Below are 240,849 nucleotides of genomic sequence, written 5' to 3' on the forward strand. Positions count from 1 at the left end.
ATAATGGAATAGTGAGTAATATTGTTTTTTTTTTTGCTCAATAGATTTACTCTATTTTAGAGGAAATATAGAGAAATTTATTATGTACTATTGGAGATGCCCTTATACTGTTTCATGAGCGTTCAATTTCCAGTTCAGTTTCAGTTTGGATATTTTGGCTTTTGTTTTTTTGGTTTAAAAATTTAGGTACCGTCAGTCTATTTATAGAAGTTTTAAACCTAATTTCATTCAATAAACCCTAAGCAATAATCATTAATGGATTAACCATTTAACTAATTATGGAAATTGCCAAAAATACAACATTCATAATACCACTTGTCATGTTTACTTTAACTATTTTTACCATTATTTTAACAGAGAAAAAAAACATTTATAATCTTAGGGTTAATTAATATAGACTTAGGATTTAGAGTTGAGAGGTGATATAAGGTTTTTGGAATTTGAAATTTAGGATTCTAATAAATAGTTACAAAAAATTTAAAAATAGTTTCAAAAAGAATTTTCGAATTTCCAAAAGAAAATTAAAAAAAAGAAATTAATAAAAAAAACAATTTGAGAAAGTATAATTCGAAAACATATTAGTTTTTAAATTTTTTTTAAAAATAATTATTTATTATACTCCCTCTGTTTTTAATATAAATCGTTTTAGAATTGTGCACATAAATTAAGAAATCATTAACTTTTTATATTTTCTAAACAAAAACATCATTAATTATTTACCTAACCATAAATCAACCAATAATAAAATAGAAGGTATATTATCATTGGTCATATAACATTAAGTGTTGATAAATTTTACATAGAAAACCGAAAACATCATATAATTTGAAACATAAAAAATTTCTCTAAAATAACTTATATTAAAAAAACGGAGGGAGTATATATAAAGTAAGGGTATAAGAGTATTTTGCATCTTAATGAAGAATGTATTTTTGAAAATGTCTCTTTAGTAATGGTAAACATGAATAATAGTACCAACAAAATGGTAAACATGAACATTCTCCATTAATTATTAATCGAGTGTATTTTTGAAAATTGGTATCTGATTTAGCGTATTTCAATTAATTTCTCTTTTGTATTAGTGGAAAAATGACTTGAGGGTTTTTTTGTTGGGTAAATTTACATATATTTGTATTTACATATTTTAGATATTGAAGTACATATTTTTTTGACACTAGATAATTATGTTATTACGAACTATGAGAAAAATTACGATTTTACACATGACAATTATATATGCCTTATGAGGATTCATGGCTACAAATCTCTTGTAAAAAATTTTATACTAATTTGCATAATTATGACTTTCAGGAACTCGAAATTTAAAATTTTTAGTGTATAAAAATTAAAGAACATTTATTCAAATCATTAAATCTAACGGGATTCCATAAATATTCAAATGTATCTAGGGATGGGGTCGAGAAAATGTATTTATTTGATGCAGAAAAAAAAAAATTCTGTGATGAAATCTTCTCTTATAATCTCATACACGCCAACTTAACACCCACACCAAAAAATTAAATTCTCAATTATTTAGGTCTTTTTAAAAATATACTTGTGATTTACTGATGTATTTATCATTTTGAATTTCAAAACAAGAGATTAGTATCAGGAGTTAAGATTATTATTTGGTTCGATCATATTTCACGCAAAGATAAGTTAAATTTCACGTAGGCACAACTCTTTTATCTTCTTCACTAATTACGGGATTACAATACAATTTGGTTAAAAAGAGTGGCAATAACATAATAATAATTAAAGGGTTTAGGGTGGCCTAAAGTTTCCAGCACACCTCTAAGGAGAGACAATAACTAATAGGAGACCATCTTCATCGCCAAGAAGAATGAGTCGAGAAGTAACCGAGAAGCCCAACGAGCGGTGCGTTGATGTAAGTTGTGGGCTCAGACTGCACGAAATAAGGTCTGGAGTCAGGAAAAGCATCAGTGACATTGGGTCCACCAACTACAGCACCAACTAGAAGGTTTGGGTTTGGATTTGGGCTGAGGAAATAGCGAGAGCCTTCTTTGCAGCCTATACGGGCTGGATGGGCCGAGACGGAAGGAACAGAGCTGCCACGGTGGTGAATCCTACGTGGAAAACGTTGACCGTACCCAACCATGTAAGACATTCCCAACGGATTGTCACCCAGAATGTAATCCACCTGTTCATGTGTCACAGTAAAATCAAACACAAAAACGGCTATATCTAAAGCTTGGTCCCAAAGCTAAACAACGGCTATGAGTTTTGTTTTTGGTCCAAAATGTGAGAAGTTTTGGGACCATATCATACCTGACGCTTGGCAACTTGACGCAGGAGAGATGGGGAGGCAGTTAATTCGCCACAAGGCACAACCTTTCTGGCATGGCTCAGATAATTAGAGTAGGCCAATAGGAGGAAAGATAGTGATGTTACATGTTGCATGTTACTCCCTCCAGTTTTCACAAGCAGTCCTCCTATGTAAGACAAAAGAAAAGGTTAATAGTTTAATACTATTACTGATTAATCCTATACATTTTACTTTTGGGAGGAAAAGACAAAAGTAAATCACGTGAAGTGGGGAAAAAAAGTATGGTGTTCTTTGATATTGGGAAAATAAAAAATGATGGTTTTATATTACCTCGAGAGTATTGGACTTGAGGGTGAGAAATTCCAGGCAATATAGAACAGATAAATTCATCTGCGTTTTGCTTGAAAGACTCAAAATACTCTGCTTTTCCCATTAGCACTTCCTGTAATCAAAACAAAAGAACAAAACTTTTATTAAATTCATGCATAATTTATCTACACATAAGAAGGTTTTAGTATATGGACATGGGTCAAGGAATGGGCAGTGAATAATGAAAAAAATACAACAACAGAGAGTGTGCCCATGTGAAACTAAGATAATCAGAGACCGTTGAGAAATGACAAAACGAAAAACCCACTAAGGCTTTTGCAGCAGAATAAGGACATGACACTTTATTTTCATTTTCCTCAGCCTTTGTGCCACATGCTTTGTGGCAGTTACCATAGACTTATCTACCCTTTCCTCTTTTAGTGTCCCCACTAGCACCCTATAGGCCTGAAGCCTGAATACTACTAACAATAATGTTGGTGTAACTATATGCATGTATTAAGAAGACCTTAGTTTTAATAAACTTTATCCAAAACCACAAATAGGAGTATACTCATGTGATGCACCACATGCAAACTCCTTCCAACAGGAAATGGCACAAAGTCATATACTGTATACATTTCACCTAACCATACAATGGATTGTCAAGTGTCTATTATTATATCTACACTTTTATCCATTCACTAGTAGTCATGGCTCATGGGAGCCATGTGAGGCTCTGGCTTCCATTTGGTAACGTTATAATATAATTTTTTTTATATGATTCCAAATCTAGGAGCACATACTGGACAAAAAGGAGGGGAATGTCCAATGAGGTATGTCTTACCTTAAGATTTAGCTCCCACATCACATGACCATTTCTAATTGGCAAAATCCCATATTTCATCATGTGCAAGGTTCAATCATCCACCCCATAATGTATCTTCTACTCTATAGTTTAGTATTCTATATCATTTTCCAATCTAAGCACGACCCTAGCATGCCTTTTATCTACCTCCCTCTCTCATAAACAAAAGACTCGATGTTGGTTCACATATCTAAGCCGGTTTTACTTAATGAAACATATATTGAATACCAAAATAACTAGATAGTATCATAGGATCCATAATTGTAATGTGAACCCCACTTCCAATTATATGATCAAAAGTCGTGTCACCAACACGTGATAACCAGACGCACCATGCATCTCACAACCTATGTTTACTTAATTCTTAGTACTCCCACCACAAGCATACAAAAAACACTCTAGTTTTAATAACCAAATCTTGGATTCTTGATCTACAATTTACGTAACATAATAATAAACAAATGAATAGTTTAGCTTTGATTAAAAAGTGGTTGGTTACCTTGGAGATCAAGACATTAATCCCAGCATGCTTGTTATCCCAGCCAAACTCATTAATGGTATCTCCAGCCCTGAGAACCACCTCGTTCTTCACAATGAATTCTCTGTACACTCGTTTCCTCGAGGCTTTGTGAAGCCACGCCGCACCCCACAGTAACTCGTCCTGCATAGCCATCCACGTCAAATCACAGTGTTCATCATCCACCGGCTGATTACTAAAGTAGTAAAATACAAGGTTAACTGTTTCTTGTTTTTTTTTACCTGGTAACCGTTGAAATCACAGTAAAAAGGACACACCGCGTGGTATAGACTGCTACTGTACGCGCCGCGATACCTATTAGCAAACGCGAATACCTGCGCCACGTTACGTGTGTTGTCAATTTTCTTTCTTTTTTTTTTCTCGATATAAAACATAGTTTTCATATCCGTGATTTCGATATATCTTCTCTAACGTCAGAAAATTATTCATTTAACCGTACATATACGTAAGAAAAATACTCTAAAAGTCAACATTATAGTATTTCTTTTGGTGAATAATATTTTTAAAAATGAATCACAGAAATGGGCCAAGCGAAAAAAGCACCGAAGAAAAATTATTAGGAAGCATATGGAGAGAATCTCTTATCTCACAAGCAAAGAATCATTGATTAATTGAAAACTTTTGACTATTTTAACCATTTATTATTATTATAAACAAGAAATACATAAATTATAATACATGTATAATTTTTTATGCATGATAAACTTTCCTATTTTATTTTACTTTTTAGTTGATTAAATAAAGGCTGAAATAAAATGTTACACTAATTAAATCTATAATAACAAATTAATATTTTGTGAAAAAAATATAAAAGACACTCGATAAAAAATCATGGTAACTAACAAACAGAGGAAACGGACACACGCGTAAGTAAGTAATAACGAAAAGAAAGCAGTTTGGTGAAAGTAACGTACCCTTGTGGCACGGTCAAGTAGCCGTCTGGAGTAAGCAGGATCGCGTTTCCTGAAAACTATTGACGCCGCGGCTAACGCGGCGGCGGTTTCTCCGGCGACGTCGGATCCTGGATGAGCTCTGTCGATTTTGTAGACACTGCGAAGCGTGTCCATGTCCTCGGGCCTTTCCCAGCAGTTATGGTCGGAGTAAGCGTCTCCGACCTGGACGAAGACGACGCCGGGGATCGCCGTCGCCTTGAGGAGGTAGTCAGTCCCCCACCTCACGGCTCCCACGGCGTTTTTGAGCTCGGGTCCCATGGTTCTCCCGAAATCGATCACGCTCCACGACAGCATTGTCGTCGTGAACGCCATCGGGAAACCGAACTTGACGTTGTCTCCGGCGTCGTAGTAACCGCCCGATAAGTCCACCTGAAAGTTAGTAAAAAAAGCGAAGTCAGAGTGGCGAAATGTCGCCGGAAAAGAGAGGAGGAGATAGTGTAGACTCACGCCGGCGGAGGAACCGTCGCGCAATGCTGAGTCGCGGCGCCATCGGAGGCGTTGGTCGGGAGGAAGCTTGCCGGAGCGTTGACCTTCGAAGAACATGATGCTTTTGCGGAGGGCGTCGCGGTAGTCGTGTCCGGCGTGAATCGCTGATGAGGAGAGAAGCACGACGAGTAAAACCAGTGAGAGAGTCGCCGGCGAGATTTCCGGCGAAGTTAGGGATTTTCGCGCCATATCTTTCTCTCTCTCTCTGATTTGTTCTGTTACTGTGTGGGAGAGTGTTGTGTTGATAGGACCAAGGCAGGCAGAGAGGGGCTCTTTATACTAAAAAGCTAGTCTTGGATTCCAGACACAGAGCCAATGAACATTCACCACGTGGGACTTTCTGATTGGAGCTCATTTTGGTATTGGGGTTTGGGATTCCGAGACTGAAATTCCCTTAACCAGTTGAGAACCGGAATTTACCGGACCGGGTTCAGAATTTGAGCGTTAGTTAATGCAGACGGTGTGTACGCCCTCGGTACGGTGAGAGAATCCAAAAAAGTGGAAATCTGTGAAATGAACTAATGATGATAACAGACAAAAAAAAAAAGTTTGCTTTTTTTTTCCTAGCATGTGACCCACCGCCCTATTGTCAAGCGACACGTGTTGTAATCCCAATCGGATTTTTTGGAGTTTTGTGATTAATTTTGTTCTCTTTTTCACCAAGACATAATCAGTAAATCACTATTGTTTTAAGTTCATTTTCCCATTGATTTCGGCTTTTTTAGACCTACAAATGGAATAAAGATTCTCCCCTCCATGAATTTATTAATAGCAGCAATGTTGAAGAAAACTTGTGGTTGTGTGATTACGAAGGTCTTAAAACTCGATGTATATAGTAACGTAATAAGTTTTAGCTAGCATTCAACCTTCCCCGATTTGCAATCTGTAATCCACTTTAGTCATGTGGTGTATTTAGACAAGACAACTAGCATTTAGTAGATTTGAGGGTGAGATTATTATATAGCATTTTTGTATAGAATACTTTATTGTATTCTTCTTCGTTTTCAGTTTACAACTCTTAAGAAAACCATGCAATTCGTTGATTATTGTACAGTACATTGATCAGTCGTTTAGTTCCAACGAGGGACAAGACATTGCAGCATCGGTGCTTAGGATGCAAACAAGATCCCACCACTGCTAACAAAGGAGTTTGCTACGGGCATAAAGAAAAACAAGAACATTATCAAATCGTCTAAGCACCACTGTAATTCTATAGTAACTTTATAATAATGAGTTTAGACATGTTGGCTCACAGTATATATGATGTTTCTATTGCTAACATGGTTTTTACCTCATAGATCTCAGAGGTTAAGAGATCAACTGTGGATTTGGTGACATATTTTTTTTCATTTAACCGATGAGAGAATTACCTAGATATTATATTTTCTTTGAAAAATTCTGATGAAAATTATATAGAAACAAAATAAAACAGCCTCGTGCATGGCACATGAAACTGCTAATCATTATATAGTATACAATTGCTAACAACTCCAAATTAATTGTCCTGACAATCAGTAAGATAGCTGGACATTTAGAATAATTAACATGAATTATCAGACTGGAAAAACATTTAGTTGGAATGCGACATATGTCCGCACATATATCTTTATCCAATTTAGATGTCCGCATAGAACCCTTAAACATGGCACGCTGTTCAAAATGAAATTATGTTTGCAAAAAAAAGAAAAAGTTTGCAAACAAACAACAAACACGCGAGGCCATAACCCTTATCCGACGCCGGCTATAAGTAACTGACGACAAGAAAACTCAAATGATCGCCCTCTCCCGATAATTTGAAGTTGGTTTATGAGATAAAGTTTTCCCAAAACTCTTTATAAAGTTATAGTAATTTTACATTTAAACGTCCTAAAAAGTTTAAATCTAGTCCTCAATAAGACTGTTCTACGTTACAACATCTAGTATATATATCAAAAAGTTGTATGTTTTCATTAAAATTCCAACAATTATCTTGACAAACAAGAACCCCAATAGGCAATAACTAAAATAAAGAGAATAATGGGCACGAACAATTAATGGGTTGACTAATATACCCGAAAGGATTGTTGTATTGCGCTTGACGCATGTGATCATCTTCGCTGTTTATCGACACGTAGTTTTGAAGCAAAATCATTTCGTTTATGCAGAGAAAATGAACGACCAAAAAAAATAAAAAATAAAATAAAAGAAAAAGTAACAAGGAGATCATGTTACGGGGTGATGTCTATAAATCCGCCACGAATTTAGGCCGATTGATTGGCATCATTTACCGTAGACAATCAATGCGTTGATTAATGTAACCATACCATTTCTACATGCATCAACACTCGAAGTCTGATTCATGTGGCAGCGTATTCCTAACGTCCTACGGATAACGTAACCTTTGGGTTAATTAAACAAAGTATCTCAGATAATACTATTAGGTAAGCATTTGAAGTATATTTGTTTGGGACAAACTGATTCAACAAGTTAATGTAATATCCAAAGAACATCAGTTATTGTTGGGTTCCTTCTAGATGGAGGAAACCCAAATGGGTTTGGTTGGTGATAACCAAACTTGGTGATAGGCTATTGATATTAGTCCATGAGATTAGTATTGGGCCTTGGAGGTTATTAAGGTTAGTGAGACACATATATAAAGTCTCTTAACCCAGTTTGTGAGGGGACAGAACACAAGAAAGAAAGAAGAGTACTCAAGAAGACTCTTGACACAAAAGAGAGAAAAGGAGAGAAGAGACAGATTTTCGTCTGGGTTTGTCAAGGCAGGTTTGGAGGGTCAAACGGATCCTGATCGGACTGATATTTTGTGGGAAGTTTCGTCAGTCAGTGGGTTAAAGGTTCACCGAAGGGATTTGGATTCTAACGGTTGGATCTTCTGTTGTCTGGATTTTCGTGAAGCTGGTCGTCACAGTTCTTCAGTGGTGCTGTCTTGAGTGTTTGGTAAATCCGACGGTGAGATCTTCTCTGATTGAGCTGATATTTGGCAGAGGTGTTACTGACTTGTTCATCTTGGATTTGTACGGTGGGATTAGTCTCTGGTTGCCGGAATACTTGTGAGCTGAGGTCGTTTGGTTGCTGCCGGTTTTGAAGCTTTGTGTTGCTCTCTTATTGTTGTTGTTCTTGTGTTGGAGATAGCTCTTTGAAGCTAGTGTCTCTGTTCTGTTCAGGCTGTTGAACAGGGAGGACGTGGTTGTACTCACATACATTTATATAGTGGATTGTTGAGTGGACTACGGTCCCGTGGTTTTTCCTTCTCACATCGAGGAGGTTTTCCACGTTAAAATTGCTTGTCTCATTTTATTATTGCTTATATCAAATCCTGCAACTGTCGAAGTATTCTCCTCTCAGGTTCTCACAAGGTCAGGGGAAACACGACCGCAAAGTTCCGCTGCGCCGTGTCCGTTTCTTATTTCCCAACAGTGTGGGTTCAGAGCTAGCGTGATTTGCTTATCTGATCCCAACAAAGTGGTATCAGAGCTTTGGGTTTGATAACTTCGGGTTATTGTTGCTTGTGAGAATGATGGAAAATACGAGCAGGATGATAAGCTTGAATGGTGCTAATTATCATCTATGGAAGGGCAAGATGGAGGATCTGCTCTTTGTTAAAGAATTCCATGTTCCAGTCTTCGAGGAGAAGAAACCTGAGGAGAAGACGGATCAAGAGTGGAAGCTGCTGCATCGCAAAGTGTGTGGGTTGATAAGGCAGTGGGTAGATGATAATGTGTTGCATCATATTGAGACTGAGACGGATGCTCGTTCTTTGTGGAAGAAGCTGGAGCAGTTGTATGCTAGGAAGACCGGAAACAACAAGATGTACATGATCAAGAAGTTGATTGAGCTGAGGTATCAGGAGGGAACTCCGATGACGGATCACTTGAATGCGTTTCAGGGATTGCTCAACAAGCTGTCTGATATGGGCATCAGGTTTGATGATGAGATTCACGGTCTATGGCTTCTCGGTACTTTACCGGATTCTTGGGAGGTTTTCAGGATGTCTCTTTGTAACTCCGCGTCGGAAGGTGTCATTTCGATGGATTCAGTGAAGAACAGTGTTCTTAATGAGGAAGCAAGAAGACAATCGAATGCTAGCAGTTCGCGTTCAGATGTCTTTGTTACTGAGTCAAGGGGGAGGAGTTCGAGTAGAGATCCCAAGAGGGACAAGAACAGGAGCAGGAGCAAATCTAATAAATTTGCTAATATGGAGTGCTATTTCTGTCACAAGAAAGGGCACATGAAGAAAGATTGCTGGAAGTTGAAAAACAAACAGCAAGGTAATCAAGAAGAAAAGGTGGATCGGGTGACTGTCACCGAAGATCAGTTCCTCATTCTTCTTGAGGGTGATGCCATTAATGTCGCATGCCAAGACACCAGTTGGGTGATTGATAGTGGAGCTACTACTCATGCAACTTCACAGCGGGATTTGTTTTCTACCTATACTACGGGTAATTATGGTTCCGTGAAGATGGGAAATGATGCGATGGCTCAGGTTGCTGGCATTGGTGATATATGCTTGGAGACTAGTCTTGGGACTAGGTTGGTGCTTAAGGATGTTAAGCATGTTCCTGACATTAGGATGAATCTGATATCAACGGGAAGACTTGATGATGAGGGTTATTTCAGTTTGCACGGTGGTGGTAAATGGAAGCTCTCTCGTGGTTCTTTGATTGTGGCTCGAGGTGAGAAGTCTTCATCCTTCTATTGGATGCAGGCTAAGGTCTCCAAAGATGCAGTTAATGCGGTGGAGAATGATAATGCCATGGAGCTATGGCATAAGAGACTCGGTCACATGAGTGAGAAGGGAATGACTGTGTTGTCTAAGAATGAGGTGATTCCAGGAATCTCTGGTCTGCACCTGCAGAAGTGTTCGCATTGCTTTGCGGAAAACAACACAGGGTATCTTTCAAGTCTTCTGCGCCTTCTAGGAAACCCGAGGTACTGGATTTGGTACATTCAGATGTGTGTGGTCCAATGAAGACAAGATCTCTTGGCGGCGCATCATATTTTGTGACTTTCATTGATGATCATTCAAGGAAGTTGTGGGTATTTCCTATGAGGACGAAGGATCAGGTGCTGGGATATTTCAAGCATTTTGTGACGTTGGTTGAGAGACAAACGGGGAAGAAGCTGAAGTGTATCCGCAGTGATAATGGTGGAGAGTATCTTGGACCATTTGATGCTTATTGCAAAGAGCATGGAATAAGGCATCAGTTCACGCCACCTTATACTCCACAGTTGAATGGGTTGGCTGAAAGGATGAACAGGACGATTGTCGAGAGGATGAGATGTTTGATCTCACAGTCAGGCTTAGCGATGACTTTCTGGGCAGAAGCTTTGAACACGGTGGTTCATGTGCTGAATTTGTCACCAAGTGCTCCATTGGATGGTGATGTTCCAGAGAGGGTTTGGACTGGTAAGGATGTTTCTTACAGTCACTTGAGAGTCTTTGGGTGTAAGGCATTTGTTCATATTCCCAAGGTTGATAGATCGAAGCTTGAGATGAAGTCGCGGCAGTGTGTGTTCATCGGTTATGGTCAGGATGAGTTCGGGTACAGATTTTATGATCCCGTTGAGAAGAAGCTCGTAAGGAGCAGAGATGTTGTGTTCATGGAAGATCAAACAATTAAGGACATTGACAAGTCCAAAATTCCAACTCAGGTTTATGAAGGTTTGATCGATATAGAGGCTACTCCTTCTACATCAGTCCACGGTGAGGTTGAGGTTGAGGTTCAGAATAATACACCCGGTGCAAATGCTCCCGCACATGAAGATGGCACTGGTGATCATGGTGACGATCATGGTGAGACACCAGCTGCTGAGAACCAACCTACTGTTGTGAGAAGATCCGAGAGAGGTCTTAAACCGTCGACAAGGTATGATCCTAGTGAGTACGTTTTACTTACTGATGGGGGAGAGCCTGAAAGCTATTATGAAGCTTTGGAGGATGAACACAAGGATCTGTGGTTTGGAGCCATGGATGAGGAGATGGATTCTTTTAAAGAGAATCACACTTTTGAGTTGGTGGAATTGCCTAAGGGCAAGAAGGCTTTGCTTAATATGTGGGTGTACAGAATTAAGCATGAAGATGGAAATAAGCCACCCAGATACAAGGCTAGATTGGTTGTGAAAGGTTACAGCCAGAAGAAGGGGATTGATTATGATGAGATCTTTTCTCCTGTTGTGAAGATGTCATCCATTCGGGTTGTTCTTGGATTGGCAGCGAGCCTTGATCTAGAGGTTGAGCAAATGGATGTGAAGACTGCTTTCCTTCATGGTGATTTGGAGGAAGAGATCTACATGGAACAACCGGAAGGCTATGTTAAAGAGGGCAAAGAAAATTTGGTTTGCCGCTTGAAGAAAAGCCTTTATGGATTGAAGCAAGCACCGAGACAGTGGTACATGAAGTTCAAGTCTGTTATGGGGGAGCATGGTTATGCAGAGACTGATTCAGACCATTGTGTTTTTGTGAAGGTGTTTGGTGATGATGATTTTATCATCTTGTTGCTGTATGTCGATGACATGTTGATTGTGGGCAGGAACATGGAAAGAATTAAGGAGCTAAAAGAGCAACTCGGGAAGTCCTTTGCCATGAAAGATTTGGGTCCAGCGAAACAGATTCTCGGTATGAGAATTGCTAGAGACAGAGGTGAGAAGCTGATTCACTTGTCTCAGGAGAAGTACATTGAAAAGGTACTTAAAAGGTTTCACATGGACAAGTCTAAAGTGTTGAGTACTCCGCTTACACCACACTTAAGACTGAGCAGTCAACAGAGTCCAAAGACATATGAGGAGAAGGAAGATATGGTGAAGGTTCCATATGCTTCTGCAGTGGGTAGTTTGATGTATGCCATGGTCTGTACAAGACCGGATTTAGCCTACGCCGTTGGAGTTGTCAGCAGGTTTATCTCCAATCCGGGGAGAGAACATTGGAATGCTGTGAAGTGGATTTTGAGATATCTCAGAGGGACTTCTGATCTGAAGATTACTTTCGGGGTTAAGAAGCCTTTGCTGGTCAGTTTCACTGATTCTGACATGTCTGGAGATGTTGATTCTAGCAAGTCTACTTCGGGTTACTTGGTAACATTTGCGGGTGGAGCTGTGGCATGGCAGTCAAGGTTGCAAAAGTGTGTTGCATTATCTACCACTGAGGCAGAGTTCATTGCTGCAACTGAAGCTTGTAAAGAGTTGTTGTGGATGAAGAACTTCTGTGAAGAGATCGGTTTCAAGCAAGAAAAGTATGAGTTGCTTTGTGATAGTCAAAGCGCTATTTGTCTCGGGAAGAACTCTACATTTCATTCGAAGTCGAAACACATCCAGAGAAGATATCATTGGATACGAGATGTGGTTGCTTCTAAGGAAGTGGAACTTGCAAAAGTTCATACGGATGATAATGGAGCTGATATGATGACAAAGTCTTTGCCGAGGGGGAAGCTTGAAGTATGCCGAGGGATAGCCGGAATGGCTGTTTCCTCCACCTAGTCGGAGGGGGAGTTTGTTGGGTTCCTTCTAGATGGAGGAAACCCAAATGGGTTTGGTTGGTGATAACCAAACTTGGTGATAGGCTATTGATATTAGTCCATGAGATTAGTATTGGGCCTTGGAGGTTATTAAGGTTAGTGAGACACATATATAAAGTCTCTTAACCCAGTTTGTGAGGGGACAGAACACAAGAAAGAAAGAAGAGTACTCAAGAAGACTCTTGACACAAAAGAGAGAAAAGGAGAGAAGAGACAGATTTTCGTCTGGGTTTGTCAAGGCAGGTTTGGAGGGTCAAACGGATCCTGATCGGACTGATATTTTGTGGGAAGTTTCGTCAGTCAGTGGGTTAAAGGTTCACCGAAGGGATTTGGATTCTAACGGTTGGATCTTCTGTTGTCTGGATTTTCGTGAAGCTGGTCGTCACAGTTCTTCAGTGGTGCTGTCTTGAGTGTTTGGTAAATCCGACGGTGAGATCTTCTCTGATTGAGCTGATATTTGGCAGAGGTGTTACTGACTTGTTCATCTTGGATTTGTACGGTGGGATTAGTCTCTGGTTGCCGGAATACTTGTGAGCTGAGGTCGTTTGGTTGCTGCCGGTTTTGAAGCTTTGTGTTGCTCTCTTATTGTTGTTGTTCTTGTGTTGGAGATAGCTCTTTGAAGCTAGTGTCTCTGTTCTGTTCAGGCTGTTGAACAGGGAGGACGTGGTTGTACTCACATACATTTATATAGTGGATTGTTGAGTGGACTACGGTCCCGTGGTTTTTCCTTCTCACATCGAGGAGGTTTTCCACGTTAAAATTGCTTGTCTCATTTTATTATTGCTTATATCAAATCCTGCAACTGTCGAAGTATTCTCCTCTCAGGTTCTCACAAGGTCAGGGGAAACACGACCGCAAAGTTCCGCTGCGCCGTGTCCGTTTCTTATTTCCCAACAGTGTGGGTTCAGAGCTAGCGTGATTTGCTTATCTGATCCCAACAGTTATTTTACATCCAAAACCAATATGCTATGAGAACTCTTTTTGTTTCTCAAGTGTTTGATAACATACGAAGAACAAGTGTTTAAATGATTCTAAGTTATCGTAGCTTCAATAGTTTGTAAGCTTTATTAATGCAAGTTCTTTGAAAAGCAGTATTAGAATTTGGTGGCGACTCAAAAATTGTCTCAAACTAGTTAGGAATCTAGTTAATTCTCGTTAGGTTATGGAGTTGCTAAGCAAATGCGGGCTCGTGTCTTCAGGATACGAGTATCATCTAAATTACCGACTTAGTTTATCTTTTTGTTCATAAGGAAAAAGAAATTTACACTGAACTTTTCTAATTTAGTTAAGAGTTTAAGATTATTTCTTTAATATTAATTTTATTTCATTAATCAATATTAATCCTTAGATATGTTTTAACAGAATTTAACCATAACTTCAGTACTTTGGTAAAAAGTACTGAAGTTGAAATGAAGAGTATAGTATTGGAGACAGCATCGTCTGAAAGTTGTTGTCTTATGTAATAACGGTCGGTCGGGGATGATAGGCTAGTGAAACCATTCCTCGAGTACATTTGCAGAGTGTACTTTGCATGAAGAAGGAAATAATTCAAGGAACTTCAAAATTTGCAGAGTGACATGTACCTCAAAGAACTTCAAATTCAAGTTTTGGCAACAAGGTCAAAAGCAGCAGAGGTTGGCATGCTCCTGAATAAAAATCTGCTCGGCATGCTCTTGAAATAAGAATGTGAACATGGAAAATTAACAACCAAATTTGAACTATGATAACAGAAATGTATGTTGCCTAGTCCAATTTTTTTTCAATCTGAGCAGAGACAAGTAAACAGCTGCATACTTAGCAAAACCTGAAGGGACTACGGCATAGGGACGTTGATAAACTCATACAAGCACGTAAATTTTGGAGACGAAAGCAGTTTCTTGATGGATTTAAATTTCAAATACTGACCTCAAGAGGCAAGAAAATCTTCTAGACCACTGAGAACGCAGATTCTGAAACCACTCCTCGAGTACATAGACCGGAGAGGACTAGATTCTGGAAATACTTACTTTATTAGTTTAACATAGTCGTCTGCAGAATCAAATACTTACTTCATTAGTCTATCACCATTGGCTCTTGCCAACTTAATTATTATCTGTCCAAGAGAAAAAAATGTATAAACAGCTGGAAAGTATGAGACATGTGGTGTGAAAAGAAGTGGGTAGAAGGTGAATCAATGTTTACCAACAGAACTTGGCAGTACGTAGTGAAACAGAGCTACATACAAGTAATACAATGCACATGTTCAAAGGCAATGGAAACAAGTTCCTCATAAAAAGGTTGCGGAGGTAATAAACATGTAAGCAATGTAATAATAGCAGGTTACATTAAACACACACTTATTAGTGACAAGAATATTCCACTTGCTAACAGATTTGGTAACTCAAAACGTTGTTCCTTTACCTAAATAGCCTCCTCCGAATAATAGATAACATATATTTTTTTTGCTTAGAAGGAATCTGAAGATATCTGCCAAACAAAAGCATCTACCTGAATAACAATCAAGAGGGGGTAAAGAGAGATTTTTACCTCTGACTTTCGCAGGAGTAAGAGCATTGAACGTTGCCTGCTAGATACTTTTCATATATTTTGCTGTCCCAAATACTTTTTTATTTATCTTCTATATTTTACAATAACATTTAGAGTCAATGCATTAAAATCTTTATTTAGTTAAGTAGTCCTGTAGCACAAATATTTCGAATAATATGTCGAATAACTGTTCATTGTCAGAGAGAGAGTTGAGAATTGAGATTCAACTAGAGAATAGTATGATTTTTATATGTACGAGGCCAGCCAATCATGGGAACCTCAAAACGTGAGGAGAGTTTTTATTTTCTTAATATTATATATTAACAATGTAAATAACAAATGAATGAACTTTTCCTTTTCTTTCTCTTTCTCACACACTACTAAACCCCTCTCCTATAATCACTACCAGAACCAATAACAAGAAAAAGCTCGCTATACACAATCAAACATGTAACAAAGATATTATCTACTTTCAATAACTCGTCATAGGCCGTTTACCATGAGGATCCGAGCTAGAGCTGGCACCTGCACTTCTAGTGGCGTGACCCCGTGTCGGTGTCCTAGCAGAAACTGGAGTAGCTCTACCTGTTCCAGTTCCACTGTTCGTGTTCAAGTTCGAGCCAAACGAATCTGTACTCGATCCCGTCGTCGACAATGTACCAACCGAGGATGTTCCTGAAGGACGGTGATGCGTTCTACGTCGGTATCTAGACCCCGGGACGCCAGGACGCTCTGGCTCTTCTAGATGTCCTGGTTTTCTCGAGAGAAGCAAAGACACTCTTCTCATAGCTGGTCTCTGGTGAGGGTCGCCTTGTACACATAGCAGTCCGATCTGAACGCAGAGTCTGACTTGGTCTGGATCAGCCGAGGCTGCTATGTCCGGGTCTACCATCTCCATGGTCCTGCCTTTCTTGTACAACCTATATGCCTGTGGAACAGATCATGAATCGGTCAGTGAGCGATTCGAGAGTAGACAAACGAGTAAACAGGACTAGAGAGAGGCTTACCCATTCGAGAAGAGTTTGGTCAGCGTGTTTCAGACTAAAACTGGAGTTCTTTTGCCCACTGATGAGCTCAAGAACCACAACACCAAAGCTGAACACGTCTGCTTTTACCGATAGAGCACCGTGCATTACATACTCAGGCGCCATGTAACCACTACGCATTACAGAAAAGTAAAAAAGCAGTGAGCATTTGTGGATTTAAACTTTTGAAGGGATAAGTAGTGATAGAGAGCAATGCATACTTGGTTCCAGCGACGCGAGTGTTGACGTGCGTTGCGTCCTCCTGAAAGAGCCTAGCCATCCCAAAATCAGCAATCTTGGGAACCCACTTCTCATCGAGCAAAATGTTGCCAGCCTTGATGTCTCTGTGGATAATGCAGTTAGGCGCGTCTTCATGGAGATAGAGCAGTCCTCGAGCAACGCCTGTTATGATCTCAAACCTCTGCTTCCAGTCTATCTCCGATCTTCTGTTAGACTCTGCATCCAAATGGACCACGTGTTAACTAATAAACGTCTCATAGTTAGGTAACGACGAGAGAAAAGAACTTACTGAAGAGGACTTTGTCAAGGCTTTCGTTAGCGACGTACTCGTAGACCAAGAGCTTATCCTCACCGTGAGTGCAATAGCCCCAGAGGTTAACGACATTACGATGCTGGACTTTAGCTAACAACTTGGCCTCGTTAACAAACTCTCTCTTCCCTTGCCTTGAGGCCTGAGATAGCTTCTTCACTGCTATGTCTCTCCCGTCAGGTAACCTTCCCTATTGCACAGAGGGTTTAACCTCATCAGCTAAACTAACCCTAAAGAAGGAAACTTTTGATCTGAGGTTTAGTGGGGTTTACCTTGAAGACGGGTCCGAATCCACCTTCGCCGAGCTTGTGGGTCGGGTTGAAATCCTTGGTAGCGGAGACTAGGACTTGAAAGGGGAAGACTTTCTGCTCGAGAGCAGCGATTCTCTCGATATCGTCTTCAATACCTTTGGAAGAAGAAGAAGTGAGTCGATTTAGAAAAACCCTTTGCCCTAAAAAGAATGAGAATTATTACCTCGATTGGAGCTGCGTTTGAAGGGTTTGATGATGTTCTGGAAGAAATTCATGGACTTGGTCATGCCCAGATCACTCTTGTGAGAGTTCCTTGTGACCATCCCATGGAAAGCTATTGTGAACTGAAGAAGAAAGATCGAAGAAGAAGACAAGAGGATGCTAGAATCGGATCTTCAGGAGGATTCGATTGGGTTTTTCTTCGCTGTAGTCGCGGAAGATCAGATTGTGATTGAAGAAGAAGAAGAAAGAAGAAGAAAGCGTGTTTAGATTTGTCTCTGTAAATTTTGGTTTTATGTGAGGAAGAGTGCGCGGAAGGGACGATAGAGACAAAAGTCAGAGATGTATTCGTGTTTTTTTAAGTCTTTGTTTCAACCACATTTTTTCATTTCTTTATTTTTAAACGCGGTCATATTATTTTATTTTATATCACTAAAAGTTCAAGATTTCTTTATTCTATTTTTTAAAATTACGAGTTGATAAAAAAAATTATGAGAACAAGCATGTAAATTAGTGAGAATTAGTCTTATTCTTTTTTTTTGTCGACATGTAAATTAGTCTTATTCATATAGCATGATATAAAGTTTCAGGAGCTGAAATACATTTTTAAAATTTAACTGGTTAAATTATCCATTTTTAATATATAGCCGTTTACCGTGCGAGTATCCGAATTCAAAAAGATATGTACATTCCTGACGAAAAGAAAATTTTTACTTCGTTTTTTTTCTCCTTTCCATTTTTCTATATTTGTTAAGGGTCTTAAAGACGTCTGCAACCGATGGAAAAGCTGAGTGAGAAGTTCTGTTTCAAACGGTTGTAGATATTAGTAGAATAATCAGCGAGTTAAGACAGGATATGAAAAAGAAAAATGATAGTTTTATGTAGTGTAACCTGTCCGGTAAGTAACTAACGACGTTGTTAATTAATATAATCACAAGATAGGAGTAAACTGTAAGGTCCAGGAAGGTGCCACCCCTGCATTTATAAAGCCACCTACCTTGACCAAACCTTCATAAACCAAAGCGCTCAACTTATTCAACTCTCGAACTCTTTTTCTTTTCCTTTAGACAAAACTTTAAACATAACCCTAATCTTATGACAAATCAGATTAAGCCCACTTAATTTAATTACTTAATCATAAATTCATTAATACTCCTACACCAAAAAATATTACCGAATCTCAGCAAAGATGAATTATGCAGTTCATTTTTTTGCATGAGATCAGAGCTGATCCTGGATATAAACAAAAGAATCATGGAACTAGAGTCTTGCATATGTTTATTTATTTTAGGGACCAAAATATAACTGAAAACTTTGGTAACTATTCTGATACTGTTTTAAACGAATCATGGGCCTAGAATTTTCAAGGAGCATGCACGTTTTAGTCCTTCACCCAAGTACAGTACAAGCCGGTGTATATTTTTCTTTATGTCAAATGACTCAAATCTAGTGTTCGGTTTCTAATCTGAGTGCAATTGGATTACTAATTTTGGAATAAAATTTTATAGAATGATTTATTCTTACAGATCTTTTAAAAAGTTATCATTTAAATATAATTAAAAAAAATCTTATTCCAATGATTTTTTTTGTGTGGAATATATTGAATAAAAATAATGTAGTTAATAGTTATAGAATATTCATAATTAAAAAAACTCACGAATAAAATAGAATAAGATAAAATGAAATTCTACTTTTATTTCATAATTTGTTTTATCCCATTTGTTTGTATTTTATTTATTTAGTTGAATTTATTATATTATTATTTTTTAAATAATTACCGGTTATAGCCTTTGTGTTTTACAGTGACCAGAAATAAAATATTTACTATATGACATCATTGACGATGACGCTAGAAAGTAAAAATAGATCATCAGTTGGCATAAAAAAAACATGACCCAAGAGTCAAGACGCGTTTCTCTTGACTTTATTCGTTCGGTCAAGTCCTGCTAATGTGTACCCTTTATTTTATTTTGTTGCTCCTTCTTGTAACTTAGTACCATCTTTTTGTTAGTTTAGATTCGAGTAATAGGACTCCCTTTTGGGTAACGAATAATAGCCATTCACTGATTCACATGTTATATATTGCTTATAAAACTATATTCTAAATAGACAAATTCTCTAGATGATTTTTCTTGACAACAGCTCTTTTCTCTCTCTGGTCAAAGTGATTAGATACATTGTATATCCTATTTTCAAAGGTAATCATTAATTATAGTGGGAAGTAGACAAGTGATACGCCCTAGCGAGTAAAATGCTCAGCTATCGTACAATCCCATAAAAATCTAGGTTCGAAAGCTGTGTGTTATAGTACAGTAAAGAAATATATGCTCACTGGGTCAATGTAAAAAGACAAACGAACAATTGAAAACTTTTAGGTCGTGAAAAAGTTATGATGCACGCATCCACCAAAGGAAGATGCAACAATTATCAATGAAATCATTAAATATAACTTGAACATTACGCGGCATTTATGTTAGATGTCTTTGTCACATCTGTACGCTAAAACTAAAATAAAGCTAATGTATTGTATCCATAACTAATAATAAGAGTGTATTCAAACGTACCTCACACGTATCTATTAAAAATTATATTCGATCGCAAGTCATAACTGATAACAGAACTATACACATAATCTTGATCTCTTCAGTCATATAAATTTGGAGTTACAAGTTTTTAGCTTTGTCACTATTTTGTCCCCAAAATGTTCCGTTTACAAGCTGGATTAATGCCATTATAGAAGCATCTTTCGACCAATTAACTTTAATGGCCAGGGCTGTCAGAAGGAGGTCAAGATATATCTAAGTGAACATCAATAGAAGCTTTTGAAAACTCGTACAGACTAGTCTAGATCAGAGATTTCTTTTTAATTCAGTTTTACTGCATATGATGTCCGATATATTCTGTTATTCCGTTCGAAACTGATAAATTTGGGGTGAAGTCAGTACGATTCTTTGTTAGGGACCTTAGGGTAGACCTCTCTGAACCAAAACTCAAAACTAATAAAAACTCAATGGCTTCGAGGACTTTGCCACTAACCAAAAACTAACTTGATCGACATTCTATTGTTATTTCACATTTTCTTTATCATTTCTTATAACTACATAGTATTTTTGCTAAAACCATATTCGATTAAAAGGAAATCGTAGGGGGCACTCTAAATTTTGTTAATATAATTGTAGGGGAATCTTCGAAAGAGTCGAAGGGTACAATATATCAAACCATATGCACACAGCACACGCTCATTTGATTATTTTTGGGTGTATGTATGTGTTTTCAACTCATTTAAATTGTTTTTGTTCTTTCCAGTCTCCATCATGTTCTTTTTTATCGACTTGTATTTATTTCTAAATATAAACCATAACGCGGTTCAAAAAAAACTTGTAGGATAGTCTTTGAAAGAGTCGTAAGGTACAGTATCACACCAAATCAAGCATACACTTTTTTTTATTTTGTGTTTTTTCAACGTACATGGCATGCTGACCAGTCAAATTATATGATGGTAGAAGAAAAGATTAGCTTTCAAGTAAAACCGACCAAACGTAATATTCTCAATTATTTTTCACGTGAACAAGAATATGCCTGGTTTCTCAGAAATTTCGAGTCGAGTTTATCCGCTAAAGCCCATTTAAACAGGCCGATATACTAGTACATCTGTTGTGTGACTTGGGTCAATTACTTGATAGGTACACAATCCAGGTGGGAACATGGGTCATAATCAGGCTCCCTTTCAAAATATGTTTAACACCAATCAAGTTATGGAATGCACCGTAGTCAAAATTTCTGGTTGTTTCTGTTTTTTCTTTAAATATAGCTAACAAGGAAAGGAAGCAGAGAAATGGTTTTCGGTATACATACAATACAGCCAATCAAAGTCTGATTAGTTTCGTTAAGGCTAGCTACATTAACTAAACAAATACAGATAAACCAACATTTTAACATATGCTCACAAAGTTAAAAAAAAAACAAATATGCAAGATTACGTTATTATTTCAATTTTGATATACAATCTTCTTATATTATTTAGACCTTCTATAGAGTGGATCCTTTTATATATATCAAAAGGGATGCACTTTTTTACATCTTTTGAATCATTGTGGCTCGTTGGTTCATTAGAACATGCATTTTAATTATGCAACCAATATATTATGTAACCAATAATGTGATGGAGCATATAATAAATATATGTGGAAATAAAATCTAGGCATGTAAGTATAATAAATAGACAATGTGTAGAGGAAGGTTGTGCGCATAATTAAGTGCACATGAGCGTTTGAGCTTTAAGAGGATCAATCGCCGAAAGTCGCACATTTCGATCTCTCACTTATTTTAGAAATTAAAGTACAAACCATACTTTCTTCTTCATCCACCATAAAGGTTCTCGCTTTAGAAACTTATTTATACATTTATATTACGGTCAGAAACTGGTGCGACTCTAAATGATCTAAAATCTAAAGCAACCAATCTTTTGGTGATTTCAGCAGACGTTTGAAGAATCTCTTAACTGTCATATTATTTGGGTTAGCTGGATAGCTAGTTGTCATATAAGATCACCTGTTTAAAGATTTTATGTTATTTATATAGTTCAAGAATGTTTAGAATATTATATATAGTGAGTTATATATTTATATATACTCCGTTTGTCTTTGAATGAAACTGGCATAATAAAGAATCATATATATACAGCGCTAACTATAAGAAACAAGTATAGAGCTAGTGATCATCAATAGCGACCAGATACATGTCTTGTTGTTTGTGTTTGAAGTTTCTAGTGACCAACAACACTAACTAAACCTTATAACGTTACTTCTGTAATATATTGATGATAAGTTTCGGACACTAGCGACTAGAAATTCTAACCATTTATCTATTTTTAGCGGTTTGAAATTTTGAAATGACTAGTAGTAGTTGAACCTTGTCACTGTTACCATCGACTACAAAACAAACATAGTTTAGTCGCTTACACTTCCAACCTGAGAGAGAGTTAACTTTTGACAGAGACGCAAGGCGGATGGATGTATGAAATGCAACATAGACTGAGACCTAAGGCGGACCCCCCCTGGAAACTTTTGTGAGGTTGTCTAAGCTTTTTTACATACGTATAAATTTAAAACTGATCACTAAATACAGTATGTGTATACATATATTTTGTGTGTGTATGTGAATCAATAAAGAAAGACGTACTTGTTTTTGTTTAAAGCCAACGTCTTATATTTATATGTAGTTTGTTGATTTTCTACCAACCAAATTAACATATTGCTTAGAACCCAATCCATGCCAAGTCGATCCTAGAATAACTTGCATTACAAATTACAACCACTTGTCTAAACATACAGTTTTAAATATGCACAAATAAAAACAATACAAAAGGTAATTAATACGAAGAAATTCGAGAGTAGATTGATACAAAGGACAGGTCTTATGCAAAGCGAGTTACATGAGTAATTGCTACCAAGTTACAATCCAAAAGAAAACAAATGAAGAGGTTACTTACCCCACCTATAAAACAGTGATTCAAAACTCACCCGGAAAGTTCCTAAATGTTCTGAAAAGTCCAATAAAACAAAACCATTATGTACATTGGAGCTGGCATCTTTGTTGAAATCATTCCAAGCTCTGCCACAAACATCCAAGAGATTGACAGCTTGCCCTTTGGCCTTTTTAATAGCAATATCTCACCTTACTACTCGCTACACTACACACAGATACACTCATCATTCTACCTTTTTTTCTATTACCACTCATAAAGACAAATAAAAAAAGTGAAAAATTATGCTCACACTCCTCTCTTTTTATATAGTAAATCTTCACTTTTTATAATAAAAACCAAAAAATTGAATTAAAACAAATGAAAAGACTGACATTCTCATCTGACACAACATAAGAGAATCAGATTGATATTCTATCCGAGACTTTTATGCCATTTTCTTCTTCTCCATCTAGACCTTTTCTTGTTGTTCCTTACCTCCCAAGCAACAAAGTCACTCCCTAACCTTATTACAAACAAGAAAATTGATTCTTCTTTATAACATTTCTTTTTACAATCAGCTAGTTTAAGAAGGGGTTAGAGGAAAAGAAAACCAGAGATTAAGTACCTGTATGATTTGTTCTCTTCATGCCACCACATGCATAAGAGTGAACTCAAACTCAAACCCAAACCCAAACTCAATAACTCATGTCTTCATTTTCTCTTACACGAATTAGATCAATATTCTTGAGATCACGTAGATGTTGAAGAATCTCATGGAGAAGATGAACACCCTTGTCCCCTTTCTTCAATGAGCCAACACAATGTCTCAAGAACTCTCTATCCGCCTCCAAAGCTTCTAGTCTCTCGTATAGCTCATCCACTTCTTCCTCCACATTAACAATCTCACCTTTCTCCGATTCATCAACCCCGTTCTCATAGTGGTCTCCGTTCCCAATCTCTCCATCCACTGCATCAAAGAGAGGAAGTAGTCTCTTTGACTTGAGGACTCTATGCTTCCCATTGGTCTCCTTTTCATGAACATGCCCGTTTCCATTGATGCTACCATTACTCTCAAACGTTTTAGCTTCTTCTTCATCGTCTTCTTCATCGTTCAAAGCTGTGAGTTTCTCTTCAAGAAACTTCAACCTCCCAAGAATAGAAAGCCTCTCTCCTTCGTAATCATCTAAACACTCATCAAGACGAAGCACAACATCAACGGGAGTGTTCTCCATCTCACTCTCTCCTTCAACGCTCTTATGCCCAAACTCTCCGTTGTTCTCATCTGAACCCTCATTGTTTCTATACGAATCAACGGAGGAGTCTCTCATTCTCCTCATCATCATCCCCATCCTCTCTTTAGCCTCATACTCCTCCAATCTCTTTCTACAGACCTCTAGCTCCTTCTCCAGCTCTGCAATCTCCTTCTCTCGTTTCACGATGACTTCGTTTAATAGCTGCAAGGCTTCTTGATCGAACTCTGACTGCTCCTCCATCATCCTCTGGTACTGCAGCGCCTCCATCTGCATCGCGGCTTTCTCCTCGTGTAATCGATTGATCATCGCCATTGTTTCGTTGGCTGCGGTGGCGGACGCGCTCCTCTCTTCCTCCAGCTCCTCGTATAGAGCGTTGAGAGCCTTTCGCTCTTCTTCTAACTCCGACTTCAGCTTGGCCACGGTGAGTGATCCTTCAAGGTTGGGTTCTGGTTCTGTTCGATCTAGTTGAAACATAGCGTTGTGTAGACAGTTTGAAGTTTCGAGAAGCCGCTCTTTGTTGGCGTGTAAGACAGGTCTCCTTGTCTCGATATCAACTGTTCTGAACTCCAACGTGTCGTTACCATGATCATTGTCGTCGTCGTCGTTGTTGTCTTGAGGAATGATGAGTTGGCGGGATTGGTCATCTCCGACTTGCTCGTGATCAGGAATCTCTGTTCCTATTGAAACGTCTGCGTCTGTTTCTTCGTCGTCGGTCTGCGTTTGCAATGACTCATCATCTGTCGGAGAATCTGCGATATAATTAGTATTAAAAAAAACATTAAACTCAAAGACTCATTAGGACAAGAAGAAGAGTTGCAAGTGTTTTGTAATAATTTTAAACAAAGCACACCTTGTTTCGTCTCAGCCTCGTCCTGTTTTGATTCTCCCGGCAAGGGAACCGCCTCGTCTGAAGATAACCCCACGTCTTCCTCCGCCGTCGCCGCCGCCGTTGCCGCGAAGTCAGGTTCGGATTGTTGTTGTTGATCAGGACAAACAAACATTAACAAATCACCTTGAGTCGTCTCAGCGTTCTCCGGTTCCGATTCTCCCGGCGAGGGAAACGTGGAAGATAATCCCACGTCTTCCACCTCCCCTGCCGCCGCCGCCGCCGCGGAGAAGTCAGGTTCAGGTTGTTGTTGTTGATCAGGACAAACAGACATTAACAAATCACCTTGATTTGTTTCAGCCTCTTCATGTTTCGATAACGCGGAGATCTCGTCGGAAGATAACCTCACGTCTTCCTCCGCCGCCGCCGCCGTGAAATCAGGTTCGGCGCCGAAATCGAGGATAAAGTCACCGTTAACGTCGGAGATCTCTCGGACTTCCTCGCTCGGTTTGTAGAATTCTTCGACAGGAATCAAATGGCAGTCCTGGTCGTCAATGTAGAACTCTAGGTTCGTCGCCGGCGCAGGTTTATCCTCCGTAGCTAGATCCACTCTGTTTTCTTCTTCTTCTTCTTCCTCCTTCTCCGTTACAATAACTTCTCTGTTACAGTCGAAACTCGATACAAAGCAAGAGAACTCATCATCATCATCAACAATCTTCTCCTCTGTTTCTTCTTCATCAATAACCTTCTCCTCTGTTTCTTCTTCTTCTTCTTCATCAACAACCTTCTCCTCTGTTTCTTGTTCATTTCGTTCCTGAGAATCAATCAAATGCTTGGATCCTACGTGTTCCTCCAAGACGAAGATAGATCGGGACCGTTCGGTGAAAAGCCGACCATTGTGAACCTGAACATCATCTCCGATCAGATTCGCCGTAAAGCTATAACCTTTATCATCCCTCAGATCAGGCTCGATCGGAGCACAAGAGACCAACTCCTCAGGGAACACAACAAAGGACTCATCGGAGCCTTTGGATTCAGAAAGAGGTTTCGAGGGAACTGTAGAAATCTCGAGGGCGTGAACGTGATCACCGCAGAGGAGATCTCTGTGGGAAGGAGATTTCCCTGAGGGGTCGAAGAACCGATCGAGTCTACAGCAGAGGAGGCAAGGTCGCTTGAGGCCGAAGTAATCAGCGAATCTGAGGATGAAATAAGAGAAGAGAGAGTTGAGGAGGATGAAAGAGATGAGAGTCCACTCGAGGAAAGCGTAGACGAGGACGAGAGTGATCCGGTTGGTTTTGCGGTGGATCAAGGTCGCGAATCTGTTGGCCGCCATAGACGAAGAGTAAATGGAGCAAATATTTACAGAGAGAGAGAGAGAATGCGTGTGGGACGGTGTTGTGGGAAGAACAGAGAAAGACTTGTCAGCTTTAAGTAAGTTTTAGTCCGAGGCTCGGACCGACCGTAGACGTTTTTTTAGAAAAAAATATTTTTTTAGTTGAATTTTAATTTGACAAGCAAAAAAAATGCGTATATTCTCAACAAAAAAATGGAAAATGGAGTATATACAAAGAAGTCAAGGATAATTAAAGTTTTAGGTTAGGCAAAGAGATTATTATCATGTTTATTAAACACTAAAAACAAAGTGTGAAATGGTATTTAGTTTTATAATATGCTAAAAACCAAACTATTTCGTTAAAATGTTATTAATTTATGGTTGACTAAGACATTGGGGTTTTTTTTACACCTTGTTTTGGATTTTAGTTTTTACGAATTTTATTTTCCAAAATGCGGTCACAATTTCTTTTTCTATTTTTTTCAATCCATGTCTATTTTGATACTGTAGGTCATTTTCAGTATTTATTTCTCTTAAATAGTGTATTAAACTATACAATAGTTTCCAAAAGCTTGTATCAGAATTATTATTTTCACAATTTTTTTGTAAATAAATACAGATAAATATATTTAGAATATTTAAATTCTCAATAATTGATCCAGACAATAAATTTTGAAATATACTATAAGAAGCGAGCGGGTTGTTTAGGGTCGGAGGCAAGTGGATTAGTGTAGCGGAAAGCTATTGGTTTACGATTTTTTTTGTCGTCAAGCTACTGATTTTATAATTACATTGATCGTGACGCAATCATACTGTTGAAAATTTATTTTAGTTTTGTTAAACTTTGTAAGCAAAAGAAATATAATTAAGTAAAAATATTTAAAAGAAATAAACAGGTTTGCCACGTGGTTTGTATGACCCCGCCACTATTTTCTTTCGCTTTGGCGAAAAAAAGCAGACCCATACCCGTGACCCACATGCGCGGAGAGGACCCATGCTTTTAAAACTTCGGATTTCACATTTTCAATGGGATGGGCACTTCGGTTTAATTTCAAATTTGGTTTATCTGCTTATTAAACCATCCGGTTTGACAAAAACTCTTAATCCATTGGATTTCTAGAGTATGCATATGCTTGGTTTTGTTTGATTCGGTTCTGTCAAAATATTTTGCCCACTTAATTCAAATAATCAAATTCTTGAAGCCACGAATTATGAGATCTTTCTTGTATACTTTCTATTAAGACATACTATATAATTTTCACAGTAGAATTTAGAAAACATATGATGCATTATTGTAGAGATTTTTTACTCAATTCGTTCTTTCTCTATGTATTAAAATGATGGTTTGAAAGTAAGAAAAAACCAACATTTTTGTTAGTCGTACAATGGATTGAATATGGTAATTTGAAACTGCGTAATAATATTTGCTTTAGTTTCCTTTTATTTAACATCACTTTACTTTTTATTTTTTTGACCAGTATTAATAGGCCCCTCACCGTGAGGAAAAATCAAAAGGAGGACAAGATATGAAGCCCAGCCACTGTTACAACTACGACCAAAAGGCCACCACGATAATTTTTACTAAGTCGGACGTATTATTTTGTTGATCGAATAGTATGATCTCGAGTTATTCACTCGCTTAGATCTATACTAATACTACTGCGGTATTGATACAGGTTCCGACTGTTTATAAGTTATATCATTTGTATCTCTAAAACATAATTGAACTGCAGCGGTTTAGCTATGGATTTACAGTTCATAAAAATATGTTATTTATTTATAAAGAAAATAAGAACATCGCCAAGGAAAAAAATAACAAAAATGAAAAAAAATAAAAGTCTAAAAAACATTTTTATCCAAACAATTTTTTAAAAAATTGTAGACATTTTGATACCTTTTATTTTTATTGATTACTAAAGTCATATTATATTGGTAATTTTGTAGAGAATTCAATAATAATGCTCGAAGTGACAAAAAGGGAAATAAATAAAAAAGAAAGAAAAAACTAAAACGCCTTAGCATGGTTAATAAAGAAATTGGCGTTAACAAGTTCAAAAAAATTGGTGTTACAGAAAATTAAAGTAGACAGTATTTGTGTATTTATAGCCAATAGCCAGAAATGCATAAACAATTACATTTGTAATGTGTCTCAAGTGTCAACAATGTAATTAAAATTAGGAATGGAAGGAGAAAAAAAATAGTACATGGACCGGTCTAACATTATGTGCCACTGTTTTTTTAATAAAAATCCACATCAACCAAACCTAATTAATTTTGGTTAGAGCGTGTCCATTTTATATACAATATTGAAGGGACATTTCAACATTGTGATGTATGTTATTTTATTATTATTCTGTTAGTTAGCGGAATGGTTCACATTGACATACAAATTCTGACTTTTTCGAAACACATTCTAAATATATAAATCTTTGATTTGAGCTTGTGACCTTGCCAAATATACTCGCGTGTTAACGAAGAGATAATCATCACCAAATGTATGATATTGATAAGTATCCAAATCATTAATATTTAACGGTCCAGTATATCTACTTAAGTTGTTGTCGGAATTAAATTAAATCTAAAAGAGCGTTATTAACCAGAAATCAGTGATGAATATATTCTACTAATACTGGAAATATATACGTTAGGATAATTTTGTGATTTCAATTTCATAATCCAACAAAATAATTTCATGAATGGAAAGGTGCCATGTGGTGTGGGTGTGGCTCATACAAAGTCTAATGACAGGTCACTCCAACCTCACTGTTTTTCTTTTCCTAATATTTTTCAACGTTAGAGTGATTAAATTTTCATTTTTTAATTAACCTCTCTATAATTTCCAGATTCTAAGCTAACTATGTATAAAGGTACATGCGGTCATACTTTCACATCATCTCTTGGTCTTTTGGTTGATTGATGTATAGATTAATTTCAGGGGGAGAATAAACATGTTCTAATGAAGATGCGAACAGTTCCTAAGAAAATATGTATTTAATGGTAATCAACTTATGAACTCGACCAATTAAAGACAATATTGAACTATTACTAGCAAATGTTTTTATGCTGCATATTTATTTTAGTTTATCATTAAAAAGATGAAAGAAGAAACGACCACAATGATTAACATTCGTCGGCTGAATCAATATCGTGATTATAAATAAATTTAAAATGGTGGCGGGGTTTTGCAGCCTAAGCTTTTAGGTCAAGGCTTTTGACATGTGATTAACTTTCTGCAACAGTTATGGCGCTCACTAATCCCACAAAAAAAGGAGAAAAACTATTTCGACACTCACTTAGGATTCTGAAAGATGTGAAAACTTAGAAAACTCACTTGTCGCTTCTATGAAAAAGTGTGTTGTCGTAACACTTTATTTGAGAAAGGGATCAAATGTAATTGTAAGGATCAACGTTTATTGGCTGCCAAAAATGAAAGGTATTTTTTCTTTCTTTTGATGATCATAGTACTATTGATCTATATTAATAGATAGATCTTAGACAAATGGTATGGGAGTAAATATAGAGGTACCATACTACAACAAAGTAAAAATATAAAAGGAAATAACTAAAAACATAAACAATACATATGATATTTTTAAAGAAATAGTGGAAAGAGTAAAAATGGTGAGAGCAATGATGTTGAATTATAAGAGCTGTTGGAGAGAGGTGGGGGATCCAGTGGTCTCTCTTTCAATACTATTAAAAAGCATTCTCTAATAATTCTTATTATTAATGTTGCAACAATAAATAGAAAAAGTCTTTAGAGAAACATCACACTGAATAAAAACACTCACTTTATTAAATTTGGGGATTTCCAATTTGAAATCTTGAAATCTTGAAATTGCAGTTTCAAAGATGTTATTTCCGCTACTAACTAGCTTTTGGGGTTCAAACACAACAGGTAAAACTCTTTTATGTACAGAGGAATAGAATCATGCAAATCCAAAAACTAAACAAAAATAATGCAATAGTAGAAACAAAGCATGTTGTTCATAATGGGAGATTCATGTCTTGTTAGCCAACTTCAACATCCTGGTAACATGGAGACATTCAAATGTCTCAGTCTGTGATTCTGTGTCTATCCTGTGAAGAACATTAAGGGTCCATGAGTTTTGTCTGGTCGAAGGATTCTGCTTCCATGAGTTTTGTCACTAGCCTTTGATGCTATCGAAGTTAACACTACTAAACCAGCTTCTTCTAGTTCAATCAAGAGTTACATGTTTCTACAAGTCGTCAGCTTCAGTCTCAGTCTCTGCACATCAAGGACACTCTTCTCTGTAATGAAAATGAGATTAACCATAGCTTATAAGCAATCGTTATAACTTTGAAATCACAAGGAAAGAGAAAATATAACTAATTATTCTTCAGAAAATCATTAAACATGTGACATCTTCAGGATCAAGGGATTAATTCTTGATAACAGAACTTGGAATACACGTGGGATTTGGGATGAGATTTGTTGTTTTTATTTCATTTTCTGGATATAATATACAACTACATATGCTAAAAGCCTAAAACAAAAACGTGGGACCCTCTTTTGACACGTGGAATTTATGGGATTCAAAAGAAAATAATCCAAAGCTGTTGGAAGCTGCTAATAACTCTATGCCATTAGAACCAATCCCAAGAGATAAGGAAACTTCACTAGACAGAACACATAGAGATGAGCCGTTGCTGCTCTCTTGGGCTCTGTGCCCCTAATCCTTTGTACTCTCTATCTTCCAGGCCTCGCACTCGCAGCGTCAGAGCTCCTCTCTGTATTACATCTCACACCAAACCCAACTCTAACACCGACTCTCTTCCTCATGTAAGACTCCCTTCCAACTTATGTTGATTACTAGATGATTCTGCTCCTTGGGAATTGACATTTATTGTTCAACACAGTATGTTGCCAAGATGAGAGCAAAGGCCGATGACTTCTTTGGAGCAAATAAGACAATCTTTGCAACTCAACTCGGTGCAGTTTTTGCCACGGTAAGAACAAATGAGACTAAAAGAAAGAAATGATGGTAATAGAAAACTTCTTAGTTCTTTGCAGATTGATCATCCGGCATTGGCAATAACAGGAGTCAACCACGAGCAGGAACTAAGCAGCATTGTGCTCGATATCGGGATCATATCGGTTTGGTACTTCCTCGTAATGCCTGTAAGTTTGAGACAGAGACCATTGTAATGTTTCCAACGATTTAAACGATTCATGTTAATGGGCTTATATACTATGATTGTTTAGCCAATCATCATGAACTGGCTGAGAGTAAGATGGTACAGAAGGAAGTTCTTTGAGATGTATTTACAGTTCATGTTCGTCTTCATGTTCTTTCCTGGGTAAGTTTCACTAGCTGCCACCATTCGCACTGGTGATGCTTAATGTCTCTAGTCCTTATTATATAACCTTGCAGGCTACTGTTATGGGCACCATTTCTCAACTTCAGAAAGTTCCCAAGAGATCCATCTATGAAGTATCCTTGGGACAAACCAAAAGACCCTTCCACTATCAAGAACGGTTACCTCAAGTACCCATTTGCAAAGCCAGAAGACTACGACTATTAAGATGATTGTGAATGTATATACACTCATTAGTCAAATAAATCAACTTGTGCAGGCTCTTTTTTTACTCGAGGCATATAATAAAAAAGAAATAACTTTATTGTCATTTATGGAAAAAAAAAGATGGAAAGAAACAAAATTATCTTTTTTATCAAAAAGAAACAAAATTGTCTTTTGACTCAAATTTAAACAGTCTACAATCAGAGTTAACCTCTGGTTATCATCCTCAGGTTGTTTTTGTTTCTCTCCTCTCTTAATTATTAAAAGCTGTAATGACTGGATTATAGTATTGGTGCATCTCCAATGAGTCCACCAGGCTCTTCAGCTCGGACGTCGCCTCAGGGTTGGAAGACAGAACAGCTGCGGCAGCTGCTAAAACCACAACAGTAATGGCTGTTCCTTTGAGGCAGCCACTTCCACGGGAGAGTCTCCCTGATATCACTTTGCAGGACTTGTCAGCTTCTTTTTATGGAGAACCTTTGCCTCTTCCTTCAGTGATTGCTTCCTCGTTCTAAAAACATCAAAGGCAAGGTCAGAGCTGATATTACGTACAAATGGAGGGTGACATTAGCTAGAGGCATTGTTACCTTAAGCCTGAAGCTCTTCATAGTTCGATTGAGAGCAGCAGTATTACTCGGTGATTCTGATAGCTTGAGGGAATGCTCCTTCCATTCCTCTACAAGCCTTTTAAGAAGAGCAACACTAGCTTCAAGATTCTCCTTATAGAGACTGTCCCAATGCTTACAGCAGTCAACGTTTTGGGTTAAGGCCCATATAGCGATTGCTGTAGCTTCCTTGATTTTATAAAATTTTTATAAATGTATTTATAATCTTTTATAAATTTTTTTGGTTTGTGAGAATACTCGATTTTGTGGTTTTTGTGAGAATACTCAATTTTCATTTTGAAGGAAAATTTAATTTTTTTTGTTTTAGTGGGAAAATTTATTTTTTTCGATTTTAGCAGAAAATTCAATTTTGTGGTTTTTACTTTTTAGAAAAAACTCGATTTTCAGTTTTAGCGTAAAAGTTCGATTTTGCAGTTGTATAAAAATTGTTTGAAGCAAAATAAATGGGTTAAGCCCTATAAACTTCAGAACCAATTTTTGGTAACAGGTTAGGCTAACCTGTTAGGTTGAGCCAATATTAACATCCCTAAGTACTGAACACCATGAAGTCGTATCTTTACGAGTATTCTTTAGTGCAAGACATTACCCACAACACTTATAATTAGTAGGAGTACACAACTAATAATAATTGTTTCGCTTTCCTCTACAGACCTTTCTTGGGTCTGGCTTTGAGTTGACTTTTGTTACGTAACGAGTGGATTTTCATAGCCAGTGATTTGTCAATGGCTTTAAGTATATGCAGCTTCCAGTCGTGGGGACACGAAACAATAGCGCAATCCGGTTTGAGAACATTTTAAATAGCGTTTAAACAGGGAAATAAGTTTAGATCATACAAGTTATGATATAAAAAGTTTAGATCATACAAGTTGTGTTCCAGAAAAAAAAAAAAGTTTAGATCATACAAGTTGCTGGAAGTGACTAAGACATGTTATGATATATTAACCATTGGGAATTTGCAGTGGAGAAGACAGACCCAAGAGATTGATGATGGTGGGGGAAGAAATTAACCTTAGGAAGGGAGACGAAGGCATTGAAAGTCAACTTGTTTTTGACGTGGGAAGAGCTAGTTTTTTGTTTGCTGATGTGTCTCACTGTTATTGGTTAGAATATTTCTGTCTACGTGGGGACTTCAAATTTAAAGATTTTCTTGTGCTTCCCCTGGGTCAATCAATCTCCTTGTCTGATTTTCAACCCCGAGAGAGAGAGAGAGAGACAGAACAGAACCATCTAAGAAAAAGCGAACAACTTTTAAAAATGGATCAGATCGAATCTGCGGAGTACAACGGCTTCGAGATCTCCAACGGCCACGTCGACCACGGCTGGAAGAAAGTCGTCTACCCGAAACGCAACCGCAAGCAGAAACCCGCCGATCAAACGGCGACTAACGGCGGCAAAAATGCAGCTAACGGCGATAACGTGTTCCGTTCGCTGGAGGAGCAAGCCGAGGATCGGAGGAAACGGATCCTCGCGGCGAAGATGGCTGTTTCGGATTCGGATGAGGACGAGTCGAGATCTAAACGCCGATCCAACGGTTACGGTTTCGACGACAGCGAGGACGAGATCGCGGCGAGGAAGGAGGCGGAGGAGAATGTGAAGGCGGAGGAGGAGGCTAAGAAGAAGAAGGCGAAGGCGAAGAAGGAGAAGAAGCCGAAAGTATCGTTGCCTGAAGCTGCGGCGAAGATCGATCCGTCGAATCTCGAAGCTTTCCTCATCGAAGCATCGGTAAGAGTTCATCATGCAAAAACCCAGTTGATCAAAATTCAAACTTTTAGTTGAGTTCTGATCTGAAATCGAAAACCCACAAATAAAAATTCAAACTTTATATTGTTTGGTTTGGTTTGGTGATAGGAATCGTATGCGAGTCAGCCGGAGATTCAGCTGATGAGATTTGCTGATTACTTTGGGAGAGCGCTCTCCGGAGTGTCTTCTGTGCTGTTTCCTTGGGTTAAGATGTTCAAGGAGTCTCCTTTGTCCAAACTCATCGATGTAATAAGCTTACGTGTTTTTTTTTGTTATTGTGATCGGTGTCTAGGTTCGTAAAGCTAACACCTTTGATGCCAACAGGTTCCGTTGTCTCATGTTCCTGAACCGGTTTACAAAACATCAGTTGATTGGATCAACCAACGTCCTATTGAAGCTCTTGGATCCTTTGTGTTGTGGGCGTTTGATTGTATTCTTACGGATTTGGCAGCGCATCAAGTAGGAGGTGGTAAAGGTGGGAAGAAAGGTGCTCAACAACAGCATACTTCTTCCAAGTCTCAGGTAAATGTATTTTTGTAAAACTTTTTTCTGGATCCTTGATTGATGAATCTCTCTGATCTTTTTTTTGTTCTGTTTGTTTGATGATTAGGTGGCGATATTTGTTGCATTAGCAATGGTGTTGCGTAGGAAGCCTGATGCTTTGACTAATGTTTTGCCTACTCTGAGAGAGAATCCTAAGTATCAAGGCCAGGACAAGCTTCCGGTCATAGTTTGGATGATGGCTCAGGTTTGTTTCCTTAGTTAAGACCAAAAGTGTCGGAATTGGTGTGTTTTGTATGATCTTTGTTCTGAGATTTTGTAAATTGTGGACAGGCTTCTCAGGGTGATCTATCCGTAGGGTTGCTTTCATGGGCACACAACTTGTTACCTGTAGCTGGTAGTAAGAACTGCAACCCTCAGTCTAGAGATCTCATCTTGCAGTTGGTTGAGAAGTGAGTCTAATAGTTTTCTTGTGGTCTCCCTTTGCGTTATGTTTTGACAAATCATTTTAATCTTATTTTTATGTAATTATTTTTGGAATTAGAATCTTGTCGAATCAAAAGGCTAGGACCATACTTGTAAGTGGAGCTGTTAGGAAAGGAGAGCGATTGATTCCACCTCCTTCATTTGAGATCTTGGTCCGGCTTACGTTCCCTGCTTCATCCGCAAGAGTCAAGGTAAGTAGTAGTAGTAGTTCAAAATTTATAAAAAAAAAAGAACGCTTGATTGCGTTTTGTTGATTCTGATCACAAATCATTGGGTCTCTGATGTACACAGGCAACAGAGAGGTTTGAGGCAGTGTATCCCTTGCTGAAGGAAGTGGCTCTTGCCGGTGCACCAGGGAGCAAGGCCATGAAGCAAGTCACACAACAGATATTCACTTTTGCTCTGAAATTAGCTGGAGAAGGTATTAATAACCAAACCAAGTCTTGAGTCCTTGCTTCACTCTCTCTTCTCCAAATAGACACATCTAATGTGTTACTGTTTGTTACAGGAAACCCTGTTTTAGCAAAGGAAGCTACAGCAATCGCTATATGGGCATTGACCCAAAACGTTGATTGCTGCAAGCATTGGGACAGTCTCTATAAGGAGAATCTTGAAGCTAGTGTTGCTCTTCTTAAAAGGCTTGTAGAGGAATGGAAGGAGCATTCCCTCAAGCTATCATCATCACCGAGTGATACTGCTGCTCTCAATCGAACTATGAAGAGCTTCAGGCTTAAGGTAACGCCTCTTACTCTATTAAACTATAGTGATCTCATCTCTGACCTTAAATGTGTTGTTTCTAGAACGAGGAAGCAATCACTGAAGGAAAAGGCAATGGTTCTCTTTACAAAGAAGCTGACAAGTCCTGCAAAGTGATATCAGGGAGACTCTCCCGTGGAAGTGGCTGCCTCAAAGGAACAGCCATTACTGTTGTGGTTTTAGCAGCTGCCGCAGCTTTTCTGTCTTCCAACCCTGAGGTGACGTCCGAGCTGAAGAGCCTGGTGGACTCATTGGAGCTGCACCAATACTATAATCCAATCATTACAGCTTTTAAAAATTAAGAGAGGAGAGAAACAAAAACAACCTGAGGATGATAGCCAGAGGTTAACTCTGATTGTAGACTGTTTAAATTTGAGTCGAAAGATAATTTTGTTTCTTTTTTGTTCAAAAAGATAATTTTGTTTCTTTCCATCTTTTTCTTTTCATAATGACAATAAAGTTATTTCTGTTTTATTATATGCCTTGAGTAAAAGAGCCTGCACAAGTTGATTTATGTGACTAATGAGTATATAGAGTCACAAGCATCTTAATGGTCGTAGTCTTCTGGCTTTGCAAATGGGTACTTGAGGTAACGTTCTTGATAGTGGAAGGGTCTTTTGGTTTGTCCCAAGGATACTTCATAGATGGATCTCTTGGGAACTCTCTGAAGTTGAGAAATGGTTCCCATAACAGTAGCCTGCAAGGTTATATAATGACTGGTGACTGGAGACAGTAAGCACCAATGCGAATGGTGAAACTTAACTGGGGAAGAACATGAAGACGAACATGAACTGTAAGTACATCTCAAAGAACTTCCTTCTGTACTATCTTACTCTTAGCCAGTTCATGATGATTGGCTAATGGATTCACTGAGTGTCGAAAGAACAACATATTTTCTGTAAATATATGATTTTTTTTGGAACGCCTGTAAATATATGATTAATGTTAGTTTCCAACAATGATTATGTTTTAAAAAAATAGATAATTTTTAGGTTAATAATTTTTTTAAATGTATAATCTTCGTTTTTAGTAAATAAAAAATGGAAAAATTGACTGTTTAATCATGAACTTTCAAAAATAAGTCATAAAAATCTTAAACTCTAAAACATGCCATTTGATTTCATGAACTCTTAAACAAACACGAAAAAATCTTGAACAATCGTTGATCAAGTTCTTTGAATACTCTAATTAATTTCTGTTAATTATTATTTAACAAACGTTAAATCACTAAACGTATTAACGTAATCTAAACATGAAAAAGTTTCAATTCATCCTTTTAAATCTCTAATTTTTCATCTCTCTCAAGCTCTCTCCGTTCTGACCAACATATCTCCTTAATATCTTTCTTTGGCTTCAAACACCACAACCTTGGATGGTCGTATGAACTCATACAGTGTACACGGATGAAGTTTGAAGCCATGAGCGGGAGCAAGAGCTGATTGTCATAATGGCATATATTATGCTTTGTCTTTTATATCATGGTAAATAATTTTAAGATGAGTTGCGTTGATTGTTCGGTAATGTTTGGTAATAAGTTTGAGAGGTTGTAAAGATAGAGATGAAAAATTAGGGATTTAAAAAGATGAAAGAGGTTGTTCATGTTTAGGTTATGTTTTCGCTTTATCAAAACGACATAGTTTAGTGATGTAACATCTGTTAAATATTAATTAACGAAAATTTAATAGAGTACTAAAAGAGCTTGGTCAACGATTATTCAAGATTTTTGGTGTTTAACTAAAATTTCATGAATTAAATGGCCTTTTGGAGTTCAACATTTTTTTGATTTATTTTTGAAAATTCAGGATTAAAAAGTCAATTTTCCCAAAAGAAAATCCATTCAAACACATTTAAATTTCTATTAGATAAAATATATGCTCAGTACAAAACACGTTTCTCCCAGCGGTTGTTGGTGAGTGTGCTTGTGAGTGGAAGGTGTTTCTCTCCTGATTGTTGTTGTCTTTAAAGACCTTTTCGTGTAGTAGTTTTGTCCATGCGGGGAGCAAATGTAACATGTGATCTTAGAATATGATGAGTAGATCTTGTGACATTGGTGCGGTGTCTTCCAAAGGCTTGAAAACGGAAAAGTGAAATATGGGCCAGAGGACGGCCCTCTTATTATATTCATCAGACTATTGTTAGGCTGATTAGGAAAAACAAATCGAGGACTAACCATTATGCTCATGGACTCTGTAGTTAATTTTTGCATCTATTGATTTTACAAATGTTTTGTTCAAACTGAGGCCATACAGCCCATTAAACTTCTAATCGATTTGTTTAGAAGCCCTTTTATTAATTGAATCTCTTGTTTATATTTTCCTCCCTTTATTATTGTTTTCCATATACTTTCTAGTTTCCGCACCGAATTTATGCTAATTTTGTCCGCTTTTGCAGATCTTGAAAATAGTCAAATGCTAATTCGCAACGAATTACAACAACCAACTACAAGTATGTTCGTATAAGGAAAAAAGAGAGAAAGAAATGGATATTATAATCTATGTAAACAAAAAGGATAATATGGCTTTCCTTGTTGACTAAATCGTGTATGGTGAATGTGTCACCGAGAGCTTAGTCATAACACTTTACTACTATGTCTCAAAACCTTACCATGGTGTACATGTGTGCCTTAGAAACTATCTCATCGCCATTGCATGTGTAATACTTGGGTGGCCATCTATAGCGAGACAAAAAACATCGTGTGGTTAAAGTTCTGGTAGAAGTATCGCCGTGTTGGATAAGGAGAGGTGGAAAGACGTGGGGGGACTAAAAAAAACAGTGCGTCGTTTTCGTGGTATGGAGAAAGAAGGGAAGTGAAGCACGGCAATACTGAATAGAATGCACGAGGAGTTATTAGTAACTTAGTAGAAGAAGAGTACAAGTTGGTACGGAATCTTGATGTGTATTGATGAGATAATTTCATTTGTACTTTTCCTTGTTTCTTCTGTTGCAAAGTTTCTTTTCCTTTTTTAATCAAACAGATTTTATCACCCTTTTCTTGATTCGACCATGACGTTTCCCCCTACACCACTTGACACTTTACGACAATAACACACACCGAAAGTATACGGTAAAATATTATTCTCCATCATGGGCACAAGTAGTAGTAACACACTAATCAAGCTCCTCTAGAAGAAATTATTGCATGAATATAAACTGAAAACGTGTTTTTCGAGACAAATAATACAAAAAAAGTCCACAATTTATGCCTGCAAACTGCGGAAACTTTCTCAGCTGCACCAACAACTTGCAAAAGAAAGAAATCAAATTGACACTTTAAACAAATACTCACTCTGTTTCAAAATAGATAAAATTTTAGATTGGAATACAAATATTAAGAAATTTGTTTTTTATTTTAAAAGTATCATTAAAATATAAATTAAAAATTATTCAACCAAACACAAACAACCTACAAAATATGATTGGTTATACGGTTTTTGTTAAAGTTAAAAAATACATTAAAATATGAAAACATCATTTATTTTGAAACATAAAAAACTCCTCGGAGGAAGTATAAAACAACTAAACCAATCACAGTTGAAACTTGTAGACAAAACCATGTTTGCTTGTACACACCAACAAATCATATGCTAAAATCTGAAAGATCAAACGCAAAATCAAGAAGGAGAAGAAATTTTAAACTTTTATTTCCGTAGAATGAGAGATATAAAAGAAAAAAGCTTCATCAATGTTAATAGAAGCTTTTTGACAATTGGAATCAAATCATAAATGCAAAAATAAAAGAACATAAAAACTGATCATGTCTTGTCTGAAATTAAAAAAAACAAAAGCTTTAATGGGTGGAGACTTTGAGGCTGAAGGACTTGTTGATCCAAGCTTTAAAGCTTCCTCCTTTCCTAGCTCCATTACCTTCCTTAACCACCTTCTTCTCCTCTGGTTTCTTACACAGAGTAAAGTTCCTCGCACCAAGCGACCCAATTGCGTTCCACGCGCTCAAAGCTATCACAATTTAAAAACCAAAACCCGGTTTAGTAAACCAATTCGATTGATTTAAAAAAAAAAGACAATTCAAGTTTGGTTTACCTTCAGGTCCAACCATGGGACAGTAGAGGAGAAAGTCATTGAAGTCGGATCCGAGAAGAGGAAGACGACCTTCGCGAGCGTAGCACTTGAGAGCAGTATCGATAACCGAAGCGACGAGATCATCTTCGTAAGCAACGAACCGGATCGGACCGGCGCTACCGAGAACGGTTACGCTGATGAGGATCCGGTTTCCTTTAGCGTTCTTCTTCTGCTTGTTGTAGAGCAACATCTTGAAATAGATTAAAACAAAAACGATAGATCCCAAATCAAAGAGAAACACTGGGGGAGAGTAGAGGATTTGAGAGGGATTCACGGGTCGAGGCCGATGCAGCGGAAGTACCAGGCTTGCTTGCAGGAGCCGAAAGAGGAAGCAGAGAGAGGGAGGAGGAAGCTCGCCCTTTGGATTGGAAGGGAAAGCGTAAACTCACCGCCGATCGGATTCGTTTCCACCATTCACAAACGATTCCCACTCTAAAAGTTTGAGGACGAGAGCTATAGCGTAATCGAGCAAAAAGGAACTTTTTTTCTTCTTTTGCGAATGAATGTGATGGTTGGAGGTGAGGTGAGGGGTATGTATGTATATAAATAGGTTGGTTTAGGGTTTAGGGTTCTTTTGGGAATTTTCTCGAATTTTTGGGGATTTTCCTTTTCCGTTTTGATGCTTTTTTCCTTTTTTTTTTGTTCACAAAACGTGCGTTTTTTTATTCTTATCATTGACGTGTTTAATTTTGTTCCGTGTATGTACCGAGTATCGATCAGGAGTGCAGTACCGGAGTATTGGTAAACAAAATAAATTAATAGTATAAGAGTCGGTTCGTTAATTACATTTGACTTTTTAATTTTTTTTTTAATATTGTTTGGTATGATTACCTTTTTATTATGTTGATTATGCAATTGATTATTTTGGCTAATCCATGTATTGAATTAATCAGACATCATATGACGAAACAATAGATCTCTTATTAAGTTTTGCATTGTTGCTATTATTCAAATTTAGATTAATGGTATTATTCTTGGAACAAAAACTACGAAACAATTATATTGCAAATAAAATATATTTAGACTCGTTATACTTATATGTCTAGTATGTTAGATGATAGATAGTTAAAATCATTCAACAGAACAAACACTTGAACTAAATAGATTTGTTTTTTTATATATAAAATCATAAGTTAACAAATTTACAAAACGTGAAATATGGTGATATAAGGGGGAAATTCGAAATACGTTTTCAGAATGTTAAAAGATGATAATGACCAAGCATTCGGTATATTTCATACAGGTATAATTCATGGGAGGGATTCTAATTACTATGAAGATCGATGCAAGCTTTATGTATGTATGCGTTTCCAATTACGTCTATAATTGTCAAGTTATTGGAATTGAGCATTTGAGCTGTGATTAGTTTGACATACACGAATAGACATGATACGGCAATTTTCTAGAGTGTCTCACTAAAACTTGTCACAATATAATTACATATTCTAATAAAATATTTACAACATAAACACAACTTGACAATAATCGAGGATCTGGACGGCTATAGCCTGTATAGGGAGCATGATGAAGTTGATTTCTACTGCGACTCTTCTACATATCGAATTCTCTTCTTTTTTGGGTAAAGTTTAAAGTGATATAGATGGTACACAGTCGCTATCGAAGTTGAGTACCATGAAGTGCACTAGCAAAAGAGCATCACGTGTCATGCTTGGGCCATTGTCCTGAATCCTGATCCTTGCTGCTTTTAGGTTCCACCGATACAAACCTCCCATAGTAATCTTCCAAAAGTTACACGTTTCCTCTACTTAAAACTTAATAATTCATAAAAATCTTAGGAGACATCATCTATATGGAATATATTCATAATATTCCAGAGCATAAAGTAATAAGTTCGGGTAGAGTTGTAACAAAATTCATCTTTTAGTTGCTGGTGATATTTCTTAGATACACGCAACGTCTAACAATATGGTTAAATAGCACCGTCGACAGCTTTACCTTGATTCGTGGCGTATACCAAAATACATTATAATAGGGACTGTTTATTAACGGAGAGGGTCGTTTAGTTTATTAACAACAGCAGTTTTTTAGCATGTTTCATGTTTATTCTTTATTATCTTCTAACTTTTTCTGCTAAGAATCTTTTCACTTTTACAAGTGTTGAAATTCAAAATCTTTATCTTAGTCAACACAAAGCAGAAAGCCTATCATTGTCTAACATGAACAAAAGACAAGAATAAAATAATAATCTTGTATTAAGAGTGTTAAACGAAAAAATTGCCAGACAAACGCGTTAGTCTGAAGCAAAAAAAAAAAACAAAGACATGATCATTTAGGAACGGCGGGAGACAAGCTCTAAAAGATGTCTAGTCGTTTTGCAACGAGATCTTATCCTATGAAAAGTGCAATCGATTTTCTCATATAATGGTTAAATTATATGTGTAGGTAAGTGGAATTAATATGGAAACAGAATCAGGTGCAGATAGCACATTATATGGGCCATGATCTTTGAATGGTACAGAGCCAATAAGTCAAGCGAAAAGTTTATGACTAAAGATTGTAAGATAGAGAGAGCACATGACTGACGGATAGGACCAAAACCAACGAAGCATAGATAAAGATCGATGTCATAAGTTTCAGACAGCTATCAGTCTCATCTCCATGCATTATGATCGATCTATGTATGTCACCTAACTTTTTATCATCTCTTCCATGTCTTATCCTGAGCCGCTCATTGTCGTCCCACTAAAATTATTGTATATATGTTTTAACGTGTAGTATCTGGCAAAATTATATCATACCTTTTTATTACAGAGAAGTAGATCTTGATCCAATCCTGAATTCAAAAAAAAGAAACTAAATCTTGGTTACACCGAGAAACATATGTTTGATCATAAATGTGCATGTGTTAATATGCAACTGATAAATACTTCAGAAACATATTTCGATATATATATATATATACATATCCATCTTGTTTTTTTACCAAAGTTATATCCATCTTGTTGGCTCAGTCTGCTGAATTTATTTAGGTTATCCATGTCCACACTAAATGATATTCAATTCATATCAAACTCATGTTTCTCTCTCTAGTTAATCCAATTGTTCGTGCATATGCCACCTAGTGTTTGTTGATTTGAGATATTTTTTTGGATAATATGTTGCACATTGTATAATTTCAAGTGTCAAAGTGGTTTTATATAATTTTTTTGTTAGCAAAAAAGTGGTTTTATATATGCATCTAAATTAGTACATCTATATGAAAAATTCATTCATATTGATTGTATTTTTTTGTTTATGGAATAAATTTATCTTAGTTATAATAATATTTTTTATAGTAGGATTTTACATGCATTCCGACTAGAAAAGAAAGCATATATGCATCTAATATTTTGACCAAAAAAAATATGCATATAATACATGATGTGAGACTTGGGAGTAGATGATCTGGCCAAGTAGCTAAAAATCTTTTTTTTGAACCAAGTAGCTAAAAATCTTACATGTCATTCCTAATTTACCTGGCTTCAAACCTGTATACGAAATTTATGCATTTACGATAGTATGACCTTGTGATCATTACATTAGCCTAAATGACAAAAACGAAAAATAATGTACATGTACATGTAAGTTAGAAAGCATTTGTACGTTAATAGAAAACATTATACACCAGTCGAAGAAACGGCCAAATTTTGAATTTTCCTTCAGTCAAAGACAAGGAGGCGGGCATATAGAATATACCTTTTATTATACTAAACAACAGGTCATTTACAAATTGAACAACATATTCGAAATTAATATCATCCATAGAAATAAACAATGTGACAGCTTATGATCTAATTTCAAACGTACGATAAGGAAGAATACAACAAATTAAATTAAAATAAAATAGAAACGGCTTCTCTTTAATTATTGTCCAGCCACTCTGTGTCTGTTCAGTTAGCCACTAGCCAGATTCCCCAATTTCATCACGTCCATTGATTTCAATCATATGCCAACAAACTCTTCTAGATTCAAAGGTACGTAGGTCCTTTCATTTCAGCATGTCACACGTTATTTTTGTCAACTTCAGTATATGTATCGTACTATTTCCTCCATATTATACAATATCTTGTATTCAAATGTCAGACGCATGTATTATCAGTGTACACAATAATATTTCTGGGGTTTGCAGTGAATTATTTTTATAATTTTTAATATACAAGTACAATAGGAAAAAATAAAATAAAAATCTAATGTAGTACACATCAGACTGAATGTTTATAGCTTGGTAGTGATTTTTACTATAATTTAACCACCATAGCTTAATTTATAATTTAAGTTTTTTAAAAATCATTTACGTCAGAAGTTTGACTGAAAATTTATTAATTACACACCAGAAATTTGTGTGTTTAAATCCTATAAAATCGTTTAATCTAACATTTATACAGATTAACTGAAAGAATTATAAAAAAACCCTCGGTATAGTGTATACCGTTGTATATGAATTTTCATAAAACAAATCATAATGATATAATTAAAACCATTAAATATAAAATTTCAGATATAATACCTTTTACCAATTGGCAGATACAAATATCAGATATAAAATCCCTAAGGTAAACAAAAAAAAGGTATAAAATTATTTATGTACTATTTTCTTATATAATCGTTAGTAAAATAATAAACCAGTATTTAAATTTGAAAACTTTGTTCATTAGTATTGTAGTCTGTATACGATAAAAAAGCCAATGGGTAAATAACAAAAACAAAGAGTCGCAAAACGAACTTGTTCATAGTTACTGGATAATAATTTAAACGTAGAGAAAATACAGGGACTAAACTCAAAAACAAAAAAAAGTGGAGAAAAGGTTACGTTCAAACGTGTGAGAAATGCGAAAGAAGGAAGAGGGAAGAACCCTAAAGAAAGTAAAGGAGCAGCGATGAAATCGGTTAGGCGAAATCCCCGGAATGGAGCTGTCCGATACTGTTTTTGGAACTCCGCGTCGAAACTCTTATATCTTCTTTTCCCCGCAGATTCCAGATCCTTTCCGGTTTTTATAAATCACATCAAAAACCCTTTAATTTGGGTTTCAATTCAATTCAAGAGGGGGGTTTGAGAGGGTTTCTTCTTCTTCCACATCTCCGACTTGGGTTTGATAAAGTCTAAACCTTTCTCGTTGCAAAACGATGGAAGATAAACCTCTGGGGATTCTTAGGGTTCATGTCAAAAGAGGGATTAATCTCGCCATTCGCGATTCCACTAGCAGTGATCCTTATGTTGTTGTCACCTTGGGTAATCAGGTTTGTTCCTTTTAATCTTTTAATTAAAGATTGGATTTTTCGTATATATGATCTATAATCGAAATGTAGGTTTAGAGTAAATGTGAATTTTTTTGTTGAGAAAGGATTGGCCTTTTTTAGAGCATTGGATGTAAGAGTTTAATTGAATGTAGGGTTTATAGATACTATGAGTGTAGGCACATGGAGGAGCCACAATGTGATGGACTGATTCACCACATGTGACGGTTTTGGTGACCACCATGTGATGTGAGAAAGATAATCTCTGTTTGATCTTCGTTTGTCTTGTCTTCTTCTTCTTTGCTAAACAACAAACTACGTTTTTTCTTTTTGCAGTACATAGTCTGGTTGAAGTGTCAATCTCCTTTTAACTGATAGCACTTGTTACGTTACATGTCTAGTCTACTAATCTTCTTAGTACATAATCTTGTTCAATGGTCACCTCCAACGTTAGTTAACGTTAGTCTCATTATTACATAATCTTGTTCAAAGGTCATCTCGCAAAGCTAACTAACGTTAGTCTCATTGCAAATGATAATTGTGATTTTTATCACATAATCTTGTTTGAGGGTCACTTGTGGGGATAATCAAATAGAAAGATATAATCTGAGTTTAAAATGAAATAAAAGGAGACATGATTGACTTGCCCTAGATGATTCTGTCAATGAGTTTTTACTCTGTTAAGCCTTCTTTATCATCAATTATGCTATGTATTTTTTCTGTTTGGCAATTTGTTTTTTTTTTTCATAGAGTCTTGAAACTGACTTTTCTTGGTTGTTCCTTCAGAAACTGAAGACGCGTGTGATCAATAGTAATTGTAATCCAGTGTGGAACGAACAACTGACCCTTTCCATCAAAGATGTCAATGACCCTATCCGTCTGGTAAGCTCTCACGTCTGTGTTTTTATGTTCACTTCCATCTACACAAGAATTTTAATTTGTGTGCAAGCTGTTTTCTTGGGGTAGACTCCACTCCAAGCCTAATATATTAACTTAACTGAAGGAATGTTCCATGGTCTTTTGGCTCATATTTAGCTCTGTTTGTTTATGCAGACAGTGTATGATAAAGACAGGTTCTCGGGAGATGACAAAATGGGCGATGGGGAAATAGACATGAGGCCTTTCTTAGAAGCGCATCAAATGGAGTTAGATTTTCAGAAGCTCCCCAATGGTTGTGCAATCAAGAGGATCCGTCCAGGGAGGACTAACTGTTTGGCTGAGGAGAGCAGCATCACCTGGAGCAATGGGAAGATCAAACAAGACATGATTCTTAGACTAAGGAACGTGGAGTGTGGGGAACTGGAGATTATGCTTGAGTGGACTGATGGTCCTGGCTGCAAGGGTCTTGGACGCGAAGGTAATGTTAAACATCAATCCTCTGTTTTCTAAATTGTGAATAACTATAGTTTTTTGAAATGTGAGCATTGGTTGCTGGTCTTAGGATCTAAGAAGACACCATGGATGCCAACTAAACGATTGGACTAAGGTGGAGAAATGTTGAAGAGAGATTGTGCATGGAAAGACGAGTTTGTCTTTCTGTCTCTTTTGATTATTATGACAGAAGACTCTGCTTTGTGTCTTTAGTTGTACAAGTCGAATACTCGAATACAACCCAACCCTTAATATATATATTTGTATCTGTTTCTACTATTGAAGAAATAAAAGCAAAACCTGAATTTCTAGAATCTCTCCAAGTGTGTCTTTGGCTTTGCTAAACAAGAATTAGATCCTTTGTTTTACTTTTGAAGTGTAATGAAGATGTATGTATAGTGCTGCACGAAACACAAAAAAGGTCAACGATGTTAACTCTCCTCCTGTCCTCCACTGTCCAAGAATCTAAAAGATATTTATTACCAAAGTTGTTCGTGAGAGTAACGCGTTGATGAGAATAATAAGAAACCTTTTTTAATTACTATTTATTTTTGTTGTTACTTTCCTCGTTCCTTCGTCCATTGATAAGCCAAATATAAAGTGGTCTCTCGTTGAATTTGAGCCGGTCATATTTTAAGGAATATAAGAAACGTACAAGAGTCGGACACTAGAGGGACATCGATCGTTGTCTGTTTTCACAAGAAAAAACACAGAGAAACTTTGTTTGGAGAGAACAGAGGAAGAGGTTGAAAATGGAGGAGCTTGCAGGGCTTCTGAGGATCCGAGTGAAGAAAGGGATCAATCTCGCTAGACGTGACTCTCTAAGCAGCGATCCTTTTGTTGTCATAACCATGGGAACACAGGTCCCTTTCTCTCTACCGATTTGGTCTTCTTGGTTTCTTGATCGGTTTTGATGTTTCTGTCTAGCGTTCTTGAGATATATTTCTATTATTACTCTTTTCCAAGATGGAAAGATCGGGAGAATCCACGTCTAAGAAACATGATAGATTTCAATTTTAATCATTTATAAAAAAAAAACAATAAATAGCGTTAGTATGTGAATTTTTGATAGATTCAAACGGTTACAAGAGAGGAAGAGTATGTTAGGAATTTTTATCTTGCATGCAATCTAAACCAAAGTTTATAAAACGTTGAACTGCACCAGAAACTGAAGGGTCGTACTGTGGAAAACAACTGCAACCCTGAGTGGAACGAGGAGTTGACACTTGCCCTCAAACATCCCAATGAACCTGTGACTCTGGTGAGTAGATTTAATAGGCTCTTGTCCTTTGAGATCCATCAAAGTGTGATACTACTCTTAACTGTGGATTTTGGATGATTATGAGTGCAGATAGTGTATGATAAAGATACGTTCACATCTCACGACAAGATGGGGGATGCGAAGATTGACATCAAGCCGTTTCTAGAGGTTCATAAATTGGGTTTGCAAGAACTTCCAGATGGAACAGTGATCAAGAGGGTTTTGCCCACCAAAGAAAACTGCTTGTCTGAAGAGAGCAGAATCGTTTACCATAATGGCAAGATCGTTCAGGACATGATTCTTGTCTTGAGGAATGTTGAATGCGGTGAAGTCGAGATTCAGCTGGAGTGGATAGAAATTCCAGGTGGTAGAGGACTCTAAGAAACACATGAAATGTTTTGATGTTTCCTACTGTATTTATCTGTGTGTGTGAGTGTGTGTGTTTGTAATAAAAGCCACAGGTTCTGTAATAAAATCACACTTTGTTTAACGTATAGCATAAGAATTAGCTCATGCACATCAAATTTCAAAAACAACTGAGCATGTTTGAGGTCTTGTTGGATGGTGTGATAGACGACAAGAGTATTATATACATTTCTAGTACCTACCAAAAATGTATGTACAGGGTTGTTGATTTTATTTTTTAATTGAAGATGTATATTGTTGCACCAAACATTCTTTTTGGAATTAATTGCAATGCAACGACTTGTTTATAACCGTGTAAACTTATTTTGTTTCCGAGCACATGTTAGCTTTTCTCAATTGCCAGAACAAAGAGCCATCAAGATATAATTACCAAAGAGAATCAATCCATCTTTATGAGCAAAACAGACTACTTACTCTGGTTGTAATTGATTATGGAAGTTTTTGGTTTTACATTATTTAACCGAAACCGTTTTTTGGTTTCCCGCGAGTTTTCTACTTGGTACATAAAAGAGAATATGCTGTTGTTGTTATGCTTATGCAGATGATGAAGAAAAAACAAAGAAAAATCTAATAAGCTTGGAAGTTTGCTTGCAGATATTTTTTGGTAAACATGTGAAACTGGAGAGATATTCAAAACGTAAGGTTATGGTTACATCTAGTTACAAATCTTATCCATCTCCAAATCTCATATTTGAAAATCACTTCTAAGGGGAAAAAATCACAGATAGAAACAAACAAGATGGCAAATTAAAATATAAGCTGTGAATTATATTAGCAGATAATTGTTTTGTATTTTCTTTGGATCTCTGCCTTCAAGTCTGGAACTTGAAAAAAAGAACTCTGTTTCTAATTAGCTATGGCATCTACTTCAACTTCATCTTTAGTATCCTCAAAAACTGTAGTCTCTTTGTTTCTATCCTTACCAAGAACAGTCAAAAGCAGCTTCTTGTCATTCACACCAGCCTCCCTTTCATTTAAACCCCTCAGGACAAGATCCTCAAATGCAACCAAGATTGATGAAGTGACCAGTAACATTCTCGACGAGGACATGGACCAGATTCGAAGGTTACAGAACGGTTCCGACGTGAGAGGAGTCGCACTGGAAGGAGAGAAAGGCCGGACGGTTACTTTAACCCCTGCAGCGGTTGAAGCAATCGCAGAGAGCTTCGGAGAATGGGTTGCGGCAATGGAGAGTAACGGAAACGGGGTGATAAGGGTTTCTCTTGGACGGGACCCACGTGTTTCCGGTGGGAAGCTAAGCACGGCCGTGTTCGCCGGTCTTGCTCGTGCAGGATGTTTAGCTTTTGACATGGGTTTAGCTACTACTCCTGCTTGCTTCATGAGCACGTTACTCCCTCCTTTCGAATATGACGCTTCAATAATGGTAACGGCTTTCAAGAATCCTTGTATTGTCACTCTCCGACTCAAAACTTACTGAGTAGATTGAATATTTGTTGTGAACAAACGCGAATCGAACTAGAAGAAATCAAGAAAATTTAGAAAAAAAAATTCGAAGAGAGACAAATATCAGTTTTAGTTTTTTTTTTTTTTAAAGTTTTAGGTTTATATATTGATTATGTAAATGAATAATTTATAACTTGTTAGCCGCGTATTTATAGACCTTATTTAATAAATGCGATGGTCTGGTCAAATGAACTTGGTATTTTACCAGTGCATTTAGATTTAAGTTATTTCTAGAATTAAAAATATTGTTTGAGATGTTGTGGTTTTGAAGATGACGGCGTCTCATTTACCGTATACAAGAAACGGTCTCAAGTTCTTTACCAAGAGAGGAGGATTAACGTCACCTGAAGTGGAGAAGATATGTGATTTAGCTGCGAGAAAGTATGCAAATAGACAGACTAAAGTCTCAACATTGATCAGAACTCGACCGGAGCAAGTCGATTTCATGAGTGCTTACTCCAAGCACCTTAGAGAAATCATTAAAGAGAGAATAAATCACCCTGAACACTACGACACTCCTCTCAAAGGATTTCAGGCAAGTGTGTCTAGCTTCATAATCTCTCTTTCTCTGTCTTCGGTGTATCTAACGTTTTTTGGTTGGTGTATGTTAGATAGTAGTGAATGCTGGTAATGGGTCAGGAGGGTTCTTTACGTGGGATGTTCTAGATAAGTTGGGAGCTGATACATTCGGTTCGCTCTATCTTAACCCGGACGGAATGTTCCCTAATCACATTCCTAATCCTGAAGACAAGACTGCCATGTCACGTACCCGAGCCTCGGTTCTTGAGAACTCAGCGGATCTTGGGGTTGTGTTTGACACGGATGTAGACAGGAGTGGAGTTGTGGATAACAAAGGGAATCCTATAAACGGAGATAAGCTCATTGCGCTTATGTCAGCTATTGTGCTTAAAGAACATCCAGGTGGATATTATATGTTAATCCTTATATTTGATTTGTTTATGTGAGTTATAATTATTTTTTTTAAGTGTGGATATAGGAAGTACAATAGTGACGGACGCAAGAACGAGTATGGGCCTAACTAGGTTTATAACGGAGAGAGGAGGGAGACATTGTTTGTACAGAGTGGGATATAGAAACGTGATTGACAAGGGAGTAGAGCTCAACAAAGATGGCATCGAGAGTCATCTCATGATGGAAACTTCAGGACATGGTGCTGTTAAAGAGAATCACTTCTTGGATGATGGTTAGTTATATACTACTCTTTATTTTATTTAGGCCATAGTTGTTTATTTTCATATGCGTTTTCCACGTAAACACAAACAAACAATCATGGCCTAAATCCCTCTTATTCCTATTGGTTTATTAGTTATACATGGTCTTCTTATGTTTTCTTTTCTATACACTGTGATACATTGTAGGTGCATACATGGTGGTGAAAATTATAATTGAGATGGTGAGAATGAGACTCGCGGGATCAAAGGAAGGTATCGGTAGTTTGATAGAAGATCTCGAGGAACCATTAGAATCAGCTGAGTTGCGGATGAATATTTTGTCGGAGCCAAGAGATGCCAAAGCAAAAGGCATTGAAGCCATTGAGACATTCAGGCAATACATTGAGGTATGGTAGTTATATTTGATATCCAATTGGTTATGGCGGTAGCTTTATACTTGTGAAACAAATAAAAACACTTACTAGGAAGGAAAACTAGAAGGATGGGAATTGGATTCCTGTGGAGAATGTTGGGTGAGTGAAGGCTGCTTGGTGGACTCAAATGATCATCCATCTGCCATTGATGCTCACATGTACAGGTAATTTACTTTGTTCACAGATTCTATGTAATGAAAAAAAATCAAATATTCTATTTAATTATTAAATAAAAAAAATGCAGGGCAAAAGTGATGGACAAAAAGAGTGGGGAAGAGTATGGGTGGGTGCACATGAGGCAGAGCATTCACAATCCTAACATTGCTCTTAATATGCAGTCAGTGCTTCCTGGTGGATGTTTCTCCATGACAAGTCTTTTCAGAGACCGGTAACTTTTTGTTCATCTTTAATTCCGATAATTTGGTCTAACACCGAACTTGAAACACTTGATGGTAAAATATCTTTTTGTGACAGCATTTAATCGATTTCCATGTGTGCTGATTTAGGTTTCTGGAAGCTAGTGGGGTAGCTAGATTCCTGGACATAAGTGATATCGACAACTATATCGGAAGTCAATCTTGAAGGCTCTTTAATCAAATTGTGAATGATGGCATTAAACGACAGTGTGTGAACTGTGGAGGCAGGAAAGAAATCATGTGCTATGTTTTTGTATTCTTTTTGAGAAAACACTTAGCTAGCCATTGACCCAAAAAGTCCGCCATTTCATTATATGATCATCAGTAACGTATAGTAATCGGTAGATGTGAATATAAAATATATGTGTAATATACGTGGATATAATTGATGAACAATAATAATGTCAATGGAAAGTAATTGGGATGAAAGTTCTGGTTCCTTTTATTTTAGTTAGGATTTAACTACTTGGTTCAAATTTATGGTTCCCCTAAATAAATATCGTAGTATGTTCTTTCTATTGGTTGTAAAGAAAACCTGATCTGATTACCAAAAAAAAAAAAACCTGATCTTGGATTCTGTAATATTTCTCTGCCCATGCTAATCAATTGAAAACCCATTATGCAAAAAACAGTTGCGGCATCACCAAATTGATGTATTGAAAGTCCCTCTGCAATGCATAACATGTATATTGATTGCATGGTATTAACCAGATAACTAATATTTATTAATCGCATTTTTTATTCAAGAAATTCACATCATACATGGTACAACTGCAACTTTTTTTTTTTTTTACAGCAACTTCATTCTACAGCAAAAAAAAAAACAGCTAGTTTGAGAACCTACTTCTTTTTTTTTGAGAAAAGGGCTTTCAAATTTAAAAAACATTAAAAGTTTACAAGATAGGATGATGAAACCCTATAGCGAGATAAAGCTTGCATGAACATATCATGATGGATAACATCTCATCCCTATGAAACAACTTAGGGAGAAACTAGAAAACCCATGATGAAATAGTAGACAATAGCTAGTGCTTAGAACCACGACCACGCCGGCCATGCTTTCCTCGTCCTTGTACTGTCTTCCATTCCAAATCTTGGAACTTGATAGGAGGTCTAGTCTCTCTCCCACCCCTTGTCAAGCCAAGCGAGCTCAGTGACTCATTCTCGGCTCCATCCACATCACCTAGCGCTGAAAAACGAGAAGGACTCTCGAATACATTAACATCAGATGTTGTGGTTGAGGGATCAACAACATAAGTTTTTTGAACCTCATTGTTGGTAATTTTTGTTGATGGAGAAGATTCCATAGAAGGTGTTGCAGCTTGAGCAGACTGAAAATCTGCTAATATGGGTGTAGAAGTGATCAAGCTTGGCAGGGTAGTTTGAATACCTTGTTGAATCCTTGTGGATAAGATAGAACTGTGTGCAGCTACATTGTTTCCTGGGCTTTCCGTAGAAACATTAGGTGCAACAAATGGTGTTTCTTGATCTTGAGCCAAACCCAAACCTGAGTTTGTAGCAGCTTTTTCAGTGATTGTTTCTTCCGATTCAGAACTGACAGGAAGTACATCCAGTGCACTGAATTGGTTACATATCTTTGGAACCTCGCACGCCAAGTTAGTAGCAGGAAGACTTTCTTGATCAGTGACTACCTTTTGAGTAGACGGTGAGGGAGATGGGACAGCACTCTCATTTTGGTGAAGAATGATGTCAATATCCACCACGGGTACATCAACACTAGAAGCCACTGAATTTGATGATAAGGTTTTATCCTCTGGAGTCTTAGGAGGCTGAAGGCATCTTTTTGATTTGTGGCCTAAACACCCACACCTATCACATGTGGAAGGGATCCAAGTATATTCAACTTTAACTAGAAAGATGTTACCTTGTTTATCATCAAGGGCTATAAGCTTTGGAAAGTCCTTATCCAATTCCATTTCCACCAATACTTTTGTTTCCCCCATGTTAGTAGGATCAAGCCGAGGTTTTTGTGTTAATATAGGCTCTCCAAGACCAGATGCAATATGACTAATTTTTTGAGAACCTACTTCATTCTTTCTCTTTCTCTGTTTTTCTTTTCTTTTGTGAAATATTTTGATGAAGCCTTTTCAGTGGTGGTGCCAATAGTTCTTTAATTCTTTAATCTACTGTCCTGCTATTTATCTTCATGAAAACATATAGGTAGGTAATAAATCTTTAACCCAAACGTATACTATTATTAGCAAACATACAATACTTATAGTCTTATATTTTTTTTAGCAGCCTCATCGTAGCTAGTACACGTCGTTTCTCAAAGTTACCACGTCCAACGTAAAACGATCTTAGTATACACTTATACACGCACATAATATCACGGCACTCTCATCATTTATAATCTCTCACAAACTGGGACACGGCTCCTTAGTCCCTTATTGAATTTTAAATAAAATACAGAACTTAAGGCACACACACATTTTATTCCTCGGACAAGAGATGTTCGTCAATCTCTTTGGACATTTCGACCCATAACTGGAGGAGAGTCTCGGGATGAGCAACCTCCTCGCTAATTTTCTCGTACTCAAAGTGCCAGTGCACAATACTCCCTGTCCCACCATGCTTAGGGGTCACCTGGATCGTGGCCAAGAAGCTTTTGTACTCTTTCATCAGATCACCTTCTATAACCCTAAACGAGATCAGGTTCTTCTCCGGATCCACCTCTTCGATCCTCTCCTTTGCCACCTTTGCCTCTCCATCTGCAACAGTTATTAGTAGTTAATGTTTAAGTTTTGAGAATCGACAGAAATAGTCATTGCAAAAATCTTACAAAAATAGTCATTGCAACAGTTATATATTAGTAGTTAATGTTTAAGTTTTGAGTTTTGCCTGCCTCTCCTCTCGTCTCTTGTTAGTCATTGCAAAAATCTTACAAGGCCTCTACATTCTCAAAATTTTAATTTAAGTAAAATTATATAGAATAGCGTTAACTTGCCATGAAAGTAGTTCCAGAAGATGATAGAGCCGGGTTTGCCCCAATCTCCCTCGTGCAATTCACAGTTCTGAATGTTGCCTGGAGATACTTTGGAAACATGGTGCGGTTTCGCGGTGAACATGTGATGAAACTTCTCAGCGGAAGCTTTGATCTCCACGTATGCCTCAACCATCCCCAACAAGCTAGACGTCTCTGTTGTCTTCACCTCCTCTTCTGCCTGTTTATTTGTGGCCTCAACCTTTTTAGGAGGACATGCCACCGCCACCTTGGTCTCCGCTTCTTCGGCGCTTGTAGTCTCCACCGTCATAGTTGGTGCCACGGTCACCGGCGTCTCCACCTTTTCCTCCATTTCTTGGTAGTTTCAGTAGCAACCCCGCCCTTCTGTCCCTTGCTGATTTGGTTAGAAAATTAGAGGTTTTATGAGAGTGTGCTATTCTTTTTATGAGTGAGTTCTCTTTGGAATTCTATACCCCTTTATATAGAGGAATGAGTAGGAAACTATCGAAGAAAAATACACATTTTTTTTGTGACCAAAAACCATCATTCATTATGACCATTATTTTCATTAAATTTTTTCACCTACTCTTTTCAATGCGTGTCTAGATTTTCTTTTGTAAATATTCACATACTTATATTAAATGCCCAAGGGTTAGGCGATCGTCATTAATACAATTTTATCTGCCAAAGCTCTCTTTGCTAATTCATATGCTTCATTGTTCCTCACACGAGAGATCCAACGAAACAAGATAAACTCAAAGGAAGATGCAGTAGATTTGATATCGGCTACAATGCCATAGATTTCCGCACTTGCGTCAGCTTGGATGAGCTGAGAAGAATCCGATTCGAACACATATCAATAAATCACAAAGCAGAATGCTTAATTTATTTATCAAACACTTATGATTTCATTATTAAACAAACATTTCACACATCAATTTTGAGTAGCTTCATAGCTGATGCTGCTACACTTAGCTTCTCAAAAATAACAACTTCCAAACACTCATGACACATATCTCTTTACAAACTCGGACAAGGCGGCTCCTGGGTCCTTATTTATAGCAAATTCAAAGACTGGACTTTAAGGCAAACACACAAATAGAAGTATGGATATATAGAATTGAAAGAAGAAAATTATTCTTCTATTCTTCGGACATGAGATGTGCATCGATCTCTTTGGAGACCTCGACGGCAAACTGGAGGAGAGTCTCAGGGTGAGCCACCTGCTCATTAATTTTCTCGTACTCAAAGTGCCAATGTAAAACGCTTCCAGGTTCTCCTTCCTTAGGAGTCACTTGAAAGGTGACCACGAAACTCTTGTACTCGTTCATTAAATCACCCTCTAACACCCTGTACGTGGCCCGATTGTTCTCCGGGTCTATTGACTCGATCCTCTCTTTCATTACTCTTGCCTCCCCATCTGATCATATATAACACATTGACACATAATTATCGGTTTGAGATTGTTTGAAATCTTGCATCTGAACAAGATCAGACATAATGTGTAAAATAATATATAAGGATGGATCAATCCACCCGTTTCAAATTGGTTTCCTTCAAAAGTTGATATATTTTAATATAGATTCGCTGTGCATGTATTCACATAATTAGATAATTATAACGCTGACTTGCCATGAAAGTAATTCCAGGTTACGATAGAACCAACTTGGCCAATCTCGCCTTCATGCAGCTCACAGCCATGAACTAAGGATGGAGAAGCACTGGGGATATGGTGCTTTTTCCCGACAAGCATGTCATGCAACTTCTCCGGCGTAGATTTTACCTCTACGGTTGTCTCAATGATCCCGACCAAACTTGATGCTTCTTCTGCCATTCTTGATCTTTCGATAATTTGCAAATGTGTCTTTTGGATTTTGCGTTTTGAGAATGAATGTGTTCCCTTCTAAGCTCTTCACACTCCCTTTAAATAGAAGAACGAATAAAGCGAGAAATACACTGGAATTTATTTTATTACTTTATAAATTTGATTAGTTCTTTCTTCTCTTTGATCACATCAACCCATCTGGCGCTAATTGATAAGACTGGATTATAAGATAATTTATTTAAAAAAACTGTAAACGGTAAAGCTATATAAAATACGTTCGTAGCTCGTGTCATACATAATATTTTGAATAAGTATTATTAGTGGGAAAGCAGTTAGTTTAGTGAGTCTTAAGAAAATAAGATAAAACGAGGTGGTTTAGGGTTTCATAAATCATGAACCATATGGGGGTTTGTAAACATTTTCATTCTTCTGCATTAAATATGAAAGCCTTTGTTTCAAAAAAAAAAAAAACTAAGGGATTACGAAGTGCAACCATCGGTTTGCATCTACAATATACACTGTTTGTGTCAATTTAATTAGACATAAATCATAATTCGGAGCTTGGAAGAGTACTTTCAAGATAACCTAAGAAAACTCCGGCTCAACACTGTTAAGGGTTTTAGGGCAAACATTTTTTTTTACTCTTTAAAATTTATATGCAGATAATGTTTAAAATATTTTTAAAATTTAATCAGTAATATTTTATAATAAAAATAAAAGTATATACATATCAAATAATTTTAGACCCTTTTCAATTTTTGTTATATATAAAAATACAAATTTATAAAAAATTTGACCCCTTAATTATTATGATACGGAGGACACGGACTTGTACCTGGGACGGTTGCACTGGTTGTTCCCCAAGTAAACCGGCCCTGCGTGTATATATATATATATAATATGTATGTAATTGTAGAATATATTTTACGGCAGAACCTCTCCATTGAAGGTGCTTTAAAAATGGTATAGCGTGGATGTGACTGAAACTATATTTAAAAAAAAAATCATTCAAGTTATTCGATGACTCAATTCATTTCAGTTTTAAATTGATATATATTTTTTTTTTTTACTTTTTTTGAAAAATTCTTTAAATTGATAAATTTTTTGAAAAGTTCTTACTCCGAAAATATAAAGATTTTTTTTGTCCATATAGAATTCATATATCTGGATAATCCCTAAATAATCTTCCTTTTGTCAATCCTACAAGATCATATCTTTTGTAAAGGGGTACACGTTATTACATATTTTTAAAAGATAAACTAGATTTTGACCCGCGCTTTTCAAGCGCGGGGTTGTTGGATTATATTATAATACAAAATTTTATTATATCGAAAAACATAATTTTTAACAGCTATATAATCTACAAATTAGTTTATTTGAGATTTTATATGTACACTTTTACGTAAGTTTCTTTTCGACATGAGAATTATATCCGGATCAAAAAACAAACCGAACAGACCCAAAATTATAGGTTTAGTTTAGGTTCAGAGAAGATAACCTATTGGGTTTTTTTGACCCGCAGGTCTTTGTTTGAGTCTGGGTCCTACCCTAGACCCGATCATAAATATGTGTTTATTAGGTATATTTGGATATTCCGAATATGTTTCCGGTATTATGGATATTGTTTTTAAGTTTTTGGTTTACGATTAGAGTTTTGATTTCAGGTAAATTTTTCAAATTAAAAAAAAAAATTGGGTATTTGGATAAAATTTTGGGTATTTTTCAGTTCATCGTGTCAGATTTTGAATAAGATTTTAAATTTTTAGGTATTTGAATTTTTTTGGTATTTGTTTGGAGTTTCAAATACTTTTCGTGTTTCAGATTTTTTCAGATTTTTCATATATTTCAAATTCTTTTAGGATCTTAAATACCCGAACAGATGTGGAACCATTACATCCATATCAGGTCCAACAACCTTTTGATATAGATTTTTAACGTTATTATACAAAAACATGGTTGATGAAATATTTTTCTGTGTAAAGGTATCATAAGAAATAATATTAAGATCTGTTAAAAATATTTAAAATATTGTATGTTTAGAATGATTAATGTATTATAAGAAAAATAATAAATAGTTATACATAACTCCAACAACTTTTTTATATTAGATTTTTTAAAATTGTTTCCTTTTTAATAGTATTGATTCATTTTAAGTGAAAAGTATATAAAAGTATAATATCTAAATAAATAATTTTCAAAATCTTGAATAATCAGTACTGATATCGTGAAGTCATGTTAACTTTAATAGAACCAATGAATTTCTTTATTTTTGTGAAGGTAACATGAATATTCAGAAAAATCATTTTTAAATATAAATATATTATCAAACTATAGACGGTTGAAAGTTTAGTATATGATATGAGATTTTAGTGGGAAAGTTTATATATGATGTTATTACTTTATTATAAACGAAAGAAGAAGTTAGAATGTACTCATATATGTCTTGTAATTTATCTTGCTTTAAATCATATATTATATGATAAAAGTGATGATATAAGACATTAGTTTCAATGCTTTACGATTAAAAATCAAAATGATAAATATAGTAATAGTAGTGATTAGGATTAGGATTTAGGAGTGATATTTAAATAAATAAAAGAATTGACTAAATTATTGTTAGAGAAATATATGGTAACATATTGTTAGTATAAATTTAAGGTAAGACCAAAAAATAATAAGTTAAATGAAAGGGTCCAAACAACTTTTATAGGTAGATTTTTTTAGACTCCTTCCCTTGTAATAGTATTGATAAGCATTATTATAAATTGAGAAAGATTGTTTATCCCGCAGCTGCATCTCTTGAAAAGGAACAGAAACCTTTTTTTTTCGGTCAAAATTCAGAATTTAAAATATCTCCCGTTCTGTCTATAGTAAGGTCCAAATTTGTTTTTAATATGTTTGTTCACTAACCAATAGGTCATAGCTGTTTTGACTTTTGATCAAATATATACATCAATCGTCATTATTGTAAATTATATATGTTTGGTATGACATAAAATAATGTCTACTAGGCAACGTGTGGACAATTTGATAAAGTTTGATAAAGTCACAATCCGATACTTCTTTCAAAAAAAAGTCACAATCGGATATTGATTTTAATTAATCAATTTTGTAAAGTCTATGGAGAATTTGATATTAATCAAATCACAATATATTTTTTGTTCATTTTGATTAGGCCTAATTTTGATGGATCATGTTTTAGTGAGGCTACTAAAGATTTTATGCTCAGGTATAGAACTTCAAATTATCAATTATAGAGTCACTTAGATATGATGTGCGTTGTATGAGGCTATACCATAGGAATTGATTATGAATATTATATAATTTGAGATATACAAATTTAACTATTAATGAAGTATTTTTTTGTGTATGTATCACATGAGAAAACGTATGTTAGTTATAGAATATGCGGTACTGGATATGGAGTAGAGGATAAATGAATGACTGTATTATTATTTATGAATCATTGAAAAAGTTGTAGCACTAAAAACATCCAAGGATTCAGATAAATAAATGTGACTAAGAAGTTGCTTGGATAATTAACCAAATGATTTTGATAAGTACATCTTCATCTCATGTTACTCTCTGACCATCTCAAAGTTAAACAAATACATTTCTCAACCAAATCATTTCTTACGTCAAACCAATCAAAGTTAGCCAGTTTAGCATTATTAATCTTATTGTTCATAAATCATCAGGACGATCCATCAAAAACCATAATTCACACATTGCTTACATAGAAGCAACCCCTATAAACAAAGCAATAACAGTAATTATGCTATACTAGTTAACTTTTGATCAATGGCACGGCCGCACGGGTTCGTCAATGGTTTGAACGATAACAGTTTGAGCATTCCTCTAAATTTAATTATAAGCATGACTGATTTTAATTTTTCAAATATACTACATAATCCATTAAGAAAAACTCCTTCCTACATCCTCAAGTAGATCTAATATGTTAATTAGACTAGACAAAATAACAATCTGATAGTATATAGGCTTTATATCCTTCATAAAAAAGTTATGTTAATAAAATATAACGGTGGGTGCTATGTTATTTTGTTTGTTAACTTAGAGCATGAGTAATAAAGATTTTTAGAGTGAGGTTCTTAGTATAATATAGCTATACGGACTCTTAGTTTTTTTAGTTAAAAACTAAGATACGTTTCTTATATTTTTTATTTAAAAGAGGTTTTTTAGTTTTCTTATTATACTCCCAGAGACCGATCGCCCACGAACCTATCAGGATCCCAGACAGTCGATTCTGTCTCTTCCCCACTCATGGCCGAAGCAATTGCGATCCGTAACGGGATCGAGAGGATGATCCAATCAGACATCCGCTCAACAACAATCTTCTCGGACTGCTCAACGCTCATCAGAGCAATCGTCAGCAAAAGCCAGATTACAGAGATCTATGGTGTCCTACAGGATATCCATCATCTCTCATCGCTGTTTGCTTCTATCAACTTTCAGTTCATCTCCCGTTCCCAGAACGGAGAAGCTGACTTTCTAGCAAAACGGGCCCTTAAGGCCCATAATCCTTCTGCTTCTGTTGTTTAGCTATTGCCTTCGGGCCCAAACTCTTCCTGCTTTGCTTTAATTTATAAAATCTCGTTGCTCAAAAAAAAAAAAAATTATACTCCCAGTTAACTGTAAGGTACAACCGTACAAGTGTACAACTAAAAAATAAGGTATCTTTCTTTCTATTCCCCTTCTTCCCGTTTAACTTTCATCACGACTCGGTTGTTATTCCTCGGCGCAGTCCCTTCTTATCTTCATCAAATCACGAAGCATGATGCTTAATTTATTAATTAAACATATATGCTTTTATTATTAACAAACATTTCATACATCAATTTCGAGTAGCTTCACAGCTAATGCTGCTACACTTAGCTTCTCCAAAGTAACAACTTCCAAACACTCATGACACACAAATAGAAGTATGGATAATGGCCTCCTAACTAGTCCTTATTTATAGCACTTTCAAAGACCGAAATTTAAGGCAAAAACACAAATAGAAGTATGGATATATAGGATTGAAACAAGAGAATTCTCCTCTATTCTTCGGAACAGAGATGTGCATCGAGCTCTTTGGAGACCTCGACGGCAAACTGGAGGAGAGTCTCAGGGTGAGCCACCTCCTCGTTAATTTTCTCGTACTCAAAGTGCCAATGTACAACACTTCCAGGTTCTCCTTCCTTAGGGGTCACTTGTAAGGTGATCACGAAACTTTTGTACTCGTTCATTACATCACCCTCTAACACCCTGTACGTGACCCTATTGTTCTCCGGGTCTATTGACTCGATCCTCTCTTTCATTACTCTTGCCTCCCCATCTGACCACAAATTTATAGGTTTGAGATTGTTAGAAATCTTGCATTTGAATAAGATTCATATATGTGTATATATGGATCAATCCAGCCATTTCAAATTGGTTTTGATTCAAAAGTTAGTATATTTTAATATAGATTCGCTATGCTTGTATTCATATAACTAGAGAATTATAGCGTTGACTTGCCATGAAAGTAATTCCAGGTTACGACAGAACCAACTTGGCCCATTTCGCCTTCATGCAGCTCACAGCCATGAACGAAGGATGGAGATGCACTGGGGATATGGTGCTTTTTCCCGACAAACATGTCATGCAACTTCTCCGGTGAAGATTTTATCTCCACGGTGGTCTCAATGATCCCGACCAAACTAGATGCTTCTTCCGCCATTCTTGATCTCCCGATAATTTGCAAATGTCTCTTAGAGTTTTGAGTTTTGAGGATGAATGTGATCCCTTCTTAGCTCTTTACCTCCGTTTAAATAGAAGAACGAATGAAGCGAGAAATAGACTGGAAGTTATTTTATCACTAATAATTTTGATTAGTCTTTCTTCTCTTTGATCACGTTAACCCATCTGACGCTAATTGATAAGGCAAAATTATTAGATAATTAATATAAAAAAATGTAAACGCTAAAGCTATATAAAATATCATTCGTAACTCGTGTCACAACAAAAAAATGATTAGTAGAATTAGTGGGAAAGCAGTCAGTTCGTGAGCCTAAAAGAAATAAGATAAAATGATCTTGGTTTAGGGTTTCATAAGTCATGAACCATATTGGTTAACTTAAGATAAATGAAATCATTCAAATTTTTCGATGACACAATTCTATTCAGTTTTTTATTGATAAATTTCTTGAAAAGTTCTTACTCCGAAAATAATAAGTATTTATATTTCTGGATAATCTCTATACCTATATATACGATCATCCTTCTAACAAATCCTATAAGATATATTCCGTAAATGGATTACACGTTGTTATTTCATTATTTTTAAAAGATAAATAAGTATTTATAGGTTGAAAAAGGTGTTTATCCGGGAGCTGCATCTCTTTAAGTGGAACGAAAACGGAAGTTCAGAATTTAAAATATCTCCCCATTCTGATTTAAGGTCCGGAATTTATTTTCATGTGTTTGTTCACTAACCCCACAGGTCACATAGTTTGATTTTTGATCAAATAAACATACTTATCAAACTTCATTACTATAATAATATCTCCTTTTGGTATATGATAAAAGATAATGTCTACCATGCCCCGTGTACGTGTAGACCAAGTTTTGAAAAAATATTTGGTAAAGTCACCATGGATATTGATTTTAATACTATATACTCCTTCTGTTTTTAAATAAGTATCACTTTAGAGATTAAGGAATTTGTATAATTGACTATCATATTCCTATTTAATGTTTGATTAATTAAATAAAAATGATTTAAATAAAAATCTATTGGTTATTCAAAAAAGTAAAAACTAGATTTAATATACAAAATAACATTGAAATGGTAGAATGTTGCTTTTTCTGATGCAAAATGAAAAAAAATCTAAACTGACACGTATTATTAAATATATGGAGTATAAATTGAGAAAAGTCTAGGGAGAATTGGTATTAATCAAATCGAAAAATTATTTTTGTTGCTTTTGATGGATCATGTTTTAGTTTATCTATGGCTACTAGAGATTTTATTTCTTCCATGGAGCTTAGGTATGATATGAAGGTTGCATTTGAAGCTAGTCTCAGAGGAACAAAAGTAAAGGCTCGCCTCGTGAAACTTGTGAAAGTCAATTGATGCAAGAGTTTTGTTTCACTTCTCCAATAGCGTAGATGCGTCTTTCCTCGATCTCACCACTATAGGTGAGGTCGATAAGCGTCTACCCTTGTCTGAAACAGATGCACAATCTATTTCTTCTCTGCACCGAAGAGAGAGCAATGACACATGTCTGAGTACATACACTGATACACAAATAACACAACTCCCTTAAACCATGAAAGCACATTATCATAAACACACTCTTCAACTTAGATAAAACATAGCTTCTCTGACCTCATGGCCGAATATGTCCCTTTATTATTTTCAAACGTACATCAAACACTAGCAAACATAAACTTGAAGTAGTCTTGAGGAAGCGTTACTTCTTTTACATATCGATTCAAATTAAAACTTCAAACATAATCCGGCCTTAATATTATTCATACACGGATGAGTCGACACACACCAAGTCACCAACATATACCTCTTACCCAAACTAGGACACAGCTCATTATTTGTTGAAAGCTTCGAAGACACAAAGATGCACAAACTTAACAAACACACGAAGAGTAATCCTCTATTATTCTGTCAAGAGATATTCATCGATATCTTTTGACACTTCAACACTTAACTGGAGGTGACTTTCAGGGTGTTCAACTTCTTCGCTGACTTTCTCGTACTCAAGGTCCCAGTGCACAATACCACCAGGCCCTCCATGCTTAGGGGTCACCTGGATCGTGCTCACAAAACTCTTGTACATTTTCAACAGATCACTTTCTATAACCCTGAACGTGATCAGGTTCTTCTCCGGCTCCACCTCCTCGACCCTATCCTTACACACTATTGCCACTCCATCTGCATCAATTGTTAACTTTTTATTTATATAGGTTGTTAGGGCATTTACGAATCAACGTAATGTTATTTTTATAAGCATAAGACTCTCATCGACTTGTCAATCAAAATTTAATCTCTGTTTCGGTTCTAAGCATTTTTGTTACTATTAGATTCACATTGCAATTGTACATTTACAAAAAAATAGTTTAGATTTCGGTTTAGAATCCAATAGTTTTAATAAAATATTATAGAGATACAATGACTTGCCAATAACGTAGCTCCAGATGACCACTGAACCGACTTTTCCCCAGTCGCCTTCCTGTAGCTCACAGTTCCGGACCTTGTCTGGAGTTGCTTTGGGCAGATCGTGTACTCTTCCTGCCCACATGTGATGGAACTTTTCAGCAGAAGCTTTTATCTCCACATCTGCCTCAAGCTTTCCCACCAAATTAGCCGCTTCTGCCATGATTTTTGCTTACTTAAATAAAAAGTTAGGACTTTTGGAAAGGAGTGAGTTATATTCATGTTTTATTTGGCCTCTATATGTAGAGGAAGAGTGAGCAACTGTCAAAGAATAATTGTTTTTTATAGCACACTACTAAAACATGTTTTTATTTTTAAAATAACATATAAGAAGAAAAATAGCAGTAGGGTTAATTGGGATTTACTGTCTATAATTTAAAGTTTAAAGAATCTAATTTAAAAATAATATTATATATTCTATTTTTAAATAATTACTTTTTAAATACTTTAAAAGGTAAATCTTGAAAATATAATATTTTTATTTTGGGTAACTTTCTCAAATAGTTATTTTCAAGTTTCTATCACAAAAATAGTTTTAATGAGGAAAACGACTAAAATAAATTTCATTATTGAGGCAAAAGACATTTATACTTTAGATATATAAATACAAACAAATAAATAAATAAATAAAAATTATAGTTTTAAATTATATTATGAGAAAAATACTAGAATAGCACTAAACCAAGTTTATGTTCCCAAAGTAGCACTCAAGGCTCAAAGTCACAAAAATAGGTTTCATTAAAGAGGTAAATATACACTTATACCCCTTGGGTTAATTAATCCAAATCTTAGGGTTTAGAGTTAAGGGGTGGAGTTTTGGAATTAGGGTTTAAAATTTTATAAAAAAAATACTAAAATAAAAAATAAAAATTTTAAAAACAGTTTCAAAAAGTATTTTTAAATTATAAAAAAAAAATTTGAAAAAAAAAATTAAATTGAAAAAAAAAATTATAAAAATTTCGAATCTGAAAACATATAATCTGAAACTATAAAAAAAAAATCTTTTTTTCATTTTTTTTATTTTTATTTTATTTATTTTTATTTATTTTTGTTTGTTTATTTAATTTTAAACCAAGGGTATTAGGGATATTTTACCCTTTAATGAATGTTATTTTTGTGACTTTCTCCTTCTAGTGCTATTTTTGAGACATAAACTTCAAAGGTGCTATTATTGACAATTGCCCTTATATTTTTTCAGATTCAAACTTATTTATAAACAAATAAAAAATTATTATTTTTCAAATTATTATTTTTAATTCAAAAATACTTTTTGAAACTGTTTTTAAAATTTTAAATTTTTATTTTTAAAAATTTAAAAGTTATTCCCAAAACTTCACCTTTAACTCAAAACTATAAGTATATATTAATTAATTCTAGGAGTATAAATGTATATTTACTTTTTTAATTAAATATTTTGATCATTTTAATCTTTGAAAATTATATTTGTGACAAAAAACCTTTTTTAAGATTATCATAGAAAATTTCTCTTTTATTTTTCGAGTGGTCTTGCAATAACTCACAATTTTGGACAGAGTCAGATCGGTGAACATGCTTTTGAAACATTCCAATGAAGCTTCCACTTGATGGGATCTCTTACAAAAATTATTTGTATATACATATGTGTATTAATATTATTACATAGTGTTAAATATATATAAATAGTCTATATAATAATAAAATCGTAAATATATTTCATATTATACAATATGAATAAGTTTAATAATAGAATTAATATAAATATATACTTTTATTTTAGTGAAACTTAATTTGATTTAAAGTAATAATTTGTCTTACTAAAACGAACAAAAATATGTGTAATTTTAAATCAAATAAAATAAATAATTTTATTTTAAATAGGACTTTCAAAATTTGGACCGCCTCTAATTGCATCTCCAACTCTATTCTATTTGTTACTCTAAAATGAAAAGAAATAGAGTACGAAGTAAGAAATGATCCAACTTCATATTTCATTCTATAATAAAGTTTAATCCATATATAGAATAATTTATTTTTTATTTGTTCAATACTCTATCATAGAATGAGATATGTAGTTTGGTTGGAAAAAATTTACTCTATTTTTTATTCTATTTTAAAAGAAAAAATGAAATTTTAAAGTAGCAAACATAAACATAATTTAAAAAATTATTGATATTCATCATATTTTTAGGTTATTGTACCAAATATCCTTTTATTATTAACAAACGTACATCAAATACTAGCAAACATAAACTTAAAGTAGTCTTGTAGGCAGCTTTAATTGCTCTTATTACACGTCGATTCCAACTAAGAAACTTCAAACATAACTCCGCGTAATATTATACATACACGCGTGAGTTGACACTTGACACACACCACACCATACACCTCGTACCCAAAGTCGGACATTGCACATTATTCATTGCAACTATAAAGACTTAAAGACTCACACAACACACACGAAGAGTAACCGTCTACTCTTCTGCCAAGAGATATTCATCGATATCTTTTGAAATTTCAACAGCAAGCTGGAGGAAAGTTTCAGGGTGACCAGCGTCTACGATTATTTTCTCGTACTCCATGTGCCATTTCACAACACTACCAGGCTCTCCATGTTTAGGGATCACTTGGATTGTGGACACAAAACTCTTGAAATCTTTCATCATATCACCTTCTATAACCCTGAACTTGATCAGGTTCTTCTCGGGATCCACTGCCTCTACCCTCTTCTTGGTCATTGCTGCCTCTCCATCTGCACCAATTGTTAAACTTTTGCTTATATAGGTTGGGGGGGTGGGGGGCATTGACGAATCAACGTAAATGTTTTTTTCAAAAACTTAATACTCTCTTCGACTTTTCAATTAAGATTTGATATCTGTTTCTGTTCTAACCAGCTTTTGTTGTATATTTAAAAAACAGTTCAAATTTCGGTTTAAATTCAATGGTTAAAAAATAAATAATGTACATATAACTTACCATGAACGTAGTTCCAGATGACCACTGAACCGAGTTTGCCCCAGTCGCCTTCTAGTAACTCACAACTCTTGATCTTGCCTGGAGTTGCTTTAAGCCATTCGCCTTGTCTTCCTGCGAACATGTCATGAAACTTTCCAGCAGAAGCTTTGATCTCCACATCTGCCTCAAGCTTTCCCACCAAACTAGTCGCTTCCGCCATGATTTTTGCTTACTTTAGAAAAATGTTAGGATTTTTGGAGAGAAGTGAGTTATCTTTTGATTTCTTTAGTCTCTATATGTAGAGGAATGAGTGAGCAAGTGTCGAAAAATTGAACGATATTTTGTTCATCAAATATAGGTTTTGATTGGTGACATGAGTTACATTTGATTAAGTTGAAGTTAGAGCAGTTCCAACACAACCTTGAAGAGAGTTTCTAAGAATTAAAAATAAAAAATAAAAAAAATAAAGTAAAAGAAATAAAAAAAAAAAAGAACGAATCGGTTCTAAAATTGGACTCTTTAAGAACCAGTTAAATTTTTTTACCTCCACATGTCATCCTCTAAATACATCTGGTTCCACTTGTTTCTATCTTACTAATTCAATTGTTTTATTTAAATTAAAATTAAATTATTTTGTTTAATTATTATTATTTTGTTTTAAAGAACCTCCTTTTTAGAAACTAATGGATAATGTTGCTCTTAGGCTTCTACCTCTAAAATGTTACTAATTACGCATTAATTTTTTTTTTTTATTTTAGGTTTGATTTAAAATGTGTTGTAGTTGAGTTACAACTTTGACTTAGACCCTTTATAAAATTGTTAACTCAAATCAAAATCTACATCAACCTAAATCCAATGTTTTAGAAGTAAAGATACAAATTTGATTGATTTTTTTGTGTTAAAAAATGAAAATCGTGAGCAAATAATTGTGTGCCATAAATAGTACTCTACCTTAATTTATGCTGGTCAAAGGTTTTATATTCTTTTTGTTCCTAATTTTTTGAATTATTCAAACGTTTAACCAATTATTATAAAAAAAATCTTAAGTTAAATTCTATTTGATAACTGAAAAAAATATCAGTCACAAAATTCAATATATATGACCCTAAGTTAGTGTATCACGTCACTTTCAGTCACAAAATTCTATATAATTTTTTGCTATTATTGGGGTTTTAATTAAAGTTCATGCTATTATTATTAATATTTCATTTAATTTAACTTATTATTGATATTAGAATAAATAGTATTAGTACTTATTATAATACCTAGAAAATAATACATACTGGAAATTATTTTCAAACTTTTTATTTTTATTTATTTATTTAAATAAGGTTAGTGGTTCATTTGTTTTAAAAAAAGTTATATTTATATGTTTATATATTCAATTTTTTAATTTAGAATTCATTCTACAACTTATACATCAAAAAGGTTACCAGTCATAAATTTAATAAATGGTAAAATTTTATTATACTACAAACTTACCAAATAAACTTACAGTTTTTACTACATATCTTTTACTACAAATTCCATCAATTTACAAATCATAGTGTAATTTAATTCTAATAGTACATGTCACCGGTCGAAACCATAATGAATGAAGTTTCACATCAGAGAAATAATTAACTAATACAGAAGAAAACAATATCACTAATTAGAGGAAGTGTGAATGTTGTTTTCACAATTTGTCCATGCACAAGCGTGAGAAGAAGTGTAAATGAATGAATTAAATCTCACATTGGTAGTTGAAAAAATAAGTAACTAATATAGAAAGGAACAAGACCAATTTATTTATCACCAATAAAAGCATTTCTAACATGTCATTAATCTTTAAATTTTAAGAGTTTTTTTATCTTCAACCGACTCTCAAACCTTCAAATTTTTAAGATTTTGAATAGTAAAATTCAAATCTGAGTTTTCATTTTCAAAATCTCGAAACATTAGTTAATTTTTATTTTAGTCCTTAAAAATATGTAACTTACCTAGAATTCTACTAATATTAATTTTTACATCATTTTAATATTGATAATTACATTTCCCTTAAATATTCACATATATTAATATTAGTACATAAAACATATAAATATGTTAATATTGAAATCAAAATTATTAATATAAAATAATATTATGCATATGTATAACCATTTTGTAACTCCTTTTCTATTTGATATATATTTTTGTAAACAATAATGTTTTTATTCGGTGAAACCAAAATATCCATATATGAATTATAAATATATTTTTTTTCATTTTTAGTGTGTAATTATTGTTTAGCCATAAAAGTTAAATTTTTAGAGTAAATTTTTATTAATGATAAAGACTAACAATTAATCTATAAAAACATTTAAAATATATTTAAATTGTTTTGTTAGAATAACCTATATTCAAATCCTCATTTTGAGAGTCATCTGCCATCAAAATAAAATTGCTGTTTAGAAAGGGAAATTGCCATAAATACCACATTCATAGTATCACTTTTCATGTTTACACTAACCATTTTTATCCTTATTTTTAATAAAGTGTAAAATACAATTATACTCTTATGATTAACTAATCTAGACTTAGGGTTTAGAGTTGAGGGATGGGGTAGGATTTTTGGAATGTGAAATTTATGATTCTAATAAATATATAAATACTTAAAAAATATATAAAATTTTTAAAAAAATAGTTTCAAACATAATTTTCGTTTTCCAAAAAGAAATTTGAAAAAAAAATAAAAAAAATTCGAAAAACAAATTTAAAAAAAATTTATAAAAAAGTTCGAATTTGAAAAATTATAATTCGAAAACAAAAAAAAAACTATTATTTTTATTTTTTAATTTTTTTAATTTTTAATTTTATTTTTTATATTTAAATAATGATTTATTATATATATAAATAACAAGGACATAAGAGTTTTTTATCACTTAAAGAAAAAAATATTTTTAAAAATGACTCATTAATAGTGATAAAAATAAAAAGTGGTACTATGAAAATGGTAAACATGTAATTTTCCAGTTTAGAAATGACTTTCGGTGAGTTGGAAAACAAAAAACATAACAAAATCGATATCATGATCATTTTTGTGGCCCCATGGTGATCGTGGGCTGTCATAATAGCTGACATGCAACGTTTTTCTAATGTTTATCCTGAAAAATATCTTCTGCCAAGAAACTACAATTTCAGGATGTCTTCTTTGGTTAAAATATTTTTTTAGTCAGAAGTTTGAAGTACACTTTTGTATTCAAAAATTTTTTTTGAATTATTTTTAGCAAATCTTTCTATATATTTAATAATATCTTATTAAATAAACATATAATTCAAATTGGGTAAAGTATTGATAATTATATATTCATGAATAAATACACATTTATGAAAGTTTTTTAAAATTTTATGAAGACAAACATATTTATCAATATCCTAATAAATTGTAGAAAATATTATATTCATAAAGGTTGATCTAAGCTTAAATTCATGAAAATATGATACACATTCAGAAAGGTCTTTTTGATCTTAAATTCGTGAATGTCTTCTTAAACATATTTATCAATATGTTTCTCAGTAATAAATTTGAGTGATGAAAACTTTGAGAGCTATTTGAGTGATGAAAACTTTTTTATTATTCTATAACGTTTCTCAGTAAAAAATTTAAAACTGTTTCACTTCAAAATGTTTCCCTAGTAGATTTATAAGTTCAAATTTTGGGCCGTATGTTTTTGGTTACTTCGCAATTTCAGTGTTGCCAAAAAGAATCAATTTCAGTGAGGCTGTAACAGAAAATAACGGGCTTTATTTTGTTGTTTTCGGCGAATGGGCTTTACTAAATTTTGGTATTGTTTTATTTCTCTTGTTTAAATAGAAACTCTATTACAATTCTATATACACTATTTTTGGGTACAATTCTACGTATACTATTTATAACTATAATGCTGGTGGCACAAAATAATTAAAAAAAATGGTACTAAAATAAATAAATTAAAATATTGACCTGAGCGTCCAAATAATACTGTAATTTGACCGCAAAACCGATAAAAAGGTAGGGTGCTAAAATATAAATTTATTATAAACACAGGGAGCTGTTTTAGTTGCTTTTAACACATAAATTCAATGCCTCCAAAGAACATTATAAACACAGCTCATGGACATTACCAAGAAACCCCAATTACAATTATTAGTACGTCAAAGTTCATTATTATGAAATTAGTTATGTTTTGAAAGAAAAAGAAAATATAAAAAAATTAAAAAATGAAGAAGAAACAGTAAAAAGAAGAGGGTGCTTTCGAAGACTCTTCCCTCGAATAAACGCAAAGAAGTGACAGCCGTTATTAATACCGCCTGTCGTACTTTCTTCCACAGACCTAACCACACACACGACACTCTCTCTCTCTCTCTTTGCTTACGACCTCCGAGACAAATAGAGAATTCTTGTAAAAGCTTTTACCTTTTAGAGGAAAGAACAGTGCAGATCTTAGAAGGGTCCGAAGACCCACCACGAAAATAAACCAACTACAACCAAGTCAAAGTCTTATTTTTACCCACAAGACAAAAAGTTGAATTCCACAAACCCTTTTTATTCCATCTTCTCTCTTCTGTCTTTGCTTTGGAAGAAGTCTCCAGCTTCATTTGACTTCAACTGTTCCAGGTTATTTGTTTGTCTTCATGTTCGTCTGTTTTGTGGCTTCTCTGAGATGACTCACGTGTTGGTACGAAGAGAGAGACACGGAAGCAAAAGTAAAAGATGGGACATGACCATCAAATATTTCTTCTTCTTCTTCTTCTTAGTTGTCATGTTTCAGATATGCTTGTCCTCATCATCAGCTTCTGTTGATTCTCGTCGTCACTTCGTCTCGTCGCCGCCGAGAAAGACTCTGGTGTATGCAACGGCGCCGTTTCGTGGGGATTTTCATATAGAAGATAACATTTATGGAGACGACAAGAGAGTAGTTCACACCGGTCCCAATCCTCTCCACAACTAACTTTTACGTGTTGCTATTATTATCCATTACCCTCCACACCCACCCTACGAAGGCTACAAGCAAGACGCAAACGTGAAACGCTAATCGCGATGCAGAGGTACCCTTAGTGTAAAATCAAGAATGTCATAGATTTTGTAAGGTAGAATCCTCTTTTTGTATCTCATGGAGCATATAAACATTTTAGCTTTTTGTGTAGGGCTTAGTTCGGGTATGTGGAACTATATAATGTTAGTATTAAGAGTTTAAACTTTAAAGGTTACTCACCACTTATTCCTTAAATTTCATTTTCCGTTGAAATGTTAGTAAAATATGGTGTTTTTCGTTTGTTTTCTTCATATAAAGGAGATTAAATTATCTTATGATCTACATATATAAAGAAAAAACAATTGAATTGGTTAAGTACTAACCAGCGGGTATAATGTTGCTGTGTTTAATATAATCATCATAACACAATAAGTGTGTTATTCTTCATTTGGCGTTTTTAGCTCTTTAAGTCTCGTATTAATTTTCCACATCTGCCTTCATAAATCCTTTTTTATTCAACATACACCTACCCCCTAGCGAGCAAATGAGTTAGTATGAATAATTATCTCTTATACTAGTATTACTATTACCAATACTTGTACAGTGATTAGATCAATCAACTGCTCATCATGACTATTCATTTGACAAATCTGCAAAGCGACCGAAAGATCCTCCCCATCTCAAACTTCGTTAGCACTATTATGTTCAACTAGAAAACTCAACGATACATATGTATATCAAAGTAGTTTTTTTTTTTGTGTGGAAAATGTTGAATTTGAAATCTTCATACCAACCATTTACAAACTAGGTCTCGAGGAACATTGCCACCATAGAACGTGATACTAAGGAACAAAAACTGGACCTATCCAACGGTTCAAATGGGATAGTATAATTGGATTGTGGTCATTATTCTTTTGATATCAACTAAAGTTTCAACCATATATATATAAAATGTTCGTACAGATTAAATGTGATTTTACTACCTACGCTGATTAAAAAGAAAGGAAAAAGAAGCGAAACCTCTTCCAGAAATGTTCACGTTCAGTGAAAAAAGAATGTGAAAAAAAATTAATACATGATCAAAGAAATAGTTTATGACTTTATTCATAGCATCCATAATTTCTCTCTGACTAGATTCTATTTGAACTATTTTAAAATTTTGTCGTATCATTCATTAGTATTATCTAGCATTTTCTTTTACAGGTTTAACATTTATGTCTAGTAAATGGAGAAAATAACGGGATTGAATGACACCAGGGTAATATCAATTAATATGTATAAATCATACGTATGGAGAAGAGAAATGGTCAGGCCATGGCTGTGAGTCTGTGACACTGTCCATCTTCTTAATTGCTTTCTGCATCTTTTCTTTACCGTTCCCCTCTTCATACGCAGTCACGTCAATAAATGTTCATAGTCGTTTTTTTTTCTTCTAGATTTAGCACCGCTAGATCAATCTCATAAGTCATACTAAGTGTTTAAAACTCCTTGCCAAACAAAACTTTGCAAAGTCCACAACAGTAAATCACTCAGGCTGAAGTCCAAGACCAAGTAGCCTACACACAACTATAACGATCTTCTTTAACATTTTACCAAAAAAAAAAAAACTATAACAAGGATTTAGGCCAAAAAAGTCATTCTATATATGAAACGCATGCAATGATTAAGATAAAAAAAAAAATCAAATGTCATCTCAAGAAAAGGGCAAGACAAAATCGGTTAAAGAGTATCAGAAAGAAATAACACATCGTGAGCCGACATAATGAAGATTGAAAACATGACGGAAACTTGAATTTTTAAGACCGGGTTTGTTTTGTCAACCAACGGAGACCCAATAACGTTAGAAACTCATAGGGAATTGTGTAAACGAGATTAAAATATTTTGTTACATTTAATTCTTGACTATAAACACACTCGTATAAATGTATTATCGAGACAGATAACGGAACGGTCTTAATTACGACGCTACCTTTATAGAAGTCCCAAAGATTCTCTAGCGTAAGTATCGGTCAAAGATATTCGTTCATAAATGTCCCATTCATTATACCTAAGTAGGAGTAATTAATTTCATAAGAATGTGTGTTCTTGTTAATTTTGGCACACAAGTAGCTAGGTCCCCAGCTCTTTTGCTTAATTGGGTAATAGATATAGATACTAATTTTTTTGGTAAATATACTAATTAATTTCATCCGGCATCAGTGGCGGAGCTATGCCCATTTTGGGTGGAGCAGTTGCCCCTTCACGATATTTGAAAATTTTTCATGTAATTGTGTACCATTTTTTTATAATGTCCCTGTTGATATTCAAAATTGTACACTGATATTTAAATTTTGCCTTCGATAAAAATAATTTATAGATTCGCCACTGTCTGGTATAGTCTAATTTTCTTTTATCACAGTACTATCAAATTTCATCCGGTATAGTATAATTTTTTTTTGTACTTTTGTAGATTAGTTGGAAAGTTTTTTTTTTGAATACTAAATATATTATGCTATTACAAACTTTGAAAAATATTACAGACGATTTTACAGCCGATAATTCTACATATTTTATTCACGCATGACTGCATCACCTGTGTCATCCTATTAGATATATGTTGTAGATCTATTGTAAGTTGTTTCTTCATTAATTCGCATAATTCCGTCATCTACAAGAATCGACACTCAGATCACCTGGTATAGTATACTTTTTTTTGTGCTTTTGTAGATACGTCGGAAAGTTCTTACACAATGCGTTTATCCTAATATATTATTTGAACTCTAACTAAACAAAAGAAACATTTTTAATACATAATTTTGAATGTAAAAAGCATATGTGTATATTTTCACCACATCACTTTTCTATGATAGTCGCACAATGTTATCAAATTCGTATGTTGCACGTAGAATACATGAATGTAAAATACACTTTGCCTCAGCCCAGTAGAGCAGCAAGACTAGGCCCAACCCATGTTCGACCCAATAAATATCTCAGACTATAAATTAGAGCGAATTAAACCGGGATCCGGTACGAGAACCAGCCGACTGTTATATGATTGGAGAAAGAGGAAGAGAATATGCCTTTGGAGTCAAAGAAGAAGATTCGCGTGACTCATCTTCCTCCCAGCTCTTCTCTCTGTTACAACAACTATCATCCGCGTTTTATTTTGTTCCAGCATCGTCATCAATCTCTCCGCGTATATACGATCTCAAGGTTTGTTTCTCTGCTCTCAAAATCTATCGCTTGTTCCTCTCTAGCTGAGCTGAATCTGTATGTATCGCTGACTCTATATCGGACTTTGCGTCGTCTCGTTTTTCTCCTGGAACAGTTGTATAATCGAACTTGCTCGATTCGTATCGATTTTGAATCTGTGCATGCTTTCCTGATCAATTTGTGATGAATCCAAATCCATAATCCATGAACTATTGAACTTGTTAGCCGAAAAAAGCTGGTGACAATTGAGTATTCTAAATTTAGGTGACAAAAACCTAATTTCTATCTGGCAAAATACAGTTTCAAGATTAACAGATCAACCAACAATCTGTTAATCTTGTTGATTCAGTGATGAATGTGTTTGATTGCAATCAATTTTCAATTTACCTAAAAAAACGAATGTGTTTTTTTTTTGGTTCTTGTGGTGATCAGAGCAGCAGCTATTAGCTGAATCCAGCAGTAGCAACAAGCCAAGGCTAGACCAGCAAGTCGTTTTTGCTGGCTAGCTGAGATTTTTTGCGTTTGTGATCTTGAAATTTTTTCCACATGAGCCCTCAAAGCGTATCGAAGACGAGCAAATCCCTTGAGGGTCTCCATGGGGTTCATGTGGTGTCTCATTCGCCTTTCGCATTCGAGGGCATCAGCCAAGTATCTAGCTTTGGATCCTCAGATGCAGGAACAAAGCAGAGTCTATTCATTGAGTAAGTTTATCGGCTAAATAATAAATCGTTTAACATATTGAGATGTTAAGGACATGTTTGTTCACTGTGTCTGAGGTTAGATGTTTGATTCCTTTGCTCTTATTATTTTATCTTCTGCAGACGTGTCTGGCAACAAAGGCCACCATGCCTGAGACCTATCCACTGCTGCATCCACGGTATCTTTTCATCTTTTTTCCTTTCTTTTTGAAGATCAGTAAGTTGTATCCATCTTTTGATATTCAATCCATGTGTGTTAACACCTATAACAACAGGTGATCAGAGTCTCTTAGAAACAGCTGCTAATGTCATCACATCGCTCCCTTTCATTTTCCTCGGTATGCAGACCCCAAGGTAAATCATTCTTTCTTGTTCCATATAATTTCAGTATATTATTCCTGTAAAAGTAACCAATATGGAGAAAAAATGCGATATATAGGAAAAACCTGAACATGAAAGTGTATGCAAACTCCTTAATCGGAGTTGGAGTCGCGTCGAGTTTGTATCATTCTTCGAGAGGGAAGTTGAGGAAGTACCTAAGATGGGCTGATTACACAATGATAGCCACAGCCACAGTAGTAAGTCTTTTACTTCTTTGCACATTGAACATACGTAGATACTACCGTTTACAAGACTAATTGGAACAATATTGTGCAGTGTCTATCAAGGGCTCTTAGGGAAGAGAATCCAAAGTTCTTGATGGCTGCATCGGCTTTGGCTCTACCCTTCCAGCCTCTCGTGGTTTCAGCTGTTCACACCGGAATGATGGAGGTAGCATTTGCGAAAAGAGCCTTAAAGGATCCTGATTTGAAAACTGCTCATAACGTACACAAGATGTCTACATTGTTGGGCGGAGCTTTGTTCATAGCTGACGATCTTTTCCCTGAAACACCATTCATTCACGCCGGTTGGCATCTCGCTGCAGCCATTGGCGTTGGGACTTGCAATAAGCTTCTTCAGTAGTTCCACAATACCAAATATATATTGAGTAGTTGTGGAACTACTGCCACATTCTTGGTTCAGAGAAACCACGGTTTCACTGAGCTCATTAATCAGCCGACATAGCTAGTTACCTTTGTAGTGATCTTATCTTCAATGTATATGTATGGAAACCAAAACAAGTCGCTTGTATTCTTTAGAGAGCCAGTACTTTTGTTTTCTTTCTTGGATACATTGAAAGTAGCTTGTAATTTTTAGAGAACCAGTACATGACATGTGCGTCTCTGTCTTAGATCTTTCAACGAGCATAAACAATAGTACAATTGAATGAATAAGAGCTGGATCCATGAAAGAGTATTAAGCTTAGATACCAAATGGAAACGTTCCATCTTACAAACGCTAAGCATAGAAATGGAAAGAGGAGAACTCAATACTACTGAAGTCAGTTCTGACTCTAGGCTAGTTTAGGAAGTACGAAGATGTGATTCCCTGGGCAAAACCAGACTAAAATTTACAAAAACTTGAACGGTTCTATTTTTTCTAAATCCAAAAAATCGAAACCTAGTCGAAAATTGAATGGCTGAAACCTAAAATACTAATTTACAAAACTGAATTAAAAAAAGTACTCAAATATTTTTCAGTTTTAGGTTAACTTGGGTTTTGTTTTTTATCGGTTTTGGTTTAGAACGCAAACCAAAATCTGAATTATATTGTAATTTGGTTATGTTTTGGATTTCATAAAAATGATAAAATAGAAAACTGATCCGAATCCCCTATCCCCCTAGATCCGAACCGATCTGAAGAAAAAAAACAGTTCTCAGACTCTAACCACTTTCTATGCATTTCGATTGATTACTCTACTTTTTTTTTCTTGTTTGAATGAGTACAAAAAAAACACAAAACTAACAAATTTTTTTTTTTAATTTACAGTGTATTTGGAAGACTCAAAACCTAGGAGTGTGGGTAGTAATAAAAGGAGTCTAACAAAAGTTTAAGTTATCATTTTAAAATTCACATAAATGATGGAGAATGGATACACACCCAGTTAAATTTCTAAATATGACAATGATTTAGGATATGATAATGAAAACAAAAGAGGTTAAACACAAAAGCATAAACACAAGATAGACAATGAAAGCATAGGGGGTAATGTCAAAAACACAAGAGCTTAAACATAAGCATAAAATAATAGTCTTAGAAAACAAGTCTGACAAGGAAGAGCTCGATAAAACAGTCTTGAGGCAAAAGATAGAAGAGATTTTACAACCAAGATAAAACAAAAGTAAAGACCTCCCTCCACAGCTCAGACTAACTTCCTCAATTTAACCTGTAAAATTGTGAAAATCAAACATTCTGTTTCTGTAAGAATAGGTACTAGTTGTGTATAACGGCAATTCACAAACTGAATCTTATAATAAAAACTTACACTTGATCTCTGAGCAGGTAGAGAGACATGCGTTTCCTTTTGTGAAGACGAGACATGCGTTTCAAGAGGATGCTTGACTTGCACTAAGCTTGGACGATAAGAGCAAACAAGTGGGGGACGAGCAGCTTTACTGTGTTGGTGTTCGAGTATGAGAGCTTCTCCGAGGTTGACGGAGGATCAAGTAGCCGTCTTGTCCAAACACAAAAGCCATGTGAGAAGTCTTGGTTCTGTTTAGTTCAAACAGTTCAAACAAGACAGCAACTTTGTTTTCCTTATCGACAAAGAAGCTCCCACCAGAATGTGAGGAATAGAGCTTAAAACCGTAGCTACGGAAGGGCCCCGGTTGCTTTGGCAAATTTGGAAAGCCGAAGGTCCTTTAGTGGAGTCTGGAGTGAGGTCCCCTGCTCATGCGGGATTGCTGGCGATATCTTGGGCCACTACAGCTGTGAAGGACCACAAACTGAGGAATGTTCGGTTTTTAATTTTCATCCGCTGAGGCTGCAGGTGCACTGAGTAACCCGCTGGAGTATCCTTCTATTTATTATGGGGCGCTAGGGAGCGTCTATTCTCTTTCTAAGAGCTCCATGGTTTTGGTTCATCGAACTTGCAACACTGGCTGCTTCTGCAATCGCAGATAGTGTCGTAAGTGGCCAGCGGTCCCATTCTTATGTGGCATCTGGTGGGCCTCGGTGGTTGGCGATGTTGCTTGACAAGGAAGCAATTTCCTCTTGATTTCTTACAACGATATTGCACTCGGAGAATTCCCTTCTTGTGTTAGAAGGATACTTTATCTCTCATTCTCTCAATCTTTTTGAGTTTTCTTACTATGGGACCTACTGGTTTCCAATTTGTTAAAAATATATATATAAACATTGACAGGTGATCAGAGTCTCTTTAGAAACAGCTGCTAATGTGATCACATCGCTCCCCAAGGTATTTGCAATAAGCTTCTTCAGTAGTTCCACGATACCATATATATATCGTGTAGCTGTGGAACTACTGCCATATTCTTGGTTCAGAGAAACCACTGTTTCACTGAACTCATTAATCAGCCGACATAACTAGTTACCTTTGTGTCTTCCTATCTTCAATATATGGAACCAAAACAAGTCGCTTGTAATCTTTAGAGAACCAGTACTTTTGCGTCTCTGTCTTAGATCTTTCAACGAGCATAAACAATAGTACATGTGAATCAGTAAGAGTTTGGTCCATAAAAGAGTATTAAGCTTTGATACTAAAGGGGATTGTTCCATCTTACAGATGCTAAGCATAGAAATAGGAAGAAGAGTAATCAATACTACTCAAATCAGTCCTGAATCCAGAGCTAATGTTAGTTTAGGAAATTTGTTTCCCTTGTACACTTGTCACTTGTAAACCAATTAGCTTAACCAGGATGAAATAAATAATCTGATAGAACCGGAGGGAGATAGTAAACCGAACCAAGGTCGGTTAAATAAAACAAAAACAGTTAATGGGTCCCAGTGTAACTCCACTTTGATTGCAAAAGCCGAAAGGCATGGATATATTGGAATAGTGGCCACCAATAAATATAGACATTTGGGAAATCTGGAGTCATGCATGCCAACTATAACTTGTTAATTATCGCACAATGCGTGGAGTATATATCTACCATTTGAAAAATTATATAAATCTCTAAAGCTAAGAATAAAACTTTATAATCCATAAAAAGACTAAAGTATGTGTTTAGTTATAGTAATATTATTGCATTATACGCATTTTTCTTAAAGTGACTATCTTTAAATGTTATTCATTAAAATATACTACCTCCGTTCCCGAAAGTAAGATGTTTTAGATTTTTTTTTTGTTCCACAAAAATAGATTTTCTATATTGTTAAGGTACTTTTTTATACTTTTGATGAACATTAATTGAGAATATTTGAATTGATTAAATTTCATTTGTGGAAAGTTATTGGAAATTGTATAATAAAATAAAAAATAAATTAAATTATAGACATTTATTAAATTCTTAATAAGCGTGCATATTTTAGAAAATCTTAGTTTCAGGAACAGAGGGAGTATGTTTAATAATGAATATGATATTGTAATTGGTCAACTAGGGTCTTTAGCTTATTTCCCTAAAGTTAGCTAGACCTAATCTATTTTGTATAAATACTTTGCGAGACACATGAATAAACTCAGACGTCTAATCAGTGATACTTATGTAATATTTTTTGTTAAATAATCAACTATGTTTTTTTGCTTAAACTATATTCAACTATGCTAATTTACCTTAATATAATTATATAAACTATAGTTTTCGGAACTTTCAAGAAAAATGTATTTATGTTTTAGATGGTACATGATTAGGTTTCAGATGTTAAAAACATCATAGTACTACTTTTTTCTTAATTAATACGGTATTAGTTAATACGTTCTTCGACATTTATAACAAGATCTTTTAAGCTTAGACCATTCTCGTTTTTTTCTAAGATTATTGTATTCGTAACGCTCAACGCAAAACAACACTTCGGCCACCCGTTACTGTCCCACCCAAGGCCATAATGAATTCAACAACTCGGAAATTAAAACTGGTAAAACACGTAATAATTGATCATACGAATATGATTTGACTTAGCAACCCTAGTCAAACCCATTTCTTCCGCCAATTACACGTAAATACACCTCTTTATTTAATTCAATTCCTTTTAAAATCTCATCTTACACTGCCATTTGTTTTTTCAGTAATTTTTGGTTCATTGACCAGCTTCAGACTTTTATCCTTTGTCGTGTTTTGAGACTTTCTTTGAAATTTGATAATTCTTTGAGGCTTAATTCCTTATTCCTTATTCCATATTCCACGCTTTATAACAAAATCTTTCTCCTTTGTCTGGCTTTTTCTCTTTTGTTCTTTCACATGTGTATATACACACAGACATACACACACTTACATTTCTAATATCATATAATACTTCAACTTTACCTTTTCTCTTCCAAAAAAAAAAACTATTTCTCTTCATCAGATTATATTTGATCATTCCAGCTTTTCCTCATCCTCCTCTATGGCCGTCTCACCTAATTCAAGCTTCTTAGAATTAACAATAGCAATCCCAAGCTTCTCTCCTTCTCCTTCACTCCCTTCATCTAGTAAGATCCAAAGATTAATCTTAAAATCATCTTTATATATGTATGATGTAGATTTTTAACAGTTATTCCAATGAAAGATCTAAATCATATATTTTGGTAGGTGATCACATGGTGAGAGATTTGGACATAAATCAAACTCCAAAGATGGAAAAAGATCGTGAGTGGATCATGATCAGTGCAACACCGCATGTCAACGACGACGACGGCAACTCTGGTGGCCGACGGCGCAAAAAGCTCCGTCTAACCAAAGATCAATCGCATATTCTTGAAGAGAGTTTCATACAAAACCATACCTTAACCCATGTAAGTATATATATCATACAACTTTATGGTTCCGTATACGTTTTGTTTGCGCTGAGAGAAGGAGAAAGAGAGATGGAAAAAGAAAAGGAGAGAGAGAGAGAGTAATATTTTCATGATGATCAAGTCGGCTGATTATGTTTTGGTTGGATGATGATGAAACCACAGAAACAAAAACAAGAATTGGCTACTTTTCTGAAGCTTAGTCAAAGGCAAGTTGAGGTGTGGTTTCAAAATCGAAGAGCAAGGTACGTACTTGAATCTACCGCTTTCATATGTATTGCATCATTTGTTACGGTGAGGCGTGTTATGTGTAGGGTTTTGTTGGAATTATATTTTTTATGATTGCAGGATATATGTTAATTAATGAGAGTGCGTTGACAGAATATTTATATATAAAGAGATCGTGTGAGATCGTTACTTAGATTCTCAAAATCATTCACCATATATACAATAATAGTTTTAGAAAAATCTAGTAAAGTGAAAATGATCTTTCTTTATCCAAGTGTTTCACGTCGATTCTCACATCTATAGTTATCACGCATTTTATGCGACACATGAAATGCCCGTACTCTTATTTATGTGAGTACGTGTCTATATATAAATGTCCCGTGATTAAAAGTTAATATATAGAATCTAATAAATGCATCAACAAGAAAAAAAAGCGTTAGGGGAACATAAGGGACAAAGTTCGGAACAATGCATGATGTGTTTTTTTTCCAGCCATCTTTGGCCAGTCTACAATTATGATGTTTGTTCATGTAGTTTAACATTTTTCTTTAATGAAACATAAACTTACACACTGTGCACATACATTTTTATTAATGTTTTTCTCTTTATGTCTATATACTCATGATATATATGCACATAAATGTGTTTGTATATATGTACATTTGTACATCAGTGCATGCATAGTATCCATGTTGCGTGGCTGTTTGTTTATGGAGTTCATAACCGGGCATGAATTGAATTTGATGGTTGCCGGCCCCCAAAATGTTTCCATTTTCAGTTTCATAAAAAATTGTCATGTTCTACCGTTATTCTCAATTAGTTTCATAAAAATATAACTAAAAGTTTTTAATGTTTTTACTACCAAACTATTTTTCTTCCCAAATATATATGTAAAATATCATTGCAGTAAAAACGTTGTTGTAGTTTTGAGTCTTGGTATAACTAAATTTTGGTAGTATGTGGAAAAGTATCAATATGAAGAACTTGTGAATTAGCAAAAGTAGGAATCATTTTCTAGAATAATATGATTTATGACGAGGTGATCTTACGTGTCAATCAGGCAATATAATCACTTATGGCTTATATAGTATCACATGTGAACACATAGTTCACAAACATATAATTATAGAAAAGGTCGGTTGAATAGTCTCACACAAGTATAATTTTTTTCAAACACCAACCTCGTTAAGAATGCATTAAAATATTTCAGCCTATGGATAAATATGGTTGTTACAGGATAATACCTAGAAACTATAAATGACGTAAGCAACTTTAAAAGTATGATCAAACAAATGTTTATATAGGAGTAAGCTCAAGCATACGGAGATGGAATGTGAGTACCTAAAGAGATTGTTTGGGTCACTGAAAGAGCAAAATCGACAGCTACAAAAAGAAGTTGAAGAACTGCGAGCTCTTAAGCCCGTATCGGCCTCGGTTTTAACCATGTGCCCTCGGTGTGAACGTGTGACCGTTGCAGCAGATAATGGCTCTAATGCCGTGGAGGAGGGAACAGCTCTGAGAAGCCAGTCACGAATGACAATTTCCTCTTCCTCTACCCTATGTTGACTGGCTCGGTCAAAAGTCAAAGATTGAAACGCCTGTTTAGGTGTAAAAAGTAAAGATTTGATGATGATTACGAGGATCTTGTTCATAATTCTCTAATTATTTATTACACCAGTGAGCAAAGAAGAAGTTTATTTAATATTAGTTTTATAGCTTTTCATGTTTTTTTTGTGTGAAACTTTTTGTGGCAACTTGTTATTTCAAAGATTATTATAATTATTATAATTTAAAATTGAAAATCCGTGCACTGTGCGAGAATATGAATCTAGTAATTGTTAATGAGAAAAATAACCAATACATCTTTCAGATTTAAAACCACCTGATAAAGAAGATAAGAGCATAAACGCTAATTTATGTTATGAGCCGTGACTTCATTTTCGTGTGCGTTCGGATTGAATACGATGTTGAGTGTTTTTTCTATGTCAATACGACGAAAGTATAATACTGAATGTGAAACTAGATATATACTGAATGTTGTTAAAAATAGTCGTTTATAAGAAATAAAAGAAAAATCAAACTAAATAATATATTGGCAAGTAGCAAAAGAAAAAAAAATATACTGTAGACAGATTGTTAAAACATCAATATAAACGTCATTGTTATTTGACTTCCACAAGTCTCAAATAAGGCTGCTATTTATTCTTTGATGTAAATAGGTAATCCGATTTTTTAATCTGTATACCGGTGGAGTCATTCACCTAATTCACCTGATGTTTCATTCCAAATAAAATTTATTTCTTTATTTCATGTGGCATTGGTCAATTTTCAGTGTCCTTTATAAAATAAATGTTTTGATTTTCCACATTTTGACACTATCACTAAACCGTTTGTGTTAAGTTTATCTCAACCCAAATCTTACACTTAACTAATTGACGAATTAAATTATATCAAGTTTCACGAATTTCTAATAAAACTTGTATTACATGATGCATGATATACGCCCCTAACCTAGATGACAAGTCCACTGAGGGCCGTCACTTGTCTGTCATACATGAGTTGGACGACCTTTTCATATTACATTTTTAGTCAATTACTAAATCAGTATCAGTAAACTAAAAAAAGATTTTACTTTTTCTTCTTGAAAAATCTGAATGTTAGAGGACGGGCTTTCGGTCCTTCCGCGAATTGGGTAAAAAAAAAGGTAAAAGCCCATGAGCGATAAAACGGTCCACCCCGAATAGAAGGTTTCAACATGCAAGCAAAGACGCTGTGAACAGTGAGCACCTACCTCGATCTATACACAACAGGTGCAATGATGATCGACGAAACGACTCCATGACACCACACTTACGAGATGAGAAAGATGAAAAAAAGATCCATAAATAGGGCATTCAATGAAGGGAGCGAGGACAACTACGGACTATCTGTTTTATCAATCTTTGTATTTCTTCGGTCAAAGCTTTAACACTTCAATAAAACGGAATCTTAGACTCCTAAACCTCTTTCATTATTGTTTTATTAAGTCCTTGAACTACATTACTGATTTTAGGATTCAGATATTAAAAATCCGAAGATATAGAGTTTTAAATTTGGTTACCAAGAAATTATAATAACAATGTATATTGTTTAAAATATCTTTTAAGGATTTTATTTATATAGATGGCATCTGCAATCCGGGTATCTCTGGAGCAACGTCGTCGAACAGCCGATTTGGATTTTCGTGGGCAATAAATAATTTAATATTCTTAAAATTAAGCCCAATGGGCTATATAGTGGCAAACATGAAATGGAATCTTCGCAATATTTCCTTATAATTACAAACTGCAGATTGATCAGCGAAGTTTTTACATTTTTATAAATTGATATTTGTTTTTCATAATTAGTATTATATATTTTAGATAAATTTTGATATAACTAATTATATTCAAAAGATCTGGACCGAATCAGATAATATGGTTATTTTGGTAACAAATATCTGAACCCGTTTCAGATACATTTGTTATTTAGATATTTTTAGGTTCTTATAGATCATAACTTACTCGACTGAAAGGAGAGGAACACCTCATCACTTATGGGTTAAGATAATGTGGAAGGACTTATCTCCGAACTCATCCAGCTCCAGAAAGACGAAACTCAAAGCTCACACATAAATTTATAATATTTAAGCTGAACCTAATTTTAAAATAAAATAAAATAAAGATACCCAAAAAAACAATCCATGTTTAAATAGATAGCCAATGTTCATGTTTAACTAATTTTATAAAGTAATAAAAATGCCATTTTCCATGTGTTTGGCTAAATTAAGTGAAACATAAAGATTTTTATTTAGTAAAATAATTATATAGAATGAAAAACTAAGTTACAATAAATGTGATAATTATTGTGATTTAATTTATATTTTATTCACAAAACATGTCATTGGATATGTTTTTGACTAAATAGTTTTCCACTGATTTAAACTAAAGTATAAAAAAAGTTTTACTAAAGCAAACTAAACCGAATATTTAATCATATGCAAACAATGTTATTTTATATTTTTGATTTTATGATTGATACAAAGTTAATGTTGATTAACTAATAAATAGAAATATGTACTATTACTTTTATTATAATATAATTAATGATGTGATGTATTGTTAATATAATATAATTAATGAAATTATTAAACTGAGTAAAATATATAAAGATAATTAATGTAATTATATTAATGAAATTATTAAAATGACATTATATTTTTTTTACTGATATTCATGTTTCCAAACAATTTTTATTTATACTGTTATTCATATTTTCAAACAGTACCAATAGGTATTCCAATTTTAATAATATATATATATATATAATTGTCACTGTAAATTAGGTACAATGATACTATAGTTTATGGCTGCAAAAAAAATAGAATAAACAAACCAGTTTACTCGGGTCTGGTAGACACTACGAAGTGTTATTGCCTATTAGCTATTCTTTTTTTTTTCTTTTGTGAAAATGCCTATTAGCTATTCTTTCATTTATTTTAGAAAACATATTATGTATTTTGAAAACTATTTTGTTTTCCTGCTGAGATTTGAGGCATAATCCATGTTTGCTTAAAGAAGTGATTAACATCTTTAGTGTGGGCAGGTCGTTCAGGAGAAAACCTGTAGAATCGCGGGTTTCAGTCGTTGACATTATAAACCGTTACAATCTTATTTTCACAAAAAAAATTATTTGACATAGTGTTATATGTACTATAGTTTATAATGTCATTCCCCCAATTCAAGCTATATACATGCTAAAAAAAAAAATTGTGTTTCGAGTCCTACAAATAAGAAAACTTGTTACATATGCAATACCCAAAGTTTATTTCTGAGACAACTCAGCGTGCCAGAGGAATGTGTGTTCGAATTACTGAATTAGGAAGATTGCCCATGTGCTTTTACGTGAGTTGATTATGGACAATGGACATGACGCGTGCATATCAAATGTCCCACCACTTTTTACCATGCTTTCTGACAATGTCCAAGTGTACTCGTCTCATTGGTCAGAGAATCAATATTATCGTTGATGCATTTTCTGGTGAAGAACAAAAAAAATTGTTAATTAGAAAATAGTTAGATGTGTAATGTGTTTCCGTGTGTTGAAAAAGGTGTAATGTGTTGCGGAACTCATTGACATAAATGATCGTAAATGTCTGATTTAGATTTTCTAAAACTGAAGGCATGTTGTTAAGCATATTGGGATGGGACTCCTAACCCATAATTTTGAATTTTGTATCAAAATTTATTATTGCATATTTAATTAAATTAGAGTAACAAAACATATAAACTTTTTTTTATAACTTTGGTGCGATCCCAAAGGCTTTCTAGACTCCATGTTCGGGAACGTGCTAGATGCTAATCGGACGGTCGGTTGGGTCTAGCACCTAAAGAGAAAATCAGAGATTAATCGAAAATTATGCGGGACGAAATTTTTAGATTATTTACTATGTTATAAAACATGCTAATCATTAATTGTGTATAACATTAATACATTTTCATGTTTAAGATTGTATAAAACACACAAATAGAATATATAAACTTAATATAGTGTAATTTTTGTCAAAATTGTGAATATAAATGATATTTATAAATTTTTAGATCAAATAAATAAATAAAAATATTATTAAAAATAAAATAAAAATAATAAAATAATAAAAAAATAGATTAGGCGTTCATTTAGGCGGTCTAGACGGAAAAATCGGATATATCCGATTTTTAAATCGGGGCGGAAGAGTGACGCGTAGCGCCCAGACGGCTAGGCTGCCGATTTTTAGAACAAGGTCTATACTCAATGACTAATCGCCAAGAAGTCCATAAAAATCCGGGTTTTTTTGTCATTTAAAACGTCTATGGGTGACCAAAAAAAATCGAACCCAGAGCGGAATCTCCAGAAAACCCTTTTACCATTTGGTCACTACCACTTGGTTCAAAACATATTAACCTAAGAGAACTTAATATATTCTATACAAATAAACCAACTAAATGTAACATGTTGCCAAATATGTAACACAAAGATGTTCAACAAAATAATTCAGTTGATTTTTAAATATACAGTGGTTTTTTTTTTTTTTGGAACTCCAAATATACAGTGGTTATAGTAAATAAATTGTGTGTAAATATTTTATAAATTTATAATATATTACAAAAATTATTATGTTAAGTTTTATGTGGAGCTTCAAAAACTTCGAGACTGCCTCTGGAGATTAAAAAGTCTGAATCATGTAACCCAAAAAAAAAAGATCAATCAATCTTGTACGTTATAACATGTGCAGTTGATGTTCACAACTCACCCATCTGTCTCTCTTTTTGCCATTTGTTAGTGAACTTTTAGTCTTTGTCCCAGATTATTCATCAATAATTGACGATCAATGCTTTTTACTGTTCAATCCTTTGAGTATCGATTTAAAAAGTATAGGACAATTTCACCCTCTTTATTTCAGTGTTTAAGTCACCAGTAGCCATCACTGATCACTTTCAGAATTACCTAAATCGCTTCAACTTCTTATTTAAGAGCTGGAACAAATACTGAAGGATTAGTAGATTTTACGGAATTAAAAAACAAAACTACACAACTGATTTGCATCAGTAAATGTCAAATTTCGATGAATGATTTAATCGTTTGTATAAATGTTTATGTTACGAAATTCGAAACACAACTTGCGACTGATGTAGTATAGTTAAGCAGTTGAATACCAGTAGCAAGTATCAATTAAGCTCGGTTAGAATTATATTGCATTTGTTGAATTTGCAACATTTAGGTTGTCAAAGTCCATCATTAAGTCAATGGTCCAAGCATATCATCATCAAAAATTTAATATGATCGTTAATGCTCCTCCACCAACACCGTTCTTTTTTTTTTCTCCCTCCTGTTGTGTGGTTGTTCGTGTGTCCTTTCTATTCTGTAACAGTTGATAAGTACATATCTCAAACATATTTGGAAGCATCAGTCATATATTAATCTAATCTCGTTATCGTTCCTAAAATTCCGTATATCAACGACGAAAACTTAGTTAGAGTTTGACTTGGAATCTAATTATTTGATGCATGAACAAAATTTTAATAAGCAAATATTGTTAGTTATAATAATATTAAAGAGAGCATTTTCAATATTAAAACATACATACTTTAGTTTCTTTTTCTTCAAACTTACTTCTCTGTATATTAAAGCCGTGTTCTTTTGATAGCCGCTCCTAACTAGCGGTAGCGGCAAAGAATACAACGTCGACACAGACAAGATGAACAATTTTGTAAATGATTTTGATTATCACAGCTTGCCGCAGCGGCTAAAAAAGGTGATGTGACTGTCGCATATATTTACAGTGTCCGATCTCGTTATCGCGTCTTGCCGCTGCGTCTCGGTTTTGTGTATCAGAAATTTTAGTAGCGGCCATTTTAGTTTTCGGTTCCGTCAAGTTCGGCTCCGTCGTAATCTGTTTTTTCTGACGCTGACGCTGCGATCAGCGTTCATGAAAAGAACAAAGCTTAAGTTTACTACGTTGGATACAAAAAGTATGACATCTATTTTTGAGCCAAAAAATAGTGTCATAGTGACATCTTTATGAAAAAATAGAATTTCAAAAAATTTAGAAAATAGAACAACATGAAACGATTTTTCTTGATCTGATGGTGAATTGGTGTTTTCTGATATAATAATTGAACAATTAGGGTATATGTTTTTTTAAATTAAAATATATTAATTCAACCTTTTTAAGGGCAATCGGAAAAGTGACAACCCTAACGCGGTGTTCCCCGGAGAAACATCAGAGATCTAGGTTACGGGTAAAGTGTATTTAAAAAGTATTGAATATTGTTAAAAAATATTATGAAGTTTGTAAAAAGATGTAATATGAGGTGCTTTGTAAGCAAGTAATGGTCTGGGAACCAGGGTCGTTTGGACCTGACTGTAGATAGGTAGGTGTGATACATGTCTGTTAGGGTATTGAAAGAGGTGATAGACGCCACTTTTACCGGTTAGACTCTGGGACCTGCCGTTTGTTAGTTAGTCTGAAAAACTTAATGGTTTACGTACTTTTACTGACCTTTCTGATGCAGCTCTTCTGGTAAAGCATGTACAAGTAGGACTGGACAAATTGTCCATAAATTTTGGTTCGATTTGTTATTTATTTCGATTTGAACCAATAAATCTAGATATTTATAACTATACAAAGTAAAACAAATATTAATATGCAATATTCATAAAAATTGAAATAAATCACAAATACTAATATTTTTAGGTACGAATACCCGATCCGATCCGATCCGATCGTGCCCACCCCTATGTACAAGTACAAGTCATTGATCAATTGAGCAATTATTTCTAATGACATCTCCAACTCTACTCCATTTTTATTCCAACTTCATTTTGGAGTAAAATCGTCTCCAACCCCACTTCATATTCAACTCCAAAATAGAGTAATGGCTAGGGTTACTCCATTTATGGAGTAATCTTACTTATTACTCCATTTTGGAGTTGAACTTTTTTTATTTATGAAATGGTCATTTTAATCTTTAATATTTTTATTTTATAATTATATAATATTTAAAATAATACAATAACATGATAATAAATAAAATACTCCACAAAATATTATTTGATGGTTTTACATAAAAGATGCATAAACTAATAAAAATCAAAACTAAACATAAATATTTTATAATTTTATATAATACAATACAAATAAGTGATTTAACAATTCTGTAAATTGTTTTGGAATCGTTGAAGTATCATTCAAACGGAATAGATGTGTTTGTTTATCTTGTGGGTCAACATTTCGATTGATAATATTTGTACTTGTTAAACTTAATATATGCACAAACATCTGGATCAAGTATATAATTTAAATTTAAAAACAAAACTTTGTTTTCTTCTTTTTGTTCTTTTAATGCATTATTTTGTTTTTGAATTTTAAAAATTTCATATAATGAAAATTACACCAATTGAAGTTAGAAGAAAATCTCTAACTGTATTTTTATTAATAAATATCTAATTTAAATAAAATATATTTTTATGAAAGTTTTGTTAATATAAAATAGTTGGGTTAATTGTTAAATTTTTTATAAGTTGAAGATAATACTAACAATTATTAACTAAATAAAAAGGATATCCTTTGCGAATATTTGTTTGGAGTAAACAATGGAGTAATATATTGGAGTAAAATCCACTCCATTTTGGAGTTACATCATTTTAGAGTAAAAATTGGATTAATACATTAGAGATGCTCTAAGTAACTAAAAACCACTAACTTACCCCCAAAAATACTGGAAAACTGCTTGCAATAATATATACCTTATATATCCCATATATATTAAAAGAGAAGTATTATAACATTTTTTGTAGTCACATGTCATCACAACAATCATTCTTAGAATCCTTAGAAAAATATGTTGGTCTATCAAAATATATAATAAGTTTTTTTATTAAACTAAGCATAAATTTATTATTAATGTTCTTCATTGTTTCTTTTAATAAAAATAACGGAATTACCAAATGTGGCTAAAGTATATATAACAATTAATAATTTTGAATACTAAAGATTTGCTAAAAAATAGTATATTTTCTATCATTTTTTCAAAAAAAAATAACATATTAAAATAAATTAAGCAACCACATTAACTATATAGTAAAAAATTAGATTTTTTTGTATATGTTATATTTTAAATTTTTAAAAACGAATATAAATGACTAAAATTGTCAAAAATCTCACATTTATTTTTCATGGTTTAATTTTTTTTGGTTATAACAAGATATAAATGATTACAAAATTATATAATAAGAAGTATCATTTAATAAATAGTAATATATTAATATTGTTTAAAATAAATTATGTACCATATAAAAATACATATGTATTTTAGTTTAGAAATTTGCTTTGATTTTTTTTGATAAATTTTTTGAACAAATATTGACAAGTTAATATTTAGTTTTAACACTTTTCATAGTGTTTTTAAAATTATAAATGACTAAAACTATTAAACATCCCACAAAAAAAATTGTTATCGGCGATTCAAATTTTTGTTACAAAAAATAAAAATGATCAAAAACAATATGTGTATAAAATATTTTTTAACAGATATAAATATTAAAAATGTACTATATATCTATGTTAATATCATTAAAACTTAATTTTATATCATATAAAATAGAAAAAGTGTTCGGTTGAATTAATAAAATTTGTTTATGTGTTTGCACCAATTTAATCATATACGTAATATTTACTGAGTTTTTAATTATCAATATATATGTATTATATTAGTTTACAAGTAATTATATATAAAACAATTTATAGTTAAATGCTAATCAAACAAATAAATTATATTTTCTAAAATATATGTGAATGTTTTTAAAATTTAACACAACAATAAGCATATATATATTTTGATAAAACTAATGAATATATATTAATAATATTTTGTTTATATGTTATATTTGATAATTGACTATTGACTATAAGTAGATATAATAAAATTCTCAAAAATAAAATATATTTTTAAAACATAAGATAATTATTAAATATGTTGTGTTTTATCTGAAATAATATTTTTTATTATAAAATATAAAGTTTAATGTTTGATTTATCTTTTTAAAAACATAATTAATAGTTTATTATGTTAATTTTGATTTAACAGTTATAAATATATAAATATCTATAAGAACACTATGCACGCATATGCGGGCAAAACACCTAGTTATCAATATATATGTATTATTTAATAATATATAAAAGAACATATAATATGTGAAACTAATTTATATAATATTTATCTTGCGCAAGGCGCGGGTCTTAACCTAGTATACACAAAGTGTATACGACATTGTTTTCGTAATTATTTATTTAGTAGTATTACCTTTTTCTTGTATATCTTTTGGTACTAGCTTGAAAGACTGAATATATTTCTAGTTAATGAAAATGGTAGCGCTGACATATGAATTGCTTCCAAAAGTTCCCTAAATCTTATGCCCATATTTAGGATTATTCAATTGGTTATTTGAAGCCAATTATTTAATATATGTATAGATTGATTCGATATACGTACTTGAATAATTAACGACGACTGTGTTTAATTTGGTTTTGCAAGGACGACATAATTTATTTATCACAAATCGTAATTAATCATTCGTGTTTGGACTTATTCGAGGAAGTTGTGTCCATTCATGATTTATGCAACCAGAAAGATACAAACACACTAAGTCACAAGAAGGTCACGACATTCTTTGTCTCCGCCATTTATTCAAATGGGGCTTTAGCTGTGTTTACCCGTGTTTCAAAAGAAAAAAAAAAGATTTAGTTGTCTACCTAAAAGGTAGTTTCATATAGGAATATAAAATAAAAATAAGACATTTTAGTCTTATAATAACGGGAATTAGATGACAATTTAACTAAATCAAAACGGTAATCCTTAATTCCTTATATCATAAAAGTTCAGATTTGAGTTTATCTGGCAAGCGACGTGTGTAATGAAGCGGAATTAGACCGTATCTTAGGCTGAAGATTATGTTCCTGTAAGGAGTAATTGAGTATTGCCTACTTCAGTGGACAAATGAGTAAACCTAACAACATCATATAGAGACACTCGACGCCATTAACCAAATTCCATTTGAGCCATCTAATCCCTTGGTGGATCTTCTTTGTTTCCAGCCCATCTTGTCTCCATAATTTTTTAATGATTGATTTCTTTACTTTTATTTGTTGAACACCAAAAAATTATGGGAATTTCGAATTTTATTTTGATATCCAGCTTTTTTTTTTTTTATTGGCTAGGGTTTATTCGCTATTCTTCATATTACGAAAATGGATTCGTTCGAGATTGTGAAAGAAAAGTAAATTAAAATATACAAAAGCAAAGAGGAGGGGACAAAAGAAAAAAGGTATGTCTGTAATGCCCATCTCCATAAGTTGAATGCCACATGCAGACCTTCTTTTAAAGATCTAACTTAGATGCTATATCTGTACAAGTAAAACTGTTGCAGACTTCAGTTTTACAACTAACTTGCATTAGTATTTGAGGGATACAATTCTATTGACTAGTTATGATAATATTATATATTTGCTTTTTATATCACGTTATTTTATCACCTAACACGTTGTGTTCTATATGTACAGCTAAAAAATGTAATCAAGTGTTTATAATTACTGAGCCATACAGCAACAATTATTAGCGAATAAGAATAATATTTGCGCTAAACGATTCAACGTCACTTAGCATATTTACCCAAATACACTTGTATGATTGTTCTCAGACGAGAGCAACTACATAAAAATGATGATAACTTTTACAAAAAATAAGAACTTAAAATATAATAAAATAAAAAGAAACTTTGGGTTGTCAAGTATTTGCTGTATAAAGAGGTGTAAAGTGGCCATCCCTCCTTAAATTATATCCTCAAAGCCAAAGTTGCTCACTCCTTCACACACACACATAACAGCTCCCCTCTTTAGTCCACCGGAAGGAAGAAGATGATCTCATGGCACGACCTCTATACGGTCCTCACGGCCGTGATTCCCCTCTACGTCGCTATGATCCTCGCCTACGGCTCTGTACGGTGGTGGAAAATCTTCTCCCCCGACCAATGCTCCGGAATAAACCGTTTCGTCGCTATCTTCGCCGTCCCTCTCCTCTCTTTCCACTTCATCTCCACCAACAACCCTTACGCCATGAACCTCCGTTTCATCGCAGCAGACACCCTCCAAAAAATCCTCATGCTCGCCCTCTTGGTCCTCTGGGCTAACTTCACCCGCTCCGGTAGCCTCGAGTGGAGCATCACAATCTTCTCCCTCTCCACGCTCCCCAACACTCTCGTCATGGGGATCCCTCTCCTGATCGCCATGTACGGCGAGTACGCCGGATCGCTCATGGTCCAAGTCGTCGTCCTCCAGTGTATCATATGGTACACGCTTCTCCTCTTCCTCTTCGAGTTTCGCGGCGCCAAGATGCTCATCATGGAGCAGTTCCCCGAGACGGCTGCTTCCATCGTTTCTTTCAAAGTTGAATCCGACGTCGTTTCACTAGACGGGCACGATTTTCTTGAGACGGATGCGGAGATAGGAAACGACGGGAAGCTCCACGTCACCGTGAGGAAGTCAAACGCCTCACGCCGTTCTTTCTGCGGACCTAACATGACTCCACGGCCCTCGAATCTCACCGGAGCTGAGATTTACAGCTTAAGCACCACTCCTAGAGGCTCAAACTTCAACAACTCAGATTTTTACTCGATGATGGGCTTCCCCGGCGGCCGTTTATCCAACTTCGGCCCGGCGGATATGTACTCCGTGCAGTCTTCTAGAGGCCCCACTCCGAGGCCATCGAACTTCGAGGAGAATAGCGCTATAGCTTCCTCCCCGAGGTTCGGGTATTATCCAGGAGGAGGAGGCGGGTCTTACCCGGCTCCGAATCCTGAATTCTCTTCAGCAACCGCCACATCTACAGCCAATAAAGCCGTCAGTAAAAATCCTACGAATCCTCAAACGGGCGTCAAGGCGAACAATCATGACGCGAGCGCCAAGGAACTACACATGTTCGTGTGGAGCTCAAACGGGTCACCCGTTTCGGACCGGGCGGGTCTTAACGTTTCCGATGGAGCCCCTGGTTCGGGATCAAACAACGAACAAGGTGCTAAAGAGATCCGAATGTTAGTCCCTGACCAATCTCAGAACGGAGAGAGCAAAGGTTAGAACAAAACCGTTCAGTAATGTCCAAAACTCCACGTGTCACTTCTAACTTTGGTTTTGTTATGTGTTGTAGCTTTAGCTCGTCCGGCGAGTGGAGACTTCGGAGGTGAACGGTTTAGTTTCGCTGGAAGAGAAGAAGAAGGAGAGAGAGCAAAAGACGCCGAGAACGGATTGAACAAACATGCTCCTAGTTCCTCGGCGGAGCTACAATTGAAAACAGGACTGGGAGCCGCCGGAGGAGGCGAAGGGAGTCACGTGAAACATATGCCGCCGGCGAGTGTGATGACGAGGCTGATACTGATCATGGTGTGGAGGAAGCTGATCAGAAACCCTAACACTTACTCTAGCCTCATTGGTCTCATTTGGGCGCTTGTTGCTTTCCGGTTAGTAAATTAATAAAAAAGATTATAACTATATTTCTTGAGTTTGAACCGACGGGTTATCAGAGAAGTTTATTCCGGTTTTCAATATGAAGGTGGCACGTGGCAATGCCCAAAATCATTCAACAATCTATCTCCATTCTATCTGATGCTGGTCTTGGAATGGCTATGTTCAGTTTGGGTAATTCATCTTCCTACTCTGTTTTATTCCTTAAAAAAAAAAAACTAAAAGGTTGAAATTCCTTAATTTTGCATATTTTCGTTGACATATTTACCCGTTTACACGATAAAAGAATTAAATTATGTTAGTCCATAAAATTTATTATGATGTTTTGTCATTTTGAAGAAATATTAAAAGTGGAAATTAAAACTAAAATAAAAAGTTTGGGGGATGGACCATCCAACATGTGGGGCAATGGAGTGAGCGTCTTATTATAAATTGTAATGGTGGACGACATGGTCTCGTGTCGTTAATAGTCGTCATGGTCCCCATTTTAATGGGAGTTGATTGGATTTATAGAGATATATTAAATTTATTTATCGACTAATTTTGAAATTATAAACTGTATGTGAAAAATCGTGAAGGGTTGTTCATGGCGTTGCAACCCAAATTAATCGCTTGTGGGAACTCAGTGGCAACATTTGCGATGGCCGTTAGGTTCCTCACTGGTCCGGCCGTCATGGCGGTTGCCTCTATAGCCATTGGATTGCATGGTGATTTACTACGAGTCGCCATTGTTCAGGTAAAACTATATCTTACACTTTAATAATGTGATTTAGTAAATGTATAAACATTATTTGTTACTAATTTTTTGGGTTGTTGCAAGTAAAATCAAATACTTCATGTTTTTGTATGACTTTTTTAGGCTGCACTGCCTCAAGGGATTGTACCCTTTGTGTTTGCAAAGGAGTACAATGTTCATCCTGCTATTTTAAGTACAGGGTAAGTCATGGACTTTATGGTTAATATTGAAAAGATTACTAATGTCAATTTTTAAAAAGAAATTAACATTGATAAACCGAATGAATTTGCAGGGTAATATTCGGAATGCTTATAGCGCTTCCGATCACGCTGGTTTACTACATTCTACTAGGGTTATAAGCTTTGGTTATGTGAACCCTTTTAATGGATCAAATGTAGAGGGAGAAGGAAGACAAGAGAATGTTTCAACTTGTGTGTGGAGCAAACTAAAGCTTAGAGTATATAAGTAAAACTAGGGAGTAGCATGATTTAAGGATGATGATGCCAACATTACAAGCCAAGAAACCCTTACACATATTATATTGGGAGATAATAAGAGTGAAACGATTTGACGCAGATAATGAGGAGCAAAACATGGGGCAACGAGACAAAACAAATGTTAAATAAAAGATTAGAGGAAGAAGACAACTTGTTATTTTTGTAACTTTATTTGTTTTACACAAGTCCCTTTCTGTTATGTGTGTTCTTTGCTTAGATTTCGGGTAACGATTATTTGATTGCTGTGTAGTTTTTTTTTAGTGAAGAAAAGTGTGGTTTGAATCTTCACTGGTTCAAGTTTCAGATAAGCAAAATAACGCTTTTGAAGTTTTCTTTTTTTGCTAAATTTTGATCTTTTGAAGTAATATTAATCGTGCTAAATTGCTAAGATTTTAATAATTTTGTAATAGTGGATGGATTTACTGATCCTTGTCCGCTGTGATAATGAGAGTGGTAGTAGAAGAAATGAGTTAGGCTCTTTGGCACTAAAAGCATTCGTGTTATCATTAGTTTAAACTGATGAGCGATATAATTATAGTCCATGTAGTGTGCAGGGATGATGAAGAATTATTAAAGAAGGCAAAGAAAAGGCAGAAAGATAACTAAAGCTCAAAAGCTTATATAAAAAAGTTTGATAAAAGATACCTTTTCTTTCCTTTTATTTATTTGTTTTCTTTTGATTTTTTATTTATTTACTAAACAAAGTGGAGTACGTTTTCTTTTCCTTTTGTCAACAAAGTAGAAAATGCATATATAAAGTTAAAATTATAATGGATGAAACCCAATTTACAAATCTATACTGACGTTGCACTTTTGAATTAAAAATTAATACTTCATCTAAAACTAAAAAGTTAATATACCATCACTGAGTATGTATAATCCCAGTTATAAATCTTATAACTTGCAATACTTTAAAATGGTAGAACACATTTAGTAGGCTTGATTGATTATAAATAAAATCGTATGTGATATGAAAGTATCAGTGTTAAGATTGTCACTCCTATAAAAGTTTTGCATGTATTTATCAGAAAATTAAAAAAATTCAAGCCCTTTTTCAAAAAAAGAAAAATTAAAAAAATTAAAAAATTTCCAACTTGCATGTCGTTTTTGTTTCGAAACCAGTGATTCATACACATTCTATCACCTAATTCAGACGTGAAGACGATGGCAGTAATCACTATTCAAGGATTAATAAGTGATTAATCAAGTAATTAGTGGAAAAAAACGTTGATTGGCCTCCGAGTATAATTGAATGTGTTGTCGCATTGGATGGGAACATAATGGGACGCAAATCGAAAGAAGTCTGTAAGCAGTTGATCCACCGTCACGGCTTATAAACTGGTCGGCTAATTTATAATTAAATTAATTATCAAGATTAGCAGTGTCTGCATTTTAAAAGTCTAATCGGACCAACATGCGTCGCACAAAAGCTGTAATGGGCTCCGTGCACCTCCATTTCAATAGTATAATATTAGATCTCTTTATTTTTAGCCTATAGTTTTTCTTGTTCTTATCGAAAATTCGCCACGGAATCAGAAACATTTATCGGTATCTTCGTCATACATTTTGGACTTTGGATGGAAGGGGCTCGTCTCGATGATAGTAGTAATAGATTAGTACCATAACTACGAACGATGCATATTAACTGAACCTCCCATAAAATGTAACACACTTAATTTTCTTATTATTATTTGAGGTAGAGCTAGGTACATGTCCATATGTGTGTAGTTTGTGGACTATAAGCCAAATGATTAGAATATAAGAAATTTTTCATACGACTTTAATAGTACCCGAATTCATAAAAATCTTAACTTAGTTAGAGAAAATGTTTTGATCATCTTATTCCAAATGAAAAAAAATCGGTTGATGATAAGCTAACTACTAAACAAAATGTATTCGAATATAATTCTAAAATGTAAATATGTACACACAATCACAACACTATCATTTTATTCAGTCAATACAAGTCAAGGTTTTCAAATACTCTTACTCACTTAACAAAAAAAAAAAAAACTCTTACTCTCATCTTCCTACGTTCGAAGCGCTATTAAAATAATTAAATTGTAGATCATTTTTATTTAGGTTTAAAGCTCAACACATGAACTTAGAAACATACAGTATACATTTGATGTAAATTTGATTCTTCTAAATGCAATCAGTGGGTAAGATTTTTTTTTAAAATTAATCTATATGTTTATTTTAATCTGTACATCTATTTAAAATTCAAATCATTTTGGAATTATAAATTAAGAACAATTATTCTCTCACTTTTTACCAACATTTACTAAACTAAACACGATTTGAAAAGCTAAATTGATGATATAAAATCAACATAAATCATAGCTTAAATAATTATTTTCTTACTTAAAAATTGGTGAAGATGGTTTCAGAACCTGAAGAATGGCCAGCATTTGAAGGCTACCTGGAAGACATTAAGCTTCTGAGAAGAAGTTTCCTCAACTCAGAAATCATTCATGTTTCTCGAACGGCGAACCTCAAGGCGGATAGCTTAGCACACAGTGCTAGGAAACAACCGTCTTTCGTTATACATATGGATGCAGAGTTACCACTTTGGTTCACAGAGACATAAGTCTGTGAATGTTTGTTGTCAAAAAAAAAAACTTAAAAAATATAGTCCTTGCGTTGTAAAAACGTCATAATGCGCTTAAAACAACAACTCTATTATTTTCCGAGAAGGCGCTAATATGTAACTTATGATTAGTGTACGTTTAGACAAAAAGTGAATAAATCATTTTTTTAATTATGTATGTTTCTTTCTTGTTTGCTTTCTCTTCTACTCGTGCGGGCTGTCTCTATGCTATTATTAACTATGCCCACTCCTCTCATGTGCTCACAAATTCCCCTCATTGGCACCTTCTGTTACGTTTATCTCCTTTGGATTTTTGCCATTGGTTTCAGTGATTTGATCAAATCAGGCCATGCCAAGGGTCTTGGCATAAACCGGACCGTCCAGCCTACAACACGATGGACAAAGGGTAAGGTAGGGACGTGAAACACAAATGCACGATCCGTTAGTTGAACGAACAAACCGTTGAAGATGATAATGAAACTAGAGTGAAAATGGACGTGCAATAGATAAGAGAGCCTTTGTATTATATAACTGAATGCAATGACATTGAATTGAAGTAACAAGAGAATGGACCCAATGGAAGAAGGAAAAGAACATTTGTGACTTAGTTGTCCCAGTTATGTTGAAGGCAATGGATCGAGTCACATTATACCTGTCGAAGAAGAAGAAAGAAAATATGTGGATCACAATTTGCGAACGCAGAGCCAAATAGTCTTTCTGTCCCTACACTTTTGAAACTGATCATCCCAACCCCCTTTAGCATAAATGTGCAATTTTCTTTTTAGAACAAATGTGCATATTATTATTGTAAGAATATGATATACATATATATTGATGGGTTGGAAGGGATAAGAAATTGGTACGTAACTGGAACAAAAATATATAAGAAAACTCAAAATCATAAAAATATAAAAACTCTAAAATCATCTGGTTGTCGGTAAAACATTATATATATTAATTACAGATATTGGAAAGATTATCCAAATATCTTGCTACATCGTATATGGTACAGAGATAAATTATATTAGGGTTAATAATCTTACAACAGCATATTTCATTTTGTTCGACCAAATCTTCATATAGATTCTGAGTAACTATCAGTTTCTAGTTTGGACAAGTGTTTTTAATAAGGTACACAAGAAATGAAAAGAAGTTTATGATTGGGAAAGCTATGAGAGGATATGGTGGTGTCCTCGTGTGCGTGGCTGCATTCTCGTGGCATACCATCACATTACTAATAATTGAATTCCACAATATATAATTTATTAAAAAAGGCAAAAAGAGAAAAAGGAAACGTGAACAGATTGAGAAAGAGAAGGACAGGTGAAGGTGGGTGTCGGCCGAACCACAGACACCGGTCGGAGTCTCAAGACAAAGGAAGCTTTGCGTCCGGGGACCATTCACACTCCCTCAACATGCACATGCCAACTCCAACTCTCCAACTCAAGTCTTCGTTTTAATTTTTGTTAACAGCAAAGAAATAAATTAAAACCATATAATGAATTTTAGTGTAACATCTAATTTGTGGTATATAATGAACTGCTTAATATAACTGATTTAGCTATATATATCACTTATTTATCTTTTTGTTACTTGTTCAAAAAAATTCAATCAAAATATAATTAAACTGAAGTAATGTAATGATGAATAATTTATCAGAAGTGATTTGTGATGTCATATGAGAAACCAAATAAAAAAAATGATTGCAAGATGTGTAAAAATCTTTCAAATCTTCGAAAAATTAACGCAGCGAACATCATACGGAATAGGGCATACAAAACCTAATGAGGAAGTGTGGGATGAGAAGCCAATTAACCGTGAACGGTCATGGTTACATTTAGCCTAAGTGTTTTTTTTTCTTTCAATAAGTCTTTTGGTAATGAATCTAGTTAGCTTAAGTTTCTTCCCGATTTGGTGATATAATATTTTTTAATCGTTTTGTACGGAGTGAATCTGGATACACTTTAGAAAGGTAGTTTTTCTTGATGGTTACTGTGTGGTTAGTTGTTGTCAAAAGAAAAAGTGTGTGTTGTGGTATTCAAAAACAGAAGAGAAAAAGACTAGAATAGCACTAAACCAAGTTTATGTTCCCAAAGTAGCACTCAAGGCTCAAAGTCACAAAAATAGGTTTCATTAAAGAGGTAAATATACACTTATACCCCTTGGGTTAATTAATCCAAACCTTAGGGTTTAGAGTTAATGGGTGGGGTTTTGGAATTAGGGTTTAAAATTTTATAAAAAAAAAATACTAAAATAAAAAATAAAAATTTTAAAAACAGTTTCAAAAAGTATTTTTAAATTATAAAAAAAAATTAGAAAAAAAAAATTATAAAAATTTCGAATCTGAAAACATATAATCTGAAACTATAAAAAAAAAATCTTTTTTCTCATTTTTTTTATTTTTATTTTATTTATTTTTATTTATTTTTGTTTGTTTTTTAATTTTAAACCAAGGGTATTAGGGATATTTTACCCTTTAATGAATGTCATTTTTGTGACTTTCTCCTTCTAGTGCTATTTTTGAGACATAAACTTCAAAAGGTGCTATTATTGACAATTGCCCAAAACAGAATTATAAGGAAAAATAAAGAATTGTAAAGTTTAAAAGGAAAAAAAACAAAGGAATGTAAAGGCAAAAATGCAAGTGTATCCTGGCATTAGTTTGGGTTGGTGTACTTCTTCTTGTGTTTCATGTGCTTTGGCTGATTTTCTATGCTTTATTTTCAGTTCCCTACACTTCTTTTTCAGTATACGTACTGATCTATTTTTGATAGATTTACTAGTGTAATGTGAATTCTAAAGTGGGTTGACTTTACTATGGACGACATGTTGGAGGAGAAGCTACCAGATGAAAGAGATCGCACAGAACAAAATTCAAACTACCAAAGAATCTAAGATGATAGAAGACCTTGTCATTTGCTTAACCCATTTATGTTTGACTCCAAACAAAACTCTAAGGGTAATGCTTTTGTAGTTCATACCCGTAAACAATGAAAGAAATTCATTCGCTACTAAACTCGGTTTTTGCTTTGAGCTCAAAGTACAAATGCACATGGTCTCCATAATGTTTTGGTATTAAAAACTCTTTTTTTTTTCTGTTGAACACTTATTTTGTGACCCAATATTAACAATATTCGGATATTAATATCAAATTAAAATTAGGGCCTTTTATCGATATTACACATGACCCAACATATCTTTAAATAAGCCTTTTGATTATTGACAACTACGGCCTAAGCCCAGTGAAACTATAAGCCCACTTTGGAAATACATCGTATGCTCTACACGGTGTGGACCACACCTAGTAGAATTTGAAATTTTCAACGTAAAATCTTTACGGGCTCGAGGAAAATTCTTATCTGGATCCCCCAAATTTTAAATTATAAAAACTTTTGCAAAAAAAGTATTTTGTGGAGTTTTATCACGTGGCGTAACCCTGCCACTTATCAAATCTGCCGTCAGTAGAAGAAAACCGCCGTTTACACTTTAAAACAAAGCATATGGACCGTTGATCGTGTGAACTCAAACCCGAAATAAACGGGCGTGATAACGGAGAACGTGACCATCCAACATCTAACGAGAAGAAGACAAAAAAGAAAACAAAAGCACATGACATGATTCTTTCACCCTTTCGTCTACCAATCTCGATCCCTCTTTCTCTTCTTCATCTTCTCTACTTCAATAGTTTAACATGAACATTTTCATTGAATGAGAGATACAATGGCAGGAAGTGAGATTCAAGAACCCTTTAGCCTTAGTTTTCAGGTAACTTCTTCTTCTATCATGCTTCTTGTTACTTGTATAGCACCCTACTGTTCTTGCCTTGTTTGGTCTTGACGTTATGTCGTGGAACTTGTGGTCTTAAATGGAACTTGTTAGGATTGGTCTTTATTGGGTGATTGAATCTTGATGCAGGAGAGTTCTATACACTCTGGATCGATATCGTTTGGGAGATTCGAGGAAGAAGGGTTATCATGGGAGAAGAGATCATCATTTTCACACAATAGGTATCTTGAAGAAGTTGACAAGTGCTCTAAACCTGGCTCTGTTACTGAGATGAAAGCTCATTTCGAAGCTCATTTCAAGAAGAGAGGGATGCGACTTCCGTCTTCTATTGAATCTCAGACTTGGGGTGTTCGGCAAACAGATGATGACGCAACTGAAAGTTTCGAGGATTATCGATCTGATGGGAGTTTCTCGGATAACACGAGTCGATCACAGAGTCCTTGTAACTACATACTTGACCAAGGAAAGAGTCAGTGTGAGTATGTTGAGGAAAGTGATCACTGTGTGAGCTATGATGAGATTGTTGTGAACTCGGATGATGTGATCGAGCTTGATGAAGAAGGCGGTGTAACTCTTGATGTTTCTTTGGACAATGATGAAGTAGTTCCAGTGGAGTGCATATCTATTAAAGAAGTTAGATCTGAGGTTCTTGGACCACAAGAGATGCCTCTAGAGATCGAAGTTCGAGATGATGATGAGGATAAAAAGCATTGCGCTGAAGTTCAAGAAACAGAATCAAGACTCGTTGAACATGTTCCAGAAAAGGTGAGAGTTCTTGTTGTTTTTGTTTTTTTTTTAACACATTCAGACATCTAAACTTAATGTGTTTCTTGGTCTACAAATAGGCATCTGATGTTACGGAAAGACCCTCCTCTGCATGTGAACCAAAGTCTCTGCCAAATGCAAAACCTATTATTCCTAAAGCTGTGGATGTAACTCCAAAAGCTGTTTCCGGGAGGACAAAGGGTTCCTATTTAAGTGCTAATTCTAAAACAAAAGTTGATGATGCCAAGAGGTATTTTTACTTTTCTTTCCATTTGAGAAAATGTTGTAACCTAAAAAAAATGTTGATGCCAAGAGGTACATTTTTGTAAGACCTATTGGTTTTGTGGCAGCCAAAAGGAACTACGACCGAAGAAAACTGTTGAATCTCGACCTTCAACATCTAAGAAAATAGAGACTCGAACTCCTCTTGCCACAAACAGGTTTAATAATAATACTAAGACCACTCTAATGTTTTTTTTTGATAACTACCACTCTAATGTTTTCTTGAGATTGTCACGTGCAGGCCCAAGACTGGTTCTTATTCTGCTAAGCTGGAGATGTGTACAGGTGCTACCAGTTTCCGTTTCAAATGTAGCGAACGAGCTGAGAAGAGAAAAGAGGTTTTCTGTCTCTTCAAGAAAACTTCGCATTTATTATTCACTAAATTAGCAAAAGATGTGTTGTGAGGATCTTATGAAACCTTCTTTTTTTTTGTTTTAGTTCTATATGAAACTGGAAGAGAAAATACATGCTAAAAAGACAGAGACAAACCAGGTTCAAGCGAAAACACAGGTACCATCATCATCATCTCCATGTCTCTTTGAAACTTAGACATGTCATGTCAAAATCTAATTGGAATGGTTCAACATTGCAGCAAAAGGCAGAAGCTGAGATAAAGCAATTCAGAAAAAGCCTCAACTTTAAGGCAACACCAATGCCTTCATTCTACAACACCGCTACTAGACCGGTGTCTCGTTACAAGGTACGGTTACAATCTTTGTCTGAAACAAGAATAAGGTACATTTCAAGTGTCCATCAACTAGTCTAGTTTTAGTTAGAACCTTAATTTTACAAAATCCCATAAAAGTTGGAATCTCAAATAATATAAAATGCATTATCAAGTAATCCACTAATTGGCAATTGGTTTTGAGTTAGAAGTCCATCTAATTTAATAGCATATACTAATAGACGAAAGAAAGTAGAAATGCAATCAACTTAATACTTTAAACTTGCGTTCTTTAAAACGTTTTCAGACCGAGCCATCTAAAGTGGCACCGTCAAGACCACGAAGCACGACCTCAGCCTCAAGTACGAACAGGAGGGTCTCAAGAGTTGGTGATAAACATGGTACTGAAGAAGGTAAGATGGTAAAGGCAACGGTGGGTAATAGAAAACCGAGTGCAGCTAAAGATTCGGGTTTGCAAAAGGGTAACTTTATGGCCGTTGAAACAAAACAGAAGGTTGGTAAGAGCGGGAACTAAACGGACATGTGGTAGTTGGAATACTGCGTCGTCTTCTGTTACCATCTATTATCATCCTATGCTTTTATCATTCTCTTAAGCTTAAACTTGTAACTTAAGTACGTGTTATCCAATAAGAAAACTCTGCATAGTAATATTTTAAATCCTGACATAAAACAATGAATCTTGTCTAAGTAAATGGATAATAATTAAATAAATTTAAATGAGTTTGCAAGTTTTTCTATCTAACAATGTTTTATTAGTTAAGTTACAAAACAAAAATAAAAATAAAAAAATATAATTATGATCAAGTCGACTGGATTATCTATGCCTCCTCCATAGACATAATTTTTGTTAGTTATGTTCATTTTGAACTGACCTATTGAAGTTTACAAAACAGGTAGTCCCTTTGAACAAAGACCAACCATTTTTTTTAAAGTGTACAAGTTGAAGAGGGATTATAGCTTGGCAAGTTCTGAAGCATGTTTAGTGACAGGAGAAAAAACACAATAATCAAGATTCGAAGATACTACATAGTCTGTTTTTCAAATCATCAGTATATACAATCGTTAATTTTCAAGAATTCCGGAAGATGTAGTTACTAAAATTCTAGGAAGGAGTTTCAAATGATTTAGAATTATACTAAACTTTTAAAAACAGTTGTTAACCTTAAAATTTATGATGGTTCTAAGCTTTATTGTTTACAAAGTCGAGGTAGTTTTTAAAATCAGAAGTTTTGTGTAGTGTTTGTGTTATTTTAAGAATGTTTATTTATACATATAAAGAAAAGTCTTAACGTGAATTAAGTGCAATAGTCCATTCCATAACACCCACCTACAAAGTCACACCAACCGAAAGTGACGTTCTCCACATTGGTTGTATTGCACTTATATCCTAATGTAAGACATCGCGACAATAATAACATGAAGTAATTTTCTTTTAAAAACTACATTTAATTAAACATAACAATAATGCAAAAGCAAAAGTAGGATCGAATAAAGTTCTAATAATAAGCCTATAGGTTTAAACCCTATACACTAACAAACTTGTTGATTCATCTTTACACTAACAAAAGCATATCATTTAGCATCACCGCACTTCTTATATAGTAATCAAGTAACATAAAGTTTCATCTAGCGAAAATTATTTTAACTTATAAACTAGACTTTACCCAAAAGCAACGCAAGAACACTTGCCACCGTTACAATCTTGACCGTTGATCCCACAGAAACAGATGAAGATGATGACTGATCCGTCTGATGAGGAGGCTTTCTGTAGTAGAACGGGAAGTAAGGCAAGATAGGGTCAGGCGGTGGAGGACCGTAATATCCGCCACCGGAATCACCTCCGACGTACGGTGGAGAAGGGTAGTTGGGTACATTTCCAGTTGGAGGAGGGTAATAACCGGTTGGAGGAGGATAATAACCAGTTGGAGGAGGGTAATAACCGGCCGGTTGAGTTGAGCCACCTCCAGTTGGAGGAGGGTAACAAGGGTACGGACACGGCGTCTCCGATATGGTTATGAAAGGGAAGCTCAGAAGAGTAGAGACGAACAGTAGACTTAAGAGGTGACTGCAACGTTTACTCATCATGGCCATCGTTTTCTTTTTTTTTATGGGAGACTTTTTTAATGATAAGCAAACAAATGTTTTTAGTAAGAGAAAAGAGAGAAGTAGGAGATTATTTTTCTCTCTTACTTGTTGTGTGATTGAGTCTGAGTGGAAACCATTAGGCCTAGAAACCATTAAGTGAAGGGGCTTTTTTAAGAAAAAAATTTGGTTACATTGTTTTATAAAAAAAACATATATTCATTTAAGTGATTTAAGACAAGTCACAAAAGACAAGTGATGAAAATGTTGGATAGTGACGACTAACAATGTCAATGAAGTCTAACGTGTATTGTGGCTCCGATACACTTGTTGTCTTGTAAATTATGATACTTGGCTGTATGATTTTGTCCTTCGTCGAGAAATTCATGAATGATCCAAGTCACCGCTTGATATGCATAATGAAAATGAATTAAGAAAACAATACTATTTTACTGTTAAACTGCATACATATTGGCGGGTTATTATCATATTAGTATATATGCAACGTCAAACTTCTCGAATATAATATATATATGTGAAACGTTTAAACTTTACGTTACACGTTAGTGATAGAAAATACGAGTTGCTCGCTTTTTGTTAGGGAGCTTCTTTGCTTGTTGCTGTAACAGAGGAGGGAAGAAAATATAGAGACTAATTTCTCTTTCTCAAGAAATAAATAATAAATATAATTTTTGTTATTAACATAGAGATAGATTTAGACGAAACTTTATTTTTACATTCAATATGTGATAACTAAAATCATGTAAACATTTTCGTGTGTAAGAGGTACCAAAATGCTTATCCATTTTTTGTTGTAACGGAGTTGAGGACCACTTGGAGAATATTATTACACACGGCATGAAAAAAACCACGACATATATCACATGCATGTGTATCACTCGCTAGTAGCTTAGATGATAAGAGTTAATAATTAATCCCAGGCTGTGATTTGCTCTATTATTTCCCACCTTATCAAATTATACAATGGGAAAGCCTTTGAAAAAACAAACGAAAGAGGGGAGCCTAATCTGTTTATTCTTGTTTTTTCCTTCTCTTCCATCCTTTGTTATCTATTCTCTTTATATGTTTATAACAAAGCAACATATGAGGTGGAGTGGGCCAAGAATACACATAAACGGTGGATATTTTTCCATTTAAGCAAAGTAATTGATTAAACCGTTTCTACCTATACAGTTCTTCTATTTTAGCTCCTCATTCACTAGACACGCTTTAAATGATTTTTTCTTAGTAATTGTTTACAGCGTTTAGGCAATATTTTGGATTCGGTATGCAAATTGTTAGGCTATAAAAAAGTATATGCATCGTAAACTTATTAATCGATTGAGAATTTGAAAGTTGAAATGAAAATTTCTTGGCTTGGCATCTTATGTTAAATGTTAGTTCTTTCCACCTACGTTCCTCTAATTCTCTCTAGCTCTAAAATATATTTATTAAAATTCATTTATTTAGGCAAGAATTCTGATGATGACAACAACATTTGACTTTTCTTGAAAGTTTTATCAAATGTAATCACCTTTTTATTACTTATCATACGAAAATTCTCTAAGTTTTCTTTTGCTCATAGCTTAAAAAAAATGAAAAAAAAATTACTTTCGTTTTTTTTTGAACACAAACTTACTTTCATTATTCAATCTTGTTCAATACAATAATAAAATGGAATTACCTATCCTCTTTGACAATAAGCATAAACTACTGTTAAATAAGTTAAGCAAGATAGGTTTTCAATCAAAGTGACAGGGAATTCGAAATGGTGCAGCGTGGGAAATCATCACAACAAAGTCGGACAATAGGAGAATAGTCACATAATGCGACATTGGGATCCAGACTTCATCTACGCACATAATTACTTAAATTGCATTTTTAACTCTAACTACGCCTACTTTGTAACCTTAAGAAAAAACATTTTATTTAACCATTCAACAAACATTCCATTTTGAGGATATATCACATACTTCCAGAATAAATACCTCTGTAAACACAAGATAAATAAATAAGCATATTCATTAGAATTGTTGGTACAGAGAAAAATGATAGTTCGGTCCTAACTTGAGATAAAAACATAATGTAAATCGATAATTTCTCGACAATAACTATGAGTTATCAGGAACATAATTATACCGATGAACTAACGATGGAAAATCCATTAAGTCATGCTCATCAAGAAACCCATAACTCCAAACGCGATCAGACCAGAGACCTTCACGACCCTAAAGCTCTTGGCAGCAGCCGCTCCAAACTGTTGGTCAACGGGATACAACTCTCCTGGTGGACCCGTCATGTATATGTAAGTCGACGGAGGAGGCGGACAGTAAGACGTCTTCGGGGGAGTAGGAGGCCGTGGTGGAGGAGGACAAGAAGGAGACGGTGGTGGAGGTGACGGAGGAGGAGGAGACTTTTGGAGACAAGGCGTGCATTTTATTGGTTCCTCGTCGAGTTTTCTTGCGGATGAAGAATCCAATGCGTTGATCATCATCGGAAACGCGATCGCCATGAAGATAGTGACAGCGAGAGGTTTTGAGCGGCGAGAAGCTTCCGGCATGTTGAGAACTGTTTTAAGAATCGAATAAAGAGAGTCTTGGGTGATTTTTCAATTTGCTTATACGTAAAAATGTTTATGTTTATGAAGGTGGTCTTGTTTGCTAAGAGGATGCATGGGACTGATATACTTCTTCAAGACTGTATACTTTTGTCCAATTTTTCGTTTTTTTCTATTGATAGCTAAAGATGAAAATACTATAATAATACTTTACATTTGCTATGAAATTAATGAAGAAGAAAATACATTGTATTGTGAAATCGTCGGCTATCACATGTGAGTTGGAGCTTGAATTAAGGGGCCCCACGTTTCAATTACTATCTAGCTTTAATTAAAATTTTAACAATGTGGAATTATTAGCATATGATCCACCGTCCACCAGAAAATAAATTATACTGTTTAATAAAATATAAAGCCCAAAGGTTTCCAATTATTTGTGACCAAGGTTTTGATCACACAATGATTGATAGTAATCTGGTTTTAAAAGTTAAAAGCGTATTCGAATGACTGTGTAGTGTGTAAATATTGTTGCCAAAGCTTGAAATGGTCGCTGTTTCTAATAATATCATGAAAAGTAGGATTAGAAAATATATCTTCTCTTAGTATTGGTGGATTGTATTTAATCATAGTATACCTTATCATCTCTTAGTGGTTCTACTCATCAATCCATCAACGATTTCTCAGTTTCTTATTTCACGTACAATTAAAGATTACTTAAGATCATTCGTCTATCAACCAAGTTCGTCCTGATAAAATATTTTTTTTTTAAAGTGACGAAAAAGAAAGTAAAGGAGAGAAGGGAAATACAATCTCTCATCTGAAAGTTTCAAAAAAAAAATTCTCAGTTTCATTTGAGTTTTGTTTTTTTGGTCTATCATTTTCTTAAATAGCAACTTCATGGATGTTAGTGCTCTAAGATTCAATCCATCCTCTACAGATTTCAAAAAAAAAAAAACTCAAGAACATACAAAAATAAAAGAGGAACGTTATTGTGTGGCTTCTGTTCAACAATTTTTTTAAATAGTCCACGTCGTCATGCTGTTAAATTAGAGAATTACTAGGATATAAATCGGTCAGCCCAAGTTCATGTACCGAGGAAAAAGGCACGCGTAAGATTGGTTTGACACAGTTGAGGGATAATTCGGGAAAGACTATAGAGCAGACCTTTCATGCTGTATACCAAAAAAGGTAGCTTTTGCGCATGGCAGCTAGAATAAATGGACTGGCTTAACTACTAGCGGTTTTTAAGATGATAAGGTTTTGATTTATATAAGATTGTACTCTGCGCTCAACGTTTTGCTTCAGATAAGAACTTGGGCCGGGATAGGACTTGAGCATCCCCTACTAAAGTTGGCAAGAGACAATTGGGCTAAGATATACCATTGTTTTTAACTTCTCTGTTTGGTACAAAAGCACTAGAAGAACGCAATTACAGACCGATTTTTAAAGAAAACTTATTCACAACCCTGACAACATTTCGAGTGTCAGCTGTCAACAACAGCAAAACGTGAAAACTCCCAGAGCAATTTCTTGCCCCACAAGTAAAAAAAAAACTGTAGACTGTCACTCAAGCATGAGATTCTGAGGCCAAGGACCGTGGTTCTTCAATTATTAATCCATAAGATCAAAATTTAAAATCAGACTATGAGTATGTTGATCTAATTACAGTAGCTGCTCTGAGGACAGAACTCGAAGCTTGAAACCGGTAGAGACATATGTGAGGACCAGTCTGCCGGTTGGTTCAGGTCGAATTTCATTTTCTTTGGTTGGTTCTGGAATAACGGTTCTGTTTGGAACTCACAGACCATATCATCGATCATTGTCTGCAACTCCTCCAAGCTGTATTGCTTTTCCTGCACGCAACCATTATCACACCGTTAACGTGTGTATGAAGAAAAGAAAGGATTAAGAGTAAAAAGTTAAGCTACAAGAAAAAGAGCTCTACCTCTCTTCTCGTCTGAGCCATAAGTGAAACCATCTCTTCAACAAAATCATAGTATCCCTACATTAGTAACAGAAACAAATGAGCTACTTGTAATCAACAAAACATTCTATAATATCCTTAAATCGCAATTAACATTATTTAATACCTCATCTTCTTGAGTATCATACAGTCCCACATCGTACATACTTCGTTTCTTCTGATCCGACAACACTAAACAAAATCAAGTTGTTACCACACAACGTCGTCAGTCTCATAGATACAACAACAGAACAATCTCAAATCAAAAACTCTGAACCGATCCTTACCTGAATAAGCTTCTTGAATCAGCTGAAACCTTCGTTTTGCTTCTCCAGACCTAAAAGGATCTTTCGTCCATCGATCAGGATGCCATTTCTTCACAGAAGAAGAAAAAAAACAAACAAAAAAATGTAAGAACTGTTATCATGCTTTCATCTATACAGAGATTTCAAGCACACAAGAAGCAACGATGACGCACCATAGCCAGTTTGCGATAAGCTCGCCTTATCTCCTCCGCCGAGGAATTAACGGAGACGCCAAGAATCTCATAATAAGACGTTGCCTTAAAACCACCTTCCATTAATTTGGTTACAACTTATATATGTGATATAATTAATCTCTTAACACATTACATAGAACGGGAAAAATTATGAAGTTCTTGAGGCCTTATATAAAGTAAGGAGGTGACATCAATGGCGGTTATGTGGAAGAAGAATCCTACAACAGAATTTCTAGAACTTTTTCGGTGTCCAAAAAATATCTCGTCTCAAGAACGTTCCGGAACATGGTATCAACACTATGGCTTTGGATATTTTTAAGATTGGACGGCTACGATTGAATGGACGGTCATGTCATATCCAAAAATGACACGCGGGTTTAATTACTTTAAATGCGATATTGTGAGATATCTATGGGTTTCACTTTACTTGTCCGAAGCGGACAAGTCATGCTTCGGCGCACGCAAACTGCGGTGAACAGCACTAATATTTGTTTTTTTCCTTACTAATTTATACAAAACGTTTTCAGAAAAGTTTAGTGTTTCAAAAGATATTAACTCGTTTATAAGACAAATATCACCGTTACAATTTTCTTTTTGTTGGAAAAAAAGTACTAGAAATTTGATAATATCTCAAACTTAATCATATGATCTCTGTCTACTCATTTTTCTTTTCTCGTCATCGTTACTGTTATTATATTATAAAACTACCCATTTATAAAACGGACGAATGATGTAATTTGGGCATAAAATCAGCATAACCGTCATAACCAACATCACATTAAAGAAGTGGTGGTCACTTTTTTAACCAATTGGAGAACATCTCACCGTCGGAGACGGTATCTGCCGACCGCTCTCAAACCATTTTTGTGTATATGGACGTCGTTTTATAACGAATAACAGTTTTAGAGATCCAATGAAGTTTCTCTACGGGTCGTTCCACCCTTTTAATGTATCTATCCTCTGTTTTGTTGTTAACTTATGATATTTTCTAATTTTCTTTCCGTTGAGTTTACTTCCTATTGTAAGCGTCAAAGCCCATGTGGTCTTTAACTTAATATAAGCAATAGTTGGGCTAGTGGGGGCTTTGCAGGCGGAGCCTACCTAACTTTATCAAAGAAGAGGCATTTGAGAAAAGGTATTGTTAGTTGAAAGTTGACACTGACGGCAAACACACATTGGTAGCTGCATTGTTTTTTCTTTTACTTCTCTATTTCTTTGTATAATCCATCACCGATTACACCAAACATCATTCACTTATTCTAGATTTAATGAATATAATGACTTCATTCATGCATGCATTAGAATCATGCTACAAAATGTCGTGTACCATATTACCATCAGCGACTACGGAGTATTTTCAGAAAATAGTCTCCTTTTATAACAATACATTCTGTGTGTGTTTTAGTGGAGGATAGGAACTCCATCAATTTTATTGTTAGTGATTCAAATATCATACACCTAGCTCCCACATCCTTTTTTTTTCCTTTTCCACTAAACTAAAGTGGTTTTACTAGATCTTATACAAGTATTTAATAGGGTAATTTCATTTTTACCACAAGATACTTAACTATAATTATTTCTTGAATAAGATAGTTCGCTGCATCTTGTTCAAATATTAAATATATAAAAAGTTGAATTACAAAGGCTTCATTCATATACTGACCATTGCAAATTAATGTTGCTCGGCTAATATGTGTTTGTGGTTCAATCAGTTTTAGTTAGTATAATTTAGAATACCATTCATGACTTAAATGTTTAATCGAAACCCTTTTACGTGTAGTAAACTAATTAAAATTATCATTCCTAATTTCATGATAGCCTAAATTTTTCCTTTTATTATATATCCGGTGATGAGTTTTTCGTTTCGTTTCAAAAACTGTTATGCATGAGACGCATGTGAAATGTGGAACATGGGAAACTTGGTTTCAGACTTTTTGGTACATGCACATATTTGGATATACCTTAAGATGTTGTCCCAGCTTGCTAGTGTTTGATTTTGCTATTTAACGATAACATACTATTGTTCTCAAGTCATTTACTATCTCTATCATGATCCAAAAAATTAGATCTGCCTCGCATTCTATTAATCCAATCATAAAAAGGGAGAAAGAAGTATAAAAAATTAACATGTAGTTAATCTTATTGGTATCATTTCATTCAAGAATTTAACATTTTACCCAAAAAAATTCATTTGATTCAAGAATTCAAGATAGACTATTGGATGGTTCACACATTGCATATCTCGTCTGGTATATTTGGATGAACTTTTATAGAAGTACAGTGATCTATTTAAATTACTGGTCAACATTGAACCCCATGATAAAACTAATGTTTACTAAAAAAAAAAAAACTAAATACAATTTGCATGCATAACATCTTTCAATGGACAAAGGGGTAGTTCCTGAACCTACCACATCAAGATTCGTTAAAAAGAGACTACATTTAAATATTGATACGAAAAATTAATGTAAAAGGAACGGTGGGAAGACATGAATCACGCGTCGAAGACACACCTACCCGGAGGGTTTTTAGAGAGGCAACAAAGAGACAAACAAAGAGATGTGAGTTTGGTTTGGTTTTGGGTTTTTAGGGGGTTGGTAGGGTTTGAGGTCCATATGCCTCGATCTTTCTCTTCTTTTTCCTTTTAATCTTTATTACAAAATTCGTCTAATTAAATCCACTCCGTGATCCATCGAACCATGCATACATAGTAACATATATATACTATAATCCCAGCGAAGTTGTTGGATTCAGTGCAAACACTTGTCAAAGGAGCAGTCCCGATCTGATTCCATCTTATTTTCGTTGTCTATTCGACCTTGGCTTTGGCTTTTACCATCACATATACAACTCTTTAAATAAAAAATGTTATTCAATCACATATATCTTAGCTCTACGGTCAGAATAGATACCAGATACAAACTTTCGATTCCTTAGGAAGTAACGACTCTAACTATACTTTGTCTATGTACAAGTTGTGAGAAATATCCATCGTCAGATAATTAAAAACACTATTGACAGGCTTAATTAAACTATCAATAAATACGGCAACTTTTTCACCTCATGATACACGTAAGTTCTGTAGATGCATACATTTTTAACAGTCATGCATATACTTATCATAACTTATGGTTTTGCGTATGTGGGGATTCAACAAACATGCTTAGCTATATGGAACTCTCTCACGTCAATATGTATATTAATATGTTTTGCATATACACATATCATACACAATAGGTAACCATTACCCTCAAACCGGATTAACCAAATTCTTAATTTAACACGGATGTTTCTATATATATTTAGGTCTTTCATGTCATTAGTTTCTATATACAGTTGTTTCTTCATATCGAATGTAAAACTTTATACAAAACTAAGAGAGAAAATCTCTATCTATATGACCATATAAATTTTGTAAATATGTTGAGAAAAAAATAAGACTTATAATCATACATACGTTCAATCCTTATATATATAGTACTATTGTATTATATATATACGTGTGTGCCTGTGATAAAACTATTTATGTTAAACCATAATTAAAAGAAGCAAAACCTCAGAAGCTAAATGTTTATATCGTCATCCAGATCAATCACAACTCGACACCATGGTTGATGATAAGAAGGATGCATGAATGAAATAATCGATAAGGGTTATAATTTAGGGTTTCGAGGACAGATCGAGGCCAAGGTCGAACAGACAACGAAACAAAGATGAGAACAAATAAGATTGCTCACTTTGACAAGCCTAGCATCGAACCCAACCACTTTTGATCATCATCATCTCCGTCTTCTCTTCTGATATCTACCATGTATTTTTTATTTTTTTGAGTCTCAATATTATTCTTAAGAGGTTATAAGAAAAATAAGATATTTTTGTGAAGGAGGACTGAGGAACCCTAGATACTTTATAGAAGAAGATATACAGTGGAGGTGGAGGTTCCACGCAGCCAACGATGACTTTATATAAGGAATACGACGAGGCTTGATAAAACATCTGGAGTAGAGAGCCTCGCACGTGTCAACCAATCACACGAACCATTTGGTTTGTTGACTCACGGGTGGTTCGTGTGCATGCGTTTTCAATTCTATTTCGACCGTGCGACATATACATACACCCACACACATTTTATACAGTTTTACACATATACACTGTACCGTACCTACCAACGTTTCACATGAACAAAATAAAAATAAAAAGCGTACTAGATTGATCGTGATGTGAAGATTCGAGGCCACATGTGCATAGTTATAACTAGATTTCCTGTGTTGAAACTTGATACAAGTCTGATCAGTAATAACCAAATTGCATGTTTCACCAAACTATCTCATTTTTAAGACTAGTATGAGTTTTTAACATATGAAATCTAGTTATAACTACGCACATGGGTCATGGGTCGTGTCGAATCTTTATATCGATAATGACCACACGAAAAAACAGCTATATATAACCCCATATTATATGTTTCACCAACTAATATTGATCTCTAATATATATAACAAAAGTACACGAAGCATTATCATTGTTTTATGATAATCATAGATTTCGTGAATATGTGCTTTGAAAATCTTATCAATTATTTCAAGTTTGTGTGTGTGTTGAGGAGTAGACTTCAATTTATTTCAAAAAGAGCATCAGTGTACCATGTTTCAGCTTTATTTGGAACGTTACTGTTGTGCCGTTAGTGATAGTACAATGATGAACCTCAATTATTCTGAGACGAGTTAATTCATGTGCTTGGTAATCCTTTTTCTTCGGTATCTTGTTTGTCGTCTTTTGTTTTATATACGATTGTGTGTATTCCTCTTTCACTATCAAAAAGTGTTTGTAACGAGCACATCAGAGTGTTACAAAAAAAAAAGTGTTACAAAAAAAAACGAGCACATCAGCTCTAAATAACGAGAAATACAATATAAATATTTTTTTAAAACTAAAAAGAAATAACTGCTTACAAGTTCGGTAAGTATTTACTCATGCCGACTTCAATTAAATTTTCAACAATATCAATTTATTTATAAATAATTTACAAATTAATCTCATCTGAATTTTCCACCAAACCTTGTTGCTGAAGAAGACTCAAGTTTTCCCCACCTACCAGTTGCGCAAGCTTCCATAAACCTTCCACGTCATATTAAAATCCAGTCTATATTTTCATGGTACTTATTACTATTAGATCTAACTAAAGTTCCCTCTTACATAAAGTTTGTATCCAGTGACTTTTATTGTCTTCAAAATCTACCATCTGTCATATTTATGGAAAAACGAAAAAAAAATCAAAAGTCATGATAGTGTTGTACAGTTCCGGGTGTGCAACCAGTTTCAACTATCATCTAGGGTCAATATGCAGTATTATCCTTTCAGTTAACATATATGAAAAAGCTGAACTAAAAGCGAGATTTAAGTGATTATCGAATTCATCACATGCCTAGTGTTGAGAAAGTATCACCTGATTAATATTTACCCTATTAACTTTTATATAATTGTAGACTAAATTTATAGTGGGTTTCAAATGTTAGCAATTATTGGGCCTTAAAATCTGAATGGGATCTATTCGAATAATAGTAACTACTGGGCGTCTAAATATGATACCCAAGCTAAGCCCACTATCAGTGACAAGTACAAGCATACTAAGTTTTTTTCAGGAAATTATATATAATGTTACCCTTTTTTGTTCCAGTTCCTTTCAGTTTTTAATGTTTTACTTTGTGTTGTTCAAAAAAAAAAATGTTTTACTTTGTTAGAGGATATAAACAAATTAAATATTCAAGAGAATAGGTGAAAAAGTTGGTGAAACCATTGAATTTTTACAGCTTTTGGGCACTCGATAGATGATCAATCGAAGAGTTAATGTGCCCCCTCTCTGACTTTAGAGTTAAAAGTAAAATTGAAATGTTGGGTCAAATTACCGACGCGTCGTAATAGACCTTCTGGTGTTTTTATTTTCTACGAACATAACAGCTTTAATTGACTTCAGACTATCAATTGCTTAGAAAATTGTCCCATTCTTTTGTTTTAAAGAAATAAATTCATTTTATTTTCCGTTTATATTAAATGTTGTAATGTGCGCAATACGAATTTATGCATTATTTTACAACTGCAGTATAAACTCAATCAATTAATAAAAATATATATTTTATGATGTATATTTTTCATTATATTTATATTCTATGATGTATATTTTTTATAAATAAAATATATCAAATAATCTCCAAAATAGATAAAATTCAGATATATAAAATTAATTAATATAATTCTGTGAAATCAAACATTTTTTATTTGAAACATAAATATATTTGAAACATAAATAGAAAATTGTTTTAAAATTAAATATTGTGATAATTTAATAAAATATTACAACTTATATTATTTATTTTTAGAGTTTTCATTGCACATACTAATTTTGTATAATAAAAATTAGCTAAAATTTATAACATTCGGATGACTCTATGGATTACAGGATTAGGCACTAGGCTGATAGCTACGAAACTGTATTATCAATCGATGTATTTCCCAAAAGTGACCTTTTTCCACTCTTTTGGTTTGGTCATTTCCATTTCTAATTCCAATTCTGTCTGTTCCGTTTTTCTCCACGTTTTCACTTTATAAGATCATGGTCGGCTTAAGATTTACTAAGGGTACGAATAGTAATGTACGTGACAAATGCAAAACATTGTGATATGATTTTAATAGTAACAAAAAATATTGATACATACTATTCACCGCGGTGCAGTATGAATGCGGTCTGTAACACTCACATAGGAATCTTAAATTTAAAATATTCCGCAAAACTTAGTAGTACATATTTCATTTTGCTCTTTTTATAATATGCTATTAGGTAATAATTTGCACTGCGTGTGGAACGAAATATCAGATAAAAAATTTATTAAATAAATATGTTTTAAGTAATTTTAAATAACAACAAAAAATATTTAAATATACTTTAATGATTTGGTTAATTGTAAAATTCAATTTAATAAAGTATAATATTATTGCTAAAATTTGAAATTAAAAAAGATATTGATTTTTAAAATGTTATATAATTTGATTTAAATGATATTAAGATATAAGTATATATACATTTTTAATGAAAATCTATTAAATTAGGTTTCATACTCATGGTTTGTGATCATTTATACATTTTTATAACCTTTGTGTGATTCTAAAAGTTTTCTAAGCCCAATGACTAATCACGAAGAGGTCCATAGAAATTCGGGTTTTTTTGCCACTATGTATGACCAAGGAAAATCAAATCCATAGCGGAAGCTCCAACTGGAACTTCTTTACTAATAGGCCAAGACCACTTCATTATCATTTATATATTTTTATAAAAAAATATTTTGAATTATTACTCAAAAAAATTAATGTGAGATTTTTAACAATTTTAATAATTTTTAATTATTTTAAAACTTTAAATGAAATAAATACAAAAATATAAAATTTTATTATATGGTCAATGTGATTGTTTAATTTGTTTTAGCAATAGTACAATAAACAAAAATGATGGAAGATATAAAAGTTGTTATCATATTTTTATTATTAAGTATTATTAGCTATCATAGATATTTTAAATGACATTTAATGTGCTATGTAAGAATGCATATATGAAGATATGTTAGCATTTTTGTGAAAAACATTGCGGTTATAACACGTCAGTTTTTTGTGAGAAATATCGTGGTGATGACATCTCATCGTTGCACTCTCAAAAGGCTTCTCAAATAATATACTAGACATGTATACATTTTAAACTATGATCCCCAATTTTCAATTTTTCATTTATTTTGTGCTTTTTTATTTATAATTTTACTAAAAAAAATATTTGTCTCTGATATTTTTCTAAACACTTTGTCCACCGCTAATTTTGATTTCGCATTTTTAGTTCTCAGCATCTTCTCGCCGGAGCTATAAAAAGTTAAACCCTTCTTTTTTTCTTTGTAATTCGTCTAAGGATATAATGATGTTTTTGGAACAGCCGGTTTGGCGAATCCAAGGCTTATTTCATCTCAGCTTTGTATATACGGTGATAGTGTTGTTGTGCTCTTGCATGTCTGGTTTCCTAAAGACATATCCATTTCTGCTCGTAAATATTGGAAATTTTTTATATCGATCTTTTATTGATGAAGGGGGAACATAAAATTGGTAGGTAATGTGTAGTTGTGAGTAGAGGTTGGAGGAGTTTGAACTGCTAGTCCCCAAGAATGATTGATGTTGTGAAATCAACGACGAATGCGTGAAAAGGTTCTCTCACAGATGTTGATTATGGTTATAGTTATAGTCTCCACTCAGACTCCTTTCTCCCTCATTCGATAAGCTCCTTAAACCTTTCCACTTGCAGGCTTTCATTAATTTTTAGCGTTTTTGTTTTTTTGGTGGCTATTTCATTTGTGTGCTTTTGTGTGTTTGTTCTTCTGAATTCTCGTTTTTTTTTGCGGTGGCTCGACGATGTACTTAGACATAGTATGCATGTTTTTCGGTAGAGGGTGATAAGTTTTATGGGCTTCCAACTTAAAACCAATTGGCAGTAAGTGGAGAGGCCCAAGTCATGTATATATTTCTCAAGTCCTTTACATATTTCCAATGTGGGATCTTCTCTGCAACACTCTCCCTCAAGATAATAGTGCGTATACCCATTAATCTCGCATAATCCATCATACCCCTTCAGAGACAATGCTTTTTTTCTAGCGATCTCGGTGAAACTGAGCCTTTTATTAGCCATCAGCTAATAGGATGATCAGATCACTTTCCGGACCGGATTAATGGGTTAGGGTGTAAGCCTACCATGATAAGTTTCGTGGGCTTCCAACTTAAAACCAATTGACAATAAGTGGAGTGGTCCAAGTCTTTTATATATTTCTCAAGTCTTTTATATATTTTCAATGTGAGATCTTCTCTCCAGAAACTTGTCATGGTATCAGAGTCCAATCCATGCAGTCCAACACGATCCACATCGATCCCGAAATTGGCCCATCGATCTTTGTTCGAACATCATGAGATTGACGCTCAAAGAACGATCATCTCAAGGAGATGTAGTAGACACAAAGTGCGTCTCACATTGGTAGTTGGAATGGATCCTAAGCAATATATAAGATAGATGGGTCACTCCTCTTATCACCAATCGGCAGTAAGTTAAGTGGCCCAAATCATTTATATATTTCTCAAATCCCTTACATATTTTCAATGTAAGATTTTTTTCCAAATTGATTTTAAGTTTGAAGTCTAGTAAACTTATTAAAATCTCACATTCGAATAATTCAAATAGACAGTTAGAAATTTGGAGTGCTTTTTTTTGCTTTAGACTTTTATGAACTAATTATTTTTATATCTATCTGAACCTTTTGGGAGATTGTAATTGTGTCACTTCTTATTTTATTTCTTGTCTTTAAAAAAGAAAAACAAAATTCTGCAATTCTATTAGTAAACAACAAATTTCATAAAAAAATCTTTTTAAAACTTTTAGTTTACAAAAGCTGATTTTTTGGAAAAAAATACAGTTTTAATAATTTCGAATATTTTTTCTTGTATACATACGCGTACAAATACAAAAAGAATGTACCGCGTTAAAGCTGGTGTGAACTAATAGTTATCCCACTCTTTACATTCACATCTGTTAAAAAGCATGACACGATCACGATCCAATGCCACACCATTTATTCCCATCTTTGTTTATTTTTAAATTACATATATAATTCATTATTTCAAAACGTTTTCTTTGGGCAATTCAAACAGTACATTTTTTTTTCCTGTGTCAACATTCAGTTTGCGTTATCGAACCGACGAAGATGGGACTTATATCAGAGCAATTTGGAATATCTTATGGTTAGAGCTGCTAATTCATATATATTCCAAATCGTATATTTTTTTTTCTTTTTTCCTTTGTCAACATTCAGTTTGCGTTTATCGGAACCGACGAAGATGGGAATTATATCAGAGCAATTTGGAATATTTTATGGGTAGAGCTGCTCTATATTCAGGCCTGTCTATATTATATAAAATGTACCATGTATGATGTAACATACCTATCCATCATAACGAAGATTGAATAATAATAGACTTCAACAAACTGACGAGATTCCACGTAGTCAATTTGTCAAATCCAGTTTTTTTTTGTCAAATCCAGTTACTTAAATAGAAAATTTTATATAAAAATAAAAGCTTGTAAAGTATGACCGTTCGAATTTATAGTATTTCCCATATAAAATTTTGTTTTTCTTCGTTGGTGTCCTTTTCTGTATTTATATTTTGATGAATATATAGATTTCATAATTAGTGCACATGAAAAAGAGAGAATCTCCATTTAGAGAAAATAAAGGAAAAAGTGAAATGCACGGTGAGATGCATGAATCATTGTTAAATGGACTTAAAACAAGCGCAAAAACCATGGATAATGACACTAAATAATTAAATTATTCGAATATATCCGCGAGTTCATAATTATTTGGTAGAAAAATAAAATGCGTATCGTCAAAACTTTTTTGTAATGACCTCATAGAGTGATTAGCTAATGTGCCCACTCAACTACTCATAAGTGCAATAAAATCTGTTTTAAAATTAAATATAAGAACTCAAAGTTATTTAACCTTGGCTGTTCGATGCGATTGTGGTGAGAGAGAAAAAAGTGCACAATGGCATCAGTGGAATGTAACACCACATGAGATCACGCCTCAGTTTCTTATTCCCCGCCATTGTTAGTGTTGTGATGACTAGTTTGCCAATATGTTATATCAGCGAATGGGAAAAGGAATAGTTCTCAATAGCATATTTTTTTTTTTTGCTAACCGAGTATCCTACCTCCACCAAGGTGGTCCAGACTAGAGACCGAAGTGAGCATGGACGCTGCCAGGGCGTGACCATGTGGCTCACCGTGTAACGGTCTTCGGTCTCAGATACTACAGCCTATATGTAAATTTCGCAGTGACCAAGATTCGAACCAAGGCGGGCACTCCAGCTGGAGCTCTTATACACAGTGCCGGCCCTTGCACGAAGCTGACGAAGCAACCGCTTGCGGCCGTAAAATTTATATATTAAATCCGGCCACATGTTACAGATGTTTTCTGTAGTCCAGTGGTAAACTCATGTTCACATAATCAAAAGATCATGGGTTCGACAACCAACAGCCATGATTCCACTTTCTACTTGTTCTTTTTATTTTTTTCTATTTAAAAAAGTGACCACAATTTTTTTTTTTGCATCCAGCCTTTCAAATTCTAGGACCGGCTCTGCTTATACCACTAGACCAAAGCAACTTGGTTCTCAATAGCATATTTGACAATAAAATGTGTGTTGTGCAAGAAATGTATCTCATCAAATATTGTATCTCATCATATATTATTTGTTTTATATAAATGATTTATAATCTCCATTGAAGATTGAGATATTTAATTTTTCATATCTAAATAGCCAAATAGACTTTTTGATTAATCATGAAATGTGTAACATAATCTTGCCCTTTCAGGATATAATAATACTCACCGCCTCCAATAGACAAAAATAAGCAATTAAACATAATTTTGTAACATATGCATCATCTTATACATGTAAGCAGTTTGGTTTATACAATGATGATGGATGATTTCTGAATAAATATTTTTTTTGTCAACTTCTGAATAAATACTTAGCACACAATTAAATAACAATCGGACAGTTAGTCCGCAGAAAAACCGAAGTTATAATTAAACGAAGGCAGAGTTGGAAAGGTAACACCAAAGTGGGCCCCTTGCACCCTGAAATTGACGCAGACATTATCATATTTCACGAAAGATCCATCAAGTTAAGACACTCATTTCGAAAGTGCGGTCAAACCGAAAGTGTGAAGTGATATACTAGTATTTCGCAACCATATAAACTTAATAATTGTATAAAAATTATGCAACCATTTGGGTCAGTTTAACCATGTTCTTTCTTTCTTTTTATGAAATACAAAATTTTAGTACAATTATAAATTCACACCGTGCACACTTTTAAGGTTCATCAAATAACTACATTTTGTGTAAAATGTTTATCTGAGAACTCAAAGATAGATTTGGGTGAATGGATGTAGGCACTAGCTAGGCAGTTCATCAGTTGAACGTCGGATTAATTTTATTTGCTAATTGATGTCTTGGCTCACATCTTTTTCTATTTTAGTTGGTTTGGAAAACGTGAGACTATAACATAGTCGTGAAGGTTCTTGAAAATTTTCTGACATGAATAAAAAAAATTATCGTGACTGATCGAAGAAAAAAAATCTAACCAGAAGAAAATTCATAAGTTTAGTTTTGGGGTTGATTTGGAAGTGACCGCGTGATCAAATATAATGGTTTATTAAAATAAACTTACAAGAGATTATATAAAATAGATTTGAGTTTCTGGAAGAGGGTAAGAACTCTCCAACAAGCAAATATGAAATGTTAAAAAAAAGAAGCTAATCTGCTGAAGAGAGTTCTTCGCAACTTGGGACTTAGGAAAAACGGAAGGTAGATGTTATCTATGAGGATATCTCCAATAACATACAAAAATTATTTCTATATTTTACTCAAAAATAAAATAATTCTATTTTCAAGTGAAATATAAAAAAATTGTGTACTATTGGAGATGATCACAGTCATTTTATTTTGTTATTATTCGTTTATTAAAACATAAAAGAGAATATTTATGAAGAACAATTTATCTATGTATTTATGAAGAACAATTTATCTATGTATTAGGATTATATTTTTGAGTAGTCCAGTTGGTCGTTTACCTAATAACATGGCACCAAAAATTAGTTTATAAGTGTGTAGATTTACTTGACTTATGATATTAATATGTAGTCTTTAGCACATGTATCACTAGTTTTTTTTTAAACACTCACTATTTTTTTTTGTTTTGGACAAAAAAGACTCATTAGTTATATAATTGTTCGGACAAGATTTTGGATCACTCATGTGTGTAATGCTGTGTCCCAAGATTCAATATTTTTGTTGTTGTTTTAGTGGTAGTTCGAGAGAAAGGAAAGTTGTACTCAACGAACGAGATGAATAGTGGATATGTTTTGGTTTGATCCCTTTCTCCTTTCTCACGAATAGATTATTTACAGAGAATATATGCTATCATATATTAATATTTATACAGTATATTGGTTTTTATTATATATAAATTTTTATTTATTGAAATAATACCAGTACCAAAATAACTGTTTTAACGATTATTAATCTAGTACTGATCTTATCTCGTCGGCCCTATTAAGTTTATTAAGTTCAAACCAATAATCATTCTCATAAAAAGTTTAGAAAATACAACAACCTCCGAAAACTAAAACGGGATAGTGGCTTCTCAGTCTCATCAACCTTTATGTTCAAAGAAAATAACTTATTTTTCCTGTTTTCGAAATCATATGTTAACTATAAGACACTAAAAATCCACATCAAGTTTTTAAATTAAAAATTTAAATCATACAATTTATCTCGCCCAAAAAGGCATATCATATGTTATCAATTGGGTATTCATATATTATGATTTCAAATATGTAGGTTAGATCGTCTATTAAAATTTCATATATTACGAATTCAATATTTTATATATAGTTATTAGATACACTGTTATTAGCGATTTAAAAATACCGCCGTGACTCTATATTTAGAAATTTTCAGTTCCCTTTGTATTCTAAAATGTTTGAATATAATTATCTCATATGCTTGAAAATAATTGTCTCATATGCTTATCAGCACTAATAAGGCGTTAATCATATGCTTGATAAAAAAAGAAACAATAAATTTATTTGCATTTTGCAATAGGGATAATTTGTAAATTACTCCAAAAACAGTTTGCAATTTGATAATTACATCTTCTATATTTTTTTTTGAAAACTACACTTTCTTAAATCTGAATTTACCTTTTTATCCAAATTAGATATTTCAATAATTAGGATATAAATCCGAAATTAATAAAAATATTATAATTATTTATGTTTAAGATAGATATGTGTTTTAAGATAAATATATATTATTTAACTATAGTTCTATGTACGCACACTGTTCTGTTTATTTTTGCTCTCTTGCTTACGTTTATATGCCTGGTTCATATTCTATTAAACAATTAGATATAGAATATCTTCTCATGCAATGTTTCTCTAGTAATTTTCTTCATCAAAGACTTGTGTAAAGTAGACATTATCAAGCGAAGGCAAATATGATATTTTTTTTTTGAAAAAAAGAAACACAAACTGATCGAGAGAATGATAGAAAGCTGGAGTTGAAGATTCGTGTGATAAAAAAACTTTTGTGTTCGTTGGTTTGACAGGTTCAAGCTGTGTATACAAATGAGGACAGACGAAAGAATCAAATATTTCTTGTAGGTTTTAAGATGTGGTAGAATTACGGGCCTGCCTTCTTCTATATGCAAAATGAATAGTTGAAAAACTCTTATTAGAAAAAGACTTATGTTTTTAAAGTGGGAGAAGTCGTTTATCTCAGTGAAACACCCAGGAAGTTGTGGCTTCTATTACAAGAGAGAGCCTAGACTATTAACTTAAATCTTTGTTTGGATACAGACACGGTTCAAATATGTATTATGATCTGATGGATCAAAAACTCTTTTTTAGTGAGTTTTAACATAACCTGAAAGTTCTAATTGCAACTTAGTTTCAAACCTAACTCATTCATGATTCCTGTATGGAGTTCTCTCATGGTATCAGTCAGATAAGATAAGATATGGAACTAGAACGAACATTTGGACACATACGTCGAACTTAAACAGAAGCAGAGTTTTTCAAAGGTGTAGAACAAATGGAAAACATAACAAATGTTGAGGAGAACAGAAAACGAGATGGAGAAGAGAAGACGAGTTGGCGACTGTAATTCTTTTATTTTCTTAACAAATATTATAAAGATATGGAAGAGATACTGTGTAGATATATTCAAAAGATATTAGGTAGATTCTCTAACGATATCTTAAAAAAAAAAAATTAGAAATTGAAAAATATTAAAATTGGACAATTTGGTAAATTTATATATACATAAGTGTATTTTTCAAAAAAATTAAACAATGGTGTAGTTTTCAAATTATAATCTTATTGGAGTGCATTTTTCCAAATTTTCCCTTTGCAATATATCACTTTTAGTTTTGACAATAATTTTTTTCAAAAGCGATGATGAAAAATAATACTTGTGAAAATATGTTTCAATGCAAATATAATGTTCTTAATTACTTTTCCAAATATCCTACTTAAAAATCACCATAGATTTCTACACATATACATAGGAATTCAACGGCAAATATTTATAAAATTGTTAACCTATAATTTTAAAAATAATTTAAGAATTATAAATTTCATCAGCAGTTGCAATAGTTGGATTTTTGGGTACTTTTTTTTATTCAACATATCGTTAAAATATGTTTTACTAGTGGTATTCCGGCGCTACGCGCCGGGTTTGTAAGTTTTTTTTCTCTCAAATGAATTTACAATTTAATTTATAGTCTCAGTAAACAAAATATGTTCTAAATATGAAAATAAAAATATGTTGAAAGATAATGATATCTTTTTCGATCTATTTGATAGTGTGGTTAACGATCGTAGTGTATTATTTTGTTTTGAAGTTACTTAGTTCAAAGTAGAATAGCTTAAAAAAATAGTATAAAAATTTGATAGTCGTAACAAAGTTAATTTAGTTGGAATTTAAACATAAAGTAAATTTGATGTTTTATTTAGAGAACATATTTATACTGTTAAGTACCACGTGGACATTATATAAAAGGAACGGCACTAAAATTTTATTTTAGAGAGTCATCTGAATTTAAACGTGTGTAATGGAGTTTTGTTCATATATATTATTCTTATTTGATTTTCACTATGAAACTAAAACACATTAGTAAATGTGAAAAAAACATTTATATCTTTTGTTTGGAAATAATAACGAAAATGCCAAATGTACATCTACTACTGAAGCTTGAGTTCCATGATATTTTTGGTCTTGTGAGGATACACCATGTTAACCTTGAGCGTCTTTTCTACAACCTCCAGCTGTGCCTTACCTTCAGCAGAAGCCTCCTCCACATTTGATGGGTCACTGAGATTCTTGTTTATGCGGAACCCATCCAAGGTCCTTCGCTTTGTGTACTCCTTGATGTTGTAGTCAAGGTATTGACGCTCTGCTCGAAGCAGGGAAGACTTGGCGTATAAGAAACAGACCATGTATTTGGTACAAAGCCTGCTTAGCTACAATTAAAGTTAAATAAAAAACAGATTAAAGAAAATGCTGGAACAGAGAAAGAGCTAAAGCCTCAAACTTTGACATATGACAAAATGATTTACAGATAGTGGATTTAGATTAAAGCAAAAATAATTACAGCTCTGCATCATCTCTCTCTTTCTCCCTTTAATTCTGAAACAGATGAAGTAGAGAAGTTAATGTTCACAAAACTTATTGTAACGCCTGAAACTTTCTTTCTCTTCTTCTTTGATTCATTCAAGTACGTCTCTGCTTCGCCTTCTCTGTTTCTAAATCTTCTCTCTGTATATATGTTGATCTTCTCTGTTTCTTTGGTTTTCTAGAAAACTCTTAACTTGTATTGGGAGATAGATACGTTGATCTCAAGAAACATGTCATGTCAGTTCAGCTAAGCATTTCTAAGTGTACTGAGGTTTTGAAAATTAAATTTAGACATGGTTTCAATGTTTACGATGGACGAAGTATAATTGCACAGGCTTTACTTGATGTGAGATGCCAATGCGTGGATGATAGTTTTATGTGCAACTCCACATGATGTTTAAAATCAATTTACAAATCAAGTCTACTGGAATTAACCTAAATAGTGTCGTTCTAATCTGTATGTTACTTGTGCTGTTTAATAATTCATCCTACAACATGACATACATTGATCTCCATTTTAAAGTCTTAAGATTGATACTTTCGGCTGTAAAAAAAAATTGATACCATTGAAACAAAAGTTTTGAAACCCAAACTACTTTATTGGACTCATACTTTTAAAAAAAATTTGATAGCTAATGGGACTGCAACCTCTGTTTCGAACTCATAAACTCCTTCGTTGGATCTCTTAAATGCAATGGGTCTTCTTAGGCATCAGAACTTTCTTGGGAGCAGAAGTTTCATCACTGGGGCTAACATCTGCATCAGCTAGAGGAGCTTGTTCTGTTGGGTCCACCGGCTGTCTTGATGATTTCAGAGAATCAAACATATAGCTATAGAACGAACTAAGCGAACGAACCTGCGGTGGAGAGTTCAGTACGTATTCAGTCCAGCAAGAGTAACTGTTTCAGTTTTTTTTGCACATCCCCATACTTGGAAGAGGTGGAGCTGCAACCATCATCAGATCCAGATAAACTACTAAAAAAAATTTAACCTTTTTTGGAGAACAGCGTGTATCAAATTTCATAAACAACAGTTAGTATGGAATCTCTTACACTGCTAAAAAACTCTGGCCGGTGAGGCATTCATTGTCAATATATAAGTATGTTTCAGAAGTAGCATTCAGGAAAAACCAACCTGCAATACTCAACTCCTGCAAATTTTGGGTTTATGTTTGTAGGAACAGTTGGTTTAGGCTCCACACCCAATATCTTAACTTTGATGAAGCTGATGTGCAATCATATCAAACAAACTAACAGTTTTGGTTGTCCTCCTGCAAGTAGGCTGAGGTTTAGCATGAGGGCGACGACAAAAGCTAACCCAAAGAGCATGAACTACTCACTTTATAACAAAAGACATCGGCTTATGTACCTGTCAAGACGGATTGTAACCATAACACATTGGATGGCTTGAGTTTCAATGTTTTATGTGGTCTTGATGCAACAAATATCACCAAAACATCTGCAGAGAACATGATACCAAACGGTGGATATGGATGCGTAAAGTTTCGGCCAAACATTGTTAGAGATTTGGGAAAACATGAGTGGACGACAAACATACCCGGAAAATCGACCATCGTATTAGCCGACGTTATAAACTATTCATATTTCTGAAGTCTGAACCTTTTTGTGGGGATATTAGCAGCCGTATCCATCAGCTAATCTGGTTGTTGAAGCGTATGGGTGAGCCGGTGAGTTTAAAGTGGATGGTGCTTTTGGTTACATCGAATAAGCAAAGCTCATAGATTGCTCCTTACTTCAGCAATTTCTTGAAAATGTAAAGTCTATGAACCCCAATAGACCATTGGATCAATGTCGGCTGAAAAGATTAGGCCATTTGTCGCCTTATTTTAGAAAGTTGTATCGAAGATGTAAATCTAACTACAGGAAGAAAGGAAAATATAATCACCTTCTCGTCGTCAAAAAACAGATCCAGACCCAGAACCTCACATGCTTTCTTCACATTACTGGTCTCCCAAAATTGAAGAAGGCATGTCACAACTATCTTCTTGCAACGTCCTGCCTTCAAATTGGAATGGAGCTTGTTAATTGCCATCTGTGGAAGCTCTGTTTAAAGGGTTTTTGTAGATTGTGATCCGATTAAACTTTGGTGTGAAAAACCTCGACGATATATATAGTCTCTTAGTTTTGTAACGGAGGTGAGAAAAACTTAATTGTAGAGGAGAAAGTGGGTTGAACTGATTGCACACTATGACTACTATGAATTACAGGGAAGACATGAGGTTACGATACAGAACTCAGAGAAGATGAGATTCGTATCGCCAAGAATATTATGTTTGTGATTAAAGAGAGAACGCCACGTGTCAATAAAAGCCCTATGGTATGTGCTGACGTGGAGGCTTAAGAAGAGAGAAAACTCTCCTTTATTATTATAGATAGATAGATATCTAAAGAGATACAAAAATATGAAAAAGAGATGAAATCTGAATAAGGTTAATACGTAAAAAGATGCCTAAGAACATCTCCAAAAGAAATTTTATAACTTCATAATTTAAAATTTTTGTTCTCCAAAAAGAGATTCAAAACTTCAAATTTAGAATTTTAAACAGTGAAACTTCATATTTGAAATTTCAATATTTAAAATTCCAAATTTGAAGTTTCATCTTTTTATTTGCATTTTGATCCTTATAATTAATTACAAATCATATTTATGATTCTTAAATATTTTTAATTTATTGTTTTAATCTTTTAAAAAATTTTATATCATAAATATTTCAATTTTATTTTATATATTAAAAATTTACACATAAAATTAAAAAACATTAAAAAAAACATTTATAATATTTATAAACTAGAGTTAGACAACAAGAGTATTACAAAATAAACTTAATATTTTTTATAAAAATACAGGAAGACATAATTATTGCACAATTTTTAATTATTACAACAACACTAATAGTCTAGTAAAGTTTTTCGAGAACCTCAAAAATATCATCTAAACAAATTTTGTTTAACCAAAAATGAAGCATTACAGAAATAATTTTATGGAATAATGTCATATTTTATTATTTAATTAGATATTTCTATTTATAATTTTATATTTTCGTGTAAGATTTTATTAATTAATATTATTGTAACATTTATATATATCTGGTAGTTATTTATAAAAACAATTATGAATTTAAATTAATTTTGTCAAAATATAAGGACTATAGTATAAACTTCAAATATTTTTGAAATTAAATTTGAAGTTTCTTTTTCGAAAAATACTTTAAAACTTTAAATATATAATTTTGTAAATAACAAATAGAGAGTCTTTTTGAAAATACTCTAATAAAACGATGAACTGGGGATCAATCACCTAAAAAAGGTACACAAACGGATGGTTCTACTTTACTTCTATTACCTTTTGTCAACGGTGCGTGTTTTATATGTTTAAGACACCATCGCGTGACTACGATGTATAGATCTCGAAACAATTCATTTTAGTCATTTTCCCTTGTATATTTATATTTATTTGTTATTTATAAACAAAATAAATATTTAATTCAATACGTAATCCAGTAAAAACTTATAAATTAATAAATTTTTCTTGTTCCAAATTAGACGGGTTCAAAATATGACATGTTACTTTTGTTATATATTTATTTTTTATTTATAAACAAAAAAATAATAATTCATTACATTAGGCAGTCTAAACCCTATAAATTAATACTCATAAATTAATAAAAATCATAAATTAATAATTTTGTCTGGTTTCAAATTAGACCGATTCAAAATATGACACAAATCGATAAAATAATAAGATAATAATTTTTAAGAAAATCATATGTAAAAATATGGTCCTGTTAAAATTATATATTAATAATTTATATGTATATACATTTTATATAATTACAAGCCATTATTTGTTTTATATTCACAATTGAATTATTTTATATTTTCTTAACATTTAATTTTATTTTGATGAGATTCAGTAAAATTATATCTAAAACACATTTAAATTATATAACATATTTTATATACACCAGATAATATAATAAAACTAATATAAATATCTAATTTCAAAATTTTAATCAATGTATATACACTACAATCAAATGTTTTTGTAAAAATATATCTTAAAATTAAAAAAATTAGAAAATATTTTTTTTTAGAAATTAATAAATTTATAAATTAGTAAAATATTAAAGTATCTACATTGTTAATTTATAGAGTTTTTATTGTAAATACACGCTCCCTTTAAAAGAAAGAAAGAAATAACACAACAATTCAGTATTAGCCCCCACCACTAACGGACAACTGTTTAAAGTTGTTAACTAATTAGTCAAGTTGATTAATTACACACATAAATAATCAAAACTCTTCTGCTAATTAGCCTATTAAATGGAACAGATACTAGTCAAAGTTAGTACACAAATGTATTCTCAATACACATTTTACATCTTCCCGTACAAGCTTTTATAACTAGTATATACAGTTATATAATGAGATCGTCGTTATCTTCTCATTCTCCAATTATATGTGTTTATTTGGCTGAAAAGCGTATCTGTAATCATTGCAATTTGTCATTTGATTCATAATAATATTGTAATCCTTTCCACATGTATATTGTCTATTTATATAGATACATAACAATTATGTAGAATTTTGACTAATAGCTTTTCGATTTAGACCAGATTCACACGTTTATTGCTCAATTAAAATTAAAAGTTCAGGAATACTATGAGAGATCTTTTGTACTTACTAAAGTTAATATGACCATTAGAGTAGTGGAGAATCAAAACAAAAAAAAAAGTTTTTTGGCGTAGCATAATAATAAAAAACGAAACGTGAATATTTAAGAAAAATGTAATTTGTTGTATATTTTTATACATAAAAAGTTCACCAAAAAGAAAAGAAAAAAGAGAAGAAAAACGCCGTTGGGGGAAAATGGTGACGAATGGAAAACGGAACCGTGAAGACGGAGTCTCTGTTCTGTCGTGTCAAATAAAAGGAAAAAAACGACTTTGAGGAGGGTCTTTGTCATGTTTTTAATTTTCTAAGTCCATTAAACAAAAGCATAAAAACTTAATTAAGAAATTAAAAATTGGAATAAACTCTAGTTGGAATTAAAAAAAAGAGAGAGAGAGAGAGAAAGAAGCAAGGGAAGAGAGGAGAGAGAAAAAGGAGGGAACAGTTAATGGCGGAGCAGTATAAGGAATCGCGTCTCTCTAGAAATCTGCCATAGCTGTAAAAACAGTTGAAAGAAAGAAAGAAAGAAGGAAGAAGAAGATAGTGTTGATATTGTTGTTAGTGGTAGAGGAAGAAGAAGAAGAAGAAGAAGAAGAGAGATTAAAAAAAAAAAAGAATAAGAAAAAAAACTGTAAATGAGAGCTAGAAAAGGAACCTTCTCTGTACTTCTCCTTTTAATTCTCATTCTCCCCAGTCTTTAATCTTTTTTCTCTCTATTTTACTTTCCCTTTTCTTCTTCTTCAATTTCACTCTTTATTGATCTTTAAAAGCTGTGATCGAGTCAAAGGTCTTCTTCTTAGTTTGTTTTTTTTGGTGGGTTGTTGTCTTGTTGATATTGGATCTGTTTTTTGGTCCAAGATTTTAATCTTGAGGGGTTCTTGATCTAGGATTTGACATATCTATATCTGAAATTGATGTAGGACTTTGTTTTTATTTAGAAAAAAAAAAAGAAAAAAAATAAAAAAAGAGTCTGTTTCATATCCAAATCTACCCACCATTTTTGTTGTGGGAGGTTTTTAAAAATAATTCATAATCATACTAAAAAAATTCAAAGCTAAAGATTTTTTTAATCTTCCATTCAAAATCTGAGGGGAGAGAATAGAGAATAGAGAGAGAGAGTTTTTTGTTTGTTTCTTCTTATAATTAGGAGTATTTTGATAGTTTAGGGGAATACCTGATGCTTCACTGCTAGATCTACTCAAGTCTTGGATAACTTCAGATTCAAACCAATCTCCTTGTTGCTACTTTGAAACAACCATGCCTATCATTTCCAAAACCTGCAATGACTGTGGAACCAACCTCCACTGTGGCTACTCTTGCCTTACCTGTGGCCATTCCTGGTGCAAGAGCTGCTACTCTGATTCTGACACAGAGGAGAGACCAGAAGATCTCAAGAAGCTGTGCAGAGAATGTGATGGTGAGGTTCTTGAGCTGAGAGGGAAGAGCTATGATAAGGTTCATCCTGGTGATAGCCCTGAAAGTGAGAACTCTAGCCTTGAAATCAGAGATTGCAGGAACATCGCCTCTATTCGTTGCTATCCTAGCAGGTATTACTCAAATTCTTGATAAAGATTCAACCAGTGTTCTAAAAATCGGTTTAGGCAGTGATCAAGGGGTCTGAATGAAACTATTATTTCAAAATTTAAAATATTTTTCTTTAAAAAAATCTGTCTAGGCGCCCGTTTAAACAGTAATGGCGCCTAACCACCTCTTAGCGAGTTCTTGAACATTGGTTTTAACCTTTTTAATAAGTGTGGATTGTGTTTGCAGGGGAGAGGAGGAAGAAGGAGGTGGAAACAGTGGTAAACAGTTTCTAAGCCCTTCGAGTGAATACAATCAAGACAGTTCAGATGTAGAGTCGGGTAGTGTTAGTAGACATGAGCATTTTAGTTGCAAGTCTTCTGCTGGGTCCAGTCCTCACGACAGTCCATTAAGGAACAATTTTAGTCCTCTTGGGCGCTTTGTACAGCACGCCAAAGACCTCAGTCCCACTAAGCCGGATCAGAGGTGCACGGAACCAGAAGAGCAGGAGGAGGAGGATACGTTGCAAGAACCGTTGGATTTTGAGAACAACGGACGCATCTGGTATCCTCCCCCTCCTGAAGATGAGAACGATGACGCTGAGAGTAACTACTTTGCATATGATGACGACGAAGACGATGATGATATTAGGGAGACTGCTACTGAGTTTTCATTGAGTAGTAGCTTTGCTAGCCACGCCCCTAAACTAGGAGACAACAGTAATGAGCCTCTTAGAACAGTGGTGCACGACCATTTCCGAGCTCTAGTTGCAGAGCTATTACGTGGAGAGGAGCTTACTCCTTGTGATGATGACGAGGGCAGTGCTGGTGACTGGCTGGATATCGTCACTGCTTTAGCGTGGCAGGCCGCCACTTTCGTGAAGCCGGACACTCGTGCAGGCGGCAGTATGGATCCTGGGAGCTATGTTAAAATCAAATGTGTAGCATCAGGAAACCAAAACGAGAGGTATACTTATCTTTTTACTACGTGTGCCTTCATTAGTGTTATCCTCTGGCTGATAGTTAGTTACCTTCTTTAATGCAGCATCCTCATAAGGGGAATAGTGTGCAGCAAGAACATAACGCACAAGCGAATGACCTCCCAATACAAACATCCGAGGCTGCTGCTATTAGCCGGGTCTCTAGAGTATCAACGAGTTGCAGGACAGTTAGCGTCATTTAACACGTTGCTCCAACAGGAGAATGATCATCTCAAGGCGATTATATCGAAAATAGACTCCCTTCATCCCAATGTTCTCTTGGTAGAGAAAAGCGTATCTTCGTATGCTCAGCAGTACCTTCTAGAGAAGGATATTTCATTGGTGCTCAATGTGAAAAGGTCGTTGCTGGACCAAATAGCCCGTTGCACCGGTGCTGTTGTTTGCCCTTCTGTAGATAGGATCTCTACTGCTCAGTTGGGGCATTGTGAGGTGTTTAGGACTGAGAAAGTGTTGGAGCAGCATGAAGCTGGGAGAAAACGTTCTAGGACATTGATGTACTTTGAAGGTTGTCCTAAGCGCCTAGGTTGCACGGTATGCTCAATTCATTATTGTTTTTTTTTTCACTAGTAATCAATTTTCTGATTATTCTTTTTTTTTACTTGTGTAGGTTGTGCTTAAGGGGAGTTGTCGTGAAGAGCTAAAGAAGGTTAAGCATGTGATTCAGTATGCTGTGTTTGCAGCTTACCACTTATCATTGGAGACTTCCTTCCTTGCGGATGAAGGTGCTTCTCTGCCTAAAATTAGACTTAAGCAACCAGGGATGGTGCGGTCTGCTTCAGATAGGAGAATGATTGATGATGGCATTTCCTTAGTAACTCATTCTCCTACAGAGAAAGATCTTCAAGCTTTGATTGATACAGCTGGACAGGAGGAAGATGAAACTACAGCACTGGTGCCAGATCATGAGGCTTGTGAATCCGAGGATTTTGATCCGAGTGTGTTATTCCCATCTTCTTCAGACATGAAATCTTGTGAAGTTGACACTGAGCAATGTGATGCACTGAATAGAGATTTACCTGACAGTTTGGTAATAAGATCTTATTCGGCAACTGATTTGAGAGGTGAAGAGGAGAATCAGTTAGTGAACATGCACAACTTGCCACATCATGAGAATCTCGATGAAGATGATGTTTCTAGTGAATATTTCTCTGCTGCGGACTCTCACCAGAGCATACTAGTCTCGTTTTCAAGCCGCTGTGTGTTGAAAGAGTCAGTATGTGAACGGTCAAGACTATTGCGGATTAAGTTCTATGGATCCTTTGATAAACCTCTCGGAAAATACTTGAAAGATGATCTCTTCGATCAGACTTCAAGTTGTAGAACGTGTAAGGAGCTGGTTGATGCTCATGTCCTCTGCTACTCTCACCAAAATGGGAACCTTACTATAAACGTTAGACGTCACTCATCCATGAAGCTTCCCGGTGAACAAGATGGGAAGATATGGATGTGGCATCGGTGCCTGAGATGTGCACATGTAGATGGTGTCCCGCCTGCTACTCGTAGAGTAGTTATGTCTGATGCTGCATGGGGACTGTCCTTTGGGAAGTTTCTTGAACTTAGCTTTTCGAATCATGCTACTGCTAATCGTGTTGCGTCCTGTGGCCATTCACTTCAGAGAGACTGCCTTCGGTTCTATGGGTAAACTCTTCTATATACAATCATATTCTCTAGAGATACCTCATATAGTAATGTTCAAAATACTATGTTCAAGAAATCACTAGGATAGTAACTAGGCGTTCTATAGTTTAACAAATGTTGATATATATTTTAGTTTTTGTGCTTCTAGTTATAAAATCATTTTGATGAATTGTAAACATTAGGTATAAAAAAAATTAGACAAATTTATGGATTTGCTTTGGTTGATTAGACAAATTAAAACCAATTAGATCAATTTAGATGAATTTAAACTGATTTGAATCAGATAAATCAGATTTTAAGAAAAATCCTTTCGGCTATAACTGATTTGCCGCCTAAGTGAACGATCTTTAGAACATTGACTAATAGTGTTATGGTTTTGTTGTTTTGCAGATTCGGAAACATGGTTGCTTTCTTTAGATACTCTCCCATCAACATACTTACTGTCTTCCTTCCTCCATCAATGCTTGAATTCAACAGCCATCCTCAACCGGATTGGATACGTACAGAGGCAGCTGAGGTAACCTTAAAGAAACATTTTAAGTTCTTTTGATATATGGAGATTATAAAGCTCATATGCTTTTTTTGTTTGTGTGCATTCTACAGCTTATGGGTAAAATGAGGACTATGTACGAGGAGGTATCTGGTATGATCAAACGCATGGAAGAGAAGAGCAGTTTACTTGAACCTGAACAACCTGGAGCCTCTGAACTACATAGTCGCATCGTGGGATTAAAAGATCAACTCGTAAAAGAAAAAGATGAATACGATGTGAGTGAGCATCACTTAACTGAAAAAATCTGTTGAAATTTGTATTTGATGGAATTTTTCCTCATCTTGAACAGGACGCCCTGCAACCTATTTTTGAAGAGAGTCTTCAAAACCAAGGGAGTTTGGATATTTTAGAGCTGAATAGACTGAGACGTGCACTCATGATTGGTTCTCACGCTTGGGATCATCAGCTTTATTTGCTAAACTCTCAACTCAAAAAAGCTAGTGATGGCAATGCTTCCAGGAGTCTAGAGACGCAGGAGCCTCCAAAGCCTGACCATAGACTAAACGAAGGTGGAGATGAAGGGGAAGGGAAAACTCATTCTGATGGAGAAGCTAACAACGGTGATGATAACAAACTCTCCCCTGGCTCTTCTCTCTCTGAGAGGATAGACTCAGCATGGTTAGGCTCGTTTCATGAAAAAGCGGAGACAGATTCTTCAGCTGTTAATTCTCCACTCCGGAGGCTGGCCAAGCCAGTAAGAGTCCAGTCATTCGACTCAGCGATACGGTTTCAAGAAAGGATCCAAAAGGGTTTGCCGCCATCTTCTTTATATCTCTCAGGCATCAGATCTTTCCACGCGTCCGGCGATTACAGGAACATGGTGAGGGACCCCGTCTCCAACGTGATGAGGACTTACTCACAGATGTTACCTCTAGAAGTGCAGAAGCTGGATCTCATCGTTGGCTCAGCTCCTACTTACATCTCTTCAGCTAGCCAGATGGCTGATGGGGCTCGGATGTTGATTCCTCAACGTGGCGTCAACGACATTGTGGTTCCTGTGTATGATGATGATCCCGCGAGTGTTGTGTCATATGCTCTTAACTCCAAGGAGTATAAAGAGTGGGTTGTTAACAGAGGCATTGCTAATAGTAGTACTAGTAACAAAGAGTCTGAACCTTCTTCTACGTTCTCCACGTGGCGTTCTCTAGGGTCGATGGATGTTGATTACATTCACCACGCGGTGTATGGATCATCTCAGGATGATAAGAAGTCTCCGCATTTGACTATTTCCTTCAGCGACCGCTCTTCTTCTTCCTCTGGTGCAAGTGAAGGTAAGGTGAAGTTCTCTGTGACGTGTTATTTCGCGACGCAGTTCGACGCTCTGAGAAAGACGTGTTGTCCGACGGAGGTGGACTTTGTGAGGTCGTTGAGCCGGTGTCAGAGATGGTGTGCGCAGGGAGGGAAGAGCAATGTTTACTTCGCCAAGTCATTGGACGAGAGGTTTATTATAAAACAAGTAGTCAAAACGGAGCTTGATTCTTTTGAGGACTTTGCAACTGAGTACTTTAAGTATATGAAGGAGTCTCTCAGTTCTGGGAGCCCCACTTGTCTAGCTAAGATTCTCGGTATCTACCAGGTTAGTTACAGTCAAATGTTCAAGAAATCGTCAGGTGGTGGTTAGACGTTTTATAGAAGATCATTGTTATGTGGACACTTAGACAGACCGATTTTTAAAGAAATCGGTTTGAAAAAATCGTTTCGTTCAACTAAACCGATTTTTAGAAGACTTGTTTACAGTAGTCTATGGTTTGAAATGGAATAGTTAATCATGTGATTGATTGGTATGAATGCTATGGCGTGCAGGTCTCTATTAAGCACTCAAAAGGTGGAAAAGAAACGAAAATGGATCTTATGGTGATGGAGAATCTATTCTACAACAGGAGAATATCAAGAATCTATGATCTCAAGGGGTCTGCACGGTCACGGTACAATCCAAACACATCCGGAACAGACAAAGTTTTGCTTGACATGAATCTGCTTGAGACACTACGGACAGAACCAATATTCTTGGGAAGCAAGGCAAAGAGAAGCTTGGAGAGAGCTATATGGAACGACACTAACTTCTTAGCTGTAAGTGATTTTCATTACCCCAACTCCCAAGTCACTTTTGTTGTTTTAAATTTTTGATCAATCTGTTATCTCGTTTTTTTTTTAATTAGACTGTGGATGTAATGGACTATTCATTGCTGGTTGGGTTCGACGAAGACCGTAAGGAGCTGGTTCTTGGAATCATAGACTTCATGAGACAGTACACATGGGATAAGCACCTTGAGACTTGGGTGAAAGCTTCAGGGATTTTGGGTGGACCCAAAAACGCTGCTCCAACCATAATCTCGCCAAAACAGTACAAGAAGAGGTTTCGAAAGGCCATGACCACTTATTTTCTAACGGTTCCTGAGCCATGGAACTCCTGATTGAGTAAAAGAAAGAACACCATTTTTCATCATTCTTTTGTTTTACTGATCTTGATTTTTTCTTTTTACAATAAAAAAAAAAGAAATTGGTTTAAGTAGACGGAACATATATACATGTTGGGACCTGACTGATTGAATTTATCCTTTTTTTTTGTTTGTTTGTTTGGTGTGTGTTGGTTTCTCTTTGAGTCTGGAGAATTGTATATTGTAATTATTGGCTAAACTTATGCCCCTCAGATTGAAAGAAAAATACTAATGATTTGCCTTTTTCTTATTGATCTCTTCCCTTTGCGTTAATTTGTTGTTATTGTTAATTTTATTTATCATGAATTTCCAATTAAACTCCAATTAGGAGTGACTAGTTTCTTTATATATTAGTACTAGTTTAAAAATAAAATTCCATGTGAGATCTCAACATATTTAAAAAAATAATAATAGTTACTATCGACTCATTTCAAACTAAATCATATTTTAAAACTGCTAATTAATTTTTTTTTCTAGACTATCATATTAGATTAACAAACGAGGCTATATTATATTAATTTTAGTTTATCATAGAATTTCAATTCAATTCAATTGATAATAAGTATCTTAGACACCAGTGTTGGTCATTGGAACATTTCAATGTGAGATCTCTAACATTTACTTTCAGATCTTTTACACATGACATATCTAAGGTTATGTACTAGAGACAAGATGTGTAATAAATGTAGAAGATAAAGAAGCTTAGCATCTCTCGTCAGAGTTATGTTTTGTATATTCAGGTTTACGTTATATAATATTATCTAGCTAGATAGAGGATACATTGTTTATATTAAGAAAATACTAGAAGTTTGTTACACACAAGTTGGAGCACATCCGTTTCCTAGTGGCAGTTTTAGTAATTAGAGGATGCAAGAAACGTGGCTTGAGAAACGGATCGGTGTTCTTTTTCTACAAGAAATAAACAAAACCCTAAAAAGAATTGATCACCTCTTGTGCTTTCACACAACCTTCTTCATCTCCAATCCCAAAGCTTCTTCCTCCATTATGAAGCAAACGTTGTCTCTGAATGTTGAGGAGACAAAGAGCTGTGATCTTGTCTGAGAAATCAGAGCCACTCTCACTCTCTTTCCTCAGTTTCTCCACTTTCCACTTCGGTAACCTCAACTTGACGCTAGTCATCACTTCTCTCTCTTCTTCATCAACCTCCTCCTTCTTCATTACCGAGAGATCAGACGATGATCTACGAGACAGCTTCAGATTCTCTAGCCTCTCCTTTGCACTCATCTGGATTCCTGACCGAACCCTCCTCGGTGCTCTCTCCTTCCATGTTCTACCACGTGAGTTTCAATGATTAGATTTCAAACTTTGAAAACATAAAAACCAAAAGATGAAATTGAGGTCTTACCTAGGAAGTTCCACCATGAAATAAAGCCTTTTGGATACCAAGTTCTGGTTAGGATCCAAAGGCTTTGCTCTGATTCCAAAATGCTTCACGGATTCAGATTCCAAGAGAACGTGGCCGGGGAAGTCTTTAACAACCGTACCAGCTCTCACAGGCGTTTGCATCTTGAAACTCTCACCAGTGATCTTCATGATCTTGGCAGTTTTCTTGCTTCCCAAGCTATTACCCATTATAGAAAGATGAGCTTCTAGGTTTACTAATAATGTGTGAGCTTTTGAAATCCACAAAAGAGATATCTATGTAAGAAACTCAGTAGCTCAAGGTGGGTGGTGCGTTAGATCAGATGATTATAGATTATGGGTTTATGGTTGGTTGCTGATGATAGTGAACTATTTTTTTAGGTCAACAAAATGCCAAATCTTCAATAATATATAGAAATGGGAAGACAAAAGTACGTCAAATTTCGCTATCGATCTTTTGAAAAACCAATAACAACCCAAAAACTATGTCTAATCATATTATATAATTTAAATGATTAATTGAAACGGAAAATGTGTACTGTTCTTCACTTGGACCACAGTTTTGAGTATTTTGTGACCTTTGTTTCCGGGAAAATGACTCTTACGTAAATCACTCCGATTAATCAGGAAAGTTTTCGTTGGAGAAACATTTCTTTCGAAAGGCATGTGAATAATGATTGACTTTTTAACGAATTGGAAAACAAAAAACTAGTTTTACTACTCTTTCAATGAACAGTAGCTAAAGCACGTGAACCAATCCCGTGAAGCGAAAACCAATGGCCTTATTTTTATTTTGCCGACAGTTTTTGTTCATTATAGTCCAGAGGGAAAGAGATAATAAACAAATGTTGACCCAAATACAGTTCTCCCAAACCAAACACACACGACCAAGCAGTTATTTTTGAAGACATGTACAACAAATAAATAACAAGAAAATGTGGCTTTTTCTTGGGTATTAATCTCACTACCGCTTACATCTTGATCTTCATCACCAATCTATGATTCATCTCAAGCTATTGCTTTACTAAATTCATCCCAAAGTAATCAAATTAATCTAATTATCATCTAGTTTTCTCTTGAGAAACTTTATCTCTCTAATAATTGACACTTAATTTCTTTTTTTAAAAGTCTAACAAACGACCTTATTAATGATATGAAATCTATAATTAACACAATATTTGTTATTACAAAAATCAATAAATAAATAGAAAAGGTGAGTAAAAAGAGATCGATTCTCGCAACTCTATATACCACCTTCACAAATAATATTAGTCTTCAAACAAAACTCAAAAATCATCACAGAACATAAACATTTCAGATAAACATCCAACCAAATTAAACTAAAAATTAAACCAGAGAGCTTTCTCTGGTAATGAAGTTAATTTTCAAATCTTTTTTATTCATTAAAGAGCTATATATTTTAGCATAATTTTTGAGATGATTTGCGGAGCAGCTCAAGCAAAGAACTAGCTTTCCTCTTAGCTCTCTCCGTACCATCTCTCGATAGTTCCATCAACGGAACAACAGCTCCAAGTTTACCAATCAAGATCAGCTTCTCCTTATCTCTCTTGCAAATAGCAAACAATATCGCCGCCGCGTTCTCCCGGTTCCTAGGCTGATCCTTCTGTAGCAACGCTATCAAACACGGTATCGCATTAGCCCTCAACATCGCGGTCTTAGCGTCTTGGTTACCCGCTAGAACCGAGAGAATAGTCAAAGCTTCAGTGACCATCCTGTGACTCGAGGTATCACTCAGCATTTTCACCAACGGGTTCACAACACCAGCTCTAACCGCTCTTCCTTTGTTCCCTTCGTATATACACAAGTTGAACAGAGCAGTCGCAGCGTCTTTCTTCCCTCTCACGCTACCGTTCTCAAGGAGATTCACCAAAGCAGGTATCGCACCAGATGCACCAATGATAATCTTGTTCTCGTCAGCCAACGAGAGGCTAAAGAGTGTAGCCGCAGCGTTCTCTTTAGCTTCCTCGGTTCCAGCTCTCAGAACTTGCACTATAGACGTGACTGCACCTGCCAGCATGATCAGCTCCTTGTTGCTCTCGTAGATCGAGAGGTTAAGAACGCAAGTGACAGCCTTCTCCTGCGTCTCGACGTCCTCTGACGTCAAGAGTTTCACTAAAATAGGGATGGCTCCAGCTTCAGCAATGAGGATTCTGTTGTCTGAGCTTCGTTTCGACAGAGACCGGATCTCAGAAAGCGCGGTCCTTCGGTCTTGTAGGGACCGTGTCGAGAGCTTCCGAACCAATGCACGTATCTTCGACATGTCGCCTTCACAGTTTTTGGTGTAGCCACCAGGCTGCTCGATGTTGTGCTTAGTGCACCACTGAGAGATGAGGCTTCTGAGGACGTAGTTTGGAGTAAGAGCGAAGTTTCCGAGTTTCTGCTGAGTCTTGGGGCATCTCAGGTTCCCACAGTCTATCCATCTTTGTATGTAAGACCTCTCGTATGTCTGTCCTGTGGAGACAATGACAGGATCCTTCATCAGTTCCAGCGAGATTGGACAAAGAAAATCCTCGGGGATAGTGAGGTTGTCTGATTTTTTCGAGTCGTCATCATTGGTCTTTGTGATTGCTTTCTCTAACCTCTCGTTATCAGCGTCTTTTGATAAGAAGAAAGCTAAGGAAACTGAAGAGCTCTTCCTTCGCGGTGGTGACTCTAACTTCTTCTCATCTGATGAAGGGATGTTGGAGTGTATTGTTTCTGGAATACACTCCAACTTCTCAGTGACTTTTCTCGATGCATCTTTCTCCATTGGCTCGGATAGAGCAGTGGAGAATTTCTTTGAGTTCAGAGATCCGTATCTCTGCATTGCTCTTCTCAACTGCAATCTTGCTAGTTCCACCTGAGATTACAAGACAATATATATAAACCTTAGAAACAGCTTCGACATCAAGAAGGACATAAGTCTGCGTACTCATGAATGAATGAACTTTTTACATGTTCGCGGACTTCGTCAGAGATGTCATAACGGTCATAAGGCAAGTTTCCTAGTGCTTTCTCCAGCTTCCATGTAACACATTGGAACTGGAATGATATTCTCTTCGCAGCACCCTCCTTCACAATCAAGACACATCGAATTTCAGAGACTTTGCTCATCAAGAAACGCTCGTGACAACACAAATGATAACAACATTTAGCTTTCAATCTACAGTGACTACTACACAAACATATCAAGTGACAAACTCTTTGGTACAGAGTAAGCCGGACATTTTATCAGAAACCAAAAACTCAAACTGTACAAAACCAAACCAAAACCATAACTCATAAATACATGAAAAGTTCCTATTTTCTATCCGAAAAATCGAAAGGAAACCGGAAGCTAACCAAAAACCAAATGGATACGTTAATACCCATCGAAACCGAACCGAAAGCTAACCAAAAACTGAAAAGATACCAGAATACAATTTAAAAACTAAAAAAAGTCATATTCATAAATATCTAATATTACAAAGGGATTTAATTATCCAAAAAATGAATTACCTGAATATTTTTTCAGAATTATAAAAAATTATCCAAATTATCAGATATATTATCTAAAAAAATCTCAGTTATCTGATATTTTTGAATTATTCAAAATTACCCAAAACTCTGCTGAAGCAGACCTGAATCTATTTTTTCTGAATATTAGCAGGTTCCTAATATTTTTACTAAAAACGAACCGAAAACGAACCAAATTTTATAAAAACCTCTATACCCAAAAAAGAGACCTATAACTGAAAAACTGAACCTAAAATGGAACTGAAAACCAAATGTTCAAGCTTGCCATGATGAAAACCAATGAATGGATCTTAGGAATTGAGCACCCTAGTACTACATTAAAAAAAAAAAAAAAAAAAAAAGAAGGATTTGAGCATCCAATCTGAGAATCAGATAGTGATATACAAAGTTGAACCTGAGCATTGAATACCAAAACGTGCAAAAGCTTCGTGAATTCGATAACACTCGTTGAGAATGCTTACAGATGATTCGCGAGCCTGGAAACAAGTGGCTGCACTTAGAAGACGCTTCGCCGCTTGAAGCCCCACCACAAGATCAGACCACCAATCACATTCACAAGAAGACGAAGCATCAGATTCCTCCGCCGTCGGCGTCTGCGGAGAATCCCGAATCTCCTCAACCAAATGCGTCAATAGACAAACTCTCCTCGCGAGATCGGCGCAGTCCTTCTTAAACACCCCCGTGTTCGCCGAAATCTCTGCGATCTCAGCGATGACGTCGAGCAGAGAAGCGGGAGAGACGGCTACTCCAGCCATTACGACGTCGCATGTGGATTTTTGAACTCTTGCTCTGACTCAGACGTGCCTGTAACGCTTTTTATGTATCCAACGAGGCCATGTTGCAAAAAAAAAATGAGGATGAGTCGCTACTACGACACCGTTTTTAATGTATAGTTTTATTTTATCATTTTTGATTAATGCAATACAATAAAATAATAGTATAACATTACAAATTAGATAATTGAGAGCGAGATTCGCGGTGCAAGTTGTCACTTTTTCAATAATTACGATTTGTATTGCAACCAGACTTATATAGTGGAAACAAACCACATTTCAAGAAAGAAACATCTTTTTTTATTTATATAAAGGAATGGTTTATTGTGTGCTTGGCTGTGAATATGACTTTATATAAATATTCTAATGGGTAGTAAGGAATAAAGGAAGAAAATCAGACCAATATGTGTCATATAAGTCTTTAATGGTAATAAAAAGTCAAATTTAGTTATTTTTCTCTATGGAAAGCAAGTTAAGATAGATAAGTAGATAACATTTCACTTGTGATTCATGAATCATTTGGTAAGTAATATGCTAGATGCATTGTATTGACCATGTATACACTAAACCAAAAGGTGAAACAAAATCTTTGCCTTTGTAATTATAGCTGTCCTTCTTTTTTAAATAACTTCTTATGTGTAATTAATTATAAGTTATTTTATCATTGATTTGTTACATTTTCTGGCTTACACTAAGCCAAAAGTGAAACAATATAATTTCTTTGTGATTATAGCTATCCTTCTTTTCTTAAATAATTTCTTATGTGTAATTATAAGTTTTTTTTTTGTAACTTAAAATTATAATTATAAGTTATTTTATCATTGATTTGTTACTTTTTATGGCTTACACTAACCAAAAGGTGAAACAATATATTTTCTTTGTGATTATAGCTATCCTTCTTTTCTTAAATAATTTCTTATGTGTAATTATAAGTTATTTTATCATTGATTTGTTACTTTTAGAAGAAAAAATTCTGTCTTTAACACTTTTTTAGGAAAAATATCTATTGTAAAAGTACTTTTGTGATTTTCCAGGGCCGCATTATTAATACCTTTTAGATTTTCTTCACGAGATCCAAGACAAACTCATTTGAAAGACATGATAGACAGAGAGTACAGACTATGACTACATTAAGCATTTTCTCACAAATATAATTAATGCCACTAGGTAATAAATCCAACCAATCATAAATAAAAATGTATACCAAATAAAATGCTTGATCCAGTACACCCTGCAGTTTGGTGTTTGTGATACTAGAGGAGCTTATGTGTCTCTCTTTGAGTTTCCATGCTTAAGCATCAAGTATGTTGATTTGCTATTATATCTTTAGTACATAATATAATTAATAATCAGAAGTTGATCAAAAAAAAAATAATAATAATTAATAATCAGAATACTGGGAGTGAATGATTTTTTTTTAAAAATACTAGAACTTTTGGTCATAGTGTTTTAAGGATCTATTGTGAGTCTTAATAATAAATTTATTATGTGGGCAACTATTGCTAATCATTTAGGCATTTGGTCGAAATTTTATCAAGAGGACTCTGATCAGTACATCTGGATTGTGTTATATGCAATAATTTTTGCGAGATATGTAATCATATATATATTTGTTCACTGTACATTCAAACACTGTCGTCAAAGGACCCCTCTATCGTCTCATTCTATTTCCAGGTTTGCTCTAAATCAGTGGCGGAATTAGCACAGAACCATGGTCGTCATTTGACCCATGCGAAAAGAAAAATTCCCTCTATTTTGTAAAGAAAAATCTGAAATAATTAGCATACTAACCCATATAAAACACATTAGTTATCAAACTGACCCATGTCAAAGAATCTGATGCCTCCCGCCACTGGTCTAAATTACCAACGATTCTCTTGACACCAAAACGAAACTACCTTGGAGTCAGACGAGCTTTTGGGGAGTTACAATAGTTACAAGGTTAGCTAGCTCCTTACCTGTAGTAGAAGATACCATAGTGATTTGGCTTTGGGGTGGTTTCTCCGTGGACAATGCCACCTTAAATCATTTTTTTTAGTCTTTATCATTTATTCGCCTTTATTTTAGTAGGCGCCAGTCTTCTTCATCTAACCGCATTGCATCAATATGGATCAAATAATCCATTGGATGTAGATTCTGAGAGAGATGTGTGTCCTAATAGAGACACCAAGTCATCAAACCAAACTTTTAATGTCAAATGATCACTACGCACCTATTTTTCTTTTCTTTTTTTTTTTTTTTGCAAAAGAACGCACAATATTTTTCATGTCAATATGTAATGCTATTACAGTTATTCATCGCAAGAATACTTACGTGCTATATATATATTGCAAAAAATAATAATTCAAATTAATTAAAATAGTTAGTTTATTTTGGGGGTCAAGAAATAGTTAGTTGATTAAGTACTCATAAAAACTATTGTTTTTATTTTAGGGTAAAGAATTAGTTAGTTGATCCAGCAATAGTCTTTTGATTAAGGAATAAAAAATCAATAATAGTAGTAATAGATTCCATTTTAATTTTGTTTTAAGTTTCAAAAGATTCTTAAAATCTCGATAAAAGACCACATATGTTGTAAAAAGATAACTAAATTTAATATTCTTCCAAAAAAGAAGATAGATTTCCTTTTGCTAGGAGAGACTTAAATTGCTTTTGCATAAAAAGATAAGTATAGTTTGGAAGAAGATGAACATACTTCTCCATTTCAAGTGTGTTAGTTCATTACTGTCGTGGAAAGCATCCATTCAAAACGTGCACCCCATTTTCTTCTCTCTGATAGCTAATATATTACGGCTTCACTGAACCGATTACCGGTTAACTTATACCAATGGTTCCACACGAAAAGAAACCTGACATTTGATTAAGAGAATAGTTGATAAAAGAGTCTGATGCAAATCAGCGGAACATTTTCAATTCGGGATTAAAAATTTCAAAAATCATTTTATTACCAAGTGGTAGGTATATATGAAGATGTGCACAAACAAATACATAATTTGAATAGTACTTTGACAAAGAGTTTTCCTTAATCTCATCTCACAGTACATTTCTTCACTGAAAAAGAAGAAGTGTTTCTTGACTCGTTGAACCATGGTTAGAGGATCCGCTAGGTTCTTGAAGGGAGCCAACTGGCAAAGAAGTCACGGTCTTTATCGGGACGAGACCGATGTTGAGGTCAGGCAACCGGCTGTTTCCAGAACTAGCATTAGCCTCAGAGCAATTGGTACTTGAAACGGGTAATAGTTTCATATCACATGATTCAGATACCGAAGAAGATTGATCACTAATAATATCGGTTTCATGTTTCTTATACGAGGCATTGATGAATCGTCTAGAAGTGTAGTTGGTGTGATGGTAGATACGATGATTAGTTGGATCGATTCCCATTTTCATGAGTTTCTTCTCTAAGTAACTTTCCCAATGGATCCTTACTTCGTCGTCGGTTCGTCCAGGCAATCTTCCCGCTATCAGTGACCATCTGAAAGCGCACCATCAAAATCTTATTATTACAAACATTCACATTATGGTATATTTTTATAATAACGCTCGAAATTGAATTAAAGAAGAAGAATGAAAACCTATTGCCAAGAAGTGCATGAAGCTTGAGGATGAGATCGTCCTCGTCTTTTGAGAAGTTGCTTTCTTTAAGTTCTGGCTTTGCGTACTTTCTCCCTCTATACCTCTTGGCACGGTGCAGCATTCCTAAAACATGATTAGGGATTAAATTTCACAAAGTAAAACGACATTTGTTGCAAACTCACTCGTGCACATGTACATATATGTAATCTATGACTTCTATACCGATCTTCAATTATGAAGAATTTGGTCATATGAAAGACAATACACAATATGGAACAAGAAACGTTACCGGAAGGCCGAGAGAGAGCGCCGTGGCTAATTTTGTTCATTTCTTCTTCAAAGGAGAGACTGGTAGGTTTCTATTGTTAGTTGATTGATTGTGAGGTTGTTTACGAGAAGCAATTGATATATAGGGGGATGATAGCTATGTGGATAGAAGTTTGACTTGGACCGGTGGGTTGAGAGAAGCGTGCATGGTCAAATCAATAATAGTTGGACGAGGAAGAAGAAGAACACATCATGATATGTGTTAAATGGTCCCACATTTATTCAATTCTAATAGACATTACCACCACGGTTATGCTCACTGACCCGTAGACTCATTAATGTGGAAAGAGCTTGCATTTAATATGCCTTACCTATATCATTCCAATCCAAACCTCTCTCGGATCCATATTTTTAAAAGGTACATACTTTCTCGCAAACTATATGGTTTTGATAGTGTAGAAAAAAAGATCTTTACCCAGACAGATAACTTTGTGAACTAGGAACTTTACACCAATATAAATTTATTCAATCAGTTATCCGGTTTGGAAAAAAAAATTAATAAAAATAAATATTAATACAAAATATCTGTTAACATTATGAATTGATAAAAAATTATACCCAATGAATAAAAATTTATTATATAACAAAAAATAATTATGAACTGGCAAAATAAATACAATTGGTAGAAATATATCCAGAATTACAAAATCAGTTCATTAGTCTCGTACATATTTTGTCCAATTATTTCAGCAAAAAATAGGAAAAAAAGATATTTCAGCAAATAAAATAATGAATATAAGAAGATATTTTGTAAGTGGCTCAAAATTATTTGGGAATATAGATAACTGATTATATCCGGAAGTTGAAGAGAAATGTCAAATTATTGAGAGACGCGATAAATTGAAAGAAAGGGACAAACTACAAAGTGTGGGTGCAGGACACGGATAAGATCGAAGAAACACGAGTATTCAGTTGAATTGACTGGTGGTTAGAGAGTCCGAGGGATTTTGTTTAATCATTCACCTCTTCTTCCCCTCTCTCACTTACCAGTTATCACCTACCCAATTTCAACCGTATTAAATGTATTATAGGACCCGTCAAAGCCCATCGTTATTAGCCCAGTTACATAGTAATCAGATTTCTTGTTTTTTTGTGTGTGTTAATAAACCGGAAATTGTAAAAACTGTAACATAACCGGTCTAAAACAGATAAAGAGCAGTAGCATCATGTAAACATCATCGGGGTAACCAAGTTCATGTGTTCTTAGAAACTGATCCAATACAACAAAAGGAAGAAGACGAGCTTTTTTGTATTAAACGGATAACTCAGTCTGAGAGACGAGAATGCCATCAGTATCAGCATAAACCCATTCACCATCACAAATCCGAGTCCCTGCAATATTAACTGGAACTCGTTGCTCTCCAAGTCCTTCCTTGCTCCAAGGTAAGTACAACCCTTTGATCTCATAGCTCACAGACTTCCGCAGTGGTCACAAACGCCATCTTCTTCCTTTTTCTCTGAGCTATGAGATCAAAGGGTTGTACTTACCTTGGAGCAGATCAAAACCCAACCAACCTTTGATAAAGCTATGTGCTACCAAATCCCTTGAATCAAGATTATCGACCCCAATCCATTGCCCTTATAACATTATTTTTTTAAGAACCACCTTGCTTCTTCAAGAGACAGAAACTTCATGCAACAATTCTTTAAGAATCACCTCCCCTTTATCTAGCTCACCAGCAAATTTCCTCAAGAAAAGCTCCCAACATTCTCTATCAACTTTCCCGCTCTTAACAGCCATCGACACAACCTTTATTAAGGGATATGTATATCCCACATTGGAAAATCAATGGGACATTAAGTAATATATAAAGGGTTAGGGCCAATCCACTAATTGCCAATTGATTTTGAGTTGGAAGCCCATAATAAACCCGAATCTAACATGGTATCAGAGCCAGGTTTCACGGGCTTCACAATCTAGGTCCGTAAGATACATATCTTACGGCCCAACATATCTCTAATAACCTTAATCCCATCCTCTTCTTTCCCTGACTCCTGCAACCCCTCGAACAATATCAAGAACGTCGTTTTATTAGGAAAACAGCCATTCTCCAGCATCTCTTCAAGAACTCTCTCACACCTTCCTTAACATTCCCCTTCTTTCGTAAAAAAAAACTTATCATGAGATTTGATTGTTAAGGTTTAATGTTGCTTGTCTCTTTAGAAAAAAATCATTTTAGATACCAGACTAAGGGTTTAGTTATATTTTGTTCTCGGAGACAATTACATTTTTGATTAATATTGTTATTATATCACCACCAAAACATAAGTTCCACACAAAAACAATGTTTTTGAGATTTATCTCGGATATGCAGTCATTTATATCTTTCTTTGTGGAGTAAAACCTCCCTTACTACACATATCACATTCCATAATTCTACGTTGTTTTCTGTAGAATTACATAACCGTATGTATCCCCATCCATCTTCCTGAAAAATCTTATCACTTGACCATCTCAAAAGGTCTCATCATCATATTGTCTTCGTGATCCAATATCTACAAATCAAAAATATATATAATTAGCTTCCATCGAAAACGGATTAAGAAAAACTAACTATTTTAATTTTAATCGACTATAACTTACATGGCAATGGTAGACGTAGCCTGGCTCTTGAGTGGCGTCGAAGGAGTAATAAGACTCGTTGGAGTGAACGTAAGAGAACCTAACGAGGATCTTCGTTACATGTCCCGGCATCATCTTGAACACGTTTTTCCATCCCCGCTCGTGTGCCGTCACCGCCGTCTTATTCCCACGTGCGTACTTGCTGATCTGGCACTTCACGGCGTCGTTTTTCTCCGTCATGCAGTCCGTGAACTTCTCAGTCTCCACTAACGCCGTTTGCTCCAGTACTTTGAACAGTCCCAAGTGAATGTGTAACGGATGGTTATCTTCCGTCAGATTAATCACTTCCCACACCTCGCTCGTGCCGATTTTTGGAGTTTCCGTTACAGGAGCGTTATAAGGCAAGCCGTTGATGTATAGATGTGTCGGCTCGTCAGCGCTCGACACGTACTCGAACATAGCTATGTAACGCGTTCGGACCGATTTTGACACGTCAGCGTGCGGGTATTGGACCAGCTTTGTCGGCATGGATGACGTGTCAGTTTCTGATTTGTGCTTGATTGTGAACTTCATGACTTTGCTGTTCTCGTCTGTCACGGGGTCTCCCGATGGGTAAGGATAAGGTGCGTTGTTGGCTAGTATCGCCGTCTTCGACGTTGACTTTGAGAAGTCAACGACGACGTCCACGATTTCAGACGGAGCGAGGAGAACCGATTTGGTCGAAACCGGTTTAGCTAGATAAGCCGAGTCCGAACCGATGACGATGAAATCGAGACCGTTGGAGAAGAAGAACCGGAAGAATCTAGCGTTACTAGCGTTTATGATTCTGAACCGGTACTTGCGGCGGCGGACGGTTAGTCTCGGCCAAGCTTTCCCGTTCACGACGATCGCGTCGCCGAAATACTCCGGCTGCCACTGCGGATGAATCGTCGGGTTGTTCCCGGTCGCGTTCATGTAAATCGAACCGTCTTTGCGGAAACTCCGGTCAAACACGATCAACGGCCGGTCAAACTCGCGACCAGTGGGTAAGTTCAGAGGCGTTTCGACAGAGCTGTGTCGGAGAATGTAAGCACCTAACAAACCTGCGAGAAGGTTGACTCTGGTCAACCCGGCAGCGTGGTCGTGGTACCACATGTTACCAGGCTGTTGCTTGTTGACGTAATGGTACGTCGGTTTAGTCCATTTGGTTCCGGTTTCTTTAAAACCGGCGGTGAACCAGGAATCAGCGTTACCGTCGCTGGAAGGTTCGTGGATTCCGCCGTGTAAGTGAACCACCGTGGGAATGCCGCCACGTTTGGCGATGGCGGGGGAGATTGTTGGGTCCCAAGGGAGGATGTGAGATGAAGGGAGGTGATTTCGCCACGTCACGTAGGTGGAGACGCCATAAACGGCTTCGATTGTAGGTCCGGGGACTGTTGCCTTGTGCTTCGATACACCGTATGCGAACACTGGCGTGGCAGGCAAATCTCTGTGGAATTTCTGTAGTTTGGAGAATATTCAAAATACAAATCATTCGATTGATTAGCAAACTAATTAAATAATTTAAAGTATGGGAGCATAATTAGCTAAGCCTAAGTGGGAGAATGGTAATCATTATTCAATGGTTAGTGGGTTACTAAGTTGCTAAAGCTCTAATCAAAATGTATATGCTAAAAGAAAAGAAGAAGAAAAACAAAGAATGTATTATTTGATGTTGTTCATAGTGCAATTAATCAAGAACAAGTGTCAAGAGAGAGCCAAGAATATTAAATCTGACTAGTCATAAAAGAAAGAGCATTGATTCGTCGGTACTAAAAATATTAGATATTTTCCTAAGAGAACAAATAAGTGAGGACAAGAGTGAAACGAATCTATTCTAATAACTTTATCAACGAGGAGCCGTAGCCACCTAAAAAGCGATTAGCCTCACTAATCTCTATGATTGCTAGTACTAATTAGTTCAAACTCAAAATTAATTTAGCCTTTTTCTTGCATGTAATACAGATGTATATCACCGAATGGTGGATGGTATGTATTTCCATCTAAATATTTTGGCCAATTATAGCCTCACGACATAAATGGAGATGATCTGGTTTCCCACGAAAGACTTGACAGTAAATCAAATTTAATAACAATACTAAAAATAGCGTCAGGAAAAACAAGAAAAAGGAAAGAAATAAAAAAGAAAATACCCATTTCTTGAAGAACATGCCGATTTGAAGAGATTTGGGTTTGAGAACGCCATTGACGATGTGGAAGCCATGAAGAGTGGGAATATGAGGAAGCTTATCCACGAACATCTCTAGCTTCTCAATATTGAACAGTCGTTCCTCTGGCTTCGTGCCTCCTGCGTCTCCGGCCACGAACCAAGTCATTGTTACGATGAGCAGCAACATCACTCTGGTCATCGTTTTCCGACAAAGCACAAACCCCATGTCTTTGTTTTTCTTCACTAGTTGTGTAAATATGTTGGAAGAAAAGTCTAAAAGTTGAGAAGAGAAGTTGAACAAGTCCTTTGGGGTTTTGTATATTTATACATGTGAATCTGTGGTGTGTGATAGCTTTATGCCCTTTGCTTTGAGACTCTTGAGTCTTCGATTTTGTTTTGTATATGTAAAGTCTAATGTTTTTTTTTGGTATATATGTCATATATGTGTAAGGAATATAACCACAATTTAAAACTTTCTCGGTTTATTTGTACATGATGTGTTTTAGATTTTTTTCCTTGTCTTCAAGATTATTTGATTTTTTAAAGATTTCTATGCAGATTTGGTCGACGAAGTTCAAAAGCTACAATGTGGTTAATTTCAATTGTACTAGTATCACTAGTTAAAGATTTTAGTCCCATTGTAAAACTTTGATTTTTTTTTGTTCTAATTGATTACATGATTCTCATTCAAGTGTATTAAGAAGACTTTCAATGACCGTTTGTATTTTTAATATACAGAAATGAACATTTGTGTTATTCATTTTTTTTATTAAATTGAATTACTTTCAGCTGAATATTAAATAATTTTTTTTGTTGATCAAATCTATATTAAATCACTTATCTTGTAGAATTTAGTCCGGGAAATTTTTCAAGAGAATATGTGCATTAGAGCATCTCCAATGTAAAACTTCATTTTTTTCTCTAAAATAAAGTTAAAGTAAAAATGGAGTAAAATTGCTTTAACCCTACTTCATTTCCCACTCCATAATAGATTGATGAACAAACAAAAAATAGATTACTTCATTTATGGAGTAAATTTCATTATAGAGTGAGATATAGAGTTGGGTTGGACTATTCCTTACTCCATATTTATTTTTACTCCATTTTAGAAGAAAAAAAAGAGTAGAGATGAAGATCCCCTTAGAGCAAAGTTCCCTTCAGACAATTAATTCGATCAACTCCACTAAGCTTTTTCAAGTTCGAATAGCAACAATGTTTTTTAGTAATGTGCTAATGTGGTTAGTCTATACTACAACGGCTGGGTTGTTATTTACTAAATAGAAACAATCTATTAGTTCATTTATCATTCAGGGAACATTAAGAATACTATAGTATATACTCCTGGCTGAGAGTGTTGAAAATTTGGTGTGTTCTAAAATCAAGTTTTTTTCAGTTTTAGTTGACTTTTTTTGTCATTTGAGGATTTCATTGATATTATGAAGTCTTGAGTCTCACAAAATCAGCAAAGGTTAATATTTCTTTTGGGAACAAGTCAAAACTATTTTTGAGATATAATAAATTACTTTATAAATTTCTGAATATTTAGGACAAAGTTTGAATAATCGGATAGTTTTGTATTAACTTGGGGTAATTTAAGAACAAAAAAATCAAACCAAATCCGACTTTGTAAATGTTTGAATATTTGTCGGTTATTAATATACTACTACCTATAAATAATCAAACCAAAACTGAAAAGATAAAACCTGAATAATTCCAAAAGAGCGTAATTGAACTACTCAATTTTTTTTAAACTAATATTCCCTCATTTTTTAAATATAAGATATTTAGATAAATACACATATATTAAAAACATTACTTTTTGTCTTAAAAATATCATCAAAATTATAAATTAATAGTATTCAATCGATTACAAAATAGATTATTAAATATAATTGATTACACATTTTTTAATAAAATAAAAATTATCTAAAAATGAAAATATTTTATATATATTTTATATATTGGAACATCAAATTATTTATAAAAATTTAGAAACTGAAGGGATATATACCTAAATAGCCATGTCCGACAAGGAAAGCAAAAACAATGCTGGTAACTAAGAAATTGTTTGCTAACCGGAGCCAAAACACCGCTTCAAAGCAAATAAAGCCGAAAACCAATCATCACTAAATAAAATTGACCAGATCGAGAGCTGAGCTGAAAAAAAAAAGAAGAAAAATGAAACCCACGCAAAAGCATTTTGGCTATGCCACACTGTCAACAAATTCTGGAGAGTTGAAAGTAAGAAACAGTACCTTTCATAAATTCAAGTGACCTGAAGGGTAAGAAGAACAAGACAATTGTTATTTGGTTGTCTTCGGCCTATAATAAGAGTATGGGTAGAAGAAACACATGATCGTTGTGTAGAACAAAAGAATGCCCATAACGAGAGACATGCTAGTCTACTATAGATTCTTCTTTGTAAGTTGGCCCAATAGAAAAAAAGGGAACCGAATCGAATTATGAAAATCAGTAGAGCGGTTGAGAAACTATACACTGGGTCCGATTGGTAATGGCTGTAGCTTTAAATATTTTGTTGTAGAAAAAAATCTGTAGACTTTTTGCTGTGGCTTTAGATTTTATTGCTGTAGAATTTTATTGAAGCACTAAAAAATTGCTTTGGATATTTGGCTCTGCAGAGCACTTGTACAGCTGTAGGATATTTTAAGAGCTGTGGTTTCAAAAAAAAATTTAAAGCTTGATTGCTCTGAATTTGGTGCTGTGGAAATAAATAGAGCTGTGGACAGCACTTACAGCAACTACCAATCACCCCCACTATCTCAAATATCTGAACCAAACCTGAATTCTATGCAGCCACAATAAATAATACGAATTAATCCCAAAAAAACTACATACCTAAATGCAGTTAAATATAGAGCAAATTTGGTATTTATCATTTTTAGTTTTTATTTTTAAAATAATAACCAAAAACTAAAATAACCAAATAAGTTTTGCAATGACCAAATGACAGTTATATCTTCATTTATAATTTTAATTGATTATTTATTAAATGTATAAATAAAAATATTTAAAAAATCAAAATATCTTTTTCAATTTTTGTTCATTTTTAGAAAACAAATTTTCTTAAACAAAAGATTATGAATCTCTTTCTGAATGCGTATAATATCTTACCGAGTTTGAAAAAATTGAATTCAAGACTGAATTCATGTGTTAATAGGTTTTTTTAATGTAACTTGTATGCAAATTTAGGAAAAAATTGTAAATATATATGTCATTTTTTCTCAATTTTATCTGTATGCATATTTAAGAAAACATTTCTCAATCTATAACATCTCTTGAAAATTTACGAAGATGCTTTTAAATATGTATAATATTTTTATAAAATTTAGATATCAAATTCATGAATGTCTTCGCTGAAATAAAATCATGAATGTGTTCCGAAAACTTTAGGAAGATGTTAAACATGTTTAAAATATCATATAATATATATATAATTCTAATACAGAATGTATTCCACATTATGAAAATATTATACATAATTATTTTCCTAAATTTTAGAAAAATCTTAGACTTACTCAAGAAGGAATTTCTAAACGCAAATTCAAGAATATATAATACATTTATGAAGGTTTTCCTAAACTTAAATTCATCAAGATATTATACATAGATATTCAAGAAAGATTCCTAAACTTTAAAAAAAAAGACAAATCGTTTATTAAAAAAAATAAGAAAAAACATTCGACAAAAAAAATTGTTCAAAAATATTATAAATTTTTGTTTTTGAAAAATTTATCTATAGAATAAAGTTATATAATTATCATTTACCTTTTTAATGAAATATGTTTTGGTCATTTTAATCTTTAAGAGCTATTTTAGTAAAAACAAATAATTTAATTGATATTCTAGGGTGTCTCTTTTAAATATATCCACATAAGAAACTGATTAAAAAAAATATTTTAGTGAAACAAAACAAGCAGATAAACTCGTGCAGTAAACGAATTGTATCATGAGAAACGCGATTTCTAACTTTCTGAAGTCTCATTAACTACTAGTGACCCGAAAGTTTTGTTACGGTTACTCTTAAGCCTCTCTTAGGTAAGATTTAATCTTATCATTCACAACATTAGGGACTTTCTAAGTTACCAATCTTTTTAATAAAACTCTAAAACCTACTGATGACAGAAAAGGCAAACCAAAGCCCTAATGATACACGCGATCAATAATAAATAATGAAAATACTACTTGCTTCTTCCTCTATGCATATTATTACCACACAAAAAAAGGAGTAAAACGTTAAGTACTATGTGCGGTGGATAGTAATATTACAATGATACTTTATTTATTACATAACGGTGCAAGCGTTGGGGTTCTCGTCGCTAAAAAGAGACATGATCACGTCGTCTGGAGCTCCAGGCAACGGCTGAGACTGCTCAGACTTCCTCACATAACCGGCCGGAGCTTTCTTGTCGTAGACTCCCACTGCATATGGATATGCAACCACGTTGTATGGAACATACGGCCACATCTCCGCCTTTTTCCCTGTTCTTTCGACTCTCTTCAACACCTTCTTCGGCTCCACGTACCCACTCACCGTCACTTTGTGTATTTTCCTGTTCAGCTCCACCGTTTCCACCCCTGCGCCATTATTAGATTCATTTCAATGGCTTGTTTTCATAAATTATAGAAATGGTTTTGGTTTTTAATTAGGTATTATGGAATTAAAGAATTAAATATTACGGCAAATAAATTATTTATGATCTTAGGAGCTAGCAGGAGCTGGAAATTGGAACCTTTCATGGAGGAAACAGCGTTCTTGACTCTGCGTTCGCAGCCGTCGCAGTCCATCTTCACCTTTATATTCACCGTCTGCCACCAAAATAAGAAAATGTTAAGCAAAACTAAAAAAGGTAAAATATTAATTAGGCTTTGAATAGATTAGAAACATTTTGAGTAGCATCGTTATAAATTATATATGACCTGCTTGACTTTACGCTTCCTTCTTTTTCGAGAGACGTGGAAGTAGTCGGAGATGTATTCAGAGAGAGAATCAAGAGCTCCCATTTTCTCTCACAAGACTCAAGAGAGATCAGAGATGCATATATTATCGACTCGACGACCATATATATATAGTTGATGACTTAATGAGCAAGCAGTGTGCCGAAGATTTGTACATCAATAAGTTATAATTAAATTCATATTATTCCTAAAGTGTGATTATGGAGGTGTTTATAACTAAGAGGTGGCCCTCTAATGATGTGTTCCTCCAAATATCACACGGCGGACAACGAGGCCGTTGTTGGGGCTTGTTCACACGTCTCGGACAAAAGTATAATTTCTGTTTCATATTAGATGAACTACAATTTAAAACTAAGTATGGAATAAACAAAAGGGTGATTATTAAATGGAGCATGTAGTTAGAATCTGCAACTAAATTAAGTGATAGTTTTCTTATGCTCACAATGTCATCTATCTATCCGTTGCTATGCTTGAGTCATAAAACAATATCACGGGATTAGAGGTCTTTTCCTATTCACATCACCTCACAGTTCACATGCGTCAAATTTAATGCATCGGTAATGGCAATTATTGTTGTCTCGATCTTTCTTTTGACCATCTTAAACTTTTCTTTTGGTTTGTGCTAAAATGGGTCTAGCTAGAGATTACAAATTTGGTTATGATTATTAAACCCTATACCTATAGCTATGTCGGTATGTACTTCCCATAATATATGATATTATTTTTGTAAAAGTTAAATTTATTTGATCTTTGCAATCATTTAGTATACTGTATATTATACAATGTTTTATTTGTTATTTTTTACGTCTGTTTTATTTGTTAAATTATTTTCTACTACATTCCATTCATTTTATTCCTGTCCTATGTTTTCTTAAACTTTTCACTTTTAAGCAAAATATTTGATAATTAGCGAAAAAAAGTTTTAAGTTTATGGGATACTTGTCATTGACTCATTGTTTATTGTAAACAACACAACCCTTTTTGTTTAGCTGTTTTGCTATTTTGAATTTATAGAAGATTTCGAATGGATGATAAATAGTGTTTATAGATAAACCAATCAATCACACATTCAATCATAAAGTTTAGGTAAGAAACAGTACAAGGGAATAGTAATGGAACTAATTAAAGAAGTAAGAAAGGAATGTATAGCGATTTAAGGGCAATGATTCCATGAGAAAATAGGGTATGTGGGGGTCCGATTTTAAGAAGTAGACAACTCAAGAAAACTATTCATGAAGTCTATATATAGTTTGAATAATAAGTTATAAGCCCCTCCACATCTTTTTTTTGTTTGCATTAATATATACATTTTGCTTGTCTTTATACTTTCCACCTAGAGCTGGGTTGCGGGTTAAACCCGCCCCGCTGACCCGCCAACCCGCGGGTAAACTGATTTTTTTTACTCAAAAAATTTGACCCGCTTGACCCGCAAGAAGAAAATATGAAATCCGCACCCGCCCCGCTAAAACCCGCGGGTGATCCGCTAGACCCGCGGATAATACTAATAATATTAAAAATTATTAATTTAAATATTTTTATTAAAATAACAATAAAATTTAATATTTTAAATATTTTTTATCAAAAATAACAATAAAATTTAATATTTTAAATATTTTCTATTAAAAATAATAAATATTAATCTATTTATAATTAAAATTAAATTATTTTTAAAAAATTTTCTATTTAAAAATAATATTTAAAAAAAAAAATCTTTTTTTTTTAGTTTTTGCGGGTTGGCGGGTACCCGCACTGAATTTTGGCTGACCCGCACCCGCCCCGCATAAAAATCACTCAATCCGCACCCGCACCCGCGAACCAAATTTTTCAAATCACTCGACCCGCACCCGCCCCGCAGCGGATCAAATGGGGCGGGGCCCGCGGATAATGATTCATATTCCCAGCACTATTTCCACCCTATAAACTTCGTTGGCATTTTCTTCTCTTACACCCTAATTATCACATTCTTAGTAGACCTCTTTTTCCTTTTTACAAAGTTATATTTTTCTATGTTTTCTCTTCCAACTATAATACCCATTTTTGGTGAGGAGGGAGGGTACAAGATAGTTTGTTTACATCACAAAAAGTTAATTACAACTTTATTTTGTATAATTTGTATTAATCTAAAATGGAAATGGTTTGTCATCTATAAGTGTTAGCACTCGATTGATGTCCCTTCATCTCAATAAGTTGAAATGGTTTGTCATCTCAGTGTTAGCACTCGATTGATATTAAGAAGTTTCCCACAATCACACACGATATATAAAACATCTGAACCGAAGCTCAAGTGACCAAATATGGCGCATACGTAAAACTTTGCACACAGTGAAATTAAACCATCGTGACTGTAACGAGTTTACGTACTGGGCCCTAGATCCAAATATACTTCTGTACCACCACGTGTGGGTTAATGTTACCTTATCAGTATATAAATTTGAGTAATACTTTTACCGAGGCAATATATACCATTTTAGGATCGTAAGAATATATTCACCATATCAACCTTATAAGGTACTCGATAAGAGTAAAGTTCTTCCACATAGGCAAGAAGGCATCACATGATCTCCATGGTTTTTGAAATTTTACCTTTTATTAAAGTATCATACAAGAATTTGACCCCACCCAAAGAAAACAACAATATGCTAAAACGAAGGTTACCGATATAAAGTTAATTCCAAAAAGGATTATCCTGATATAGTCAATGAAAAAACATCTCAGCATCAAGCAATCGACGGCTATTTTTTTTGTTTGAACTAACTATCGACGGCTATTATATAGTACACTTAAAATAGCATTTAGCATAGCCTGCCTTTTTAGATATTTTTAATCAGGGAGTTAAACATGATTTGATTTACTGGTAGCTTTGTCGCGAACATGATACAATAGTAAACCACAAAACATTGTAACAAAGCTACATATACTAGAGTATAGAGAGTAGAAATATAGTAACAAACAATTTATGACCGTATAGTCTTCCTGTCTAAGCTGCTTTGTTATTACCGGAGGATATGAGTTTGCTTTCGGACAACTTCAAGATTATGAAAAAGCAATATCAGAGATCAGACCACGATTCCGACAACTGTGTTTGTGCACTTTTGCTAGGAAAGAAAACAATCTCTACCTGCTCAGATATCCTGTAGTTCGGTATGATTTGGATTATTATTATTTATTTTTTAAACTAACCGATTAACAAACCAAACCGATATACAAAACATGTCGAATTGAACCGAGCTAACAGATTATCGAATTAATAACCAAAACATTTTTAAAATTATTGAATTGAACCAAAACCGCAACCAAAATATTTCCCTCTCTATAAGAGAATCTTCCCTACAGCAGAGTCGCCAAGAGAGATGTCCTCCTTTCCGAGCGAAGCAGAAGAATGGAGAGAAGAAGACAATTGTTTTTTTTTTTTGAAACTAAGAAGACCATTATGTTTATGAAGGAAGTTACGAATACAGATACAAGAAGGTAGACGACAACTAATGAAATCTACCAGCCGCTTTATAAATACAATCAGCCGTCAAAGAATTAAAACCATTACAGACATTAAAACATTGTAAACTCGTATCGTGTCCGTGTGTATAACTGATTCCAACACTCCCCACCATTCTCCTTCTTCACTTGCACTGATTAGTTTCTGAACTCAAATCATCAAGAAAATTCGTTACCGTCTCATCAAGCTTCTTACCCTGAGGTCCACCTTTAACAACGTTCACATCACCCCACTCCGAACAAGGATCAGTCCACCAGCTACTATGGCTCCTCGCGCACCAAGCTCCAGGAGTCACCCTGTAACGTCCCCGTTTCAAGATCTGTCTGTCAACCATGTCCAAAACCGGATCGTCTTTCTTGAACTGCCTAGCGAAAGCTGCTCCGCTCTGAGCCATCTGATCGTAATCCGATACGCTGAGGAAGTGTGGCTCCATCTTCGGCGGACTGTCCCATATCATGTAACGCAAGTCACCGTTGACTATCGTGTTACTAAACTCGGGAGCGTTGCAGATAACAGTGTGGAAGTAGCATTCTTCAGAGAGGATCACGTTGTTGAAGTACATGAGGAGGGTTCTTGGTAGATTGTCCCAACCGAAGATGCAATACTCCAAGAAAGATCTGCTTAGTACGATCCACGGCGAGCCTGCGTGATATATTATAAATTAGAATGAAGCATATAAAGGGCTTATGTAGTTCACATAAGGTTATAATATTTTGCCTGTGAAGACTTTGAAAGCATCTGGTGTTGGTCGCTTCTCGGTAGCAGTGAAGAGCTGTGTTCTTCTGGCTAAGTATAGTGCTGGATCCACAACAATAGGCTTGATTCTCTGAGATCTATAGAAAAATAAATGAAACTATTCATGAGTGTTAACATTGCAAGGGATTGAGAAAAAAAGGAGAGTCTATGATACTTACTCTTTCCAAGAAAGATCACTAGTATGATCAATGAAGTTGATGCTTCTGTTCACCGAGGCAAACACATGAGACAGGTCTGAGAACAAACATGAGTGGAGAAAACGTTACTTTTGAAATCAAAGTCATATGAAGACAAACATAAGAAGTGAGTGGATGTAATAAATATCAAAAGCATTGATTCTGCAATAAAGAGATCAGTGTCGTTATCAATAACACTAAATCACATTTCAACTAAACATAACAACAAGCTCAAAGAGAGATATCAAAACAAAAGATCTAAGAGTACAAAAGAATCGCATACCGTCTTGAGTAATGAGGGGATAATCCAAGGCGCTAAGCTCAATGAACCAGTTCCAAGAGCGACCAAGCTTCAACAAGATAGACACGGCGTGGAGAGTGGAAGCCGTTTTAGAAGCGCCATTGTCAGAGAGACGATCAACTCTCCCCAACACATCAACATTCCCAAAGGCGTTCACTGCAGGAACAGTTTTCAAGCGGGAGAGAAGAGATAGCCTCTCTGCTTCAGTAGCTTCAGCGCCGAGATGGAGAAGATACCGGTTCCTAGGGTGGTAAACCGCGAGGAGCAACCGAAAGATCCGGTCACCGTCTCCACAACCTCCGGTTATGTAGTAAGCGAAAGCTGGCGGGTGATGAGGGCCGTGACGGATAGGGGAAGGGAAAGGCTTAGAGGTGAAAGCAGAGAGAGAGTAGAGTAGTAAGAGGAGGAAGGCGGAGAGGAAGACTACAGAGAAGAGAGTGAATAGCCATTTCTTCTCAGCTCCCATCTGTTTTCACCGATCAAAAGAGAGCTCATACGTGGATCTTGAGAAACGTGGAGGACGAGATCCGGGAGATTCAGACAAAATGGAGAGATAAAGAGAGAGAGTAGGGTTAAAGATTTGGACTTGGGAGGCTCTCAAGAAGAAGAAGAAGACAACGATTCTCGATCTCCGCTGCTCAGTCTGTTGAACTCGCTTGTTAACAGTAATAGCACACTTTCTTCCACCACTCACGGCCCTTTTAGCGCGTGTCGTCCACGTCCCTTCCTCTAGAGACAGGATTTTCTTTACACGCGCCGATTATAGCGAGTAGAGTGGGGACAGCTTTAAGACACGAGTAGAAGCTGGATTTGCTATATGTCGGAACTGGACCATAGCATTTATAGATCTGCTTTGTTCATTCTTAGTAAGTGAAAGTTAACCTTTAGGATCTTCAAAGCCAATTATTCAGACACAATAATGTCTTTAAAGTTTGGTAATATTGTTGTATTTTGTTACACGGAGTTGACTTCATCTTCATCGTCACTCCCACCACTTCCTCCACGGCTACTGCTTCCGCTGCTACTCTGCCCACTTCCGCTGCTCACGCTTTTGCTCCGACCATCACTGTCGCTCCCGCTGCTGCTTCCGCTGCTACTGCTTGAGCTTGAACTTTCACGTTTTTGCTGCACCTCTAAGTTTACTTGCGCTCTAAGCGCTTCCGCTGCGTTAAGACCCTTCTCTCCTTCGCCGCCGCTGTCATCGTCCACATCTGCAATCTCCTCTTCCGTGATGCTGAGCTGTTTGTTCAAGTTCTCCTCGTATTCTCCACCGACATCAGCGTTATCTTTCTCTGCATTGTCCTTCTCTGGCGTAAACGAGCCGAATATGTCAACCAAATCAATCTCGTGATGCTCTTCTTCTCCGTCTTCGTTCTTGACATCATCAACTGGTGAGATCGAAGGTGTATTGTTTCTAGGGATGGCAGGTTCGGCTGCAATCAATTTTTGTCCGTTAGATATACTATGACTAACACATTAGTTCTCACAGTTAAAACAAAAAAAAACAGACATAGCAAATACATGCTTAGAAAAAGTAATTTGGATTTTTAATCAAAATGAAACAACAGTTTAATATTCCTGCTTCATTGACTATACACTTAAACCACTAGAGAAATAAATAGTCATAGCAGCAATGAGACCCATGATCAGACAGAAGAACCCAATTAACAAAGACTACTTTACAAGGTAGAGAGCTTGAGTTTCTTTAGCAAAATCAGACCTCTATGCACTAGCAACCAAGCTCAACCAGCAATATGTACATCACAACCGCAGTTTATGAAAGAACAGTGATGAGAACTACGACAGGTTTATCATATTGTATTAAGGTTAATCTCTTTTTCATTCTATGCAGTGAACCTTATGATCCCAAAAAACCAAAGCCTGGTTCTGTAAAACTACATATCTAAAAGATATGACTAAAAATGCTAAATCATATCGCTAACCTGAGTTCTCTCGCTTCCCAATTTCGATTCTTTCAACTTCAACCTGCAGAAGCAACACATTATAACATCATCAAGCAATAAACCAAATCAATAACCTGAACAACATCCAATAGACTAGTCAAAAGACATTAGGAAACTCACAGGCATATCTGGAAGCAAACTTCTATTAACATGTGGAGACTTAGCAGCACGACCAAGAGGAGGAGACAACCGATGCTCCACAGGGGGAGGCACAGCAGACTGAGAAGAACCCGCAGATTCACCAGGCGTCCTGAGATGCCGCAGCTGCTTAACAGCCCTATGCAACCTCTCCAGACGAAACTTCTCCCCATCGAAAAACAGCACAGCGTCATTATCCTTATAATCCTCACTACTACCTTCAAACGTCACCTTAGGTTTACCAGGCTGGTTGTTCTGAAACTCAACGGAGACTCTGTTATCTTTCTTCTTGTGCAGAGTCCCTGACCTCTTCTTATCAATAGAAGCGGGTTTGAACTCATCTGAGCAATTAATTACATTAAACAAAATCATTACGATTAATCTTAACCTAAAACTTATCGAAAAGATCGGAACTTACATCGCAAGGTGCAGAATTTATGTGAGGAGTCGTCTTTAGCGGAGGAGCCGAGGACGAGATCGTACCATTGATCTGTTTTCGGGGCGGTGCTGGGTTCGTCTCTGGAGTGATTCGACATCTTTCGGGAGAGCTCGATTAACCGATTGATTCAAGGCGAATCCATCAAAGGAGATTGAAATCGAGATTTGACACGAGGTTCTCCAATTCGGAGGTGACCCGGAACTGGGCCTGGTCACGTAGGGTTTCTCTTTTGAGTAGAAGAGACGGATCCGGGATCCGGATTTTTTGGATCCGGTTCACGCTTTGGATATGATTAACCAATTATAAAAAGACGCGTGTCGATAAGTCTTCGTATGTGTGGTGCCCATGTGGATCTGTTTGGTTTGTCGGAGCTATTTTATTCCCACGTGGAATAACTGATCAAAGATTTCCACCCAAATTTTAAGACTCCAAACCGATTTTATATTATCTGTTCAAAATTCTATTATTACCCTTAATAATTCAAGTTTACATTTTGTTTAATTGTGTATAAAATCTATTCTGCACTCGTAATTAATTTAGATTCGGTTAATGATATTTCATTTAAATTATTTAACTGATTTGATCAAAATAAATATGAAGGATATAGATAGTGATCATTTTAGGAATACTAAAAATAAATAGAAAAAGAATAAAGATGAATCAAATAATAAGAATGAGTGAGAATAGTCGTTTCTTCTCAAATTTGGTGAGGAATAATTTTTTTCTATTATTCTCTACAAAAAGAAATGAGAAAGATTTTTTTTTTAAAAAATATTTCTTATATAAATTGTGTAATTTTATAGGAATAATAAGGAAGTGAATGTTCCTCCTCGTTCTTTTAATCACCATTCAAAACCAAAATAAATATTTAATAAATAAACTTACAATAAAAACTACCATAAAAAAATAAATCGTCAATTTTTATGTTTATGATGAATTTTATTTTTATGAATTTCCGTGAATCTGAAGTTGAAGCAGAGAAACTTGTTATTGTGGTTGATGCAAAATGTACTATCACAAGTATTTATATCATTTTGATAAAGATACGACATAGAATTTACAATCTTATATGTCGTAGTTAATGAGACAACACTAGTCCTTAGAATCCTTTCAAAAGAATTCTTTATATTAAAAAGGTGTTATTCAATTAATGAATGCAATAGAGTAATAAAATTCAAATTTAAAGTGAAATTCAACTGTTATTTGATTGGATATTTGTTAGATAACATATGAAATGAATTAAAGTCACATGTTATTCAATTTATATCGGATTGTGTTAGAATTTAATTTCAACGGAATTTAATGTATTTACAAAATCTTGTACTTCTAGTTAAGATTTTGGATTTCTTAGAATATATTTTATCTACGATTCTCTTTGGATTTCAACGCTTTACTTATTAAAAAAAGTTATTTAAGTTATGCGGGTTATCCACCTGCCACAACCCTTCAGTGTCAGGTGGGATGCGGTAAGGATTGATGGCGGGATGGACAGATCCACTTGGACGAATAAACTGAGCCACTCCTCGCGGTAAGATCATCTGGTGTTTTTTTTAGAAATGATCATCTGGTGTTTTGCACAATTTTTGTTAATGGACAATGTAACACTTTCCAATTTGGATATATGCCAACATAATAATTCAAGAGGTTGAGCACTACACTCCAAAAGGTAATGGACTTTTATCTCTAATAAAATATAAATGAATTTAGATTTTTAGGATCTGGTAAAATATTTAGGAATTGATGGAATTAAAATCAATGAAATTGTAGAAATGAAATACTACAAAAAATGGAATGGAATTCATTCCATTTATTCATAACAAAAAAATATATTGTGAAATGATTATCTTTATATTTTATCTATTTAGTTGTGGAATCGGTGGAATGAGTATTCCATTCCAATTATGTCAAATTACAATTCTTTTTTCTAAAATTAATAGAATAAGTCATTCCATATCACTTCATTTTAAAAATCAACAATCAAGTTGCAGCCTTAGTATTTTAGATTGTAAACTGATATGTTTAGATCTTTCTGTTTAGACTTATTTGCCAACCATACTTTTGATTTTTGAATTGTAAACCAAAACATTTTCATGATAAATGTCTATTAAGAAAACAAATATTTATTATAAATTTTGAAAATTCATTTCAGATATCAAAATCATCAAATATTTATTCTAATTCAGTTTTTAAGAGTTTTTTTTTTAAGTGAATTTTGAAGTTTTTAGATATTTGTTTGAATCGGATACATATATATCTAAACTACTACTTTGTATCTTTACATCGTATACGGATTTGGTTCGTTGTGGGTTTAAGTTTCATCTTAGTTACAATTCCAACACTGAACCGTCTGTGAACCGGTCCTCGATTGACTAACTATTACTGGCTTTTGAGGGCCTACTGATTTATCAATGAAACGTTTATTGGACTTATTTTCTTTTCCCGTGTTACCTCTAAAGCCCAATACAAATCTTTGTGACGTGTATATTAGCTTCAAAACTCACTTATCTTCTTCCCATCCCACGTGATAACCATAAAATGATTCAGACAAGACTGAATCTGAAAAAGAAAAAACTATTATAAAACCAATAATAGAGATATCTCGTGGATGGTGCATCTCATCTCTCAATCTTGTCGTCTTCTTCGATGACACCTTCCATGTGAGAGCTCTCCAGGTGTTCATTTATCTCTTCCCAATCCCAACCACCTTCCTGGTTGTGTCCTAATCAAACTTGTGTTCTGTTTCAGATAGGTCACTGTTGTGTTTGTGTTTCAGTTTGGTCTGTTTTTCTTTCCTCTGTCGTTGACTTCAAGCTTTACACGGTCAACGCTGAGACCAAAGACTCATTTTCCAGGTAACTTTGGATCCAATATGTCAGGGAACAATGTTAGCTCTAGGGTTATGGATATCCTCAGCGGTATCGTCCCTCTGATGAAACTCATCTCCTTAACCGTGATCGGTCTCCTCCTCGCTCACCCTAAAACACAACTAGTCCCGAGAGCCACCTTCCGCCTCTTGAGCAAACTCGTCTTCGCTCTGTTCCTACCTTGCTTGATCTTCACCGAGCTAGGAGAAAGCATCACCCTAGACAACATCGTCCGCTGGTGGTTTATTCCGGTTAACGTCCTCCTCAGCACAATCATAGGCTCCTTTATAGGATACTTGGTCGTTCTCGTATGCCGACCTCCTCCGGAGTTCACCAGAGTCACAATCGTCATGACAGCTTTCGGCAACACGGGGAATCTCTTGCTAGCGATTGTCAGCTCCGTGTGTCACTCCAAGAACAACCCGTTCGGGTCGGGTTGTCACTCTAGAGGTGTTTCTTACGTGTCGTTCGCCCAGTGGGTGGCTGTGATACTTGTGTACACCGTTGTGTATCACATGATGGAGCCGCCTCTGGAGTACTACGAGGTTGTTGAGGATGAAGGTGGGGTTGAGAATCTTGAGATAGAGGAGATCGCTGTGGCTAATTCTAATGATGTTAGTAGGCCACTTCTAGTCGAAGCTGAGTGGCCAGGGATCGAGGAGAAAGAGACGGAACATTGCAAGACACCGTTCATTGCGAGAGTGTTTAATAGCATCTCGAGTTACTCGCAGACTTCTTTCCCTGAGGTTGTTGATCTCATGGGTGAAACAGGAGGAGGGGAGAGTTCAAGCCCCAGGTCGCTTCAGTGCTTAGCTGAGCCGAGAGTTATCAGGAGAATGAGAGTCGTGGCTGAACAGACACCTGTCAAACACATACTCCAACCACCAACGATAGCTTCTTTACTAGCCATCGTTGTTGGATCAGTGCCTCAGCTGAAGAGCATTGTCTTTGGTTACGAAGCTCCGCTCTCTTTTATCACAGATAGTTTGAATATTATGGCGAGTGCCATGGTTCCTTCTGTGATGCTTGTTCTCGGTGGTATGCTCTCCGAGGGACCGAGAGAATCAACTCTTGGGCTACGTACCACGGTCGGTATAACTGTTGCGAGACTCCTTGTGCTTCCTCTAGTTGGGATAGGGATTGTGATGTCAGCTGATAAGCTTGGTCTTATCTCCCCGGATCCGATGTTTAAGTTTGTGCTTCTGTTGCAGTATTCGACTCCGAGTGCTATTTTGCTTGGAGCTATAGCGAGTCTGAGGGGTTATGCGGTTAGAGAGGCCTCTGCGCTTCTGTTTTGGCAGCATGTGTTTGCGTTGTTGTCTCTTACGTTCTATATTATCGTCTTCTTCAAGCTCACCGTTGATAATGTCCAAGATGTCCCGTAAAAAAAAAGAAGGAAATGGTTTTTTCATTTGTGTGTGTTGGTGAATAATGTGACCCACTTGAAAAACTATTTGATGTATTGTATGGTCCCGGTTCCAACGATTCATTGTTTTAGAAGTAAAGCACTCGTATTAGAAAAGGGCATGAACCGTTACAAGTTACACAAAGATCTATCTTATAGGTGAAATGTTTTTGAAGTTGATTTCGAGTGAAACTATCTTAACTGTGATATGGTGAAAGGATAAGAGTTATAATTGTCAGTTGAATGCATCACACTTGTATTGTTACTGAAAATGTAAAGTTCTAATATTTTTGAATGTTTTTAACATATGTACAGATCCTTGAATTTTGGAAAAAAAATTATACAAGTTCTTAAGAAATGTTTATGCCCCAAATTCTCAGATCCGGCTTTACACACCTGTTTGGATTTTGCGGTCGCTGGCTCCAACACTCTTAGTGCTTCTTCTCTGTAAGTCGGATGTCGTAGTGTTGGAACGCAGCATCAAGAGTCTTTTGCATTGAGCACACCAGTAAAGAAACCTCATGCCGGGTAACATATGGCACAGACTCTTTCATTGCCTAAGTTGTGAATCAATATTGATCACTGCATCCTTCAACCTACCAACCTTGGTAGAAAGATATGCGCTTGTTATTGGGTAAGGCGACCAAAAATGTCTCTCTACTTCATGTAAAAAGAGAAGATGAAGCGGAATGTTAACGATATAAATTGAGCGTTGAATAACTATAACCACCGCACATGGTTTAATAGTCTTCAAATAATCTTCATGCCCACTTTAGTTCTTTAGGAAAAGAGTTACAAACAAAAGTGCTAATGGGCCATATTTCATAAACCAATGGGCTTTTCGTTATGAAATGCTTTTCAAGTTGCTTCCAGTGCAATTTGTCAAGAATCAATGTCGGCAGCCATATCCCCCTTCAACAAGGGGTATTCGTTTGCATGTTGCAGATTTCATTTTTAATCTCATTTTTTTTACTAGAAAGTAGACAATATTCACGTATGAACTATGACGAATATAATCTACATACGAATTATCAGTGTAAACATTCAGAGATCAGTTCTCATTTAGTTTTCACATTCGTTCATTTATAAATCCATACAAATACAATCGCTTAGATCTGCAATAAAGATTGGTAGAGAAGATAATAAGAGAATTGAATAATAGACACTTTCTAACTTTCTACTACGGGAGGATATAATAACATGTTATGGGCATTTTTTGTCACGGAGCAATAAAGATGCATCTCGAATTTTTAAAAAAGGTTTCACACAATTCGGGTCACATGATCCTCTCACATGCTTCTTCATGCATGTTGAGCCATCTTGACTCAACCAGATCACTCATTCTAATGGCATGTTAACATAAATAACAACCAAACATATATGAGTATATTATATAGGATTTTACTTTATTATAAGAGTAGTCTAATGCACTATATTAAAAACTAAAAAGGATAAAGTTATAAATATATGTAACCTTCTTTCGGTTTTCTATATTAAAGATAAAAGTAGAGACGTGCGTCAAATACCAAACACCACCCATATCACATTAAAGTGATTTAGGTTATTAGGTATAAAATTGTAGTCAGCTTTTTTGTACTGTATCTCTCTATGCTTGATCTAAAAATATCTTAAGATAGTTATATAAAAATGAAGGCATTAGAATGGACACTTTAATAGTTTGTATTTCCCATTCACTATCGAGAAAAAAGCTTGCCGTCACTACGAAGAGTCTAAAAAGTCTTGAGATCCCATAACCTTGACCGCAAGTTATGGTAATTCAAAGTCGTAAAGGGAGGGCCAAAAAGGAAATATTATTTTAACAATAATACTATACTAACAATGAATTTATAAAATTCCCTGAAAATTATGTATTGACAATTTTCATCACGTAACTCTTTGAAAAGTAATGAATTTATTACGTGATTACTAGGAACTTGTTTGGTAAATTACATAGACACATGGTTCTTGAATTTATTGGTCATCCATTACGTGATTACTAAGAACTTGTTTGGCAAAATTACACATACACACGGTATAGTCAAAAGCAAAACACATGGTTTCTTGAATTAATTGGTCACACACGCCAATCAATGTACCGTCCGATCTAAGGTCACACGTGGTTACAGAAACATAACGCCACTGGAGACACCGAGACGGGGAGGGCCGCAACCAACACGTTAGACCCCATGGACTGACTCTCAAGTCATTTATGGGACCCACAGGATAAATCAGTGTGCCTAATCAATTAAATTACCTTTATTACACAACCTTAATTCTCAAACAAACACATGCGGTGCTTTTTCTTAAGTGTGCACCAACAAAATAAAGAAAGCATTAGTTGTTGATTTCGTTAAAAAAAAATAAACTAATTTTATTGACACACAATTTTATATTTTTCTACAGGCTAATTAATTAATTAATTTAGGATAGATAACTATAGAAAATTCATCATCACATTCTTTTTTTACAATTTTTGACAATCTTTGGGTAATTCTATTGACAACCCTTAACTAAAATAACAAAACAAGTATATAAAACTATAGAAAATAAATTATTGCATATTGTGATATACATTAAAAAGATTGCATTTAAACGATAGTTTCAAAATAAAGTTTTACTCGCTAACAAATTTTAAGATAAACTCAACAATATGCTTCCAAATTAGGAACTAACAACTCCTTAATCTCACCAAGTTTGTTACACTTAAAACACCAACTAAATCCATCACCTGACTACGTTTTTGTTTAATTTAATTATTAATCACAAGTATATATTTTTAGTATATAAAGTGTGTGCGTGTGAAAAGCGTATATAAAAAAAAGAAGAAGGCAAGTGTGAAAATAAGAAAAGTAGTAAAGGACAATAAGAGTAAGTAAAGGTGGCCTAATAAATAAAAAAGCACCTCTCTCTTCCTCCTTTTTCACTTTCCCCCATCAAAAGGCTCATCAACGAAGTTGATGCAAGCAAAGCAAAGCAGGCATGATATAACGCGGGGATAAAATCTCTCTTCAGACTCACCCGCCACAGCTTCGACAATGGCGGCCTTTCTCATCTGAAGTGAAACGATTCTTTTCATTCCCTACTACGCTCTCTCTCTCTCATGCCTCGAAACGACGTAGCTTCTCAGTGAGGAAGAAGAAGAAATGATGAACTTGTTAGTCTTCTCTGTTTTGTTCGCTTTCGGTTTTGTTTCTCTTCCGTCTTCCGTCGCTCTATCACGAGATTCATCATCCTCTGCCGCCGCACAGGATCCGCTTAAGCTCATTTTAGGTTACTTCCTCCTCCTCTCTGTTTTTTTTCCTCTGTTTCACGTTTTGGTTTCTTGTGCTGTTACGTTCTCTGTAATGTCATCTAGGTTTCTGGGTTTACCTTGTTGAATCAAAAGCTTTGATCTTTTTGAAGTTTCCCATTATCTGTGATCTGTTGTTTAGTGTCGGTTCCAGTTCATGTGAATGTTTGTGTCAAAGTCATTGTCTTTGGCAAGATTATCAATTAAAGATTGAAACTTGTGATGAAGTTTGTAACTTTCTGTTCTCTGATCATGTGAAATTTTACTCACAGGATCACCTAATTTTGGATCATGGAAAGGAGCAATCTCAGCTGAATCACTAGCACCAGGACCTTCAGCTGATCTCTCTGACTACCTCGTCTTGGCAGCTCACAGAACCAAGAGACCTGACATTCTCAGAGCCTTTAAGCCTTACAGTGGAGGCTGGAACATCACCAACAATCACTACTGGGCTGTAAGTCTCTTGTTCTTCTTTGTTTGTTGATTTGTTTGAGTTATAGGATCTGTAGTAATGAATGGCCATGTTCTTGCAGTCTGTTGGATTCACAGGTGCTCCTGGTTTCATCCTAGCTGCTGTCTGGATCTTGTCCTTTGGCTCTCTTCTTGTTGTATACCACTGCTTCAAATGGAGAGTATGCGAGAAAGCTAAAGGATCATCATACAATTCAAGAAGGATCTGTCTCATCTTGCTGATAGTTTTCACCTCTGCTGCTGCGTAATAATCTAAACCTTCCCCCCCATCATTCTCTTTTGCTGTTGTTGTTCCTGAGATTGAGTTGGTGTTTTCTTTTTGACAGGGTGGGATGCATTCTTTTGTCTGTTGGACAGAATAAGTTTCATACCGAAGCTTTGGACACTCTTAAGTTCGTTGTAAACCAGTCAGACTACACCGTGGGGATCTTACGGAACGTGACTCAGTATCTCTCCCTTGCGAAAACGATTAACGTGACGAGCATTTCCGTTTCATCTAATGTATTGGGTGAGATCGAGAAGCTAAACGTCAATCTGAAAGCTGCAGCAGAGACGATAGAAGAGAAAACAAGAGATAATGCTGCTAAGATTAAGAGAGTTTTCTATGCTGTGTAGGTTTCCCTTTCCCTGAACCTTGTAGTATGCTGAAACTTGGGGATAAAGTATAAAGACTAACTCTGTATATGTATATGTACTTCTTTCAGGAGATTGGCTTTGATCACGGTGGCTACTGTGATGCTCATCCTCTCTTTTCTTGGTCTTTGTAAGTCCAGTTCATGTTCTTAAGGTTCTTTAGTATTCCCTTTTGGCTTAGCTGTGACATCCACTTGACTGTTCTTTGCTTTATTACAGTGCTTTCTGTCCTCCGCCATCAACACGCTATTCACATGTGAGCCCTTTGAACACCAACATCTTCATTTTCTTTACTTTCTAGTGTTCTAATAGAAATGTTGACCTGACACTCTTCTTGATGTATATGATAATAGATTCGTGGTGAGCGGGTGGATACTGGTGGCTGTGACATTTGTTCTCTGTGGAGTCTTTCTCATCCTAAACAAGTAAAGATCTAAAACTGTTCAATTGTTTGTTTGTTTTTTTCAGTGGTAGACTTGCAAATGTAGTTAAACTAAAACGTCATTGTTTTGTTTTGGTGCAGTGCAATTTCAGATACGTGTGTAGCCATGAAGGAATGGGTAGACCACCCTCACGCAGAAACCGCACTAAGCAGCATCCTCCCTTGCGTCAACGAGCAAACAACAAACGAGACTCTCGCTAAGAGCAAAGTCGTCATCAACAGCATCGTCACCGTCGTAAACACCTTCGTCTACGCCTACGCCAACACAAACCCATCTCCAGGCCAAAACTTCTACTACAACCAGTCCGGACCTCCAATGCCTCCTCTCTGCAGCCCCTTCGATTCAAACATGGAAGAACGCGAGTGCGGCTCTTGGGAACTGTCAATAGGAAACGCATCATCGGTACTTACTCAAACCTTAATGTATTCAACTAAACACCACATGGTCCAAGGCATCATGTCTTAATGATCTTCTTGTTCTTGATTCATTTAGGTGTGGGAGAGTTACATATGCGAGGTAACAGAATCCAATATCTGCACAACGGTGGGGAGAGTGACGCCTGATGCATACAAGCAGTTAGTAGCAGCTGTGAACGAGAGCTACGCTTTGGCGCATTACACGCCGCCGCTGCTTAGCTTTCGGGATTGCAACTTTGTGAGGGATACGTTTGAGAGTATTACTTCGGACTACTGTCCGCCGCTGGAGCGTAATCTTAGGGTTGTCAATGCGGGGCTGGGGATGATCTCTGTTGGAGTGTTGCTGTGTTTGGTGCTGTGGGTATTCTATGCGAACCGCCCCCAAAGGGAGGAAGTGTTTGCGGATCCACACCGCCCTCGAGTAAAAGATCATCATAGCTCTGGTAACGGCTTGGATAATAATGGTCACTCGGGTGATGAAACTAAGATCGTGTAGTATACAGGTATAGATAGGTAGAATCATATGTTGTATTTTTATATATAAAAAAAATAGATAATAAAAAGTCATTGTGTAGCGTTCATGTAACAGTAGTAAGTAAAGAGGAGACTAGAAGTGGAGCAAAGTTTCACTTTCTGGCTTTTGTATCCTTATAAGGGTTGTTGCAAATCTTGAATCCTTGTCTTCCACAATTACATCAATCCTCCTAGTATACCATTCCCACAACACGCATTCGAAACATCTTGTAAAAACATGATTCAGTTTTCTGATGACAGTTGAATTCCAGTTTCCATCTCAAAGATAAAATTTAATCAAACTAGATTTGATCAATGGTTTTGTTCACTTGGGTTACATTGCGTATACACAGGTTATTGAAGAAGTATTTGAAACCAAAACTCGATTCGATCAATGGTTATGGAGACTCTCAGTCCTCTCTCTCCTTAGGCAACTTAAATTCCTGACCAGAGTTTATGAGCTATGATTATATGTTAATTAGTTATGTAATGAAATTTAATTTAGGTGTCCTGCTCATTAGTTATGTAATGAACAGGACACCTATAGGTATACAAAACACATTAGTATACATTTTTTTTCCTAATATCTATTAGAAGTCTATGGAGCTTTCGGCGGTCGAAGAAAGCTTTTTTCTTTTGTTGAGTTTCTGGAGGAGTAGAAGAATCATAATACGGCAGGCCGCTTAAGTTCTAAAAATAAATATTTTTTTAATTGATATGAGATTGGAGAGAGCAATCAATCAATCATCTTTGAAGAAAACGAGAAGAAAAAGAGTGACGACACACGTTGAGTCAGGTTAAAAGAAGAAAAGGACAAATCTTCTTCTGTTGTCTGTCGATGACTAATGAAACTGAAAAAACAAGGTTGACTGGTTCACAACGTCACATCATGACATGAAGAGTTTTATTTTGTTTTGTTTCAATGCCATATGTCGCAAAATTTAATCAAATATGCAACTAAACTAATCAAAAATCGTAGACCTTATTTCATACTCCTTTAAGCAAAATACAATGTACTTAATATAATAACTTTGGTAACAATAATAATAGAAACTTTAACCAATCGTTGCGTTGCACTGAGAAGGTCATTCTTAATTTGGCATCAAATTGTCCCAATTAGATCCATGTATTGGCGGCTAAACGAAACCGATGCATATGAGGTGTAGAATTATAATACGACACTCTGCTATATCCTACTAATAAAATAAACAAAAAAAAATAAAATCCTTATAGATATACATATATATACTAATATAAAGTCCGTAGATTTTGATTAAAAGGTCTCAACAGAATCTCGAAATCTCCGGAGAGAAAGAAGGGAAGAACGCAAGAATGGATTCTGCGGAGAAGGGTTTGCTCGTTCTCGTCGGAGGCGAAGAAGAGGATGAACAAGTCAACATGAGAGAAGGGTTTTTCCAGGAGATGCGGAGGCTCGGTTACATCGCCGGACCGATGGTCGCCGTGAACTCTTCAATGTATTTTCTTCAAGTCATATCGATCATGATGGTTGGTCACCTCGGCGAGCTTTTCCTCTCCAGCACCGCCATTGCCGTTTCTTTCTGCAGCGTCACGGGCTTTAGCCTCGTCGTACGTCTCTCTTCTCTTAACAACCTCTGTTCTTTAACAATGTGTTTAGCTTTGCTCTGTTTTCTTAACCTCTGTTCTTTAGCTTTGCTCTGTTCTTTAACAATACGTTTAGCTTTGCTCGCTTCTTTAGCAAAGTGTTTAGCTTTGCTCTGTTTTCTTAACCTCTGTTCTGTAACCATACGTTTAGCTTTGCTCTGTTCTTCAACAATACGTTTAGCTTTTCTCTGTTTTTATTCTTTAGCTTTGCTCTGTTCTCTTAAGCTCTGTTTTGATTGTTAACAGTTCGGTTTAGCTACCGCGTTGGAGACGTTATGTGGCCAAGCCAACGGAGCCAAACAGTTCGAGAAGCTTGGAGAACACACTTACACAGGGATCTTCGCTCTCTTCATCGTTTCCATCCCTTTGTCTATCCTCTGGAGTTACATGGGCGAGATACTCTGTTTCATCGGACAAGACCCTCTCGTTTCGCAAGAAGCAGGAAAGTTTGCGACTTGGCTCATACCCGCACTCTTTGCTTACGCGACACTCCAGCCGCTCGTTAGGTTTTTCCAAGCGCAGAGTCTGATTCTGCCGTTGATTATGAGCTCGATCTCTGCTCTTTGTTGCCATGTTGTTCTCTGCTGGTGCTTGGTCTTCAAGTTTGGGCTTGGTAGCCTTGGTGCAGCTCTTGCTATCAGTGTTTCTTATTGGCTGAACGTGATTGTGCTTGGGTTGTACATGGTGTTTTCTTCTAGTTGTGGAAAGAGCCGCGCGAAGATTTCCATGAATGTGTTTAAAGGAATGAGAGAGTTTTTCCGGTTTGGAATCCCATCTGCTTCTATGATTTGGTATGAACAAACTCTTTGACTCTGTTTTGGTTTTGGTCAACTTTTTTATTTGAGTTGACTTTAATCTCTTTGTGTGTTATGGTGTTGGTACTAGTCTTGAGTGGTGGTCATTCGAGTTTCTTGTCATGCTCTCTGGGATTTTGCCGAATCCAAGGCTAGAAACCTCTGTTCTCTCAGTGTGGTATGTTCTTTACTTATCTTGTAATGACTTAACCAAATTATTATCATACAAACTCAGTTTCTTTTTGCTTCCTTGTGTAACAGTCTATCAACAATCTCCACTTTGTACCAAATACCAGAGAGTCTAGGCGCGGCAGCAAGGTTCTTTCTCGAGTCTTTTTATTGATTTTTCGAAGAAAGAAGATATCTAAATCTCACTCTATCTCTATATATTGTTTCTTCTTCTTGTTGCAGTACAAGAGTGGCGAACGAGTTAGGAGCTGGGAACTCAAAGAAAGCTAGAATGGCGGTTTACACAGTGATGGTTATAGCAGGAGTAGAATCAATATTGGTAGGTGCACTAGTCTTTGCTGCAAGAAACGTATTTGGTTACCTCTTCAGCTCTGAACCCGAAGTTGTGGATTACGTTAGATCAATGGCTCCACTGGTTGCTTTATCAGTCATATTCGACGCCCTTCACGCAGTTCTTTCAGGTCACATTCTGATCCTAATGTCATTACTAATGTATTAAATGTTAATTGTCAATTGATGTGTGGGGATTTAAACAGGTGTGGCAAGAGGATCAGGGAGGCAAGATGTTGGAGCATACGTAAACCTAGCTGCATACTATCTCTTTGGGATACCAACTGCTGTCTTATTAGGTTTTAGGTTTAAAATGAGAGGAAGAGGACTCTGGATTGGTATTACAGTTGGGTCATTTGTACAAGCTCTTTTGCTTGGTCTTATCGTCAGTCTTACCAACTGGAAACAACAGGTTTGTTAAATTAGTGAAAGTTGCTTTCATTGTTTTAGGTTTAGTCAATTTTGAGAAAGTGATGTGTATTTAATAATATCATATGAATGATCATGTGGGTGCAGGTGAGAAAGGCGAGAGAAAGAGTGATGGGTGAGGAGTTTGAAGAGAAAGACATTGACGAGGAACATGTGGCGATGATCAACTAGAATCAAAAAGACATATGTTGACTCTATTTGTCATTTAATGAAGTAGGTAGATTTTTTTTGGGGTGTTGGTTTGGTTTTCGATTATTGTAATGGGTGCAGGAGTTGAATGTGCACTCACATGTTACGTGCACATGAGTTTTGGCTTCTACTTTGTTTCCCATACACACGAGAAGATGTTCTTTTGCTCCTTTCTTATAAAAAAGTTAATAATCATTAACCAAATAATACTTGAGAAATATCCTGAATAATATTAAGGGTGGAGTTTTTTTTTTTTTTTTTGACATCGAAAGCTCCATATTTTATTAAGAAGTTACCGAGAGGATGGCCTCAGGAGCCATCCAGCTTGGTAGCTGAGGGTTTACATGGGAAAAAGAGAATCCTCGAGTCCGAGCTTCTTTTGCAAGACGGTCAGCTCGGAAGTTAAGAGAACGAGGAATAAAAGATATAGAGAAAAACGTAAACATAGAACGAATGAGATGGAACTCATCAAATTCGGCCAACATAGATGGCCAGTTGTCTTCTTCTTCTTCTTCAAGTAGCCTGACTAGCTGAAGGCAGTCTGTCTTGAAGTTCATTGAGCAGTGATCCAACTGGATAGAAGATTTCATAGCCCACAGAAGAGTTTGGAACTCTGCGTGTAGGGGGGTGAGGACTCGGTTACTAGCAAATGAACCATAAGTCTTCATCCCATCTTCGTTAGTTAGAACCATTCCTCCGCCAAAAAATTTATCATCCTTGTGCCAGGAGGCGTCGAGCGTGCAGTTGGGGACTGGAACGTGAGGTGCCGGCGTCAAGCGGGGAGGGTCGTCCGGTGCTTCGTCTTGTGATTGCTCAACGGTCTGTGCAGTGTACCAGCTCTCCGCTTCCGCTTGTGCAAGTTGGACAGTCTCAAGGGGGGAGACGTCCTTACCATTGAAGGCCTTGTCGTTGCGTGCTTTCCATATGTACCATAAGAGCCAAGGTATTTTTGCGCTAATAGAATCTGGAATTGCATAGATGTTTGTGCGCCATATGACATGATTCAGATTACTATAGATCGAGCTACACGGGAATATCCCCGGAGAGTGCGGAATATCCGCTAGAGCCCAAGTTTGGATCGATGGTGGACACTCGAAGAGCAGGTGATTGGGCGTTTCTTCTTCTGAACCACAGCGAGGGCAGTGTCGCTCGGTGCCACAGTGGCGATCCACGAGCGAGTTGCATACCGGGAGGCAGTTGGAGATAGATTGCCAGATGAAGTGCTGAATCTTTTTTGAAGTCTTGATCTTCCATACTTTTGCTTGAAGCGCTTTGATGCTAGGCTCATGCACTTGCTGTGAGTTTGGGGGCTCTGATAATTCCATCGCCAGCGCGTATCCAGTTTTTACCGAGTATACGCCCGTTGCCGTGAGGTTCCAGCAGTAACCAATGGTGCGAGGAGAGCTCATCAACTTGAGGCTGCGGATAAGAGGGATGTCATTAGGGTCGATCAGCTCTTGGAGGAGTTCATCGTTCCACTCCTTTGTGGCCGCGTTGCACAAATCGCTAACACGTAGGGATGGGTTAAAAGAGGAGCCGCAGGGAATCGCGGGACGAGCTGGGGACGTCGGGATCCATGGGTCCACCCAGACAAGGGTTGTTTGTCCCGTTCCAATTGTTTTTCGCAAGCCAGCCTTTAGGAGAGGTTGGGCCGCCATGAGGCTTCTCCATACATACGATGGAGTGCTTGCTTTGGTGACATCAATTGGGTTTGAGTTTCGAAAATATCTGCCTTTAAGTACACGGGCCAAAAGTGAGTTTGGGTACTAGATAAGTCTCCAGAGTTGCTTCGCAAGCAGTGCGAGATTAAAGTTTTTAAAATCTCTAAACCCCAGTCCGCCTTGATCCTTTGGTGTGCAGATTTTTGTCCATGCAATCCAGTGAAGGCCACGGTTGTTATCTTTGGTGCTCCACCAGAAACGGGATATCGCGCTAGTGAGTTTCCGGATGATGTCCTGTGGTAGCAGGAAGCAAGACATAACGTATGTTGGGAGAGCTTGTGCAACTGACTTAATCAGGACCTCCTTGCCACCTTTGGACAGAAGTTTTGCGGACCATGAATTTATACGATTCTGTAGTCTCTCTTGAATAAAAGCAAATGCTTGTTTCTTACTACCACAAATTTTCTCGGGTAAACCCAGGTATACTCCCATTCCACCTTCCTTTGTAATTCCCAGTGCTTGTTTTATCTCCTTTTTGAGGTCTGGTGGAACCTTATTACCAAAGAGGATGGACGACTTCTCTACATTTAGTTGCTGTCCCGAAGAGAAACCATATGTATTAATAATCTTCATGAGCTCTGTGCATTGCGCGACTTCTGCTCGACAGAAAAAGAGGCTATCATCCGCAAAAAGGAGGTGGGAGACAGGTGGACTGTTTCTTGCAATCTTTAGGCCTGTGATCCGGCCCTCCCTCTCCGCTCCCTGGATTTGGAAGATTAGAGCTTCCGTAAGCAAGATAAAGAGGAAAGGGGAGAGTGGGTCACCCTGTCTGATGCCTCTCGATGGAGAAATATGGCCTTTTGGTTCTCCGTTGAGGAGTACTTGATAGGATACCGAGGAAATGCAGACCTTTATCCATGCTACCCATTTGGGTGAGAAACCGAGTTTCAGTAGAAGTGCTTCTAGGAATGACCATTCGACTCTATCGAAGGCCTTGCTCATATCGGTTTTTATGGCAACAAACTTAGCTTTACAACTTGGGTTGGTTCTCAAAGCGTGAAAGACCTCATGTGCTACAAGAATGTTGTCCGTAATTAATCGTCTAGCCACAAAAGCTGATTGAGTCTCCGATATTAACCTGGGCAGGCAGCGCTTAAGTCGTTTACTCAAGATTTTTGAGATGATCTTATAGCTTACATTGCAAAGACTTATAGGCCGGAAGTTTGTCATTTCCACGGGGCGCTCTGTTTTTGGGATTAGGCATATGTTTGTCTGGTTTAATCGAGGGTCAAGGACGTTGAATTGAAAAAAGTCCTTAACCGTTTGCTGCATCACTTCTGCTGTGATTCTCCAATACCTTTGAAAGAAAAGACCTGTCATGCCGTCGGGACCAGGAGCTTTTTCTGGGTTTATATCGAAAGCTGCCTGACGAATCTCATCATTTGATGGAGGTTTTGTTAAAGCTTCGTTCATAGCCGGGGTGACTTTCTCGGTGATGTATTTGAGGGATTCTGCAAAGTCCGATGGAGAGGACGTTGTAAAGAGGGTCTGGAAGTATCCCGTTGCCTCTGCTTCTATTTCTTCTTCTGTCTCTGCCCATAAACCGCTTGCCTTGCGTAGTTTTGTTACTCTGTTTCTGGCTCTCCGCTGCTTGGTGGTTGCATGGAAGAACTTTGTATTCTGGTCACCTTCTCTTAACCAAGTTGCCCGGCTTTTTTGTTTCCAATATAGCTCCTCGTCTCTAAAAGCCTCGCAAAGACTCCACTTGAGGCGTAGGATGGCTTCATGGGAGAAATCGTCCTCTGTTTGGGCTTGTTCGAGCAGGTCCTTTATGTCCTCTATCTTTTTTTTTGCATTGGAGTGATTGTCACGTTTCCAGCGAGAGATAAACTTGCGACAATGGGTGATCCTTTCATATAAATCTTCTTTGTTGAAAAGACTTGGATCGTTCCAGCTTGGATCGTTCCAGCCATGTAGTACTGTGTCGCGGAAACCATTCTTACCGATCCATCTCTTGTCGAATTTAAAGTTTCTCCTGCCAAGCTTTTTGCGAGATAGGAGTCGTGTGAGAATAGGTCTATGATCACTACCCCAAAGTCGCAGATACTCCACATTCGTGTGGGAGAAGCAGTGATGCCAATCTTCGTTTCCTACTGCGCGATCCAACCTACATTGGACTTTGCCCGAAGCTCTATTACCCACCCAAGATAGGGGATTGCCTTTGTATGGAAACTCGATCATCCCACAGTTGTCGAGCATACATTTAAAGGGGAGGAAGGATGAGTCTGGTCGTTTTCTACCCCCTTTTTTCTCAAGGTTGCTGGTGATCTCATTAAAGTCTCCTAGCATCAGCCAAGGGCCAGACCGCGTTAAGCTTATTCGGGTTAGGCGTTCCCATACATTTTCTCGGTATTCTACAACCGGATCACCATATACAAAAGTGATAAAGACTTTGTGTCCTTCAATGGTGGCTTCAATATCAATCATCCGATTATTGGAGAAGAGGACAGTAACAGCAAAAGAGTCTAAATAAAAAAGTGCCAGTCCACCGCTTCTTCCCTCGGGTTCCACGGTGAACAATTTATTATAACCAAATTCAAACTGAAAATCCTGAAGAAAAGAAAAATTGTTTTTTGTTTCTGAAAGAAAAAGAAAAGAAGGAAGAAAACAGCGATGCAATTCCCGGAGATGTTGCTTTGTCAGATAGGCTCTGGCGCCCTGACAGTTCCATGCTATTGCACTCATATCTTCTTACTGGGTGGTTTCTGGGACACCACCGAACCTGAAAGGGACACATATTTCTTGCGTGAAGCAGAAGGGAACACCTCAATGCGAGGGACCTTAGACGAAAAAGATGATGGGCGTTTACCCAGTGTGGTCTTCTTCTTTGGGGAAGCACGGCCACCGAGGGCCTGGAGTTTCTTGGATGCGCCCGCTCCTTTTATATCAGGAGACCGGGGGGCCTTCTTCTTCAGTAGGCCTTTTGGGATGTAGACGTCTGACCCTGACGCTAGCGCCTCCTCTTGATTAAAAGCGGCTGTCTTTGCACTTTCCATTTGCTTGTTCGTAGATGCTGCTTTTTTTGACACAGCATTTGCTGGAGAGAGCTGAGAAATGGCCTCAATTTTTTCTGCATCAAACAGGTCAGGCGACTCTCCAAGGAGATCATCTCCAAGGAGATCATCATTATCCAGGTCAATCATATTCACATCTATATTATTTTCAGCCATCATTTTCTCAGCCATTTCAAGACGTTCCGTTTCCAGAACTAGGTTATCAACCTCAGTAGATTCAAGCTCAGTTAGAGGAACATCTAGTGCCTGATCTAAACCTTCTTCTAACTCAAGAATAGCATCCGCTTGTTCTAATAAAGGTTGGTCATACCTTTGGACTTGTGGAGCGTCGGTTGGCTTAACGGGCGAAGTCAGAATGATTCCTTGGTTCGCACGGATCAGGGGCCGGGGAGTCTTGCGCGTTGGTGGAGGTGTTCCGGTGGCAATAGCTTTGCCTTTAAGGCGACGGATTCTATCCTCCTCTGCCCTTGCAGCGTCAAGATCCGGTCGATGAGTTTCAAAAAACTCTCCTGATTCTAGGGATCCACGATTGTCCGTAATGGTCTTTTGAGAGTCAAAAGTGGCTCTAGATCTTTCCATACGTTCGTCCTGCGTCTGGCGAGGTGCTAAGTAGTTGCCTGATCTGCTTCTGTGATCTCCAGCAAGGCTTCGTGGCCGCCATTCAGCGTAAGGTTTGTGGCTTGGACGGGACGTCTCCTTTCGAAAGATGTTCCGTTCAGAGTGTTTTGTGGTGCGTCCTCTTTGTGATCTTTGCAGTTCCTTCTTACTAGCTGGGATCTCCAGACGGCTCCATACTTCTCTGCCATGATGGGTGTTGTGGTTCTCCTGTCTGCTCGAACTCTTGCGATCTCTAGCGCGAGGATCAGTGACTCGAGTTTCGCGAGGTTGATAGGATGAGGATGCGCTTCTCCTTCTTTTCTCCTCCCGGTTGAGCTCGCTGTACCTCGAGTTTTCCGAGGGGCTAGGATGTCTCCCATTAGTAGGGGAGCGGGCTCGCTTTAGCGGATTTCGAGAGTTAAAACCTTGGGAGTTAAAACCTTGGGAGCCTTGAATAGGGAATCTTGCCCGTTCATTGTTCTCTAGATTTTCCTGTCGCAGCTTCCTCTTAAGTTCTCTTTCTTCTGGTGCCAACAGGGGACATGTATTTTCATCATGAGAGATGAGGTTGCAGGTGAAGCAGTAACGGTGAAGGCCATCATACGATAACGATACTTTCCCGATGTCTCCACTTGGGAATCCTATTCTTCGTTCAAATTGCAGGGGTTTGTCCGCATCAATGGAGACTTGGATACGCGCCTTTTTTTCATCGACTAGGAGCTTTTTTCCAAGCGCGTTAGCAATCTCCGTGAAGGTTTTATCATTCCAGAAATGAACTGGGACTCCCGTCACATTGATCCAAAACGGGATCGTGTTTGGAAAATTTTCGCTAGTGAAGGGTTCCCAGCGTTCCAGCGCGAAACTCCACTGGTTGAAATGACAGGGACGCTTATTTAGGACCATCTGCAAGTCCTCCTCTTTGTCAAAATCGAATTGGAAACGGCCATTCCCGAGGTTCAGTCCACGGACTCTTCCCTCTACATTCCAGATCCGGGGGCGAGGGAGAAGGTTGATCAGGGCATCGATGCTCCTTCCACGGATGTGGAAAACACGTCCAATGAGCGTGAGACGGAAACGTTCCTTGACATCATTGAGATCGCATTCCGGTATGCGTATGATATCATCTTCCAATTGAGTGGCTTTACGGTCTCCATTGGAGGAACCTCCGTTACGGATCAAGAGAGATGATTGACTCATGGTGGTGGGTAAGCACTGTTGAAACTTAGCAAATGCTAGAGAGGATGCGAGTTGTGATCGGAGAGACTATTGGGTTGCGGTGAGGATCTGAGAGATGAAGAGCGGAGGTTTATAGTAGGGGGCTAGGGGTTGGCTTTAGGGTTTTGTGAAGGACGGTGAGGGGCTCTCGACCGAAAACGGAAAGCGAATATTGAGGGAATATTGGTAACTTGGCAAGGAAGCCAGAGGACGGAACGGCAAGGTTTGCCGAGAAGTAAGACCGAGAAGAAACAGAGGGATCACAAGGAGTGTAGCTTAGTCTCCCTTGCGATCCTGGAGCCGGCGTGGTGCCTTAGATGGCCGGTGAGGAAGCGTCAGAGGCGGGGTAAGTCTGGATCTCAAAATCGCTTATCTCGTCGTCTAACCCTAGCGGTGCCATAATCTTGGATATCTATACAATTAAATAAAATATTGCAAATAAATAATTGACTATAACAAACTGAGTAACCATTACGTGTTTTGGTGAGGAACAGCAGTGACAACAGTCTCTGTTCTTTTTAGTCTGAACGATGGTGGTGTTTGTTTCCTTTCCTTTATATGCATTATATCAGATTAAGGGTGGAGTTAGAATAATGATTTAGAGTTTAGAATAACTAAATCATTTTAGTATATAATTAATACTGTTTTGAATATTTTTCTTTTATGTGATATTTATCATAATTTTGTTTTTTGTATTACACTTTTGTGAATATAGATTTAGATAAGGATTCGATTAAAAGTTTTATTTGTGAATTTGCTGAAAAAACTTGTTAAAAATGAAAAATTAAAAGAAAAGAATGGTTCATTATCTTTAGAGTTTAATGAGACTAGGTAACAAAGTTTCCTATATCCATTTTTTCAGGAGTATATTTAAGATGCTACTCGCACAGAACATCAAATTTGAGCAAAATCATTCATAGATTCATGTTGAAAAAACATAATCACATTATGGCCATCAATTAAAATCTCATAGAATTAGATCTTACTTTTAACACCATAACAAACTGATAAGAGTAAGAACACTTTTCTAAAAGTATATACTAAATGTCAAAAAGATACCTAAACTTATATAAAAAAATAAATTAATATAAATTATTAAACTAATATATAGCATAATTGTTAATATCTTAATTTTACATATATTTTCCTGATTTTTCCATATCCTTCTCGTTCTTCTAAAATTTCCAAATCCTTTTTGATATGTTTCCATAATCCTAATACTATCAAATAAAAAAAGCTAAGGATCATTGCGAGGTGAAGGAAGGAAGGAGGAGATGACGAAACCAAAGAGAGACGAACTGAATCAAATCCTTTCTAGTTATTTCGATACCATTAACGATACTCTCCAGGTTTGTTGTTGTTGTTCTTCTTCTTCTTCTATATATGTGTTGTTAACTCGTGATTGAGTTGTAACTCTAACGGGTTGAATTAATATTGCAGTTGTTCGAGCACTCTCCGCCTCCGACACAAGTCAAAATAAACTGGAACGATGTACTTCAGATGTCTGATCACCTCTCCAGACAAGCCACCATAGGTTTTGCTTCTCTTTATATGGTTTCTATAATCAGTTTTTTTTGGTTCTTTTGTAAATTTTTCTTACAATTGTTTGTTTATTAGTCGGAATGCTATGGACTGGAGAACCTCCAAAAGCTGAAGCATTGAAAGAGACAATGGAGTCATACTACAACGCGCTTCAAGGGTTTTTGTTGCTTTGCCATGGAAGCATGATTGGTGCTGTTCCTACACTTTCTTCATCCATACAAGCCTCTGTGAAGCAGATTGTTGATTCCAGCTTCAAGTTGTTGCATGGTTCTGTCTCTTTATACGGTAAAATAGCAAAAGTCTCTCAGTTCTTCTGGCTATTATTGACTTAAGATTACACTTAACTGTGAATGATGTTTTCTCAGGAGGTGAGAAAGACAGGAAGCCGTCAATACCGCAGCTTACAGGAGCAGTGTGGGAGGCATGCTCTAACTTAAAGAAGATTCCTACGACAAACATCAAAGCAATTGGCCGAGCAATGACACAGGTCGCTGTTTCCGTGAAGGATGTTCTTAGGGAGATGCAAGAACTTAAGCCAGCTTCAGCTTGTTCGTCACCCGAGCATGATGTTTCTGTAAACTCAGATGAAGATGATGACGATTTAGGCGATGACTTGTCACCTGAAGAGCTGGATGTTGCTGCATTGGTGGCTGATGTTGTGTCTGACACCCTCATAGTGGTGAAAGAACTCATCCGGGCTATTGCAAGCATGATTAAGATGGAGAATCCAGAGGACAAAGGTGAGTTTGTGGACTCGTTTGAGAAGCTACTCAAGTTGTGTCAAGGAACAGGAGAACAGATTGATGAGCTTGGAGCCTGTGTGTATCCCCCACAGGAGCTGAGTCTCATGAAGCAAATATTGGAGAGAATAAATGGATACATCGGTGAGATTGAGGCTGATGCTATTGGTTTCATGAACTCTTCTTCATCAGAAGCTTTCTTGGGAGCATGCAGAAGGGTGCAGAGTGTGATTGAACATATGGAGACCGAACTAGACACAAGAACTGAAGCTGAAGTAGTTTGCAATATGCACAATGTTACTCTTTAACACTCAAGTTTCTTACTTAGCTTTCTGCATGTGCACCGGTGACAGTTATATGAAATGAAGCTGTTGCATATATATCTTGTTAACTAATACATACTAAATCTCAGTGTTCTAAAAATTTATCTATGCGGCAAATCAGGTTTAAATGAAACGATTTCACTAAGACGGTTTTTCTTCTTCTAAAATTGGCATAGGCATTCAAAAAAATCGGTGTAGGCGGCTGCTTAAACAAAAATCATCTATAAAGTAGTTAAGCACTGCCTATTGGTTTCTTGAACATTGCTAAGTCCTATTTCAGAATGAAAAATAACAATGATTCTCTGAGAGGAGAGATCTAAAAGAAACAGCTCAAGAATCTAAAAACTCAGAGAGTTTTTTCCTACAATGCATGAGTGAGCTCAAGAGTATCTGTAGAAGCCTCTCTACATACAGGATACAAATGGATTCTATCAGACGAAGCATTCCTCTCTTTCGAATCAATCTCATAAATGCATTTCCAGACAGCACTATTAGCCTTAAACCCACTTCCAAACCCAGTCAGCCACACATTTCCAGACAGCACTATTAGCATTCCTCTCTTTCGAATCAATCTCATAAATGATTTTTGTTCGTTTTTGCATAATTTCTTTTTGTTAAATATTTAATTTTTATTTACACTTTCTGTATAATGTTTATCAAACAACATAAATAAAAATATACTAACTTTAATCAAACCTAATATACCACTAAAAATCCGTTAAGGCTTAATATTACTATATTTATATTTTTTATAATTTTTACATATTTATACAACATAATATACCTATAATTAAAATACATAAACCAATATGAATTTTTATGATTAATATTATTTATAATATTTTATTTTATTTTGTATACATCTAAAGTATAAAGTTGCTTAGACTTTACAAAACAAAATTATTTTGTAAATATTTATATATGTTCATGAGTCTTCAAAGTTTTATTGGTAACATCTATATATATATAAATATGTTCGCTTCTCTGCCAAAATAAAACAAAAGACTGAATATAAATGAATGCAGTCAAGGGTAATTGAACCCATCACCTTCAGCACTGGTAATTTATCTTAGAACCACTAGGCTAAAGTCACTTTTTATAAATATGTGGCCGCGAAAATACTTATTATCGTGTCGGCTGGAAGCCCATGCTTCTTCTGCTTGTGGCCAGAGCCGGCACTGAACTGACGTCAAGATGAAGATCGTGAAGTTAAAAACTTTGCTCCAGACAGTTTTGCAATGTTTCCAACCTTTATAACTTGATGCATATAATATATATCAAAATACATTTGTTATACACGCTATTATTAGTTTTTTTTTAAAGAAGGTATTTGCAGTTATAAATGTTTTGTGCCAGTGAAATAATGGTTGAAAAACCTCTATACATATATCATTTTAAAATAACACTCAACTTCTATATAGTCAATACATATGTCCATGTTATATTTTAGACTAAATATTTTCTCTTTTAAAAATATAGAAAACAATTTTTTTAGTCTACAAGCAAATGTTGTAGAGCAAGTATGCATTATACAAAATAATATATATTTAAAATTCATACGCAAAAACATAAACGTTGTTATAGGTCTCTTTCTCACACATGCACACTCCACTATGAATAAGAATTAAAAAAAAACAGTATTGTCATCAAACTTTATCACAATTCCACATTTGGACATCTATAATTATGAGTTGGACAATTAATTAATTTGATACAATACCAAAGCAAGAATAATCGAAAAACAATTATACCACCGCATACTAATAAGTAACATATAACAGACAACCAAATTCTTGAATCTTAAAACAAATTTCAACTCGAGCATTTAGTGAATATCAAATTAACTAATATCCCGTCCGTAGGGCGGACCGACCCTAGTTAGTTATAAAACTTTGTACTTATCATCGTGTAAGTTCATCCTACTACTTTTATAAATCCACAAATATTAAATTATTCAAAATGATTTATGTATGTATATATATATAAAACTAAAACTAATCAAATTTAGTTTAACTAGAATTAAAGTTAATTGTGCTTCGATTTGAAGAAATAGTATAACTCAATATAACACAAAATGAGTATTATAAACAATCTAAATAAGTATGTCAAAAAGAATATAAATGCAAAAAAAAAATTAATTGAAAAGTTAATTTATTTCAGCCCAAAAAATACCATGATTAAACTTGTAGAAGTAAATAAAATTCATTATATCCAAGTAATAATCAAACCGACTTGAATATCTAAATTATATATCTAAACTAGTGGTGTTCCGGCGCTACGCGCCGGATTCATATTTATTATGAAAGAAGTTGCAATTTATTTTATGGCCTTAGTAAAGAGATTATGTTCAGCAATTTGATGTTGTAACTACGTTGAAGAGAATGATCTTTTCTGATTTTTTTGGAGAACTCCTTGTGGTTCCTTTGCCTTTACATTCAACTGGCGTCTTCACCATTATTTTTGAAAATCGCAATGGTTGAGTAATCAAGAATCAAGAGGTTGCATCAGAACTGTGTAGTGAAAGAATGTAGGAGATACCTAACTGGTGGCTTTTGCAATTACACTGCATTTACAGTGTGAGCTAATCATTCAGTTGGGAGGCGTATAGGCACCCTGCAACGGTTAGAGGTTCATTTGGAAGGTTGTAGCTTCTTAAATCTTTTTTTTTTTTGTTAATTTTTAGCAGTTTGTTATTTATAAACTTGCCTTCTAAGCGTAGAGGATGTGGCAACATAGGTTACATAAGCTCTGCAATGTGTCTAATCTTTTATGAGGTGTGCAAGTGTTCATAATTTTCTGTGATGGTAACTTCTTAATTCTATTATTTTGTGTTAATTATTATCAGTTTGTTACTTATAAATTTCCCTCCAAAACGTTGTATATGTGGCAATCTTAAACCAAAGTGATATAAGCTCTGCTCTTTTTTTAATCTTCTATAAGCTGTGCAAGTGTTCATTAGCTCTGTAGTTTGTCTAATCTTATATGAGTTATCCAAGTGTTCATAATTTTCTATGATGGTATCTTCATAATTCTACTAATTTGTTTTAATTATTATCATTTTGTTACTTTTAATCTTGTCCTCTAAAACGTCGAAGATGTTGCAATATATGTGATATAAGCTCTGCACCTTGTTTAATCTCCTATACGCTGTGCAAGTGTTCATTATTTTATATGAAATATAAGGATGCATGAGAACAGACTTTAAAGATAGACGCTAGGTGGATGTTTTCTGTCTGAATAAGATAAGCATTAATAAATAATAATGAGAACAGCAACCACATTGTAGTAAACATTTAAAAACAAAAGAGAAATAGTTTTAAATGAAAAGGAAAAGATAGTAAAGCATAATTTGAAAAAAAAAGAAGCTGTGGTTGCTTAAGTTTTGTAGTGGACTCATTCCACACGGGATTTCTCAGCGACTTGTTCTTTGCTCGATGGTGCACGCTTTGCTGTAGAAGCATCATTGCAAGTCTTGCCAACTTTGGCATCTATTCCTGGTGCAATAACTTCAGGCAGCGCTTATTCAGGGATCTTTGCGCCTTCCTATTAATAATGTTACGAACACAGATATTATATAATGCAAGCAGCGCAAATTCAGTAACTTCATATTAAGATAATGAACAAACAGTTATAACAAAGGCTGGCATCGGTGCAAGATCTCGCTCAGTTATAACAAACAGTAACTTCAAATTAAGATAAGGAAGACCCGGAGCAGCCAATATAACAACAACCGTCATCATGCTGGATACCAGTCACTTAAGCCGCGCAGAGAAACTCAATTATCTGTCTAGTCTAGAAGAAGTTAACAAAGTCAAAAATTAATCTCAAGTTATCCAAATTTTTAGTGGACAAGACTCAACCTGAGAATCAGCCGTGACTGTAAATTGATTAAGCTCAGCAGCAGTAAGTGGCTCAATCTTCTGTGCATGAACAACATTTGATGAGGACGCTTTCTGGTCTGCTCCATGACCTCGCAAGCTGAAAGTTAATGAGCATGATATACAGTCAAACAAAGGCGAAACCTAAGTTCAATATATTTAAATTAGGATGTTAGGACATGTACTTGCCTGTCAAACACTTCTTTTCCTGCGGCAGTCTCAGAGTCAAAATAGAGATGTGTGGCATAAGTAGCATTCAGAAATAACCGTCCTGCCAAAACATATGGGTTTAGTTAACAAAACGTCAGTGCAAAACAAACAGTGTATGGCATGCATTTCACGGATACACTTATGAAAAAACCATAAATAGACTCCAAAATTGACAAAAAAACTCTAGAACACTAATCAGGAAGAACTCCATAACAGATTTAGCCGATAACACTTTTTACAGTAATCAAAGGAAAGATCAGACAAATCCATAAACGAAAGAAGGAGATTTTAAAAATCATGGGGAATTGTCTTTCACAAGCTATTGTTTTTCATAACCTCGTAATTACTGTCGTAGAATAGAGGGAGGGCCACACTCCTCTCCTCTCGTAATTCTTCGTAGACTCACTTACCAAGCTATTGTTTTAATCTGTGGAAGCAGCGCAATAACGTCATTCACAACAAAATCTCCCTCTCAACAGCTGAGGTATTCCGGCTTATCGACAAAGACATCCGGACTGTAATCACTGCCAAGAAGAAAAGGAAACATTTCAGCTCCCTTATGTCTCTTTGGCTTAGATAAAGATTATCTTTTGGTCTTTTCTGTAGCTCTACTATGTTCTTCACCTTTTTTGCCATGGTGGTGCTGTAATGATTTTGTAAATCTAACTCCTTCATCAATATGAATATTAACCTTTTAGCAAAAAAAAATCATAAGAGTAAAAAAAAAAAAAAACAGATACTCACTTATCCCCAACTATCTTAGGATTTACGCTTGTGGCAAGCACAATTTTGGGTTCTTTCCCGTAGCTCTCAAATTCGCTATGAAACGCAAGAGCCATAGAGTCAAACATACTAACACAAACGTTATCACCACTGCAAAGAAACAATGATATCGAGTCAGATAGGAGTATACGTTAGATTATCTATTACACAGTGTAAGCATTACACACTGTGCCCCCAGTATACGATCGGTGATTGTACTCCGGATTGCATTTAGCTCACCAATCATGTCTGAAAAAATGAGTTCATGAGATTAAGCCAACACATGATACGACTAAACCCAACTAAACAACTCAAACTGAAGATACATACCAGGGACCTGTTTTTGCCGGTGTTTGCCAGTTCAAGTAACTGATTGTATGCTCGTAATAATCAGAACAGCTCAGTAGGTATGGGCCTAGTGGACTCCGGTAGCTTATCAAAAGAGGTTCCATCATTGAACCGTATGGAGAGGGAGCATCAGAGAACCTGAAATTGGGGTTTCTGCGCGTAACATCAAACCCGCTTAAACTGTAGACAGATCCTTCAGTGAGACGGTTTCTGAACCTGAATTGATACTTCGAACCAACACATCCTTGCATACGAACCTCCGCAGTGTTGGAGCATCGCCCAGCTTTCAAATATGCAAGGAGGGTAAAGGAATTCGCCATCGCAGTGATCAGTAAGTGAAAAGACTATTCTTCTGAATCTCGTCGAATCTGTGCTGCTCATCGATAGAGGTGGAGATATTTATAGTATAAGCTTTTCTCGGTTACTCTGGGAAAGGGATGAGGTAAAGTGAATGATGAAGAGTGGGTTTATTACGTAGAAAATGTGAGTAAAGAAGGTATCAATGCGGCCGGCAGGCGTTACGGAAAGGTGACCGTCGGGTGTGATCTCTGAAACCTAGGTCGGACGGGAAGAAGACGACTTAATGGGCCGGAAATGTGTGTAAGCCTTCACCAGATTCTGCAAGTTGGGTAACACGCAAATGATTCTATAACTGGGCCATTATATTTCATGAGCCCAAACCTATTTTCGTAAAAAACCTCAACAAATCAGAACGTGACAAGTGTCACGAAAAGCCCCTCCTTCCTTGCTGACGTGGCGACCTGAGGTGAGAGAAAACCCTGTTTTATTATTATAGATACAATACAATAATATTATTTAAAATAAATTATAAATAAATTTATTTGTAAAATTTATATAGTCACCTTGTAGATAATAATAAATGGATCTTTTTTTTTTAACTTGGACCATTTCCTGATAACTGTATAATATGAAAATATTAATAAAAGTATCTTTAATTAATTAAAAAAGGCCAATTGGTGAAAGTAGAATAACTCAAGCAACCGTGAGATAGAAATCCACTATAACGCTTAAGAACTACTATCACCAATTGACAATCAATTTGATTGATTTACACCTTTATATACAGAATTACAATGTTGATAATTAGCGATGTGGGAGTTCTGATTATTATTTCATAATTACCCTTTTGTTTTTTTGGGCCTCTTCTCTATCACCACCACTTTGTGTATCAAATTTCTACGTTTTGAGAAAATATAACATTCTCCAAACACTCTAAAGAAAACTTTGTTGATCAAGCATAATATTGATGTAACGTTTTGAAGGCAAAGTTGTTTAAACTTAACGGCATTTCCTAATAACATTAGTTTCATGGTTAATTTAACTAGGTAAACTTTGTCTTCAATTTGGTGTGGAGTTTGATCATAAAATAACATCGAAGCGTTGTTAGCACTATGAACGTTTGCACTGTGATAAGATGATTACACAAGCTCAAAAGTGTCCAATTGGGGATGATCAACCTCAACCTCCTATACGGCTATAACTAATTCCATTTACGAGTGATTCTTAACACAACTATCAAAAGTAAAACGAATCTTATATTAACCAGAGAGTCACTAACACAACCTACCGAGTTATCTTCCACTGCTACGTTGGAGTTGGTACACTCAGAAGCTCTCTTCCTCAGATCCCTTTCCTCTACTTCTCTTCCATGTCATATACAAGCTAATCCTGTTTCAGCAAAAAATAGGGTTTAACGCGCATGATCCAGAAGAAAGGTCTGCTATGTCTGGTCATGTCGTGTATATATATATATATATGAGAATTCTATACCTCTCGGTCTGAACGGTTCTTTTAGCGAGCATGAGGGTAGGGAAGACAGGGACCATAGCAGCGCACAAGTGCTTAATAGAAATATAGAATGCCCACGAACAATATGATGCGTCCAGCTATATATGGGGTAAGAACCAGAGTTAATGATGCCAAAAGTTGCGATCTGCAGCTTCTTCCACACGTGTCCACTTCTGACCCTTTCTGTTTATTACTCAGCTATTTTTATACTGGGCCATGTTGCGTTAGAGTTGCGCTCCGTTTCGTATGTCAACCTTCTCTTCTGGGATTTAAAGAATAATGTCAAGCCTTTTTTTTATTCAACCAGTTTTGGTACAACCTTATCCTATTTTCACTAGTTCAGTGTCAACCTTTGTTGATCATAATATAAGTTGCGATCTCTTTATAACTCGTGAATACGTATGGGTCTAAAGATCGTCATGATCCATGGCTTCACCTTTGAACGAGAAGATTTTACTATAATATTCCTTGAACTAGGTTTTATTAGGTCGACCTGAAATTTGGTGCGAATGGCGTGAATGTACCTACCTGGTCAGACCGAACTTGAGTTCAGAACTCAACGCCAACGTTACTTCACCGAGTTCAAACCTTTTTTTTTTAGAGTGATCCAAATGTCACAAAAACTCTTACGAATTTAATTCGACATTCTCACAACTTGTTGAGTTTGGTCATCAAATTTACTACACCTAAATATGGTGATCACTTTGTTCAAAAAAAAGGAGATTACGAGGAATAAAGCTTCTACATCTAAATATGGTTGTGAGATTTCAAACACCAGATTAAACATGATAAAACCAAGAAGAGGAATGTCAATCGCAATATGAGTCATCAAAGCTATTCTGTATTCTTCATCTCACTTTATGTTGTCAAGAGAGGGAAGAAATGATGTTGTTCTTCAACACTGTGATGTAGTCATCACCTTCACATGGCTTCTCATCCATCTACAATTTTTTTCATACATTTCTCAATTGTTAGTTCTCTAGAAATAATGCCAGTCTCATTAGCGTATATAATTGCTAAAAACTATGTATGAATTAAGTTTAGTGTTCTCGGTCCAGAGATATGGATCAGCTGTTGATAACACATGCAACTATATGTAAACCATCTCCCTCTCTTATACACAGTACCCACACTCAAATACAGGTAATCAAGATCCCAATATAGCCTCTCTTGAACTGAAATAATCAGTATCTTAAAAACTCATTCATAACTTATAAACTATCCTCCCAAGATGAACCCAATAAGCATATATTTTTGGGAGAAGATAGTAACATCTATTTTCATATTCATGTCTAAAACTTATCTACCAAACATTAATTAATGTGCCTATTGACTAGCACATTGGCTTGATATTGTACAAAAGAACTTAAAAATAAAGAAGTATATATAAGAGAAAACAATTAACTTAACATGGAAGTTGTAGCAAACCACCCTTTGATCTCGGCACACTAGAGATGTAGAAGCACTTAAAATACTCGAACCTTGCATCTCCAATACGTGAAGCAAGTTCGAGAATTCTTCTTCTTTTTCCTTTTCCATGCTTATCTGCACAACAGCCTCATCACCTGACCTCCCCAGTTCAAGAACTGAGATCGCTAGAGTGTGAGGATCTTGCCGCTCCAATCTCTGGGACTTCTTGCTCTCGATAGCTTCTACAAGCTTTTTCTTCCTGAGAGTTAGCTCTTCAACTTCATTAAGTAGCTTGGGAATGTAACTGACCACTCTATCCATTATAGACGGTGCACACCATTTCTTCTATTAATCAGTAACATCAAGAAACTAGTTCAACAATCCTAATCATAGTCAATATACATGATTGATATATGTATCATTTCAAAAATAAAAGGGAGTAAGATTATCAAACCTTGGAGGAAGACGAATGATCAGGAAGAAGAGTGCCGAGAGTGAGGTAAGAGGCATGAAGTCTCATCCTCCTTAGACGCTCATTGGCGTTACGTTCTTGTTTCTTTGCTGCACCACTTGATGAGCCATGAGCATCTTCATCATGCAACACTATTACTACTTCCTTCCCTTTGCTTTCTGAGTGAGCTCGAAAAGTGTCGTCCTTCTCTCGGAACTCCTCAACGATTGTTTCTGCAGGGATATGGAAGAGATCGTCGAGTAAACTGGATTCTAAAATCTGATGGTCGGACATACGTACCAACGGCAAGATAATAACATAAATACGCAAACAATAAAAGAGGCTTCCTTCTCTTCTTCTATTACAAGAGGTCGTCTTAATTTAAACTCATAATTGCAGGAAACAAACTTATATTAATCTCTAAACCCTAATTAAGATAACAAGATGATCATTAATGAGGATTATATAAATATGTAGGTGTGTGTATCCATTGATAATAAAGATATATATACAGGGGAGAGGAATGAGCCCAAGTCAACCCCAAAAGCAGTAGCTGTAAGAATAAATAACTATGCAATGAAGCCCCCACAAACTATTATATTTAAAATTAAAAACTGGAGAGGTATACAGTCTATGAACAAAAAATAGTAAACTCGAAAAATGATTGAAGATAATGTATAAATAAAAAAAAGAAAGGACGAACTCTTGGAATCACAGGCCACAGCTAGTTGGCCGGAGAGGAGAAAAGAAGTACGTAGTATAATATCATCGGCTCTGCAGTACAATAGAAAAAGAACCTTGCGACATAATCAGAGATTTTTCTTACCTGATTCATCTTCTTCCTAAGGTTGCAGAGGTTGTCATATAGTCAAAAGTCTCGGTTCTTGCCTGTCTGGTTTATGTGTATGTACGTGTGTCTTTTATGTAGTACAATTGGCGTTAAACTGTAGTACACAGTACTTGCATTATCATTATTTTTTAAATGTATTCATTGGGATACATGTAATCCATACTCTCCTTGTAACGTATTTGTATGTGTTTTTTAATCACTCTAATATTTTCCATAATTAATTTTATGTCTTTCCTGTTGCTGTTAAGTGTTAAACTATTTTGAGTTAAGAAAAGACACTAGTATTAGTGTTTTTATCACTTTTCTTTAAGCAAACATGAAATAAATAAACAATTTTCACTTCCTTAAAATAATAATGTAGACAATATTTCTAAAAATGGAAATACCAACACAACTATCAAGGCGAGAACCAAGGCGAGAACCATAAATTTTCCTTGATAAACAATAAAGATTATGACAAAAAATGTTGGAAGACTGAGTTGTGTTTCTAAGAAAGAATACAAACATTTTGTATGTAATGAAGATGTGATGCTAATAACCACCCCAGTTCAGTTTGGTGGGTAACAAACGCTTCTGTCTAACGGAACACATCTTTCGCAATCCAGAGAGAAGAAAGCCTCTGCAAGTTACAACATCTACTACCTTCGAGAAGATCCAAAATCCAAAGGAGCATAAAACGAATATGGTTTTCTCACCATCACCTATCGTCAATGATCCAAAATGCAAACCCAAAATTGAATCCATCTCAACTGAGAAATTCTTTCCCTTATTTCTTAGTTCAACAAATCTAACCTCTCTCAGCGACAATACTCTTCAATATTCAAGCTGCCCTTGTCTGCTGTCCCAACCACTCCTCACTAAGTTTGCCCGAGAATTGAGATTACCTAGTATGCGCCGAGCCCGATCAAGGATCCTTTCAGTCCGTTCATTAGGCTTATACCCTCTCCGAGCTATTCTTTCAACCAACTCAAACGCATCTTCCGCCCGATTCATCACAACCCTTTTCAACAGCATATTGTACGTGTACATATCCAGAGGATAGCATTTCTCTATAACTTCATCTAACCGCTTCAGTTCTCCTTCCATTTCGACTCTCCCTGAGAACACTCCTATCAACTCACCAAGAGCCTTCATCTCAGGGATCTTCTCTTCCACATCTCTCATCCGTGTCCACGCCTCATACACCCCTTTGCTCTTTATCGCGTTATACAAAAGAACATTACCGATGAAAGATGTGATCCGCCGCCCGCTTTTCCTGAACTCATTGACTAACCCAACCGCCTCCTCGTACCTTTCTCTGTTGCATAGCTTCTGCACGAGTACTTCGTAACATTCGATACTAGGATGTCTCCCTTCTCCCTTCATCTCTTCCAAGAAATGCATAGCGTCGTCCAATCTATTCCCTCTACAGAGGCCAACGATCATTACATGGTAAAGCCTTTTTTTGACCTCACCTTTTTCCCGCAGTTCATAGAAAAAATGGAGGGCGTCAGCGATTCTTTCGTTTTTGAGATAACACTGAAGCATGAGGATGTTCGAATCCAGCGTCGGCGTGAAACCGTTTCTACCTATCAGATCATACACTAATCTCGCGAGTTTCGGGTTCCCTGCAAACCCTGCTCCTTCGATGAAGAGATTGTAGGTTCCAACTTTGTGTTCCCAACGAGACAACTGATAATTTAGCAACGTGGTGAAACAGCTTCTGTCACCGCTCTCCATCGCGCAAACACATCGGATAACATTTCGATAGAGACTATATGTCGGAGTGTAGCCCTTTTCCTGCATTCTGACGATAAGTTTAGCAGCTTTGTCTCCCCTCATCAACCTGATCGTCCCGTATATCAAGCTGACGAACATCCCAAACGTGGTGGCTACACCGCTTCTATTGAACAGCTCGTTGATCAAAATAGCGTCGTCCACTTTCCCAGCGTCGCAAAGAGCCGGTATAACCTTGCAACCACCTAGAAACTTAGGCAACGCGTCGCGCTCTGATGCAACAATAACCAGCTCCTTGGCCATGTCAGCCTTCCCGTTCCAGCACAAAGCGTTTGCAAGTATACAAAACGTCTTCCCGCCGAGAAAATGCCCCCTGTCCATCGCTCCCTTAAAGACATCATAAGCTTGCTCCACACGCCTGTCTCCACAAAGAGTCCGAACCAGATAGCTGTAAGACATGGAGGTAGGAGCGAATCCAATCTCAGACCTCGACCGGTACAACTCAAGAGCTTCGTCTACTAAACCGGCTTTGCAAAAGAAACACAACGCAGCATTCATTGTCTTCTTGTTAGGCAAAACACCACGCACCATCATCTCCGTCAAGATATCATACACACTCCCAAGATTGTTCTCTTTCAAAAGCTTCGAGATCAGAGAGTTATACCTAACAACTTCAATCTCACAGCCTTCCAAAGGACTAATCTGCTGCAAGAAACCTTCGATATTATCCAACAATCCAGCTCCAATAAGAGACTTAATCCAAATGCTATAAGCACGGTCCATAGGAACTGTCCCAACTACTTTAATATCATCTAACAACTTAGTAGCTTTCTGAAACTTCTCTTGAGAGCATAGAGAATCAATCAAAATCCCTAAACCAGCTCCACAACCATCAGGATCATCAGGGAGTAAGGCGCGTAGATAAGCCTCAGCCTCATCAAGCTCCCCTTGCTTACACAACTTCTTAACCAAAATCGAATGCGTAACCGCGCAGACAAACCCACGCGCGGAGATCTGTTCGTGGATCACGTCAACGGTATCGAAACACTTCTCCTCCACAAGCGCGTTCAACAGCACGTGATACCCAAACGTATCCAAATCCAGACCTCGGAACCTCATGTGCCCAAAATGCTGGAGCGCCACGTCGGTGCGTCCGGCGACGGCGTAGCCGATCACGAGCGCGTCGCAGAGACGGAGCGAGTGGCGGTAGCCTTCGAAGCCGTCGCTGCCGTCTAGGAACTCGACGATGAGGCGGAAGTGGTTGGCGCCGCGGAGGATCTTGAAGATGGCGTGGAACGTGGCGCGCGTGTGGTGGAAGCTGGGCTGGTGAGCGGCCCAGTCGAAGAACTTGAGGCACGAGTGGAGGTCGTAGCGCGTGTGGTTGAGCACGTCGAGGACGAACTTCTCCGTGAGGCGGAGGCGGAGGGAGGTGAGGTGGTGGTAGAAGGCGCGGTCATCTCCGTCGCTTGAAGGCGATTTGAGGATGTCGCAGATGCGGTTGATTAGGTCGTGGCTTTGCGGAGGCGCGTCGAGTTTGAACCAGTCTTTTACTTCGCGGATTAGGATGTCTCCGGCGGCGATTGGAGGCTTGGTGAGGGAAGAGAAGTTAGAAGGAGAGGAGAGAGCGTCGCGGGTACTGTGGTTGCAGCTCCTGAGCGACGCCGAGAGCGATAGTATCCTCCGCCTGAGGAGCATAACGTTCTAATCGCATGTTCTCGGCGGAGATGGCATCGAAGCTCCCAAATCTCTTTCTTCGATCAGACGAAAAACCCTAACGGTCTACAACCAATCAGATCCATCCACGTCACTCTCATGTCGTGGCTTTTGGTCGTTTACTAATGAGTACTTCGTCTTCTATTACGAAATTACCCCGGTCAAATTCAAAATTCGTAGTACTATACACATTTGATATTCGATTTTGGTTCGGTTTTATTTTACTCGGTTTGGCCGGGTTTATTTTTTTTGCACATTCGTATATTTTGCTGTAGCGGAAGAGATGGGCGACTAATCAGATGCATCCACGTCATACTTAATGTCGTGGCTTTTGACCGTTTTTACGAAAATACCCCCTTTGAGTTCACTAATGAATACTTCTTCCCGGTAGGCTCGTTTTGGGTTTCTCTTCTCCGTCGTAAGAAATGGGGACCAATCTGAGATCCGTGATCTATGTATTTCTTCTCCTCTTCGTCGTCGTCTTCACCGTCAACGCTCAAAATCGGAGACCTAAGAACGTTCAGGTGGCAGTTAAAGCTAAGTGGCAGGGTACTCCTCTTCTCCTCGAGGCTGGGTAAATGCATCTCTTCATTTCGTTCGATCTCCATTGTTACTAAGTGGGATTCTCACTCGATGTTTTTTCTTTTCGTGTGGCAGAGAGTTGATTTCGAAAGAATCGAAGCAGCTTTTCTGGGAGTTCAACGAAGCTTGGCTTGATTCCGATGGTGACTCCGATTGTAAATCGGCTAGAGATTGTCTCCTCAAGATATCTACACAGGCCTCTACCTTATTGGCTAAGCCCGTGGCTTCTCTGTTTCAATTCTCACTTACTCTGAGATCCGCGTCGCCCCGGGTTGTGCTCTACCGTCAATTGGCGGATGAGTCTCTCTCTTCCTTCCCTCACGGAGATGATCCGTCAGCGAGTCACTGCTGTTGGGTTGATACTGGCTCTTCACTCTTTTACGATGTTGCGGATCTCCTCCCCTGGCTCGCTTCTACTGCTACGTATGCTCTGATGTTCTCTCTTCCTTTGGTTTAAGATCACGATTTGAGTTTTTTTTTTTTTGCTAAGCTGCATTTCGTTGAATGCCAGTGCTGGAGACGCTGCTCAAGGGCCTGAGCTCTTCGACTTTGATCACGTTCATTTTGATTCGAAAGCTGGAACTCCAGTTGCTGTTCTATACGGGGCTGTTGGGACTGGTTGCTTTAGGGAATTTCACCTCTCGCTTTCTCAAGCAGCTAAGGAGGTATCTCTTGTTTTCCAGATCTCGTTTCTGAGCGTCTCTCTGCTTTTATTGTGTGCATTCTGATGAAGTCTTGGTTTTTTTACAGGGGAAAGTTACATATGTTGTTAGACCAGTATTACCTTCTGGCTGTGAAAGCAAAACGAGGCCCTGTGGTGCTATTGGGGCAAGGGATAATGTTAGCTTAGCTGGTTATGGTGTGGAGCTTGCTTTGAAGAACATGGAGTACAAGGCAATGGATGATAGTGCTATAAAGAAAGGTTAGAGTTTAGCTCAATTTTTGTGTCATTTCGTCACCGGAACTTTGAAAGGAAAAGCTTATTTTTATCAGTTACTTGTTCAGTATCTTCTTTCTGTTACCGGTGAATTTGCCACCCTTTAAGTGTTATTGCTATGAGTTTCAGGTATCACTCTTGAAGATCCAAGGACTGAAGATCTTAGTCAAGATGTTAGGGGTTTTATATTCTCTAAAATCCTGGTATGTTTAATTTTCAACATTAGTAGAATAATACATCCAAACATTTTTTTAAATCTAGGCCGTTTGATTTTTTTGTTTGTTAATGGATAAGAGAGGAATGGAGGAAAATAGTTCGTAGCAGTATATCATTTTCTGTTGGGTAATCATTAGGGTCACCGATTCTTGTTTTGCAGGACAGGAAACCCGAGCTAAGATCAGAAGTCATGGCTTTTAGGGATTATCTCCTATCATCAACTGTATCAGATACGCTTGATGTTTGGGAGCTCAAAGGTAGCTATGCATCCTGCGTGTTTTGGCTTTGGTGAGAGTAGAAGTTAATAAATGTTTCATAATTTTCCTTCATTCTACAGATTTAGGACACCAAACAGCCCAGCGAATAGTCCATGCCTCTGATCCTTTGCAATCTATGCAAGAAATCAATCAAAACTTTCCAAGCGTTGTTTCTTCATTATCTCGCATGAAGGTATGTCATTGTTTATTGATGCTGTGATAGCCTTAATCTGTTGGTTGATTTGTTTCTTTTGGTTCTTCTGATTCTAACCGTCTGGTTCATTTGTGCAGCTCAATGAATCAATCAAAGATGAGATACTTTCAAACCAGAGAATGGTTCCCCCTGGCAAGGCTTTGTTGGCTCTGAATGGTGCCCTGTTAAACATTGAAGATATGGACCTATACATGTAATACCTTTTTGCACATGGTGATTTTGTCTTGATCAAGGCGCATATAGTGTAAATTAATGGTCCTTTTCTTGAAGTGAGAATGTTTTTATGGTTTGTAGAGCGGAAATTCTGTTATTTTTTCCCTAGCTCTGCCTAAGTCCACTTTAGCTATAGTATGGCCAAAGCTAGTTTCCCGTCTTTCAGTTTACTTACATTTCGACATCTGTTTTGCTGTATTGGTTTTCGTTTGCCTTTCCGTTTACTCTTTTTAAAAGCTAATATGTCTATAGTTCCTCTCCAATGATTGTCTGATCGTCTTGTCTGTAGGTTGATGGATTTGGCTCATCAGGAGTTGTCCCTGGCCAACCAGTTTTCAAAGCTTAAGGTACTCTTTACCGACCGTGTGCGCTTAAACATTTAGGCTAGTGCTGTATGAAACATCTTGTAAGAATGGTCTTAAATTTTTAGACTTTGGCCTTTTTTGCTTGTTTTGCTAGAGATCTCAGACATACACCCCACTTGTTGTTTGATGCGTGTACAACGCCGAAAAAATAATTAAAGTTTTGGTTTATATAACATGGGGGAAATATTGAAATGATACAATTTTGATGAAGATTTTCGTCTATTTAGGACACTGAGCTCTGATTACTCTTGTTCTGGATGTGCTAACATATATATGCAACTGTCAGATACCTGATGGAGCCATAAGGAAACTTTTACTAACTACCCCTCTCCCGGAGCCGGATTCATATCGGGTTGATTTCCGTTCTGAGCATGTTAATTATCTCAACAATCTGGAGGAGGATGATATGTACAAGCGCTGGCGGAGTAATCTTAACGAGGTAATTAGTACAGCTGGCATAATGGAGGATACTTATGATATTCTTTTGTGAGCAGTATGCAATTTAAAAATGATATCTCTAATTGTCTGTATTTCTCTCACGTTGTATTAAGATTTTGATGCCTGCCTTCCCTGGGCAACTACGTTACATCCGAAAGAACCTATTCCATGCAGTTTACGTCATTGATCCAGCCACTGTCTGCGGTCTTGAGGCAAGTCTCACATATGCCCTTTTCTGGCACTGCCGGCCCTTCTTCCATTCATGAGTACTGAGCGTTTGAACTGACTAACTAATGTTGGAATGTTACAGTCCATTGACACACTAAGATCTTTATACGAAAATCAAGTCCCTGTGAGATTTGGGGTGATATTATATTCCACTCAACTAATCAAGAATATCGAGGATAATGGTGGTCAAATCCAGTCTTATGATGCAGAGACAAATGCCCAAGTTAAAGAGGACATATCCACTATGGTATTCACCTCTCTTTGGAATAAGTTTACTGCTTTCAAGTTCCCAACGTTGAATTTTTGTTTTCCGCATTAATATGCTTGTTTGTATTATGTTATTTTTTATTGTTTTGCCGGAGGATGAAACTAAAAATGAATTTGTTTTCTAATGATAAACACTATTTGCAGATCATACGTCTTTTTCTGTACATCAAGGAGCACCATGGGATTCAAACAGCTTTTCAGTTTTTGGGAAATGTAATATACACTAACATTTACTCATAGCTAGAAGTGTCTTGAAGTATCCCAAACGATAGTTGCTGAACATCTTCGTGTTGGTTCACAGGTAAACAGATTAAGGACTGAATCTGCTGATTCTTCCGAAGAGGACATTGAGCAGCAGCATGTCGATGGAGCATTTGTTGAGACAATTTTGTAAGTACCCTGGATATTTAAAATCACTATTATATCGCAGATCTATGTTAATATCTTTTTTCAAGGGAAATATAGATTGTACCCATAGCACTCCTAACGTTGGATCTTTTCTATTTCAGACCAAAAGTTAAATCACCACCTCAAGAGATATTGCTGAAACTACAGCAAGAGCACACTTTGAAGGAGGCATCTGAAGCAAGCTCCATGTTTGTATTTAAGCTGGGTCTGGCGAAACTGAAGTGTTCATTTTTGATGAATGGCCTCGTCTTCGATTCTGTTGAGGTACTTTTGTGCATCTTTGTTAATATGTAAGGTTCTAATATCTTGGCAGTGCGTATTACAAATCTTCATGATGATTGTACATACAAACCGTTTCTACTTTGATTTGCATCAAATTTGACGTCTGCATACTAAAAGCTTTTGATTTTTTATCGCTATGATTTTTTTAAGACTACTGGAAATTGGTTCATGATGTTAGCTCTTGTCTCTCCAGGAAGAAACTCTTTTAAATGCAATGAATGATGAGCTTCCCAAGATACAAGAACAAGTTTATTACGGCCAGATAGAATCCCGTACTAATGTTTTGGACAAACTGCTTTCGGAAAGTGGTCTTAGCCGGTATAATCCACAGGTAGGGAGTTTTACTAACAGCATTTTTTGTTTTAATTTGTTTGTGTGCTTGTTCATTACTGATTCCAAGAAGAGTCTACCTTCTCATTATTGCATTGTTTGTAGATTATTGGCGGAGGAAAAAACAAACCCAGATATGTGTCACTGGCTTCATCTACCAAGAGTGGGGAATCTATGCTGGATGATGTTAACTACTTGCATTCTTCTGAATGTAAGTAACCGTACATTTACATAGTCAACAGCTTCTTGTCTATATCTTCTCACGCAACTAATTGGTATATATCTTCTTATCTGACAATTCCAGCTTCCGACGATGTGAAGTATGTGACTCATCTCCTTGCTGTTGATGTCACCACGAAGAAAGGAATGAAATTGTTACATGAGGGAGTCCGTTACCTGGTTAGTTGATATACCAATAGCTTCTTGTGACGTTCTTTACATCTCGACCCTCGGTTGGATCCACCCATGTTATTGATGTTCTTGCATTTTCATTCAGATTGGAGGTTCCAAAAGTGCTCGACTTGGAGTCTTATTTAGTAGCAGCCCGAATGTTGACCCATATAGCCTTCTCTTTATAAAGTTCTTTGAAATAACTGCATCATCATTTAGGTACGTCAGTTTTTGTTTTCATGTGATTGGTGATGTGTGCTTGCAGGTTGTCATTTCCTACCCTTAATCTCTGTTTGTTACGTTTGCTGTCTAATTGTTTGCAGTCATAAGGAAAAGGCCCTGCATTTCTTGGATAAACTATGCTCGTTTTACGAGCGTGAATATCTGTTTAAAACATCAGTGGAGTCAGGTAGCTCTCAGATGCCAATTGATAAAGTCCTTGAGCTTGCTGAGGAGTATGGGTTATCTTCTAAGGCGTACCGATCTCGTCTCGTAGAATCTTTGGATGAGGAATTACGTAAGCGTATGATGAAGGTATGCCGCTTTAGAAGATTTCCTATCATGCCTGAAAAAAACATGGATCCAAGAATCTTCAATTTTCCTCTGAAACAGCAATGATGTTAGCGATGGTTTTTTGCTCACTATTGTCATGTAGGTCGCCCAATTTTTGTCTTGGGAAGTTGGGCTTGAATCTGATGCAAATGCAATCATTTCAAATGGAAGGGTAAGTAAACCAATTTTTATCTTTCTCTGTTCAATATATATTTTACTATATACCTACTCTGAGTTATAGTTTCAGTTGTATAATTACGAACCTTCAGCATACTCAATTATATATTTTGGTAGGTGATTTTTCCTGTGGATGAGAGGACATTTATGGGTCATGATTTGCACCTTCTCGAGTCGATGGAGTTCAATCAGAGAGTAAAGCCTGTTCAAGAAATTATTGAAGGCATTGAATGGCAGGGTGTGGATCCTGATTTACTGACTAGGTATCGCAATTCATGCTTGAGCTGTTTCTCCTTCCCTTGCGCGCATAGTCTTTTCTAACAAACTAAAGCTTCAAAAAGTGTTTTTCTCCACCTTGTTCTTGGCGAGCAAAGCTTCTTTAGCTACACATTTCATGGGATATTGAAATTTTACTTGATAATAGGCCCGCCCTGTGCCTTTGAATTACATATAGATCATATCCTTTTTCTTCTCCATTTAGATGTGTGCTCTTGCTGCTTGTATTTTGATATTGGCTTTATCTCTCTCTAGGCTTATAATTATTCTCGTATCTTCTTCCTCAAGGACGGATGATATCATGTGTGTTTTGAAAATAGCTGATAGGATACAGCTCATCTAGGAATTGTCCCTTGTATGATTTTAAAAATGGCTGATAGAAGATTTTTTTCTTCTCTTTTTTCACACTTGCAGTAAATATTTTAGCGATGTTTTCATGCTTGTGTCATCTGCAATGGCAACACGGGACCGTAGTTCTGAAAGTGCACGTTTTGAGGTTTTGAGTTCGGAATACAGGTATGTATATTGGGTCAGTTGGTAGATGCTTTTCTTTTTTATTGTGTTGGGAATCGAAGACTGTACAACTAAGATGTCCATACGTTTTGTAGTGCGGTTCTGCTGGGAGATGAAAATGCAACTATACACATTGATGCTGTTATCGACCCTCTAAGCCCCACTGGTCAAAAATTAGCATCACTTCTTCAAGTTTTACAGAAACATGTTCAGACAAGCATGAGGATTGTTCTGAATCCCATGGTGAGTAAAACATATACTTATTGTTTTGAGCCATGTATATGTTCAAAGGGATTTTTTAGGTTTTATGTGGTTAGTATTGTTGCTCTTGTTTAGATCAATATTTATATGATTTACAGCTGCCTTACCGATGTGGTTAATTATGAAGATATTTTATGTATAATATTCTGTTTCAAGGGTCACTATTTCTTATTGGCAAAAAAACATACATATTGTTCATGTGTCTGACCTAGAGTTTTTATTTCTTCTTGGCAGAGTTCCCTTGTGGACATTCCTCTGAAGAATTACTACAGATATGTGTTACCCAATACGGTATATCAAGTGAAAAGATCTTTAAAGTACATGGCAATCCTGTTTTGTCCACATTCCCTGGCCAAATACTGATTCTGCTTATTTCTTTCAGGACGACTACAGCAGTACAAACTTTGATGTGGATGGGCCTAAGGCATTTTTTGCAAATATGCCATTGTCCAAGACACTTACCATGAATCTTGACGTTCCAGAGCCATGGCTTGTCGAACCAGTAATTGCCATGTATGGTATCTTCCCCTGAAAAATATGCTGTTCTTATTGGCTCGAAATGTTTCACTGCGTTTAAGGCATTTTTGCTTGTTTAGGTATCTTATATTTTGCTGATGCTAACTTTCTTTTCTCTCTTATGGATTTTTCCATGTCCAGTCACGATCTGGACAATATTTTGCTTGAGAACCTGGGAGATACCACTACGCTACAGGGGGTTTTCGAGGTTGAATCTCTTGTTCTCACAGGTTAGCTTTTCTAAACTTTTTCTTCTACGCTGGCAGGATATTGTTCATGTTTTTATTAACAAAATCCTTGCACAGGTCATTGCTCGGAAAAGGATCATGAAGCTCCTCGTGGTCTTCAGCTCATTTTGGGAACCAAAAATAGACCGCATTTGGTTGATACTCTTGTAATGGCTAATTTAGGTTACTGGCAGATGAAAGTATCCCCGGGGGTTTGGTATTTGCAACTTGCTCCGGGTAGAAGCTCTGAGTTATACGTTTTGAAAGGAGGTAATGATGGGAGTCAAGACCAATCCTCGTTGAAACGGATTACCATCGATGATCTGCGTGGAAAAGTTGTTCATTTAGAAGTAGTTAAGAAAAAGGGTAAGGAGCATGAAAAGCTTCTAGTTCCTACAGACGGTGATGATGGTGTGCAGCAAAACAACGAAGTAAGTACTTACTCCTACAGAAGTTTTAAGTATTAAAAACTATTGGTCTTTGAAAATACTTCTCCAATGATGCCTCTTGTTATAGCGGGGAAGCTGGAACTCAAATTTCTTAAAATGGGCGTCTGGGTTTGTTGGTGGTCGTCAACAATCGATGAAGGAAGTTGCCAAAAAAGTGAGTAGCTTCTGTAATATGACTAACTCATTTACATGTTGTAAGCTTATTGCATCTCACTTATGCATGATTTTTAACACGTGGATTACCTTTGCAACAGTTTTAATCTTGTTATTTCTATTTTTCGTCTTTTCAGGAGAACGAGAAGGGTGGGCGACATGGTAAAACGATAAATATATTCTCCATCGCTTCAGGCCATTTGTAAGTTCAAGTTTTTTTCTTAACTGTCTGAGCACATACATTGATATATAATCAACTGCGTTGAGCCATTATACTTGGAGGGGAAAGGAAAACGAATTCTCCACACCTATATATGTGCCAAGACATTTTAGATAATCTTAATTACTTAAGTGCATCACGCATATGAAAAAGAAATCATTTATGGTTTGTCTAGGTCTAGATATATCGTGTGCACTAAGAGTTTTAAGTATATCATGTGAAGAGAAAAGTTTAATATAGAAATATTTTGGAACCATTCCGTTTCTGATTCCTAGACACTGCCATTTGACAGATATGAGCGTTTCCTTAAGATCATGATTCTCAGTGTCCTGAAGAACACCAACCGTCCTGTAAAATTCTGGTTTATAAAGAATTATCTTTCTCCTCAATTTAAGGTTTGTTCATTTCTTCTTGGCATACACATAGCTTATGTCTATTTTTATTTTTACCTAGCCTTTAATGTGAATTTATCACTAGTTTTTGTAACTACTTCAAATTCATGATTGTCGTGATCTACTCTTGCAGGATGTGATTCCACATATGGCACAAGAATATAACTTTGAGTATGAGCTGATTACGTACAAGTGGCCTTCCTGGTTGCATAAACAGAAGGAAAAGCAACGAATTATTTGGGCCTACAAAATACTTTTCCTTGATGTTATTTTTCCTCTCTCACTGGAGAAGGTACGGCTGATCCCATGATGTTTTCATTTTTAACTTGCGATTTTTATGCTTGGAATGTGTCACTATAAGAAAGTCTACACGTATTCTGTAGGTTATATTTGTCGACGCAGATCAAATTATAAGGACAGACATGGGCGAACTGTACGATATGGATATAAAAGGAAGGCCTCTCGCGTATACTCCTTTCTGTGACAACAATAAGGAAATGGATGGCTATCGGTTTTGGAGACAGGTAACCACTAATCTGTTCTTTCTTGTAGTGGTAATTGGTTTTCCGTACTAACATTCTCATTTACTTGAAACAGGGTTTCTGGAGAGAACATTTACGTGGTAGGCCATACCATATCAGGTAGACCAACTATTTCACTTGAATCTTGATAAGTTACTGTTTTTCCCATTCTTGATGTGCGTTGTTCTACTTGTAGTGCTCTGTACGTTGTTGACTTGGTTAAATTCCGAGAGACGGCAGCAGGAGATAATCTAAGAGTATTCTATGAGACGCTTAGCAAGGATCCAAACAGTTTGTCCAATCTAGATCAGGCAAGTTGTTCAATATGGTTTCCACATTTGGTCAGGTTTTTTCCGTTTTTTGGAAGTCTTAGCATGTGGAACTTAGTCTAACCTAGTTTCTAAATGGCCACAGTCGTTATATGTGTGCCTTGAACCCAATAGGCAATAGTTGAGAAAAATGGACTTTTTTATCTTCTGAAGCTTATATCTGCTGCTAACTATGCTCTGAATCTTTATAACGTACTCTGCTGTTTTCGGGTCATCTTCTTGAGTTCTAGGTTCAAACTTTGATGATTGGCATTGCATTATCTTGTTTCAGGATCTTCCTAATTATGCTCAGCACACTGTTCCTATATTTTCACTTCCCCAAGAGTGGTTGTGGTGTGAATCATGGTGTGGCAACGCCACAAAATCCAAGGCCAGAACCATCGATCTATGCAATAATCCCATGACAAAGGAACCAAAGCTTCAGGTAAAATTATTGCTTGTCTAATTACACTAATAATCTAGATGCTTCCAAGTTTCCCGGTAACAGTTATTTTCCATATTTACAACAATGATAAAGCATTTGTTAAATCTGGTGATTCTTCTACAGGGTGCCAGAAGAATTGTAACTGAATGGCCCGATCTTGATCTCGAGGCCCGAAAGTTCACAGCAAAAATCTTGGGTGAAGATATTGAACTCAACGAGCCAGTAGCTGCTGCTGCTACAGACGAGCCTAATCCTCCTCCATCAAGCGACATCTCTGAAGATTCAGAACAAGACTTGGAATCTAAGGATGAACTTTAAATGCAGGTTCCTGTAGCTTTTAAAGAGAAGATAGCATCACGCGTTGTTATTTTCAATGGCTAGATAAGGTTTCTAGTAATTTTGTACCATTTTCCAAGACTTTTTCAGCAGAACTATAGTGTAGCTGGGAGAGTGAACAAACAAATATAGTTCGCAGTGTTCTGTTCAACATTATCTGAAGTAGATAAACCATATGCACGAGAATAATATCACTATCATATGATTATGTTTCACAAGTTGAATAATATCAAAAGTTGACACAGCTATTATGATTAGCAAGTACAGTATTGTATACTATATTCTGTTCGAAAACATACAGATAATACTTAAGCTGAGAGAGACAATAGCCTCAAAAAAACGTTACATTAGGCTCTTTGTTCCTAACTAAGCACATAACATGACTTGTTCTACAGCTTTGTAAGGAGGCGGCAATACATTGTGAACATCAGCAAACACATCATCTTCTCCACTCTCTGGACTTTCCGAAATAGGGGAATCCAAGACAGAGTCTGGGATCGCCTTCAAGCTTTCTTCCAGCAACGATCCAACCGTCTACAATACAGATCTCAACACTTACAGCACTTTACAAACTTTATAAGATGTTACTACGAAAAATATCATACTTGCACACACTCCTCACCTTGCATTCTTTGAAAGCAGCGTCCGCTTTTCGCTTCCACAAGCTATTTTCATTCTCTGAGTGGAAGATGTTTAGAAGAGGCTGCAATGAATTGGAACATTTTTTCAGTTCATACACAAGGCTCTTATTAGTTTTAACACACAACCTACTGCTTACCTTCACTAAATCCCTCACATTAGGCCTCCCGTTTCCCTGTGTTCCTAAGACAGAATCTGCGTATACTTGATATTGCTCTAGAACCTGCCCAACACTCAGAGACATCAGAATTTTGTTTCTTCAGCAAAGTGGCAGGTATGGCAGAGAAAGCAACTCAAAAACTGAATATTATGGAACCTGCCGGCGTGTAAGTCCACTACTTGGAACACCATAAACAGCAGTGTCAACAAGTCCTAGAGTTTGCCATGGGCTGTCAAGGATAGACAGCGGATCAAGAAGAAAAGAGAGGCTTTGATATAGAGCTCAGATCAACTAGGCTAAACTTTTCACATACTTGTTGTATGCAGCGCGGCCTACCATGACTCCGTAAGCTCCTTCCCTCAATGCAGCGTTTACCTTATAATCACAACATATTTCTCAGTCTTAACCCTACTAGAAGCCATCAGGGCATAAAGCTAGTTCCTCATATTCAAGATGGTCACCTTCGATATAGAAGTAATGCCTCCATTAATTGTGAATCTCAAGTCCGGGAAGTCACGCACAAGGGCATAGTAGTACTCATACCTAAACTACGCCCAAAAACAGGTGATTTTAAAGACAACAACTTTATTTCAGAACACGATAACCGTTAAGCAAATAATGGTAAAAACATACTTTAGAGGAGGGATTCTCCGGTTATCAGCAGGGCTTATCCCACCAAGCAGTGCCTTGCGTGAATGAACAATGAAATGCCTAGTTGGTGACAGAGTAGAAACCTTGTAAACAAAGTCACCTAAGTGTAAAAGGAAAAGGTGTATAAGACACAGCCCATACACGAACTCCAAAACAGAAGGCATTTGTAAATTGTAATAAAAGAAACTCACAGAGCTCATCATAGGAATCATGATCGTCTACACCAATTCGACATTTCACAGTAACAGGGACGTTGGTATTATCAGCAATGGCAGACATTGCCTCTCCAACAAGCTTACAAACAAAAACTACCAAGCGTGAGTGAGAGAGACCAAAATATATACATATCTTAAAAAATCATGAGGAGTAACGAACCTTGGGGTTGAGCATGAGGCTAACACCAAAGCATCCATGTCCAGCTACCTTAGGACTGGGGCATCCACAGCTATCTCATCAAAAAGAAAAACAAACCCAGTTTAAGTTTCTTGATTCCATACGCAAAACCGAGCTAAAAAGAAACTAACTTGAGATTAATCTCGTCGTATCCGTAAGGATGAGAAAGCTTAGCAGCTTTTGCAAGGCTTTCCACATTGCTCCCACCGAGTTGAAGAACAATAGGATGTTGTTGCGGAGAAAACGCCAAGAACCTGTCCTGATGCACACAAGAAGAGGACATGTCTAGCGAAGATAAAGGACATAACAACAGTCATTGAATGAGTGTAAGTAATAAATACCAAATTGGTCTGCTGGTGAACTAGTGTTTGAGCAGCAATCATCTCAGTGTAAAGCCAAGCGTGCTTTGTTATGATGCGAGCAAGCGTCCTGTAATGATTATCTGTCCACTCCATCATCGGTGCGACGCTGGAAGGAGGTAAAGAGAAGGCTTTTAGTGAGGACAAGAATCAAGAAAGTAGCTGGGAAGCTGAGACAGAGAGAGAGCAAACCTGAATAAAGGAGGAAGATAAGGAGATGACTCAGATGAGAAAGTGGTGGAGAATCTAGCAGAAGTGGGTTGTTTAAGTACCGGAGAATGAAAGCGGCGGAGAGAAGAGCACTTGAACATCTCGGAGACATTAGGTCGAACACTTGGTAGGCACCACATTTAGGCTCGTCGGAGGATAACGAAACGACTGTTGGCAACAGAAGAAAGAAATGCTCTCATCCTAGAGAAGTCGTAACAAACGACGTCGTTTCCAGAATTAAAATTAAATTGATTTGATTTCACCCAATTTGAACCGATAGCGAACCAAAAACCGAGATATGTATGGGAAAATTGTCAAACAAACCCCTGAATTTTTAAAACAAACCATATTTAACGGTTTCTCTTCTTTTTTTTCTTTTACTGAAAAATTTAATTGTCTTTACTTAGCTGTTTTCAGTGGAGATTCTTCACATGTCTGCCTTTAAACCGATTCAAATTAAAATCTATATAATTTGATCCATATTGATCCCAAAGCTATGCAACAGGATGTTGTTGGTGTAGTTGCTGCTCTTATGATGTGGTGGTGGGAACACAAGGAAAAGAAAACCTTGAACAAAAAGAAGTCAACAGTCTCACTGGAAATAAAGGCGCCAAATAACAATATTGGCCAGAGTCAGATCATAAAACGTCATGCTCCAGATAAAGCGAACCCAAAGATGATCATACTGGTCACACAAAGAATCTGATTACTTGATAAACCAAGGCTACATATACAGATCCAACAAAAGAATACCAAATCGTAACAAATCATGTTCTAAAGAAAGGGGACAAAAGGGACAAAGACGCCAAAGATGGTCAGACTTGTCACACAACAGAGTTAATTACTTCAAACAAGGATAAAAAATAGTATAGCCTTATGTTTAGAATTGTGATACACAAATATATGAGAAGAGAAATTCATTTTCAGTTTAGAGTCTACAATTCATATTGCTACTACATTTTAATAATGTAAACACAATGTTCTTCGATATAATATATATATATATATATCATTAAATCACACATATCATTTTTATATCTATTTCGAATAAATACTACAGAAAAAAAAAAGAAATGGTTGTTCATCTTCTTCCCTTAGGGTTCGTGGCCATGGATCATCAGACTCATGGTCTTAAGTCTTAGCTATCAATGGGGTTACGAAAGACGTATTATTCAACCCAGTACGAGAGTACAAGAAATATCCCACTTAACTCATCAGATCAAGAGACTATGGTTTACACTTGAAGCTGTCCTTTTGATTTCTACTTGTGTCATTTTGTTTTATTGTGTAAGAATTTACGGTAAAAAAATGTTAATAAATTCATCTTTATATTACTTGAATATAAAGATGAATTTAGGGGAATTGGGGCATATAGCCACGAAAAAAACGTTAATTAGAGGACTAGCACTTAACCCTAACGGATCGATATACGCCGTGATATATACATAATATTACTGTAAGACCCTCTTTAATTTACCGGCTCACCTGCTATGAAAAAAAATGAAAAATCATTTTCTTTTAATCCCTAAGTAAATCGTGTTTCTTCCCTTTCCACACAACCTCCATTCCCACTTTCTTCATCTACGGTTCTTCCCCCTCCATACGCTTTTCTCGCAAATCTCCTCCACCCGCTCGCCTCCGTCTCCGTCGTTCTCGCTTCAGATCGTCTCCGTCTTCTATTTTGCTTCTCGGTTCTCTCCATCTTCGCTAACGCGTTACGGTGTCGGCAGAGCCAAGTAAAACCACCGGTGTCTTCAACTTCATATCGCCGCGGGGTTCTCAATTCTCTGCCACGACCGTAAGTTCTTGCCTCCTTATGTTTCTTCTCTGTTTCTCTGTTTTGATTATTCTATCTCGTCAAAATTAGGGTTTTTACTAGTTCTATGTATCATCGTGAAGGAACCAATAACAGATCGTATGAAGCTGTTTATACTACTATTGCTTGGAATTATCCATTTCAAATGACATAGTATTCGGGAATCACTCAACCATTTTTTGTAGTATATTATATTATATCCTGTCATATCATAGTATGTATTGTCATTTTAGGTTTCCACTTCGAATGACATAGTAATCAGGAATCACTCACCCAGGATATTTAGTAAACTATAAGTATGCAATTGCTTGATTTGCTACCGGTGATTCTGTGTTGTTTGAGTAGTATGCGCATGTTCAAAAGAACTGGCCTTAACCATTATGTGTAGTTTTGGTGTGGTTTGATTAGTAAGTTTGTCATGTCCGTTTTGTTGTTCATTTAATTAACAAGTGGAATAGAATTCAGCTACACTAACAAGACAAATAGTATACATGTCAAACTATTCCATTTCATTTCTAATAGTAAAGCCCCTAATACTATTTCCATTCTTCTATCGGTTCACCATCCTCCTAGTCTTTCATATGTACTTGTTTTCATTAATTTTTGTTAAGTGTTTAACGTCATGTGTAGGTTTACCACTCTCCCATTAGATTTGTATCCAAGTGACGTATACAGTATATGGAATGGAAAATGTCCACCAGAATATACATGTCACTACAAGCTTTGTATATAAGTTTACTATAGATTTCGCTTCCCTGTGCTGGATTGGGGTTTATATTTTTCTATCTTGGGTTTAGTATTTGATGTCAAGTGTTCTATTATCATACCCCCTATCTTTCTATTTGATTTTGCTCATGAAGAGTCTACATACATATGTCCCCTATTATGTCAGGTGAGTTTTATTCAAAAAGGTTTGGGTTCCATTAACTAGGTTTTGGGGTTTACATTCCCCTAACTTGGCTTTAGTGTTTACTCTCAAGTATTGTTTTAACACTCCCTCGTAATGAAGCATCTAAATACATATGTCCCCTATTATGCCATGTGGGTTTAATTACAAAAAGGTTTTGGTTCCGTTTACTATGTCTTGGGGTTTATATTCCCCCAACTTGGGTTAAGTGATTACTCTCAAGCGTAGTTTTAACAGGCCCTCATTAAATTTGTTTCCACCTAACTTAGTATACTGTAAATGGAATGGAATGAATATAAAACTATATAACTATCAGAATAGGATTTGGGGTTTATATTTCCCCTAACTTGGGTTTAGTGATTACTTTGTCCCCTATTATGCCATGTGGGTTTAATTAGAAAAATGTATGGGTTCCGTTTACTTCGTCTTGGGGTTTATATTCCACTAACTTGGGTTTAGTGATTACTCTCAAGCCTAGTTTTAACAAGCTTTCATTAAACTTGTTTCCACCTCACATAGTATACTGTATGTGGAATGTAATGAATATAAAACTATATAACTATTTTGGATGGCAGAAGAAAGCTTTGATTGAAGCTAGAAACGAAATTTGGGAGAAAAACAAAATTATTGCACAATTGAAGAAGACAATTGCTGAGCTTAGTAGTGATTTGGTCAAGAAAGAAGAGATAGAAAAAGACATAATTAACCGCTTTCTTAAGATGTAATGATCTTATTGTAATGTTTAAGCGATATTATTGTAGTGCTTACGACATGTCTTGGTCGGAACTTCTTTGTAGTTCCTATAATATCGACTAGTTTTTAATTGAAGACATCATGTTTCCTTTGTCGTAGGGTGAAGGTGAATGCAAATTTCCTTTACCTTTGTATATAATCTAGCTCATTAGGAATGTAAATACAAGTCTCCCATCTCCATTATATTATTTAGATATATGTATATATGATATACTATACAGTTACTATATGATTAACATGGCTTATATAAGGTTGAATTGTAGTTCGGATCGAATATAAATGATTAAGTGATAGAAATGTACATAACATACACTATACTATATGGAATATAACTACCTTCAATTACAAATTTATTGCACTAACGACATCATCACAGACGAACTGTAACCCACAATTGCAAATTTTTTGCACTAACGACATCACCACCTTTCCCCAACCGCACACTTCACCGTCTTCGGTTGTGATTATTTTAGTAAATATAAACTGATCTATATCCGATAGAATGGAAAATATTATCATATGACATGGCGGTGACAAACTTTAAACTGTTGTTATACTATGTGTATTTTATTTGAAGTGGAACTATTTCTATATTTTGGCATCAGCATTACGATCCATGCATTCTCCGTTTATAACGTTCTTTCTTTTACACTTCTGTTTTTTTTATATTTTCATCTCTCTAAAATGTTTTCCTTCCTTTCATTTTTATTTCAGGCGTTGCCAAAATACTCTCATTGTTACTATGGTCAGTAAATCACCACGTCGTTTACTTTAGTTAAAGGAACTGGGAACCTGTTTTCTACAAGGGTATAACCGACTAGTAAGATGGTAAAAAGACAGTGAATACATTATGTCAACATCATGACTACTCTCTTAATTTTCATCTCAAATATGGCTATTGCTTCAATAAGCCCATGAATTTATTAGTTAACGAAACATATCAGTTCCAAAAAAAAAATATAACGAAACATATTCCTACATATTAGATCACATGAAAAATACGTTAAAATTTGCAAAAGGGTACTAGATTTTCCAATATTACCCTCTGTAATTGTGCGTTGCCCAGATTCATGACGAGAGGGTATAATAGAGAAAGTAACCGAAGATCGCGTTTAACGTTTGGTGATTGGTTATAAACCTTTTTGTTGAACCAAAAAATAAAAAGGTGACATCTTTGCTTCCCGGTGGTCACTAGGTTACACCAGGTAGCGACTCGAGAGTGAAACCGACGGCAAGAGATGGCGGAGGAGAAGGAGTGGGAAGACTGGTGCTTCATCTGCAAAGACGGTGGTAGCCTAATGCTCTGCGACTACAAGTCAGTCTCTCTATCTCTCTTTTACTCTCTGAGAAGATCTACTTAAAAATCAAAACTTTCTTTATAAATCAACCGTTCAGACCATTGTTGTCACATATAGTGTGAATGAATGCATATCTTACTCAACCTCACTGTGCTGTTGTCATTTCAGGGACTGTCCTAAAGCGTATCATGCCTCTTGCGTTGAAAATGATATCTCAGCTGGAGAGAGTGACGATTCTTATATCTGCGGTTAAGTGCTAATCTTTCTCTATTTATATATTAGTATAATCATTTTGTAATTAGCACGGTTCTTTGAGCTTCCGTCACATGCCTCCTTGATTAGTTTAATTTGTTTTATGTCGGGAAATGAGAGACATTGAAGGACAATATATAGTTTGAGATTCTTATTTAATCATTAAGCATAGAAAGTTTGTTTCTTTATGCTTGCAGAAAGACATTGCTAACTCAAAGTAACAACCTTTGGGTCATTTTTATGTCTCTTTAGCAAAACTAGTGTCTTACCTTATTAGGTTCTTGGGTCTGTTAAAGTTTCCGAACACAAATTTGATTCATTATTATAGATTAATACTGAGAAGGTTACAATTTGAAATACTTGGTTTATGGAGGGATTGGTGTTTAATATTAAAGTTTTTCATTTCAGAATGTCACAGTTGCTACTTGTGTGGGAAGAGACCGAAGCTACTCTGTCTCTGTTGCCCACAGTCTGTATGTGAAGGCTGTGTCACTCATGCTGAGTTCATTCACCTCAAAGAGGATAAAGGGTTATGCAACCAGTGCCAGGAGTATGTGGTTGTTCTAGAAGAGATCCGAAGATATGATGCTGCTGGGGTAAGGTTTCAATCCAATAATATATATATCAAACTTATTTCATTTTTACCCAAATTTGGAATTTTGGATACTATCACTCTTCTAATCTTGAAAATTTGATAGCCATCTGTTGCAGATAACTAAAATCTGTTTAGGAAATGATATCTGAATCCCTTTTATATTTGATGTCTTGATTGGAATGAAATATATATTGTCATATTCTCCTTAATTAAAAAAGTGAATACAAATATTTGATACCTAAAGCTTTTTTTTCCTGACATTTGAAATAATATTCTTCTCTGCTTAACGTTCCTTTACTGGTTTGCAGGATAAGCTCGACCTGACTGACACGGATACATTTGAGTGTCTGTTTCTTGAGTGTTGGGAGATAGCAAAAAAACAAGAAGATATAACTTTTGAGGATGTGCTTCGCGCCAAGAGTTCACAAAGGAAAGTTACCAAGTTAAAGCACAAAGATGACCGCAGATCTTCACTCAATGACGCATACACTTCAAAGTCACAGAAGCAAATCGTCAACCTGAAGCAGCAGAAAGTGGATCGTAGTAAGCATTCACTATCTGCTCACAGAGTTGATGATCCTGAAGATTCCAAAACGGTGTGCAAAAACAAGAAGACGGTGTTTACCAGATGGGGTTCGAAGCCACTCATTGATTTCCTAACATCACTAGGGGAAGACACCAGACGTGCGATTTCACAACGTAGCGTTGAGTCTCTTATCCACAAATACATTCTTCACGAGAACCTGCTTGATCCTAAAAAGAAGAAGAAAGTTCGTTGTGATGAGAAGCTGTATTCTATCTTCAGGAAGAGGTCTGTGAAGCAAAGAAAGATTAATAGACTTTTAGATGCTCACTTCAGAGAGAAGCTGGAACGTGGCTTCAGTGGAAAGAATGAAAGGGTTCTCATGCCGTGCAAGAAGAAACAGAAAATAGAAAGACCGCATGAGAAAACTTATGAGAAGGAAGTGAAACCTCAAATCTGGCCAACCAAGACTTGTGACAATGTAGTGAAACTTGAAAAGCGGTCAACCAAGACTTGTGAAAAGGAAGTGAAACCTGAGATGCAGCCAACGGAGACTTGTGAAAAGGAGGTGAAACCTGAAATGCGGCCAACTGGTTTCGCTGCGATCAGTGCAGATAATATAAAGCTTGTTTATCTGCGGAAGAGCTTAGTTCTAGAGTTAATGAAGAAGCATAAAGAGAGCGTTGGGGAGAAGGTAGTGGGAAGCTTTGTGAAAGTGAAGAATGACCCTAGGGACCGTATAGCGTTCCAGATCTTGCAGGTTACAGGTAACCAGGACTTGTGATTTCTATACCATGCTTTGCTGTTTCTTCTTTCTATCTATCCTTTTCATCTGTTACATGGCAGCCTTAGACATTGTAATATTGCCTCATTGTCACATTTAAGCTATGAATTTCTCATTCATGATCACTCCATCACAATCACTCTTTATGACTTTTCTGTAGGCGCTAAAACTGCTGATGGCCAAAGTCAGGGCCTGCTTCTTGATGTTGCTGGTATGGCAAGTAGTGTTAGCATTTCCAAGTTAGATGATTCCGACATAACCAAGGTGATTTATGTCTCAGCTTAATTCATATATCTCCATTTTATTTCCTTCAATTTTCTTTTCATCTCTTGTGTTTTGGAAAAAAGTTTTGCTGCATTTACTGAGAAGTACTGTGTATAATATTCGTCCAAGGTGACTGGTTACAAGTGGTTAAAACTTTCTTTGATTTTACTTCCTAAATGCCAAAAACCTCCACTTTCCTCTTCAGGAAGAGATTGAAAATTTGAAGCAAAAAGTGACAAGTGGCCTATTGAGACAGCCAACTGTTGTAAGTTTCTAACTGCAGTCTAGATCTCTGTGTATCTGAAATGATATTAGCTCCATTAAGGTGACGAATCTCTTTGTAGGTTGAGATGGAAAAGAAGGCTAAGGCTCTCCATGAAGATATAACAAAACATGTGAGTAATCTATCTCTGTAATCAAATATGTTAAATACTTCATGCTCATAAGATACGCACTAAGTGGTTTTGGTGCTGCTTTCACATTTCTTGTGTGAATACTTGAAAAACAAAAACAGTGGATTGCAAGGCAGCTTAGCATCCTGCAGAAACGCATCAACTGTGCTAATGAGAAAGGACGGAGAGAAGAATATCCTTTACTATCATATCTTCTAAAAACACATTTTAAATCGTCTTTCATATAATCCCTACATTGAACACCTTAACTATATATTCCCTTTGCGGGGGACTATTCTACATTAGACGAGTATTTAGAGCAGAGAGAACGTCTTCAAAAACCGTCAGAGCAGGAGAGATTATTAAGAGAAACTCCAAGGATCATTGAAGACCTCATCGAGATTAAACGGGAATCAGCTGCATCCTCAGAGAGCAGCAAACAAGGGAATATGAGTGGTATGTCTCAGGAGGCGGCGATAGAGATCGACTGAGTAACCAAGATTCTACAGCATCTTCAAGAGAAAGTAGATTGATGTTCTCGTGGATCTTTATATGTGTGTGTAGTTTGCGTTAGGAAACTAGTATGGAAGTTATCTCTTCCATTAGAACTTAGGAAACTCGGCTAATCTCTTAATTTTGGAACTGACAGAAACATGAATCTAGGGCCTGCTTTATGTTTGGGTACTTTTGCGTGATGGTCATCATGTAAGTGACATGACGTGTTTCATGTTCATGTAAGTTGTATATGGCCAGTGACATGATCTGATTTTAGAGAACTTGCAAGTCCAAACTATTCTTTCCTCTGCTTTGCCAATCCTTTACTGGCTCGTCCAAATCCAAGAGCCTGTGATTATTATTATCCTAAAGTTGATGTTATTTTGGTTTCTAGCTTCGATCGTTTGCGTGAGGAGTGAGGACTTTGTGTGTTGACCACAGATCGGTCGCTGTTATCTAGCTGTGTCATCTCCTCTCTTGTGTTTGTTGAGTAAGAAAATTTTAAAGCAAAGTGAGAATGAATAATACAAAGTTAACACGGAATGATATGTTATGTGGTAGAAACAGACCACATGGTATTATGTTATATCAAGATTACACAAACGGTGAGTTTGTATAATGCTAAACTAAATCTATTTAACTAATGGTTCTACTTGCATCATGTTGAAAATATACACTTATTCTAAAGATTTCGTGAAAATATACAACTAATGGTTTTATTTGCACAATGCTAAAAAATTTAATGTAATCATCTTTCTATCAAACATTAAAATAATAACCACATGATTCGGTAATAACAGACCACATGATTCGGTAATAAAAAAATGATATATTAGTGGGTGTTTTGCTACCGTACGCCTCCACTTCTTCAAGCTTTGTCGACTACAGAAAAATGGCGCAGAGAGTCGGAGGAGTAAAGAGAGTGAAGATTTCTTCTCCAACTCTAGATCTTCCCCTTGTCTTTCGTCGTGATGGATTGCGTTTCCACCGACGAAACTGTTCTTCTTCTTCTAATCGGAAACCAAGACTCCGGATTGTTTCCCAGAAGTGGAAACTGAACGACATCGACACAAGTACGATCCTTTTCATCTTCCTCTTCGAGTTCGAATTCATTTACGCCTTTGGGAACAAACCCGAAACGTTAATCGACAGTAGCTGTTAGAAAGTTTAAATCTTTTTTTGGTTTGTCTTTGTTTCCGACAGATGCGGTGCAAGAACAGTTTAGTAAGTGGGTGTCTAAATCCCAAAAGTATCTTAGCGAGGTAGCCACTCCGTTGATTAAAAAGCGCCAGAGTCTTAAGGTCGATCTTGAGGATGAAGATGATTTTGAAGACTTGGAGGAGCTTCTTACAGTTGAACAAACGGTTCAAAGCGATACACCCAGAGGATCTCTTTCCTTTGATGCTATCATCTCCATAGAGCAGTTTAGCAGGTGAAACCAATCATCATTACTTGTGGTTTTGCTGTCAATCTAAGTGTTTGTATTAAAGTATTTGTTTTTATATGCAGGATGAATGGGTTAACTGGGAAGAAGATGCAGGATATATTCGAGACACTTGTTCCTCCAGCTACGTCTACTAATGCCAGATACCTTGTGGAGTACTGCTGTTTCAGGTTTTTGTCGAGGGATAGCTCAGAGTTTCATCCCTGTCTCAAGGTATCTGAATGCTTTTTACACTGACACTCTGATAACCTCAACAAAGACGTTCTTTACATTTTTCATTGGTTTTTGAACCTTTGGAACATTGGTTTCTTCATAGGAACCTGCTTTCCAGAGGCTAATCTTCATTACAATGCTCGCGTGGGCGAATCCATACTGTAAAGAAAGAAATTATGCACGCAATGATGTCTCGAAAAGACCTTCCTTTCAGGTATTTGTTAGAACAATCTCCGATTCTATTAGGTTGGTAGTGGTGATGGTATTCTGCTCTTCTGGAAATTATGATTCACAATACTCAGGGGTTGCAGATCAGCACTGATGAATGGTTGTCGGTGTTGAAGGGACGCTTTGTTGAGGAAGAGGCATTTGTTCGTATTGCTCCAGCAATCTCAGGTGTGGCTGATAGGGCTACAGTACATAACCTTTTCGAGGCACTAGCTGGTGCCAGTGATCAAAAAGGCATTTCTTTGGAGGTTTGGCTAGCTTACATCCAGGAACTTGTCAAGTGAGTTTAACATTTTGGTTAGCTTTCCACTACTGTGAACTGTCTGCAATTTTATATAATGAACTGTAAACCTTTTCACTAACAAGCATCTTATGGAGCATTTGATTGATATCATTAGCCTTGTAAGCACTTAGTTTAAATGTATGTCATAACTATAGACCCATCATTGTTTTTCCGAGCTGAGTATCTTTCCATTGTCAGAACAGAATACACGAGGGACGGAAGTCATACCAGACCACAGAGTTTCCGCAGTTGTCATCAGAGAGACTTCTATGCATGGCCTCCAACAGGAAAGGGCCTGTTTTAAAATGGGAGAATAACGTCGCATGGCCTGGGAAACTGACTTTAACTGATAAAGCTCTCTATTTTCAGGTATTTATAGTTCTTTCTCTGTAAGTCAAGTCCCTCGTGAAGGAGCAATAGAACAATATTTTCCTTTAGCCCTGTGTCAAGCAACCAATACTGCATTATATAGGATTAAACTGGATATTGTATACCTTTTTCCTTTAGCTTTTCATATGCAACTTAAGCTGGAGGTCTTAGTCTCAGTACTGTGATTTTTAACTCTTTAGACCCTCTGAAAATATAATGTTATTTTGGTGTAGAATTGTCCAACTTCACACTGAACCGTTCTTTTGGTGTCCAAATGTATTAATTGTCTTCATTTTCAGCCAATTGACTTAAAGCGCAGCAAAGGGATCATAAGACTTGATCTCGTAGGGGATAAGTCATCCGTCGAGAAAGCAAAAGTGGGTCCTCTGGGGTTTTCCCTCTTTGATTCTGCAGTAACTGTTTCATCGGGCCCCGGGTGAGTTCATGTAACTGATGTGGTTTTGTTATGCCTATCTTAGTGTGTGTGGTCGTTTTACTTAAGAGACATGCTCACCCTGTAATATGTTCATTTTAGGGATCCCACTTGGGTTCTAGAGTTCGTTGATCTAGGAGGTGATCTGAGACGTGATGTTTGGCATTCGATTATCAGTGAAGTTATAGCTCTGCACACGTTTCTACGAGAATTTGGACCAGAAGAGAATGATAAATCACTGAATCAAGTTTTTGGTGCAAAGAAGGGTAAAGAAAAGGCAATTGCAAGTGCATCCAACTGTATTGCAAGACTCCAAGCTCTTCAATACATGCGGAATCTGCCAGATGATCCCATCAAACTAGCTCAGTTCTCTTTTCTTCGACAAGTCTCCTATGGTGACATTGTGTGTCAGACTTTAGCTGTAAACTTTTGGGGCGGGCCATTAGTGACCAAAGTTGCAAACACGGTCTACAACAGAGGTAACATGGCCAGGGCTTCAGGAGAGTCGTATGAAAGTTTTGATAACGCCTCTGATCTAGATGGAAGTGTCTACTTGAAAAAGTGGATGAGATCTCCTTCCTGGGGTTCAAACGCGTCTATTAACTTTTGGAAAAGTTCTTCTCTAAGACAAGGCCTGATTCTGAGCAAAAACCTCGCCGTGGCTGATCTCACGCTAGTAGAGAGAGCAGCAGAAACATGCAGACAAAAATATAAGGTTGTGGAGAAAACTCAAGCCACTATTAATGCTGCAACCATCAAAGGGATACCCAGTAACATTGATCTCTTCAAGGTAACGCTTATTGCAAAGATAAAATTTAGTAGAGACAGTTGTGATTCAGTCTTATCCTTTACTCTTTATTTTTTTACTCCCAGGAACTCATCTTGCCACTGACTATAACTGCCACAAAGTTTGAGAAACTCCGGCGTTGGGAGGAGCCTTATATGACGGTTTCTTTTCTAGCATTTGCATCAACAATAATTTTCAGGTTAGTTTACACTTACAGACTCGTGCAAAAAGATCATATTATCAACTGGTGGGCCTATAAGTTAGCTATCTTAGTAATGATCTGATACTACTGAGAATACTATTTTGTGCATCAGGAACCTTTTGCAGTACGTTCTTCCAGTGTCTTTAGTGTTTTTGGCAACTGGGATGCTTACGTTGAAGGGACTCAGAAGACAAGGGCGTCTTGGAAGATTGTTTGGAATGGTTACCATTCGAGATCAGCCATCTTCAAACACTATTCAAAAAATTATTGCTGTCAAAGATGCTATGCAAGATCTGGAGAGCTGTCTCCAGAACGTGAATGTTGTGCTTCTCAAACTACGGACAATTGTACTATCTGGCCATCCTCAGGTATGTAATGATAATTTGCCATCTATAGTTGTTGTGACAGGTAACTGTTATGTGCTGTTATTATAACCTGTTTATATAATCTTGTCAGGTAACGACGGAAGTAGCGCTGGTTTTGCTATCCATTGCAACGGTTCTAGTCATTGTCCCTTTCAAGTATGTTCTGGCTTGTGTTCTCTTCGATCAGTTTACTCGGGAGCTCGAGTTCCGGAAAGAAATGGTGATTAAATTCAAAGCTTTGTTAAGAGAACGTTGGGAAATGGTGCCAGCAGCTCCTGTTCTTGTTTTACCTTTTGCAAATGAAGAGTCTACTACACCTCCAACTCAAGGGAAGCAACCACCTCAGAAGACCAATACAGATAGGTGATTAATTAAAAGGTGACACATTTGTATAACGTAGTGACACTTGCATGCATTAGATAAAAATATCAAATGTAGTAAAAATGTTGGTAAATGTATATTATAAGTACAGAGACCTATAGATATGTTAGTTGATCTGTATGAATCTCATGAATTAGTTACCAGTTTTAGTTCTTCAACAGGTAAAAGACTTCTCACAGTTATTTCACCTTCATCCTTTAACAGATCATTGTCCGTTATAGTCTTGTCTCATTACTTTCTTGATCTTTATCTAAAAGAGGGTGAGAAAGTGCGTCATGGTCTTTGTCTTAGCATATGCAATTGTAGTTTCTTGTGAAATTTCAAACGTGATGCAAGCTTATTGACTCGTTTTACATGCAAGCAGCCGAAACAAAAGAGAGCCGTTACAAAAATTGAAACGTATTATCCGTAAGCTAACTCCTATGTGTCACATGCAGCATGTTTCGCATTAAACTGTATATAGTAATGTAACATTCCATGCATTCTTACTTCAAAACGAACACAAACTAAAAAAAAGATGAGAATCCAAGTTAGAGGATATGCGTTTATAGTTGCAGTGGTGGCGTCTGTTATGTTACAGCAGCCTGAGTTGTTAGTGACCGGACAAGCTACAGTTCCGGCTATGTTTGTGCTTGGAGACTCATTGGTCGATGTTGGGAACAACAACTTTCTAGCATCCGTGGCTCGAGCCAATTACTTGCCTTATGGCATAGACTTAAACTACCGTCCTACTGGCAGGTTTAGCAACGGCATGAACTTCGTTGATTTGCTTGGTAACGTTTTAGACACTTTCTCTGTCTAAACTCAGTTTGTCTTTAGCATAACTCTCAACTTACTATAAAAAATACTGAAACTGTTCTGAAATAAACAGCTCAGTTGTTAGGAATCTCGTCGCCTCCTCCCTTTGCGGATCCAACCACATGGGGCACTAGAATCCTCGGAGGAGTTAACTATGCCTCTGCAGCTGGTGGCATCCTGGATGAATCAGGCCAACACTATGTAAATTTCTGAGTTTTAAGTTAAAAGATATGATGTTAGTAGAGTGTTGATAGAGGCTTTTAATGTGCAGGGAGACAGATTCAGCCTGAGCCAGCAAGTGGTGAACCTAGAGGGGACGCTGAGCCAGTTGAGAACCATGATGAGTCCCCAAAACTTTACGGATTACTTGAAAAAATCGCTTGTGGTTCTCGTTTTTGGAAGCAATGACTATCTCAACAACTACCTTATGCCTAATCTCTACTCATCCAGCTTCAGATACAGACCGCCTGAGTTCGCCAACCTACTTATCAACCAATACGCTCGACAACTTCTTGTATGCTAACAGCAGAATCTTCATATACATTATCATCTCAATGAACTTTTGATAATCATTTGAAAATTATGTATAGACTCTGTACAGCCTAGGTCTAAGGAAAATATTCATAGCTGGAGTAGGACCACTAGGCTGCATACCGAACCAAAGAGCCACAGCACCACCAGGGAGATGCGTTGATAACGTGAACGAGATTCTAGGCACATTTAACCAAGGGCTAAGAGCACTTGTTGACCAGCTGAACCAGCGTTCACCTGGAGCCATCTTTGTATATGGCAATACATTTCGCGCAGTTGGTGACATCTTAAACAATCCAGCTACTTACGGTATATAACCTCCTAAATTACATTGCTAATGATAAAAGGAGTTTCTCTAATGAGTCTGATCAAAGGCTTATGTATGGTACAGGATTCAGTGTAGCGGACAGGGCTTGTTGCGGGACTGGTAGGAACCAAGGACAAATCACATGTTTACCGTTGCAGAATCCTTGTCCTAACAGGTCTCAGTACGTGTTTTGGGATGCATTCCATCCTACTCAGACTGCGAACTCTTTTCTGGTCAGACGAGCTTTCTACGGTCCACCTTCTGACGCATACCCTGTCAACGTCCAACAGATGATTCTCCTTCCCTAGTTGTTTACTTTCTCTGTGTGTTTATAAGTCTTATAAAGTTGTATGTTATGATATTTGAACCTGACTATTAACCTGAAAACCATAATGCTCTTACCGCAAAATAACATAGAAGTGCTAATGATAACGGACAGAACCCCCAAAATTAGAAGTAGTTTTAGAGAGTACATGTTAAAATTCAAGAACAGAGCATGCCAAGTTCTGTGTTACGCCAAACTTCAGAAAAAAAAAGAACACATGCATTTTGTCAATTTACTCCATTCCTACTCCCATATCAGTCTTTACTCTTTACCCCACTCCAGCTCCAACTGCATCGGATCGGCCTTTGGAAGTGAAGCAATCCCCTGCGCTGCCATACCAATGTCACCTCCAGTTATCCGATCCCAGCCTAGGATGTGTGGAAGGGCAAACTGCACATAATACAAAAGCTGGTTTTAGAAAAAAAACACAAACAGCTCTTCCTTAAGATAAGAGAACAATAAGAGAGCAGAAAATTGAAATCATATCTTACACTAAAAGCACTCTTCAGCACTGCAAATTCAGCTTTGGAGACAGGAACCACAATACGGTCATTACTGTTCTGGATGTTGTCGGTAACGCCTGCAATAATACCGCAGATGTTAAGTGTTTGTACATCGTTCCTATTATTAGAAGGAAAACTATTCCAAGCAAAAACTGTAATCGCCTTAACACTGATAATACAAAACCAAAACAAGTGTATTTTCAATTTTATATTTCAGTAGAATTCAGACTGGCTCTACCATTAGTTATATAAAAATATTGTGTAGAAGAAGAAGCCTTACTCAATTGGAAGAAGTAGCCGGAAGAATCTGCGAGTGGCTTGATAGAGAGTGACTTCCTGACTTGACCAGCGTTACTGAGAGGAAACAAAGATCATCAGAATATGATTTTTTTTTTCTGAATTAAGCACACATATGCAACAAGTTAGCAAATAACAAACCTTGATTTCATGGAAGGGTCATGGAAAAACTCAGAGCTGTCCTGGGGACCCATGCTGATCACGGATCCAACTTCAGTGGGTGACAAAGCAAACAACTGGAAGCAAACAGAATCACATATCAGACAAGAAATATATAAAAGGGAAGGTATATAGGTATTAGACAAAGACCTGTTTCTTCTCCCAGTCGTACTTGCGCTCACTAACAGCAGGCATAAAAGTCATCATCACGGATCCACGACGGTCTATCCTCAGATTCCCAGGCTAATCATTGTACACAGTAAGTGATGATGAGAATCTCCAAAAAGTCTCACAGCAAATCACACACAAAGGGGTCTCCAAACCTCGATTTTGGTGAAAGTGGGGAGGACCGGTTCAACAGAGAGTGCAGCTCTTCCTTTGAAGATAGCGTAAGGCGCGAAGACCCGACCACTACTAGGCTTAGCCGCATCAGCTTTGAAAACAAAAGGGAAACAAATTAAGGCAAAATTCAAAACAGAGACGAAAAGGAGAGCAAAGGAAGTAGCTTTACCACGTTTGGTGGCAGAGGAATCAGCCCAGGTTGCGAAACCACGCGACGCCGAAGACTTAGAGCTTCCTTCGAAAAGTGAGCTGCTTTGGTTGCAAAGGCTCCTGCTTTAGCAAAGAAACTCACTTTTGAGCGAAAGGGGTTCGAAAAAGTTTGCATTTTTCTCGAAAGAAATGAGGAATTAGGGTTTACCTGGAGAGCAAAGTGCGAGCTTGCTTCATCATCTTTCTCGAGTGAGACGAGTACTAAACCTGCTGCGTCACTGAGGTTTTTCTTTTGAGGTTTTATTATTGAATTAAAACGGGTTGTACCCGACCCATATAAAATAACCCGCGTCTCAGATGCAACGGGCCTTTTAGTTGGGCCTTGCTTTAGGCCCATTTCGTTGAAATTAGATTAATGGGGGCCCATTGCAATCAAAAATCAGATTAGTGTAAGAGAAGACGAATCTGAAAAAAGCAAACCACTGGTGAAAACTCTCCGATTTGTATGACGAACTAAAAAGGTAGATCGGAGTATCAAAACGATCTTTCGACGGAGATCGAAGCATTCTTAATTTCGCCAGCAACGATGTCCGACGGCATCTCCATTGACGCATTGGTTCGTTTTCGTTTTCGCTTTTGAGTTCTGAGTAATCCTGGATCTCTGAGCCTTGGATCTCTTATTGAAGTTTGTGTCTATTCTCTCATAGGGTCAAGCCGTGGGGGACTTCAGTAATCATGAGAAACTTGGATTTGATTTGGGAGCTTATGTTGGAGATTTGGCTTTTGAAGAGGATTCAGGCAGGTAACATTGTCTCAAACCTTTTATCTGTTCTAATTTTTGGAATCAAGGAACGAATTGGTTGTGTGAGCTTTTTTCTCTCTGTTGTTATGGCAGTGAGGATATATCATTGGAGGGACTTCAGCAAGAACTAGAGGAATGTGAGAGTGATGAGGTTAAGCTTTTTCACAGATCTGTGATCAAATCGTTATAGGATTTACTCTGTACATGGATTAGTCATAGACTTTTAGTTAATTCAAGGATGTAATGTTCTCTGGATCATTGTTTGTGTGTCTGCTCAGGTTGTTGCGAATATACTGTCCAGTGGTGCGAAACTTAGAGAATATGCTAAAGGTGTAGAGAACAATCTACGGAAGGTCGAGTTGGATTCCATTGAGGTTGTTTGTCTTACCTTGTGGTACATCATGGCACTTTTTGTATTCAATTTATCCTGTAACTGGCTTTAATTTATGGATTTACCGTCCATGGATACACAGGATTACATTAAAGAAAGTGATAACCTTGTCTCACTTCACGATCAGATTCATGACTGTGACAGCATCTTGTCGCAAATGGAAACTCTCCTCAGTGGATTTCAGGTATTTGACCATTAGCCATTTATTAGTTTGTTGTGTATAGTTTCCTTGTAATCTAAGTGCGTTCTTTGCTTCTTCTTTCCTTTCAGGAAGAGATTGGTTCTATAAGTTCCGACATAAAGATTCTTCAAGAAAAATCGATGGACATGGGTTTGAGATTGAAAAACCGCAGGGTATTTTAACCACTCAGAAACCACCATTAGTATTTATCTCTCGCTGTTTCCACCCGTGACTCATCCAAATGAGCTCTTCTACTTGAACAGGTGGCTGAATCAAAGCTAGCAAAATTTGTCGAAGACATTATAGTGCCACCAAAGATGATAGATGTAATTGTGGATGGAGAGGTATTTTGCTAATCCCCTTTTTCTATTTGTTTCTGGTGTTGTAAAAGAGTTACTAGTTTGGTTCATATGCTTTATTCCAACAAAAATTGGGGGTGGGGGATTAAAATAATTGCTGGTTAAGATGGGGGTAGATGCTGCCACTATGTGCAATAGCAGAACATGGTATCTTAACTTTCATTTGGTTCTTCACCACGTATTCCGAGTACGTGTTTTGTGTTATAGGAGTGCGTTTAGGCTTAGGATGAACTGCCGACGAATAGATTTACTTTTAATCTGATAGTCGTGCTATTTTCCTTATTCAGGTGAATGAAGAGTATATTAGAACGCTTGAAATTCTGAGTAAGAAACTTAAATTTGTAGCAGCAGATCCTGCGGTTAAAAGTTCCAAAGCATTAAAAGATGTGGAACCTGAGCTAGAGAAGCTCCGGCAAAAAGCTATTTCCAAGGTAATTGATCTACTTTCTGGGTGACATGAATCCTGCAGTTATACATTTGTGTTGTACTTCTTCTACAATGTCGCTGAAGGAAGTGTGATAGGTCCTAGCAATTATGTATGTTTTGACTCAAATCAGACTACATGCATGTTTCTTTAAGCTGTTAATTGTTCGATAAATAAGTACAGAAAGAGTTATGTTACTTGCATAATCTAATTCATTCTAACTCATTGAGATGAGATTGGCTATCTAAATCATTGTTCCTTCCCTCTAAGAGAGTTCATGCCCAGGAAAAAGTTGCTATCTGGCATAAGTTCAATACATGTTTGTGCCGTATTAAGTCCAAATTGTTTGTGCCTGTCTTCTCCAAGGGCATGGACGTGGAGAGAATTCTAAACCCGTTCTTATGCTATAGGTTTATTTCTGTTTTGCAGGTGTATGATTTTATTGTCCAGAAGCTTATAGCCCTAAGGAAACCCAAAACAAACATCCAGATTCTTCAACAGAGTGTGTTATTAAAGTACAAGTAAGTAATATTTCAAGCGCCTTTCCTTGGTTGTACGTATTAGAACTAGTTTTGGAAAACATTTCGTGCTTAGTTTTTTGAATGCGAGTTATGTTGGTTGTCTCCTTACAAACGATTTGGTTCGTTGTTTTGCCTGCATGACATTGGCGAAGTTGTTTTACGCACATGTTACTGATATCCAACATTGTTATATGTTTGCTTCTACATTTGGATCTATACTTCACTCACCAATTACAATTTAATGATAGGTATATTATCTCCTTCCTCAAAGAACATGGAAAAGAAGTGTTTATGGATGTTCGTGCTGCATACATTGATACCATGAACAAGGTAATATTCTTTATCTTGTTTGATTAGCGTCACTGTGCTGCAACTCCTTTGTATAGTCTGAGATACATTTGTCTTAGGGTAATGTGTGCGTATGTAAGGTAGTGAATAGTACATCCAATTGCACGATGCACGTTACATGCAAGTAGCTGTTCTGTTCTTGTTTTCATCTTCATTCAAGCTTGTTGTCTCGCTAGATCTGGGCAAAGTTATTTTTTTTGTTGATTGGGGTATGTTGTTTATAGATGTTTGTATGTTAGTTTAGGCTTTCAATCCTTGTTACACCTAATGAATTGTGAGATCTGGTTTCAGGTGTTAAGTGCACATTTTCGTGCTTATATTCAAGCTCTTGAGAAACTACAATTGGATATAGCGACAGCATATGACTTGATTGGGGTGGAGACTAGAAGCGCCGGTCTCTTCTCAAGAGCCAGGGAGCCACTAAAGAACCGTTCTGCCGTCTTTGCTCTGGGTGAGAGGATAAAAATTATAAAGGTATTCATCATTAGTTGATTAGCATTGCTGACTGATTTTTGTCAACCATTGTACATGCTCTGGCGAATTCGTTATAGAGAATGAGTTGTCTTTCTGATCTTCTATTCAAAAGTTGGTAATAGGTGTGTTTTTTTAATGGAAAATTGGATGTTGCGTTAACTTAATGTAGCCCATTGGTCTCATTTAGGTGTGCTCACATTTTTTCTTGGGTTCAGATGTCTTGATTTTAGGTTCTTGTGTAGTAATAATAGAAACTCATTTAGTTTTGGGTTTTGGGTATAAACACTATGTATGTTTATTTTAAAGGCGCCTTAAGTAGATGTAGGTTTTGGTTTGGTTTTTCTGGTATAAAAGAATCCAGATTAAATTCATGTCTGGTTTAACCGTGTTAGTTACCCTTATTTTCACTTGACCATTCTCTGTTTTTCTTATAGTTGGAGTGATGGTATTAAGTTATAAATGTTTGTTAAAAAGACTTAAGTTTCAGAATGTCCCCTGTAGGAAATCGATCAACCTGCATTGATCCCGCACATAGCTGAAGCCAGCGCTCTCAAATATCCTTATGAAGTGCTCTTCAGGAGTTTGCACAAGCTACTTATGGATACAGCCACTTCTGAGTTCTGTTTATTTACCCTTTTTCATTTCCTCTTTCTGTTGATCATCGTTCAACTCCGTGGTTAATGTCGTATATTTTTATTTTAACAGGTATATATTTTGCGATGATTTCTTTGGTGAAGAGTCTATATTTTATGAAATTTTCGCGGGTAATTTCTTATCTGTCTCCCTTTTCTTTTGCGATGATTTCAACATAGTTAGCATAGCTGTTACAGATTTACTATGGTATCGAGAAGATATAAGAAATATATTGTCTACGTCTGTACAGATAGTCGAACCCTTTCTTGCCAGATGATATGATAGTAGCACTTTTTTTTTGGTAAAATCTGAACTCTCTATTATACAGGTCCATTTTCCGTCATTGATGAGCACTTCAATCCCGTTCTTACAAACTGTTTTGACGCTATCGGTCTGATGCTTATGATTCGCATTATACACCACCATCAGGTACAAACTGTTTTGATGCTAACGGCCTGATGTTTATTTTTCTTTTGGTGAATCCATTTGGAAGTAAGGACCATCCCTTTGCATCTTTTTAGTAGCATTTTATATGTGAAAAATGTATCAGAAGTTAATGGTCCAGTGAACAACGATTGTTAGATATTTATCCTTCATCATTGGAGGTAGAAACCTCGCTGTCTTGCAAACTTAAGATTCAGATACAGTGGTCTTTAAGGAATCTGTATTTGTATTTTGTACCGTTGTCTGGTCAACGTGGACGTTCCACGAGCAGTCTACATTTTGCTTCCAGAGTATCATAGTGTAGTATAGCATATATTTCATTGGTCTCACACTCTCAGCCATTTTCAAGTGTCTTTTTAACAGAATAAAAGAGATTGTTTATGTGCTAGCGAATAACACTCAGTTTGCTATCTGTGGCACAGCTTATCATGTCTCGCCGGAGGATTCCATGCCTAGATTCATATCTGGACAAGGTGCATAACTCATCTCTTTTATTCTGTTTGATCTAATCTTAAATACATAGGTTGTTTGCAATTGAAGCAAAAAATGTCCTTATTATTGTGGATCCGCAGCTGTTTTCACTTGGTTACTCTATGTTTTCGGGCATAAGCTCTTAGATGCGCCATGGCCGATTTCCTTACGTTTTCCATATTCCTCTCACGAAGATTATTTTGCAAATGTGAGCAGGTTAATATATCTTTATGGCCTCGTTTCAAAATGGTGTTTGATTCACACATCAGCAGTCTGCGAGATGCAAACATAAAGACATTATGGGAAGATGATGTTCATCCTCACTATGTCATGAGGCGTTATGCTGAATTCACAGCTTCGTTTATTCACCTGAATGTTGAATATGGGGATGGGCAGGTTCGTTAATATCATTCCCTCTCTTTCTACCGATTTGTGTCACCTGTAGCTTGTCACTCAAAGCGCTTGACATTGCCCATGGTGCTTTGCAGCTTGATATAAATTTGGAGCGTTTAAGAATGGCTGTAGATGTCTTGATTCTCAAGCTTGCAAAGTTGTTCCCAAGGCCAAAGCAGCAAATTGTGTTTCTCATAAACAACTATGACATGACAATCGCCGTACTGAAGGTGAGTCAAATCTTTGTCCAGACTCATACGGCGAGCCTTACCTACCAATGGAAACTAGTGTGTTCATCTACATGTAATCTTAATTTCAGGAAGCTGGACCAGAAGGTGGTAAAATCCAAATGTATTTTGAGGAATTACTGAAGAGCAACACTTCGTTATTCGTGGTAAGGGCCAATGTTGCAGTTAGAAATAAACTTTTTGAAGTTTCGTTCCCTTATATATTTGCTCCTCTGGTAACACAAGCATGACTTTGTAGTTGTTTTAACCTTAAATTGGATGTCAAGTCATGCTAGTTCATGGGTTGTTATGTGTCCATTTAATTTATTTTGTTCACTTCAATCTCGCAGGAAGAATTACTGGTGGAGCATTTCAGTGATTTAATCAAATTTGTGAAATCTCGTGCTTGTAAGCAACATACTTTCGTTCTCTTATCATTTGTGAAGTCAAACCAAACACTTAACTGACAAAACATGTACAGCTGAGGATTCAAGCTTAAATCCAGAGAGATCCATCACAGTTGCTGAGGTAGATCCGCTGGTGAAAGACTTTGGAAGCAGGTGGAAGACAGCGATAGAGTTGATGCACAAAGATATCATAACCTCCTTCAGTAACTTCTTGTGTGGTATGGAGATCTTGAGAGCTGCATTGACACAACTGCTTCTCTATTACACAAGACTTACGGACTGCATCAAGAAGATACCTGGTGGATCTGGTCTGAACAAGGATCTTGTCTCCATTCAGTCTATAATGTTCGAGATCAGGAAGTACTCCAAGACTTTCTAAAAAGATAACATATGCTACTGCTTATGTAGAGAGCATGTAAGATGGTGAAATATTTCAAAGTGAATCTAAAGCCGTTGTTATGCGTTATATGATGTATTCTTGAGACGTTTTTTTTGCTACTGTTATCCCGTTTTGGTCTTCCTTCTTTCTCTCTGCCCGAGTGTAATCGACTCACTATTGTTAAAGATTTGAAAAATGAAAATTTGAGAAAAGGACAGGAAATAGAGTTCAGTAGCCATTGCTTTAAAACATGCAATAGGAGATTCTTTACGTAAGAAAAAGTCTTCTTGAGCTCATTGCAATAATCGATTTTGAATCCTAAGAGCATGATCAATGGGGAGGTTCTTAGAATGTTGTTTTTCTTCCTGGAATATAAAAAATCATCTCTTAACTGTGGGTTCTACCTCATGAAGCTAAAACGTAGTCTTTTTTGTAGCTTTTAACTAAAAAAAGCTAACAACCGGCTCTTAAATAACCTCCATTAATTATGCTCTAAGGCTATCAGTAAAAGCAAACCTTAGTAAAACCTCATAGAGCAAAAACGTGGGTTCTACCTCATGAAAGTTTTGAGTCGAAAGTTTAAGGTTTGATTTACAAATCCCACTTGATTTGTAAAAAAAAACTTTTTCATAGTACAATATTATATGAATCTGATCTGAATCTAAACATGTATACAAAACCCAAAAAATCTAAAATCGAATAAATATATGAAATTAAAATAAACATACAAAATATGTTTTAAAATCTAAATAAATAATTCAATTTCATATTTATTTTAATAAACCTAATGTATTATCCATTGAAGCTGAAATTTGGATAAAAATAAATTTTAAACATAATTACAATATCATAAAGTTAGGCATTTAATGTTGTTGAGTTCAATGATACAAACAACTTATAATATCATTAAAGTTTAATGTTAATGAGGTGTGTCTCTATAGAAGCTTAATGATATTGTAATTATGTTTAAAATTAATATATTTAGAAAATAGGAACATGATGTATGTATTTAATGTTGTTGAGTTCAATGATAAAGTCAAGCTGATGGATGTGTTACATTGTGGATTTAATATATATTCTCAAATAAGTCTATAAAAACCATAGAACAAATTTTCAACTAGTATGTTTTTGAGTCCATAGTTGACTTCTTCAACCGCACATGAAGGAGTTGTAAATATGTTTTGAAATGAATTTAGATAAAAATATTATTTCATCGATGAAAGAAAATTGTGAGTTTAATAAACCAACATTAGAGATTATATAGCTACACGTCGTAATTTTGAGAAATGATGCATATCTTATGTGCTTGTAGCATGTCATGAATTTTTTCAAAAGGTTTCAGTCGATGCATGTGTTGGGTACATTTAAACATCTAGTTTTATCTCTTTATATAGAGAAATATCTCAATGCTAGGTAATTAAGAAAATTAAGCCATTAATTTAAGGATCCAGAAAAATTCCTTGCCTCATA

At 35.9% G+C, this 240,849-nt stretch overlaps 45 protein-coding genes, 1 long non-coding RNA gene and 1 other non-coding gene across 71 annotated transcripts; 20 read left to right on the top strand and 27 right to left on the bottom strand.

Annotated features, from left to right (window-relative positions):
• Nucleotides 1-1,621: 1,621 nt before the first annotated feature.
• LOC103831605 (endoglucanase 8) lies at nt 1,622-5,694 on the bottom strand. The gene is made up of 7 exons (XM_009107492.3): nt 5,400-5,694; nt 4,914-5,321; nt 4,221-4,313; nt 3,961-4,122; nt 2,618-2,729; nt 2,290-2,453; nt 1,622-2,161 (listed from the first exon to the last, which is right to left on the bottom strand). Exons 1-7 carry the CDS (start codon nt 5,625-5,627, stop codon nt 1,829-1,831), a joined length of 1,500 nt encoding a protein of 499 aa, XP_009105740.1. The 5' UTR covers nt 5,628-5,694; the 3' UTR covers nt 1,622-1,828.
• Nucleotides 5,695-15,743: 10,049 nt separating this feature from the next.
• Nucleotides 15,744-17,866, bottom strand: LOC103831607 (cysteine-rich receptor-like protein kinase 10). The gene is made up of 6 exons (XM_009107493.3): nt 17,525-17,866; nt 17,323-17,456; nt 17,030-17,240; nt 16,722-16,956; nt 16,483-16,633; nt 15,744-16,403 (listed from the first exon to the last, which is right to left on the bottom strand). Exons 1-6 carry the CDS (start codon nt 17,622-17,624, stop codon nt 15,948-15,950), a joined length of 1,287 nt encoding a protein of 428 aa, XP_009105741.1. The 5' UTR covers nt 17,625-17,866; the 3' UTR covers nt 15,744-15,947.
• A 4,971-nt stretch (nt 17,867-22,837) lies between these two features.
• LOC103831609 (myosin-binding protein 2) lies at nt 22,838-26,503 on the bottom strand. 4 transcript variants are annotated; one of them, XM_009107494.3, is made up of 4 exons: nt 25,851-26,501; nt 25,091-25,811; nt 23,613-24,989; nt 22,838-23,510 (listed from the first exon to the last, which is right to left on the bottom strand). In XM_009107494.3, exons 1-3 carry the CDS (start codon nt 26,397-26,399, stop codon nt 23,683-23,685), a joined length of 2,577 nt encoding a protein of 858 aa, XP_009105742.1. In that variant the 5' UTR covers nt 26,400-26,501; the 3' UTR covers nt 22,838-23,510; nt 23,613-23,682. The 4 variants fall into 4 exon arrangements, with proteins under 4 accessions (XP_009105742.1, XP_033130202.1, XP_033130201.1 ...); XM_033274311.1 differs by having other exon boundaries at nt 25,091-25,303; nt 25,448-26,499; XM_033274310.1 differs by having other exon boundaries at nt 22,838-23,505; nt 25,091-26,503.
• A 4,472-nt stretch (nt 26,504-30,975) lies between these two features.
• Nucleotides 30,976-32,090, top strand: LOC103831610 (NAD(P)H-quinone oxidoreductase subunit L, chloroplastic). Its single transcript, XM_009107496.3, has 5 exons — nt 30,976-31,203; nt 31,281-31,370; nt 31,435-31,542; nt 31,627-31,721; nt 31,796-32,090. The coding sequence occupies exons 1-5, from the start codon at nt 31,060-31,062 to the stop codon at nt 31,944-31,946; spliced, it is 588 nt and encodes a 195-aa protein (XP_009105744.1). The 5' UTR covers nt 30,976-31,059; the 3' UTR covers nt 31,947-32,090.
• Nucleotides 31,808-33,051, bottom strand: LOC103832248. The gene is made up of 2 exons (XR_004449039.1): nt 32,531-33,051; nt 31,808-32,454 (listed from the first exon to the last, which is right to left on the bottom strand). It is a non-coding gene; the product is annotated as an uncharacterized LOC103832248 (long non-coding RNA).
• Nucleotides 33,052-33,719: 668 nt separating this feature from the next.
• On the top strand, nt 33,720-36,529 carry LOC103831611 (transmembrane protein 214). Its single transcript, XM_009107497.3, has 9 exons — nt 33,720-34,291; nt 34,418-34,555; nt 34,634-34,831; nt 34,920-35,057; nt 35,144-35,262; nt 35,355-35,487; nt 35,588-35,717; nt 35,805-36,031; nt 36,097-36,529. The coding sequence occupies exons 1-9, from the start codon at nt 33,824-33,826 to the stop codon at nt 36,352-36,354; spliced, it is 1,809 nt and encodes a 602-aa protein (XP_009105745.1). The 5' UTR covers nt 33,720-33,823; the 3' UTR covers nt 36,355-36,529.
• Nucleotides 36,530-39,668: 3,139 nt separating this feature from the next.
• On the bottom strand, nt 39,669-40,658 carry LOC103831612 (uncharacterized protein At4g22758). Its single transcript, XM_009107498.3, has 2 exons — nt 40,091-40,658; nt 39,669-40,006 (listed from the first exon to the last, which is right to left on the bottom strand). Exons 1-2 carry the CDS (start codon nt 40,317-40,319, stop codon nt 39,840-39,842), a joined length of 396 nt encoding a protein of 131 aa, XP_009105746.1. The 5' UTR covers nt 40,320-40,658; the 3' UTR covers nt 39,669-39,839.
• Nucleotides 40,659-45,253: 4,595 nt separating this feature from the next.
• On the top strand, nt 45,254-46,849 carry ZCDP2 (probable ADP-ribosylation factor GTPase-activating protein AGD13). Its single transcript, NM_001301942.1, is given in 4 exon segments — nt 45,254-45,367; nt 46,151-46,246; nt 46,418-46,721; nt 46,806-46,849. Coding segments are annotated over 4 exon segments (558 nt in total).
• A 475-nt stretch (nt 46,850-47,324) lies between these two features.
• On the top strand, nt 47,325-48,513 carry LOC103831614 (protein C2-DOMAIN ABA-RELATED 7). Its single transcript, XM_009107500.2, has 3 exons — nt 47,325-47,598; nt 47,901-47,996; nt 48,087-48,513. The coding sequence occupies exons 1-3, from the start codon at nt 47,488-47,490 to the stop codon at nt 48,375-48,377; spliced, it is 498 nt and encodes a 165-aa protein (XP_009105748.1). The 5' UTR covers nt 47,325-47,487; the 3' UTR covers nt 48,378-48,513.
• A 622-nt stretch (nt 48,514-49,135) lies between these two features.
• Nucleotides 49,136-52,311, top strand: LOC103831616 (phosphomannomutase/phosphoglucomutase). The gene is made up of 8 exons (XM_009107501.3): nt 49,136-49,806; nt 50,158-50,421; nt 50,498-50,807; nt 50,884-51,090; nt 51,266-51,465; nt 51,544-51,656; nt 51,737-51,880; nt 51,999-52,311. Exons 1-8 carry the CDS (start codon nt 49,279-49,281, stop codon nt 52,072-52,074), a joined length of 1,842 nt encoding a protein of 613 aa, XP_009105749.1. The 5' UTR covers nt 49,136-49,278; the 3' UTR covers nt 52,075-52,311.
• Nucleotides 52,312-52,933: 622 nt separating this feature from the next.
• On the bottom strand, nt 52,934-53,872 carry LOC103832249. Its single transcript, XM_009108224.1, has one exon. It carries the CDS (start codon nt 53,870-53,872, stop codon nt 52,934-52,936), a length of 939 nt encoding a protein of 312 aa, XP_009106472.1.
• Nucleotides 53,873-54,097: 225 nt separating this feature from the next.
• LOC103831617 (MLP-like protein 43) lies at nt 54,098-55,330 on the bottom strand. Its single transcript, XM_009107502.3, has 2 exons — nt 54,877-55,330; nt 54,098-54,640 (listed from the first exon to the last, which is right to left on the bottom strand). Exons 1-2 carry the CDS (start codon nt 55,223-55,225, stop codon nt 54,363-54,365), a joined length of 627 nt encoding a protein of 208 aa, XP_009105750.1. The 5' UTR covers nt 55,226-55,330; the 3' UTR covers nt 54,098-54,362.
• A 403-nt stretch (nt 55,331-55,733) lies between these two features.
• LOC103831618 (MLP-like protein 43) lies at nt 55,734-57,975 on the bottom strand. The gene is made up of 2 exons (XM_009107503.2): nt 56,506-57,975; nt 55,734-56,293 (listed from the first exon to the last, which is right to left on the bottom strand). Exons 1-2 carry the CDS (start codon nt 56,705-56,707, stop codon nt 56,016-56,018), a joined length of 480 nt encoding a protein of 159 aa, XP_009105751.1. The 5' UTR covers nt 56,708-57,975; the 3' UTR covers nt 55,734-56,015.
• Nucleotides 57,976-61,331: 3,356 nt separating this feature from the next.
• Nucleotides 61,332-63,842, bottom strand: LOC103831619 (MLP-like protein 43). The gene is made up of 2 exons (XM_009107505.3): nt 62,216-63,842; nt 61,332-62,033 (listed from the first exon to the last, which is right to left on the bottom strand). Exons 1-2 carry the CDS (start codon nt 62,415-62,417, stop codon nt 61,756-61,758), a joined length of 480 nt encoding a protein of 159 aa, XP_009105753.1. The 5' UTR covers nt 62,418-63,842; the 3' UTR covers nt 61,332-61,755.
• Nucleotides 63,843-64,114: 272 nt separating this feature from the next.
• Nucleotides 64,115-65,515, bottom strand: LOC103831620 (MLP-like protein 31). Its single transcript, XM_009107506.3, has 2 exons — nt 64,875-65,515; nt 64,115-64,628 (listed from the first exon to the last, which is right to left on the bottom strand). Exons 1-2 carry the CDS (start codon nt 65,071-65,073, stop codon nt 64,354-64,356), a joined length of 474 nt encoding a protein of 157 aa, XP_009105754.1. The 5' UTR covers nt 65,074-65,515; the 3' UTR covers nt 64,115-64,353.
• A 1,553-nt stretch (nt 65,516-67,068) lies between these two features.
• Nucleotides 67,069-68,258, bottom strand: LOC103831621 (MLP-like protein 31). Its single transcript, XM_009107507.3, has 2 exons — nt 67,863-68,258; nt 67,069-67,638 (listed from the first exon to the last, which is right to left on the bottom strand). Exons 1-2 carry the CDS (start codon nt 68,059-68,061, stop codon nt 67,361-67,363), a joined length of 477 nt encoding a protein of 158 aa, XP_009105755.1. The 5' UTR covers nt 68,062-68,258; the 3' UTR covers nt 67,069-67,360.
• A 3,604-nt stretch (nt 68,259-71,862) lies between these two features.
• Nucleotides 71,863-74,424, top strand: LOC103831622 (CLAVATA3/ESR (CLE)-related protein 17). Its single transcript, XM_009107508.3, has one exon. The coding sequence runs from the start codon at nt 72,506-72,508 to the stop codon at nt 72,791-72,793; it is 288 nt and encodes a 95-aa protein (XP_009105756.1). The 5' UTR covers nt 71,863-72,505; the 3' UTR covers nt 72,794-74,424.
• A 1,381-nt stretch (nt 74,425-75,805) lies between these two features.
• On the top strand, nt 75,806-77,942 carry LOC103831623. The gene is made up of 6 exons (XM_009107509.3): nt 75,806-76,009; nt 76,442-76,710; nt 76,831-76,886; nt 76,983-77,061; nt 77,147-77,285; nt 77,365-77,942. Exons 2-6 carry the CDS (start codon nt 76,556-76,558, stop codon nt 77,668-77,670), a joined length of 735 nt encoding a protein of 244 aa, XP_009105757.1. The 5' UTR covers nt 75,806-76,009; nt 76,442-76,555; the 3' UTR covers nt 77,671-77,942.
• Nucleotides 77,943-78,485: 543 nt separating this feature from the next.
• LOC103831624 (homeobox-leucine zipper protein ATHB-X) lies at nt 78,486-88,396 on the top strand. Its single transcript, XM_009107511.3, has 4 exons — nt 78,486-82,177; nt 82,278-82,480; nt 82,646-82,725; nt 84,013-88,396. The coding sequence occupies exons 1-4, from the start codon at nt 82,093-82,095 to the stop codon at nt 84,272-84,274; spliced, it is 630 nt and encodes a 209-aa protein (XP_009105759.1). The 5' UTR covers nt 78,486-82,092; the 3' UTR covers nt 84,275-88,396.
• A 6,595-nt stretch (nt 88,397-94,991) lies between these two features.
• Nucleotides 94,992-98,347, top strand: LOC103831625 (auxin efflux carrier component 3). Its single transcript, XM_009107512.3, has 6 exons — nt 94,992-96,393; nt 96,469-96,778; nt 96,871-96,956; nt 97,361-97,518; nt 97,642-97,718; nt 97,811-98,347. Exons 1-6 carry the CDS (start codon nt 95,184-95,186, stop codon nt 97,875-97,877), a joined length of 1,908 nt encoding a protein of 635 aa, XP_009105760.2. The 5' UTR covers nt 94,992-95,183; the 3' UTR covers nt 97,878-98,347.
• A 4,762-nt stretch (nt 98,348-103,109) lies between these two features.
• Nucleotides 103,110-106,853, top strand: LOC103831627 (protein WVD2-like 7). The gene is made up of 8 exons (XM_009107516.3): nt 103,110-104,370; nt 104,521-105,156; nt 105,237-105,406; nt 105,507-105,596; nt 105,680-105,776; nt 105,877-105,948; nt 106,031-106,138; nt 106,410-106,853. Exons 1-8 carry the CDS (start codon nt 104,314-104,316, stop codon nt 106,635-106,637), a joined length of 1,458 nt encoding a protein of 485 aa, XP_009105764.1. The 5' UTR covers nt 103,110-104,313; the 3' UTR covers nt 106,638-106,853.
• Nucleotides 106,058-109,557, bottom strand: LOC103831626 (leucine-rich repeat extensin-like protein 6). Of its 3 annotated transcripts, none has more exons than XM_009107515.3 (2): nt 107,788-108,900; nt 106,058-106,157 (listed from the first exon to the last, which is right to left on the bottom strand). In XM_009107515.3, exons 1-2 carry the CDS (start codon nt 108,359-108,361, stop codon nt 106,132-106,134), a joined length of 600 nt encoding a protein of 199 aa, XP_009105763.2. In that variant the 5' UTR covers nt 108,362-108,900; the 3' UTR covers nt 106,058-106,131. The 3 variants fall into 3 exon arrangements, with proteins under 3 accessions (XP_009105763.2, XP_009105761.2, XP_009105762.2); XM_009107513.3 differs by lacking the exon at nt 106,058-106,157 and adding an exon at nt 106,934-107,510 and having other exon boundaries at nt 107,788-109,557; XM_009107514.3 differs by lacking the exon at nt 106,058-106,157 and adding an exon at nt 107,280-107,450 and having other exon boundaries at nt 107,788-108,907.
• A 229-nt stretch (nt 109,558-109,786) lies between these two features.
• Nucleotides 109,787-111,948, bottom strand: LOC103831629 (leucine-rich repeat extensin-like protein 6). The gene has a single exon (XM_009107517.3). It carries the CDS (start codon nt 110,763-110,765, stop codon nt 110,370-110,372), a length of 396 nt encoding a protein of 131 aa, XP_009105765.1. The 5' UTR covers nt 110,766-111,948; the 3' UTR covers nt 109,787-110,369.
• Nucleotides 111,949-112,126: 178 nt separating this feature from the next.
• LOC103831630 (chaperone protein DnaJ) lies at nt 112,127-113,459 on the bottom strand. The gene is made up of 5 exons (XM_009107518.3): nt 113,204-113,459; nt 113,013-113,100; nt 112,853-112,917; nt 112,708-112,764; nt 112,127-112,615 (listed from the first exon to the last, which is right to left on the bottom strand). The coding sequence occupies exons 1-5, from the start codon at nt 113,303-113,305 to the stop codon at nt 112,421-112,423; spliced, it is 507 nt and encodes a 168-aa protein (XP_009105766.1). The 5' UTR covers nt 113,306-113,459; the 3' UTR covers nt 112,127-112,420.
• A 20,155-nt stretch (nt 113,460-133,614) lies between these two features.
• On the top strand, nt 133,615-141,637 carry LOC103832250 (putative 1-phosphatidylinositol-3-phosphate 5-kinase FAB1C). Of its 2 annotated transcripts, XM_033274306.1 has the most exons (10): nt 133,615-135,784; nt 136,008-136,724; nt 136,803-137,289; nt 137,366-137,827; nt 137,867-138,396; nt 138,787-138,913; nt 139,000-139,164; nt 139,239-140,525; nt 140,753-141,019; nt 141,109-141,637. In XM_033274306.1, the coding sequence occupies exons 1-10, from the start codon at nt 135,495-135,497 to the stop codon at nt 141,361-141,363; spliced, it is 4,587 nt and encodes a 1,528-aa protein (XP_033130197.1). In that variant the 5' UTR covers nt 133,615-135,494; the 3' UTR covers nt 141,364-141,637. The 2 variants fall into 2 exon arrangements, with proteins under 2 accessions (XP_033130197.1, XP_033130196.1); XM_033274305.1 differs by having other exon boundaries at nt 133,616-135,784; nt 137,366-138,396.
• Nucleotides 141,638-142,157: 520 nt separating this feature from the next.
• Nucleotides 142,158-143,144, bottom strand: LOC103831632 (uncharacterized protein At1g66480). Its single transcript, XM_009107520.3, has 2 exons — nt 142,754-143,144; nt 142,158-142,678 (listed from the first exon to the last, which is right to left on the bottom strand). Exons 1-2 carry the CDS (start codon nt 142,978-142,980, stop codon nt 142,318-142,320), a joined length of 588 nt encoding a protein of 195 aa, XP_009105768.1. The 5' UTR covers nt 142,981-143,144; the 3' UTR covers nt 142,158-142,317.
• An 840-nt stretch (nt 143,145-143,984) lies between these two features.
• On the bottom strand, nt 143,985-148,870 carry LOC103831633 (U-box domain-containing protein 10). 3 transcript variants are annotated; one of them, XM_009107522.3, is made up of 4 exons: nt 147,236-148,870; nt 146,748-147,098; nt 145,726-145,842; nt 143,985-145,630 (listed from the first exon to the last, which is right to left on the bottom strand). In XM_009107522.3, the coding sequence occupies exons 2-4, from the start codon at nt 147,039-147,041 to the stop codon at nt 144,191-144,193; spliced, it is 1,851 nt and encodes a 616-aa protein (XP_009105770.1). In that variant the 5' UTR covers nt 147,042-147,098; nt 147,236-148,870; the 3' UTR covers nt 143,985-144,190. The 3 variants fall into 3 exon arrangements, with proteins under 3 accessions (XP_009105770.1, XP_033130219.1, XP_009105771.1); XM_033274328.1 differs by having other exon boundaries at nt 146,748-148,870; XM_009107523.3 differs by lacking the exon at nt 147,236-148,870 and having other exon boundaries at nt 146,681-146,963.
• Nucleotides 148,871-149,972: 1,102 nt separating this feature from the next.
• MYBL2-1 (myb-related protein 308) lies at nt 149,973-151,184 on the bottom strand. Its single transcript, XM_009107524.3, has 3 exons — nt 150,925-151,184; nt 150,635-150,758; nt 149,973-150,534 (listed from the first exon to the last, which is right to left on the bottom strand). The coding sequence occupies exons 1-3, from the start codon at nt 150,962-150,964 to the stop codon at nt 150,108-150,110; spliced, it is 591 nt and encodes a 196-aa protein (XP_009105772.1). The 5' UTR covers nt 150,965-151,184; the 3' UTR covers nt 149,973-150,107.
• Nucleotides 151,185-153,143: 1,959 nt separating this feature from the next.
• Nucleotides 153,144-156,118, bottom strand: LOC103831635 (multicopper oxidase LPR2). Its single transcript, XM_009107525.3, has 3 exons — nt 155,697-156,118; nt 153,547-155,004; nt 153,144-153,458 (listed from the first exon to the last, which is right to left on the bottom strand). Exons 1-3 carry the CDS (start codon nt 155,937-155,939, stop codon nt 153,405-153,407), a joined length of 1,755 nt encoding a protein of 584 aa, XP_009105773.1. The 5' UTR covers nt 155,940-156,118; the 3' UTR covers nt 153,144-153,404.
• A 3,670-nt stretch (nt 156,119-159,788) lies between these two features.
• LOC103831636 (heavy metal-associated isoprenylated plant protein 20) lies at nt 159,789-161,705 on the bottom strand. The gene is made up of 3 exons (XM_009107526.3): nt 160,652-161,705; nt 160,465-160,540; nt 159,789-160,309 (listed from the first exon to the last, which is right to left on the bottom strand). The coding sequence occupies exons 1-3, from the start codon at nt 160,733-160,735 to the stop codon at nt 160,017-160,019; spliced, it is 453 nt and encodes a 150-aa protein (XP_009105774.1). The 5' UTR covers nt 160,736-161,705; the 3' UTR covers nt 159,789-160,016.
• A 2,399-nt stretch (nt 161,706-164,104) lies between these two features.
• Nucleotides 164,105-166,123, bottom strand: LOC103831639 (beta-glucuronosyltransferase GlcAT14A). The gene is made up of 4 exons (XM_009107528.3): nt 165,399-166,123; nt 165,098-165,173; nt 164,901-165,016; nt 164,105-164,825 (listed from the first exon to the last, which is right to left on the bottom strand). Exons 1-4 carry the CDS (start codon nt 165,880-165,882, stop codon nt 164,308-164,310), a joined length of 1,194 nt encoding a protein of 397 aa, XP_009105776.1. The 5' UTR covers nt 165,883-166,123; the 3' UTR covers nt 164,105-164,307.
• Nucleotides 166,124-166,234: 111 nt separating this feature from the next.
• LOC103831637 (ELL-associated factor 1) lies at nt 166,235-168,224 on the bottom strand. Its single transcript, XM_009107527.3, has 4 exons — nt 167,937-168,224; nt 167,501-167,859; nt 167,360-167,402; nt 166,235-166,849 (listed from the first exon to the last, which is right to left on the bottom strand). Exons 1-4 carry the CDS (start codon nt 168,052-168,054, stop codon nt 166,371-166,373), a joined length of 999 nt encoding a protein of 332 aa, XP_009105775.1. The 5' UTR covers nt 168,055-168,224; the 3' UTR covers nt 166,235-166,370.
• A 2,221-nt stretch (nt 168,225-170,445) lies between these two features.
• On the top strand, nt 170,446-172,384 carry LOC103831640 (protein PIN-LIKES 2). Of its 4 annotated transcripts, none has more exons than XM_009107529.3 (2): nt 170,446-170,629; nt 170,703-172,384. In XM_009107529.3, exon 2 carries the CDS (start codon nt 170,827-170,829, stop codon nt 172,204-172,206), a length of 1,380 nt encoding a protein of 459 aa, XP_009105777.1. In that variant the 5' UTR covers nt 170,446-170,629; nt 170,703-170,826; the 3' UTR covers nt 172,207-172,384. The 4 variants fall into 4 exon arrangements, with proteins under 4 accessions (XP_009105777.1, XP_009105778.1, XP_009105780.1 ...); XM_009107530.3 differs by having other exon boundaries at nt 170,707-172,384; XM_009107532.3 differs by having other exon boundaries at nt 170,466-170,614.
• A 2,697-nt stretch (nt 172,385-175,081) lies between these two features.
• On the top strand, nt 175,082-178,152 carry LOC103831641. Its single transcript, XM_009107534.3, has 9 exons — nt 175,082-175,496; nt 175,788-175,969; nt 176,049-176,230; nt 176,313-176,597; nt 176,691-176,749; nt 176,839-176,875; nt 176,973-177,044; nt 177,143-177,464; nt 177,555-178,152. Exons 1-9 carry the CDS (start codon nt 175,370-175,372, stop codon nt 177,972-177,974), a joined length of 1,686 nt encoding a protein of 561 aa, XP_009105782.1. The 5' UTR covers nt 175,082-175,369; the 3' UTR covers nt 177,975-178,152.
• Nucleotides 178,153-178,372: 220 nt separating this feature from the next.
• On the top strand, nt 178,373-181,749 carry LOC103831642 (protein DETOXIFICATION 14). Its single transcript, XM_009107535.2, has 7 exons — nt 178,373-179,578; nt 179,861-180,405; nt 180,500-180,586; nt 180,670-180,726; nt 180,820-181,058; nt 181,134-181,339; nt 181,444-181,749. The coding sequence occupies exons 1-7, from the start codon at nt 179,324-179,326 to the stop codon at nt 181,525-181,527; spliced, it is 1,473 nt and encodes a 490-aa protein (XP_009105783.1). The 5' UTR covers nt 178,373-179,323; the 3' UTR covers nt 181,528-181,749.
• LOC103831643 lies at nt 181,561-191,991 on the top strand. Its single transcript, XM_009107536.3, has 5 exons — nt 181,561-181,783; nt 188,671-189,441; nt 189,533-189,626; nt 189,710-189,919; nt 190,000-191,991. The coding sequence occupies exons 2-5, from the start codon at nt 189,367-189,369 to the stop codon at nt 190,680-190,682; spliced, it is 1,062 nt and encodes a 353-aa protein (XP_009105784.1). The 5' UTR covers nt 181,561-181,783; nt 188,671-189,366; the 3' UTR covers nt 190,683-191,991.
• On the bottom strand, nt 181,830-183,203 carry LOC103832251. The gene has a single exon (XM_009108226.1). It carries the CDS (start codon nt 183,201-183,203, stop codon nt 181,830-181,832), a length of 1,374 nt encoding a protein of 457 aa, XP_009106474.1.
• Nucleotides 191,992-193,471: 1,480 nt separating the features above from the next.
• On the bottom strand, nt 193,472-200,385 carry LOC103831644 (transcription factor bHLH160). Of its 7 annotated transcripts, none has more exons than XR_004449020.1 (4): nt 199,569-200,385; nt 199,109-199,459; nt 197,687-198,645; nt 193,472-197,584 (listed from the first exon to the last, which is right to left on the bottom strand). XR_004449020.1 is itself a non-coding variant. In XM_009107537.3 (3 exons), the coding sequence occupies exons 1-3, from the start codon at nt 199,857-199,859 to the stop codon at nt 198,571-198,573; spliced, it is 717 nt and encodes a 238-aa protein (XP_009105785.1). In that variant the 5' UTR covers nt 199,860-200,385; the 3' UTR covers nt 193,472-198,570. The 7 variants fall into 7 exon arrangements, 2 of the variants coding, with proteins under 2 accessions (XP_009105785.1, XP_018508288.1); XR_004449021.1 differs by having other exon boundaries at nt 193,472-195,796; nt 195,878-198,645; XR_004449024.1 differs by having other exon boundaries at nt 193,472-195,447; nt 195,530-198,645.
• Nucleotides 196,862-196,951, bottom strand: MIR9556 (microRNA MIR9556). Its single transcript, NR_128613.1, has one exon. It is a non-coding gene; the product is annotated as a microRNA MIR9556 (primary transcript).
• A 352-nt stretch (nt 200,386-200,737) lies between the features above and the next one.
• Nucleotides 200,738-204,065, bottom strand: LOC103831648 (pentatricopeptide repeat-containing protein At1g71210, mitochondrial). The gene has a single exon (XM_009107541.3). The coding sequence runs from the start codon at nt 203,824-203,826 to the stop codon at nt 201,229-201,231; it is 2,598 nt and encodes an 865-aa protein (XP_009105789.1). The 5' UTR covers nt 203,827-204,065; the 3' UTR covers nt 200,738-201,228.
• Nucleotides 204,066-204,174: 109 nt separating this feature from the next.
• On the top strand, nt 204,175-214,559 carry LOC103831647 (UDP-glucose:glycoprotein glucosyltransferase). 2 transcript variants are annotated; one of them, XM_033274304.1, is made up of 37 exons: nt 204,175-204,418; nt 204,502-204,849; nt 204,938-205,091; nt 205,177-205,348; nt 205,487-205,566; nt 205,740-205,836; nt 205,917-206,029; nt 206,128-206,243; nt 206,553-206,610; nt 206,915-207,067; nt 207,180-207,278; nt 207,377-207,541; nt 207,706-207,774; nt 207,863-207,951; nt 208,071-208,233; nt 208,445-208,582; nt 208,687-208,792; nt 208,886-208,980; nt 209,078-209,190; nt 209,295-209,505; nt 209,627-209,695; nt 209,818-209,963; nt 210,391-210,492; nt 210,585-210,732; nt 210,985-211,041; nt 211,133-211,263; nt 211,408-211,496; nt 211,572-211,924; nt 212,010-212,096; nt 212,233-212,297; nt 212,608-212,710; nt 212,841-212,999; nt 213,091-213,231; nt 213,305-213,348; nt 213,425-213,539; nt 213,829-213,981; nt 214,105-214,559. In XM_033274304.1, the coding sequence occupies exons 1-37, from the start codon at nt 204,270-204,272 to the stop codon at nt 214,297-214,299; spliced, it is 4,845 nt and encodes a 1,614-aa protein (XP_033130195.1). In that variant the 5' UTR covers nt 204,175-204,269; the 3' UTR covers nt 214,300-214,559. The 2 variants fall into 2 exon arrangements, with proteins under 2 accessions (XP_033130195.1, XP_009105788.1); XM_009107540.3 differs by having other exon boundaries at nt 205,493-205,566.
• On the bottom strand, nt 214,542-217,038 carry LOC103831645 (tRNA-dihydrouridine(20/20a) synthase). Of its 3 annotated transcripts, none has more exons than XM_009107539.3 (12): nt 216,792-217,038; nt 216,502-216,628; nt 216,292-216,419; nt 216,143-216,212; nt 215,959-216,061; nt 215,750-215,867; nt 215,578-215,659; nt 215,430-215,491; nt 215,273-215,345; nt 215,096-215,179; nt 214,940-215,020; nt 214,542-214,851 (listed from the first exon to the last, which is right to left on the bottom strand). In XM_009107539.3, exons 1-12 carry the CDS (start codon nt 216,839-216,841, stop codon nt 214,684-214,686), a joined length of 1,146 nt encoding a protein of 381 aa, XP_009105787.1. In that variant the 5' UTR covers nt 216,842-217,038; the 3' UTR covers nt 214,542-214,683. The 3 variants fall into 3 exon arrangements, with proteins under 3 accessions (XP_009105787.1, XP_009105786.1, XP_033130235.1); XM_009107538.3 differs by having other exon boundaries at nt 216,712-217,025; XM_033274344.1 differs by having other exon boundaries at nt 216,502-216,711; nt 216,792-216,954.
• Nucleotides 217,039-221,194: 4,156 nt separating this feature from the next.
• Nucleotides 221,195-225,129, top strand: LOC103831649 (uncharacterized protein At5g08430). The gene is made up of 9 exons (XM_009107542.3): nt 221,195-221,520; nt 221,672-221,751; nt 222,164-222,351; nt 222,659-223,640; nt 223,818-223,921; nt 224,127-224,186; nt 224,266-224,316; nt 224,436-224,506; nt 224,615-225,129. The coding sequence occupies exons 1-9, from the start codon at nt 221,444-221,446 to the stop codon at nt 224,802-224,804; spliced, it is 1,803 nt and encodes a 600-aa protein (XP_009105790.2). The 5' UTR covers nt 221,195-221,443; the 3' UTR covers nt 224,805-225,129.
• A 501-nt stretch (nt 225,130-225,630) lies between these two features.
• On the top strand, nt 225,631-229,695 carry LOC103831650. 3 transcript variants are annotated; one of them, XM_009107544.3, is made up of 11 exons: nt 225,631-225,881; nt 226,012-226,240; nt 226,318-226,465; nt 226,569-226,679; nt 226,768-226,973; nt 227,180-227,345; nt 227,645-227,781; nt 227,881-228,568; nt 228,652-228,764; nt 228,880-229,135; nt 229,224-229,695. In XM_009107544.3, the coding sequence occupies exons 1-11, from the start codon at nt 225,701-225,703 to the stop codon at nt 229,497-229,499; spliced, it is 2,511 nt and encodes an 836-aa protein (XP_009105792.1). In that variant the 5' UTR covers nt 225,631-225,700; the 3' UTR covers nt 229,500-229,695. The 3 variants fall into 3 exon arrangements, with proteins under 3 accessions (XP_009105792.1, XP_009105793.1, XP_009105794.1); XM_009107545.3 differs by having other exon boundaries at nt 226,777-226,973; XM_009107546.3 differs by having other exon boundaries at nt 226,810-226,973.
• A 290-nt stretch (nt 229,696-229,985) lies between these two features.
• On the top strand, nt 229,986-231,581 carry LOC103831652 (GDSL esterase/lipase At1g71250; the record flags this gene model as incomplete). Its single annotated transcript, XM_009107549.3, has 5 exons — nt 229,986-230,286; nt 230,385-230,512; nt 230,583-230,825; nt 230,902-231,151; nt 231,234-231,581. Coding segments are annotated over 5 exons (1,146 nt in total), but the record flags the coding sequence as incomplete, so codon positions are not given.
• Nucleotides 231,525-233,250, bottom strand: LOC103831651 (single-stranded DNA-binding protein WHY2, mitochondrial). 3 transcript variants are annotated; one of them, XM_009107548.3, is made up of 8 exons: nt 233,134-233,250; nt 232,945-233,045; nt 232,757-232,866; nt 232,584-232,676; nt 232,416-232,510; nt 232,258-232,331; nt 231,966-232,054; nt 231,525-231,864 (listed from the first exon to the last, which is right to left on the bottom strand). In XM_009107548.3, exons 1-8 carry the CDS (start codon nt 233,163-233,165, stop codon nt 231,736-231,738), a joined length of 723 nt encoding a protein of 240 aa, XP_009105796.1. In that variant the 5' UTR covers nt 233,166-233,250; the 3' UTR covers nt 231,525-231,735. The 3 variants fall into 3 exon arrangements, with proteins under 3 accessions (XP_009105796.1, XP_009105795.1, XP_033130266.1); XM_009107547.3 differs by having other exon boundaries at nt 232,945-233,048; nt 233,134-233,216; XM_033274375.1 differs by having other exon boundaries at nt 232,757-233,045; nt 233,134-233,240.
• A 110-nt stretch (nt 233,251-233,360) lies between these two features.
• Nucleotides 233,361-239,591, top strand: LOC103831653 (vacuolar protein sorting-associated protein 52 A). Its single transcript, XM_009107550.3, has 20 exons — nt 233,361-233,541; nt 233,633-233,727; nt 233,821-233,878; nt 234,006-234,101; nt 234,201-234,302; nt 234,389-234,472; nt 234,563-234,643; nt 234,946-235,089; nt 235,512-235,603; nt 235,852-235,933; nt 236,243-236,425; nt 236,927-237,042; nt 237,131-237,189; nt 237,387-237,487; nt 237,925-237,975; nt 238,190-238,369; nt 238,462-238,596; nt 238,686-238,760; nt 238,944-239,001; nt 239,075-239,591. Exons 1-20 carry the CDS (start codon nt 233,512-233,514, stop codon nt 239,377-239,379), a joined length of 2,127 nt encoding a protein of 708 aa, XP_009105798.1. The 5' UTR covers nt 233,361-233,511; the 3' UTR covers nt 239,380-239,591.
• Nucleotides 239,592-240,849: the final 1,258 nt, after the last annotated feature.

This window comes from Brassica rapa, chromosome A07 (assembly GCF_000309985.2).
Source record: "Brassica rapa cultivar Chiifu-401-42 chromosome A07, CAAS_Brap_v3.01, whole genome shotgun sequence".
NCBI lineage: Eukaryota > Viridiplantae > Streptophyta > Magnoliopsida > Brassicales > Brassicaceae > Brassica > Brassica rapa.

Coding starts and splice junctions, on each gene's coding strand:
- LOC103831647 (XM_033274304.1), top strand. CDS start 204,270: ATGGGGACCAATCTGAGATCCGTGATCTATGTATTTCTTCTCCTCTTC. Junction 212,298..212,607: donor TCCATCGCTTCAGGCCATTT/GTAAGTTCAAGT, acceptor GCCATTTGACAG/ATATGAGCGTTTCCTTAAGA. Junction 213,540..213,828: donor GTTTGTCCAATCTAGATCAG/GCAAGTTGTTCA, acceptor ATCTTGTTTCAG/GATCTTCCTAATTATGCTCA.
- LOC103831617 (XM_009107502.3), bottom strand. CDS start 55,225: ATGGAGGAAAAGGTGGAGACGCCGGTGACCGTGGCACCAACTATGACG. Junction 54,641..54,876: donor CTTCTGGAACTACTTTCATG/GCAAGTTAACGC, acceptor TAACTGTTGCAG/ATGGAGAGGCAAAGGTGGCA.
- LOC103831618 (XM_009107503.2), bottom strand. CDS start 56,707: ATGGCAGAAGAAGCATCAAGTTTGGTCGGGATCATTGAGACAACCGTA. Junction 56,294..56,505: donor AACCTGGAATTACTTTCATG/GCAAGTCAGCGT, acceptor ATATATGATCAG/ATGGGGAGGCAAGAGTAATG.
- LOC103831650 (XM_009107544.3), top strand. CDS start 225,701: ATGGCGCAGAGAGTCGGAGGAGTAAAGAGAGTGAAGATTTCTTCTCCA. Junction 226,241..226,317: donor TCCATAGAGCAGTTTAGCAG/GTGAAACCAATC, acceptor TTTTATATGCAG/GATGAATGGGTTAACTGGGA. Junction 227,346..227,644: donor ATAAAGCTCTCTATTTTCAG/GTATTTATAGTT, acceptor CTTCATTTTCAG/CCAATTGACTTAAAGCGCAG.
- LOC103831643 (XM_009107536.3), top strand. CDS start 189,367: ATGACGAAACCAAAGAGAGACGAACTGAATCAAATCCTTTCTAGTTAT. Junction 189,627..189,709: donor CTCCAGACAAGCCACCATAG/GTTTTGCTTCTC, acceptor TTTGTTTATTAG/TCGGAATGCTATGGACTGGA. Junction 189,920..189,999: donor TGGTTCTGTCTCTTTATACG/GTAAAATAGCAA, acceptor ATGTTTTCTCAG/GAGGTGAGAAAGACAGGAAG.
- LOC103831610 (XM_009107496.3), top strand. CDS start 31,060: ATGAGCCGTTGCTGCTCTCTTGGGCTCTGTGCCCCTAATCCTTTGTAC. Junction 31,543..31,626: donor GGTACTTCCTCGTAATGCCT/GTAAGTTTGAGA, acceptor ATGATTGTTTAG/CCAATCATCATGAACTGGCT. Junction 31,722..31,795: donor GTCTTCATGTTCTTTCCTGG/GTAAGTTTCACT, acceptor ATAACCTTGCAG/GCTACTGTTATGGGCACCAT.
- LOC103831625 (XM_009107512.3), top strand. CDS start 95,184: ATGATCTCATGGCACGACCTCTATACGGTCCTCACGGCCGTGATTCCC. Junction 96,957..97,360: donor AATGGCTATGTTCAGTTTGG/GTAATTCATCTT, acceptor AAAATCGTGAAG/GGTTGTTCATGGCGTTGCAA. Junction 97,519..97,641: donor TACGAGTCGCCATTGTTCAG/GTAAAACTATAT, acceptor TGACTTTTTTAG/GCTGCACTGCCTCAAGGGAT.
- LOC103831626 (XM_009107513.3), bottom strand. CDS start 108,361: ATGGTTTCTAGGCCTAATGGTTTCCACTCAGACTCAATCACACAACAA. Junction 107,511..107,787: donor TGTTCTTGCGTTGCTTTTGG/GTAAAGTCTAGT, acceptor GTCTTACATTAG/GATATAAGTGCAATACAACC.
- LOC103831633 (XM_009107522.3), bottom strand. CDS start 147,041: ATGGCTGGAGTAGCCGTCTCTCCCGCTTCTCTGCTCGACGTCATCGCT. Junction 145,843..146,747: donor TCCAGGCTCGCGAATCATCT/GTAAGCATTCTC, acceptor TTGATTGTGAAG/GAGGGTGCTGCGAAGAGAAT. Junction 145,631..145,725: donor CTGACGAAGTCCGCGAACAT/GTAAAAAGTTCA, acceptor TTGTAATCTCAG/GTGGAACTAGCAAGATTGCA.
- LOC103831614 (XM_009107500.2), top strand. CDS start 47,488: ATGGAGGAGCTTGCAGGGCTTCTGAGGATCCGAGTGAAGAAAGGGATC. Junction 47,599..47,900: donor TCATAACCATGGGAACACAG/GTCCCTTTCTCT, acceptor GAACTGCACCAG/AAACTGAAGGGTCGTACTGT. Junction 47,997..48,086: donor CCAATGAACCTGTGACTCTG/GTGAGTAGATTT, acceptor TTATGAGTGCAG/ATAGTGTATGATAAAGATAC.
- LOC103831649 (XM_009107542.3), top strand. CDS start 221,444: ATGGCGGAGGAGAAGGAGTGGGAAGACTGGTGCTTCATCTGCAAAGAC. Junction 221,521..221,671: donor CTAATGCTCTGCGACTACAA/GTCAGTCTCTCT, acceptor TTGTCATTTCAG/GGACTGTCCTAAAGCGTATC. Junction 224,507..224,614: donor GAGAAAGGACGGAGAGAAGA/ATATCCTTTACT, acceptor GGACTATTCTAC/ATTAGACGAGTATTTAGAGC.
- LOC103831637 (XM_009107527.3), bottom strand. CDS start 168,054: ATGTCGAATCACTCCAGAGACGAACCCAGCACCGCCCCGAAAACAGAT. Junction 167,403..167,500: donor GTTTGCTTCCAGATATGCCT/GTGAGTTTCCTA, acceptor TTGCTTCTGCAG/GTTGAAGTTGAAAGAATCGA. Junction 166,850..167,359: donor TGGGAAGCGAGAGAACTCAG/GTTAGCGATATG, acceptor AATTGATTGCAG/CCGAACCTGCCATCCCTAGA.
- LOC103831620 (XM_009107506.3), bottom strand. CDS start 65,073: ATGGCAGAAGCGGCTAATTTGGTGGGAAAGCTTGAGGCAGATGTGGAG. Junction 64,629..64,874: donor CATCTGGAGCTACGTTATTG/GCAAGTCATTGT, acceptor CAATTGATGCAG/ATGGAGTGGCAATAGTGTGT.
- LOC103831624 (XM_009107511.3), top strand. CDS start 82,093: ATGGCCGTCTCACCTAATTCAAGCTTCTTAGAATTAACAATAGCAATC. Junction 82,481..82,645: donor AAAACCATACCTTAACCCAT/GTAAGTATATAT, acceptor ATGAAACCACAG/AAACAAAAACAAGAATTGGC. Junction 82,726..84,012: donor TTTCAAAATCGAAGAGCAAG/GTACGTACTTGA, acceptor ATGTTTATATAG/GAGTAAGCTCAAGCATACGG.
- LOC103831616 (XM_009107501.3), top strand. CDS start 49,279: ATGGCATCTACTTCAACTTCATCTTTAGTATCCTCAAAAACTGTAGTC. Junction 50,422..50,497: donor CTCCTCTCAAAGGATTTCAG/GCAAGTGTGTCT, acceptor GGTGTATGTTAG/ATAGTAGTGAATGCTGGTAA. Junction 51,657..51,736: donor ATTGATGCTCACATGTACAG/GTAATTTACTTT, acceptor AAAAAAATGCAG/GGCAAAAGTGATGGACAAAA.
- LOC103831642 (XM_009107535.2), top strand. CDS start 179,324: ATGGATTCTGCGGAGAAGGGTTTGCTCGTTCTCGTCGGAGGCGAAGAA. Junction 180,406..180,499: donor CCATCTGCTTCTATGATTTG/GTATGAACAAAC, acceptor TGTTGGTACTAG/TCTTGAGTGGTGGTCATTCG. Junction 181,059..181,133: donor CCTTCACGCAGTTCTTTCAG/GTCACATTCTGA, acceptor GGATTTAAACAG/GTGTGGCAAGAGGATCAGGG.
- LOC103832251 (XM_009108226.1), bottom strand. CDS start 183,203: ATGGCGGCCCAACCTCTCCTAAAGGCTGGCTTGCGAAAAACAATTGGA.
- LOC103831632 (XM_009107520.3), bottom strand. CDS start 142,980: ATGGGTAATAGCTTGGGAAGCAAGAAAACTGCCAAGATCATGAAGATC. Junction 142,679..142,753: donor TTCATGGTGGAACTTCCTAG/GTAAGACCTCAA, acceptor CTCACGTGGTAG/AACATGGAAGGAGAGAGCAC.
- LOC103831622 (XM_009107508.3), top strand. CDS start 72,506: ATGACTCACGTGTTGGTACGAAGAGAGAGACACGGAAGCAAAAGTAAA.
- LOC103831619 (XM_009107505.3), bottom strand. CDS start 62,417: ATGGCGGAAGAAGCATCTAGTTTGGTCGGGATCATTGAGACCACCGTG. Junction 62,034..62,215: donor AACCTGGAATTACTTTCATG/GCAAGTCAACGC, acceptor ATTTGTGGTCAG/ATGGGGAGGCAAGAGTAATG.
- LOC103831611 (XM_009107497.3), top strand. CDS start 33,824: ATGGATCAGATCGAATCTGCGGAGTACAACGGCTTCGAGATCTCCAAC. Junction 35,488..35,587: donor CTTCATCCGCAAGAGTCAAG/GTAAGTAGTAGT, acceptor TGATGTACACAG/GCAACAGAGAGGTTTGAGGC. Junction 36,032..36,096: donor TGAAGAGCTTCAGGCTTAAG/GTAACGCCTCTT, acceptor TGTTGTTTCTAG/AACGAGGAAGCAATCACTGA.
- LOC103831623 (XM_009107509.3), top strand. CDS start 76,556: ATGAGCCCTCAAAGCGTATCGAAGACGAGCAAATCCCTTGAGGGTCTC. Junction 76,887..76,982: donor TATCCACTGCTGCATCCACG/GTATCTTTTCAT, acceptor CTATAACAACAG/GTGATCAGAGTCTCTTAGAA. Junction 77,286..77,364: donor TGATAGCCACAGCCACAGTA/GTAAGTCTTTTA, acceptor AATATTGTGCAG/TGTCTATCAAGGGCTCTTAG.
- MYBL2-1 (XM_009107524.3), bottom strand. CDS start 150,964: ATGAACAAAATTAGCCACGGCGCTCTCTCTCGGCCTTCCG. Junction 150,759..150,924: donor CGCTCTCTCTCGGCCTTCCG/GTAACGTTTCTT, acceptor ATCATGTTTTAG/GAATGCTGCACCGTGCCAAG. Junction 150,535..150,634: donor CATGCACTTCTTGGCAATAG/GTTTTCATTCTT, acceptor GTGCGCTTTCAG/ATGGTCACTGATAGCGGGAA.
- LOC103831636 (XM_009107526.3), bottom strand. CDS start 160,735: ATGGGAGCTCTTGATTCTCTCTCTGAATACATCTCCGACTACTTCCAC. Junction 160,541..160,651: donor GGAAGCGTAAAGTCAAGCAG/GTCATATATAAT, acceptor TTTTGGTGGCAG/ACGGTGAATATAAAGGTGAA. Junction 160,310..160,464: donor CGCTGTTTCCTCCATGAAAG/GTTCCAATTTCC, acceptor ATAATGGCGCAG/GGGTGGAAACGGTGGAGCTG.
- LOC103831651 (XM_033274375.1), bottom strand. CDS start 233,165: ATGATGAAGCAAGCTCGCACTTTGCTCTCCAG. Junction 233,046..233,133: donor GCTCGCACTTTGCTCTCCAG/GTAAACCCTAAT, acceptor TTGCTAAAGCAG/GAGCCTTTGCAACCAAAGCA. Junction 232,332..232,415: donor GACCCTTCCATGAAATCAAG/GTTTGTTATTTG, acceptor GTTTCCTCTCAG/TAACGCTGGTCAAGTCAGGA.
- LOC103831645 (XM_009107538.3), bottom strand. CDS start 216,869: ATGTGGTGCCTACCAAGTGTTCGACCTAATGTCTCCGAGATGTTCAAG. Junction 216,629..216,711: donor TATCTTCCTCCTTTATTCAG/GTTTGCTCTCTC, acceptor ACCTCCTTCCAG/CGTCGCACCGATGATGGAGT. Junction 215,021..215,095: donor ATGTGAGGGATTTAGTGAAG/GTAAGCAGTAGG, acceptor AATTCATTGCAG/CCTCTTCTAAACATCTTCCA.
- LOC103831621 (XM_009107507.3), bottom strand. CDS start 68,061: ATGGCGGAAGCGACTAGTTTGGTGGGAAAGCTTGAGGCAGATGTGGAG. Junction 67,639..67,862: donor CATCTGGAACTACGTTCATG/GTAAGTTATATG, acceptor CAATTGGTGCAG/ATGGAGAGGCAGCAATGACC.
- LOC103831630 (XM_009107518.3), bottom strand. CDS start 113,305: ATGGAAGGTGGTTTTAAGGCAACGTCTTATTATGAGATTCTTGGCGTC. Junction 112,918..113,012: donor GATTCAAGAAGCTTATTCAG/GTAAGGATCGGT, acceptor GATTTTGTTTAG/TGTTGTCGGATCAGAAGAAA. Junction 112,765..112,852: donor ATGATACTCAAGAAGATGAG/GTATTAAATAAT, acceptor TTACTAATGTAG/GGATACTATGATTTTGTTGA.
- LOC103831653 (XM_009107550.3), top strand. CDS start 233,512: ATGTCCGACGGCATCTCCATTGACGCATTG. Junction 233,879..234,005: donor AGGAATGTGAGAGTGATGAG/GTTAAGCTTTTT, acceptor GTGTCTGCTCAG/GTTGTTGCGAATATACTGTC. Junction 238,370..238,461: donor TTGAATATGGGGATGGGCAG/GTTCGTTAATAT, acceptor GGTGCTTTGCAG/CTTGATATAAATTTGGAGCG.
- LOC103831635 (XM_009107525.3), bottom strand. CDS start 155,939: ATGGGGTTTGTGCTTTGTCGGAAAACGATGACCAGAGTGATGTTGCTG. Junction 155,005..155,696: donor GCATGTTCTTCAAGAAATGG/GTATTTTCTTTT, acceptor TCCAAACTACAG/AAATTCCACAGAGATTTGCC. Junction 153,459..153,546: donor GCTACGTCTACCATTGCCAT/GTAAGTTATAGT, acceptor TTTGATTTGTAG/ATATTGGATCACGAAGACAA.
- LOC103832250 (XM_033274305.1), top strand. CDS start 135,495: ATGCCTATCATTTCCAAAACCTGCAATGACTGTGGAACCAACCTCCAC. Junction 136,725..136,802: donor TCAGGAAACCAAAACGAGAG/GTATACTTATCT, acceptor TCTTTAATGCAG/CATCCTCATAAGGGGAATAG. Junction 140,526..140,752: donor AGATTCTCGGTATCTACCAG/GTTAGTTACAGT, acceptor TATGGCGTGCAG/GTCTCTATTAAGCACTCAAA.
- LOC103831627 (XM_009107516.3), top strand. CDS start 104,314: ATGAGAGATACAATGGCAGGAAGTGAGATTCAAGAACCCTTTAGCCTT. Junction 105,157..105,236: donor TTGAACATGTTCCAGAAAAG/GTGAGAGTTCTT, acceptor GTCTACAAATAG/GCATCTGATGTTACGGAAAG. Junction 106,139..106,409: donor GACCGGTGTCTCGTTACAAG/GTACGGTTACAA, acceptor AAACGTTTTCAG/ACCGAGCCATCTAAAGTGGC.
- LOC103831641 (XM_009107534.3), top strand. CDS start 175,370: ATGATGAACTTGTTAGTCTTCTCTGTTTTGTTCGCTTTCGGTTTTGTT. Junction 176,231..176,312: donor GTTTTCACCTCTGCTGCTGC/GTAATAATCTAA, acceptor TCTTTTTGACAG/GGTGGGATGCATTCTTTTGT. Junction 176,750..176,838: donor CCTCTCTTTTCTTGGTCTTT/GTAAGTCCAGTT, acceptor GCTTTATTACAG/TGCTTTCTGTCCTCCGCCAT.
- LOC103831640 (XM_009107529.3), top strand. CDS start 170,827: ATGTCAGGGAACAATGTTAGCTCTAGGGTTATGGATATCCTCAGCGGT.
- LOC103831644 (XM_018652772.2), bottom strand. CDS start 199,859: ATGTCCGACCATCAGATTTTAGAATCCAGTTTACTCGACGATCTCTTC. Junction 199,460..199,568: donor ATCATTCGTCTTCCTCCAAG/GTTTGATAATCT, acceptor ACTGATTAATAG/AAGAAATGGTGTGCACCGTC.
- LOC103831609 (XM_033274310.1), bottom strand. CDS start 26,399: ATGGCGGCCAACAGATTCGCGACCTTGATCCACCGCAAAACCAACCGG. Junction 24,990..25,090: donor CGAGGCTGAGACGAAACAAG/GTGTGCTTTGTT, acceptor ATTATATCGCAG/ATTCTCCGACAGATGATGAG.
- LOC103831605 (XM_009107492.3), bottom strand. CDS start 5,627: ATGGCGCGAAAATCCCTAACTTCGCCGGAAATCTCGCCGGCGACTCTC. Junction 5,322..5,399: donor GCGACGGTTCCTCCGCCGGC/GTGAGTCTACAC, acceptor ACTAACTTTCAG/GTGGACTTATCGGGCGGTTA. Junction 4,314..4,913: donor TACTTGACCGTGCCACAAGG/GTACGTTACTTT, acceptor AACGTGGCGCAG/GTATTCGCGTTTGCTAATAG.
- LOC103831607 (XM_009107493.3), bottom strand. CDS start 17,624: ATGGTCACAAGGAACTCTCACAAGAGTGATCTGGGCATGACCAAGTCC. Junction 17,241..17,322: donor GATTCGGACCCGTCTTCAAG/GTAAACCCCACT, acceptor TCTGTGCAATAG/GGAAGGTTACCTGACGGGAG. Junction 16,634..16,721: donor ACTCGCGTCGCTGGAACCAA/GTATGCATTGCT, acceptor TGTAATGCGTAG/TGGTTACATGGCGCCTGAGT.
- LOC103832249 (XM_009108224.1), bottom strand. CDS start 53,872: ATGGGGGAAACAAAAGTATTGGTGGAAATGGAATTGGATAAGGACTTT.
- LOC103831612 (XM_009107498.3), bottom strand. CDS start 40,319: ATGTTGCTCTACAACAAGCAGAAGAAGAACGCTAAAGGAAACCGGATC. Junction 40,007..40,090: donor TCCCATGGTTGGACCTGAAG/GTAAACCAAACT, acceptor AAATTGTGATAG/CTTTGAGCGCGTGGAACGCA.
- LOC103831648 (XM_009107541.3), bottom strand. CDS start 203,826: ATGCTCCTCAGGCGGAGGATACTATCGCTCTCGGCGTCGCTCAGGAGC.
- LOC103831639 (XM_009107528.3), bottom strand. CDS start 165,882: ATGGGAGCTGAGAAGAAATGGCTATTCACTCTCTTCTCTGTAGTCTTC. Junction 165,017..165,097: donor AGTGATCTTTCTTGGAAAGA/GTAAGTATCATA, acceptor ATTTTTCTATAG/ATCTCAGAGAATCAAGCCTA. Junction 164,826..164,900: donor TGCTTTCAAAGTCTTCACAG/GCAAAATATTAT, acceptor TATATCACGCAG/GCTCGCCGTGGATCGTACTA.
- LOC103831629 (XM_009107517.3), bottom strand. CDS start 110,765: ATGCCGGAAGCTTCTCGCCGCTCAAAACCTCTCGCTGTCACTATCTTC.